The following is a 288,358-nucleotide window of genomic DNA, read 5'->3' as shown; positions in this document are numbered from 1 at the left end:
ATTTTGCAGAACTGACATTTTTTATATCAATTTGTTAGAACCCTGTTCTCTTCCGTCTCAGAAAGATGTGAGCTTCTACTGTCTACTTTACCAGTGGCTAATCGCTTCTGCTAATGTTCGTTACAAATACTTAAGAAGTCGTCAGCTGCCAAGTTCACTAAATCATTTATTTGTATAGATTACCGCGTTCGTCAGTTCTCCGTTAGAATCTTCGGATCTGCAAAAGATGGGACCAGAAATGCTAGGATACAGTAACTGTCATTACAGCATACATAATTATAACCAAGATTTGCAGTACACAGAATAACAACATAAATAAGTTTAGATCATTACAGTCCATCTTGGTATCGTGAGCTATACTATAAGCCAGCATGTCAATTATAAACCCTTCAGTAGTGTTTCTTAAAATTTGTTTCGCACAGGAATTTTAATAACTTGTGTTCTTCATTAGAAAACATTTATTTACACTACAAGGTACAAAAACATATTTTTACACTCATAGTTTGCAAATTATGTATTTATAACAGTTTGGTAAGCATGTGAATACTCATAATAATGCACTAGCTCACTTAACTCTATTCCAGCTTTATTTATAAAGAAAAATATTGACTGTGAAAACTAAATATATTTCGGTATACAATAAAAACCACAAGTTTACAGGAGAAGCCGCGTTTCTGCAGACAATCCTCATTTCTGCTGGAGTTTTCAAGACAACCACTAGAGGTATCGTCGCACCAGCACAACAGCCTACAAAACAATAGAAAACATTGAACATACAACAACATCAGGAGACAAGAAAAGTCGCATTCCAGTGAAGAGTGTTGCAGCCCACACCCTCGTCGATGGACCTTGTGTATTTCTTGGATCTTCCCTTAATTTTAGCTTGGACATAAACGACACATTTGTCGTTTGACATTGTTAAAGTCATGTTGTCAAGTGGAAATGTTACCATACCCAGAACAGCAGTGCTCAAGTGCCTTAGAGGGTTGCACAAGGAAATTATGATGTATTAAGTGACGTACTTTATTTCGCACACCAGGGCCGAAAGGGTTAAAACAACAGCCATGTACCCAAACTTTGTTTCGTCGATTACAAGTTCTCTCCTTCATCGTCTCTTCACAACTGACAGATCCCAGGGTAAATATTCTTAGTGTTACGTAAGTACGTTAGTTGGCGCATTGGTTGTACGAATCGATATTATCATGTCAAATTAGATTAAGGAATAGGTCTACCATTCTATATAATGACATACATCTAAATTGTTATTATAACATGTAAACCAAGTCAGTATTCTACTTTAAAAAAACTGTCTGTAAAATCATCTGCAACATTCATAAAACATACTTCATCATGAAACTTTTCACATAATTTCAGAAAATTCTTTAAAATGTTTAACAAAATTCTTAAAAATTAATGTCCTAATTTTCTTTCAACATAATCACAAACAATCTGACAGCCCGTTACCACCCTCTATGAATACAATAGAATACTGTCTTGGTTTGTATGTTCTGATATTAATTTAGGTATATGTAATTATAGAGAGTAGTAGATAGATGACATATTCTGAGATGATAATATCTATGCGTACTATCACTCCGCCATCTGAGGCACTTCTTCATTACCAAGAATACTGACCCAAGCATCAGTCAGTCGTAATGAACGAAAGCACTTATAAACGGGCAATAACGCCGTGAGCATAACTTTTTATTTTTATTTTTTTTTTTTACCTGACATGTCGACTACAGCATTGTCTGGCACCATTTACTGTAGTGAAGGAGAAAATTATCTACTGATATAAATGTACGTGGCTTGTTAGTCCATGTATTGCAATTCTTGGACATAATTATGTGTGCTTTTATGTTAGGCGCTATATCCAATCATTTTCAGTCCCATCTTTTGCATATCCGAAGATGGCAATACCGAATTTCCGAAACCGGTAATCTATACGAGGAACTTATTTTAGCTATCTTGAGAGTCGAAAATTTACTGAGTGTTCATAACACTACAGTTCACTCACACCCTGACGATTTCAGAAGTGAATAATTTGTGTTACCTTGCTACACCCTTGTGCTGTTGTCGTACCATAATCTACGCAGTCGAAAGGATGAATGAAAATTACACTTCGACATTTTTGAGAAATGCTGTTATTAAAACTGATTTTGTAGTAAAATTTGAGGTTGTTGTTTTTATACTGGAGCGTTAACTGAATTTGGCGTTATGACGTTCCTTCGTTGTAATTTAGTATATTCTACTACATGACAGTACCTACAATTAAACTGCGTCAGGAACCAGTACAACCTCACCTTGAGTATTTTCCTTACGAAAATATGTAACACTGCCTACAAAAATCGGTCGGCCATCTATAGAGGGACATATATTGAAAATAGTTATTTTAATAGAAACATAAGTAGTTACTGAAAATTATCTTGAAAGATTCCAACTCCACTTCAGCACCACAGTGAAACTACACTACTGGCCATTAAAACTGCTACACCTCGAAAATGACGCGCTACAAACGCGAAATTTAACCGACAGGAAGAGGATGCTGTGATATGCAATGACTAGCTTTTCAGAGCATTCACACAAAGTTGGCGCCGGGGGCGACACCTACAACTTGCTGACATGAGGAAAGTTTCCAACCGATTTCTCATACAAAAACAGCAGTTGACCGGCGTGGCCTGGTGAATCGTTGTTGTGATGCCTCGTGTAAGGGGGAGAAATGCGTACCATCACGTTTCCGACTTTGATAAAGGTCGGATTGTAGCCTATCACGATTGCGGTTTATGGTATCGCGACATTACTGCTCGCGTTGGTCGAGATCCAATGACTTTTAGCAGAATATGCAACCGGTGGGTTCGAGAGGGTAATACGGAACGCCGTGCTGTACCCCAGCGGCCTCGTATCACTAGCAGTCGAGATAACAGGCATCTTATCCGCATGGTTGTAATGGATCGGGCAGCCACGTCTGGATCCCTGAGTCAACAGATGGGGACGTTTGTAAGACAACAACCATCGTAACGGACAGTTCGGCGACGTTTGCAGCAGCATGGACTATCAGCTCAGAGGCCATAGCTCTGGTTACCCTTGACGCTGCATCACAGACAGGAGTGCCTGCGGTGGTGTACTCATCGACCAACCTGGGTGCACAAATGGCAAAACGTCATTTTTTCGGATGAATCCAGGTTCTGTTAACAGCATCATGATGGTCGCATCCGTGATTGGCGACATCGCGGTGAACGCACATTGGAAGCGTGTATTCGTCATCAGCATGCTGGCGTATCACCCGGCGTGATGGCATGTGGTGCCATTGGTTACTCGTCTCGGTCACCTCTTGTTCGCACTGACGGCACTTTCAACAGTGGACGTTACATTTCAGATGTGTTGCGACCCGTGGCTCTACCCTTCATTCGATCCCTGCGGAACCGTACATTTCAACAGGATAATGCACGACCGCTTGTTGCTGGTCCTGTACGGGCGTTTTTGGATACAGAAAATGTTCGACTGCTGCCCTGGCCAGCACATTCTCCGGATCTATCACCAATTGAAAACGTCCGGTCAATGGTGGCCGAGCAACTGGCTCGTCACAATACGCCACTCACTACGCTTGATGAACTGTGGTATCGTGATGAAGCTGCATGGGCAGCTGTACCTGTACACGTCATCCAAGCTTTGTTTGACTCAATGCCCAGGCGTATCAAGGCCGTTATTACGGCCAGAGGTGGTTGTTCTGGGTACTGATTTCTCAGGATCTATGCACCTAAATTGCGTGAAAATGTAATCACATGTCGGTTATAGTGTAATATATTTGTCTAATGAATACCCGCTTATCATCTGTATGTCTTCTGGTGTAGCAATTTTAATAGCCAGTAGTGTACCAAATGATAATGTCCATTGTTGGGTGTACATAGTGTGTCAGGTGGGGGGGGGGGGGGGAGAAAGAGAGAGAGAGTGTAAATCCTTGGCAGAACTGGGACCTGACTCCACCAAGAACCATAGTTTGGTGCAGTCGGAACCACCTAGCGGCAGCTGCTCTACTTCGTGAAAGCGATGCCTCTCCCTACCAGCCCGTACCGAGGTGTTGTTCCGCCTCCCCAGGGCTTTTCTCACGCGTTGCGTAACGAAGAGTCGCCCCACGCTCCCGGCCCGCGGCTCGTGAGGGGCGTTCTCTCGGGGCCGCCTCGACGGCCCGGCTATTCGTTATCCCGGCTGGCGGAATCGGAAGTTGGCGACGGTGTGGGCGGGGCGGCCGTAACAAGCGTAACGTTGTTAGCGGGGCGTGCGGGACAAACCAGCAGGCGCGGCGCAGCCGAGCAGCCCGCCGCGCGGCGCAGCCGAGATTGCTTGGCGTGACTTAGCCGTTTCGCTGCACGCTGCTTGACAGTCGCTACTGATGCGTAGCAGAAGACACTGCCCCAAGGGCGGGATCACAGGTACGGACGATGACGACTGGTGCAATCTCTTCCCGCGTGTGTATTAGTCTCAGATTACTGCTTACATCTGGCGACCGTTAAGCGAAAGTTGTCGGGAAGGACCCTACACGAATCTGGAGATGAAAACAGGATGCAGAAAATCAAATTAGGCGGTTTAAATATTTTGCAACGCTATATACTCTGAACAGGGAGAATATCTTGTAATCTGTAATTGTAAGACGTGTATATTTCTATTGTCTATTGTCAAATCATAGTTAATGAAAAATGTTCATATTTAATGAATAGGGTTAAGTAGGAACAATTAACATTTGTCATGTTGGAAATAATAGTGGTAGCAGGGAATGTCTGCACCAAAGTATTGTTGACAGGAGAGATCGCACATTGATATAATTTTAAAAAGGGTGGGAGGGACCGCGTATGGATACATTTTACCAAAAGAGCGGGAAAGACCGCGCGTTGATACATTTTGTAATGGTAGCAGCGATTGTCTGCACCCGAAAACATTATTGGCTGGAGAGACCGCACTTTAGCTTCGTAGGAAGTCAGTAGTAAGCGAGATGTGAAGCGAGTCGGTAGCAGGTCTGAAGCGAGAGGATGAAAGCAGCGGTGTGTCTGCCAACCACCAGCTATGATTTACAAGAGATTATAAACGGATGTACAGAGACGTCAGCTAACTATTATCATAAGAGGAACTAATATTATTGAAGTATTTTTTTGAGAAACTCAAGACTACTGAAGGTATATTTGCGCAATGCTAGTTGTAAGATTATCGTCAAAAAAGTAACTCCCATTTGAACGTTTGTAATATCATTTCATTCAGAATATAAATTTACTTCTGCCAACAATATTTCATTACCCGTTATAATCCATTCAAAAAACCATCAACGAGAGTAAGTATATTCACGTCGCAGTTCGATGTAGCAGTCAGATGGCGATCCAGTAACAGTATAAAGGTAAGGAATAGTTTTGGGTTATTGCAGATAACGACTGAGGGCCACGACGACGACACATTCTATGTTTCGTCGAAATAATCAGAAAATCACTTTTAATAAGTAGCATTAAGCAAGAGATAGAAATCCTAAGGGAAGGTTTCATAGGTTATTGTAGAAGGGAAGTTTGCGTAACAAAAGAGATATAGACGAGACGGGAAGGTTCAAAATCTACCTATCTATAATTTACCTCTTATTGTTCTTGCTGTTTATTATTTATCTACGGCCTGAATCAGGAAATAGACAGTCTTTTTTGGGGAAAAGCTATTGTTGTCAACTTGAGTCAATACACCTGAAAATAGAATACAGATGTATGGGAATGCAGGCCGTGTCGGAGCAAGTCGTTGATATATCACTCGCGATTATCAGCTGAGCCTTGTTGTGCTGTTATCTCAACGTTCCGACGAATTACCGAATCGTTGTAATGAGATGAAATCCCCTTTGCCTGAAAATGACGAAACTCGTCGAAACATTGCGATAGTACTGCCCTAGAGATCGGTTAATAACCTAAGAAATCTTCATCAGTGAATTATAGTTTTCTGAGTCTTATTAACTGATTATAAGCATGGCAGTAAATCAGACTGGAATCCATATGATCCTTCTGTGTGGAGCAATCGTTGAGAGGTGTACCGTTTCCAAGTCGAAAACATTCCTACTGTAGACAAAGGAGAAAAGAACAGCAGTATAACACGATTGCTGTAATGAAAGGACACATGTCGCGATCGATTGCTGTTCTTTTCTCCATTCTTTACAGTATGAAATCTTCTCGATATCGGAGAAAGGACAACTCTTCTCGGTATTGCACTATCAAAACCTAAAATTTTTGATTAATGTAATGCAATACGTATTAATACACAGGAAACAATGTTTACAGTTGTTAGGTGTACTTCACGGAGACCTAAAATGAAGAGTGGTAGATTCACTAAAACATTCACTTACGCTCCTTTCCTGATGAGAATGTGAACATTTTTCATTTGGCTTCACCGTGACTTACTAATTTCGAGTGTAACTGCCAGTTTAATGTTACCAGTTACTGATTGTTTACATCCATGGCGAGTTTCGGAAGTTTAATTCTTTATCTTCGGATGGATTATTGTTCATTGATACGGCATAAGTGTTGTGTGACAAATATGGGGATATTTGTGGCACCGTCCATACAGAAGTACATAACGGATAAGTGTCTAATAGTTTTGTGAAGGCCTTTGACTGAAAGGATAACTAAAACATAAATTTGTAAGTATAATTGAATAATCTCAATTGGTAAAAGATTCGTTATGCTGTCATGTTACTTTAAAAACAACGTCACCCATTACAATTACTGAAGAGAACAGAGATGGCGTCTAGAACCTAATAATTGCAAATGACGTACAGCAAAACAAAAGAGAATTTTAGAGCAAATGTCGGGCCAGTGTGGAGATATATGATTTCGTAGATGAATAGAAATGAAGGTGTAGACGTCTCCTGTGGTCACAGATTCTTATCCAACAAGTTTTCCTCCACTCGCCAATGCCACAATTATCACGAAGTAGTAACTAATCGTCATTTATCCACCTGATGACGAAAGTTCAAACTCAGGAACATGTTGTGGAAATAAGTAGAGACAGGTATCAGTAAACGTATAGTTTCATTCCATCTTGCAGCAATATTCAGCAAGTTTATGGACACAGAAATCAGTTAGTCCACATATTTGTGTTCGTTTATGTCCAACAGTATGGCTTTTTGGGGGAACTCCTAACTTATAAACTAACCTTAAAATGTAATATGAATTATGTGCTACGTCCACGTACGTACTTGGCACAGGTATCCTTCCAAGCAGATCAGATTATTAAGTATAGCGTAACACTACAGTTATTCATCAATCTCGTATGTGGTCAATAATACATTTGAGCTTTACGTTTATAAAAATTATTGTAAATGTAGTTTTAGAAGGAACAATGATCGCGAATAGTTAGCGAACCTTACCTTAGCATTGTAACGAATGAAATACATATGTACAAAACCGTTGGACAGTATATGCACATTAACAAAGTATTTGAGAGTTATACCACAATTTTCAGATTATTCTTCGTTCTTTTTCACATGTCCGGAAATACTAAGGGATAGATATAAGTAGTCGTTTACAAACGTAGAACGGTCACGTAATATGTCCTTAAAGTAGTATAGGTACCCTTCTTGATCTGACAAGTTTCAACTTAGGATCTATTGAAGAACGATCAGATTAAAAGAAAGTAAGGAAAACTAAACTCGGTTAGCCATAGTGGCTCTTGTGTGTCCTTAAACACTGGCTGAAATGTAGCTTTATGTTTATGGGAACAATCAAATGCTATTCATTCAATTTTTTCTATTTCTAATATACGCATTGCGCTATGCGTTTCGGAATTTCGTCCATCTTTTGATGCCCTATTTGCATAAGTAATACTAGTAGTAGTACAAGTGGACGTTGTTGCCGTTGTTGTAGTTTCATTTATCCACGAACCACTTTTGCAAAGATACTGGACGTGTCATTATAACAACAAACAAATAGAAACGTAATTCTCATGTACAGACGTTTATCTACTTACAGTTCTAATTTGATAAAGAAAGGACAGTTGTCAGCTGCGTTCTTACGGTAAGAACCACCACAGCACTTACATGAAGTAATTTATTAAAGCCACGAAATACTTGGATAAGGATGATGGTATGAGATTAGAGCCTCCTCCCTCACGAATGAAAGGCCAGTCTACTTCATAAAGCGCACTCTTTTTCAAAGAAGCTTTATAATAATGTAATAAGCTACTGCTGTCCATTCACTTCTCACTATCAGTCAGTGCAAACATAAAAACATTGTTTCAAAATGTAACACTATACACATCAATTGACGTAAGGGTATAATGACATTGTTTGGTTTCCATTTCGTGTATCGCAACCTCCCATTTGATTGCCTGAGTCAGCATCCCTCCGTAATAACTGAGAAACTGAGCGCAGAAAGGGAAGAAGGTGTTATCATTATAAATTAGAGAGATTTGAGAATATGGTTTTCTACGAAAAAAAAGGAAAGAAAGACCACCGGTCGGAGTGGCCGTTCTAGGGGACTGAGGACCTTAGAAGTTAAGTCGCATAGTGCTCAGAGCCATTTGAACCATTTTTGAAAGAAAGACCAGAAGATCCTTCTAGTGCGTGAAGATGTTGTGTGAACTGAAAGATGTGTTTTATTGTTATTATTTAACTGTTTTACATATTTTGCCAAATCACTTTATGTAACTTCCCCACTGTAGTGGTGTCTCTGCTTTTGCTGAGTTCCAACCTTTAGCGCGCGCTGGGTAAATTCAACTGACACTGCAAATTTAGTATAACGACATATTTTACTGAAACCACTGAAAACGTTGTCACAGAAAATGCACTCACCATAGATCATAAGGAAACACCGCATGGTGTTGTGAGGCAGTATTGTGCATGAGCTTATGGTGTGGTTGCGTAGAACTACACAAACATTTTTGAACCACTTCTACTGTTTCTTTAGGTGAAGATAATACAGCTCACATATAGTAAATGCTTCTGCTTTTCAGTCATACTTTTCTGGCAGTATTATCTATGTTTTGGTCCGAAGATACTTATTTTATTAATCTACTGATTTGAAAGGTGACACTTTTGATGGTGTGACATAGACGTTTTTCTTTCATGTTCCCTCATAAATTAATGTTTATGAAGAACACAGATATTCTAAACTTCAGTTGACAATGATTGTATCCATGGTTCTGTACAGTGTGGAAAGGATGATTTGATAATGGGAAGGTGAGACTATTATCACTGTGATTTACAGGAGATACTAATTTTTAATGATGATTTGGGTAATATCGAATTGGTAAGTTCCTTCAACTTCAAAAATAGATGAGAACGTCGAAAGTCTGCTTGTTCCTGTGAAGTCAGACTGTCGTTTAACAACGAGTGGTGGGAACAAACCTCACAGCTGAGCCGAAGGCTAATCGAACAAATGTGTGCGTTAATCTTGTTGAGAGAATTGCCAGTGTCAACGAATGGCTCAGTCACGTGATTATATCCTGGATTATTGAATACGATTCCGAGGCAAAGCGGCAAAGTGGGACTGAGACTCTCCACGACCGAAAAAAGCTCGAATGAGCATTTCAAAGATGAAAACAATGCTGGTTTCCTTTTTTTGTCAGACGAGGTATCGTGCACAAAGAGTTTCTTTCTCTAGGATAAACTGTTACCCACATTTTTACGCAGATGTCGTTGAAAGGCTCAGAAAAGGTCTTAATCGAGTCAGACTGGACATTGTAGACAAGTAAATGATGCATTATGACAACGAGCTATGTGATGTGACGGGCTCCCTGTTCACGTGATCTGAGTCGTTCTGATTTTTTCTTTTGCCTAAACTCGACACTATCTTAAACGGATGTCATTTTAAGACTGCGGAACATGTTAAAGGCACTAGCAGTTGAAATTAGCAAGACTGGGAACAACGACACCTCCGGTGAGTAACTGCCGAAGTGAATTGCTTTGAACATGATAATACTGTTGTTTGAAAATAATAAAAGCTCTGGTAGATAAGAAAATCTGCCTGTTAACTCTTCTCACTAACCTCGTACAAAAACTCAGAAATTGGGATTCCTACTACTTGTGGCTATTTGAGAAGCCTATTTCTCTATAACTGCAGTTACGTGGTTAAACCCTAGATCGGTAACACACGATGATTATTACCTGTTAACTGGATCCATTAGTTAAATTGTAATCCGTATCTGATGGCTCAGTGGGAGGGAATGAGGCCGCCTCAAAAAAGAGCAACGAAACATTCACCTATTCGATACCAAATACCCGGGTAATATATCTATATAATTACCTATATTTATAAAGATGAGCAAATCACGATTAGCTGATGTACGCATGGGAGATAGATGACGATCCATTTAAGAAGACAACGTGCGTAAACTCTTAACAGTAGAATCGCACATTGTGTAAAACCAAAATACTTTGAATATTCCTTAACTGCTTTCCGAAAGGAATAATTTTTAATTCACAAACATCAATGTTCAGTAAAGCGAATGTGGTGGGTTTGAAATGTTTGCTACTTACCAGGGTAAGAACAGTATTTATACTATGCATGATAGTGGACATTAACGTTACCTTCTGCATTATCACCTGTCTTTCGATCGACTGAACGAATAAACTTTAGATCACTCAAGAATCAATTAAAGCAGCCGTGATAAAAAAATTATGTTTTCGTTATTCGTCTTTTAATCAATGTTAAATTGTGTTTCTATACACACTGTTGAGCCGAAATTTTATGAAAACTTGTTCAATAGTGTGTTGGTCGTCCACTTTGGAACGCGATACAATAGCTACTCTTCTTGGCAAAAATTCTGCATGTTCTTACCAGCTGTGTGGCGGTATGTGGCACGAGTTGTCTACTGAGGGGACACGTAGTTCCTGCAGATTACAAGATGGTGGTTTGAAAGCGCTGGGAAGACCCGTGAAAGCATCCAAGATCGGATTCAGTTCAGGCAAATTTGGTGGCCAAGACGTCAATGTGATTTCACTATCATGCTCCTGAAACCACTTTTCCAAGATCGTGGCCTTGTGAGACGGACAGTTATCCCACTAGATGATGCTATCGCCAACTGGGAAGTCGTCAATCATGAGAGGATGTGGGCGGTCTGCAACAGTGTTCAAAAAATGCTTCAGATGGCTCTGAGCACTATGGGACTTAACTTCTAAGGTCATCAGTCCCCTAGAACTTAAAACTACTTAAACCTAACTAACCTAAGGACATCACACACATCCATGCACGTGGCACGATTCGAACCTGCGAGTGTAGCGGTCGCGCGGTTCCAGACTGTAGCGCCTTTAACCGCTTGGCCACCCCGGCCGGCCGCAACAATGTCCATGATGCCTATGGAGCATTCTGTGCTTCCACCTCTCGCCATGTGAGGGTGCGTCCAGTACGGTCTAACATGGTCGGTTTACAAGTGTAGGTATTGTGGTGTAGGGAAGCATAATTTTGCATGGGTGTACTGAGATCCAGATGTTCAAATAGGGTATACTCACCGCTCAGCGTTGTTGTAACACTGTCCTCCTTCAACCATGTACTCTACTGCGATTTGTTTTTAACATATGACAATTCGCGAATGAAACGAATTGTACGGATTCATGTGGTTCAAATAGCTGTAAGCACTATGGGACTTAACATCTGAGGTCATCAGTCCCCTAGACTTAGAACTACTTAAATCCAACTAACCTAAGGACATCACACACATCCATGCGCGAGGCAGGGTTGGAACTGCGACAGTAGTAGTAGCGCGGTTCCCGACTGAAGCGCTTAGAACCGCTCGGCCACAGTGGCCGGCCGAATTGTACGAGTGTGTCGGCTGCGGTGGCCGAGCGGTTCTAGGCGCTTCAGTCCGGAACCGCGCGACTGCTACGGTCACAGGTTCGAATCCTGCCTCGGGCATGGATGTGTGTGATGTCATTCAGTTAGTTAGGTTTAAGTAGTTCTATGTTCTAGGGGACTGATGACCTCAGATGTTAAGTCCGATAGTGCTCAGAGCTATTTGACCCATTTTTTGTACGGGCGAAGGAGCACTTCAAACAAGATTATATTCGATGAATGGTCTAGCATGCCCGTTCGCCCGACCTACAATCTCATTAAGAACGTGTAAGGTGCGTTAGAGAGGCGTAATGCAGCAAGTCCACATAAAAAGACGACCATCCAGCCGGTCACTACGGCACTGTTGGCGGAATGCAGCATCCTGCCACTACAACTATTTACCGACGTTGCAGCCCGCAAGGCAGCCGTTCAAGAGCATGAAATATTGTCCATGGCGACCACAAACCATATTAAGAACAACATGCCGCCATTTTTAAAGTGAATCGGTCTATCACGAACTGTGGTGACTTCAGTGTAATTACTTGAATAAAAGTGTTACGTCTGTTGGTCTCATTGGGTACTTCCTTCAATTACATTCTGTATTATACTGTAGCTGTTCTGTCTACGCTTAGTCCAACTTTTATCGAGCTATGTCACTTGTCAATGACAAATTAAGCAAAAGCTACTTTCTTACTTGGATTTTACATACCAGCGCATTTTATTACAAGTGGGTCGTGTGTGTAGCTAGGCGTCATTTATTCTGGCTCCAGGGCACTTCAAACTTATCTACAACCGTAATTAAGTAAATTTTTACTAGTTTTAACTTTTAGATGTCTTTCTATCACAGTAAGATTTACGTTGCGAATTTTATTTGCCTCACATTTATAATTTAAAAGTTGCCGACTATGTATTATTACGAGGTTCTTTTCAAAAGGTCTGCATACTGTAGTATAGAATTGAAGAAAATAATAAATTTTCAAAATACCTTTACAGGCCTTCAAAATAATGTCCGGTCTTGCTTATAACAGTTTCCCTATGTTTTGGGAGCTTCTGTATTCAGAATAGGGTACCTTCATTCTTCAGCTGTTTGATTACTCAGGTCACCTCACTGGGACCTTCATCAGTTATACCAAAACAATTTCCATGGAGTTTTTCCTTCAATTTCAGAAACATATCATATGTGGTCTTGCATTATTGCGCAAAATGAGGATACAAGTTGCAAGTATGTTAGGCCTTCTTTGGCGAATTTTCTGCTACAGAACATTTTGCGCAAAAACCTTGAAACTAGTGGGGTAAGGAGAGTTCTACACCACTTTACTTTTGCGGGTTGCATACATTCGAGGCAACGATACATTCAGGGGCAAATTATCCCTTTTTCTTAACCTATTGTTGAGTTAATTGACTCTATACAGATTTATTTAAAAATAAATCCATCCTTCTTAGACTCTCCCAACCCTCCCCCTCTCCTTTCTCCGCGGCCACCATCCCTCTGGAAAAAGTGCTGGTGATCATGGTAGACTGTTTGGCACCCACTAATAACCTTTTGTTCAGTTCTGAACCACTTTCCTCCCTCCCCCTTTGCCTCCCAACCCCTCCCAGTCCTCTCCCACAATCGGAGCACCACTTTTGATGTAAATTAATCGAAATAATTAGTGGGAAATCGCTCAGTTGCAGTATCAGCACTCTTATGACGTCACCTCACAACTTTCTGGTGGATACTGGTGCAGTCAAGATCCTTAAAGCCTCAGGTGGGATCAGATCCCACAACCCATTGATTCCATAACTTCCAGTAATTTTGACAAACTTTTGAGTGATACACTCAAGTGGATAGATTGGTACACCTCATTTGCGCATTTGGTGGGAAATAGTATATTGGCACTGTCCTATCAAATTAACTGTTTAATAATTTACAGGAGATGAGGATGGCAAAAACCACTGGAAGGTGTAAATCAAACAGATCGGTTAAAACACACACTACCAACTTATGATGATTCTTCTTCATGATAAAGCATGTACGAGGTCTTCAGTGTTTGAGTATCAGACGTACACACACTTCGTAAATCAAGTAATTAAATTTCTAAAAAAATAGAAAACCGCCACAAATAGATTTTAGCACTAAATATATCCAACATCTTCTATGCAACAGCGTTTGAGAACACAACCACCGTCTTCCATGCACTGCCTGACTCAACACCACCACAATATTTACATCTTCCACTAAACATACTTTGTAAAAAAAATCTCCATTTGCACACACTCATGATCGCAGATCATGTGCCATTTGCTGTCTGCAGGACGGCTGGTAGCCACAGTCATGCTGGCTGGGAGGGGACTAGAGGCCCACACAGGCATTGTGTACCAGATGTGCAAAGGCCTGAGAGACTCTCACCATGACTCCCCAGATGCCACCTGATCTATTTTCATTGGGGCAATAATCGTCCAGTGCTAATACTAACCATACAGAATCTTCTCTGATTTCCATGTAAAAATCAGAGACCACACGCCATAAACATACCTGCTTCAGTCCACAGCTCAACCAACACAATCATTAGTTGGCTGTTCAGCCACCCAGAGAGCACCACGAGCACCGCTACCAGGACTTGTCTGCACAGTTTCAGGCAAGAGGCGACAGGTTCGAGCCTATCTTCATACCCCCCCCCCCCCCCATCAACACAAAACATAACAGACACTAAACTGATAAGAACAGATTTCTTCAAATGATGAGACAGGAAACATAGCCTATGCCCATACTGCTGTACAGGACATACTGTGATGTGAAAATGTGTGTGTGCTCTGATTGCTTCTGTCTTCCAAGGTAACTCATATGGAATGAAGGAATCTACATTTTGGGTGTAATGGCAACAAAATCTCTGTTTCGGATTGAGTAAAGTGGATCATTTAAACTGAGGAGTCAATGTCATGGGTGGAATTGCAGTTACACCTATATATCTAAACCATGCATGCTAGTCTTGCAGTGTACTCAGAGTTAGGGATACCCATCCATGGCCAATGGCAGAAATGGTCTCCAGGCTTCAGTTGACCAGTACACATGTCTTAGCCTCTCATAACTGAGAGGTACGAAGCAAATCTCCAACCTATCAGCTGTAGCCCAAATCTGTTTGGAACAACTCCTGGCCATGACGCTCATGGTGCCCTCTAGGGAGCTGAAGAGCGACTATAATGGTATGCTGCTTGAGCAGTGCCCGAAAGAGATGCCTGCGTTGCATGTGATCTCCGATCGTTACGTGGAAATTTGAGAAGATTTATTATAGTGTGTATATGCGCTGGATGATTGTCCCTGATGTGTCAGCACAGCATGGAAAGCCACTTTTACACAACGACACAAGCTCAGCACAACAGGCTGTGGGGTGATGGGACTGGACCAAGTGACACATCAGGCAGCCAACATCGACAGTTGCACTCAACATTTATTTGGCACATTTAAAGAAGGCAAATAGCAAATAAAACCATCAACACATTTTTGAAATTACCATTTAGGTGAGAACAAGTTACTTCAAAACTGGAACATTCTTAAACCATGTTACTTATGGCCTATCACACATTTAGTGAAAAGAGTTAAAAATTCATTTACTCAAACACTATGATCAACCTGAAGAACAATTTACTAAAATTTAACGAGGAAATGTTATCTTTCGTTACTGCAGTGACTGGTATAACCAAAGTAAATCGGAGAACAGGCAACAACAAATCACATACCATGGCACCCATCCACGTTACTTAAGTGGCAGGCACCCTACAATGTAGGATATAAAATATAAAATTTCATGTGACCAAGCAACCTCGTGGGATTCAACATACTACGCCCAGAAACGGACGCCTGCCCACACATCTGTTTCCAATACAGGCTCTGCATGGACCCACAGACCATAGAGGCGATGGTAACGAACATGTATGAAAAATCCCAGAACTAGTGGGTATCTACAACAGACTTAAGTAACTAAAAACACAATAATTCATTACAGTGCATCATCTGTAGAATTAATCAACCTATTAATGAACATCAGCTAAGCAGTACAAATCTATTATCTTACATGCGTAAGGCCCATTATACATTAATCCGCGAGCGAACTAGATACACGGCCAGCCGGCGCGCTTCGACGAAGGGGGCGGAAAATACACAACAGCACTAACAAGACGCAACCCAAGGCCCCCCAACCGCTACCAAGACAAACAGCAGAAGTCTCAATAAAACGAAATCAAATGCAAGTAACTAGCGTGCAGGCTAACGGTTTATCGAGAGCGCCCCCCACCCCCCAACGCAAAACACAGGGCGACTTCAGCAATTATCCACAAATTTTTTATTAAATCAGAATTAATTACCATATACACATACTGCCATTGATGGCATTCTTGTACTTTCATTAATACAATTAGTTTCAAACTATTTAAACACACAATAGCAACTGGCCTCTCAGTGACTTGTAAGAATTTGTGAAACTATTCATTTGGAATTACACACGTGCCTCTCAGACACAATACCACTTCAGATAAAAACGTAACAGTAATGCTGTTGCAATTCACAGCAAGATATATCGACGGAGAATTTTATCAATGTATATCTGCAGCAATTGGCCAGCTTAACTCCGTAATGTGATGTAAATACCATTACCAGGAGGCACTTAGGCAAGGACCAGTTTTAGACTTACACGTTCCAGGGGTCTTTTCCTTGCCTTGTGTAAATTGTTGAACAATTAATTTGGTAGGACAGTGCCAATGGACTATTTCCAACCGAATATACAAGTCAGCTGTAGCAATGAATCCTATCGAATGTTTCAATCAAAGGATTTGTCCTAACTGTAAAAGTATCCACAATAGGATGTGATGTGACGTCACAAGAGTGGAGATCCTATCACTGAGCTATTTCTCACCAATGTTTTGGCAAATTTGACATCGAAAGTGGTATGGCGTTTCCGGCAGTGGAGGCAGAGAATTTGGGACATGGAAAGGTTTGACATTTTCAGAAGGGGCGGGGGAGGGTGAAAAGTGGCTCAGAACTGAAATGTAGGTTAGAGGAGGGGGTGACGAAAATGTGTCCCAGGATTGACATCCTTTCTCCCAGCGGAGTAGGTGGAAGAGTGGGAGGGGAGAGGTGGGGGTTCACCAAGTAGGATGGATTATTTTAAGACGTTATCAGTCAACCCAAATGGTTCAAATGGCTCTGAGCACTATGCGACTTAACTTCTGAGGTCATCAGTCGCCTAGAACTTACAACTAATTAAACCTAACTAACCTAGGGACATCACACACATCCATGCCCGAGGCAGGATTCGAACCTGCGACCGTAGCGGTCACGCGGTTCCAGACTGAAGCGCCTTTAACCGCACGGCCACACCGGCCGGCCAACCCAACGGGGGTCATAAATTAATAAGCATAATAATACTTAAGGGGTGGAGGGTAACTTGCTCCCAAAAGTATGACTGCTTCTGAATATGTGCAAATCATCCAGACAATGTTGCGTAGAACTGTCCTTGTAGTACGTATCAGTTACTGACGTCCCAAGGGGCTCTGCATTTGTAGCTATGACCACATTCACTTGATATGCAAAAATCCTCATCATTTCCACCTTTGATCGTGGGTAGCCGATTTATTTTCGGGCGAAGAGACTGGGAACTTTTCCATTGTGATGACTAGGACTTCAGTCCAGGCTCAAAATCACATTTACAGGTTACATCAGTTGCAACAATCATTTTCAACTGTTCTCCGTCCGTTCGATTACGTTGGAGCAGTTGTTCTGCTATTCTTTCGCGACAAGGTTTCTGCTCTCAGATAACACGGAACCCTCTTGCAGTAACTTTTGTCGTCTTCAACTTTCCAGTTATGGTTCCGTAATTTTTAAGTGATAGCACTGTAGCCTGATACGAAATTTTTCACTTATTTTTCGTGAATCCTCTCTCAAAATCACATTAACAACAACGTGGGAGGTGTAATCTGTTACAATTGGTGGTCTTCCACATCTTGGGTTGTGTTCAGTGGTTACCCGACCTCTGTGTAAACGAGCAGATCAGCGTGTTATTGTGCGAGAATCCACTTCATTATTACTACACACCTGTCTCAAAGCGTTGTAAACTTCCTGTTGGTTGGTTATTTTGATGTAGGAACGCTGACCACTAAGTTTAACTGACCTGAATCCGTTACAGGTTCCATTTTAAAACTGAATGACACCAGACGTCGATAGCCTCGCTCTCAAATGACATGAGTTTTAAATGGATCACGCCATCTTACCGGTGCGAATGCGTAGTGTGCAGGTCTTTTGAAATGACCGTCGTACATAGTTGACTGTAATTCTTATGTGCTACAGTCAGAGGGCTGCTATGTTGACACTATCAGCGTTTCTCCGATCCCACTTAGTGTAGAATTTACTGTATAAAGTATTCAAAGTATTTATGACAATACATAAAATTTATTTGATTTGAAATCTACTTTCTAGCATTTTACTATGCCATTTTCCTTTCTATTTAAGCAGGTCATACGATGCTTTGTTGGTCATAAGTCGAAGACGGTAATCCAATCACTTCTTCAGTCTGATCCTGGAATGCATTTTAGAAACTTTTTGCTAAACTGTCATCGGGCTACGTCCAGTGTGGGTTACCCGACTTTTAATTTGTGTTCAGCCAGTGACATGCCTTATATAAGCAAAAATTTAGTTATGAACATCATGTAGTTCAGAGGCACTTCCCCTACATCGTCGGAAGTTGTGTCAAAGTCCAAACGCGACTGCAAATGGACTGGCTCAGTAAACATCAGCGATTGTTACACATTGACTAATGAGTTCGTGTCCACGGAAGTGTTACACTGACACTTTAACGATGATAGCTGCTACTTTTGTCGATGACATCAAAGAAAGTTTTACATGTGTTTTACTGGTACATTTGTATCTTTATTCCATGTGAAATACTAAAATTTCTAGCAGCACGGAGTGGCGTAGTAAGAGAGAAACTGCAACGTGAGTTCATCATGATTCTAGAGCGGCAGCTTGCTTCCTGGCCTTCGATCTGAATATAAATGGGATGTTCTTATCCGAAGGAGCTGAGGCGTAACATGGACGCGAGAGATCAATGCTGACCTCCAGAGATCGCTTGCCCACAGTGGATGTATTAACAGAAGCCATGATAGATAACCTGATCCAGAGAACCTGTGGATCTTGCACCCAACACACGACATCAAACAATACCATCACTTATGTCTGTATCACTCTCTATACTCTAAGGCACTTACTCTGTGTGACGAAAAGTACTTTGCATATCACGAGCACTTCCTCCCTTTATTGTTCCATGCAAGAATAGTGCGTGGGAGGAACTGTGGCTGGTAAGCCTCCATGTGAGCCTCAATCTTTTCAGGAGTTATGCGAAAGAGAAAGCAATACACTAGTGATCCTCCTAGCGGTAACGTTTTTGACTAGTAATCAAGAAGTCATTGCTCCCGGATTCGAGCCGAGCCATTGCTTAAGTTTTGAATGAAAGTCATCAAAAGTGGCGGTGAAGACTTTCGACCTAAGAAGTCACCTCGTTCTGTCAACAACCTTGTCAAAGAGGGAGTAAAAGTGGACGAAAGTTCAGGGCACTGTCTTCACTTTCAATAATGAAACAGCCCCTGAAAGGCGGAACCATCAGCAAAGATTAATGGCACGACAACGTTCTACGACACGGAACTAGGAATCTCAGAAGCCTGAACATTGTGGGAAAGCTTGTAAATCAGGAAATGGAAACGCTAGGACTGAATCTAGATACAGACTAACAGTGAAATAAAATGGAAAGAAGATAAGGATTTGTGGTCAGATGAATGTAGGGTGGCAATAATAACGGCAGAAAATAGTATAAACGGAATACTATTTATTAACAATGGATTCGACAGCAAACCAACGTCGAAAAGTATAGTTTAGGTATACACGTCAGTGTCGCATTTAGAAGATCAAGAGCTACAGAAAGTATATAATGAAATTAAACGGGTACTTCAGTAAGTATAAGAAGGTGGTGATGAAGGGTAGGCTGTAGCTTAAGGGAAACGTTCTGAAGAATCAGTGTGTGGAAAGAAATGGGATACAGGAACACTGAGGCATGATGAGATGCTTTTGGCGTTGATTAAGGATAATGGGTACTGCGGTAAGGAATACCATCGTAGGCAGTTTAGCTGCTGAGGAATGGGCATCCCTAAAAAGGGCAAGCACTTATCTTGGACAGACAAAAATGGCTACAACGAATGTAACTGCGAGGAAACTTTTGGAAACATTTCACTGACGAAAGGAGAAGGTACAAAAAGGTTCAGGCAAAGAAAGGAATAGTGCTGTAACAATCCCTCACTAATAAAATAAATAACGAAGTGCTGAGCAACTAAGGCGAAATAGTCGCAGGAAAGATGTAAAGAAACCGAAAAACAAAAGACCTCCTGCAAATTAAAAACAAGGATCATAACAGCAAAAGTGCAATGGAAATTCGACTGCTAAACGTAGAGAGCGGATAGGTGGAAAGAGTACACTGAAGGCCACTGCGAAGGGGAGGGGGAGAAGACTTATTAGAACTGGTGTCTATATAGAAGAAATAGAAGATCCAGTATTAGAGGCATAAGTCAAAAGAACTATAAAAAGGCTTCTGATAAAGTAAAGCAGACGGGGTAGCTAACATTAAATCTGAAATTCTAAAATCTTTGCAGGAGGTGGCAGTTAAAGGACTATCCAGGTAGATGCGTAAAATGTATGAAACTAGGGACGTTCTATTACATTTTTCGGAAAAAAAACATCATCCACACAAATCCCAATACAGCAAGGGCAGAAAGCTTTGGAAACTATCGGACAATCAGATTGACATCTCATGTATCGAAGCTCATATCAAGAATAAAATACAGAAGAATGTGTAAGAAAACTGAGGAAATGTTAGAATACGATCAGTTTTCTTTAGGAAAGGTAAAGGCACCGTAGTGGTGGCTCTGACATTACGTTTGGAAATCGAAGCAAGACCGAAGCAAAATTAAGGCACCCATACAGGATTTGTCGACCTAGAAAAAGTGATCGTAAATGTAAACTAATGCAAGTGGTTCGAAATTCTTAGAAACATTGGAGTAAGCTGTAGGGGAAGATTGGAAATATACAATATGTCCAAGAGTCAAGAGGGAACAATAAGACTGGATGACAAAGAATGAAGTGCTCGGATTAAAATGTGTGTAAGTCTGGGATGCAAGTGTTTCATCTCTACTGTTGAGTTTATACATGGTAGAAGGAATGGCGGAAATAAAAGAAAATTTCTGGAGTTGGATTGAAATTCAGAGAGAAAGGATATCAATGAAAACATTCGTTGATATTGTTAAGCTTAGTGAAAGTGAAGAAGAATGCCAGTATATGTTGGGTGGAATGAACATTGTAATGTGTACAGAATGTGGATTGAGAATAAACCGGAAAAATCAAAACTAGTGAGAAGTAGCAGAAATGTCACTAGGGAGATACAGCACTAAAAATGGTGACAATGAACTAGACGAGGGAATTCTGCTATGTTGGAAGGAAAATAACTCAGTATGGACGATGCAAGGACATAAAAAACGGACTACCATACGTAAAGAGAGCATTACTGGCTAAGAGAGGTATACTAGTACGACATGCGGACCTTAATCTGAGGAATAAATCTCTGAGAATGTGAGATTGGAGTACAGGACTGTATGTTAGTGAAGCAAGGACGGTGGGAAAAACGGAACAAAAGCGAATTTTAGCGTCTGAGTTGTGGTGCTACAGAGAAATGTAGAAAATTATGTGGAGTTCGGAAATGAGGAGTGAGGTTGTTGTCGCCAAAATAAGTGAAGAATTGAATGTTGGTGAAGTACTCACAAGAATAGATAGGGCATGTGTGCGATTAACCTCTATGGTACCAAAGGAAATTGTAGAGTGTAAAAACTGTGAAGGAAGGAAAAAAATTACGTCCAGCAAGTAACTGAGGACGTGCAAGTGCTGCTCTGAAATGAAGAAGTAGGTGCAGGAGAGGAACTCGTGGCCGACCGCATAAAACTAGTCAGAACACCGGTGACTACACAAAAAAAGACGAGAACTAACGTTCTTGAAATTTTAACAGTAAACTACATTAAGATTCACGAAATTTCTCATTTAACGTCTGCCACTGGTCCTGAATGAGCATCTTGGTGAAAAAACAGTGGTGAGATGCGTTGCTCTTATTTGTACCTTCTTTATTTCCTCTACCATGTCTTTCTGGTACGCTTCCCAGACAGAAGAGCAGCATTAACTTATTGCAAACTATCCCTTTGTCAGTGGGCAACGAGGATTCTTCCACTGAATGTCAGTCTGTCGTTGTTGCGATTCGTTTTATGTGCCACTCCACGTCAATTCGATCCTGATGCATATTTTTCGATATGCAATGAATGGAAATGCTTCTCGTGCCTGTTTGGCTGTCGAGTAGTCGCAAATCCACGGGCCTCTCCGCCTATGTACGCACAACACGACGCAATTGTTTCGGTTGAGGGTCTGCAGCCGGCTGAAACGTCAAGTGTCGATACTCTGAGGTCAAACCACGTTTCGCTGCAATATTCTAGTCAAGCGGTTTCTCTGTCTACAATGCCACCATCAACGGTTAGCCATATGGAGCTTCTACCATTATCCACCATCTCACTTGCACGTGCATACACTTCCTGTTGAAGACGTCTCTTCGTTAAGAATGACGATCTGAATGTAACCACAAGAATATCACACACAGATAACTCAATCGCATCACTTTATCATGCGTTTCATTGTTTCCGCTACTCCTTCTATACAGGGTGATCCACTGATAGTGAGCGGGCCAAATATCACACGAAATAAGCGTCAAACGAAAAACCTACAAAGAACGATACTTGTCTAGCTTGAAGGGGGAAACCAGATGGCGGTATGGTTGGCCCGCTAGATGGCGCTGCCATAGGTCTAACGGATATGAACTGCGTTTTTTTAAAATAGGAACCCCCATTTTTTATTACTTATTCGTGTAGTACGTAAAGAAATATGAATGTTTTAGTTCGACCACTTTTTTCGCTTTGTGATAGTTGGCGCTGTAATAGTCACAAACATATGGCTCACAATTTTAGACGAACAGTTGGCAACAGGTAGGTTTTTTAAATTAAAATACAGAACGTCGGTACGTTTGAACATTTTATTTCGGTTGGTCCAATGTGATACAAGTACCTTTGTGAACTTATCATTTCTGAGAACGCATGCTGTTGCAGCGTGATTGCCTGTAAATACCACATTAAGGCAATTAATGCTCAAAATGATGTCCGTCAACCTCAATGGATTTGGCAATACGTGTAACGACATTCCTCTCAACAGCGAGTAGTTCTCTTCCGTAATGTTGGCACATGCATTGACAATGCGCTGACGCATGTTATCAGGCGTTGCCAGTGGATCACGATAGCAAAAGCCTTCAACTTTCCCCACAAAAAGAAATCCGCAGACGTCAGATCCGGTGAACGTGCGGGCCATTGTATGGTGCTTCGACGACCAATCCACCTTCCATGAAATATGCTATCCAATACCGCTTCAACCGCACGCGAGCTATGTGCCGGACATCCATCATGTTGGAAGTACTGGAACATCGCCATTCTGTCATGCAGTGAAACATCTTGTAGTAACATCGGTAGAACATTACGTAGGAAAGCAGCATACATTGCACCATTTAGATTGCCATCGATGAAATGGGGGCCAATTATCCTTCCTTCCGATAATGCCGCAGCATACATTAACCCTCCAAGGTCGCTGATGTTCCACTTGTCGCAGCCATCGTGGATTTTCCGTTGCCCAACAGTGCGTATTATGCCGGTTTACGTTACCGCTGTTGGTGAATAACGCTTGGTCGCTAAATAGAACGCGTGCAAAAAATCTGTCATCGTCCCGTAATTTATCTTGCCCAGTGGCAGAACTGTATACGAAGTCCAAAGTCGTCGCAATGCAATTCCTGGTGCATAGAAATATGGTAGAGGTGGAATCGGTGTTGACGTAGTATTCTCAACACCGACGATATTGAGAGTCCCGATTCTCGCGCAATTTGTCTGCTATTGATGTGCGGATTAGCCGCGACAGCAGCTAAAACACCTACTTGGGCATCATCATTTGTTGCAGGTCGTGGTTGAAGTTTGACATGTGGCTGAACACTTCCTGTTTCCTTAAATAACGCAACTATCCGGCGAACGGTTCGGACACTTCGAAGATGTCATCTAGGATACCGTGCAGCATACATAGTACACGCTCGTTGGGCAATTTGATGACAGCAGCCATACATCAACACGATATCGACCTTTTCTGCAATTGGTAAACGGTCCATTTTAACACGGGTAATGTATCACGAAGCAAATACCGTCTATACTGGTGGAATGTTACGTGATAGCACGTATTTATACGTTTGTGACTATTACAGCGCCATCAGTCACAAAGCGAAAAAAGTGGTCCAACTAAAACATTCATATTTCTTTACGTACTACACGAATATAATAGCAAGAACCCGAAAAGCAACGGAAGAGATATTTACAGCTCTAGAACAGGCCAGTAGGAACATGGGGTTAATTATCAATGAACAAAAAACAAAATATATGGCAGCTGGAAAAGCACATAGAGAAAATATGACAAATGTAATAGCAACGGGCAATTATACATTTGAGAGAGTTGAACATTTCAGGTATCTGGGCTCGACAGTTACACATCTAAATGATACCTCTTTGAAATTAAGCAGAGTTTAATACTGGCCAACAAAACCTATTTTGCCCTAACAAGACTTCGATCCTCAAGGTTCCTAATCGTACCACGAAATTAACTATGTATAAATCACTTATACGACCAGCGCTTGCATATGCCTCTGAAGCCTGGACATTAACACCTAGATATTGAAACACTGGATGCATTTGAAAGAAAGGTACTTAGACGAATTATCGGTCCATTATGTTAAAGAGGAAGATGGGGGAGGAGATACAACCATGAGTTGTATACCATATACAAAGACCAACCCATCAGTAGGATAGTGAAATCATAAAGACTGAGGTGGGCGGGATTTGTGGCTCGCATGTATGATACAGAACTAACAAAAATAATATTACAAGGAAAACCAGGAGGGCAGAGAGGACGTGGTTGACCAAGAGCCAGATGGGAAGATGGAGTAACCGAAGATGTTAGGAAGATGGGCTACAGAAACTGGAGAGTATTGGCAAAGGACCGAGAGAGATGGAAGGAATTTGTAGAAGTGGCGAAGGCTCATCATGAGCTGTAGAGCCAAGAAAGAAGATGAGTACACGAATATGTAATAAAAATGGGAGTTCCTATTTTAAAAAAACGCAGTTGATATCCGTTTGGCCTATGGCAGCGCCATCTATACGGCCAACCATAGCGCCATCTGGTTTCCCCCTTCAAGCTAGACAAGTTTCGTTGTTTGTAGTTTTTCCGTTTGACGCTTACTTCGTGAGATATTTGGCCCGGTCACGATCAGTGGGCCACCCTGTGTGATATACCAGAGCGCGGCCTCTCGCTATTTCATGGAACTGGATCCTTTCAGTAACGAACACGTGTGCATTTCTGCTAGGTTAGGCTCCAATAGATTGTCCTCCATGAAACCTGGGAGGGCCAGGTGCGCGTGACCCGACATCCTGGCTGCATCTGAATGAGGTCGCTGGCGGCGGCACGCGGCCTGCCCGGAGCGGCTATCTCTCGCCTCGGCCCGGCCTCGTTGGCCAGACGTGTGTGGCCTCCGGACGAGGGGCGGTCGCGCGCTCGCTCTATCATCCCGTCAGGCCGCGGCCGCTATCTCTGGCGCGATAAACGACTGTCCCCGCACTGGAACGTGGCTACCTGCTGCCCCGCTGCACCGTCTTTCCGAGGTGCGTGGTCCGCCTGTTCTGAATGGAGCGCTGCGGAAGGGGCCGGCGTGTAGAGCACCTCATCAACAAACCGCACACAAACAGCCCACTGAGTAGCAAGTAACAAGAAGTTACCCATAAATGTGGAAGAACGTATGTTAAGGCGGATGGTTAGGAAGATCTAACCTGCGATGTTCGGATGCAGTTTTATTAATGTACTGCTTGACACAGTTACGTTGTTTAAATACACAACTGGTCTTTAAAATTGATACACCAAGAAGAAATGCAGATGATAAACGGGTATTCATTCGACAAATATTATACGGGGACTGACATGTGATTACATTTTCACTTAATTTGGGAACATAGATCCTGAGAAATCAGTACCCAGAACAACCACCTCTGGCCGTAATAACGGCCTTGATAACGCCTGGGCGTTCAGTCAAACAGAGCTTCGATGGCGTGTACAGGTACAGCTGCCCATGCAGCTTCAACGCGATACCACATTTCATCAAAAGTAGTGACTGGCGTATTGTGACGAGCCAGTTACTCGGCCACCATTGACCGGACGTTTTCAATTGGTGAGAGATCTGGAGAATGTGCTGGCCAGGGCAGCAGTCGAATACTTCTGTATCCAAAAAGGCCCGTAAAGGGCCTGCAACATGCGATCGTGCATTATCCTGCTGAAATGTAGGGTATCGCAGGGATAGAATGAAGAGTAAAGCCACAGGTCGTAACACATCTGAAATGTAACGTCCACTGTTCAAAGTGCCGTCAATGCTAACAAGAGGTGACCGAGACATGTAACCAATGGCACCCCACACCATCACGCCGGGTGATACGCCAGTATGGTGATGACGAATATACGCTTCCAATGTGCGTTCACCGCGATGTCGCTAAACACGGATGCGACCATCATGATGCTGTATACAGAACTCTGATTCATCCGAAAAAATGGCGTTTTGCCATTCGTGCATCCAGCTTCGTCGTTGAGTACACCATCGCAAGCGCTCCTGTCTGTGATACAGCGTCAAGGGTAACCGCAGCCATGGTCTCCGAAATGATAGTCCATGCTGCAGCAAACGTCGTCGAACTGTTCATGCAAATGGTTATTGTCTTGCAAACGTCCCCATCTGTTGACTCAGGGATCGAGACGTGGCTGCACGATCCGTTACAGCCATGTGGATAAGATGCCTGTCATCTCGACTGCTAGTGATACGAGGCCGTTGGGATCCAGCACGGCGTTCCGTATTACCCTCCTGAACCCACTCATACCATATTTTGCTAACAGTCATTGGATCTCGACCAACGCGAGCAGCATATGTAGCGATACGATAAACTGCAATCGCGATAGGCTACAATCGGACCTTTATCAAAGTTGGAAACGTGATGGTACGCATTTCTCCTCCTTACACGTGGCATCACAACAACATTTCACCAGGCAACGCCGGTCAACTGCTGTTTGTGAATGAGAAATCGGTTGCAAACTTTCCTGATGTCAGCACATTGTAGGTGTCACCACCGGCGCCGACCTTGTGTGAATGCTCTGAAAAGCTAATCATTCGCGTTTAACAGCATCTTCTTCCTGTCGGTTAAGTTTCGCGTCTGTAGCACGTCATCTTTCTTGTGTAGCAATTTTAATGGTCAGTAGTGTACATGGGCGTAACGTTGAAAAGCAGTATGAGGTGGAACGTACTGTACTAGGGAAGCTGAACGGTCGACTTCGTTTTACTGCGAGAATTTGAGGAAAGAGTGGTTCACCTTTAAAGGAGATCGCATATAAGACGCTGGCGCAACCTGTTCTTGTGTACCGGTACTGCTCGAGTCTTTGGGATACGTACCATTCCGGATTGAAGGAAAACATCGGAGTACTGCAGAGGTCGGCTGCTATATTTGTTACCGGTAGATCCGAACAACAGATAAGTGTTGCGGAGACGCTTCAGGAACTCCAAATAGCAATCCCTAGGGGGAAGGCGACGTTCTTTTCGAGAAATGCTATTCAGGATGTTGAGGAAATTTAACGAATCGGCATTTGAAGCTGACTGTCGAAAGATTCTACTGCCGCCAACATACAATGACCTAAGATAAGATAAGATACGAGAAACTAAGGCTCATATGGAGGCATATAGACAGTCATTCTTTCCTCCCTCGGTTTGCGACTGGAACAGAAGGGAAAATGACAAGTAGTGGTACAGGGTACCTTCCACCACGCACCATACTGCGGCTTCGGAGTATCTACGTAGATTTAGATGTAGAACAGACTACAGCTGTGACGATCATTTGCTTCGAACGGTTTGCTAGAGTGACGAGTGACCTTAAAACGCTCGTGATTTGTCTCATCTTCGATACAAATTATTGCGTAGATACTGGGGAAGAAACGGACAACCGCAAACAGGACTCGCACTCTCAGAGTTCCTCAAAACTTAATTATGTAAGAATTAACAATAATTTATGTTCTTCTCGGTCTCTTATGTAGAATTTGACCTTCAAGGACATTGTATGATTGTAGTTTAGAATTCCAGACACGCTGCAAAATTGGATTGCCATTATTTTACAATAATCCTACTTTGGCTGAACTGCCACCATCAGGTTTTCTGTAAGTGAATGATACAGAATTTTGGTACATTACGTATAAGAACCAGATAGAAAATGACCGACCCACCGATATCGCAGGGATTTCGAAACCATAAGAGGCTTGTAGAAATGTGCAGTAATGACATTCATTTAAAATTACCTATAAAATTAGAAATAATGTGCCCAAATTATGTATCAATTACTTGCAAATAACGGCATGACGGCAACTGAGCTGAATTTGGCATATTGGAAAATAAAAGTAATCAAACTTAGCAGCGTACCTGGAATTATAAATTATAGTTATGAAAACTTGATTGTGTGAATAGATTGAGTATTTATAGATTCTGATGTGAGTCTGTGACTATAAAAATATGTGACCAAATGGCTGTATGTATTGACCGCATTGCTTTAGCAGCTTAAAGCTTTTACATCGTCAAGGGACCATAGATCTTTGTGTTTCACAGAAATTTCAACCTAAGAACTCATCCCGAACCGAAGGAAAAGAGGTCTTGAAAGACGGCTGTGTTTCTTGATTGATTTCATTTACATGCTTCAATTTTCTACACCGCCAAGAGATCGTAGACAAAACTATGTTACATAAACGATATCTCTAGACGTTCCTGAGGGAATGGGGTCTTTACCGACGAACAAACAGACAGACGGATAACAAATGCCAAAATAAATTAGTGTGATGTTATTACAAAATTGTAATGTTCAGATTTCTTCCTATACCTTCACAGTGAAACCTTGCTTCTTGGTAAATTTCATGATTCTAGGTCAGCGGACAGTACCCTTAGGTTTTGATGAGTGAGTTTGCGAGTGTTAGAATATGTGCATTGAGCACATTAAGTTAGAAACCGCCAAAGTACTGTGGACCTTTTTACTTGATATGCGATTGAACGTGATACCTCTACTCAACCCCAGAAAAAAAGGTATTAACATGTGGGTAGGAAGCCGGAGTATAAAGTTATCCTGTAAGACTTGAGTTTCCACCGGTAGACCGACATAGTCCCAAAAATGGAAGGCCATATGCTATGTCCTACAACAGTGTATCTTAAGCCCTAGCGCGGCTATAGCGTCGTGAACGAATATTTGTGAAAATTACGTACAGATATTTCCATCACAGTTCTACGAAAACTATTTCCGATTTTTTCATTAACGTTAGTCGCTGGAGCAATGATGGAGCTGGAAAAAAGGGAATTTTATTTCTGTTTCGTGGCCGATTCGTCAAACACTTGTGCATAATTATGGGCGTATATCGCTGACGTCTAACTGTTGTGGGATTATGCGACATGTTCTATGCTCACGCATTGTGGCGATCCTGATCAAAATTGTCTTCTAGAACAACCAACAGCGTGGGAAACAGTTCGCTCTATTCATCCAGGGTGCCGTAGGTAAAGGAGCAGTAGTTGGATCCGTGTTTCTTAACTTTAGAAAGGCATTCGTTACGGTCCTGCACTGACGTTTGATGGACCCAATACGAAATAGCCGTGTATAGGACTATATATATGACTGGATTCAAGACTACCTTAAGATATAATTCAACAAGTCGTTCTTAACGGAACAAAATCGATCATATGTAAAGGTAATTTCGGAAGTATCTCACGGAAGTGTCACACGGCCGTTGCGGTATACCATATATAGTGATGATTTGTTGGACATCTTTGGAAGCTCCGTGAGTTTATTCTCAGAGTGTGTTGTTGTTTGTAATTAGGTAGTACTATCAGAAGACTGTAGCGAATTGTAGAAAGGAGTGGAAAAGAACCTCTGACTCGTTGCAGTTACTGGCAGGTGACCCTGAAGATGAATAAAATTAACATATTTCGAGTCAATAGCTGAAGTGATTCACTGCTGTTCTATTACACCACTTCCAAAGAATCACTGGAACCATTAACTACTCTGAAATATCTAGGAGCAACCGTCAGGAACAACCTAATGTAGAATGACTACGTAAAAACGATAGAAAGCAAAGTAAATGCCAGGTTGAGATTCGTTGATAGAATGTCACGGAAATTTAATTCAAGAAGGATTGAAGTGACTTACAAATCTCTCCTTCGATTGACGCTTGAGGATTGTTCATCAGTCAACTAAGGTTCACACAAAGGTTCCAGCAAAGTGTAGAGCTTTTCGTCACAGATTTATCGACAGGAGCCTAGAGGATATAAACATCGAAACTCTTGGATACTGAAATAAAACATCTGAATCACTTCTTCCAGAAAAATGGCTATTCAGGGATAGAGAGTTTTGCGACCAAGGAACAATCGCTAAGACTTTACAGAAACATGACATCAGACCGGTCCTGAGACCAACATAGAAAATAAGTCAAGTACTCCGATCTGTGATGAATAAACGCCCTTCTCTCTCGATATGTGGTGTATACAAAATTCCGTGTACGTGTGGTGAACTTTATATTGTAACTACCAAGAGGAGCGTAAATACACGGATAAAAGAGCACAAAAGTCTTCGCCGACTAGGAAAAACAGAAAAATTCGCTGTAGCAGAGCACAATCTTCAGACAGGAAAGCACGAAGTGAAGATATCTGAAACAGAAATTTTATCTACAACGTCAAATTATTATCCATGACTATGTAGAGAAGCCATTGAAACTTATAAGCATCAGGATAATTTTAATAGGAAAGCGGAGGCAATGAAACTTAGCGACATATGGACAGTAGCTCTGAAGAATCGCTAGGAAATTTTATCTTTGACAAGACGACAACCGATAGTTGAGCTTTATCGTTCACAAGGAGTATCTCTGCTCATCACGTGTTACTTCGACCACATCCCCTTTCCACAGTATGTATGTCGCTCTCGGACGTCCGACCGGTCAGTTAGAAAGATTCAGCGGAGGAGCGCCTCTGAGGATGTCCAGTGCAGACCTGGACGAAACGTCAGGAATAGAAGAGTTTCTTTGACCACGACCTCACATCCATAAAGGCTTACCAGCAGCTATGTCATCCAGTCGTGAAAGCCTTCATTCTATGAACATTTACTGGTCCATGATCTGTGCAGTTTGCAGCACAAGGACTACAGGGTAACTGTCAGTTGGGTTTCAAGTGGCATATAATTTTTTTTTAACTGATGATCTGAGAACTTCTCCTGCCAAGTGGATTAGGGTGGAATGCTGTATTCCCGCCTCTTCCAGCCAGCAAAGCTCCTATAGGAGTTTGATGCACAGCTACGAGTTTCTCCTCGTCAGTGTAGCCGCAGTTCAAGCACTCCTGTCTTTGCCAGACTGGAAGTGTAATGATGCACGTGTCTCTTTTTTTCCAGATGTTTTTAGCGGTGATGAGTGTTTCAAGGAGCTTTTTTCCCAGCAGAATAGTCAATCAGTTTTAGGCAAGACTGGTGGCACTGTAATTCAAATTATTCCGAACTATATATTGATATCAAAAGTGGCACAGGTTTTCCAGGAGAGGAGGGGGATTGGGATTTCTCAGAGTGGGAACAGTGGCTCAGAACTGAACAGGGCTTTGGGTGACAGAAAAAGTTTCCCCACAAGTGTTGGGGCAAAAGAGGGCGAGTAGGAGAGCGGTATCTCAGAAAAAGAGATTATCCCAAGCAGGTCATAAATGACTCCCCCAGGGGATCATAAAACAATTGCATAACAGTAGGTTAAGGGGAGAGGAAGGGGGATAATTTACACTGAATGTTTGCTTGCCTCTGAATCTATACTAACTGCATAAACAAAATGAACCATAATCGGCTTAAGATAGACAGGCTCGACAGTATGCAGTTCACAAGAAAGATCCCGCTCTTCTTTGGGCAATAGGTCATCTCAAGTCACTACTAGAAGCAAGTGTTGAAAGCTACTAGAAAATACAGCGATCTTTCCCCTATTCAAAAAGGGCCATTCAGCTAATGCATTGATGAGACCCCCATCGTTGACGTCAGTCTGTTTCTGTTCACGTACTATGACCTCATTGTGGATATAATGGGCTGTGTAAAAATCCACATGTCGCAGTCAAATCATATAGTTCGTCCGTGAGATCGAGAAGGTGATAAGCAAAGTGTCCTTGCTAACATCAACATCACTTTCCTGGTCTTCCAGAAGGCATGTTATAAGATATTTAATGTTAGCTACAAAATTTCTGAATGACGAACAAGCTTTGTGAGTGGATGCAGAAGAATATTTCCGAAGGAGTTCAACAAGTTATAATTAGTTGGGTAAAATCATAAATTTCTTGACTGCCTGGCAGTATTCTTGTTCTCTATTATACCTGTACTCTTTAACACCCTTTAGTTCAGAGTATTGTAGTTACCCTCCTCATCGCATGCAGCTGTCCACCATGCCACCAGGCGTGGCGAAATGGTGCTCACAATCGGAAGATGGTCATTTAAACGACACTGGTCATTAACATGGAGGATTCTGCAATCCTGGTTGTTCTTGTCTTCTAAACGAACATTTTGTTTTTATTAATTTCACAATGAAGGGATAATGTGTTACAAGATATTATATGAGTCCAAAGCATTGGACCATCTGTTATTTACTCCTTTCTCTCCTGTGTTGTTAAAGTCTTCCTGAATGGTCACTCCCTCTGTCCATGAGATCTGTAGAACTCTTCTGTGACATGTGCGTGTGACATCCAAGACACTCAGTTATCATTGGAATCTGCACCATGTACGTCTTTGCTGTGTTTCTGTGAAACTGGAGGATCCAGCCCTTCAGGAGGGCGTGTGAGTAGTGGTGGGTGATGACGTAGAGGCGGGCACAGCTGGCACAGTTTCTGGCAGCAGTGTGGTGAACTAGATGTCCGGTTTCACCACGAGCGCTGGGTTGGGATGAACTTAGCTGGAAGGCGGTCGCCTTGCCTGTGGAATGTTAGTGGTACCGTCACGCCAGTTAGGGTTTAAAAGAAGGAAGTTTGGTTTTAACATCCTGTCAACATTAAGGTCGTTAGACTGGGATTTAATTGTCAGCTATTCGACCGTTACAGAAAATAATTTTGCTTGGCGAACCGTTGCGTGCCTATATTGTGCACCTTATGGTGTGCCTTTTCCTGAAGTGGGTAATGATTTTCTTCTTAACTAACGAGTGATCCACTGCATTCTGGTTCCTGTCGGATCTAGCTGGTGTATGTAGCCGTCCCTCCAATACTCTATGGCGATTGAAGCGCTCTTTCGTATTTTTCTATCAACGTTCATTTAGGCAATTTTTTGGCATGTACCGAAGATTTGTGGTGAATGTGAACTATAATTTGGATCTTAGTCCTGCTTACCACGTTATTGGGTAATATGGCTTGGTTGACTGATAAAATTTTTCTGTAAGCAACTTGTATAGGCATTACCTATCAAGTGCTAGCAGCCTTGTTTTATTCATTGGTGTTTTGTTTTTTATGAGAATAGTTTTTAATTCTGTTTACATGTGTTACAGAACATTTTAGCCATTATTTATTACACTGTTTGTTTGTTTTTTAAAAAAAAATCAAGGACCAGATCGGAAACAGGTGTAAATATATGCTTTAGTTTGTCTTTTAGCTTACATCACATCATTTTTGGTAATGTAAGTTCCTTGTATGTCTTTGGAAAATGTATCTATTTTTGTAAGACAGCCGATTAGCTAATTCAAGTGAACCCGCAGTACCTGTTATTAGCTGTTTGCAAAACTAGCTACCTGTGTCTGCTGTTTCACTCGCATAAACTGTATGGTCGGCATAGATTCTTTTGATTTTCTTAATCGAATTTTATGTTGTGCACAAACTGTGATTATTTCTTCTAAAGGTTTCACGATTATTAAGGCCATAGAAGCATAGTCTTTCTAAATATACTTCTGCCCAAAAAGCGATTCTGCTAATGGGAGTCAAAGGTTTTTGTTAATCAGGTTTTTTACCTTCTTGTGATGATATTTCCATAGAAAGTATCGTACCCTAAATGATATTTCTTTATGTCTAACAGAGAAGTGAAATATCTATTTTTAATGGAACGAAATAATTTCTTAAAAATTTTCTTCCCTTGTTTCTTCTCCTTAGGGACTGAATTTCCAAAAACACTGAAACATGGTTTTCCTTGTTTAATGTGGAAGCCAAATATGATGAGTCAGTGAGCGATTCAGTCTGGCGGCACACTGCCTTTTGTAAACAGAGATTTGTTTGTTGTAGTTTCTGCCTCCAGTTTTAGCTGATTCCTTCTGTATATTTGATCGGCTACTTGTTGTTGTTTCCTTGCCTTCAACCCCGTGTGATTAAGTATTTGCCATACTTCGGCATTCTATAGTTCAATTGTATATGATACTGGTCAAACGCCCTTTATATTTGCAGTTAGTTTCTCTTTTCTCTGGCGGAAGAAAAGCTGCAGGGACGGGTCGTGCGTCCTGCTTGGCTAACTCAGTTGGTACAGCACTTATCCGCGGAAGACAAAGATCCTGATTTCGAATATCAGTAATTTTAATCGGCCAGGAAGTTTCAATTTGGCGTAGTATAGCTGATAACTTTCAGATCATGCTTAGGAGACTGTGTTTGTAGGCCTGATAGCCTGCCTGCTGTTGAAACGTGTTTGGACGTAGCCTTAAGGTCCCTTAAAATAATTACTAATAGACATGTCGTATTCATACCACAATTTCGTGTAAATTCTAAAGACTTCAGCCCGTTGTAAAAATTGTTTGCATGGCAGCGGGCCTTTGATTCTGTTATCATTATCTGTGTTAAATGTTAGTAAAGTTTTCTGAGCAGTGTAAGAGGCCGGTACTTTTCTTTGGAATTGAACGTAGCGTACTGTGCAAGCGTAGAGTATGACGGATTTTGTGACTGTGTTGTCGTGACTCTACTATGCGTGAGGGATCTAAAGCGCAAACCGGTAATATGCTGACCACGGTTCGATTACATCTGATGCTATGTTTGATCTTCCATATTATTTTAATCCTCGCATTATTAAACTATTGATTATAAAACTGAAAAATAAGAGTTTAGTTTATATACTTAAAAATGATATATTCCGTTTAGTTACGGTTACTACCCTTAGGAGTCAAAAGGTTATTGCCTAGATGGTGGTAAAACAAACGAGTATACAGGGAAATTTAGTAAGGAAGTGTTTCCTGTAGATGAACTGTAGGTTCACTTCACCAGTAGACTCTTGTAGGAGAGAGTAGGATTTAAAGAGTGAGGTAGATGAACTTAAAATGTAAATGTGACAACAGAGGTGGCGGGTGTAAATGACACCAGATGTCTATGCTAGTGGTCGATAGTAACCTAGATGTGTTCTTCCGGATTCATATCACCCAAACAGCCGACCAACTTCCCAGTTTCAGATATGCTCGTTCCGTGACGACAGGAATTAACAATTCGCCATTTGTCAAACTCGCTTGAGGGGTGGATGTTCATGGAAAACACACACTGTTTAAAAGATGCACCAAATCCACAATTTTGAAGATACAGAAATGAAATTGTGCACCATGCTGTAAATGAAACTAACACATTTACCGTTAAGTTTGTCGGATTATGTATTGTACATTTATGTTTTATTAAGGAATTTAAAAATTTCTTTTCAAAACATAAATTGTGTAACTTTTTCTCCGAAACTACTCAGGAAATATCCGTAAAATTATCTCTGTTTAAACTCTTCGCATTTAGTAAGCTTCTCTCATGAGGTATTTAATATACATTGAATAGGAGAAGTTTAATAATTTTTAATTTTAATTCTGCACGTATAATACGAAATTCCAACACTATGATCCGTATCTCACTCAATATTTCAAGATTAGTTTATGAGACAACACTGACTGGTATGCAGAAATAATTGTACTAAATCTCATAATTCAAGCCTTCACGGGTTCTGGGGAAACGGTAAATAAACTTCAAAAACGTAGCTTTCTGTACTGCTGTTAGAAGTTCAGTGTACGTTTTTTACTTATGTCACCTCTTCAGTAGGCTCCAGATTTCTTCTCAAGGCCCTCTTTCCCTACAACACTTCCCTCCTGGTTTCTTGTGCCCTGCCTTCTTTCTTTTACCATGCCTTCAACTGTGTTTTCAGCTGCGGAGAGACCCTATAAATCTATTTTTCTCGAGACGTTCTAAGTGATATGTCCTATTTTAAAACCCATTCTCTCTAATCTCTTCGTCATCCCTACGTTACCATAATTTAATACATAAACTGCATCATAATTAGAAGACGAAAATGGTTTGTTAGAGCATCGTTTCTATTTGACTCAATTTAGAAACGAATCAGTACTGTTAGTTTTGTTATGAAAGCATTTCTTCAGAAGTCGAGATCGGCCAGAAACCCGTAAGTCGGCTGTCCCCTTCAAATTTATTCGAAAGTAATCCACGGAATCGTTCACCAAACCAGTGCTGAACTGTTTCTTGAAAACGTGAATATGGTAGGCAGGTAGCGTTACACATTAAACTATTTTTTATGAACTTCGGATGTGATTTCATCATTGACACTCTGGGAACTTAATGTCCATGAGTTCTAAAAATAAACAAAATATAAATCTAAAATTGATATTTTCAGTCAGTTTTATCAACGTCAACGTTTAAAGTCAGTAGGTTTCTCCGTTTTCGTTTCTTATCGTCGCTACAATTATTGCCCATTCGTCTGTGCTTCGTTTGAATCATTTCCTTTCCACATCGCGTGCCCGTAACGCCAACACGCGGCATTAAACCTGGCCTTGTGCAGCCATTATAATGTTTTGGCTCATCGGTGTGGAAGAAGAAATCCCTGAAGATTTTGAAAGACCTGTCATTGTACTACGATTTCTTAAAACCGTATTAAACAAGTGTGAAACTGCCGTAGACTGTGTCTGCTAACGCGTGTGTCCAGAATACTGAAAAAATTATGGATAACAGGAAATGAAACAACGTTGATTAATATCACTCTGAAGGGTAGTTGTGATGCAGGTGAGACAGGGGACCATAAAAGAAACATTAGCTTAAAATATTAAGTGATCAAGAGCTTAGATTTATTAAACCACTGTTCTTAGGCTATATTGATGTAGAAAATGCTTTCGACAAAGTAGGCTGGTTTCAAATTATGAAAGTTTTAATGCTCATTAAGCTGGATAACCGAGACAGGGCCGGCTGGGGTGGCCGAGCGGCTCTAGGCGCTACAGTCTGGAACCGCGCGACCGCTACGGTCGCAAGGTCGAATCCTGCCTCGGGCATGGATGTGTTTGATGTCCTTAGGTTAGTTAGGTTTAAGTAATTCTAAGTTCTATGGGATTGATGAGCTCAGAAGTTAAGTCCCATAGTGCTCAGAGCCATTTTACGCGAGACAGGCGGCTACACACGAATTGGGCAGTAACTGTCATTACGAAAAGAATGAGGGAAAATGTGCATGGATGTTGTAAAGATGTTCGGCAGGGATACAGCAGTTCCCCACTATACTTCAACTAATACGTCAGAATGCAAAAAAACGAATGCAAAGACACATTGGTTGAACGAAGAGCGCATTGAAGGAAAAAAAAAGAAAGAACGTGGTAACAGGTTTACTGATAACATCGGATTAGTGCATAAGTTCGTAATAGTTTTTCGTAAGTTTAATAAAGACAACAGTTACACATAACAGAGAATGTAGTCATGAATAACGTACTCCCCTTCACTATTCACAACAGTCAGGCAACGCTGGGACAACTTTTCGATTCTGTTACTTCAGAGACCACATTGTTTTGGGGCGAAGAGCTCGTCCGAAAAGGAAGACAGAAAGCGGGAAAGATGAAAACCTGAGGGCGCTAGATGAAGAGAATGAGGCGTGTGCGAAACGACTTCCCAACCACCTTCCTGGAGTGTGTTTTTACTGAGTTTAACGAATAATACGACAATTTCATTGAAGACACAAAAATCGTGAGTGATACCGAAATGCTGATGAGTCAAAATTTCGTCCTCACGAGCAAGCATTTGCAATGCCAAATGACAGCCTCTCTCAGTGAGGACACTATAATTACACGACGCAGGCAGGAGTTCACGCAGTCTTCTTGATCGTCATTCCCTGACCGCGTCCGCAAGACATCTCAGTTGTTGACAGTATATGATAGCAGCGACTGTTACACGTTGGGAAAGCAATTTGTAGTACACCACATCGCCGCTGTCTCAGCAGATCCATACCATTAACCTTTGTTGATGCCCGCTGATATCTGTATGGGGAGTTGCTTCTTTGGTTGGAATCAATCATAACTTTCTTTTCCTTACGTTAGCCTGAAAACACCATTGCTCGTCACCAGTAACGATACAGGATAGGAATGGTCGATATTGTTTACGAGACAGTTGATGACGAGCAAGCAGATACGTGCTTATGACTACACGCTGATTTCTGTGATTCTGGCTTAGAACATGTGGTAACCATACACACGATTTCTGAACCTCCTCCTCAGAATGCAGCTGCCGCACGATGGTGGCATGATCACAGTTCACAATGTTTGTCAGTTCTCGAGTACAATGACGTGGATCATTGTGGATTAATGCTTGGAAACGATCTTCAACAAACTCCGGAATTCTTTCTGAACAGTGAGAGTCACTAATGACAAAATAATCCTCCTTAAAAAGAGAAAGACCTTATCCCAGTATAGAGCGCAAATGTCACTGGCTGTCTCCGCTGTTGGGAGCCATCTATTGAACTCAAACAGAAGAATATGTGGGAATTTTCCAATATATCCACCATTGTAAGGCGTCCGCAGCTCCACTCACTATCTCCAAATGACAAAAAGACAATGTGTAAACGGATTTAGCAACAATGAACTATAAATGAGAAGTGACAATCGATAAATAATCATGTAGCGGTGGGAATACGAACATGCAAAATAAACATGCTACGAACTTTTGCACCGACGTAATACATATGTGTCAGCCAAATAGGGAAATTTCGTAGAACGCGTGAACATAATATTTTGACAAAAATAAGAATAAATAAAAATAAGAATAAAGTGTATAATAAAGTTCCAAAGGCAACAAACCTAAGTCTGGAATAAGAAGCTAACCTCCAGTTTTAAATACCAATGTAGCACGATAACAGAGGATGGTAGACCATGCTAGGAAATTATAAGCAGAATTTTATAAGCTAAAACAACACTAAACAACAACAAAATTTATTAACTTCGAGAAGTATCTATAAACGTTCAATGAAATTACAAAACAGTCAGGTTTGGAAATAAGTTGTTTTTATTTAAATGGTGACTAGTACGGTAGAACTGATGTGGATGGCTTGATAATGGACTACAAGTCTGAAACAGGTCGTCATTTAAATAAAATATAAGTCTTCTGCAACTTAGACCGTTTTGTAATTCCATTGAGTCATAGGTTGCTGCGTGCTGCGGTCCAGCATGAAGTGAGAAAAAGCTTGCCTTTGGAAAATTATCTTTTATGTGAGGGACACACAGTCAGTAGAAGAGCCAGAAAGAAAAAGATTGTAGAGGAATGTTAACTAAATTGAACATATCTATTTTACTTACATAAATTGAACTGTTTAATGTACTTAAATTTCATAATTAATAGTGTAAAATTTGGAGGAAAGAAAACCCTGAAAAATAAAAGAGATGCTGGTATCGGCAGGGATCAACGTGTGTCCGCAGATCACCACCCTACGCTTTAGACCAAACAATCTAGGCCGAGTCATTGGAACAGTGCTTTAAAAACCCTTCACATTCTACACTTGCATAATACGCAACAAGCAATTTCAAAGAAAAGGACTGACCTTTTGAATTCAGTAATCTGTGACTAATGATTAACTTCAGACAAAATATTTCTTGAGAACATGAATTTCCCCTCCAAAAACTACCTTGTATTCATCTAAATCCCTCTCTAGTATTGTATCCGTTCTGTTCAGTACTATCTAGGAAATAGTGTTATATCTAGAAGGCTGCGAAAAATTCCTCTCTTGCTATTAACATCTTGTTTCTTGCTTTTCTCATTTTGCGGGTGTATCAAGGCCACAGTCCACTCACCTGGGAATTTTACTGTTTTCTAAATTTTCTCAACGATTAATTTTTTACCTTTATAGATACCATTTCAGAAGTTCTGCAGCAGTAGTCTTCTTCAGTAGATTTTTAAGGCTTTAATAATTTCTTTAATTCCTTTGATAGTTGGGGGTAAATATTTTTTTCGTTTTCATGGATGTTCAAATATTAGAGCCTATGGACTGGTTCTGGACATTTAAGGAATGCTCAAAATATTTTGCAAGTATTTCGAAATTTTTTGCGTTACGTAAACCAAAGTGCTGAGCCTCGTCCAACGCTTGAAAGTAGTTCGGTAAAACGTCAAAGTGTATTCTCAGGCTAGTGTAACCTGTTAGTACCACTAAAAAGTATTTGTAAGAGGACTGACCAAACAATAAATTAGAAACAGCTCTGCTTCACAAATTAGTTCCGAATAAATGAAATTATTCTTACTAGTACTTTTGTGTGAAGCGCGCTCGCATGCACACATACACATAACATACACACACACACACACACACAATATATATATATATATATATATATATATATATATATATATATATATATATATATATATATATATACCGTGATATCATTCCATTAGTGAGACGTTAAATAGAGTGCTGACAGATGATATGACTGCTAGGGAAATTGAACGAGCAAAAAGATGCAAGAAATGTTCACTTTCAAATTGGAAATGAGCAATACACAAATTACTCTGTCTCCTTGATAAATTAGAAGTTCTGTGTCACCGCCTGGTAATGTATCTCCATCCCCCTTAACATTTTATGTTGTCACAGAGTATTCCTCTTTTTATAGGGTGTGTTACAACTATCGATATGAAATGCACGCTTTATTTCAAATCACTATCTCAGTTACATAAAGCATTTTTACATTTAGAGGGCCTGTGTTCACAATTCCCTTCTGTTGGAGTGACACAAACAAAATGGGCTATCCTTCTTGGATACATCATGGACTCAAGACAGTGGCTGATCAGGCAGTATGTAGAGGAAAAATCAAGCAGCAGCTGTACTTCAGTCAGTACTTATTTGTTTTCCCTTACGCTACCAGTTTCGGCACTTCATTAATAACCTGTACATTAGACCATCAATAAAAATGCAATGTAGTGTATACTTTGTGTGTAACACAAGATTGCAATGCAGATACAAAAAAAGAACAGGGAAGGTCACTTATAGTCCATTAATGGTACATTCTGCAATGTAGCGACCTTGGCCAGTGTGCATTATAATGTTGTATAATGCACCAGACATACACTACAATGTAAACAAGGTGATGTTCTAATGCATATTGACCTGACGATGGCACTAGTGAAGTGCCGAAACTGGTAGCTTAAGGAAAAGTAATTGATACTCTTTGAAATACGGCTGTTGTTTGGTATTTGTACTAGATAATATTACTGAAAAATAAAAAAATGGGAGTGCCGGTAAACTACTACAAACCGCATAGTGAACGCTTTATTGTAGAATAGATAGGCACAAAGCGCAGGCCTACCATAGTAGTAAAAGTTTATATGCCAAATAGCTCCGCAGATGACGAAGAGTTGAAGAAATGTATGATGCGTTAAAAGAAATTATTCAGACAGTGAAAGGGGACGAAAATTTAATACGAGTAGTAACGGGGAACTGGAATGTAATTCGATAGTAGGAAAAGGAAGAGAAGGAAAAGTAGTTGGTGGTATACGGAATGGGGGTACGGAAGAAGACGAAGCTGCTTGATAGAATTTTGCACAGAGCATAAGTTTATTTATTTATTTATGCATTTATTTTACCTGGCAAGTTAATCATAGCTAATTCTTGGTTTAATAACCATGAAGAAAGATTGTATACTTGGAAGAGACCTGGAAACACTGGAAGGTTTAAAATAGATTATATAATGATAATACAACGATTTAGGAACCAGCTTTTAAATTGTAGGACATTTCCAGGGGGAGATTTCGACTCTGAAAACGATCTATTGTCGGTGAACTGTAGATTCAAACTGAAGGTGGAAATTTAGGGAGATGGTACCTAGATAAACTGAAAGAATCACAGGTTGTAGAGACTTTCAGAGATAGCATGAGGGAACGACTGACAAGAGCGGGGGGAGGTGGGCAGCTTTGAGAGATGAAACAGTGAAGGCAGCTGAGGATCAAGAAGGTAAAAAGCGAGGGCTAATAAAAATCCTTGTGGAACAGAAGAGATATTATTATTATTGTTCTGAGCTTTTCCTCATTACAGAGGCTTATCTCCAACATAATAATTTACTTGGAAATTACAATACAAACAATAAACGTTCTTAAACTATAATCTCAAAATGTTTCTCCAGGTTGTCATAGGTCGTCCTCTTCTTCTTCTCCCCTCCGGTTCCGACTCCAGTATCAATTTTGGTATTCTGGCTTCCTCCATCCGTCGTACATGCCCGTACCGCTGTAATTTCTTCCTATCCACTACGTCATATATTCTTTCTTTTATTTCCATTCTCCTTATTACTTCGGTGTTCCTCATCTTTCCTTTCCTGGAGATTCTAGCCGATCTTCTCCAAAAGTCCATCTCTAGAGCTTGTAATTTTTTAGTATGCTTCATGTTAATTGTCCAGGTCTCCGTTCAATACAGAACCCCACTCTCTAATATGGATTTGTATATTAGTTTTTTAGTTCTGTTCATTAAATTCCTGCTCCATAAGACTTTCTGCATCCCAATGACCCTCCGTCCGCTACTTATTCCTTTATTGATTTCTGACTCTGATTTTCCCTCGATTTCTAAAATGGATCCTAAATAACAGAAAGTTTTTATCTTTTTGATTTTCTTTCCTTCAATGTATGGCTCATCTGAATCATTAGTCAAGTATTCTGTGTTTTGGTAATTAATCTTCCAACCCCAAGTTTTGTACGTTACTGCTAGTTGATTGCACATACAGTTAGCAGAGATATTAAATTTAACTGATAAAAATATAACATATAAAATTGCGGTAAATGAAGCAGGCGAAAAGAGTACAAAAGTCTCAAAAATGAAATTGACAGGAAGTGCGATATGGCTAAGCAGGGATGGCTACTGGACAAATGTAAGGAAGTAGAGGCATATGTCACTAGGGATAAGAAAGATACTGCCTACAGGAAAATTAAACAGACCTTTGGAGAAAAGAGACTGAAATCCATTTCTAAGTAAAGAAGGGAAGCCAGAAAGGTGAAAGGAGTATATAGAGGATCTATACAATGGCGGTGTACTATTATGGAAATGGAAGAGGACGTAGTTGAACGTGAAATGGGAGATATGATATTGCGTGATTAGTTTGACAGAGCACTGAAACATCTAAGGCGAAACAAGGCCCCAGAGTAGACAACATTCCATTACAACTACTGAGAGCCTTATAAGAGCCACCCCTAACAAAACTCTTTGATCTGGTGAGCAAGATGTATGCGACAGGCGGCATACCGTCAGAGGCGATATACTCTTAGACATCAAGATGAATAATATAATGCCAATCTCTAAGAAAGCAATTGTTAGCAAGTGTGAAAATTACCGAACTATCAATTTAATAAGTTATTGTTGCAAAATACTAACACGAATGCTTTTCAGACGAATGGAATAGCAGGTAGAAGCCGACCTTGGGAAAGATCAGTTTGGATCCCACAGAAATGTTGGAATACGTGAGGCAACGCTGACCCAACGACGTAATGTAGAAGATAGATTAAGGAAAAGAAAATCTACGTTTCCAGCACTTGTAGAGTTACAGAAAGCCTTTGACAATGTTGACTGGAATACACTCTTTCAAATTCTGAAGATGGCAGGGATCAAATACAGATAGCGGATGGCTATTTACAATTTATGCAGAAATCAGTGGCAGTGATTGAGAAGGGAGTGAGACAGGTTTGTAGTGTGTCTCCGATGTTATTCGATCTGTATATATAGCAAGCAGTAAAGGAAACAAACAAATTTTTTTTAAGCAGGGATTAAAATCCTTGGAGAAGAAATAAAACTTTTGTGGTTTGCCGACGACATTGTAATGCTGTCAGAGTTAGCAAAGGACATGGGAGAGCAGTTGAACTAAATGGTCAGTGTCTTTAAAGGAGGATATAAGTTGGACATCAACAAAAGCAAAACGAGAATAATGTAATGTAGTCATATTAGATTAGGAAATGAGACACTTAAAGTAGTATATGAGTTTTGCTATTTGGGGAGAAAAGTAACTGATGATGGTCGAAGTAGGGAGGATATAAAATGTAGACTTGCTATGGCGAGGATAGCGTTTCTGAAGAAGATTATTAAGTTAACATCGAGTATATATTTGAGTAACTGGAAGTCTTTTCTCAAAGTAGCCTATTTGTATGGAGTGTAGCTATATATGGAAGTGAAACATGGACGATAAATAGTTTGGACAAGAAAAGAATAGAAGCTTCTAGAATGTGGAGTTACAAAAGAATGCTGAAGATTAGATGGTTAGGTCACGTAAATGATGAGAAGGCACTGAATAGGATTGGGGAGAAAAGGAATTTGTGACACAAATTGCCTAAAAGAAATCAGTTGGTAGGACGCCTTCTGAGGCATCAGGAGGTCATGAATTTAGTATTGGAAGGAAGGGGTGTAGGGTAAAAATAGTAGAGGAAGACCAATGCATTAATACACTAAACATATTCAGAAGGATATAGGTTGCAGTAGTTACTCGGAGATGAAGAAACTTGCACAGGATACAGCAGCATGGAGAGCTGCATCAAACCAGTCTCTGGACTGAAGACCACAATAAGAACAATATAGCCTGTCGCGATGGTTATGATTACATTGCTGAATAGTACAGATACCTCAGGGAAAACTGTAACTTAAATCTACAACCATTTTAGAAAAATGTATTTTTCAGTACCACTACCGAAAGCAAACCTACATTAAATATTATTAACGAGAAATTTTAAGAAGTATCCTATATTTAAAATGTTCATATGCAATTATTACAAAGAATCTCTCTGTGTTGAGGCTGACGTCAATAGTGAAGGTGAAGTGCATAAGCAAATTGATGAAAATATGTGTCCGATTGTAAATAAAGCCCTTATGATGTACTACAGAATGTATTAGCTCACATATGTTTAGTTTGTTATATATAACGCATCTTTGGTGATTATTGTGAATTGTAACGACGGTTTATTACTGAATCCCTATCTCATACACGGCATCAGCAACGCTTCCCCTAAATAAGACACTTACATAGGCTATAGAAACAGGTTTAAAATGCAACTGATTTTCAAAATATTCACTCGGAAAGTGGCCGAAAAAGTAGAAAGGTAGAAATTACTGTCTATGGCCCGCCAGTTGATGTACGCTAAGAGTTCGTTTTCCTAAGATATTTCGTCTTATGAGTCCCTATAAATAGATGAAATATTTGAAGCAAATTGACAGACTTTTGAGAGGTGTCAACGGCATCTCCATCGAGCCCACCCAGCACCTCGTGGTCTATTCATCCTATTTTAGAGATTGCACTTTTAAATCTCCCGTCATCGCTCTTAAATCTCCCGTCATCGCTCATGGTCTCTGGTTTGGGTTTGGGGGGGGGGGGATGCAGCCATACATACACGCCACTAGAGGACGTGGAATCGACACGACCTCACTACTACATTACATGTGTCCCTTACTTACTTGACAATGCCTGTTTCTTGGCAGCCACAGTTCAGAGCTTCACCTCAGGCGCAGGGAATAATTGGCTTATCAGCAATAGTGAGGAAGATAGCAGTGAATGCAAGATATTAACATAAGAGAACGCTTCTTAGTCCTCATGATACTCAGAGAGACTTATGTGAGTGTATCGGCGTTCAACGCTATATGTCATTCAGAAGAAGACCACTCTTACTGCATAAAACTGAGCTCCACAGAAAAACTTAAGCACTTGGAAATAGCGTCTACTTCTGTTATTAGGTGTATGTAGTGTAAAAAGCTTATAACGTGTTCTCTTTTTGAAATACGTCCGATTCTCTCTATTGGTCATCGTCGGTACTGACACATCATTTAACACTTATTTCATGAGATCGAGCGGCCATGATTGTTGTAAGCCTCTTCTCATGAGTAATTATAACTCAGTGTGATCTGTTCCTTCCGTCTTCCAGTCAGAGTAAGAATTAGAAATCTCGGGAGGATTGTAGAAATGAAATATCTGCATCTCCATTTTTCGGAAATAAGTGCCGAATCAAATAGGGGAAGTAACAAGCCTTCCATATTAAAGTAGTATTGTGTCAATAATATAACAGCACAATTTCTTTACTGGCTGTCCAAAGAAATTTCAGTGATTTATTGGTTCTATAAAACGTAATAAGTTACACACTACAGTTAACATCTTTTCAATGTATAAGCCAAGCCCGGCTAATGAATCCATCGAGTCACTGGTAAAGACTGGTCACGCAGACAGCGAATATATTTATTTATTTATTTATACTTCAAGTACCGTAATAACAAATTGAGGAGCAAATCTCCTAGGTCATGGAACATGTCCTTTCATGAAATTACAACTTACACGTAATAACAGATAAAAATAAAATGTTTATGAACCTGATAAAAGTCAATCCATAAGTTTAAGTAAACGCAATCAACAATACAACAAGAATCTTCTTAATTTTTCAGGGACATCCTAGACAGGATAGAAGGAGTGACCCATGAGGAAACTATTTAGTTTCGATTTGAAAGCTCTTGGATTAGAGCTAAGATTTTTGAATTCGAATGGTAGCTTATTGAAAATGGATGCTGCACACCTTTCTGCATAAGAGTTAAGAAAGTCCGATCAAGTCTCAGGCTTGATTTCTGCCGAGCAATAACTGAGTGAAAGCTGCTTATTCTTGAGAATAAGCTAATATTGTTAACAATAAATGACAATAAGGAATATGAATATTGAGAGGCCAATGTCGAAATACCCTGCCTCATGAACAGTGCTCCAGAATAGGTTCGTGCACTTATACCACTTATTACCCGAGTCGCTCATTACTGAGCCAAGAATATCCTTTTAGAATGCTATGAGTTACCGCAAAAATATTATACCATACGACATAGGCGAATGAAAATAAGCAAAGCAGGCTAATTTTCGTGTCGAACGAGCACTCACTTCAGATACCACTCGATTACTAACAATGACAGCATTAAGTCTTTGAACAGGATCCGGAATGTTTGCTTTCCACGACAGTTTACTAGTTACCTGAACGCCTAGAAAGTTGAACTGTTAAGTTTAACTAATCACATGCCCATTCTACACAATTAAAACGCCAGTCTTTTTTGAATTGTGTGTTAAAAACTGTAAAAACTGAGTCTTACTGTGTTTTAGCGTTAGTTTACTTTCTACAAGTCATGAACTTATGTCCTGAACTACACTGTTTGAAACCAGGCTAATGTTGCACACAACATCCTTTACCACCAAGATAGTGTCATCAGCAAACAAAAATATTTTAGAGTTACCCGTAATGCTAGAGGGCATATCATTTACGTAAATACGGAACAGGAGTGGCCCCAACACTGATCCCTGGGGCAGTCCACTCTTGACTGTACCCTACTCAGACCCCACATCGCAGCCAAGCTCAACATACTAAATAATGAAATTATAATTAAATCTAAACCTTTAGCTGCTGACAGGTGGTGTTGATATACATCAATGGGGACTGCTGAAAATTTTTGCCCCGACCGGGACACGAACCTGGCAGCTCCTAATTACATGGCAGAAGCTCTATCCATCTGAGCCACCGAGGGCACAGAGGATAGTGCGACTTCAGGGACTTATCCCTTGCACGCTCTCTATGAGACCCACATTCCCAACTGTCCACAACCTACATTCGTACTGTTTCTAATAAATATTTGCCCATTCACTCATTACTCGGGCCAGACTAAGCTGACGAGTCCCGCAAGAGTTCGGGCAAAGCGTGCGCATTCGCACAGAAGAAGGTCATTGGCCGGATAGCCATTAACTATATGAAGACGGCATCTGTTCCCGAAAGAACAGATACCATTGATGACCGTGCAGCTTCTCTAGAATGAAATGATAATTAAATCGAAACCATTAGCTGCCGATAGGTGGCGTTGATATATATCAACGTGGACAGCTGAAAATTTGTGCCACAACCGGGACTCGAACCCTAGATCTCCTGCTTACGTGGAAGATGCTCTATTCATCTGAACCACCGAGGGCATAGAGGATAGTGCGACCTAAGGGCACAAGATACCACCTTCATATTGTGAATAATGATCATTTTCCGCCTGTCACTACAGTAAGAGGTGAACCAATTGTGAGCTACTCCCTGTGTTCTGTGATGTTTCAACTTTGGAGCAATATTTCGTAATCAGCACAACAAAACACCTTTGTTAAATGAAAAAAAAATGTGCCTAGCGTTCGAAACCTTTTGCTTAACCCATCCAGGACCTCACAGAGAAAAGGGAATATAGCATGTTCAGTTGTTAAACGACTTGTAAGGCCGAACTGTACATCTGATAACAAATTGTCTGATATAAAATAATCAATTGCCCTTAAATACACCGCCTTTTTAATAACTGTAGCAAAAACTGATGGCCTAGAAGTAGATTTAAAATTATCTGCGTTATACTTTTCTCCCTTTCTATGAAGTTTCTTTACTACTGACTACTGTAATCGTTCAGGAGACTGACCATTCCTAAAGGAAAAGTTGCAAATATGATTACATACCAGGCTAACATGAGTAGCACACTACTTTCATTCTCTGCTAGACATTCCATCATATCCACGAGAGTCCTTACTTTTCAATGATCTAACTATTTACTCAATCTCCTCCTTGTCTGTATGAAAGAGGAGTATTTCAGACATCAATCTCAGGAGGGCATTTGCCAAGAAAATTATGCGATTCCCTGTAAAAACTAAATCTATATTTAATTTACCAGCAATGCTCAGAAAAGATTGTTAAACACTGTAAATATTTCTGATTTATCAGTAACAGAAATATTTTTACTACGAACTGACTTTATATCGTCGACATTGTGCTGCTGTCCAGACACTTCCTTCACAACTAAACATATGGTTTTAATTTTATCCTGTGAATAAGCTATTATATTTTCATACCACATACTCCTTGCCTTCTTATTTAACATTTTTAATTGCCTTACAACATTGTTTGTAATGGGCTCTTTGTAGCTTGATTATGACTACTTCTAACATTGTGAAAAAATTCCCACTTTGTTCTACATGATATTCTTAACCCACTAGTCAGCCACCTGGGCTGCTTATTACTGCTAGTACCCTGTTTAGAACGTTCTAATGGAAAGCAACTTTCCAAGTGCATAAGAAATGTGTTAGGGACAGTATTATATTTATCATATATGCTATCGGCACTATAAACATCCTGCCACTCTTGTCCTTTGACAGGGTTTACAATACTCTGTATTGCTGTTGGATTAACTTTCCTACGTAGTTTGTAATTGTATGTGACATTTGTTTGACTACAAAGCCCTGCAATGTTAAAAATTTTTCGTCATGGTTTAAAAGGCCATTGACACTTTTATTAACTAAATGCCCATCTATCTCTGAAGAATGAACAAAAGTATTGTCTATTGCTGTGCTACTGTTCTCCTGAACCCTAGTTGGAAATAACACAGTCTTCAACAGGTCATATGAATTTAGGAGATCTACCAACATCCTCTTCCTTGCACCATCATATACAAAATTTATACTGAAGTCACCACATATAACTAATTTCTGGTAGTTCAGTCAAGAACCCTCTCTATGTTGAACCGAAATACTCTGAAGTCAGAGTTATGGGACCTATAAATCACAATAATTAGACGTTTAGTTTCACTAAATTCAACTGCCCCGCACAACACTCAAATATCTTTTCAGTGCAGTGCCTTGATGCGCCTATGGACTCTAATGGAATACTTTTTTTACGTACGTAACCACTCCCCAACCCCGCAAGGAACTCCTTGAAAACCAGCCAGCTAATTTGTATCCTGGTAAAGGAAGCCTATAAAACGTCAAATTATTGAAGTGGTGCTCCGATATACCAATAATTTCATAGTCAACATCTATAAGCAGTTTACTAACTTTATCGCTAATACCTGTTCTATTTTGATAAAATATGCTAAATCCTTCTCTACTTGGAGACATGACGTCCTCTGAAGGGGAGCCCTCAGACAGAGGCACGTCCTTTAAGCAGGTATACATATCAGCTGACTTCAGTCTAAAGAAGGTGTAGTTGAAACAGGAACTACTACAGAAATTTTTTTATAAGTGATCCCACCACCACCCACTACATTGTCACCTTTCCAGCCTCCACTTCCAGTACCTATTGAGATTCAGGCCGTGCCTAGTGCAACCCAGTCTACTGATAGTTCCAACTGGCACCACTAAAATGTGACCCATGCCCTCTGCCATCGGCGCCCTTTCCAGAACCAAGTTAACTCATCCAACAGCCTCATTAAGATGAGCCCGATCATGATGCTGAAACAGTTGCACGAAATTCACATTAGCGCCAAAAGTGTGACTAGCTACCTAATGGCTAAACTGGCTAGAAAATCGCAAATAGTGTTCTCTTAGTTGCAGCTTACCTGTTATCATCGCATTTTCAGGTTTGTTTCAGGTGCTAAAAGATCGGGAATCAATTAAAATTTGCTCAGCTTGTTTATAAAATAGTTTATTGTTGCATATTACAACGACATCGATTTACAAAACAGATCAATGATACAATAATGTATGTACATTTAACAGAAAACAGCATATTGTTTATCATTTTTACATATGGAAGGTAGTTGGAATGCAGTCTCTCAAATTTGGCACATCAAATGTAAGAAACTCTTAGTATTTATAAATATGATTTCACAGCAAATGGATGTTCGAGACTCCCCTATTTTTCGTCCCACAACAGTGAAAGGAAGTTTCTCACGCATAACTAAGTTTTGAATAGTTATTATAAATTGGTTATTGTGTTCTCCAAGGTGCATTTGTATGAAAATAATTTTAACGAGGTTGTTTTTGAATATATTTAGTTGAATTAACTGTAATGCCTTCGTTTGTTTGGCGAAGTTTCCTTTTTCTATGACATTAGTGATAAGATGGACGAATTTTCTTAGAAAATGAGTAGTCGTAGGATACAATCGCGATGAAGTCTAGAGGAAGGAACGGACGATGCGTTTCTCCCAGTATTATGAATATGATAAGCAAAGGAAATCTTCAACATAATAATACAAACTTCATTATTTTAAATTAATACATGGGAAATCCTGACTTAAAGTAAGTCATTGTTCAAACGTGGCAGTTAGTGAGCAAAGAAATTGTATAGGAGTGTCTTACATTTCTTCATATTTGAACAATGACAGAACACGTGTCCCACGAAACTAAAAGGTTGAGACTCGTGTGTTGCCTTTCATCTCAATTGACCAAAACCTCCAACAAGTGGGAAGCATTCTAGATTTAAGCAGAAAGAAACGGATGTTCAGAAGGCATGGGGTAGCTGTTGCACTGCATCTCTTTTATAATTCTTCAGTCGACCCTAAATATTTTACGTTCTGGAAGGTCTGCTCGTCAATTTGCACCTGCAAAGAAACTTCCTTTATCGTTCTCTTTACCTTCTCTACAACCTATGTCACTTGGTTTTGCAAACTACGGCACGCTACAAAAAGTTACGGTCCTACGTTTGCGAAAGGCTCCTGTAAGAAGAAATGTCCATCCAGACAACTGTACAATCGTAAAATATGGCTAAATGTAACAACCGCCACCAGCGCCGTTAGGAAGCGTTTCTGTGGCGTCTGGAGACTGAAGTCGTGAGTCGACCCGGCGAACCCCCTGTGGGGTGCGGCGGACGCGTCCGCTGCAGTTGTGGGGCGGCTGTTGAGCGGGGCGGAGAATGCGGCCACCAGTGCTGCCTCCCAGCGCCATCAGCTGATGCGGGGGCGGGCGGCGGCCGCCGCGACGGCGCCGGATAGCAGCAGCGACGCCGCCCCCGGCTGCAGGGGGCGCCTCGCAGCGCTCCACGTCTCGTGGTGCACCGCCGCCTGCGTCTCGCCTGCAACACCGCACATGCTGACTCTGTACACGAGGCAGGTCGCACGGAGCTGGGCGAATACAGTGGCACCAAAACTTCAGGCGCGGCCCGTGGAAGCATTGGGCACTAAGGAACGAACGTTCTGATCTGACGAACCGCGCAAATCTCCCCCTACTCTCTTCCCCCCTCCCCCTACCCGCACGACCGTGTCATACAGCCTCCTTACCGATGTCCTCGGTAATAACGCTAACAGAGAGCTTGGTTTGTCGTTTACTGTTTCCGTTATGTGGTTTTGCCAACGGCCTTGCCGCAGTGGATGCACCGGTTCCCGGCAGATCACCGAAGTTAAGCGCTGTTGGGCGTGGCTGGCACTCGGATGGGTCACCATCCGCGCCGCCATGCGCTGTTCCCATTTTTCGGGGTGCACTCACCCTCGTGATGCCAATTGAGGAGCTACTCGACCGGATATTAGCGGCTCCGGTCACAGAAAACCATCATAACGACCCGGGAGAGCGGTGTGCTGACCACACGCCCCTCCTATCCGCATCCTCAGCTGAGGATGACATGGCGGCCGGAACGTCCAGATGGGCCACTTGTGGCCTATAGACGGAGCGCTCTAAAATCTGAGATTCACTGACTGTCCGTCCCTGGGGACGGACAGTGCATTCGAATGTGAACGTTTAGTATACCGAGTTACTGACGTCACAGCTTGGAAAAAGCATGTTTGTGAGTTGATCAGACTTAGCAGAGCAGTACCTAGCATACCAGATTTCCGAACGCGCGTCTGAACGTAGACCAGCGGGATAAAAGAACGCCACCTATGTCACATGAGTCACATGACGCCATCTCTCTCCAGTAGAGAGTCGCGAAACATCATATCACCTTTCAGTTAAAATACAAGTACCAGGGAATTTATGACCTCCAGAAAACACGTTGTTAGTTGTCGATTTGTTGTAATGAAATGAGGGAAAATTTCATGTTGGTGGCTAATGAATTATTTAACTTGCAGCTTATGAAAGTAGACCTTTTCGAGGATACAGCACGTTGATGATCAACAACACATTGTTCTATATACAATTTGTTATAATTAAATGTCATTTAGTAACATATTTATGATTAAAACTTTCAGGAGAAGGAAAGGATCAAAGTGTGGCCACACTCACCGTTCTGTCTGCCTAACGTAATGCGTAGAGACTCAGGATACTAAATTGATGAGTAGTGCGTTGCTGCCTCTCATCTCACAGGATCCTAATTTTTTTTTATCTTCCCATGTCCCAATAGGTTCTGATAGTTTCTTATTAGTTTAAAAATGTTCTGTACTATCCGATGGTACGTAAATACAAACGCGATCTTTCTAAGGAATGAGTTCGTTCGATTGACTTTGTGTACAAGACAGCTTGCACCACTTGCGGTAAGATATCTGGCATCTTCTTCTTTCAAGTTGTTTATTCTACACACTGTAAAGATCGTGCTACTGAACACGAAACGTGATCAAGTCAGAATTACTTTAGGATCACTAAAAAGTAAGAACGAAGATATAATTTTTACTTTACGAGCAGAACTGTTGTAAGTATGTATCGTACTATTTCTAATGGAACACTTAACAGCCGAAGTCCTTAGCAAGTGGACATGGTACTTTTCTTTTTCCCTTAACACTAGAATGGCGGGAGGGGTCAAAATCACCCCTGTCGTACGCTTTCCGTTCGTTGTCATATCCAATTTAACTACGTCTTAAATGGAATTATATGAATTTATTTAATTTTTTCTCCTGTTTCTGAAGATGTTTCAGGATTTACTAAATATTTTAATTTTATTTGCCATTTCATCCAGTATACCTAGATGGGTGGATGGGGTCAAATTTGGCCCCATTGTAATTTCTCTTCTAAATATAAGTAAATTATGCAATAATACAGTGTCAACAGTGAGCAACAACGCACAGCATTTGCTCCTGTTTGTTGCAACTTGGCACGTGTACATTACAGTATGCCACAACTCATGTTGTGACACTCAGGCAATCTTTGTCCGTGAAACGTGTTTTCGAACATGTATCTCCAGAGTGGACTTTCTGATGAAGAAGTGTTCAATCTCTTACAGCCTTCCGAAGTTGAATAGGAAATTGACTTCACTCATGAAGATGATGATTATATATCTGACATAAGTGAAGATGAAGATATTGTGAGCTAGGGGCGATTAGTGGAAGAGGATTCAGACGCTGATACACGTCAATCATCACCTCATTCACCACAGTACGTACAATTGGAAGCGTCTACAATGGTAGTTGCAAGGAACAGAACCGTGTGGGAGATGTAAATTATTCATCTTCTGGAAGGCGGTCAGCTGTGAATGTTCTGAAGGAGTGTAAATTATTCATCTTCTGGAAGGCGGTCAGCTGTGAATGTTCTGAAGGAGTGTAAATTATTCATCTTCTGGAAGGCGGTCAGCTGTGAATGTTCTGAAGGAGTGCGGACGTCTTGTTGCTTATGCTTGCCAACGACAAGACAGCCCTGCCATCAATACCTTCAGTCTTATTTTTGATGAAGCAATGCTACGTCTCATGAAGAAATACACAGAATCAAATGCTCGAAAAGTATTAAAATACAATGACTGCGCTACTGGACTGTGTAACTTGAGGAACTGGAGAAACTGACAGCCATCATGTTCGGGGTGTATTGTGCACAAAAGGTATGTCTGTGGATGATCTCTGGTCTCACTTTTGTGGGCCTATTTTTATTTTTTGGCATACCAAATAACACATTTGAAGAGCTTCTCATATTCCTCCGTTCTAATCAAAAATCAACCCAGGCTGAACGCCTGGCAGACAACAAATTCTCTCATGTATCCGAAATTTGGGGAAAGCGTATTTAAACAGTAGTCGCGCTTACCGCCGTGGAGAAAATATAACCATTGACGAGCATTTTTTAACAAGCAAAGCAAGATGCCGGTTTAGCTCATTTCACGTCCAACAAACCAGACAAATAAGGTCTCAAATTCTGGTTGGCAGTTGAAGTAACGAGAAAGTATATTCACTCTAGGATCAATAGTATCCGGACATCCCGAAAAACATACTTTCCTCATATTAGGTGTATTATGCTGCCACCTACCGCCAGATACTATTTTATTCCTGTCAGATTCGTAAATAGTTTGATTTGTGATCCAGATGCAGCCTATAACCGCCACTGGAGAGCGCTGCAATCGAATATACCATGTTGAGGTATACGTAACTTACGCACAAATCGCATCGTTCCTGGGAATTCAGCACCACGTAGAACGAACGTTAGAAAGCAAAGACTGTGTGCTGACCGCGTGAGGTTACAGTAATATAATGGTCTAACCATTTAACTCTGTGTGTCAGTAAACGTCTAAAGGAAGTGCTTGCGTATGTTGTAAATGGCTCTGAGCACTATGGGTCTTAACATCTGCGGTCATCAGTCCCCTAGAACTTAGAACTACTTAAACCTAACTAACCTAAGGACATCACACACATCCAAGCCCGAGGCAGGATTCGAACCTGCGACCGTAGCAGTCGCGCGGTTCCGGATTGAGCGCCTAGAACCGCTAGACCACCGCGGCCGGCATGTTGTAAATGCTCTTTAGTTCAAATATATAATCGAATTTGGAGTTATGACTTGCAGAAAATTCTTCTGCTCATATTCCCTGTTTGCTCTTAGAAGTTTAATATCACTTTGCTATTAGCGAAAGTAAAATAATAATCATATATACTCATTCTCTGCGTCATAGCCACCGATGCTACAGTATCTTATTGTGACCACTCTAAAATAAGCATAATATTATGCTGACTGTTTTATCTGCAAGTTAAATTTCTCATAATTTGTATATGTTCAACAGACTGACCGTTAACACATTGGCACACTAAGGAACTTAAGAGGAAATTTTAAAGACTGGACCATATAGTCACATAAGTTGGACCTGCGATATTATCCTTTCTTGACTCTGCGTCTGATTATTGATTAGCAAGTAAACATTTGTGATAGTTACCGATGAAAAGTAACTTTTCCTCCTTTAACGAATTTCGATTTGCATCCGTTGCAGCAACAGTTCATAATAACGTTTGTTACTAATGAACGAATACATGAAAACAGGGCAAATAGTGGGAGACGAAAGTTTATATCATAGCGCAATAAGTAAACATCAGTGTAGAAGCAGCTTCATCTAGCTACTTCCGTAGGATGTTGGTCACATTCGCAGTATGGTACTCCCACTCTACAGATATTCCTCCTCAAACGCAGTAGCCAATGATATAGTGTGACAGTTGACAGCATTCATCTTTGCTCGAGACAATATCGACTATCGTCATCATGATGAGCAGATGAACATGTGACATCTTTGTTTATGTAATACTATCAAATTAATATCCACAGAATTTATTACAAAATTTGATGGTTAACTTTCATTAAACTTTATAATTCTGAACTGTTTCAGTAAAAAATATATATGGGGTGAGAGTTTTATTAAACCGGCGTCGCCTAAAAATACCAAGCCCAAGATTTTTGTATTCTCTCGCTCACCATTTGCAAACGGTTGTCCTACAGAAAAAATGAGCAGAACATTCTTGTTGGAAATTTAATGTAGTTAAACTCTGCACTGGGATACTTTTTTGCTAGAGGCTGCGTTTTTTAATAATTCAAGAAAACGTACAATAATGACCTCCAACCGCGTGGCTCTTGAATAACTCGGAGTCCGTGGCCTCCACCTATTCAAGTACGAAATCCGATTGCAGTTAAATATCCTACAAAAAGTCCTGTTCATTTTTTCTGTAGGACTAATAGTATGCATGTGGGATGAGTACAAAAGTCTAATCTGTGTCTTCTGAAGGCGTTGGTGATTGCGTCCCTGTATATGTGCGTACAGTACAAATTTCTTGTGCTGTATTATCCTTCTTTGTTAAATTTCTGTTCTGCATAAGTATGGAGGGAAGAGCTTAATCATATATAGCCACGCACACTGCTGCTAGTCGGTCACAGGTTGTTTCGTTTATACAGCCTACCGGAGCTCAAAAAATGGCTCTGAGCACTGTGCGACTTAACTGCTCAGGTTATCAGTCTGCTAGAACTTAGAACTAATTAAACCTAACCAACCTAGGGACATCACACACATCCAGGCCCGAGCCAGGATTCGAACCTGCGACCGTAGCGGTCGCTCGGCTCCAGACTGTAGCGCCTAGAACCGCACGGGCACTCTGGCCGGCCTACTGGAGTTCAGTAAATGACACAACAATGAGTTTGCTCCCTTTATTGCCTGCGTGCAATAACAATGCAATGTTTATTCATCCATTCTCATTCTTAGTTCTGTTATAAATGTATTTGTTTGTTTTTGGGAACTAACTGATTCTTCTATAGCCTGTGTGAGAATAGCACAACAAAACGCATATCCTGAAATCAAGTACAAAAGCGACTTGACTGTACAAAAATAAATGCCTCACTGTCAATGGCTGAAGTTTCGTCGAATGATATGTGTTCTCATTTATGTAGAGAATATTCTTGGGATTGTGTATGACATAACTTTGAAATCTCTAAATGAAAGGAATTCCCAAATAGTAATAAAATTTTGGGATACAGCATTAAGGGAGGAGTAAAAACCGGAAATTAACTCAAAAAATGTAGAAATACTTGTCAGCTCCAAAGAATAAGAAGAAGAGCATATTAACAACAGTTGTAACAAAATAAAACTGATACTGTCCTACCAATATTTAGCAACTAAGATAACAGAAGACGGAAGAAGGAAACAGCACATACAACAAAGGAATTAGAGAAGCAAAATTACTGTCCATGAATGTAAGAAAAATGAAAAATGAGTTGTTGTAATAGCATCTATACTGTAACGAGTAAAATACTGTAAGGATATATACTGGGAGTGGAGATATTTATGGTCTTGTAACATGGTCAATGGCGACAAATGCAATGGTAGCTCTTAAATCACTTGACATATGCTGCTGGAGATCTCTCTTAAAGATTAAGTGATCAGATAACCGACCAACCGGGAGGTCCTGCAAAGGATTAGTGAAAAATGATCATACACAGGAGTAGTTGGGCCAGTGAGATATGTGTTGTTGTGTGACTTATATGACTAATTGGCCTGGGATGAGGCGTAATACGGTGCCGTATGTCTTATGTACAACTGCTGGGTACCCTAATGCGTTGCGATAGCAAGCTGAAGCGTGACTATTCACAAGGAGACAGTGTCTCCACGTGTAGTGCGAAGTCTCTGGTATCGAAAGTTTGTCGTCTGAGTAGAAGTGCGTTCACTGCTAATCATATGTATTTATGATATGGCATTATTAAACTGTGTGGTGTATCATGAGCAGTAATGTGTCAAGAATAGGAATGAAGAAGAAACTAATGGGATTCCTTAAGAAAACCTATGTACTCTTTACTGAAAAAGTAGATGTGTATGTTCCTCATAGTATCAAGTTATAAAGAGAACTATGACCATCTGTTTCTGCGAGAGCGACATCGACTTAAGAAGGCGCAAGGTGAACAGTTACAGTTCTGTCGACGGGGTTCAGACGTTGAACATGTCCACATGCAACTCTCACGTGAATTGTTAGGCTCTTACAAATAGCCACACTACCGTGGCTGTTAAAAAAAGTTTTTGCAACTGGTCATACTGTATGATAATAACTAGTTTTTTGTAAATGGCCTAGAAGAAACATTATAAGATAAGATATATCGAGAGATACCACGACTGGCATTTGTAAAACAAGCTATACATAGCGTAGAAGTTTTTCATTATACAGATATCTATAGTTTCATGATGTTCCGATAGGTGGCGTCACTGTACAAGCCTTGAAATTGGAGTCTGTAACTCCGCTGCATCGCAAGCAGGGAGCTCTTATTGCGATATTTTGACAGAAAACCGGAGCATCACGGATATTAGTAGGGACTTGGAGAATGTCTACGGAGACGTGAAGGTGAACAAAAGCGCGGTGAGTCGTTGGACGAGGCATCTTCCATCTTCCAAACAAGGTCCCGCAAATTTGTCCGATCTTCGGAGTGTCTACCGGCCGTACATAGCTTTGACTCCTGCACTGCTGGACTTCACGGTATTCTTCGACACAAAAATGCAAACGAGCCTCTTGTACATGACGACGCAAGGTCTGAAACAAGCCTATCGACCTGAACGTAATTCGCTAACCAACAGCCGAGATTTCAAACTTTCTGAAGTCCGTTTGTCTGACCCAGTGACGGATGCACTCCTCTGGAAGCAGTACTTGGAAGATGTGGAGTTTATTGATGCAGCAAGGCGTTGGCTCTGGCCTCAGCCTTTTGAGAGGTACCATGCGGGCATACAGGCTTTCCCAGTGAGGTGGCCTAAGAGCGTCGTACTAAACGGATAAATATAGGGTGGGGAGTAATACCATGTACTGGAATCCTGAATATAACCAACCCACATTCAGATGATGATATGTGTTGCATTACTTATTTAATACCCCTCAGAGATCGATATCAAGGTCTTCCAACCAATTGAAAGACTGGCGATATAAGAGCGGAGTTACGTTCGTACGTATCAATTACCCACAAATTTGAATTTATGTAATTTCGCCTTTCACCTTTGTACAGCAGATGTCCCCTTCCTGAACTACCCTTACTGTAAATTCATACAGAGTACGGTTACTTATGTCCAAGGTGGGAATCGAAGTCATGATCTCCCTATTCCGTGCCCGCGACGCTTCCTGAGGGCCGCGAAGGCGGACTGCTGTGGCGGTGGAGTGGGGATGTGGGTGGGTGGGAGCAGCAGAGCGGTGACACGGCGGCAGGACTGAGTGCAGAGCAGTGGGGTGGCAGCGGCGGCGGCGGCGCTCCACTCACCGTTGAGGACGTGGACGTGGACGCTGGCGTCGGAGCCGTGTCCCAGCGAGCACGTGTACTCTCCCGAGTGGCTCTTGTCGGCGAACGGCAGCCGCAGCCGGCTCAGCGACTCGCCCTCCCTGCATCAAAACACAAAGAACCACGATTCCTCACTGCACTGCGCTGCCGACTCGCCACCAACGGCGAGCAGCGTCGCCGCAGCTCGACTGCTGTCGCTACCAGCTCCAAAAGTTGCTGCCTCCTTTTACTCACAAATTGCGTCCTCACCATTTTCAGTACACATCCTATTTATTTTGTGTTACCATCTCATTTCCAATCCCACCTTCGTCTAACCTCTTAATCTAGCCAATGTTACCAACAGCCCACAGGACCATAATCCTTAAAGTTCACAAGACATATCATCAATATGTCATAAAAAATTTCATCGTCCTTTTTATCCGTAACGTTTTATTTTTATGCATTTTTCTTCATTCACAGGCTGAAAAGTGGCAACATGTTCGCTGCTAGTCCGTCTCTGCTGGAGAATGCGAATAACAGGTGAATAAAAAACTACATTTGAATACGGTTTCAAAATTAATTTGGTCTTCAAGTGCACATATTTATAATCACCTAAGGATTGTACGTACATTCTTATAATAAATCTGTTGCGAAGATCCTTCGTGGCCTTTAAAGCTGAGAAATTGTGGAATTCAGATATATATGTGATTCGACTGACAAGAAAACATTATTTAACATTTTAATCAGTTTGGAGCTATGAACAAATCAGTAGCAACCACGAAAGACATACTAACAGGCACAAATCACAAAATTAAAATTTTAGGTGAAACGTCCACCGCTTTTGAGATAAAAATTGGAGTAACACCAGGAAATGGCTTGTCCTGACTGGCGTTCAATTATGTACTACAATAGTTAATCTATAAATGTGGGAAAATAAACAAGAAGAGGAAATTAAATATCACAACTGAGAAAAAAGGGGGTTAATGAGAGAATTGATGTTTTTGAGTTCTACAGACGATCTTCTCATCTTACCCTGAATCTAAAGCAGAAGCAGTAATGCAGGTAGCTCATCTAAAGATACAGCTTCAAAAGCGGGCCAATGTAAAAACTGGAGTATATGACATATGGCAAAAGCTGTGTAACAGGAAATATTTATCCATAAATGGAAAACTCCGACACTACAACACTGTCATTAGAATTGAATGCCTTTATACTTAAGAATACATTTTGTTAAAAAATACAAACAATTCGGAGGAATGGAAAAGAAGAAAATAAAAATAACCAAGAAAACCTCGGGACGATAGGACATGGGGAAATGAATATTAAATTCAGAATCATTAAAAAATAAAACGAATATCAAACGTAATGTGGAGGTGAAGAGCAGTATCGTATGGACACCTGAAAGGGCTGGATAAAGAAGGAATAACAAAAAGAAATTTTAACTTTTTTGAGAGATATAAAAAGCTTCAGTGGCGGATATGAAAGATGTTAATGTACACTTGAGGGGAATGGAAATAATGGAGGAAGAAATAGGGAAAAGATAAAATTCAGAGCAAAAGTGGAAGGTTTCATGGGCTTCGCGGCGAAAGAAAATAAAGAGACAGGTGCAGTACTGACACAAGAAGGAAGGGAACAAAATTGGGAAAGAATGAAAAAGTACTGGAAAGATAGAAAGGCGAAAAGAAAGAAGACATTTGTCGTCAATAGGCAAAGTACAAAATGTAATAATAATCCTTGAAATTCTATCCATGATGTAATAATGGGTATATGATTAGTAGTTAACTTCTTTAATGTTCGTCCTTCTTTACGATAACTTGAAAACACCGACAAAAGTCGCACTGATCACACTGTGTAAGATAAACATTGTGTTTAAGAGTTCATCCAAATAAAGGAAATAATGATGTAGTGATGCAATTATGATCATGCTGTTCCTCGTAATTTATCTTTCTGACAAGACAAACATATTTCACGTTTCCATCTCCTGAGCCTTTTAAGGCCCACCCTTCTTCCATTCCTGTAACTATACTACTTACACCTCATGTTCATGTTTACCCCATGGCTTGTAAACATTTCCTCAGCACATTATTTGCCATATTTATTTTCTACGTTGTACTAAGAGTACCACCACACCTATCGCCTCGCCAGGTTCTATGAGACGCTTTGAAATCCAGATAGTGCTTATTGGTAGATGGTAATATTAGGGAGTGTACAGTACCTGCATAACATTTTTTGGACAAAGCACTGTACCGTAAGGTTATATTTGTTCCCCTCTATCCGTTCGCACTGTCTGACTCTCCGGATGCCGCTACAGGAAATGTTCCACCGTTTCCCTTCAATCACGACCTGAACCGCTGGCATGTTAGCTTCCATTGAAGCCTTTGGTAGCTATCCTTTGAGCAGCTGAATAGCTCTGATGTGATCGTACCCCTTTCCGAAGAGAGGCGGGTCATTTTACTATTTGCCGCTGTCAGTGGAAATCCGATGGCTCGGTAATCCTCTCCCGAGTGCAGCTGTATATAGGACCTTTAGAAATCACGCCGTGAATGCCTACCGGATCTAGTCGAGCACATAATGGCCAGTATCTCCACGATAGGGACTGATATCAAGCACAGTAGATGCCCGATACGTGAAGTTTCCATTATAGTGGAAGTGATGGACAGTACAGTCCACCGTTTGTTTACTTTTTAAAAGTACGAGTAATACGCTCTATCATAGCTGACACCTGCAGGCATGGGCGAAGCGCGTAGGGATATCAAATATTGGAAAATTTCAGCTTCCTCACGTTCAATCTCCTTTCTAGTGCAACTCTCTCGTCCCGCTACTTAAACGTGTGGTATTTCGGGAACGACGTTCCTGATTCAGGTTATCGTTTACGATTTATCAGCTCTGAATGTTTGTCTGACGGTAATGACTCATCCTGGATTATTGTGATGAAACGAAGTATTTTCTGTACAGAATGTTGACTTCCAAATTCGGAATTACCGGACACTGCGAGCCTGGCGGGCAAACAACACGGTCGCCAAAATTTCCATACGAATCTTTTTCAGTTATGCTAACAGTGTATGAGTAAGACGTACTGACTGGCTCAGAGGCTCCGTTTGTTATTGGTTGCTATACAGTCCTCCCTGTCGCATTTTTCTGCGCAACCTACAATGTGCCACTTCAGGGTTTGTGTTAGCAACTCCCGTAGGTTTGTGAACACGGAAGACTGGATTGGAGTGTGGTTCATTCAATCGTGCGGTCAGTGCGTTATAACTGAACCAAGCGAGAAAGCTAAACAGTATCATGAGTCAGGAACGGGGTAACTGCTGCAACAAATCTCACATTTATCTGTCCTTGTCATCTTCGGTATACTGACAATAACACTGTTTTGGAAGACTCCCTTACCGTAAAGTGCGCTTCTGCATCATTTCAGCACTTGCTAAAGTATGACACGTTTATATCGACTTGCTTTCGCGCCTCATTAGAAATCTGTGAAACTATAATATTTCGACATCGCTTTCCTCCTCTTTCTAAATCTACATCCATACTCCGCAAGCCACCAGACGGTGTGCGACGGAGGGTAGCTTGAGTTCCTCTATCGGTTCTCCCTTCTATTCGAGTCTCGTATTGTTCATGGGAAGTCGGTATGCCTCTGCGTGGGCTCTAATCTCTCCGATTTTATCCTCATGGTCTCTTCGCGAGATATACGTAGGAGGGAGCAATATACTGCTTGACTCCTCGGTGAAGGTATGTTCTCGAAACTTCAACAAAAGCCCGTACCGAGCTACTGAGCGTCTCTCTTGCAGAGTCTTCCACTGGAGTTTATCTATCATCTCCGTAACACACGCGATTACTAAATCATCCTGAAACGAAGCGCGCTGCTCTCCGTTGGATCTTCTCTATCTCTTCTGTCAACCCTATCTGGTACGGATCCCACACCGGAGGGCAGTATTCAAGCAATGGGTGAACAAGTGTACTTTAACGTACTTCCTTCATTTTCGGACCGGATTTCCTTAGGATTCTACCAATGAATCTCAGTCTGGCATCTGCTTTACCGACGATTAACTTGATATTGTCATTCCATTTAAAATAACTCCTAATGCCTACTCCCAGATAATTTATGGAATTAACTGCTTCCAGTTTCTAATCTGCTATATTGTAGGTAAATGAAAATGATATTTCTTTCTGTGTATTCACAGCACATTACACTTGTCTACATTGAGATTCAAATGCTATTCCCTTCACCATGCGTCAATTCGTTGCAGATCCTAGCGCATTTTAGTACAATTTCCAATTGGTACAACCTCTCGATGTACTACAGCTTTATCCGCATAAAGCCTCATTGAACATCTGATGTTATCCACAAGGTCATTTATATATATTGTGAATAGCAACGGTCGTACGACACTCCCCTGCGGCAAACCTGCAATCACTCTTACTTCGGAAGAGTGCTCCCCATTGAGAATGGTATGCTGCGTTCTGATATCTAGGAACTCTGCAATCCAATAGCACGATTGGTCTGATAGTCCACATGCTCTTACTTTGTTCATTAACTGACTGTGAGGAACTGTATGAAACGCCTTGCGGATGTCAAGAAACACGGCATCTACCTGGGAACCCGTGTCTGCGACCGTCTGAATCTCGTGGATGAATAGCGCGAGCTGGGTTTCACACGATCGTAGTTTTCGAAACCCATGCCGATTCCTACAGAGTAGATTTCTAGTCTCAAGAAAAGTCATTATACTCTAACATAATACGTGTTCCAAAATTCTACAACTGATCGACGTTAGAGATATAGGTCTATCGTTCTGCACATTTGTTCGACATCCCTTCTTGAAAACGGATATGCCCTGTGCCCTTTTCCAATCTTTTGGAACGCCACGCTCTTCTAGAGACCTACGGTACACCCCTGCAAGAAGGGGGGCAAGTTCCTTCGCGTAATCTGTGTAAAATAGAACTGGTATCCCATCAGGTCCATCGGCCTTTCTTCTTTTGAGATATTTTAAATGTTTTCTATCCCTCTGTCATCTATTACTATATCTACCATTTTGTTATCTGTGAGACAATCTAGAGAAGGAACTACAGTGCAGTCTTCCTCTGTGAAGCAGCTTTGGAAAAAGACATTTAGTATTTCGGACTTTAGTCTGACATCATCTGTTTCGGTACCATTTTGGTCACAGAGTGTCTGGACATTTTGTTTTGATCCATCTACCACTTTGACATAAGACCGAAATCTTAGGATTTTCTGCCAAGTCAGTACATAGAACTTTACTTTCGAATTCGTTGAACGCATCTAGCGTAGCTCTCCTATCACTACATTTCGCTTCGTGTAATTTTTGTTTGTTTGCAAGGCTTTGACTATGTTTATGTTTGCTGTGAAGTTCCCTTTGCATCCGTAGCAGTTGTCTTTCTCGGTTGTTGTACCACAGTGGCTCTTTTCCATCTCTTCTGACCTTGCTTGGCACATACTGATCTAATGCATTTTGTACGATGGTTTCCAACTTGGCTCACTGATCCTTAACACTATCTGTCGTTGAGATAAAACTTTTGTGTTGATCCATCAAGTACTCTGAAATCTGCTATTTGTCACTTTTGTTAAACAAAAAAAAAAATCTTGCTACATTGTTTAATATTTCTATTTACTACTGCCCCCCCCCCCCCCCCCCCCCATGAACCTTGCTGTTGGTGGAGAGGTTTGCGTGCCTCAGCGATGCAACCACAACAGAGTCTAATGTGTAGTAACGGCCTTGCTGTGCTGGTACTGCGAACGGCTGAAAGCAAGGGGAAACCACAGCCGTAATTTTTCCCGAGCGCATGCAGCTTTACTGTATGGTTAAATGCTGATGGCGTCCTCTTGGGTAAAATATTCCGGAGGTAAAATAGTCCCCCATTCGGATATCCGGGCGGGGACTACTCAAGAGGATGTCGATACCAGGAGAAAGAAAACTGTCGCTCTGTGGATCGGAACGTGGAATGTCTGATCCCTTAATCGGGCAGGTAGCTTAGAAAATTTAAAAAGAGAAATGGATAGTTTCACGTTAGATATAGTGCGAATTAGTGAAGTTTGGTGGCAGGAGGAACGAGACTTTTTGTCAGGCCAATACAGGGATGTTGTTGTTGTAGTGGTCTTCAGTCCTGAGACTGGTTTGATGGAGGTCTCAAAGTTCCTATATCCTGTGCAAACTTCTCCATCTCCTAGTACCTACTGCAACCTATATTCTTTTGAATCCGCTTAGTGTATTCATCTCATGGTCGCCCTCTACGATTTTTACTCTCCACGCTGCCCTCCAATACTAAATTGGTGATCGCTTGATGCCTCAGAACATATCGTACAAACCGATACCTTCATCCAGTCAAGTTGTGCTACAAACTTGTCTTACCAACCGATTCCTCCCTCTACTCAAGTTTAGCAACAAACTTCTCTTCTCCCGAATCCTATTCAATACCTCCTCATTAGCTATGTGATCCACCCATTTAATCATCAGCATTCCTCTGTAGCACCATATTTCGAAAGCTTCTATTCTCTTCTTGTCCAAACTATTTATCGTCCATGTTTCACTTCCATACACGGCTACACTCGATACAAATGCTTTCAGAAATGACTTCCTGACACTTAAATCTATACTCGATGTTAACAAATTTCTCTTCTTCAGAAACGCTTTCCTTGCCATTGCCAGTCCACATTTTATATCCTCTCTACTTCGACCATCATCAGTTATTTTGCTCCCCATATGGCAAAACTCCTTTACCACTTTAAGTGCCTCATTTCCTAATCTAATTCCCTCAGAAACACCCGAGATAACTCGACTACATTCCATTACCCTCGTTTTGCTTTTGTTGATGTTCATCTTATATCCTCTTTTCAAGACACTGTCCATTTCGTGTAACTGCTCTTCCAAGTCCTATGCTGTCTCTGACAGAATTACAATGTCATCGGCGAACCTGAAAGTTTTAATTTCTTCTCTATGGATTTTAATTCCTACTCCGAATTCATCTTTTGTTTCCTTCACTACTTGCTCAATATCTAGGTTGAATAACATCGGGGAGGGGCTACAAATCCGTCTCACTCCCTTGCCAACCACTGCTTCCTTTTCATGACCCTCGACTCTTATAACTGCCGTCTGGTTTCCGTACAAATTGTGGATAGCCTTTCGCTACCTGCATTTTATCCTCGCCACCTTCAGAATTAGAAAGAGAGTATTCCAGTCAACATTGACAAAAGCTTTCTCTAAGTCTACAAACACTAGAAACGTAGGTTTGCCTTTTCTTAATCTAGCTTCTAAGACAATTCGTTGGGTCAATATTGCCTCACGTGTTCCAGTATTTCTACGGAATGCAAACTGATCTTCCCCGAGTTTTTGCATTCGCCTGCAAAGAATTCGCGTTAGTATTTTGCAGCTGTGGCTTATTAAACTGATAGTTCGGTAATTTTTACATCTGTCAACACCTGCTTTCTTTGGAATTGGTATTATTGTATTGTTCTTGAAGTCTGAGGATACTTCGCCTGTCTCGTAGATCTTGCTCATCACATGGTAGAGTTTTGTCTGGATTGGCTCTCCCAAGGCTGTCAGTAGTTCTAATGGAATGTTGTCTACTCCAGCGGCCTTGTTTCGTCTCAGGTCTTTCACTGCTCTGTCAAACTCTTCACGTAGTATCGTATCTCCCATTTCACCTTCATTTACATCCTCTTCCATTTCCATAACATTGTCCTCAAATAAGTCGCCCTTGTATAGACCCTCTATATACTCCTTCCATCTTTCTGCTTTCCCTTCTTTGCTTAGAACTGAGTTTCCGTCTTAGCTCTTGATATTCATACAAGTGGTTATCTTTTCTCCAAAGGTCTCTTTAATTTTCCTGTAGGCAGTATCTATCTTACCCCTAGTGAGATAAACCTCTACATCCTTACATTTGTCCTCTAGCCACCCCTTCTTAGCCATTTTGCACTTCCTGTCGATCTCATTTTTGAGACGTTTGTATTCCTTTTCGCCTGCTTCATTTACTCCATTTTTATACTTTCTCCTTTCATCAATTTAATTCAATACTTCTTCTGCTACCCAAGGAGTTCTACTAGCCCCCGATTTTTTACCTACTTGATCCTCTGATGCCTTCACTACTTCATCCCTCAAAGCTACCCATTCTTCTTCTACAGCATTTCTTTCCTCCATTCCTGTCAATTTTTCCCTTATGCTCTCCCTGAAACTCTCTACAACCTCTGGTTCTTTCAGTTTATCCAGGTCCGATTTCCTTAAATTCCCACATTTTTGCAGTTTCTTCAGTTTTAAAGTTCATAACCAATACATTGTGGTCAGAAATGTCGTACAATTCAAAATCTGATTCCTAAATCTCTGTCTTGCCATTATATAATCTATCTGAAACCTGACGGTATCTCAGCCTTCTTCCATGTATACAGCCTTCTTTTATGATTCTTGAACCAAGTAGTAGCTATGATTAAGTTGTGCTCTGTCAAAATTCTACCAGGCAGCTTCCTCTTTCATTTCTTACATCCAATCCATATTCACCTACTACGTTTCCTTCTCCCCCTTTTCCTACTACCGAATTCCAGTCACCCATGACTACTAAATTTTCGTCTCCCTTCACTATCTGAATAATTTCTTTTCTTTAATCATACATTTCTTCAATTTCTTCGTCATCTGCAGAGCTAGTTGGCATTCAAACTTGTACTATGGTAGTAGGCGTGGGCTTCATGTCTATCTTGGCCACAATAATGCGTCCACTATGTTGTTTATAGTAATTTACCCGCACTCCTATTTTTTGTATTCATTATTAAACCTACTCCTGCGTTACCCTTTGTTTGATTTTGTATTTATAACCACCCCCTCCCCCTCCCATGAACCATGGACCTTGCCGTTGGTTTGGAGGCATTCGTGCCTCAGCGACACAGATAGCCGTACCCTAGGTGCAACCACAACGGAGGGATCTGTTGAGAAACCACACAAACACGTGGTTTCTTAAGAGGGGCAGCAGCCTTTTCAGTATTTTCAATGGCTACAGTCTGGATGATAGACTGATCTGGCCTTGTAGCACTAACCAAAAATGTCTTGCTGTGCTGGTACTGCGAACGGCTGAAAGCAAGAGGACACTACAGCCGTAATTTTTCCCAAGGGCATGCAGCTTTACTGTATGGTTAAATGATGAAGGCGTCCTTTGGATAAAATATTCCGGAGGTAAAATAGTCCCCATTTTGGATCTCCGGGCGGAGACTACTCGTGAGGACGTCATTATAAGGAGAAAGGAAACTGGCGTTTTACGGATCGCAGCGTGGAATGTCAAATCCCTTAATCGGGAATGTAGGTTAGAATATTTAAAAAGGGAAATGGATAGGTTAAAGTTAGATATAGTGGGAAGTAGTGATGTTCGGTGGCAGGAGGAACAAGACTTTTGGTCAGGCGAATAGAGGATTATAAATATACATGGAACAAGCCTGGAGATCCTGACAGGTTTCAGATTAATTATATATTGGTAAGACAGAGATTTAGGAACCAGGTTTTAAACTGTAAGTCATATCCAGGGCTAGATGTGGACTCTGACCACAATCTATTGGTTATGAACTGTAGATAAAAACTGAAGAAACTGCAAAAAGTGGGTATTTAAGGAGATAGGACCTGGATAAACTGACTAAACCAGAGGTTGTACAGAGTTACAGGGAGAGCATAAGGGAACAATTGACAGGAATGGGTGAAAGAAATACAGTAGAAGATGAATCGTAGCTTTGAAGGATGAATTATTGATGGCAGCAGGGGATCAAGTAGGTAAAAGACGAGGATTAATACAAACCATTGGGTAACAGAAGAAATATTGAATTTAATTGAAGAAAGGAGAAAGTATAAAAATGCAGTAAATGAAGCAGCCAAAACGTAATATAAACGTCTCAAAAATGGGAACGACAGGAACCGCAAACTGGCTAAGCACGGATGGCTAGGGAACAAATGTAAGGATGTAAAGGCTTATCTCAATAGTTGTAAGATAGATACTGCCAACAGGAAAATTAAAGAGACCTTTGGAGAATAGAGAACCACTTGTATGGATATTAAGCGCTAAATTGGAAACCCAGTTCTAAGCAAAGGAGGGAAAGCAGAAAAGTGGAAGGAGTATATAGAGGGCCTATACAAAGGCGATTTACTTGCGGACAATATTACGGAAATGGAAGAGGATGTAAATGGAGATGAAATGGGAGATACGATAGTACGTGAAGAGTTTGACAGAGCACTGAAAGACCTGAGACGAAACAAGGCCCCTGGAGTAGGCAACATTCCATTACAACTACTGACAGCCTTGGGAGAGGCAGTCCTGACAAAACTCTACCATGTGGTGAGCAAGATTTATGAGACACTTGAAATACCCCCACACTTCAAGTAGGATGTAATAAATCCAATCCCAAAGAAAGCAGGTGTTGATAGATGTGAAAATTACCGAACTATCAGTTTAATAAGCCACAGCTGCAAAATACTAACGCGAATTCTTTGCAGACGAATGGAAAAACTAGTAGAAGGCGACCTCGGGAAAGATCAGTTTGCATTCCGTAGAAATATCGAAACACGTGAGGCAATATTGACCCTACGACTTATCTTAGAAGCTAGATTAAGGAGAGGCAAACCTAAATTTCTAGGATTTGTATAAAAAAAGCTTTTGACAATGTTGACTGGAATTCTCTCTTTCAAATTCTAAAGGAGGCAGGGGTAACATACAGGAAGCGGAAGGCTATTTACAAATTGTACAGAAACCAGATGGCAGTTATAAGAGTCGAGGGTCATGAAAAGGAAGCTGTGGTTGGGAAGAGAGTAAGACAGGTTTGTAGCCTCTCCCCGATGTTATTCAACCTATATATTGAGCAAGTAGTGAAGGAATCAAAAGATGAATTCGTAGTAGGTATAAAAATCCATGGAGAAGAAATAAAAACTTTCACGTTCGCCGATGACATTGTAATTCTGTCAGCGAGAGCATAGGACTTGGAAGAGCAGTTACACAAAATGGACAGTGTCTTGAGAAGAGGATATAAGATGAACGTCAACAAAAGCAAAACGAGGGTAATGGAATGTAGTCGAGTTATCTCGGGTGGTTCTGAGGGAATTAGATTAGGAAATGAGACACTTAAAGTAGTAAGTGAGTTTTGCTATTTGAGGAGCAAAATAACTAATGATGGTCGAAGTAGAGAGGATATAAAATGTAGACTGGCAATGGCAAGGAAAGCGTTTCTGAAGAAGAGAAATTTGTTAACATCGTGTATTGATTTAAGTGTCAGGAAGTCGTTTCTGAAAGTACTTGTATCGAGTGTAGCCATATATGGAAGTGAAACATGGACGATAAATAGTTTAGACAAGAAGAGAATAGAAACTTTCGTAATATGTTGATACAGAAGATTGCTGAAGATTTGATGGGTAGATCACATAACTAATGAGGAGGTAATGAATAGGATTGGGGAGAAGAGAAGTTTGTTGCTAAACTTGAGTAGAGGGAGGAATCGGTTGGTAAGACATGTTCTGAGGCGTCAAGGGAATACCAATTTAGTATTGGAAGTCAGCGTGGAGGGTAAAAATCGTAGAGGGAGACCAAGAGATGAATACACTAAGCAGATTCAGAAGGATGTAGGTTGCAGTAGGTACTAGGAGATGGAGAAGCTTGCACAGGATAGAGTACCCTGTAGAGCTGCATCAAACCGGTCTCAGGACTGAAGACCACAACAACAACAATTTACTGCTGAAATCACCGATGCTGTAACCGCTTTATGATCGCTGATTCCCTGTTCTGCGTTAACTGTTTCAGATAGTTCGGGTCTATTTGTCACCATGTATATCATGTTATCGGCACGAGTCGGATCTCTGTTTAACTGCTCAAGGTAGTATTCAGATAATGCATTTAAAAAATTTCACTGGATTCTTTGTCCCAATTCCCCGTTACAAACGTTTGCGTCTCCCAGTCTAAATCTGGCAAATTCAAATCTCCACCCAAAACTATAACATGGTCGGGAAATCTACTCGAAATATTTTCCAAATTTTCCTTCAGGTGTTCTGCCACAACAGCTGCCCAGCCAGGGACCTATAGAGACATTCAGTGTACTATGTTCGAACCTGCTTTAACCATGACTTTCACCCAAATAATTTCGCATTTCATATCTCCGTCTATTTCCTTCGATACTATTGCACTTTTTATCGCTATAAACACGCCTTCCTCTTCACTGTCCAGCCTATCTCTACGGTACACATTTCAATCTGAGTTTAGATTTTCATTACTTTTTACATCAGGTTTCAGCCAGCTTTCCATCCCTAGTACTATGTTGGCATTGTGTCTGTTTATTAATGACAACAGTTCTGGGACCTTTCTACAGACGCCCTTACAGTATACTACTACCACATTAGTAATGTCATTCCCTGTTGCGTTTTGCCTACTGCTACCTTGTCATGTCTGAAGAGGCGTCTTTTCTGGTCTAGTGATGGAATTCTCTAACCTAAAAACCTATACGTGCACTCCACACGTTCTCAGCTACACTTGTAGCCGATTCCTGCCTGTAGTGTACGCCTGACCTATCCAGGGGGACCCTCAATGCTATGAGACTGTAAGAATATTTCCCGCCTTACAGTTAATCAACGGCGGCGCGGGATTAGCCGAGCGGTCTGTGGCGCTGCACTCATGGACTGTGCGGCTGGTCCCATCGGAGGTTCGAGTCATCTCTCGGGCATGGGTGTATGTGTTTGTCCTTAGGAAAATTTAGGTTATGTTGAGTGTAAGATTAGGGACTGATGACCTTAGCAGTTAAGTCCCATAAGATTTCACCCACATTTGAACATTTTTTGAGTTAATCAACGATGTTCACTACTGAACCAAGATATTACGATCACGGTCAACCACGTGTCTGAATGTTCCAGGGTGGTGTCGAGGACACCTGGCGTGGTACTTAGAGTATATAAGCAGAGCAGAGATAAATGAGGAACTGTTCTAGCGACGACACAGGTTAAAAATAGGGAAATTCTACATCACAAGTGACAAGCGACATTCAGCAGAGGCCTATGGCCTGGCTCTTGAGAACAAGCATCTCGGAAACAAAACATGTAATCGACAATCTGCGTGCTACTGTCCTAAGTACGTAGAAAAAGTTGTTGAACCACCAGTAGGCGACAGGGTAACAAATGTACACGCCACATCACACAGTGTAGACTTCGGAGGATTGCTCGCTTTGTACATCATGATAGGCTGCGATCTGTAGTAGGTATGGCGACAGAGCACAATGCAGGTGCAGGAAGCAAACGTTGAACTTGAGCTTCCGCAGCAGGATATCCCTGCGTTGATGCAACGACATCGTGGGCACGGAATCATGGCGATTGTTCCGTGGATAAATGAAAGAGTGTTGCCTGATCCGATAAAACATATCAAGTGTTACACCAGATCAATGGTCGTGTCAGTAAATGCTGTTGTTCGCTCCACGGACTCTGGCCGACGGAGGCAGGCATTTTGGTATTGGAGGGAGCATTTAGTCCGTCTCAGTTGCATGGATATATAATTTTTTGCTACGTTGATTACCGCTTTCAGGCTTACTCGCTCTCGGTCAAACCACACACCTTGTTATGAATCATAGTCATAACTGTTGTTTGGCTGTCTTTCAGGTGTATCAATAAGCTCACATAGGCTATCTTTTCAATGAAAGTATTTCTTGCTCGCAGGGAGGAATATGATTCGGGAATGGGCGAGTCAAACCTAAACAGATAACCACTGCAGCATCAAACTGTATATTCAAGCAACTGAGATGAACGCAATAACAATTTATCAAGTTTTCTTTAGACAATAGCTTCTGTTTCACGTATATTTCTCATTAAAACCTATGTCACTGTAATATAATTAATGATTAACTAATAATACAAATAAAACTAACAAATAACACGAAATGGACTCATGACAAAAGAATCTTATTGAATGGGAACATAAAGAAAGTGTGATAATGGAGTAAAATAGCTAATATAGTTCCTAAGGTTAAGAAATTATTGTTTATTTATCTAAACTGGTATCGAAGCTTTGGCGCATGCTGCATACACAAATACACAGCGTTCAATCCTCGAGGTACCATCATTCATTAAGTTCGTTAGATATGATTCATTAATTCCTTACTGTCCACAGATAATTTCCATTTCATCGTCCAACCTAAACAGATAACCACTGCAGCATCAATGTATATTCAAGCAACATAGCTACTGTTTCACGTATATTTCTCATTAATACCTATGTCACTCTAATATAATTAATGATTGACTGATAATATAAATAAAACTAACAAACAACACGAAGTGGACTCATGACAAAAGAACCTTATTGAATGGGAACATAAAGAAAGTGTGATAATGGAGTAAAAGAGCTAATATAATTTCTAAGGTTAGGAAATTATTGTTTATTTATCTAAACTGGTATCGAAGCTATGGCGCATACTGCATACACAAATATACAGCGTTCAATCCTCGAGGTACCATCATTCATTAAGTTCGTTAAATATGATTCATTAATTCCTTACTGTCCTCAGATAATTTCCATTTCATTGTCTTCTCTTATACCTGACACATATGAATCAGAATTATATTGTACCTTTAGCATCGTTTTTGTATTTATTTTACTGTCTCGCTCTAAGTAAATTACTACTCTCTGAACATCTTATTCAGGGCAAAGTGAATTCCTCAAGAGCTATTCTCTTCTTGTGCCGTTATTACCCTAAAATTACCAATTAATTTCTCTATAATCTTTATTATGCCTAACAGAAGCTTATTCTTCCCTATCTCAATGTTTTTCACTTTCCCCTCAACATCTCAACATTCCGCTGTCTTAGTACTAAAGTGTTTCATACGTGCTTTAGCTAATATGTGGGTAGGATTACTTTTTGAAATAATTACCTTTTCTGTTTGTATTCTTTCGTGTTTTTGATGTCCCTTCTGTTGGGCTTTGCGAAGCCGTTTATCATTTGCCATGACTGGAAATCGCAAGAACTTTCTATCTTCCTGAAACACACACCCCTGCTTCATATTTAGTAAAAAATATTTGTAAACTGTAGAGGGAGTAGTATAATTCTGAAAAAAGGATTTTCTTACAGAATCGACGTTTTCCAGAAACACCTACAATGACCGTGAGGATACAGCTTAAGATTCTGTCTGCTAATGATGTACCTGTTATTCTAAACCACAGTTGTACGTTATTCTACGTTTAACACATTGTACTACATGTTTCATCACTAGGTAGTGTAATCGAACAGAGAGTAGCTCGAGTATGCTTAACCAAGTCAAGTAGCACATGTTACAGACGAAATGGTGGATATTTAAAATGAATTAATGATAATCTATAGAGTGGACACACGTTGCACTAAAGGTATGAAGTAATCAAGGCGATAATTGCAGAGAAATGCTAACTTATCAAGAGTTACACTTCTAAGAACTACGTCATACCGATCAGGCGATTAGCGTAAATTTCTAGTTCGAAAAACGCCATCAGCTAGTCATTAGTTAATCGTGTAGACGAAATGGTGGATATTTAAAAAGAATTATTGGTAATCTATAGAGTGGACACACGATGCACTAAAAGTATGAAGTAATCAAGGCGATAATTGCAGAGAAATGCAAACTTATCAAGAGTTACACTTCTAAGAACTACGTCATACCGACCAGGCGATTAGCGTAGATTTCTAGTTCGAAAAACACCATCAGCTAGTCATTAGTTAATCGTGTATGGCGTGAGACTTTGTTTATATTTACAAGCACGCTGTATCAGCATCCATTTGTACACTTGTGAACAACAACACTTCAGAAAAGATTCAGCACTACTTAATAAAGTATTCATTTAAAGTAAAAGCCTTGTGGAAATGATGTCATTCTTTAAATCGATTGTGTGGTGCCCGTAACAACAAGTCAACAATTACACTTCTATATATTATTTATTAATGAAATGAAGATTGGGTGGTATGATAGTAGTGCACGATTGACGCTGTTCCACTCATAGTAAGACCCCTGGTGGAGTATAAATGATATAACTGTTGCTGTAGATACTCCTATGTGATTGGACAACTACCTGTCCTGCCTCCCGATATCCCTCTTGGTATGATCTATTATTTTTTTATGTACTTATTAGTCCACTTTTCAATCTATTTGCAATCTGCTGTTGCAAGTCTCACCGACCAACCTCAGCGTCAGCTCACACTGAAACTTCAGTGTGGCATTTCTTAAACATCTGTATGGGTTCCCCACCTCGATTTTTTACCTCATATATTTCCGAAATGAAACAAAATGTGAAAACTGCGATTGCCCAGGGGAGCATCTTTGTCATGGGTTCACACAAACGGCAGGAGTGGACAACGCTTAAATGCAACAAACATCACTTTTAACACAAAGTTACTTGCTTTAAATACGACATATCTGTTTTATTCTGCAGAAATGAAAACTAGAGGTACATTTAGGGATGACTGACTTTGTTTCACTGCTCTAGGGATTACACCTTCTGGAAAACTTAGACTTTGAACAATGGAAACAGTGCCACTGTTTCTGACGTAATGTTGTAATGCCGTAATGCGGGTTGCCTGCACTGTCTTGAAGTCTACTGTAGGCAGCCCTTGCTCTGCGCATTACGGTAAAAATTGTGGCACCGTTGCCATCCTTTAAAGTCTACGTATTTCAGAAGTTATGAAGCTTAAAACGGTGCAAGCAAGTCAGTCATCTCTAATTGTATCTCTAGTTTTAATTTCTGTAGAAAAGGCATACATTTGCCCGTTAAAGAAACGTAACATAATATTGAAAGTGATTTTTGTCTACATTTGTCCTGCGTGATTTCCTGCCCATTGTGTTGGCCCGTGACGTAGGTGTGTCCATTACCAATTACATTTTTCGTATTGTGTTTTATTTCGGAATTACATGAGGTGCCAGAGTTGGGTGGGGCACCTTGTATATAGACATGCGTCTCATCACCAGTTTAAGAGATTACAAAAATAAAGTATAAATACCTACTTTATGAAAGAATTAATCTGCTCGAAAGCTAGCACTAGTTCAAATTGTACTAGATTTAACAAAAACGAGATTTTTCATTGTATCGAGTGTTATAAGTAAACTGACAGTGTTCCGTGTGTCTCAGAGAAGGACTGTGAAACGGAGTAGATGTTTTCGTTAATCACTGCTCAAGCAGTAAACTGAAAGAATAATAACTCGACTCTCTGCCACCAGTGAAAATATGACGCTAGAAACAGCTACAGTGTGAAATGTTTCTGGTTTTGTCATCGGTTATGCTGTTTGTTCGTTGGCGACGCGCGTTGTTTTCTTGTGTGAAGTGTCTGTTTGTGTAAAGTGTTACCAGTGACTACTGAGAAGAAAGACTGTGCACTGCTGGTAAAACTGTTTTATCAGAACGACAGCAAGAGCAGCGCTGCACAGCGGGAATATGACAGAGAGAAACAGTGGCGAAGAGCTCCCAATTCAAAAAATGGGCTATAGAATATGATCAAGAAATTTGAAGGAGAATGTGAGTTAGGTGGTACATCAGGAAGAGGGAGGCCGCCCAGTCCCAAGGCAGTTGCTGTAGCGCCAACCGACCGTACAGCACGTGCCTCAAATTCTGCACCCAATGATCGAGCTGTATCACAAGTATCGACTGACTCCTGATCAACAGTTCGAAAGATTTTGCGGCTCATTTTACACTGTTATCCCTACAACATTCAGAACACGCCCAAAATGAATCCCGACGATAGGCTAACATGCCGTGACTGTACCATCCATTACTTGACAAGCGTAGAAATGGATGACATGTGACTGGAAAATATTCTTCGGACGGACGAGGCACATTTCACTCTGCACGTTGTCGTGAATGCGCAGAACTGTTGCGTATTGGGTTCTACTCCGCCACATGTTGTTCAGAAACATCCACTGCACTCCGCGCACATCACTGTTCCATGCAAGAAAGGAGGACACCAAATGTTGCTTGCTAGGTGAAAGATTTGCTTCCAGTAAAGTACAGTAACAGCCACTTCATCTCAAGTCTACGGGAAGATGTGGAGCCTTCCAGATCCCCGGACCTAAATTCACGCCGCGCGGGATTAGTCTAGCGGTCTAAGGCGCTGCAGTCATGGATTGTGCGGCTGGTTCCGGCGGAGGTTCGAGTCCTCCCCCGGGCATGGGTGTTTGTGTTTGTCCTTAGGATAATTTAGGTTATGTAGTGCGTAGGTTTAGGGACTGATGAACTTATCAGTTAAGTCCCATAAGATCTCACCCACATTTCCACATTTTTGATTTCCACCTAAATTAACATGAGTTTTGGTTGTGGGAATGTCTGAATTATCTGGTCTATCAGGTATGTATCCGGATCCGAAGGGTAACATACGACGACATATCATTATTATTACACCAGCTGTGCTGCGAGCAGCTGTAGACCATGCTGCATCATAGATGCAGCGTGTCGGGAGATCATATTGAACATGTCTGTAACTTGTGACTATATCCTAACCGAGCGAGGTGGCGCAGTGGTTAGCACACTGGACTCGCATTCGGGAGGACGACGGTTCGATCCCGCGTCCGGCCATCCTGATTTAGGTTTTCCGTGATTTCCCTAAATCGCTCCAGGCAAATGCCGGGATGGTTCCTCTGAAAGGGCACGGCCGACTTCCTTCCCTGTCCTTCCCTAATCCGATGAGACCGATGACCTCGCTGTTTGGTCTCTTTGCCCAAAAACCAACCAACCAACTATATCCTAATAAAGGTGCTAAACCACCTTTATCGTGTACTTGATCTCCTCGCACTTTTCCTGTGCACACACCAAATTAAAATTGCGTACAGTGTCATATTTTCACCTAGTGGCATGATTATTATTATCTTTTCAGCATTCTCCACGAGCGCACCGATAAATGAAGGTACCTATGATTTATACAGGCGACACTGCAGCACTTGGAACCCCGTCAGTTTAATTACAACGACACTGTATATTAAATTAGATGTAATGCTGTTTATGTAGCAATATCATCTTTGAGTCAAGTCCTCCTTCTACAACCTTTTGTGTCACCCTAGAAAAAATGAGATAAATGTAATACTTCCGAAATTGAGAAAGACCCTGAATTGATGCCTCGTCTTAAAGAATTTTGGTGCTTATTCCTAAATTTGTCTTAGATTCTGTAAATGTGCTATTCTTCCAATATTATGGAGATATTAATATTGTGAAAAATATTTCAATGTTATTAATTCATGTGATGCGCTCAGGTTAGATTTTTATGTGTAAAACATATTCATTTTTACTTCAAGTACAACTTGAAAAAGAGAAAAGAACCTATCTCTTTCTAAATATGAAATTCATTCAAGCTGATCTTGCTGCGTGAATGTTAACTCCTTTTTAAGGAACTGTTTTATCTTGTCTGTCAAAAACATAATAAAACGTGTATGAACTGTGTATTGATATCAAAGATATCCGACAAATCAACCTCTGGCTATAATGAATCGGAAGTACGAAATATTGTATGATTATAAAAAACAAAATTTAATCGGGGATCTTGGAGCGTGTCTGCGAACTGTAACCACTTTGTCTATTTCTTTTGAATAGAGCATACGAAATGTATGTAAGTTTTTCCCGTGACTTAGAATAAGCTTATTGATTATAATTATGTATGTAGAAAATGAGTCATATTCATGTTTTTTAATGATATTTAATCCTCGCACTTTTTAAGTGATACACGATTTGCTTTTTGTTAATATTTGTTACAGAAAAGATACCTGGAACCGCGATCTCAGGAGGTCATGGTAAAGAGAAGCAATGTGGTCAATGCATCTCGCCTTCTGCAAAAGAATTCATTCTGCTATTAACAAAGCGCGCCTCTGAGATTATTTGCCGATCGTTTAACAGTGACTTGCGATCATTTTGAGCAAGGACAAAATATGGATGATCTGGGCGTAGTCTGGGCTGCTCTCGTTTCTCTTACATAGAGTTTCCAAAGAGCTCATAGTGCTCCAAAATTATTGTGGCTCGTAAATGGCAAAAAACTTAGGAGGCAATTTTATTTTGAAATCTTTGCATTCCTTTTAGATGCGTATGAGATGCAGTAGGAAGAATGCCCACATAAGCAATGATGGTTGCTCTGCTCCTCAATGAGAAAGAAATTACGAGAAATCTTATTTATTGCGGTTTCCCGCAAATACAATCATTTTAATACAAATACTAGAGCACAATAACGTGTTATATTATACCATTACTTGAACGAAAGTTACTTTTCGGAACAGTCGATTAACTCATTTTCAGTATTTCATTAAAGTTTTTCTGTTACATGTGAGAGAATTTTGGAACTAGTCGAATGAGGTCACAGCGGAACATTTTAGCCTATTGCAGTGTTTTGTTATAGATCCACAACTCATGGCAGCAAAACATACGGTGATGGAATTGACTTTTTCAACGTTCGAAATGCGAATGTCTTACGTCAATCCTAAAACAGAGTGTCGTAAGTACTCTAGCTAGCAGTTGCCAGTGTTCTGCAGTCGTTATTAAAATTTGTTATTTTAAATGAAAATAAACTGAGACTTATGTCAGTTTAGGTTGGGATCAAAGAGTCCCTTGCTAGGGGTTGAAAACGACTTTGATTCAATAATCGATAATCAATTATCAATTTACGTCACATGCTCCGTATTACACTACTGGGCTTTAAAATTGCTGCACCACGAAGATGACGTGCTACAGACGCGAAATTTAACCGACAGGAGGAAGATGCTGTGATATCCAAATGATTATCGTTTCAGAGCACTCACACAAGGTTGGCGCCAGTGGCGACACCTACAACGTGGTGACATGAGCAAAGTTTCCAACCGATTTCTCATACACACACGGTAGTTAACCGGCGTCGCCTGGTGAAATGTTGTTGTGATGCCTCGTGTAAGGAGGAGAAAAACGAGTACCATCACGTTTCCCACTATGATAAAGGTCTGATTGTAGATTATCGCAATTGCGGTTAATCGTATCGCGACATTGCTGCTCACGTTGGTCGAGATCCAATGACAGTTAGCAGAATATGGAATCGATGGGTTCAGGAGGGTAATACGGAACGCCGGCGTCGTATCACTAGTACCGCATGGCTGTAACGGATCGCGCAGCCACGTCTCGATCCCTGAGTCAACATAAGGGGACGTTTGCAAGACAACAACCATCTGCACGAACACTTCGATGACGTTTGCAGCAGCATGGACTATCAGCTCGGAGACCATGGCTGCGGTTACCCTTGACGCTGTATCACTGACAGGAGCGCCTGCGATGGTGTACTGAACGACGAAGCTGGGTGCACGAATGGCAAAATGTCATTTTTTCGGATGAATCCAGGTTCTGTTTACAGCATCACGGTGGTCGCATTGGTGTGTGGCGACATCGCGGTGAACGCACATTGGAAGCGTGTATTCGTCATCGCCATACTGGCGTATCACCCGGTGTGATAGTATGGGGCGCCACTGGTTACATGTCTCGATCACCTCTTGTTCGCATTGATGGCACTTTGAACAGTGGACGTTACATTTCAGATGTGTTACGACCCGTGGCTCTACCCTTCATTCGATCCCTTCGGAACCCTACATTTCAGCAGGATAATGCACGACCGCATGTTGCAGGTCCTGTATGGACCTTTCTGGATCCAGAAAATGTGCGACTGCTGCCCTGGCCAACACATTCACCAGATCTCTCATCAATTGAAAACGTTTGGTCAATGGTGGCCGAGCAACTGGCTCTTCACAATACGCCAATCACTACTCCTGATGAACTGTGGTATCGTGTAGAAGCTGCATGGGCAGCTCTACCTTTAAACGCCATCGAAGCTCTGTTTGACTCAATGCCGAGGCGTATCAAGTCCGTTATTACGGCCAGAGGTGGTTGATCTGGGTACAGATTTCTCAGGATCTATGCACCAAAATTGCGTGAAAATGTAATCACATATCAGTTCTAGTATTATATATTTGTCCAATGAATACCGTTTAACATCTGCATTTCTTCTAGGTGTAGCAATTATATTGGCCAGTAGTGTAGCTTTTACGTGTCAACTGAATGGTTCTGCACCTTCATCCGCACACCGTCTGCAGAGTCGCGGGCGGCCTTCCAGAGCGTGCTGGCTCGGCTACTCACGGGATGTCCTCGGCGGCGGCGCCCAGCGGCAGCGGCCGCCCGTCCTTGGTCCAGATGGTGCGCCGGGACGGCGGCTGAGTGTCGCCCAGCACTCGGCACCACAGCTCGACGGCGCTGCCCGTCTGGTAGTAGCGCTCGCGCGCCGACCGGCCCGACTCGTCCACGATCTCCAGGTCGGGCGCTGTAAAACCCACCACTGTCACTACCACCATCCCAGCCGTGACTGAAGTCGATCGTTACACACAGAGCTCACAAATTAACCAGTATACACTATCAAAACCACCCGGACACTTATTCCTGGACATTAATGTAGGGTGTGAGCGCACTTTGGCTTTATGATGTGATGGTTTGAACTCTTCTGAGGACACTTTCAGTGAGAGGCTGGTTTTCTGTGTAGAAATGCCACCCCATTCCTCCTGAAACCAGAGAAAGGGGTGATGATGCTCACTGGGAACCAGATCAAGGTCGACAATGTGGCTCAACCCAATGGTATTCTATGGATTTCACGTCGGTATTCTAGACGGGCCTGTCCGTTTCAGGAATGTTATAGTTGACATATCATTTCCTCAGAGGTGGTACTTTATGACTGTGTGCATTGTCATACTGATAAAAACAACCGTCGTCTACGAACTGTTGAGGCACAATCTTCAGGTCGGCTGCTGTAAAACCCACCACTGTCACTCCCACCATCCCAGCCGTGACTGAAGTCGATCGTTACACACAGAGCTCTCAAATTAACCAGTATACACTATCAAAACCACCCGGACACCTATTCCTGGACATTAATGTTGGGTGTGTGCACACTTTGACTTTATGATGTGATGGCTTGAACTCTGCTGAGGACACTTTCAGTGACAGCCTGGTTTTCTGCGGAGAAATGGCGCCACATTCCTCCTGAAATCAGAGAAAGTGGTGATAATGCCCACTGGGATCAGGGTCGAGGTCGACATTGTGGCTCATACCAATAGTATTCTATAGACGGGCCTGTTCGTTTCAGGAATGTTATAGTTGACAAACCTGAGCCGTTCTAAAATTTGCTGTTTTGAAGAGCGCGCCGCAGAGCGTAGTGTAAAACAGTCGCCTTCCGTTTCTGGCGGTAGCACCGCTGTGGAAATCGCAGCTTTGGTGTCTCCCTCTGGTGTGAAAGGGGAAAAGTTGCCTGTTCACGTACATTTAAGGGGCGTTATCAGGTCGGCGGTGAGTCAGACGGAGTGAGGCTAGGTCAGTCTCGGCGAGTCTGCTTAGTTGGTCAGCCGTGTCAGTGTGCGGTATTTAGTGTCTGCCCGTCGTTCGGAGTGCTAGTATGTGTTAGGCCGCCAGTCTGCTCGAGTTTGCTCAGGCAATGGTCATTGGCGGTTGGATCGACCGGTTGGTCGGTCGCGCACTGGGACACAAGATGACTTGTCCGCCCGGAGCGTCGGCGCTTGTGAGATCGCCCCGTGAGTCCAATGGCCGCGTCGTATAGCGAGGCGGAGTGGCTTCGCGGCCGACACGAGAGGCTGGGCGAGCTGCGACGCCGTGAGACGGGAGATCGGCGCGCCTTCCTGCGTCAGTTGAAGCGGCTGGCAGCGGATGGTTCGATAGAGCGTTTTGGGGGTGCTGTGCCAGTTCTTTGCCAGAAATCGCAGTTATTAGAAGTTGAGTGATTAGTGATACGTTGTTTCATTTACTTGTCAACTTCTACTTCTTTTCTTGGTCAGTCTCTCGTCCCCAGCTTCCTCGTCTGTCTCCCGTCCGCATTTGTTAGGCAGTTAGTCTCTGTTTGTCTATCTTTCGGTCTGCCGTAAGGTTAATAGCTGCCTCTGTCATGTTTGTCGGATTCGGTGCTAACGAATTTAATGCTTAAGGTGTAAAGGCCGAATTCCTTAAATATGTTTTATCTTCCCTTTCATCTTGAGAGGCAGTATATGTGTAATGTAGAGCATGTTTGTACATTTTATGTAAGACTGCATTTCATGGGTCTTTATTTAAGTAGTCATTTTAGGTTGCCACCCTTCCATCGCAGGAGTCCTTTAAAAAAAGAAAAAAAACACTTTCGGTGGCAAATAATTTGAGTTTTGTATCCTTTCTATCCCTCTTACATGGTGCATAATGTACGTGTTAGTGTGAGTTGTTAAAAAAATTTATTTTAAATGAATCTGGTGTGTTGCAGATTTGCACCAGAGTACTCTTTCAGAGATTGTTGTGAGCGGTCATGACTACGGCCGTGTTGAAAGGGAGCAGGCAAGCTTCTCAGCCCGAAGGCTCCTACTGTTAATATTGTTCTTTTGCCTCTAAATAAAATTGTAACTTGACATTTCGAGGGTGCTTTTCTGCTTATAATTTTAAATCTGTTATTTAAAAGGCATCTAGGAACAAAATTCATATTTGTTAAAAGTAATTTTCCATCAGTCACTTCCTGGCAACTACCTAGTGTGATTAAATGTGTTAATGTTCTTGATGAATCGCTAGTAAATAAAGCAAATTCTTTAAGAAAAGATTTTGAAAGCTAAAATCACCATTTCCTCAGAGATGTTACTTTGTGACTGGGAACACTGTCATACTGATAAAAACAACCGTCACCTCCGAACTGTTGAGCCACAGTAAGATAAACAGGGCGAATGTAAAATAAGCGGAAAGAATCTTAGACAAGAGAGTTGATACAGCAATATCGTTGCACAGAAACAGGGCAACTGCCACACATCGCTTGAGCGTGATGTCTGAGCGTGATGTACTGAGTGTTGTAAAATTGTAGATATTCTACGTTATACAGACTCTTTTTTAATAGCAATAAGGGGCTCATATCCTTAACTCGAAGAACATCCCCATAATTTAACACTACCGACTTCCAAACTCCACACATAATGGAAGGTTTTTTAATTTTATTTATAGCATGACGTTACAAATTCAAGTAAAAATATTTCGATGATTAAAATACGTAAACCATTTAAAAATATACAGGTATATATGTTCCAATACCAAAGTACAAATAATAATAAAAGTACAACAAACACCAGTATATTTTATGTTCATATGAGAGCGTAGTTTTGGTAGATGAGCAGCAATAAAACACTATACAGTTAAATTCAAACGAGGCAGCCACTCATTACCAGCCGGGATGGTCTCGATAAAATCTCGTCATTTCCCACAGAATCTTCGCAAAGGGGAACCGTGTACTATATGTAGCAATGTTTGTTCAGAATTTTCACACACAGTGGATTGTCAGTTGAACCCCACTTGCGCACGTAGATTTAGTTTTTGTGTGTCCATTTCTTACACGGTTCATATTCAGTCGGGAAGTTGCATTTGTGGGAGTTGTTGTTTGTGTCTCCTATGATGTGCTGTTATGCATGTTAATGTCACTGTTATTCCATTCAGCTTTCCAGGATTTACGGCTGTCATAGGTAATCACTGGGGCAATTATTATATCTTTTATAATCGGTTTTGGCTCTGCTTAAAGTTGTTGTGGTGGTATGTAAGTCTTATTGTAAAATGTTTGAAAATGTAGCAGCAAGAATAACAGTACTGATGTGACGTTTAAAGGTTTCTCTGCGTACTGATTGTTCCATAAAAACACGGGAGAACTGCCGGATGTCAGTAACGTCCTGTCACTATATTTCGGCGCAGTCTTCTGGCCATCTTCAGGTGAGTACCACTACTGGCTTCTTCCGTGTTCTTATGGAACAATAACAGTATTATTTGAAAGAAAGAAATAATCTCTGATAATTCTTATTTATGTGCTGCTGAGAACGACGATAATTAATTATTTTGTCATACCTTATCACTACAAATATATATTGAAATGCTCAATATATCACACCACAACGTCTTCCAATAACATCACTGGTGCCGTAAACATTTTTATTTAAAGTCACCAATTAATTACTGAGAGAAAACTTAATCTCACGCACCAGCCACAGAAACTATTTCATTTACGTAAAAGTTTAAGGTTGTTCTACTGAATGTTACTTTCAGTGTCAGAATAGAAAAATAATAAATTCATGTAGTTTCTTGTCCTCGGAGTTCAAATATTGTAATAGCTGTCCCTAGAATTAATGCTTGAGTATTTCTACAGTTTGAAATAGCCGCTCCGTACTCTGACGTAATGGCGTCAGACAAAGCACACTCTGCACTGCTGCGGACACAAAACTTAAATCATTCATGGTTGGTTATCCAGTTACAAATAAAAGTCAAAGGGGTGGCCTTTCCATTTCTCTTTCTCTCTCTCTCTCTCTCTCTCTCTCTCTCTCTCTCTCACACACACACACACACACACACACACACACACACACACACACACACACACACAAATATATATATATATATATATATATATATATATATATATATATATATACATACATACAATGTATACTTCATTAATGCTGTCCCATTAGAGCCCACGGCGCCTGACAGGCGCCACCCTGCATCCGTAAGAACATGTAATGTATTCGCAGTTCCAAATAAGGAGAAACACCTGCTGTAGAATGGAATGGCGACAGTGAAAATTTGTGCCGGGTCTGAACTCGAACTTGGATTTCCCGCTTATCGCAAGCGGTCGCCTTACCATTTGACTATCTGTGCACCACTCACGGCCAGGCCCATAACTCCCACATGTCGTCAACGAAGCGCCTGCGACCTGTACCCGTGCATCCAAGATGTATGTTCCCGCACAGGTCAGATGCTGTACGTGAAAGTCGCTTGCCCGGTATCAGCAGATAAATACGATATTTTACAGTGCCTGTGCTATTAGTAATTAGAATCACACAGGCACTGCAATATCTTATGTATCCGAAAGGGGCTCAGCTCACCCACCCTTAACAGAACTGTTACTCTATCCTGCGCAGTACTGAGTGTTGTAAAATTGTAGATATCCTACCTTATATAGACTCTTTTTTAATAGCAGTAAGGGGCTCATATCCTTAACTCGAAGACATATATACATCGCAGCAGCCACACCACACTAGTTCTGACGAAACATAAAAAACACAAGACCAATGATGAACAAGTGAGCAGCGACTAAAACATCACATCTCTCATTGAGAATGTTGTCTGAAGTGTCTGCTCAAACCACTTGTCGCCACATTTTCTGAAAGTGAATGTGAGGTGAATTAGTGAGCGGAAATTTGTGAAAAACTGAGTGAAAACAATGCACTAAATAACAGTTGATCCAGACACCAGCCAGAGACACGAAACAGGATGAAAAATGTAAGTACAGAAACGCACATAACCTCTACCCACGACACAGTTCTTCACAAGTACGCAATAATTTGTTTCATGGCTAGTTTGCACATGACATGCTGTCAAAAAACGACGAAAACGCGCACTAGATCCGGTCTATAATAATACAGTTCAGTTAGCGATGTAATTTTAAGGGGAGTGTACAAACAAAACAAAGCAAATTGTAGATATTGTAAGTCTTATGCCTACAGCAGTTAAATGATTATAAATTTGGTAATTCTCATGCCTACAGCAATTAAATGATTATAAATTTGACATTGTACTTTACAGAAATAAACATTTGACCCACAGAAGATGACACGTAGTGTAGAAACATGTCTGGGTAAATATAAAAATAAACTGTGTTTTGCATAAGGCTGTTTTTCAAAACAACCAAGAGGATACTGATTGGACGTTCGTCTGCCACTGTCCCCGGAAAACTGAAACAATCTCGTTTGGCTCATATAGGCGTACTTAAAATGTAGGCATTCTTGAATGCTGCCGCTACTCCAGGTCGGAACCGGCATCTGCGAACAAGTTAACAGTAGTAAATAAGGGAGCGTTTGCTAAAAAGCGAGATTGGAACCAACACCATCACGCCCCCTGACAGCTGAATTTGGAACCGTGAGTCATGTCTTGCATGAGTCGACCCACCAAGCCCAGCTGTTCGCTGTCTTTCCCGAGAAGTGGTTATTGTTTACTTTTGACTGCAACGTACTGTCGTTCCAGACGTGTTCGTCCCACTTCGGCCGTGAGTCGCTATGACGGGGTGCATAATGGCTTCCGCCTTTGTAAGTCGCCTTTTGATCCGCACACCGATTCGTAGGCTACTCTCTCGCGTGTCGCCCTCACTTTAAATTACGGAAGCTTGCATTTGAGAAGGTAATTTGCTTGACAGTATAGGCCACAATGCTTCGTCGGACATAAGAGTGATGTCAAATAATTCTTGAAGATGCCTCCAGATCAGGAACGCGTTCTTCCGTCTAGTTTTTCATAGTAAATAACCCGTTGTATTTACTGCTCCGGCGTATTAGACAAACCGTTGCAGTAAACTTGCCTTTCCTATTTCAGATTTACGTGTGATCCGAGGTGACTGCATGACGTCACTGATGAGATGCGTGTAGTCACCAAAGTACTGCACAACAATGCTGAAAATTGTCACGCGCCGTCGACGACGTTGTGGGCAGTCAGAGCTGTCTCTGCAATAGCGAACCAAGTCTGTGGTTGCTGAGGTTGAAAAAGAAAACAGTTTAGTTAACGAACGCTGTGGAGTTGAAACATTACGAAAATTGTGTTCTATTGACACAACGTTATGTAACCCGAGGGTGTTGGCCTATGGGACCCTTTGATCATGCGCAGCGCGGAACCAAAAATAGTATGCTTCTCATGTAACTCGGCAGGCCGGCTTCTACATCAGGGAAGAAACAGATTCGTTTGCTTAGTTTCCGGCGAGGAAGTTGGCTGAACGCGTAGGGTGCGTTGTCTTGGTGGTGAAAATTCACAAGAAGACCTGGATCAGGCACGTGAACACAGTTTTGCTCCGAGATAGCTTGATCGGATTCATCAGCGAATTCAGTAAGATCGAAGGGTTGTGTCACACTAAATCAGTGCAGTTACTCTGCGTGGACGTCCATCCGTGTAACAGGAGAAACATAGCCACTCTCACATTTCACATGAGAAAATGTGTGCTCCATATCCGTCATCAGACGTTGCAGTTCCCTGCAAACATATCCTTGTTGCGCAAAGGTCGTTAAAATCTTTCGTGGATATCACTTTATTATCATAAACACGAGACACCAAGAGAAATACGTTAACCTCAGGCAGATACAAGGAAGAGACTTACCAGCAAACATCTTCACAATAAAGATAGAAATCGCGCACCGTGTTCCGTTTATTATGATCTAAAGTGTGCTATCGATACTTTATCGGTCGTTGTCCCCACCCACGTATTATTCAGTAACGAAGGGGAAGGCTGCTGGTTAAAAAATTGAAGTCTCTCCATTAAGTAAAGGCAATTAAGACTCTTGAAGTTAACGATACGCGGATGGACTCATTTTGTAATTTTTCACATCTCTGTTGTCTTTCACATTCAAACTGTGAGGTATTGTGTTTTGATGGTGAATATTAAATTTTGTGTGAAGCAAGCGCAGAGAAACATTGCTCCTCTCAGTCCCGGGAAAGTGATGTTGGTGCCGTAATGAATAATAATAAGGGAGATTAGCGTTTTACATCCCGTCGACATCGAAGTCATTGGAGACGTAGCACACCCTTGGAATAGTTGGAACATGGGGAAAGAAATCGGCAGTGCCCTTTGAAGGGAACCATCCCTGCATTTGCCTGAATCGATTTAGAGAAATCACGAAAAACCTAAAACTGGGTGGCCGGAATCGAATATGTACCGTCCACTGTGCTAACTATGCCCTAACGAATACACGGCTTCTTGTTAAAATTTTCAGCTTCACGTATCACACCAATGAAAGCAAATAGAGGAACGCTGCAAAGTCAGATCGATGTATTGTCTTTTGAAGAGGTAAAATGGAGAAGAAGGGCTGTATAAATCGGACAAAATGTAGATACAGTCACCGCTTTATTGCAATGGACGGAGGCCTGTGATGCGAATTGCACATTTAATTTCACAGGATGTATCATTGTCATTATGACCTACACGTCAAATACCTTGGTGGCTACAAGTTCCACAATGGTGGGAACTTGTAAGAGTGTAGTCCACTCCCAGTTGTATTCGCGTACGAGCAGGGCAACAATGGCTACCAGTTTACCTTCGTAAGTGTCCTGATTTATCTGGTCTCGGCGTCGACATCCCTATCAGTGGTATACGATGGAGGCAATAGAAAAGAAGGACAGTGTACCAAGAATACCGGACAAGGTATCGGAAGTGGCTAGCCAGTTTTCTTTTGTTTTTCCAACAGCTCCAAGTTAGACTAACAGAGCGCCTAAGTCAAGAATTCTACGCATTCGGAATGAAAGTTCCGCCACAAAGCTGAGTCAGCTCAACATATCTCTTATTGCCCAGAGTACTTACTACTGTGAGTCAATGGTTTGTGTATAGTGGGCTATCGACTGCTATAAATGTAAAATAATGGTTCAGTGTCACGATCCTTCCTGTACTGTCAGTGGATCGAATTAAGGATAACAGTATGGACACTGGATCTTTTTCCTACCCTTCAGTAGAAATGTTTCACCTGAGAAACTCACGGTCAGGGTTTATAGGTGTGATGTCAGACCCTACTTATGTCCTCTTATGAGATGTCTTAAGTGCCAGAGGTTTGGACTTATGTCCTCCTGCCATACTAATAAGGGCTACTTTGGGATGTGTGGAAGGACGAAGCATTGAGGTAGCCCTTGCAAACAACCCTATAAATGTGTAAAAAGCCTAGAACACATCTACTCCACGTTTGCCAACATGTCAGGTTTCAAGAGCGAGAAGATATTCCAGGAATATAAAAGAAAGCACTTAAACATCTGTCGTATGAAGGTGCTAAGAAAAAGTTTTAAGGACTCCGCCCAGTCAACATGATGTCAAACTTAGCAAATTTCATATCAAAATCCTCACCAGCATAACGATAATGTCTCAAACATCATCTTCTGACCATAACCATGTGTCAGTGTCTTGTTTTTCTGTCGTAGGTCAGGAAATTAGCTCTCTCAACCCCCAAATCCACAGCACCAGTGGTAACCACCCATCCGTGTAGCTGGAGTTCCCTCATCCTTCACCAACATTGTCAGAGAACAGGGCTTCTGTCAAGGAGCTCCCCACCCAGGCTGAAGCAGACCAGCAGTCTATCAACCTGGGGCTGAAGAGAGCCAGAGGCTGTGGGTCATAGAAGAGAATGGTCCTCTTGTGTCCCAGGCGTTAAGACAGGAAAATCGTTTCAGCAACCAAAAACTCTCAGGGATACAATGTGCAAATTTGTTAAATCAAATTATGCTGCTCTGGTCAATATAGTCCCCAGTCCCCATAAGACAATGCCCTTTAGTACAAATGAAGAATTACACATTCAGGTTTTAATACCACTTTTGTTACGCACATTGGAGGACCGTTAATTGTAATTGATTGTTCATGGAGTTAAAATATTTTTCGCCAGGTCTAGTGGCAGTTTCAAAGAAAAAACACTCATGATTTTTCTTGAGTATCTACTTAAAATCTGTTACTTGAGTTTCTTCTGTCTGGAAGCCATGTTCCCTTGTAGATCTGGATGCCTTACAGACTGACGTGTTTGTAGAATAATGTAGACAACAGAACTGACTCGTATGTACTTTTCATATTTAATAGTCCTACTCCTTGTATCATTTCGTACTTCAAGTAGTCAATCAGGCTGTTGGCCTTCATATACTTCCGGATTTAGAATGTAAAAAGCTCTCGTATCACGGAGCGCATATTGTGCAATATCGTATTCAGCCGATTTATGGGGAATATACTGCCTGAATCTGCAATACCTACTGAATGTTTCGAATATTTCGTCTACTGTTGTCATTGCTGCTGCACTATAACTCTTTTGCTGCCATTGACAAATTCATTGAACATTTTTCTAATTGGTGTGACATTACATGTTTCTCCTCCCTGCGTCATCATACACAAGTCACCAAATCCTACAATTTGAACAAGAGTATGAAACCCCAGTTTACTCATTGATGCAATGGAAAATTTGGCGCTGTCCCATCATTGGCCCATATTTAATCGGTAACGAAATGTGACTTCTTTACTCCTAAAAACACCATGGATAGTAAATAATTCTGAAAAATCTCTCTGGTAGTTTCGAGTACACCGTGAATCATGTACTGTCAGTTTGTTAGTTCTTCATTTATACATTTCACAACGAGATCAGTTTGTTTGGAAGGAATAGTTTTCAGCAATTCAGAATCAATTTCGAATTTTTTGCTTCGCCATACACACCTGGAAGCTATATTACAATGTTATGAAGAGTAGTTTCTCCTGTACGGGTTTAATGCTGCAACATCCCTGCGTCGTTACGAATGACTATTTGCAGAAATGGGTGGTACTACGGAACCAGTTTCACAATCGCTGTCAAGCTGCTCTGTTGCTGTGTCTACGTGTTCATGCTCAGAATGTAAGTCGGTATCCAAAGATCAGACCTCAATGTGGATATTCTTGTCCGTCGGTTACTCTAACCATATCTGTTGTGACCAGATGCAGCTCCAATCATCTGGCCATAACTGTGGGTTGATTAGTTACTCAGTGAGGTAGCTTATAAAACTAGAACACATGAAATATTAGTTCAGTTTATTATATAAACGAATAAAAGATTTACTTAATTAGGCATAGAATTGCTTCGTAACTTACGTATGTTAGCCATTTTTAAAAGGATCATCTAACGCAAAGATTAACCAACTTTTCTCTTGCAGTATAGTGTTCCACATTTAAATGAACAAGCCCATTAGAATCTTTAACCATCACGTTGCTCCTACACTACGATATTGACTAGATGACTTCTCGAACTGGGCGAGTTGCTATGATAAGAAGGGGAGGAGAGGGGGGATCGTGGTCTTCAGAAGTCCCTCACATACGTCGTCGTGGATTTCATCGACCTCTCTAAAATCTGTGGTATCGATTCGCGATGCCGACTTTGGTGTGGCAACGTTATCTCTGTAAGGCACGACGGCATCAGTAGTCGTTCATCTCATATGAGTTCTTTCCTGTAAAATTTGGTCACTATTTTAGATATTCTCACATCTGACACAGCACGTCTTCCAACCGTTTCATTCAGTACGTAAAAACCAACAGGAATAATTAATTTGCTCAAAAAAGACATACTGTATGCAGAATACGCTCAGGAGAAAAAAAGATTAACCTGGTCATACGTTACTAACACAAAGAAACATATGAAAAGGTAAATGTATAAATTTTGTTACCTAGTAACGCCATTGCGAGATAAAATTATAAAAATGCGCAGTGCTCCGAACAAAGCCGCTACTACTCGGCTGTGTTTGTAATTTGACCGATGGAAGATGCATAGATTGCAGGCAGAGATTCATACAAAGCATTGCTAGATTAACACATTAGTACCTTTAAGATAAATTTCAATATTTCCGTTAACTCATGAACGTTACATTTTTCTCACATTCAAACGATCGTGGGTTAATCCTCGCCTAACACAACAGGCGCGAGAACCAGAAGAGAACTCTGGGTACACAGTGCATAATTCACCAGTCAATAGAAATTATTAATTCCGAAACAGGAGATAAAGGTGTCACTTCGTATAAATAACTGAGCGAGTTGCCTTCATTGGTATAGAAAAACTTATCAGATTGAAATGGGAAAAGCTCCGTGTGTATGGATTTTTCATTTCCTGTAATATGGGCATGATGAATTTCTAGCTAGACACACAGGTGATGCCTCGCAGTTCATTTAACCAAACTTCAGCTTAAATCATGTTTCATTTAAAATTAAATACCACCATATTTGCCGTGAAAATAAAAATAAAGACAGAAAAACTTTGTATGCAATTCACAAAACTCTCATATAATCGGAAACTTGCAGTACAATAAGACTGACTTTACATTCTCTTTTGGCTGGAAGTACACTACCATAGATTGGTAGTGGGACTCTCATTTCAAAGAAGTTAATAGATCCAAACTATCAACGATATATTTACAACACATCTGAGTGAGGGGCAAACTCATCGAACATCGATGCATGTAAAGTGGATGGACCCTTAGTCATCTTGGAAACACCGCGTTTCACTATCTGGACATTTTAGACTGGAAGTCAAGAACTAGGTGTGTCATCGAATGGGAAATTATGTAACTCAAAATTGCTAAGCACCAACACAAATTAACTATTGATGGACTGATCGATTAGTGGAAGCCGTCCTGTGAGATGTAACAACACGTGAAGTCATACTACATCCTAGAAGACTGGCTGAGTAAATAACACCGCATTTACAGTATTTGTAGACTTAAGAGACAACTGTAAAACTACTGACTGGAATGCACTATAGATTTACCAAGGATAAAACATGTGAAGCCACTTGTACGGAAGGAAATCTGTAATAGGGCTCAGTATCGCAAAAGGGAGTGAGCCTCGGTGGCATTCTATCTCTCGCGAAATGCAACTGTAGATAAAGCATGCAGCAGATGGCTCCTGGATTAAACCATGAAACAGAATTAAAGTTTACACGGGAAAAATTAAAAATTTATGGTGTGCCGATATCACTGTGATGTTGTCGGAGACAACAAGGAACTTAGATCAGTTAAACGTAATGCGTAATATCCTGAAAAGATGTTATAAAGTAAAGATAAATAAAGCATATCGAGGGTAATGCAGTGTAGGAGAATTAAATCAAACTATGCTGTCGGAATTAGATTTGAACATGAAGCACTGAAAGTAGTAAATGAGTTTTGATATTCAGGCGCCAAGTTATTAATGGTAACCGAAGTAGGTAGGATATAAAAAATACACTGTCAACAGGAAGAAAATCAGTTCAGGAAGGGAAAAACTTATTAACATCAGAGACAAATTTAAATGTTATAAAAGATTTTCTGACGGTATTTTTGTGGAATAATGCTTTCTAGAAAAGTGAAACGCGGAGATTAACCAGAAAAGGGTAGAAGCTTTTGAAAGGTGGTGTTCCAGAGGAACGGTAAGGATTAGAGAAATGCTAAAGATTGAAAGAAGAAACAATTTAAGAGAACACATCTAGTACATCAAGGAAAGTAGCTTGGTAATGGTGGTAAACATAGGTGGGAAAAATATAGAGGAAGATCACAGTTTCACTATGGTAATGCGAGGTTCAAGAAGTGGATGTAGGATGCAGTAGTTCAACAGATGTGAAGACCTTTAAGCCGGATGCACTAGCGTGGACAACTGTGTCCACATGGTCTTCGGAGCGAGGAACAAAGCAAAAATCAAACACTGGACTACCTGCATCAAGAAAACAATCTTGTGTGCTCGATAACTGCAAAAGATACTTTTATAGCTGCTTTGTTCATGAATCAGAGCGGTAACAACAGTGTACATCCATCTAAGGCTGCAGCTGCCCGGGGATCGAAGCAGTGTGGTCACACGAGAACCGCATTTAGCCGAAGCGGCTGGGGCCCACGACACCTGTGCCATGCGAAGTTCCATAGAGCCAGCCGGCTGCCTATGCTGACGCAACCGCCGAACGCTTATTCCCTACGTCGACACACCAGAAAAAGATTTTCGGTCAGGTGAATACCGGATTATAAATACAAAATCAAATAGGGGTAATGCAGTAGTAGGTTTAATAATGAATATAAATAGGAGTGTGGTTAAGTTACTACAAAAATAATAATGAGCGCATTGTTGTGGCCAAGATAGACACGAAGCCCACGCCTACTACAGCTGTACAAGTTTATATGCCAACTAACTCTGCAAATTATGAAGAAATTGATGAAATGTATGATGAGATAAGAGAAATTATTCAAGTAGTGAAGGGTGACGAAAATTTAATAGTCACGGGTGACTGGAAATCGACGGTAGGAAAAGGAAGAGGGGGAAACGTAGTAGGTGAATATGTATTGGGGCTAAGAAATGAAAGAGGAAGCCGCCTGATAGAATTTTGCACAGGGCATAACTTAATCATAGCTAACACTTGGTTCAAGAATCATGAAAGAAGGTTGTATACATGGAAGAATCCTGGAGATACTACAAGGTTTCGGATAGATTATATAATGGTAAGACAGAGATTTAGGACCAGGTTCTAAATTGTAAGACATTTCCAGGGGCAGATGTGGACTCTGACCACAATCTATTGGTTAGGAACTGTCGATTAAAACTGAAGAAAGTGCAAAAAGGTGGGAATTTAAAGAGATGGGACCTGTATAAACTGAAAGAACCAGTGGTTGTACAGAGTTTCAGGGAGAGCGTAAGGAAACAATTGACAGGAATGGGGGAAAGAAATACAGTAGAAGAAGAATGGGTAGCTTTGAGGAATGAAATAGTGAAGGCAGCAGAGAATCAAGTAGGTGAAAAGACGAGGGCTAGTAGAAATCCTTGGGTAACAGAAGAAATATTGAATTTAATTGATGAAAGGAGAAAATACAAAAATGCAGGAAGTATATGGAGGGTCTGTACAGGGGCAATGTTCTTAAGGACAATATTATGGAAATGGAAGAGGATGTAGATGAAGATGAAATGGGAGATTTGATACTGCGTGAAGAGTTTGACAGAGTACTGAAAGACCTAAGTCGAAACAAGCCCCCTAGAGTAGACAACATTCCATTACAACTACTGACAGCATTGGGAGAGGCAGTCCTGGCAATACCCTACCATCTGGTGAGGAAGAAGTATGAGACAGGAGAAAATCCGTCAGACTTCAAGAAGGATATAATAATACCAATCCCAAAGAAAGCAGGTGTTGACAGATGTGAAAATTACCGAACAATCAGTTTAATAACCCACAGCTGCAAAATACTAACCCGAATTCATTACAGACGAATGGAAAAACTGGTAGAAGCCGACCTCGGAAAAGATCAGTTAGGATTCCGTAGAAATGTTGGAACACCTGAGGCAATACTGACCCTACGACTTATCTTAGAAGAAAGATTAAGGAAATGCAAACCTACGTTCCTAGCATTTGTAGACTTAGAGAAAGCTTTTGACAATGTTAACTGGAATACTCTCTTTCAAATTCTGAAGGTGGCAGGGGTAAAATACAGGGAGTGAAAGGCTATTTACAATTTGTATAGAGAGCAGTCATAAGAGTCGAGGAACATGAAAGGGAAGCAATGTTTGGGAAGGGAGCGAGACAGAGTTGTAGCCTCTCCCAGATACTATTCAATCTGTATATTGAGCAAGCAGTAAAGGAAACAAAAGAAAAATTCGAAGTAGGTATTAAAATCCGTGGAGAAGAAATAACAACTTTGAGGTTCACCGATGACATTTTAATTCTGTCAGAGACAGCAAAAGACTTGGAAGATCAGTTGAATGCAATGGACAGTGTCTTGAATGGAGGTTATAAGATGAACATCAACAAAAGCTAAACGAGGATAATTGAATGTAGTCGAATTGAGTCGGGTGATGCTGAGGGAATTAGATTATTAAATGAGACACTTAAAGTAGTAAAGAAGTTTTGCTATTTTGGGAGCAAAATTACTGATGATGGTCGAAGTAGAGAGGATATAAAATGTAGACTGGCAATAGCAAGGAAAGCGTTTCTGAAGAAGAGAAATTTGCTAACATCGAGTATTGATTTAAGTGTAAGGAAGTTGTTTCTGAAAGTAATTGTGTGGAGTGTAGCCATGTGTGGAAGTGAAACATGGACAATAAATAGTTTAGACAAGAAGAGACTAGAAGATTTCGAAATGTGGTGCTACAGAAGAATGCTGAAGATTATATGGGTAGACCACATAACTAATGAGGAGGTATTGAACAGAATTGGGGAGAAGAGGAGTTTGTGGCACAACTTGACTAGAAGAAAGGATCAGTTGGTAGGAAATGTTCTAAGGCATCAAGGGATCATCAGTTTAGTACTGGAGGGCAGCGTGGAGGGTAAAAATCGTAGATGGTGACCAAGAGATGAATACACTAAGCAGATTCAGAAGGATGTAGGCTGCAGTAGGTACTGGGAGATGAAGAAGCTTGCACAGGATAGAGTAGCATGGAGAGCTGCATCAAACCAATCTCAGGACTGAAGACCACAACGACAACGACAACAACCACATCATACAATATTTTACTCATACTGCAACTAACTACATCTCGTCACGTATCATGTCTTTGGCACTATCTCCCCTATTTCCTGATAATAAAAAACGAGCCGTCCTTCTCTGAACTTCTACGATGTCATCTGTCAGTGCCAGCTCCTGCGGATCCCACACAACATAGCAATATTCCTGTTATTTGTAATTGTAATCCCTAAGTATTTAGTTGAATTTACAGCCTTCTGATCTGAGTGACTTATCACGTAATCGAAATTTAGCGGATTTCTTTTAGTACTAATGTGAGTAACTGCACACTTCTCTTTATTAATGGTCAATTACTACTTTTCGCACCACACAATATCTTATTTAAATCATTTTGCAATTCTTTTTGGTCATCTGATGACTTTACAAGACGGTAAATGACAGAATAATCTGCAAATAATGTATGAGGACTGCTCAGATTGTCTCCATTGTCGTTAATATAGATCAGGAGCAATAGAGGGTATATAACACTTCCTTGGGGAACGCCGGAAATATGACTTTCCGTCCATTACTAAAAACTGTGTCCTTTCTGACAGGAAATTACGAATCCAGTCGCACAACTGAGGCGATATTACACAGGCAATTAGTTTGGTTGGAAGACGCCTGTGATGAACGGGTCGAGAGCCTTCTGGAAATCTAAAAATATGGAATCAATTTGACATCTCCTGACCATAGCACTCATTAATTCGTGAGTATAAAGAACTAGTTGTGCTTCACAAGGAGGATGTTTCCTGAACCTCGCTCACTCTGTGTCAATAAATTATTTTATTATAGGTAATTAAACATGTTCGAACACAGTGTATGATGCAAAACCCTGCTGCCAATCGACGTTAGTGATATGATCCTATAATTCAGCGGATTATTCCTATTTCCCTTTTGGGTATTGGTGCGGCTTGAGCAATTTTCTAGTCTTCAGGTACGGAACTTTCTGTGAGTGAGCGGTTGTATATAATCGCTAAATATCGACTAATGCATCAGCATACTTTAAAAAGAACCTGACTGCTATACAATTTGGACAGGACGCCTTGCCTTTATTGATTTAATCTGCTTTGCTACGCCGAGGACATCTACTTCTATGTTTCTCATATTGGCAGTTGTTCTTGATTGTAAATCAGTAATATTTACTCCGTCTTCTTTGGTGAAGGAGTTTCGGAAAAACGTGTTTAATGACTCTGCTTTAGTGTCACTGTCATCAGTGACTTTATCGTTGTTATCCCGCAGTGAAGGTATTGATTGCGTCTTGCCACTAGTATGCTTTATATATGACCAGAATCTCTTTGGGTTTTCTGCCAGATTCCGAGACAGGGTTTAGATATGAAAATTATTAAAAGCATCTCCCATTGAGGCATGCGCTATGTTTCGAACTTCGGCAAAACTTGGCCAATTTTGGGGATTTTCGTTCTTCTAAAATTGGAATGCTTTTTTCTTTGCTTCTGCGACAGTGATCTGACCCGTTTTGTGTACCATGGGGGATCAGTACCATCACTTATTAATTTATGTGATACATATATCTCAATTGCCGTCGATACTATCTCTCTGAAGTGATATATATATATATATATATATATATATATATATATATATATATATATATCAATTGCCGTGGATACTATCTCTTTGAAATCATTCCACATATTTTCTATGCTTACATGATCAGATCGGAAGGAGTGGAGACTGTCTCTTGTAAAGGTGTTAGAGCATTTTTATTACCTCTTCAAGTACCTGTATATGTACCTTGTGTTTCTTTTTGATGATTGTAGGTGTTACGGTATTCAGCCTAACAGCAACTGCCTTGTGGTTGTTAATCCCTGTATTCATCATGATACTCCCTATTCATTCAGGATTTTTTCTACAGAGAGATCAAGCGTGCTTTCGCAACCATTTACGCTTCGAGTGGGCTCATGAACTAGGTGGTCAAATTAATTTTCTGAGAAAGCATTCAGTACAATTTCTGATGACGTTTTATGCCAGCCGCCGGCTTTAAACGTATAATTTTTCCAGCGTATCGAGGGTAGATTGTAGTCGCCGCTGACTATAATTGAATGATTTGGGTGCTTATCTGAAATGAGTCTGAAGTTTTCTTTTATCTGTTCAGCAACTATACCTTCTGAGTCGGGTGTTCGGTAAAACGATCCAATTAATAGTTTAGTTCGATCGTCAAGTGTAGCCTCTACCCATACTATTTGGCAGGAACTATCTAATTCGATCTCACTACAAGGTAAACTACTTCTGACAGCAATAAATACTCCACCATCAACTGTATTTATTCTATCGTTTCTGAACACTGTTTGGGCATTTTAAAATATTTCGGCTGTTCCGACTTTAGCCAGCTTTCCGTATCCTTAACTATTTGAGCTAAAGTGCTTTCTACTAAGGCTCGGAGCTATTGGTCAAAAACAGTCTTGGTTGCAATTGTAGTTTTTATTTTTCAACTACGCGTTTCGTCTTATTTAGGCATCTTCAGGTTTGATCTTAATTTGATATTTCTTAGAACGATCCTTTAGACAGTAGAGCCATAGTGCATCGTCAATACATCAGGCCAACATCTCCTTCGTTAAACTCAGTAAAAACTTTTGTAGAGGGACGCGAGTGACTCCAAGAACTGCAAAACGCATTCCCGTTCACTGCAGTGAGTAACAGCATAAGTCCACCTAGGAAAGTTGTTACTGAGTTTAACGGAGGCGATGTTGGCCTGATGTATTGACGATGCCCTATGGCTACACTGTCTAAAGGATCGTTCTAAGAAATATCAAATTAAGATCAAACCTGAAGATGCCTAAATAAGGCGAAACGCGTAGTTGAAAAATAAAAGACTAAAATTGCAACCAAGACTGTTTTTGACCTATACTGTTAAGCACTGGTTTACTGTATGCCACATATGGATTGGAAGATTTTCTAGGGCTTGGAGCTCTTTCTCTACACGGCTACGACAATTTACAACTAGTTAATAAATCAGTTTGCTTGTTTCAAATGAAAAGTTCATAATGGCCTTTTGTCACATAAGTACTTTACAGCTTTCGATGTCCTCAAGGAAAATCCCTACTTAGCACGAACGTTATCTGTTCACTGCCGTATGTTTTCTGCGCGAGTTTCTGCGTAGTTTTATCATGGTAGACGTCTCTCAGTACCTGTCCATCAGATAAATTTTCTTTGGTGTAGAGAACCTCTGGTATTCAATTCTAATAACTGTAATTGTGAAGAGATAGTTTATTTTTAGTAGCACGTGACATGACAGATGTCGCACTGAGCTGCCTAGCTACTAATCCAATAATATGTGAGAGGTTCTTTATGAAGAATTTTGCATGGACTTGTATAGATGAGCGTCCAGCTTTGTGAAGTTGGGAGGAAATTAGCTTGTACTGTGAACCGGTGAGGTCAGACATTGTCAGATTTTCGCTACCAGTGGAGCTGAAAAGGAATCCTTCAGAGTGCCATCTGATTGCCTCGTATCACAAAGCCCTGATGAAGTGCCCTGGCAGCTTATTATTCTCGGAATCGAAACAGTTCCCTCAATTCCGTATTATATCGCGGTCTAAAAATATTAAGGATAAGGTAGTGTAATTTCACCAGTATGATCGTAATGCGGAAAGGTTGTGTGCCACATTGTATGTTAGAAGTAGTAATCCTCATTGTTGAAGATATAATGAATAACTAAATTTAAAATATGAGATGCTTTTTCAACTAGTAATAAGAATTGCAGTGTAGAAAGCGTCAAATTCATCACGTTCCTTATAGCTCGTGCTATATACTGTTGAACTTACAAATGTAGGAATAACTGAAGAACAACACTGACGGAACAGGGAGTACATATAGCATGCAGAATCGTAAACGCACACCAATCACATTCACAAACTCCAGTGGAGAAACTACACAATTTCAAGCTAGAGTGTTAAGATTTGAAGTAAGTGCATCTGGAAATGTCAACCAGAAATTTCAAAGCGAAGAACAATGAAACCTTTCACTTAAAAAAGTGGTTCAAATGGCTCTGAGCACTATGGGACTTAACAACTGTGGTCATCAGTCCCCTAGAACTTAGAACTACTTAACCTAACTAACCTAAGGACATCACACACATCCAAGCCCGAGGCAGGATTCGAACCTGCGACCGTAGCTTTCACTTAAAAACTGCCATGCATTGAACAAGAAGTTGATAAATGAATAATTCAATATGAGTAACAAGTCACTGATATTGTTAACACTGAAACAATAAAAAATCGAGATGGATAATCTAATCAGACTAAATGATAATTCACTCGACCTCCTCAACACTTATTATCACGAAATAGGGGAGATAGTGCCAAAGACATGATACGTGAGTTGCACTGGCAATCATCAAAACAAAGGCGCTTTTCGTCGCGACGAGATGTAGTTAGTTGCAGTATGAGTAAAATATTGTATGATGTGGTTGATGTCGTTGTCGTTGTGGTCTTCAGTCCTGAGACTACTTAAATGCAGCTCTCCATGCTACTCTATTCCCTATTGTAAGAGCAGGCCTGATCACACTAACACACAAACTCACATTAGACCACGTACAGGTAACACACACAAGAATGACGACCGAAAACCACAGCGACAGTTGGCAACACTGTATGCAGTAACTGCACACAATCAACAAAGAATGTAATTGTTCAAGCGTAAAGTCTTGGCAGACGCACATTCGGATGGTCTGTTGCTTGCAAGTCAACGAAGCAAAGCTCCTGGATGGCGTAAACTGACGAACAGTATCACAAAATTGTAAGCAGAAATAATCTGTAATTTAAACTTACGGAATTTGCGCTCCAAAAAGTTATTTTTAGTTGAAAGTAACGGAATAATGAGAAACTGTAATGTAATAAAATATCTTGAAATATTAAATAACGCAAATAACACTACAAATATTTTAAACATAAAAAGGAAGGAGAAGGATAGAAGTATCAATTTGAGGTAAGGGTCCCTTTACCACAAACGAGCGAGTTGAAAGTTATAAGTCAAAACCGTTCCGATATCTCCGAGAGTGGAATACATGTATTAGTACTGTAGGTGTGAAGATGGTATGGTATGCAACTTTCAGATATGGTAGCATGGTCTAAAACAAGACAAAATGTCCAGTATACATGATCTCTTAACGCGTACCGTAATAGGTATGAGTTCTTATTCGACATAGGTGTGTTCCACACAAGCGAAAGGTGAACAACTGCTCACAGCTCCTCACGTATGCATTTTAGAGCCCATGTTTACTGGTCATTCTTTCTGGTCTCAGTCCATACTACGACCTCTGAAAGTTGCATACCCTACATTCTTAGCAACAACAGTACCAGCATGTATATTCCACTTTCAGAAGTACTGACATGATTATCGTTTGGCACTTTCGACTCTTTCCGAACGATGGACCCTTACCTCACATTGATACATTTATCATCACGGAATCACCCTGTAAGTACATACATTAACAGACACCGGCGCCTATAACTTCGTCGCTCTGTAGCGTCGCTGGATAACTTTTACGGACACTGGTTCCTACGTAAAACTTTATCTACTAAGTTTCCACTACGACCTCTAAAAGCGTGTAACATGAACTGTGGAAAACGCTATGTATACATGTATAAAACAGAGTGACGACTCTTTGACGTTTGTGTCGGTGTGAAGGCACAAATGAACTCTACAGGAATAAGGGTTTGAGAGTAGTGAGTTTAATGAACGAGAGACGCAGCACTGAAGCGTGCGATAAGCTGGAAATCTGAGTCGCTCAGGGACCGTGTGTTGATGACTGAAGCGATTAAGGCAACCGCTCATGGCGAACGATAAATCCAGGTTCAAGTACCAATTCGTCACAAAAAATTTCACCTCTCATCATTGCAATACCGCAATGCCTTGTACGAATAGCCGTCACGATTTCTCATCCATCCTTCCCCTTCACTTCTCCTTCCCACGTTACATCTTCACGTGTATATACCAGCCTTGTCATCAAGAGTTACGTCTGTTCTGTTACACATGTTCAAAATAACAGACACTACTCAAATATATATAAAAATATTAAAGTTAAAAGTGCAAAGCAAGAACTCAGCACTCACAGTAAGATTCAATAGAACGTTTACTTTGTCAGTTCCTCCTAACTTTAGGTTCTACATTATGAACTGTCCTGTTAGAAGCAACAAATTTCGTGGTTTTTTTTTTTTTTACCACAGCGCTAGGCTTACAATAAATGAAGTACGTATAATTCACACGGAAAACGTCAGACGTGATATGACCGTCCACAAAACATTATTTAAATCTTGTTATGATATTTACAGAAACGGTGGAAAGGCATATTGTATTGGGATGAGAAGTGAAGCATGGTATGAATTTGCTACTATTGTGTGACCGTTATCACCATCCAATGTTTACAGAAGACATAAACAACGCCCTTCCCTAATAAATACGATAGGAACGGTACACAAAATATCTGAAAAACAAAATCGTTATTATGATTGCTGGTTTCCATTATGGGGCTCTCTGCAAAATCCCAATAACAGTGTTAATCATTAATGAAGATTGCGAAAATAAAGCCAAACAAACAAGAATCCAGAAGATGCTCCAATTCAGAATTGGTCTACTTAAACCAAAACACTTTGCTATTAAATCACATCAGTAATTTGAAATGTAAGAAAAATGAATTACGTTGCATTGCTTCACATACACGTGATGAAATACATGAATATATTTCATTAGTGGGCCAGCTACTCATTGGTGTGCATGATGTTCTGTTTAATACCATCAGTGTAGGGGTAGGGTTCAAAATGGTTCAAATCTCTCTAAGCACGATGAGACTCAAATCTGAGGTCATCAGTCACCTAGAAGTTAAAAGCACCTAACTGTAACTAACCTAAGGACATGACACAGATCAATGCCAGAGGCAGGATTAGAACCTGTGACCGTAGCGCCTGGAACCGCTCGGCCACGCCGGCCGGCTAGGGGTAGGGATTTTTGCAGATAACAAGTGTTATACTGCATCAGAATAAAATATGGTACCCCTGATAATACTGTAAATAAATATAATCATATTTATTTAAATATTTTCTCACAGATGAAGTAAAACACCAATAAAAGTAAAATCGTGTAAATTTGACACTGTGGTGTCATAAAATCTTACACTTCAGATTCTGTGTAGATCCAGGCACAAACATGTCTTATCTAATTAATCCTTTACCAGCAGTAGAAAGGGATTCAGTAAGATTAGCAATCAGTTAGCTATTCACTAATAATGTGCAAATTTATCTGCTCACATGCAGAAAAAGAATTCGGCTTGGCCAGAGCCAGTATTCTGCTTTGGCGACGTTCATAACAAACAGACTCGTAATTGCAGTCGTTATGTAACAGCGTATCAATAACAACTCTTCATCCGTTCATTACCGTGTAGCACCAACAGTGACTCTGAATTTGATTCACGATTAAACAGCGGCGTGAACATGTTCACCGCGGAGTCCACGGTCAATAACAATGAACGATCGTAAATCTTACTGGCAGTGTTTCAGAATTTTATTGATAACATCACTGTCGGATAGTGGTAGGAACTGTCTCCGTTATGTTTCCCGGATGAATCTGAAAAGTCTTGACCGCTTGACTAACGATAACACGTAAAACATTCTTTTTTTTTATTTTTCGCGTGTCATTAAAGCAAAGACAGGTGTAATCATTAGCTAAGACTTCCGGGCTGACATTTCGTTGCCAACTGCGCGCAACATCTTTTGAGGTGAGTCAACGACTGGCTGCTAGGCCGTCTTCAAATGTGTGTGAATTCCTAAGGACCCAACAGCTGAATTCATCGGTCCCTAGACTTACACACAAATAAGCTTATGCTAAGAACAGCAGACACTCATGCCCAGGGGAGGACGGAAGGGGCCGTGCAATCCGTGACATAACGCCTCAAACCACGCGGCCATTTCGTGCGGCCAGGCCGTGTAGGTCCCGTTAATATAGAGCTCATAGAGGGCACTGCCATACGTCACTTGGGGCCGACTGTAAATCTACCTCTGACTAACGTCACTATTCTAGATTGAAGGTAATCGTTTGTCACATCGTTGGTGCAAAGTCGGCCGCCATATCTTGTTTAACTTTAAGTCTTCCTGTTTTCCGAATCTCTATAGCTTCCCTATACATACGCGCATAATAATGGGATTTCCTGGGTAGCACGCTCGTCTCACTAAATTTTATTTCATGATCAACGTCTTTAAAAACATATTCCGCTACAACCGATTTGTCGGTATGTCCTAGTCGACAGTTGCTTTTGTGTTCGGTTAAGCGAGTGTTGACACTTCTTTTTGTTTGTCCAATATAAACCTTCCCACAGCTACACGAAATTTTATACACTGCAGGGGTTTGCTAAGTGGTGTCGTGTGTCTTTCGTCGACCTTAAATATTCACTAACCTTCTTGGCGAGTCTAAAGATTCTTTAAACTTTAAACTTGGGTAGAACTTTCACAATACGGTCTGTAATATTGCGAATAAATGGAAGAAAAACTTTTCCAGCTGACAGCTGTTGTTGCTGCATGTTGTCAGACACTTTTCTTCTGGGATGAAGTGCTCAATCGATCTCGTTGTCAGCGTATCCATTTTTCTTAAAAACGGTTCGAAAATGATTTAGTTCATCTTGCAAATAAACTGGCTCACAGATCTTATTAGCTCCTTCCACTAATGTTTTAATGACACCACTCTTCTTCCTGGGATGATGGTTCGAATCCTTATGGAGTAACGGTCTGTGTGTGTATCTTTTCTATACACTTTAGGCTCTTGACTCTCACCTGCCCTTTTATTTACTGATACATCCAAAACTTTGTCTGTGAATTGCTCTCTTCCTCATAGTAAATTGTATCTTGGGATTAATACTATTTAGGTGCACCAAGAAACCACAGAATTCTTCTTCACCGTGATTCCATTACATATTAGGACAACGAAAAGAAGTGTCAATACCCGATTAACGGAACACAAATGGAACTGTCGACTAATACATACCTACAGATCAGCTGTAGAGGAACATATTTTTAAAGACGGTGATATGATATGATGTTGCTTCACGTCGGTGGGTGTAAGCTTGAAATTTTTTCCACACGTAACGCCTGGGTGGTGCTAAGAAGGCAGGAAAACTGGCAGCCAGACAATCTTTATAGATCTCCTGGCTGTTCGAGAAGTAGATAACCGAGAGCGAATGTCTCACAATCGCAACAAAAGCCCTTCTGAGGGCCAAACATTTAGGAAACTTGGAGCAAATATTAAGATATGCTAACTGAATATTGGGGACATCAGTAAAAGTAAATGCCAAATTCTTCAAAAGTTATTCACTAAGCACAACATTGACGTGGTTGCCCTGCAGGAAACCCATACCGATAACGAAGGTCAACTACGCTCTAGAGGAAGAATACCAGGATACGATATCATTGACACAACATATCACCATGTCTAAGGAGTAGCCACATGCGTCAAAATGAAATAGAGAACACTCACCTGCTGTCTACTTCCACAAATGACAAAATCCACTTTGTGATAGTCAAAATAGGTGAGCCGGTCGTAAATAACATTTACAAAACACCAGGATCCGCATGGCCAGCAGATGTGCTCCAATCACACCGCAATCCCGCGGTCTTTGTAGGGGACTTTAACATCCAGCACACGCTATCGCCATACAGAACAACTGATACAAATGGTGAAGCCTTAGCAAGCTGAACAGAAGAAACCTCCACCTCATTTTCGATGCTAAATATAGCGGTCCCTTCAGCTCAGCGGCTTGGAAACGAGAGTATGACCCACACCCATGCTTTGTCACAGATGATGAAAATCACCAACTGGGCCGGCCGAAGTGGCCGTGCGGTTAAAGGCGCTGCAGTCTGGAACCGCAAGACCGCTACGGTCGCAGGTTCGAATCCTGCCTCGGGCATGGATGTTTGTGATTTCCTTAGGTTAATTAGGTTTAACTAGTTCTAAGTTGTAGGGGACTAATGACCTCAGCAGTAGAGTCCCATAGTGCTCAGAGCCATCACCAGCTGGTCAACACAAGCCGAAATGTTCTGCCAGATTTCCCTGACAATCAACACCGTCCATTCCTAGTAGAAATCGGCACAAGTATTCCGTTGATAACCTCAACTCCTCGACCCAGATGGAACCCACAAAAAGCGGATTGGAAAGTTTACTTGAAGAACTCGACAAATGCCTGGGAAGGATCCCTCCATAGGCTTATAGCTATAAAAGATTTGTGGAAGCAGTCATCAGTACATCAAAAAAGCACATACCTATAGGATATCGCAAGAACATATTCCAGGCTGGTACGAGAAACGTGAAGAACTGTATAATGACTACCAAAGCAGCAGTGACAGAGAAATAGCAGATGAAATAATACACCGCCTTGATACTGCACGACAACAGAAGTGGATGGGAACAACTCAGGCTATAGACGTTAAAGTGTCCACCAGAAAAGCTTGGTCCCTGCTTCGAAAACTATGAGGAGCTAGCCGTATCACTCGAGAAGAAAACTCCACAACACCTTACAAAATTACTTTGCACACTGTTAAAACATTTAAGGAGTGAACCACCGAGAGACAACAATACACATTGAACGTGAACTTAGAAAGGTAAAAGGAACAGCCAGTGTTAACCCTAAATATTCATGCGACATCACCCACGAAGACATCTCGGCAGGAATAAAGGTCACAAAACCAGGTACAGCCCCCGGCTCAGATGATATCCTCCCAGAGTTTCTTATGAAGTCTGGCAAACATACGAAAATATGGTGAGCAAAGTTCTTCACATCACTACTGCAGGCAGGGAACGTACCCCAAGAACTTAAACATGCGAAGATAATCGTCCTTTTAAAGCCAGGCAAACCGGGAAATCTTCTGCAAAACTTCTGGCCCATATCACTGCTTAGTGCACAAACTTCTGGAACGAATACTGCTTACCAGGATCGGTCAGACAATATTCAAGGCCATTCCAGTAGATCAAGCTGGCTTTCGTCCCAAGCGAAGCTGTGCTTACGACACATACTGAAGCGGGATTCCTAAAGAAACTAAACACATCTGTGGCCTTCATTGACTTGTCAGCAGCCTACGATATCATCTAAAGACAAGGACACTCTATAAACTGATGAAAATAGTTCCCTGTCAAAAAGTGACAAAGCTTATTGTTAACATGATTGGTAACAGAGGATTCCAGGACATCGCTGGAAACAAAGTCAGTGTCCAGAATTTCCTTCAAAATGGCTTGCCTCAAGGATCGGTATTGTCCCCACTGTTCTTCAGTCTATATATTGCTGACGTGCCAGAAACAGCTTGTACAAAATTTGGCGATGCTGATGACTGGGCCATTTCAACAACACACACCGATTTTGATATAATGGAAGAAACCCAGACATCCGATATGTCGGCCCTGGCAGCATACTTCCATAAATTGGGGCTTTGGCTAATGCCACAAAGACAGAAATAACTTCCTTCCATCTAAATAACAGAGAATCCGACAGAGATCTGTAAATATACTCTGACGACACACACCTCAACCACAAGTCGCCAAGGTACCTAGGGGTCACGTTAGATTGAGCCTTGTCATTTAAATCACACCTTACAAGAACAGCTGCCAAGGTGAGAACAAGAAACAATCTCATCCATAAACTCTATAGAACCACTTGCGGATCAACGGCAACAACTATGAGGACGTCTGGGCTGAACCTGGTGTACTCTGCGGCAGAGTACTGTACACTAGTATGCCTAAGCAGTAGCCATGCGAAAAAAATCAATGCTGAACTTAACAACACCATGCGCATTATTTCAAGAACCATTAGGTCTACACATAACATATGTCTACGCTTCCTGAGTCATATACCACCCCCAGAAATGTGACGAGTAGCAGCCCTGGTCAGGGAATACAATAAGATCGAAGAAAACTCTCAACAACCGGTACACATCGATATACGCGATCGGAGTATGAAAAGGCTTCGTTAAAGACATCCTCCTCTTGCTCTAGACAGCCTCACTGGGGCTGACGTCAACTCTCGGAGAAGAGAATGGCTCCAAAATGCCCCAACAACACCTAATATCTTGTATTACTGAGGTAGTTCCTGAGTTTGATCAGCCCCGCAAGATATGGTCAACTCTGAACTAACTAAGAACTGGGCATGAAATATGTGCAGACTACTCTTCAAATGGGGACTGCTGTCTTCGCCAGCATGTGACTGCGGCGCGCCTAAGCAAACCACCCAACACATCACAGAAGAATGCAGTACAGAGAAGAATTCCTCATGGCATCCCAAAAATCCATTGAATATATACAAGGACCAGATGTTTGTCTCTGAATATATGTACTACTATGTAATGTAGAATAACTTGATCAATTACTGAAATGTACTTAAATGCCATATGCTAAATAATAAATGAAATAAATTTTATTCAGACGAGCGTGCTACCCAGGGCATCACAATGTAATGCACATAAGTATAGGGAAGCTATAGAGATTCAGATACTCCAAAATAATTTTAATAGAAAAGAGGAAGGCTTAAGGTTATACAAGATATGGGGGTCGACTTTGCACCAACGATGTGACAATCGATTACCTTCAGCGGAGAACAATGACGTTAGTCAAAGATAGACTTATAGTCGGCCCCACGTGACAAATGGTGGTGCCCTCTATGCGCTCTATATAAAGGGGACCTACACGGACTTGCAGCTAGTGGACTCACCGCGAAAGATGTTGCCCGCAGTAGACAACGAAATGTCAGATCGACCACGGCCTCTGAGCCCAGAAGTTTTAACTAATGCAGACGCCGGCCGTAAAAGCCTATACGTTATGATTTGGTGTTTGTAAACCTACAACACTGCACAGACTTGACAAGCTCCACCGTCGAAACTAATCACACTTCTCTAAAGTAACCTTTGAGAGCAACAGTTTCACATGGATCGAATATAACTGAAACAGAAAGCTGTGCATGTTTCTGTTGTTTTAAACTGTGCAACGAGCCACCTACATGAATTACCTTTATCTAATATAAGCGAGTGGCAAATGTTCTTCATAGGGGTCATAGTCATCCTGAATGTTCGACGCACGTGGGAGGAACTTGTAACTACAACGACGCTGTACTATTGTACTTATAAATAATATTTTTTTCCATCAGATTTTTCTATAAACTTGTGTACTTGATGTTCTAATTTTATTTCTTTTTCATTTCATGCCACTGTGTTAAGAAAACTGTAAACAAGTTTCAATGTGAATATTAATGTTTATGTTAAATGTCAAGTAATATTGTAATAGAATTGAAATGTAACAAATTTTGGAACTGTTGTAAGATGTTTAAAATTGTAACTGTGCGTCTGGTCCATACATAGGCAATGTGTCAGGATATGTAGAATGCAAAACCTCGGGTGAATACCCTGTCTTTAAGGGAGCGGTAAAAGATGGATGGCAGGCGAGCGCGGGAAAATGCGCACGGGCACTGCACGGCACAACGGGCTCAGTAGTTGTTAGAGTTTGGCACTGGTTTGAGCAACACCTTCTGGAGCGAGGAGGCTCTCCTGGTAGACGTAGCTTCACTGAGCCTCGGGTATGCCGTTCCAACGCACACACAGCATGGCATAATACCATGGGCACTAAATGGAAAAGTACTGCGACGCTAAGAAGAATTTAAGTGCTTATAAATCAAGAGCCGTATCTGTGGTTGTATGTGTGTTCTGTGCCTCGCCATCTCGCCGCCCGCCAACTGCCGCACCGATACTAGCAGGTTGAAACTTTTAGTACTGTATTCGTATGGATCAGAGAGTGAACTGTGTAATAATAACCTAAATTTCACCAGATCTTTCCCGTCATTTAATTATCCTCACAACTAACCTAGACAGGGTCCTTTCCAAATGTTGTGCAATCCGAGTGTCCAAAAATGATAATTAAAATTTGTGTTAATAATAATTATTTGCAGAACTAGCTATGTTAGAATGGTGTTTAAAGAAATGTTTGGTTAATGAACCTGTAAATAGATAACGTAAGTCTAACGAAGTTGAAAGGTAACTTTAATATTGATATAGTAATTAAGTTTATTATTTGCAGACAGATATAAAGGTATTTAAATGAGCAGTAAATAAGATGAAAAGACTGGTAACTTATATAATGGAAATCTTGAACGCATAATAAATTCAGTAATTATTTCTTTTTTATACAGTGATCATAACATTTTCAGGGTCCCCCCCCCCCCCCCCTCCCTTAATTCATTTGAAATCTGAAGTGCTCTAAATTGGTTTGACCTGCAAAAGCTAAAGTCAATGTAAAAGTCAAAATTTATCTTTGTTTATCTTCATCAAATCTGACGTTTTGTGTGTGGGGGGCATGAAAGTACAATTTCTAGGATAACCTATGGCCGATTTTAATCAGATTAATAGACTGTATAAAGTGTTGTAGTATACATTATAGTGTAGTGTTACGTATTCATGGTTTTTCCATATCAGTACATAACGTTAGACTATCAGTTCAATAGATTTTCAGGTTCTAAAATTCTACTATACTATGCAGTGTCACTAGTTGTTGTTTTGCATTAATATATACCAACCTGTACAGGGAAGAAACTCAGATAATGCCTAATTAGTCTGGCAACCGTATTATTGTCACATTAGTATCATCTTCTGGTTTGCTTTTGGTCCATCCTGACGTGTAATTGCATTTCGAACTTACTTGACGGATCATTGTTATTACTGAGTGGGTGTAAGTCTGATTTGCCACCAGTCAGGTAAACGTGGTCGATAACTATACGAAAATCCTTTCTCATAAGGTTAACCCCGCTCACTTACCACAGTGAGAGGTGTACAAATTCCCCTTGCAGCCTGCTTGCCCCTAGCTCCTCTGCAACCATTCATGCAGGTCAGCCTGCCGCGACGTAAACACAAGAGTGCGCGTGTACTGAGGCATAGTGGGCAATGCGGGCGATACGGGCTCCCGCAAGCCCGGGCTACCTGGGTTCCCGCAAGCCTGCCAAGCTTCACGGGACCCGCTCAGCTTGCTGCGTCTGACAACAGGTTGCGCTGTCAAGCTACCGTGACTAGAGTAGCCAGGTAGTTAGCCCGCAGTTCATTTATCGCAACGGTGGAGGCAGCACAATGAATAGGTCGAACTTTAGTGAGATTGAAAAAAAATTGACAACTGGCGAATACATGCTGGTAACGAAACAGAGCACAAGTGCCGCATGGGAAACGTTTTCGTGTGTTTATGAGGCCGCTTCAAATAAATCGGTAGGTGTGTCTCAATGCCAACTATGTAAAAAGCTCTTAAGTACTTATTCGGGAACCTCGAGTATGTTACGACATGTGTGCAAATTTGACAAGCAGTTCCCTCACTCCGTAAATATCTTGAAAGAGGACAAAGATTTAGTGGCCGAAAAGTGCGTCGAAATGTGTGCTAAGGACCTGAGACGATTTAGCAGTATAGAGGGAGAAGGATTTCTTAATTTAGGGCAGACACTGATCGACATAGGTAAAAAATATGGTTCAGTTGATATTAAAAATGTTATGCCTTCCCGAGTGACAGTAGCTAGGAAAGTTCAAACCTTAGCTGATAAAGTGCGCAGCAAAATGCTCCCAGATATAGTGCATGCGATTCGTTCTGGTATATGTGCCAGTACAATTGATCTATGGACAGACAATTACAAAGGGGTGCATTACATGTCCGTGACAATGCATTACATAAATTCAGACTGGCGTTTGAATAAATATGTACTGATGTGCTCTGCGTTTCCTGACTGCCCAAAAACTGGCTCGAATATTCGAAACGAGTTGGAAGATGGCTTAGAAACTATGGGTGTTTCTCGTGAACACATTGCGAAAATTACGTTTGTCACAGACCAGGGCAGTAACATTGTCAAAGCTCTCGAAGTATATCAGCGTCTTCCATGCATGGCTTATAGTATAAACACAGTCTTGAAACATGTTCTGAGCGAACAGTTTTTGAAAGAAAATGTTCCAAATATATTAGCCATTCTTAATACAGTGCGGGCTACAGTTTCGTACTTCAAGAGAAGAGGTCTCTGTGTGAGACTGAACTCATCTTTAAAGCAGTGGGTTTCAACTTGTTGGAATAGTTATTTTGACATGCTTGTATCAGTCCATTCTCAGATTGATTCAGTGAAGACTGTTTTACATAATGAAGGTGCCTCTGATAAAATGCTGGGTTATGACCACCATACAACTGGCCAGCTTATAGAATTTCTTAGGCCGTTTAAATAAGCCACAGTTGATCTAGAGAGTGACAAGGATCCAACCCTACATTTAGTTCTACCGTGGTTTTATGCCTTAAAAACTCACTGTACCGTACGGGATAACGATGAAGAGGTTTGTAATTTTATTCCATCTGAATATTATAGAACCACTTGTGAAATATGTATGTTGAGAAAAATGTATTTTCAGGACATGAAACCTTTGAAACAAGCCGCTGATGCCTTCCTAGAACAGAAAATGTGCGTTAGTATGTTGCATAAAATTGCAACGTTTATGGTGGCTAACTACCGCACATTAAGAAAGTTAACCGAGGATGAAAAAATTGAAGTTTACCAAGCAGCACGACAGATGTGTGCTGAAGGTAAGCTCCTAAGATAATGCATATATTCTTCATCTACATGTACATGGTTACTCTGCAAGACACACGCAAGTGCTTAGTTGAGGGTTCATCGAACCAATTTCAACTTATTTGTCTCCTTTTCTCGAATTTCGCGCGGGATAGAACACCTACAGCTTTCCGTCTGAGCGCTGCTTTTTTGTATTTTATTCTGATGATCATTTCTTCCAATGTATATGGGACTCAACAATATCTCTTCGAATTCGGAGGTGTAAGTTGGTGATCGAAATTTCATATATAGATCGCGCCACGTCATAAAACGCCATTGTTGTAATGATTACCACCCAAACTCTTGTGTAATTTCCGCGACACTCTTTCCCCTGTTTTACGATAATACCAAACCAGCTGCCCTTATTTAGACTCTTTCGACCTCTTCCGTCAATAGTAAGGCTCTCGAACTTCGTAGCAATGCTCAAAAAGAGTGTTTTGTCATTAAAACGCCTACAGTATTTTCTGTGTGTCCATTCCTATTTAAGTAGGTCGTAATTGTAAACAGAGGTATTAAGTAGAATCTACAGCCTTTAGATTTGACTGGTTGATCTTGTAAACGAAGTTTAACGGACTTAGTTTAGTACACACAGGGATAAACTCGCTCTTGTCATTCATTCATTCATTCATTTCATTGTTGCCCTTATGGACAGTGTTTGAACTCGAAAATCACATGATGACACAATTTTCACTTCTTTCCTTTCTTTCTCTTCTCTTCCCAAAATCTCTTCATCCTTTGGCTGTGCTCTTGTTTCCTTTGCTCTGTCCATAATGTTCCTTTCTTCTTTCTCTCCTTTACAATAAATTTTGCACTCCTAACTTTGTTTCTGAAGTATTTCCTGTCTCCTATCATTTGCCTGTTGATCCCTATCTGCCTTAAGTCTTCGTCTATTTCATGATACCAATTTGTTTTCTTGCTTGAGCTGTTTACTACATCAAAAATTTTCTTTGTAAGTCGGTTGTTGTCCATTCTCTGTATGTGCCCATAGAAAGTTAATCTGCGTTTTCTGATCGCGTCTGTTAGTCTGTCAGTGTGCTGGTACAGCTCTTTGGTAGGTCGCTTCATTGTGAATTGGTCCAAATATTTTTCTGAGAATTTTGCGATCTATTTTTTCTGTGTCTATGATGCCTGATGCTCCAATTGTGGTTGTTTCTGACGCGTACAATGCTTCTGGTAATACAACTGTTTTGTAGTGCCTAAGTTTGGCCTGCCTCGATATGCTTTTCTTATTATAATGTGACCATGTGAGTTTGTATGCCTTCTGGAGTTTCTTCGTTCGTTCCATGTTAGCCGCCTTGTTTGATCCTCCCATTTGTATGTACTCCCCTAAATACTTAAATTTTTCGACTCGTTCTACGGATCCATATACCATATGCATGGTGTGTACATTGTTGGTCTGTCGTTCCATATATTGTGTCTTCTCGTAAGATACCTGCAGACCTGTTTTGGCAGCTATTTCATGCAAGCATTCCAGTGCTTCCTTTGCCTCCTGTGTATTATTGCTGAGTATGGCTATATCATCTGCAAATGCCAGACATTTTATGATTGTTTTGGTTTCACGTGTTCTTCCCAGCTGTATTCCTTTAACTTGTTACTCCCACTGCTTGATAATTTTGCCTAACACCATGTTGAACAGGATTGGTGAGAGCCCGTCTCCTTGTCGGACACCTGTGTGTATGTGGAAGGGTTCCGAAATTTCTCCCATGAACTTAATTTTGGAGGTAGTGTCTGTAAGCGTCTGTTGTATAAGTGCCCTGGTTTTTCTGTCGATACCATATTCTTCCAGTACGTCAAAGAGTGTCTGTCTGTCTATGGAATCATATGCTTTTTTAAAGTCCACAAAGGTAACTGCAGTGTTTCTTGCCTGTCTGACTTTCAAAAGTGTTCTCAAGTTCCAGATCTGTTCGATGCATGATCTCCCTTTTCTGAAGCCTGCCTGGTATTCCCCAATTTGCAGATCTGCTTGTGGTTCTAGTCTGTTTAATAGCACCTTAGAGAAAATTTTGTATGGAACTGGTACTAGCGAAATGCCTCTGTAATTGTTTGGATCTGACTTATCACCCTTTTTATGTAACGGATGGATCAATGCACATTTCCATTCCTCTGGCACTTTCTCTGTGATCCAAATTTCGGAGATAATCTTATGGATTTTTTTGGTGATGTTTTCATCTTGGAGTTTCCAGATCTCGGCGATAACACCATCTTCTCCGGCAGCTCTGTTATTTTTCATTTGTTTTATGATTTCCTCTATCTCTTCTATTGTGGGTGGATCAGAATCGGCATTAGATGTGGTCTTTTGGAATGTTAATTTTCCTGTAGGTTTTTTGCAATTAAGAAGTTTATCAAAGTAATGTTTGAGAATTTTACAGTTTTCTTTTGTGTTTGTTTCCAGGGATCCATCTGTTCTTCGGAAGCAGAGGCTAGGGGGTTAATAGCCCTTAATATTTTCTTTGAAAGTTCTGTAAAAATTTCTTGTGTTATTTCTTTTGAAATCTTCCTCAATTTCTTTTAGTCTGTTATTGTCATATGCTCGTTTTTCCCTTCTGATTTCCTTCGATGCTAGTTTCTGAACTTCGTGAAATTCTTTCCATGTTTCTGAATTTCTGTAGCTACTGAACTTGTCCCATGCTTGCTTTCTTCTCTCAATGGCTTCATCACACTTTGCGTTCCACCACCTATGTTTGCGTTTTCTAGGTGGTTGTCCCCAGCACATAGTCTTCTCAACTGCCTTCGCCAGATCTGTCCATGTGTCTATTGAGTGCCTATTAATTTCTTCAACGATTTTATCCCTGTTTATCTTCAAGTATTCCGGATCAGGTTTGACTATTTTGTTTTGCGCTGTCTGTTTCAGTCTTGGGATTGGCCTAATCTTAACTTGTAGCAAATAATGATCAGACTCGAAGACTCCTTTACGTGTTCTGACATTTAGAATTTCCCGCGAATTTTTCTTGGATATGGCCACATGATCAATCTGAAATTCTCCCCACACTGTGTTGGGTGCTTTCCATGTTGTAAGTTTTCGTCTTGGTTTTTGAAATTGTGTTGACATGATTTTGAGGTTAAAGTTTTGACAATATTTTATGAGGTGTTCCCCATTTCTGTTCGTGCGAATATGTGCTGAGTATGGGCCTGTTATTTCTCTGACTTTTCTCTCCTTACCAAGCTGCGCATTGAAATCACCCATTACCATTTTCACATGTCCTTCTGGTACGTTGTTAGTTACTTCCTCCATGTCTTCCCAGAAGTCTTCAATTTCTTGTGGCTTCTTTCTGTTATGGTCATTTGTAGGTGCATGTGCGTTGATAATTGTGTATGCTTTATTACCTGATTTGAAGGACAGTGTCGAGATAAGTTCTGATATTGAATTGAAATCTATGATGTTATCCATGACTGATTTGTGTACTGCAAACCCAGTACCAAATTATTTATTGCCAACTGCTAATTTTCACACCAAAAATATATACCTTATTTAAATCGTCCTGCAGTTAGTTTTGATCTTCTGGTGACTTTACAGGACGATAAATGATAGCATCGTCTAAAACCTATTATAATTTCAACTATGTGTAGTACGATCTTCACATTATTCTGCAAATATTAATTGGAACCTGTACAGTTTCAGTACAAGTGCCCAATCACAGCAACCAAGAAACAAATCCAGGGCCGTACAAAATGGCGAAATTTGAGGACTGGGCAGAAGAGCCTCCTCTCCTACATGATGAAGTCAGCAGATACTTGCAAGTACACTGTGTGAACGAGGGAGATATTCTACAGTGGTGGAAAAATAACTCCCAACGACTTCCTCGACTTGCGTGTGTGGCAAGAAAAATATTAAATATACCAGCCACTAGTGCGTCTAGTGAGAGAATTTTTAGTTGCGCTGGAAACCTAATTAGCGAAAAACGATCACGTCTTAATGCAGACAGACTTAACGATCTCGTCATAATTAATTCAAACACTAATCAGCAGACACAATGAAAATACAGTAGAACATTAAACGGGAAACTATGAGTTTGAGCGCAAATTTACTAATTAAGAGCGCAGATTTCTTTCTTGTGCTTTCTGGGCGTCAGTTTCTGAGATAGAAATTTTGTAATGCATACAGTTCATTTTTATTTTAGACTAAACTTTTTGATTTCAATCCTCCCAAGTGACATTAATTATTGTTTGTAAACCATTTTCTGTTACTTGGGTTTGCAAAAGTAGCCAAATATTTTTAGGAGTATCTGGTTTGGACTAAATAATACTTTCAGGGGAACTGAAGGAAAGTTTGTAAAGATTTTATGTTGAAAATTGTTCTGCAAAATAAAATATTCATTTGTGGAGTAAGGCAATACAGATTATGAGTTTAAATTACAATTTATTTTGTTGAGTTCCACACACATTGCAAAATGTAATTTTATTATTGTATTTCTATATTAAGGGGAATCCCACACGCAGAGTCAAGATGCTGAAGACCTAGACACTACAAATACTCCTAAAATGAAGAGCGTCTTTTTCCATGAATGTATTGTAGTAGGAATATAATGGAAACTCTGAGCCACTCTCCACAGCGTCTATATCTGCGTCATGAGGATTCAGACTCGTCGTTTAGGTCTGTGTTATGAGGGTCTACAGTCGTCGTTTAGATTTGCATCATGCAAGTAAACACTCCTCGTCTTAGTCTGCATCATGATGGTCCGAAATATGGTCCCTCATGATGCAGACCTATACTACAAGTGTGGACTCTCATGACGCAATCGTAGGAGCCGCGAAAAATGGCTCAGGGTCGCCGTTGTATTCCCAGTACTATAGTTTTTAGACGAACTGGATACGAAACAAGTCCTTCGATTTTGTTAAAATGCATTTTGGCAATTTAGAATGATTTTGCCAACTTTGAATGAATTCACAGAGCCAGTAAAACACATCCTGGAAACGTAGTTAAATATTTATATAATTGGTGTCATACTTGGCTGAAAAATACTAAAGTTAAAGAATCTAGACTTCCAAAATCTTAATTTGGTTCTCATTGCAGTACAGTGATTAATAGGGGCGTAGATAATTTATTCTTCTGGGGAGGTGACCAATCTTCTTTTTGGGGGGTGGAGGTTCACTTCTTTAGTACAAATATCCATCCGTTTCGGTGTTGAAAAGTGCAGCACAGACTGCATTGCGTTGCCTGGGCATTTATTTATTCCATACTCTCGTAGTCCATCTTCCCTCCCATATTTTCTCTCTATCCATTTAGTCCTCTCCCACTATCTCTTTGATCACCTCCCCCCCCTCCCCTTCCCTTCGCCGGCCGAAGTCGCCAAGCAGTTCTAGGCGCTACAGTCTGGAACCGCGCGACCGCTACGGTTGCAGGTTCGAATCCTGCCTCGGGCATGGATGTGTGTGATGTCCTTAGGTTAGTTAGGTTTAAGTAGTTCTAAGTTCTAGGGGACTGATGACCTCAGAAGTTAAGTCCCATATTGCTCAGTGCATTTGAACCATTTTTGAACCCATCCCTTGGCCCATCTCCCCCCCCCCCCACCCTCTATCCATCTCCTCGTCCTCTCTCTGTTGGATTCCGCCACCTCAGTTCATCTCCTCTTCACCTATCTATGAAAACTCATATATATCTGTCAACTTTTGTGGTGATCAGTGAATCAGTGTCAAAGTTTATTGCTAGGTAGCATTTATTGTAATACTTTTTGATACGCAGCATTGATAGTTTTGTTTTCTGGTGCGTAAACAAATGAAGTTGAAGGTGTCCCGACAGAGGAATATGCGACATACAAATAGCCATGTGAAAAACATGATTTTCAAGATTGATGCCACAAACATATAACAACTGCCCTTGCGATTTATCTATCGACATGGCAAATGTAAGCTGCACTGGAAATTAAAGCCGTTTAAAGTGGAATGGCATGTCGGTCGGAATCTTAGTGATACTGGTATCAAACTGTCCTCACCTTTGTACTTTCCTTTTAAAATTGTGGCTTCGATTACGTTGTTCCTTAACTTCTTCCCCGCAAGCCGGGTGCCATTACAAAGACGTGGCTGGTTTACCTTCCGCAACATGATTGCCGATCCGACTTAATTACAGATTGGGAGGCGGTAATCCGAGGAAATCCAGCGAATTTAAAAATTCCGTAGGATAGTTGACTACATCATCTTGGTTAGTAACGGAATAAACCGACTTGTATGTCAGCAATTCGCCAGGTGTTATATTTTGAATCTGAAAATTCATATCGTTAACATCAAGGTTTCTTGCAGCCAATATAACACGTTCACTCAACCAAAAATGGTTTGCAGCTGTTAAACGACATTTGCTGTGCGCAAATTGTCCAACACGATGACTGTGAATGTGTCAGACAGCTCTCAAATTTCAAAAAGATCATAGACATTTCGTTTAAAAGAAATATATATATATATATATATATATATATATATATATATATATATATTACATGCACATGTAAATATTCAAAAACCTTCTCCATGGAAACATGCGTACATAGTGAACTTTCATGGTAACCCGCAAACGATGTCAAAATCTTTTGTAAGGTACTCTCTTCAATGTACTGTCCAAAATATTATGTAGACAGTGATGTTCCTCTTGATGGTCAAGTGTGCAAAATTTCTTCAAGATCGGAATAAAATTGTAGGTTGGTGTAGAAGTGTGTAAGTAAAGTATCCTCCGCCATGCACCATTCAGAATTTTAAGCAGACAGCGCCCTTCATCCTGCTTTCAATATCAAGTGTGCCAAATTTCATCAAGATCGGAATAAATACGTACAATTTGTCGAATTCCGTTATGTAAAGGAACCTCTGCCATGCACCATATGAAATTTTATGTAGACTGTGACCTTCCTCTTGGTTTCAAGGTATAGTGTGTAAAATTTCATCAAGATTGTATGCAATACAAACACACGGACACAATGAAAACGCACTTTCAGTTTTTGTCAAATTTTCCAATTTTTCGGTCGATTTTGGAAAAATTTTATATCATCAAATGAAACAAATATTTTTTACCTGAAATTAATGCATATATATAATGTTGGGGTTTGTCTTTTGGTGCTCAGGTAAAATAAAAACTTTTGATTAACGTTCATAATACGACAATGACGCGCGCAGACTAAACGGCTGCTCAGCAGTAATATGAGCAGGCAAGCAAGTTTCCCGCAGCCTGCCCGGGTTGGGTTCTGCTTGGCTTGGCTGGGAGTGAAGCAGCCTGCCCGTTCTGTTGACAACGAGCGGCGGCCTGCCCGCCTGGCCACCGGGCAAGCATGGGCGGGTTAAAAGCGGGACATGTACACCTCTAACCACAGTACAGGCTTTAACGAGTACTGTGTCACGCGGAGGTTACAAGTGGCGACCGTGACAGGAATGCAGTTGTTTTCGGTCATAAATTAACGTGAATACCGTTCAGTGGCACGAATTGCAATAATTTTCAGTGAAGTAAATAGCAGTGAACATCAAGTACGGTAGTGAGGTGTAACTTGCGTTGGGTATGGACAAGAACATAAACATAGTAGACGCGCCGAGCGTAATGGAAGATGCGGCTGACAATGACAGGAGTTTACGCGGCCAGAAAACAGATGGCGTTAGCGGTAGACATTTGGCGTACATACAATACCACGAACATGTTAACGAACAGACTGAAATGTTGAGATCGCCTCGAGCACAGCAAGGAATAAAACAGGTAGTAGAGGATGATTTTGTAGATGATAGTGAGAATGTGAACGAATCCACTGACATGTTTGATTCACCACAGAAAAAGAAAGAACCGAAAGAAAATTTTGATGTGGGATCGGAACGCACCGATTCCGTAGAACAAGACAGTTTGAAAATTTTAAGCATGGACGACTTATTTGAGCGATTAACCAAACAAATTGCTGGACAGAATGATCAGCTTAAAACACACGTCGACGAGCAGCTTAAAACACAAGTTGGTCAGCTTAAAGCACAGATAGAAGAACAAGGAATTACAATTAGTAATCAAATAGAATAGGTAGAACAAAAAGTGAGTAATTTAAGTTCTGCAATAAATACTATGAAGTCTGAAATTGACACAATTAACAAAAGTATGAATATTATGTTGGGGGAAATTGACGACATTAACAGTAGCTTTGATTTTGAAATTCTCAACATCCAACAGAAAGTAGAGCCTCTAGTTGAAACAAAAGTAGACGAAAAAGTTTTCAGTCTTAAAACTGAGATCGTAAACGAATGCCAACATCGAATCTCACAGTTGAAAGAGGCAGTTTCAGATACTGAAAGAGATTTAGGCGAAAAAGTTACTGGATGTGTACAAAAGTGTGAACAAAACACATCGAAATCTCAAGGCAAAATTTTCGACCTCTAGAGTAAAATAAATATACGATAGGCCTGGCGTGGTCTGTAATGGCACGCCACTTACGAAGCTGTTGGAAGGTGAGGAGCGCTTCGATCCCGCCAAGAAATATAACGGATGGCATCCGTTAGATTTCATCAAAAGTTGCGAGAGGATGTTTCCTAAACACTTACCTGGTCAGGAGAAGATAAATGTAGTAATTAGCGCCTTAGCAGGTGACGCTAAGCGCTGGGGAATTAACTTGAATACCGAACCAATGACGTTCGAAGAGTTTAAACAAAAGTTTACCGAAGGATACTGGTCCGAACAAAAACAGTACCATTTGTGGTGCGAATTTATCATGGACAAACTTCATGATAACAGGGGCGGGAATTCTTTGAAAGATTTTTGCGAATATTGGTACCGAAAGTTGACACACTTAAGAGGGAGAAGATCCGATTCTGAAAACGTATGGGAGCTATATAAAAAGCTTCCAGAAGATTCGAAAAGGTATGTGGGAAGCAATCATCCAAACGCTTCTCGAAAGGGTCGAAGACGAAGACCACTGGCGCGAAAGTCGTGCCAATTATCAGAATTTTAGTAACAGCAATAACTGCAATAATGACGAGAGGAATGACGGCGATGGTTTTCGCGTCCACACGATACAGAGAGGTAGAGGCACAGGAAGAGGAAGAGGGAGTTATCCACGTCACGGTAGAGGGTACACCGCGCAAAATAATAACCATGCGGGAAAGTGATTTCCGCGAACGTTGCGGGCCAAACGGAAGCGGACAGGACATACCGGCCCCGATTTAAGAAACATTACCGGACTGACAGTGAAGTTATGAGACAGCTTAGGCACAGGCGTGGAACGACGCAGCGTGTGGTTGCGAAACAAGCATGAGGTGCGAGTGCAGATGATTCATCTTCGCCGCACACTGCGCTACATGTTAACAGGCGAGTGGAGCATCAGAGGGCAACAGCCCAGCCTAGCAGATCAGCTGTTCACAGAGAAGCCGCTAGCAAGGCGGCAGAATTAGGTATGAACATTGCTGTAAGAGCTGGCGAATACATTACGAGTGGTAATTCCGTGGCGAAGGAAATAGTAGATGGAACAGTGGATACACACAGAGGTGCGGTTAGCAGTGTTAGCAATGAAGTAAATGGCGAGAATGAACTAACAGAAGTAACTGATTGTCGTGTGCAGATCGACGATCTCGACAAGGGCCTCAAGCAATGTGAGTGGGAGGTTTTTAAGAAGCAATATGAGGCAAGCAGGTTGATTAGTGAAAAAGGAAACAGTAGGGACGTCGATAAGGTGACGTGGCTCGAATTTAAAGAGGAGAGAGTAAATAGTGCGGCGCAAAGTACGCGTGCACCCGATAGGACGATGATTAAAGATAGGAAGGCATTGGAGGATGAAATCCTAAGCATTGACGAAGAAGTAGCTTCTGTTAATGATCCGCCAACAATACAAGCGGTTACTGAGAGGCACCATGAGGAAGGGGCAGGTAATTACCTACGAGTAACTGAAGTTCACGAGGATTACACTAAATATGAAGTAACAGTGGATGTGAGTAAAGCTGATGATGAGATTGTTTTGCCAAAAGAGGATATTGGATTATAAGCAAAGCCTGACGAAAATGCAGAGGAAAAACTTAGTGCCTGTCTCAGAAAAGCTTCTATGTTAGATAATGAAAGTGATCCTCAATGGTCGGATTCTGACGATAGTTCAGATAACTAGTATTTCAGTACTAGTGAAAATAATGGGAATACAGCTGATTGCGATATTGTACCTACTGATGACAAAGTTTCAAAACAAAACCCAGATGTTGAGACTGAACACAGAAAGAAAGAGGCACCTGACGACTCAGTGTCTATTTTGTAAAGAGTTCAAGTAAGCATAGTCTCTGAACTCCAGAAACCAAGAAAGCCACCAGATATAAATGGTTCACAGGTCAGGAACGTATCTTGGGACAATGACACAGTCAGCCAAGGTGTGTTGTGGAGAAAATAGGAAGGGGCATGATTTAGAGCCTGGGGCAGATTTATATCGGACTTTGAGAATGTCATGAACACCTTACATCACGAGTCTACTGGGTTCCCACCGGAAGAAATTTTGTTAGGCAGCAGAAGTAAAAGTTTAATTGAGGAAAAATTAGAGTTTCCACCTGGTACAAGCTTGGGGTTGAGTCGAAAGAATGAATTAGTTAGAAAAAGGGCAAAGCAAATAGCTGAATCTAGATCTAAAAGACATGATAAAAACTTGAAAGTTTCAAAATTTAAAATTGGGGATTTTGTTCTTTTAAAAACCCACGAAAAATCTAGTGAACTGAAACATGAAATCTCCAAATTTAAATATATTTATAATGAACCGTATACAATACAGAACATTCTGCATGATAATGCTTACTACCTGATCTACCCAAAATCCAAGAGACCTTTAGGTGTAAGAAACATTGTGGACTTGAAACTGTATGTTCCTAGGAGTGAGTGACCTAAGTACACTCAGAAAGCAATCTGCAGTAAATGTGCTGTATTTAACGATGAAACTATTTTATTCTAAATGTAACAAATCTTTGTAAACGTATTTATACTAATGTCAGTGTGCTAATGTACTTATGTAAGTTTCAGATTACCAAATGTAATGTAAAGGTAGAGGTGTATGGAAAACAGGACTGAAACAAAAAAGCAAATGCTGCAAGCCAAATATGAGATGGGATTGCAAAAAATCAAAGTGGGCAGTACGTGAGTCGTGATATACAGGACTGCCAAACACCAAAGATGGCAGATAAATAGTCGAATGAGAATTGTAAGTGTGGTACAAGTGATGTGATAAAGTGAGGCGAAATCGACTGCCCAAATCTGAATAATAGGTAGCAAATATGTGTAGTGATTTTTCTAAAAAGTATTGTGTAATTATTAGTAAATAAGGAAATGGACTGCCATTCAATGCAAGCAGCAACAAATGGTTTTATAGTGTATATAGGTATGTGTATATGGTTTGTAGTTAAGTGTTTGTGTTCCAATTTTGATTTTATTTCTCTGAGAAATTTAATAATGATAAGTAATTTGCTATTCAAATCATGTTGTGACAGGAGGTTGGACTGTGCCAAAGTCACTTAGGTAAATGATAGGTAAATGTTCTCGATATATTAAAAAGTATTGACCGATATAATGTGAGTGAAAGGAAGTTTTGTGGTATAAAATTTTATGATGATACATTCACACAAAGATTCAGAACCCCTGTATAAATATAAAGTTCAGTGTTCCAATCAAATTTGCACTTAGAGAAATTTACTGGAAACAGGGGCATGTGTAACAACAACGACGCTGTACTATTGTACATATAAATAATTTTTTTTCCATCTGATTTTTCGATAAACTTGTGTAATTGATGTTCTGACTTCATTTCTTTTTTGTTTCATGCCATTGTGTTAAGAAGACTGTAAACAAGATTCAACGTGAATAAGAGTGTTTATGTTAAATGTCAAGTAATATTGTAATTGAATTGAAATAACAAATTTTGGAACTGTTGTATGATGTTTAAAATTGTAACTGTGCGTCTGATCCATACGTAGGCAATGTGTTAGGATATGTAAATTGCTCAGTAGTAGTTGCAGTTCGGCACTGGTTTGAGCAACACCTCCTGGAGCGAGGAGGCTCTCCTGGAAGACGTAGCTTCACTGAGCCTCGGGTATGCCGTTCCAACGCACACACAGCATGGCAAAATTCCGTAGGCACTAAATGCAACTGTATTGCGACGCTAAGAAGAATTTAAGTGCTGATACATCAAGAGCCATAGCTGTGGTTGTGTGTGTTCTGTGCCTCGCCATCTCGCCGCCCGCCAACCACCGCACCAAAATTTTACCAGAACTTTCCCACCATTTAATTATCCTCACAACTAACCTAGATAGGGTTCTTTCCAAATGTTGTGCAATCCCAGTTTCCCAAAATGAAAATTAAAATTTGTGTTAATAATAATTATTTACAGAACTAGCTATGTTAGAATGGTGTTTAAAGAAATGTTTGGTTAATGAACCAGTAAAAGAGTAATGAAAGTCTAACGAAGATGAAAGATAACTTTAATATTGATATAGTAATTAAGTTTATTATTTCGAGACGGATACAAAGGTATTTAAATGAGCAGTAAATAAGATGAAATGACTAGTATCTTATATACTGGAAATCTTGAACGCATAAGAAATTCAGTAATCATTTCTTTTTAATACAGTGATCATAACATTTCAGGGTCCCCCCCCCCCCCTCTTAATTCATTTGAATTCTGAAGTGTTCTACATTGGTTTGACCCACAAAAGTTAAAGTCAAAATAAAACTCAAAATTTATCTTTATCTTTATCGAAACTGACATTTTGTGTGTGGGGGGCATGAAAGTACAATTACTAGGGTAACCTATGCCCGATTTTAATCAGATTAATAGACTGTATAAAGTGTTGAAGTATACATTATAGTGTAGTGCTATGTAGTCATGGTTTTTGCATATCAGTACATAAGGTGAAACTATCAGTTCAATAGATTATCTGGTTCTAAGATTCTGCTATATTATGCAGTGTTACTAGTTGTTGTTTTGCATTAATATATACCAACTTGTACAGGGAAGAAACTCAGTTAATGCCTAATTAGTCTGGCAACCGTATTATTGTCACATTAGTAACATCTTCTGGTTTGCTTTTGGTCCATCCTGACATGTAATTGCATTTTGAACTTACATGACGGATCATTGTTATTACAGAGTGGATATAAGTCTGATTGGCCACCATTCAAGAACACGCGGTCGATAAATATACGAAAATCCTTTCTCATAAGGTGGACCCCACTCACTTATCACAGTACAGGCTTTAACGAGTGCTGTGTCACCCGGAGTTTACAAACTCATGGGCCAGAGTCTGCTAAGAGCTACAGCAGCGGCTTATGGGTTCGACGCTTGCTGCCTCTGATGTGGGATTACAATTTGATTGGTGCTGGAAGTGATCTCTAACCACGATATAGCTTGCTGTGATATCTGGGCTGCAGCAGATGATCCCTGGAGCCCAGACGAACCAGTCCAATGAAACGGGCTGCTGGCAGCTCGGATGCGTTCGCGAGCAGAACGTCGTCTGATGTGGTAACACTGTAGCTGCCACTACGATTACGCACAATTTCAAGTTGTATATTGCGCATATTGTGGCAAAGTTACCTCCGTTGGAAATACAGGTGACAAGTAAGTAGTTTCTCTCAGCTGCTAGTGTCTAAAGCTCCTGTCCTCTTACTATACAAATTATTTATATTTCATTGACTCCAAGAAGACTTCTAATCTCTACTGTGTTAATGATAACCAACAGTACTCAATTATTGCTCAGTTTCAGCTTCACTATTTATAGCATGTGACATGACTCCCTGCCTGCGACGGTATCAGATGCTAGCAGGCATTACTAACGCCTGATACCATTGCACACCGTTATCATATGAGTGTCTTGCGTGAATGTACTCACGATATTGCGCAGATACGACTGTACCCATAAGAGAGAGTTTTAAAGCGGTAATTTTATTTCAACAAACCCATCTTTATCCAGCTGCATTGGCTTTATCGGCGGTGCCTTAATGCGCGTTTCACAGATCTCTGTTGTTAAATTGTATGTGGGAATTATTTCATTTATCACAAGGGACAATATTTATAAAAATAAGTTAACAACTTTTGATCTGAACTGCTGTGATAGGGGTTAACAAACCTCACTGAGAACCTAAAATTACTGTTGTCCTGTAACTGTTGACTGTTGAACAAATTCAGTATGGAATTGGTTCAGATATTCATAATACGGCTATATACGTAAAGCGTCTGACTGTTCTCTATATCTCGATTACACTATTTTAATTGGCTATCAAATTCATTACCATAGACAGCAACCATGTTTGATTAACTGACGGTGGACATTAATTAAACTGAACAAAGACGCAGGCGATTAGGTGGAAACCACGATGATTACTTGAGTAGGAAGGACGTGTTGGTAATCACGCCCCATTATGTGTCGAACAAAGCTACACGATCAGACTGTTCTTACCCAAGATATAAAATTAAGACCCTAAAGACCCAGTGTAGAATAGGAAGGTTCATCTTAAGCTAGTAATGCACAAAAATGTAAGTAGTTTTATTAATGAGCTACAATCTGTCAGTGCAAATTTTTAAATGTGAGGTGTATATTTTAACTACAGAAAGAAAATGATTAGTTTGAAAAGTAAGTTTGTCGCACTTCAAAGTTACCTGTAGCTTAATGTTGAATTCTTTTTTTATCGGATGGTATTGTAACACCATAGCTCTAATGCCCTACTGATTTATTTTGCTTTTATTTATTTAATGTTACTTCGTTGAGCTTCTGTAAATGTGTTTGTTTGAATCGGTAACATAAAGGTGTATACTCCTTTCTTTGTAAAAACTTTGATGTCATGGTTGGTCCTATGCTGTGTAGCATATCTTTCATTTAAACTCTTTGTCCCATTTGGAGGGAACAAAACTTACTGTATATAATTGTAATTTTGTGTGAATAATTTTTTGTAGAAGTGTCAATATGTGAAAATGTTCTGTTTTATATTATGTGTTTGTTTGCCCTTATGTAAACTGCTGGCCTTCACTTAGGGCTCTTAGTTATTCTGTATGTAAAAGGTGTAGTGGTTCCCCTCGGGAACGGAACTGTGTAGCGCGCGCAAATTGTGGTTGGCCTATGTAGAAAAGGTGGAACTGATATTCAGTCGGGGACGAGCCACCGATCGGAGATGAGCTACCAAACTGTGCACTGCTATGCAAAGTGTGCATATTGTGCTGATTCCGAGAGAGGCTTTTCTTGCTTCTTTCTAAGGCCTCGGTTGGATGGATAATTAGCTGGAACTATTCTGGAATTTGTATCTGTCGTCGCCACCAAGAAATAACAAAGTCCAGCAATTCAGTCTGCGAATCCACCTACCAACATGCAGTTGCCACCACGTTGCGCAATCCCTGTAAAGCAATACTATAATGATGTACAGTGAAGGATCAGCTTAATGGATGTGTTATTGTGCTAAAATATAAGGTAATTTATATCTGAATTTATGTACCAACCTTGATTTTTATCCTCATCATAACACCTCTCAGGTTCCTCCCCGTTTGAACTAAAGTAATTACCGAGTGTCCCTATTGAAAGAACTTTTATGACAAATGTTATGCTAATTAATGCCTCTTGAACTTAGTAAAAAGAAAGTTAAAGTTAATAAGGCAAGAGAGTGAGTTAAAGTAAATGTTGTTTGCTGAAAATAATTTTCCTATTAAAACTGCTTATTAAAGTGCTGTTGCCAACTGCAAAATTAAAAGTTCTTAAGATTGAGGCTTCTAAAATTTTGCTTAGCTAATGATCACCTTGATATCTGTAGTAAATTCTAAAAGGTAAGCCAGTTTCTTGCAATTTTGTTAACATTGTGTTTCGATGCAGTCAAAATGAGAAAGTTGCTGTTGTGAAACGTTATACACTCTTGTTTGCTAAGTGTTTGTTTCTCTTGTGTATTAGAAGTGCATATTAATAGTAATGTTATAAAGACTATCCACTTTGTGTAAGCCCTGAAAGTAATAATGTGTTTCGGTAGCTGTTGTAATTTTGCAAATAGTTTGTGCTGCTCCAACTGTTAGTTTCAATCTTACCATAAACATATAAGTGTGTCAGAGTTCATCGCACTCGCGTGTGGCCAAGTATAGGTCGTGTTTATCCGTTAGCATTAATAATAACTATTTTCTTCAACGAGAATGTTAATCATTCTTTTGCCTAATTAGACTGGCGACCGTTTTCTTTATATGTTAAACAGTGCAGATGGGCAAAATTTTGTTTATTACTGTTCAAACATTTACGTAATTCTGACTTTCATTTCCGATAAGCCATCTCTGTTAGGTACAACACGGTCAACTTAACAAAATTCCTCCCAGAGGGTAACACTGTTCTGCTGCTTTGTACCATAATTGCTTTTACCAAATAGTTTTATGTCACAACCTGTTTCTAGCATTGAGGTTATGGTGCAGTAGTAGTAGCAGACAGGAGTGTTATACGTGGCTTTTCCGTGACAGGTCTATTTGTTCTGTTGGGGACATACTACGTAATAAACCGAACTTGGTACTTCATAGCATAAGCTACGTAAATACGCTGTTGCAGTGTTATAGTATGACACTCAATTATATTGCAAATACAGTAAATGGAATCGAATCTTTTGGTACAAAAGCAGTGCTGTTGTGTAGCACTTGACAATGAAGTAGTTGTTCAGAGTGTTTGCACACGCAGTGTTAGTAGTTCTATTCAAACGATAGTAAAATAAATCATACATCTCGTCACAAAGTTCGTTTACCCAGATATCAGATACACAACATTGAGTCATATTCAAAAGCTTGCTGCATTGTCACAAATGCAATTTAAATTCTTCTCCATCCGTCTTCTTTCCGCTGTTAAAACTCTCTATTAGTTTTATTCTTTCCGTAAGCATAGAAAATAATCAGAAACTGTTAATAGGGTATTGCCGTTAGCCCTGTACGCAAACGTTTCATATTTTGCATGATTTCATTTTCATGTATTTCCTCAAAAACCTCGTTTAGGAGAGGAAGCTCAGGTCTCATATCCTGATGTGCTACAAATTCTCTTTGTAATATGGTCAACTACCTACAGGGTGACAGTAACTGACCCACATGAAATGAAGTCTTCATAGCTTCTGTACGGTTTCCGTTAGGACGTTAAGGCTGCACGGTTGGCCACGGGCACAATGGGATGTAGTATGGTGTTAGTGTGGTTTGGTTTAGCGACGACGCCTACTTTAATTTGGGTCGCTTCGTCAATAAGCAAAATTGGCGTACTTGAGGAGGCCGAGAATCCGCATTTCGTGATCGAGGAGTCTATTCATCCTGAATGGGAGACTGTGTGGTGTGCAATTTGCAATAACGAAATAATCGGTGCGATGTTCCTTGATGAAACGGTGATTACCGAACGGTACGTGAAGGCTTTGAAAGATGATATTATAGACATTATCCAAAGTGACCTTGATTTCGACAAGGACTGGTTCATGCAAGACGGAGCTCGACCTAATCGGAGCGTTTAATGTCATGGAGGAGCACATTGGAGGCCACATTCTGGTTCTGAGGTACCGAGAGGTCACTAGCATTGGCCTCGATTGACAACAATTTTCTACGGATCTCATCACATGTGACTCCTCTATGTACGTCTACATTAAAGACAAGACGTACAGCAATAACCACAAAACCGTTGCTGAGCTGAAAAGAGCCATTCAGGTGGTCATCGACAGCATCGATGTTCTGACGTTCAGCCTGTCGCGTAGAATTAAGCTATTCGTCTGCGCCACGTCAGGGCCAATGATGGCAGGCGTATCGAGCATGTCATAACCTAAATCCGAATATCTGTAGTGGCGTTTACATGTTGAATAAAGTGTTTTCACGCCGTAGTTTGTAACTAATTTACGTTTTTTTCGTACAGTTCAGTAATTGTCATCCTGTAGGTTATAGTGTAATCAGGTATTCTATTTTCCAACTTTTATACGTACTGTGAGTCGCCAAAAGCAACCAAAGATAATAACGTGCAGACATATACACAAATGAAACTTAGTGGAGGAATCTTACTCGAAAGATTGCTATAAATTCTTTTAATTCGTAACAGCCCAGATCTGGAGCTATTCGCAGTGCCCTGTAGCGTGTGCAACCTACTGCTGGACACTAAAAACACCCAGAATATCCAAGTAGCGGTTTGTCATACTATCTGTATCATAATTATGATCATTTTATGTGAGAAGCTGTAAAACAAGTCAGTTACATATTTCTACAAGAGGCTTAGCAAAGAAGGCACAAACCGATAATTATGATAACTATAGGGCAATTAGTGTGAGAGTCTGCGCTTGTAGTCTCGTGATCAGAAAAATTTATTGAAGAGTAGACAGAGAATTTGGACGCGCGCTGTGCGAACATTAGTCTGGTTTCAGGAAGAGCAAGGATACCAATACAACACTCCCGACATTGCGCTTAGTAATGAGAGACATAGTGAAGGAAAACTGAGGATTATTGTTGGCTTTTTCTTACAGAGAGAAAGTCTTCCAAGTTATAAGGTGGAACAGAATACAATTCTTAGGAGATCGGGGAGAAAATGCAGAGCCTGATAAGTAATTTACACGTAAAACACCGAAGGGGAATAATGAAATGGGAAAAAACAAGTAAGTGTTATCATGTAGTTGGCTATCCATATTTTTTTGCAATTGGTCATCCAGCCACATATTCCTGAGAATCTGTTCTAGTTTTTCTCTTCCCTTACTTGTGTTTCAGTTGAGAGTCTTAGAATATATGACTATTTTGACGCTGTCTTCCAGGATTTGAGCTTGCGTGACTGTCTGGGTAATCATTCATGGGTCATATTCGGAGGGAGGGAGGGAGAGAGAGAGAGAGAGAGAGAGAGAGAGAGTGCAATTTTGTCTCATTTTGTTTTCTGCTCCTCTAATCACTTTCGTTTCAACTAATTTTCATATGGCCCCTAATAGCCTCGTCGTTGAGCGACACACAAAACACACACACACACACACACACACACAGAATTGTTAATATTTTTTATTTATTGCTCTTCGGTTATATCCATACAGTCAGTCAAAACATACAATGTCTTACAATATTTTTAAAAATTTGCAATTCCTTGGTGATTAATGTACATAACCAAAAATATAACGTCATGGACAGTTCGAAGGCAGTAATACAGACAGAATTACCTCGGCCCGTTAAGCTAAACATAACCAAACTCAACAGTCACAATTATTTAATTCCAACTTCTGAAACGAATTCCACTAGTACTTTATAAATGCCTAAATTCATCGTATACATTAGGATCAACATATGAGAAGGAAGTGCATGACGCATACGGAGCAGTTCCGTAATCAGCTGGACAGGTTGCAGCCGTGGTGGAATCTCTACCTTGCAATAATCCTCATAAAACTGTCTCTCACGGCCTGAGTCAGTTGTGTTGGATTTCAGAGCTAACTTTTCAGCATCACTTGGGGCCTTCTGTAGAAACGAATGAATTTATTGGGACCAAATGCCCTAATGCGGAAATTTAGTCTCCCACGCCATGTTCCACTTCGTTTTGGCCATGCCTCTAACTACCCCAATGAAATCATCCGCTAGGATGCCGTTTATCGGTGCGTCCTGAGCCAACTGGTCAGCTTTCTCAATCCCCACAATCCCAGCTTGATCCTTCATCCATACAAGCCATGCCTCCCTACAGATGTTGCGTACTTCTGATACAGGATGAGCTATATATTGTCGTAAAAGACTGACTCCCTTTGTTCTTGTCAATGAATGTTATGTTTGTACTTCGTAAAGAGTGGGGTAAGTGTTACGATTTGGATAGTTGCTGTGGACACGCCGTATATTCATGGCTTAGTTGCATGAAGCGAAATCACTCTTTTTATTTTTAGTATCTACATAGGCACAACCGAAGAAGTCCTTGTATTTATACCTGTCGGTATACACATACGGCCGCCTGGCCACTGTAAGAGAATGCTTCCTTAATTCTGTTACTGATTACTGGGTTCTCAGGACAGTCCAGATTATTGCGCACGCCTATTACCTGCTTGATATGTTCCTACAGTCAATCAAGTTCTTTGAACTACATTTTGGTACTGGCTTAGCGGAAAAATGACTCCACAAATCGGCGTAGCATCGCAATGCAAGGTCGAAAATTGTGTTTGTCGCCACATCCCTCAAGCGGCGTAGGTGTTTCAGAACAAATTTTCTGCTAAGGCATAGTCTACTAACTGATAAAGATGCTTATACTGCTAATACTGCTTTCGTCGGTGGTGGACCTAATATGTCGTAAGCACAGTCGTAATGCATTGTATTGATACCTGTCAAATGTCTGCAGCTGATCCGTTGAGGTCGTGCATTCAATATTCAGCCGCAATCTGCACTCATGCTCATAAATTAATAATAATGCTGATACATGGTGAAACAACGCTCTGGTGGGCGGTTTGCGGGTTTAAATCACCTCGGGGTATGACCATGCGGTGCATTTGACCTGCGGTCGTCGTACGGTGGCGGTGGCAGCAGTCCACATACGCAGAGGTGTGTTGGTGCATGTCAGAGTATGGTGCAGTGAGTAAGTGTGCAGACGTTTTCAGACGTGCTAATAGTGACTGTGTGTTGAAAATGGCTCAAAGAATACATATTGATGACGTTATGAGGGATGGAACACTAGGGAGACTGGAGGCTGGTCCAACACAGCAGGTCGTAGCACGGGCCCTCCGTGTGCCACAAAGTGTGATCTCAAGTTTATGGAAACGATTCCAACAGAGAGGAAACGTGTTCAGGCGCTACAGTAGGGGATGTCCACAGTGTACAACACCACAAGAAGACCGATATCTCACCATCAGTGCCCGCAGACGGCCACGGAGTTCTGCAGATAGTCTTGCTCGGGACCTTACCGCAGCCACTGGAACAGATGTCTCCAGACACACAGTCTACAGCCGACTGAGCAGAAATTGTTTATTCGCTCGGAGACCTGCAAGGTGCATCCCACTGACCCCTGTTCACAGGAGAGCCCGTAAAGCCTGGTGTCAAGAACACAGTACATGGTCATTGGAACAGTTGTCCAAAGTTATGTTCACGGACGAGTCCAGGTGTAGTCTCAACACTGATTCTCGCCGGGTTTTCAACTGGCGTGAACCAGGAACCAGATACCAACCCCTTAATGTCATTGAAATGGATCTGTATGCTGGTCGTGATTTGATCGTGTGTGGTAGGTTTATGATTGCAGCAAGTACACCACTGCATGTCTTTGACAGAGGTACTGTAACAGATGAGGTGTATCGGGACGTCATTTTGCACCAGTATGTCCGCTTTTTCAGGGATGCGGTGGGTCCCACCTTCCTCCTGAAGGATGATAACATGCGGTTACACCGAGTTGCCATCGTGGAGGAGTACATTGAAACCGAAGATGTCAGGCGAATGGAGTGGCCTGCCTGTTCTCCAGACCTAAACCCCAACGAGCACGTCTGGAATGCTCTCGGGCGACGTATCGCTGCACGTCTTCAAACACCTACGACACTTCAGCAGTTCTGACAGTCATTGGTACAAGAATGGGAGGCTACACCCCAGCAGCTGCTCGACCACCTAATCCAGAGTATGCCAACCCAATGTGCGGCCTGTGTACGTGTGCATGGTGATCATATCCCATACTGATGTCTGGGTACATGTGCAGGAAACAGAGGCGTTTCGTACCACATGTGATTCGGGACGGTTTTTCTCAACTTATCACCAATACCGTGGACTTAGAGATGTGCGTCGTGTGTGTTCCCTCTGTGACTATGCTATTAGCGCCAGTTTTGTGTAGTGTCGCGTTGTGTGGCACCACATTCTGCAATTATTCTTAAATTATGAGCATGAGTGTAGATGAGTTCCACAAGAACACGGTGGAGTCCCATTAATGTGACCACAACCACTGTTCGAGGTCAACGTGCACTAACCATTCATAGACAGAAGATGGCGTCACTAGCAGTGGAGGATATGTAAAGCGTGTCAGAGAGACTGGCAAAACAGTGCTTTCGTTGTCGTAATACGGAAATGGAGCGATGTACCTGAGGGACAAACAGCATCATCATTGGCTTTCAGGCCAAAGGTGGAAGCAGTCTTCGAAACGAGTAAGTTTGTAAACAGTTCTCATGCCGCCATGGTTTAAAAAAAAATATAGCTTGCGTGACAAAATGGCGCTATCAAATGCCGTCTCCCAGGAAACTACGGTGAGCTACTGGCCGTACTGGAGCGTCTGTAGCAAACCACTCTGCAAGAAGGAGAGTGGTCATGCTCTGCGAAACGTTTCGTGGAATTTCCCTAGTGGTATCGTCATTCTGGAAGGCACAACGAGATCAACACAACCACGCATCTGCTCTTCGGGACCGTGTCCAGCTCTATACTCTGTTTGTTTTTCTTCAGCATGATGTCATCTATCAGCAGGGCAATGAAACGTGTCACACACCTCGCAGTGTACGTGAATGCTTCGAAGAGACTCAGGATGAGTTTACCGAATTCTCTTGGCCGTCAGACTCCCAGAATTTAATCGGTGGGACAACCTCTATTGAGCTGTACGCGCCTTGGATCCTCAACCGTAAAACCTAGCACAGCTGGTTACGGTACAGGAGTCGGCATGGCTGCACATCCTTCGCGGTACAAGGTGCACGTCTCGTGCTTCAAAAATTGGTTCTTCAGGTATTTGAGAGCCTGTCACACTAATGTGGCTGGACAGTGTATCAAGGTATGCATGTCCCAAACGCTTTTCCGTCGTGGCGCGAAGTATATTCAGAGCGTTTTCACACTAAGCTTTAATAAGGTTATATTATTCAGATTACATGTCGAAGAACCGATGGAGGAAATGAAAGAAAATTTCCAAACAATAATAATAACGCAAGGTGTCCACATAAGTATGTTATTGTTCGCAGATTGTCATCTGGGTCGGGTGTAAAACAGTCCACAAGAACTGTTTAAAGGCATGGACTGCAAACTTAACCGAGAATTAGAAAGGAGAGTAACAATGTACCTAATATCGAAATTCGGAAGGACAAAATAGTAGAAAAAGTGGAATAGCTCACCGGTCTAGAAAATAAGATTATGGCCGAAGCAAAATAGGTATCAGAAATTGATTGGCACAAGCTGTTCAACAACAGAACTCCACAGTCATCAATTATCTTCATACCAAAGACTGGTCTGATATAGTTCTCCACTCTCGCATGTCCTGCCCCAGCTTCTCTATCTCTGCATAACTAGGGTCGTTTGAACCTATTTGCTATAGTCAAGTCTTCGTCTCCCTTTAAAGATTTACCATCACTCAACACAACCTTAATCTATTACAAAACGAAGATTCCTCGTTTTCTCAGTACGTGTCCTACCAACTGATCCCTTTTTTTCGTGAAGGCGTACAAAAAATTTCATTTCTTAACAATTCTTTTGATCTACTGTTTATTAATTAGCCAATATAATATGCAAATTCTTATGTAGTGCCACATTTCGAAAGTTTCTATTCTCTTCTTGAGTGAATGGATTATAGTCCCCGCTTCACTTTCATGAAATGTTAGACTCCAGATAAAAACCATCAGAAAGCTTTTTAAAATCGTAGAAAATGTTCCCTCAATAGAGCGTAAACAGCTCTAGGTATAAAGTGTTAATCTCGATCGCTGCAGAAGTTTATTTTGGTTCGTAACCGAGTCCGATATGTAATTTAGACTTTCTTTAAATCGTAAGCACCATGATGGCGGCTGGTGGCAGTGGACTGATTTTTACCCGTAGGAGTACGGACGTCAACTGTTGCCAGCATGGATAAATTTCTGTTGCGATCAAGACAGTTTTACTGAATTTGAACCTTCGAAAAAGATTTCCTGACACTTCAATTTATATTCGTTGTTAACAGTTAACACGTTGCACTTCCTACAGAAACGGTTTTGCTGCTGTTGTTAGATTGCATTTTACATCTACTGTACTTCTAACGTTGTTAGTTAATTTGGTCCTCTAGCAGAGTAAACGATCTACTCGTTTTGTGTCTTACTTTGTAATCTAATCCCTAGCATTCAATTAATACAATTCAGTTACACTCCAAGAGAAAGAAAGAACCTGCTCTTCAAGAGAGAGAGCTTCTGAAAGTAGGCAAATGAGTAACGCTCTGGTCCACTTGGGACCATTGTGCAAGTAGTTATTCGGCTCGGCGATGAGTGATAAAGTTTTTGGAGTCCTCCTGACAGATATCGTACCAAATTCTGTCCAATTGGCACGTTAGATCGTCAAAATCCCGAGGTATTTGCAGGGGCTTGCCCATAATGATCCAAACGTTCTAAGTTTGGAGAGAGATCCAGCGATCTCGCTGACCAACATAGGGTTTGGCAGGCACGAAGAGAAGCAGTAGAAACTCTCGCCGTGTGAGGTTCGAGCATTATCTTGTCGAAATGTGAACCAAGGATGGCTTGTTGGGAAGGGCAAAAAAAATGGGCGTTGAAGTAGTGCTGGACTGTAGGGGTCGTGCGGATGACAAACAAGGGGGTCATGCCATGGAAACAAGTTGCACCCCCGACCATCACTCTTAGTTGTCGCTAGGCGCTCAGTCAGGAACCGCGCGACTGCTACGGTCGCAGGTTCGAATCCTGCCTCGGGCATGGATGTGTGTGATGTCCTTAGGTTAGTTAGGTTTAAGTAGTTCTAAGTTCTAGGGGACTGATGACCACAGATGTTGAGTCCCATAGTGCTCAGAGCCATTTGAACCATTTTCTTAGTTGTCGGGCCTCATGGTGGGCGACAGTCACATTGGTACCTCACCACTACAGACACATCTTCGATCTATAATCTCACTGACTGAAACAGGAATGTCTTCAGTGATATTTCAACTGCGAAATGAGCCCGATGACCGGCGAAGACGTGTCAGAGGACGTTTGGAATGGCCCAGACAGCGGTGGGATGCACACATGACTGTCGCCCGCCGTAAGGCGGTCAGGAGGTGTGGTCTGATGTTCCATTTTTCTTTCATAGCAGGGACCCCATGATTGACATCCGCGACAACCTTACAGCACAGAGCTACGCCGACGATATAAATTCTGTTCCCAGTTTTGTTGCCCTTCAAGGCAAACGATTTTGGCCTCACATTTCAACAACAAAATGCTCTCCTTCCCGTATGGCAAGAGTTTCTACTGCTCCTCTTCGCACTTGCCAGACTCTGCGTTAGCCAGCAATGTCGCCAGATCTCTCCTCCGTCTGGGTCATTATTGGTAGGACCCTCCAAACAGCTCGGGAATTTTGACGATCTAATCTGTAATTGGGACAGAATTTGGCACGACATCTCTCAGGAAGTCATTGCCAAGCCGAATATGTGCTTAGAGTGTACTCTTTATTTACTTTTCTTGATAGGTACCTTATAATCTTTTTTCGAAACACTGTCCATCTCGTTCAATCGATCTTATAAGCCCTTTGCCGTCTGTATCAGAATTAGTTTCGTAGAGTGACCTTAAAGTTTTTGTTTCTTCTCCGTGACGTTTAATTCCCTTCCCAAATATTTTATTGGTTTATTTTACTTTTTTTTCTTCTACTGTGCTTAATTCTGTCTAGTGTGGGATCCTCTTTACTCAGGAATTTTGCAACTTTATTGCATTTCACATTCCGTTCGGATGCCGCTCCTGTCACCGCAGGCATCAGTGACCTAAGCGAGAGATGTTGTGTGTGCAACTTGTCTGTGAGTTGTGTAAACTTTCATCAGTGTGTAACTGTATTTTAACTGACTGTGATCTATTTTGTGAGGTGCAGCCTAGCCTTTCCCTAAAAAAAAAGCTAAGAGCAGCAAAATAAAAAAAGACACAACTCCCACGGTCGTTAATCCGTCACACGCATTTTATGCTCGTCTGCCTCATCTTCTCCTCCCGCTGAGCGTGCTGCCATACCAACATGTCCCTGAATTCTTTTCCTGTTTGCTCAATATACTGATTAGGATGAAGCTGCAACCATGCTTTCTTCACTTCTTAACTACTCCTTCTATTTCATATTCTACAACTGTTATAGCTGCAAGCTAATTTCAGTAGAAGCCTTAGAAAACTTTTTGCACCCTACATTTTATCTTTGCTATCTTCAGAATTCGGGAGAACGTATCTTGTAAACGTAAGTTTTTTTCGGTCTAATACCAGTCGTAGGGTCTGTATTGCCTCTAGATTTCTCATGTTTCTCTGGAGCTAAGATCCTAGAGGTCGGCTCGTACCAGTCATTTCAAACATCTAAAAATAATTTTTTCGGTGTTTTCCAAGCGTGGTTTTTAAAATTATGATTGCGTAAAACTGACACCTTTCAGCATCTGTATTCTCTGGAATTAGAATTATTCTGTCATGTGTTGGTACTATAAATCACGAAGAATTCCGCCCTATGCACATTAAGAATAGATCTTTGGAACATTCAGAGGAGAAGATACTGGAAGCGTCTCGAATGTGATGTGGTTGAAGTCTGCAAAAAATGAATGGGGGGGGGGGGGGCATAATTTACAAAACGAAGAAGTTCATAGGAAGGTAGGCACTGTATTGCCCCCTAACCCCCTCCTTCCTAATTCCAATTATATTATTGTCCACAATAACCAAAGTTTTTATGAAAAATTTGAGAGGAGCGAAGATTACAATATACTCTGTAGTGTACTGAGCTTTCCGTGTGGAGTTGGCTCCAGTTCTTCTTGTCTACGGATCTGATTCTTGAAGCTAAAATTCTCCAATTTTTCCTCATGGTAGAATTGATCTAAGTAAATCTAAATAAATTTGAAGACAGTTGTTGCAGAATTTTTGTCCTTACGTTAACATAATTTGTCACATTTTGATCAGACAGTCTCTCGAAATTTTCACATTAACAAAGCAAAAATTTCATTGTTCGCTCAAGATACAAAAATTCCTCCGATTACATCAGAGGCATCTACTTCACTCTGCGATAATAACCATATTCCAAAGGGCTTACAATTTTTCTACATAAATGGAATTTTTTAATTTCGATTATTATTTCATAAATAAATCCAGAAATAAACGTAGTAATCAGTTTTAGACTAGCGTAATTAATAAAAGAAATTTTAAGTGTGCCAAACAAATCGGAATTTTAAGCGTTTCTTAGAAAATAATTTTAACTGTACATTCATACTTATCGATTGTACGAGGGCTATTCGGAAAGTAAGGAACGATAGGTCGTAAAAGGGAAACCACAGTGACAATGAAAACTGTTTTATTTTCAAGGGTTAGCTTCACCTTCCAGCTACTTCTCTGCACAGTCGCCGCTCAGACTTAGAAACCTGTCACAGCGTTGATCCAACTTTTCAATTCCCTCGTTACTGAAGACAGCCAGCAGTGCTTTTCGACAAATTTCTACTCTGGACTGCAGCTCGTTGTCTGTCAAAATATTATGCTCATAGCCAGCGGTTCATTAGAGCAGACATGAACCTCAGGGGTAGCCAATTACGGGATGTATTGAGGGTGATCAAACACGTCCCATCGAAAACGCTGCAGGAGCTTCTTCATTTGCCCTGCAGAGTGCGGCCGAGAATTGTAATGTAGAACAAACCGCATGACAGCTATGTTATGTGGATTCCATAGCTTGTGGCGAAATCTTTCGCCAGCCCCTCACACTTGGCGGGAGACGCTAATTTCTAGCCATCTCTAAGTTCTCACTGTGAGCTCAGAACTGAAAAGAGCGACATATGCGGTCGACGGGCGTACTAGATACAGTGCCCGACGCATCTCTGCAAAGCTTCACCAGATTTTCACTGTATTTTCCATTTCGCTACCGATCGTTCCTTACTTTCCGAGCCGTCCACAGTGGCCGAGCGGTTGTAGGCGCTTCGGTCCGGAACCACGCGGCTGCTACAGTCGCAGGTTCGAATCCTGCCTCTAGCATGGATGTGTGTGATGTCCTCAGATGTTAAGTCCCATAGTGCTTAGATCCATCTGAACCACCTCTTCCGAATAACCATCGTTACGTCGAAAATAAAGTAATTCATTTTCATAAATTTTAGCTTGAAAAATAACATACTTTGTGTAAAACTACATGTAACTTTTCAGAAAAGCAGGTGAGATAACATGACCTGTCCAACATTCGAAAAATAATACTGGTAACGACAACTATTGTTGATGAAAAGTAATGCTAGAGGAGGATGTCCAATTCACAACAGTTACCATGACAAACGACAATTTCTTTGGATTACTGGTACAACATCGAAAAATAGTAAACCTGGAGCGTAAAAGAGCAGTAGAGGATGGGAAAAATGTAAGGCCGACTGGAATATACATACATAATGGATCGTAGAAGATTTTAGGATGTGGTAGTTGTGATAAAAGGGTAAGCACGAGACAGGACAAAATAAGGGATACGGCATTAAGCAACCAAAGGACTGATTAATTTTTTTTAAAAAGTGGGCTGCCTGAATGTAACCGGTTTCAAGTTACATCATTACGAACGAAACCACTGAGGTTTCGAAAGCTGTCCCCGCCATCATCATCAGGAATATAGCTTCTTATTGTCGTAGTTTAAAAATTGAGAATATTTTATTCACAGCTGAGAACACACTAAGTGTTGCGCAGTGTCGGGCTGCTGCACATGAGGACAAGCTGGAAGGTTTTAGATATTGCAGCGATTGGGGATGGAGAGAGTACTTGTTGCTCACCGATGACGGTGAGGTTGACGGCGAGGAGTCGCGGCGGGTGCGTGGCCACCTCGCACAGGTAGGCGCCCTCGTCCTGGCGCCGCACCGGCTCGATAGCCAGCCGCCAGTTGTTGGGGTACTGGAAGCGCACCGACAGCCGCGGGTCGGCGCTGTAGGCGCTGTCTCCCACCGTCAGCAGGCTCACGCGGTCCGACAGCAGCCGCAGCCACGCCACCTGCACGCCACGTCACCACACCTGTACACCACTCGTCGTCGAAACACCAGAAATAAGCCAGGTGGCCGCTCCACAAAGTATTACAAAACAACAATGGTACTACGTATTGTCATTATAGAAGTTGTTTTAAAACTCGTTGACCAAACAGTACTGTGGATGGTGCCATGTGTTTGGAAAAGGCCTAAGACAATTTAAGCATAAGAAATGACATTCCTTAGATCAATGAAACTGTTCAAAAGAGAAGAAAGGATACGAACTGAAGAAACAAGAAAAGAACTGGTGGTATTGCCTTAACTAAGAAAGTAATCATAATAAATAGGATTGGAAAGAGCACGTATTGCTTATGTCACCTCAAAGAATCACTCGACGAGCAATGGAACATAATCCTGTTGGAAGCAATCGTGTGGGAGCACCAAGAAGAGATGGTGTGGCGGGAACAGGATATAAGACGTACTTCTGGACTGGCAGAAGAAGAAGGAGAAGAAGAAGAAGAAACCCATTGCTATGTCGTGTTTGTGCATGCAAATTCCATAACTTGCAGAATCCGTCTGCTTTGTACTGCCCAAGTACAACCGACACCCCAACCCCCCACCCACCACCTCCACTCCCATCCCTACCGCTCCCCGACGTCCTCACCTCTGTGCTCTGTCACACAAAGGATACATCAAACACTCTGCATACAGCAACTTTTGCAGAGGCTAATAAGTACACCAGTCTCATCAACGGGCTCCCAACCCACGTATAAACAACGCAGAGTCAGGATCAGTGTTTCACTACACTTGTCACACTCCAAGTACAATACATCATTGACTAACTTTTAGGAAACCCTATTTATATCTTACATTAATTATTTCACTATATTTTCTAGGCCACCAATCGTTCCTGCAGAAAGTGTAAGGACAAAGATGCTAGGCACTCTCTTACCGTTGGTGTTAGAGACTGACCCAAAAATGCGAAAGTATCAGCAATGATCAACGGCATGAGGATGCAGAAGGCAATGACTACTACATTAAAGACACGTACTGTGTATGCGAAGAACATCTGGCCTGTAACTGTGTGTCATGACGATTTCTCCACTGGCTGAAGATTCCGGATTAATTCCCCATTCAGATACCCAGGAGAGGGATGCCAAGGGGAAAGTGACCTCGAGGAAAAGATTGAATAACCAGCGTTCTAAGAATGAGGGCGTGCCATGTCAGAAGCCTGAATGGGGTAGGGATACTAGAAAATCTAATATGGCAAATTCAAAGGCTCACTCTACTTATTGTGATTTTCCGTAAGGTGAAATGGAAAGAAGACAAGGATTTCTGGGCAGATGACTGTAGGGTAACGTAAACAGCAGCAGAACTGGAGCAGGTTTCGTTGTAAATAAGAAAGTATGGCAGAGAGTGCGCAACTATTAACAGTTCAGTGATAGTGTGGTTCTCGTTATATGCGACAAGAAACCAATGCTGACACTGATAATTCAGATGTGCATACAAAAGTCCAAAGCAGATGAAGGGCAAATAAAGTATGTAAGGATATTCGACGGGTAATTCCGTATTTAAAGGTAGACGAAAATCTAATAGCCATTAGGGTTTGGAATGCGGCCCTAGGGGAATGAGTAGAAGAAAGTGTTTCGGAAGAGTGCGACCTAGGTGATGTGCTCTTCAAGGATCGCGAGTGTAGATGGTATACGTGGAAAAGATCTGGAGACAAGAGAAAACTCCAGTTGGGTTACATTTTGGTCAGACAGAGATTCCGAAGCCCTGTAGTACATATAGACTCAGATATAATAAAATATTTATGAAAAGTAGACAGAAGTTTCACAGTGTAGTGCGGAAAAATCTGTATGAAAGTAAGAAGGGAGTACAAAAATATTGAGACAAAGAGGGAATATAGCAACATAAATCCCTTATAAGTAAAATAAATAGCAAATCCAGGAGACCTAAGACGAAATGATTGCAGGAAGGCTGTGTAGAAACAAAAAAGAAATGATCGTTTGGAAGACTGATTCAGTATATAGAAAAGACAAAACAATCTTCGGTGAACTTGAAAGCAAGGGTGGTAATGTAAATATTGCAAACATTACTCCACTGTTTAATGCCGAATAGGGAGCAGGTAAGTGGGTAGAGTACACTGGATGGCTCTATCAGGGGGAAAACTTGTCTGATGACGAGTTACGGATGACATAGGAACGTGTTAGGGATGACATAGGGAATCCATGCCTAGTGTCAGAGTTTAAAAGAGCTCCGTAAGACTTAAGAGCAAATAATCCAGATTCGATGGAAAATATTCCATCGCAATTTCTAATATCATTGGGGAAGTGGCAACAAAACGTCTGTTCAAGTAGGTGTGTATGAGACTGGCGACGTACCTGCAGACTTCCGGATAAAATATCATCCCTACATTTTCTAAGATAGGAAGGGCAGACAGATGCGAAACTATCTACTGTCATGTAACATCTCATGCATCCAAGCTGCTGACCAGAATAATTTGCCTCACAATCCCGGATTCTCGGATTCGATTCCCGGTTCCGTCGGGGATTTTTTTTGTTTCATTATCATTAGGGAAAAGTGGCGTGACTGGACTTTGAAAACATTGAGAATTAGCAGGGGCGCTGATAACCACTCTGTCCAGTGCCCCACCAACCAAATACCGTCATCGTAATCATCAGAATAATTTGCAGAAGAATGGGAAAGAAAATTAAATTCAAATGGTTCAAATGGCTCTGAGCACTATGGGACTCAACTGCTGTGGTCATCAGTCCCCTAGAACTTAAACCTAACTAACCTAAGGACATCACACACAGCCATGCCCGAGGCAGGACTCGAACCTGCGGCCGTAGCAGTCGCACGGTTCCGGACTGCGCACCTAGAACCGCGAGACCACCGCGGCCGGCGGAAAGAAAATTAAATACCAGTTAGATGACATTCTGGGTTCTGGAAAGGTGAAGGCACCAGAGAGGCAGATTTTCTTTGCGCTTGATAATGGAAACAAGACTGAAGAAAACTCGAAATACACTCACAGCAATTGTCGATCTAGAAGAAGCGTTTCGACATTATGAAATGGTGTTAGATGTTCGGAATGCTGAGAAAAGAAGAAGTAAGGGTAAGCTGCAGGAAGGTGTGAGTGATAAGCAATACGTACAAGAATCAAGAGGCATGTATAATATTAAAAGGCCGAAAACGAATCTCTGGCTAAAAAGGTTGTACGACGAAGGCGAAGCCTGTCGCCCCTACTGTTCTGTCAAAACATCGAAGAAGCAATGACGGAAATAAAAAAAAAGGCTGCAGAGAGAGATTAAAATTCAAGGTGAATGGGTACCAATGGTAAGATTCGCTGATGACGTAGCTGTCCTCGATGAAAATGAAACAAAATTTCAGGATGTGTTGGGTGGAATGAACAGTCTACAGGTGCGTTTACACCTGGGTGAGTTGCTGTACCCTTCCTCACATATAAGTAGAGGAGCCCAGCGCGATAACAGGTGTTACAGGAATCACTCGCATGCACATGTTAAGAAAAAAAGCATGCAACCTACATGCGTGCCTCTACTTCCAAGCGGACAAGCTACCACCACACGGCGATGAGCCGCAAGACGCACTCGTGTGAAAGGAAGTTAAGGAAATATGCTACTTTTGATGTGAGATAACCCGTGGCGACGAAGCTGGGATGACATAAAAAAGAAGTCCATCACAAGCAAAGAGGGCATATCCGGTCAAGAGAAGTCTACTGGTGTCACACATAGGCATTAATACGATCGAGAAATTTCTAAGAATGTGCGTTTAGAGCACAACGTTGTATGGTAGTGAATCAGCGATAGTGGGGAAACCATAATAGAAGAGAATCGAAGCGTTTGAGATGTGGTTCTATACAGAAATGTTGAATCACAGGTGGACCGGTAAGATAAAGAAGAAGAGGTTCCTCGCAGAATCGGCGAAGAAACGAACTAACGGAAAACAGTGATGGTAAGTAGAGGGATACAGGGGGTAATTTCTTAAGGCAGCATCGTATAACCCCCTTGGTTCGAAAGGGAACCGCTCAGAGTAAAAGCAGTAGGGGAGACAGAGGTTGGAATACATCCAGTCAATAGTTGATGAGCAGGCGGCAAGTGCAACTCAGAAATGCATAGGATGGTGCCGGAGAGGGATTAATGGTGGGTCGCATCAAACCAGTCAGATGATCGATGAATGAATAAAAGAAATAACAAAATAAAATAAAAAATGGTAAAAGGTAATTCATACAGCTACAGCATCTGACCAACGATGTGCACCACTAAACTCAATCACGTCAGACAGCTCGCCAGTGTTGGTGGTGAATTCCCGCACATTCAGGAAGAAGTGTCAGGTTCTGGTGTTATCATCTCCAAAGTGGCTCCCAAAGCGAACGTTTATATCAGCCAATCAGAGGCTGGCAACTCTCTCCCCTCTACTTTAGCTTCTTGTATCATTTTGACGTTTGTGTAACTTTCAAGAAGTGATTAACCTTTTATTTTAGTACCAGGACGTCAGATCCTCTTTGCCTATATATGCCTCGGGTTTAGGAATTAGTCTTTTTTATAGTTATTAGGGCATACACAAGCTAAACTGAGAGCCGTGATTCGTCAAATCTTATTTGGGAGCGAATCCACATGTTGACAAAGTTGTTTCGACTGCGCTAAAGAAGTTTCCCTAGGAATCCTTTACACATCCTCACTACAGTCCTGACGTCTCTCCATTCTACTCCATTTCTTAGAACCCTGAAGAAATACATTCGTGGTCGTCAATTTGCTTCGGACGAGACAGTGCACTCCTGGCTAAAATCATAGTTCCTTAAGTAACGGCAAACATTTTTCTATGAAGGTATAAATGTATTAACAGTTATGACAATAAACGATGATATACAGGCTACTTAATTTTTTCCCATCGTTTCTGTTCTCCTTTCGATTACGCCTTATACTATGAGCCAGTTCTAACTCGTATCTGGAAAGAAACACATGTGCTGCACGATGCTCCCATTTTGTTGCCTAAAGATTTCCATCCCTCTGCGATCCGGCCGTGTATCAACTGGTGTAACTGCTTGCTTTGCTCTGTATCGTGGTTAGTAACCCACCAACTATGGACGAGCAACCTCGCCCTAATATTTCCACGATAATGAGGTTCACAAATCCATGTCACTCAGAAAACCCTTATTATAATGGGTTTATGTTAGTGGCACGCAAGATAATAAATTATGTAAGTACTTGTGTTCAGTGACACAGAAATCCATGTGGTAGTTTACGAACACGTAACAAATGCCATTCTTCAGTCTTAAAGTCCAATGAGCCATGCCAGGAACGTCTCTAGCAATCGATACGCCACGAGTGCAGTGTGGCTCATGTAATCAGTGACCAGGGAGCAAGAGTCTCACTAGAGGAGGCCACGACGTTGTTGTCACAGATTTGCTCCAAACTTCGTACATCTTTAGTAGGCCACGAAACCAACAAAATGTTCAAGTAGTCAGGTGCATTACATCAGCAATTCCGATAAAATATCTATTATGTAACTGATGTATCTGTGCGTAGATACTGAACGTTACAGTTGATCGCGGTCGAGTCGTCCCCAGCACGGTAGCTCGGCGTATTCGGTCAGAGGTTTAGCTGCCCTCTGTAATAAAAAATAATGAGTGAATGGATCAACATTGAGCTCCAACAGGTGTCATGGGACATCCGCCGCAAACAAATGCAACGAAGAAAAACGAATGACATTCAGATAAATAAAGGAAAGTAGTAGGCGTTCGAGCAACGTATAACAAACGCCCTTGAGGCGGCGACTCGACTCCAACTAAAACATTATCTTTAATATATATTTCATTCACCACTGGGCATATTATTTCATTTATATGACATTTGAGAGGAAGTATAATTTAAAAAACCACGTCTATCTGCATGACGTTTTAGTGAATTTCAGGTTAATTAAGTACTAATTATTTATAATTAAATTTAGTTATTAGAACAAACATAGTTATGTTACTTAAAATCCGTCTTGATTTCAAATTTTTTTTATTATTCGTATGACCGGTTTCGATTCATTCAGAACCATCTTCAGATCTGATATTTCAGTTACAGGAGTAACCCGTCCAAATCCAGCACCTATCACATGCTACGTCACATGTGACGTAGCATGTGAAAGGTGCTGGATTTGGACGGGTTACTCCTGTAACTGAAATATCAGATCTGAAGATGGTTCTGAATGAACCGAAACCGGTCATATGAATAGTAAAAAAATTTGCAATCTAGACGGATTTTAAGTAACATTATAAAATCACTGATTGCTGTTATCCCATAAGACATTACGTCTGTTTTTGCAAAACATAGTTATATCTATCGACAAGTAAATGAAGAAAGGCATCATTGAGTTTTCTTGAAAATGTATATCTGTTGTGATTTGTGAAATCCCTTTTACATGCAATCTGGTTAGGTACCCGGAACAACATTGTACCTCGACGCTTCGAGCTGCAGACCTAGGTGAAAAATACATTTGACAGTTAACCCGTTAAGCTGCGCAGTTCTAAGACGTTACTAATCTGCATCTGCATCTACATCTACGTGATTACTCTGCTGTTCACAATAAAGTGCCTGGCAGAGGGTTCAGTGAACCACCTTCAAGTAGTCTTCCTACCATTCCACTCTCGAACGGTGCGCGGGAAAAAACGAGCACTAAAATTTCGCTGTGCGAGCCCTGATTTCTCTTATTTAACAGCGATGATCATTTCTCCATATATAGGTGGGTGCCAACAGAATGTTTACGCAATCGGAGGAGAAAATATCATGAGAAGATCCCGTCACAACGAAAAACACCTTTGTTATAACAACTGCCACTCCAAATCACGTATCATGTCTGTGGTACTATCCCTCCAACAAGAACAACAACAAAACAAGCCGCCCTTTTTGAACTTTTCGAATGTCATCCGTCAGTCCCACCCGATGCGCATCCCACACCGCACAGAAATACTCCAGAATAGAGCGGACGAGCGTAGTGTAAGCAGTCTGTTTGGTAGACCTGCTGCAGCTTTTAAATGATCTGCCAGTGAATCGCAGTCTTTGGTTGGCTCTATCCGCAACATTGTCTACGTGATCGATCCAACTTACGTTATTTGTAATTGAAATCCCTTGGTATTTAGTTGGACTTACAACCTTCAGATTCGTGTGGCTTATCGCGTAATCGAAATTTAGTGGAATTCTTTAGTACTCGTGTGAATAACTTCACACTTTCCTTTATTCAGGATCAACTACCACTTTCCACACCATACAGATATCTTATCTAAACCAATTTGCAATTCCTTTGGTCATCTGATGACTTTACAAGACGGTAAATGACAGCATCATCTGCAAATAATCTATTAGGTCCACTAATATTGTCTCCTATGTCGTTAATATAGATCAGGAATAATACAGGGCCTATAACGCTTCCTTGGGGAACGCAGGATATTACTTCTGTTTTACTCGATTACTTTCCGTCCATTACTGAGAACTGTGACCTTTCTGACAGGAAATGACTAATCCAGTCGCACAACTGTTGCGATATTCCATAGGCACAAAGTTTGGTTAGAAGACGATTGTGAGGAACGGCGTCGAAAACCTTCTGGAAATCTAAAAATATCGAATCAATTCCACATTCCCTGACTATAGCACGCACCACTTCGTGAGTATAAAGAGCTAGTTGTGTTTCACAAGAATAATGTTTTCTGAATCCGTGCTGACTATGTGTCAATAAATTCTTTTCTTCGAGGAAATCCATAATGTTCGAACACAGTATATGTTCCAAAATCCTACTGCAAATCGACGTTAGTGATATGGGCCTGTGATTTAGCGGATTCTTCCTATTTCCCTTTGTGTGTATTGGTGTGACTTGAGCAATTTTCCAGTCTCCAGGTACTGATCTTTCTGTGAGCGAGCTGTTGTATATAATTGCTAAATATGGAGCTCTTGTATCAGCATACTCTGAAAGGAACCGAATTGGTGTACTATCTAGAGCGGAGGCCTTGCCTTTATTAAGTGATTTAATCTGCTTTGCTAAACCGAGGAGATATACTTCAATTTTTTTCAACTTGGAAGTTGTTCTTGACTGTAATTCAGGAGTATTTACATCGTCTTCTTTGGTGAAGGAGTTTCGGAAAACCATATTTAATAACTCTGTTTTAGTGGCACTGTCATCAGTGACTTCACCATTTTTACCATGCAGTCTTGCCACTGGTGTGCATTATATATGACCCGAATCTCATTGGAATTTCTGCCAGATTCCGAGACACATACTGAGTTTCGTCCTTTAAATTATTAAAAGCATCTCGCATTCAAGTTCGCCCTATATTTCGAACTTCTGGAATACTTGCTAATCTCGGGGATTTTGGGTTCTTTTGAAATGTGGCGTGTTTCTTTTGCTTCCGCAATAGCGATCTGACCCGTTTTGTGTAGAATGGGGGATCATTACCACCACTTACTAATTTATGTGGTGTATATTTCTCAATTGCCGTCGATACTATCTCACTGAAATCATTCCACATCTTTTCTACGCTTACGTGATCAGATCAGTAGGAGTATAGACTGTCTCTTAAAAAGGCGTTAATAGCAATTTTATCAGCTTTATGGAGTTGATGTACTTTGCGTTTCTTTTTCACGGTTGTAGGTGTTAAGGTATTCAGCCTAGCAGCAACTGCCTTGTGGTCGCTAATCCCTGTATTCTTCATGATACTCCCCATTTGCCCAGGACTATTTGTTGCAGAGATTTCAAGTATGCTTTCGCCACCATTTACGCTTCGAGTTCGCTCATGAACTAATAGTGCAAAATAATTTTCTAAGAAAGCACTCAGTACAGACGTGTTATGCCTCCCACTGACATTAAAGGTATAATTTTTCCAGCGTATCGAGGGTAAACTGAGGTCACCAACGACTATAATTGCATGATCTGGGTGCTTATTTGAAACGAGACTCAAGTTTTCTGTGAACTGTGCAGCAACTATATCTTCTGTGTCGAAGTGGGCCGGGGCGGAGGGGGGGAAGTGTCGGGAAAACGATCCTATTAATAGTTTATTACGTTTGTCAAGTATAACCTCTACCCATACTATTTAGCAGGAACTATCTACTTCGGTTTCACTACAGGGTAAACTACTTCTGACGACAATAAATACTCCACCACCAACTGTATTTAATCTATCCTTTCTGAACACTGCAAGGTCGTTTGAAAAAATTTCGGCTGAACTTATTTCCGGCTTTAGCCAGCTTTCCGTACCAATAACTACTTGAGGTTCAGTGCTTTCTATTAGGGTTTGGAGCTCTGGTTCTTTCCCAACACAGCTACGACACTTTACAACTACAATACCGATCGTTTTTGCAACTACCTTACTGTGTTTTACCTCCCCTCTTTTAGACGAAAGTAGTTTCTGTGGTTTCCTGATACCCTCTAACATAAAAAATCGACCAGTCACTTCGACACAGCCCCTACTACCCGTGTAGCCCTTCCTGTGTGTAATGGACTCCTGAACTATTAAGCGGAACCCGGAAACCCACCACTCGATGGTACAAGTCAAGGAATCTGCATCCTATACGGTCACAGAACCGCCCGAGCTTCTGATTCAAACCCTCGACTCGGCTGTTCACCAAAGGACCACAGTCGGCTCTGTCGACGATGCTGCAGATGGTGAGCTCCACCTAAATCTCGCAAGCAGTCTTTACTATTTCCACTAGCCGACCAAAAGCAGAGAGAATCTCCTCTAATCCAATGCGACTCATGCCATTGGCACCAACATGAGCCACCATCTACAGTTGGCTGCACCCTTTATTCTTCATGGCATCCGGAAGCACCCTTTCTATATCTGGAATAACTCTCCCCAGTATGTACATGGGTTTCCTTCCCCTACTTGGCAGCCATGTTCCTAAGGGGCCCCATTACGGGCCAAATGTTGAAGCTCTCTACTACCAGCAAACCCACCCATTGTGAATGTCCAGGCCGAGAAGCTTCCTCTGGTACAGGGTGGACGACTAATCCGGCTCAGCCGGCCTCAATGGTCGAGCGGTTCTAGGCGCTTCAGTCTGGAACCGCGCAGCTACTAAGGTCGCAGGTTCGAATCCTGCCTCGGACATGGATGTGTGTGATATCCTTAGGTTAGTTAGGTTTAAGTAGTTCTAAGTTCTAGGGGACTGATGACCTCAGCTGTTGAGTCCCATAGTGCTCAGAGCCATTTGAACCATTTGAAGCCATTTTGAATCCGGCTCATAGACTTCGTCAGCCACAGATAACGCCAAAAACATGATCGTCAAACCAACCGGGGAGACCCTACACCTACCGGAAAGTCTTTCGTTGCCTGCCAGGCTTTGATCTCCAACTCGATCATGGGTGAGGGATCAACCTCAGTGCAACTGGGGCAGCTACATCAGTGGATCGATCGGGTGTCACGTGGGACGTGTGCCACGTCCCTCGCATACTTGCGTCCTACCGCCCCTCCCCCTCGCCCGCCCCCATAGTGATACCCCTTGGTAGTAGCCTCAAGGAGGCTGTGTGACAGAAGCCAACACAGCATGGAGCTGTGAGCGAAGGGTCGCCAACTCAGCTCGTATCTGAACACAGCAACCGCAGTTCCTATCCAATACTAAAGTCACTCCTGTTTGAACTCGTAAAAATATGTTCTAAACGAACGGTGTACATGACTTACTAGGCGCAGGAGCTTGCGTTGCGCTCTCACTGATGGTCTAAGCGACACTTAGCTATTCTAACCAAAACAAACAAAAGACTGTACGATACGAGGGTCGATGCAAGAACAGCAGTACTCTACGCTGCACTGTTATTAAAATAAAAGGTTGTGTGTAGTAAGCACTCAAACACGCAAGAAAAAACAAAAATAAGCTACTAACTACACAGATAACTGAAAATAGTCGTTGAAGTTTGAAGCTTGTAAAAATATGTCATAAACGAACGGTGTACTCGCCTTAGTAACAGCAGAAACTCGTGGTGCACTCTCACTGACAGTCTTACCGATGTAGCAAGAACGAATAGTGTTGGTGCAAATTTTTTCAGTATCACAGAATTCACACTTGTACTACAAATATGAATATTTGAGTTGGAGCCGAACCGTCGCCACATAGTCTTACGCCGCTCGAACGCTAACCACTTCACCCACCATGTAGTATAACAGCGGCGCCTGCGCACAGATATATCAGCTACATGACAGACGTGAAAACTTTTCTTGTGATTTTCTCGTGATTGCCACAGTTGGGTAAGCAGAGTTTTAAGTAATTCCGTGATCCCAACGTCGTGATCTCCCATTGTCAAATACGTGTCCGACTGGGAACGAGGAAGTGAACGCACACTCAGCTGGAGTGTCATAGTTAGCAGCTGGAATGTGTAATGGAGTCACGTTGCTGTGACCGCTGAGCTATGAGGACAGAGCCGAGCTTCGGGCATCGATGGTAGGCTGTTTCTCTGCCACACCTCGCTGCCCTCCACAGAGAACGGTGTCCGGATGCATGTCGTGCAGTTTACGCACAGCGTGTGCAAGCTGTCTGTTTGTCATTCACTTGGCTGCCATGAACGAAATACGATGCCCGGACGGATGCTACAGAGTTGCAGACAGTGGGTGCAGGCTATTGACCTGCTTTCTTATTTCTCCCATGTCCGGAGTATGAGATAGATGTTGCACCTTCACTTTCTGAAAGTATGGATGTAGAAGTAATGGATTCATATTACCGTTGTGGTCAGCTGCGGCCTGCCGAAAGACAGATAATTCACCACACCAGTAATCGCTGGGGTGATGTCAGTGTCGGCGTGTTGTGGTTCACCAGGCAATTTTTTTCCTAGCAGAGGCTATTTAACCTACATTCCTCTTTATAACTGTCGTTTGGTACAGCAGTGTTACAGGTATGTGGAGTATGGTTCATCAGAGCATGTGACTTTCTTTGCTATTAACGTTGATCTTTTTTTTGGTGACGTCAGAGGGCCAATATTGTGTTGATCACATTCGTATTTGTGACATTTTTTGCCTGTCAATGCGGTTCGGTGTGGGGTTATCTTTTTAATTGTACTTCTTAAGGTTTTTGTTAATTGTTGGATTAAGTTAATGTTGCCTCTTGTGTGAACCTGTATCCTCGTTAATCGGTGTATGTTAGCTTGTTTTGGAATGTCAAACTCCGTGCTCGTTTTAATTTTAATTTAATGTTTGGCTTGTCCTTTGTTTACATATGCCTGTAGCTGTGTGTCTTTTGATGTTTTATTGACATGTTGAATTAAGAATCTTGCCACCATTCGATTAGTTTTGAATATTTACTGCTCTGGTTGCGGCAAGATTGTCTAACAGATGTTTCAAAATACGTGAAGCCATTGATCTCAGGTTTCCACCATTTCACTGGGAAATGTATAGTGCACCAGTTGTGCCACGGTTATGTGAAGGCTTGATTGGTTGCCAAGCTAATTCGTTTGTATGTGATATGTATGATTTTACAGAGTTTTGTTTCGAAGATATATTTCAAAGACATTGCTAACTACTTGGAAATGTCTTCCGTGATTCTTAAGGAGAAAGTACTACTGATTTCGAAGTTAATGGTACCGTAAGTTTTGGTTGTGACAATCTGCATTTTGAGACTGCACACCAGCTTACAGTATTACTAGCACTTTGTGTATACAATTGACTCTTGATAATATATATAGGCTGACTTTTGTTTTCACGGTTCTGTACTTCAGTTGGTAAAAACGAAACTCTTGTAACATCACTTTGTTGTCTCTCTACCTGTCCCACGGTTAACATCCTTTCTTCTTGTGGACATGTAGAGGTATCAAGTGGAAAATTAGTCACATGCTATAGTCAACAGACCCTTGGTAGTGTGAGAAACTTAAGCTTCTAATACAATGCAGTCAAAGATAAGGCCGCCTGTAAGGACCTCTTCTTTCCCAGGAATGTAAGAAACGTCATGTTAAATTTTACGTCAAATACTGAGGTCTAAATTCTCTTGGCCATGCATACTGTACACTGACGTCAAAGCAGGAAACATTTCACATTGTGGCTGCATACTACGCCGTATTTTCACCTGGTGCCAGACAGTGGAACTATTATTTCGTCATCGTAAACCGCGACCGCATCGATTAATGAACATCCGTATGATGTTTCAACAGTCTGCGATGTATGCAGCCCGCACTATATACAGCCCGCACTGCAGCACTCAGAACACCGTCAGTTTAATTAAAGCCACCTAGTATCTACACACGTGTCGGGCCCTGTTTCCATCTGAGGTATTAATACCAGTGTATAGATTACTGACTGATCTCCTTTTACATTGTAAGTAAGAGTAATACTTTTATTCATTATGTTACTTGCATTTCAGGTTCACCTTATGATCTCGAAGTATGATACAGGTAATAAAAAAGAAAATATGCCACAACGAAGGTAGATAGACTTTATTTAATTAATTTCTCCAGTTTTCTAAAAAAATAAACAAGTAGTCCAGTGAAACTGTCAGAAAAAAAGCCTGTACCTTGCAAAAGGTGGGGTAGTAGATTTTATTTTTTTAACTCGTTCATATTGTTGGAAAGATTAGAAAACGAAGCTTTGCCAACAATATTTCTCTTGCGAACACTTTCTGCAGTGAAAAAACTTCGAAAATTTCGGACTTTTTCAGTTTTTTTCAAAATATCTCACTTTCATTTGCTCCTATCGCTTTGACGTCTATTATCTTTTTTAAAGTGCACAAAATACTCCACAAATTTGATTCTTACCATTTTTTTCTACTCCCAGTATTTAAGACGCTACAGCACGTCACAAAATACCGTTTTTTTTCAAATTTCGAGCAAAGTGGCAAATTACCTAATTTTTGAACACTGTTATTTCAGTTTCTATTTGTGTAGTATAAACATATTACTCATCATGTTATTCATTGGAATTTACCATCTCACTCTGTAGCAGGGACAGGACAAATAGTATCACATTCAGTAACTAAGAACACATTCACGTCGGATTGCGTGAAGTTTATTTGTGTTACAATATGTAATAAGATTGCAAGCAGGTGCCGTACATTTTCTACAGTTGATTGACGTTAATGAGCAGTTATAAGAAAAAGGAGTTAGGAATTGTTCTTTAGCGGACAAAAGCGTATTTTTTCTTTGGCCTTCGTTCCAGTGGAAGATGTGAAGTCAGGTGGACCGAGTAAATTTTTTTGTCATTGATGGAGGGTACCTTATCCACAAAATGACTTGGACTCGAAATGTTTGCTTCAAGTCAATAGCCCAAAGCTATGTTTCTTACCTGCAACGTCATTTTGGATCTCTATTTCCTATTGTATTCGATGGGTATCCATGTGAGGGAGACAAATGTAGCACAAAGAGTGCTGAAAGGATTCGTAGGTCCAAAAACCATTCTTCGGTTGACGTTGTGGTTGAATCAGAGATGGTGAACCAAGTCCCTCGGGACAAGTTCTTGTACAACGAACGAAACAAGATGCGTTTGATCACACTTCTTAAAAAGGAATTTCTGGAGTGTAGCATCGAATTGCTCCAGGCACAAGAAGATGCTGACGTTATGATTGTAACATCTGCCATTTCAAGAACCAAAGATTTTGGAAATGTTGCCGTTGTAGGAGAAGATGTTGACCTGCACGTGCTCGTGACCGGTTTGGGGCAAGGCATTGAAAACTTATTTTTCTTAAAGCCAGGAAGAAAAAATGCAGAAGACAAGTGATTTTCAACTGCAGCTTACAAGTTTGACAGTGAATATATTCTGTTCACTTACGCCTTTAGCGGATGTGATACAACATCCGCTTATTTTGGTCAAGGAAAAATTATGTGCTGCAATATTGTTGCAAAAAATGAACACCAAACCTCAGCCCTTTGCACGTTCAATAAACCACGTGCTAACCGTGTAGAAATAATAACAGCAGAAGAACAGGTTACTATCGCACTGTATAGTGGAGGTGTCAGCAGTTCCCGTACACTAGACCATTTGCGGTACCAGCTATTCGCCAAGTCTGCCACAAAAAGCAAATTGAATCTTGCACGGTTGCCACCTACACAAGATGCTGCACATCATTCGTTGCGGACTTACCAACAAGTCTAAAGTTGGATGGGAAACTGGAAACCTCCTGAGAAATGGGGCTGGAATGACAGTGACCACGGTCCAATATTCGTTATAATGAGCCAAGATCCAGCACCTGAAGCACTTCTTCACATTGTTTCATGCTCATGCAAGCTGAACTGTGGCGGAGCGTGCTCCTACAGAAAAGCGGGTTTGAAATGTTCTTTAATTTGCAAGAAATGTATTGGGGTTAACTGCGAAAACGTGCCAAAATTTTTATATGAAGACAGTGAAGAAGATGTTATGGAGGATGTTGAGAAAACCGCTGACGAAATCAACGAACTTGCTGAGGCTGACTCGCTGTTTAAAGAAGAGGTCAATTTGGGATCAACTCTATGTACAGACCCTGAATCCGTAACTCAAGGTATTTTTGGTGACACTGAGGAACCTGGCCCATCAAAACGTTGGAAGTGATGCTCATATCTGTCTCAAGTGCGCTAAAGTGCGATATTACAAGTATTGCACACCCAGAACTGTCAACACTTTTTAGTAACTGACAATGCATTTTAATTGTAATAAAGCTACTTATTTTTAATGTCAACTGCGTGGCTTTTATACAAAAGAATAATTACCTACCTAATTAGGTTGCCTATTGCAGCTAATAATAGTTCAGTTTCCTGAGACAAATTATTTTGTGTGCATGTGTATGTATGTGTGTGTGTGTGTGTGTGTGTGTGTGTGTCTTAATGATGTATTTTTATATTTATAGTTTTACAAAATACCAGGGCAGAGGTGCCCCATAGTGAACTTAAGGTAGTGATGTAGGAATGACAATAGTTGGGTGCCCAGCAATCCTCATGTTGCATACAGAGAAATTGAATACCTAAGAGTGGGGTGGTAAATTCCAACATATAACATGATGTAGAATGTATTTATACTACACAAACAGAAACAGAATAAAATAGTGTTAAAAATTAATGTATCTTGCCATTATGCTCAAAATTTGAAAAATTGGTATTTTTTTGGCGCTGTAGCGCCTTAGATATTGGGAGTGGAAAAAAATGGCAAGAGTCAAATTTGTAGAGAATTTTGTGCCCTTTAAAAAAGAAATTGGACGTTAAAGCGATAGGAGCAAATGAAACTGAGATATTTTGAAAAAACTTGAAAAGGCCGAAATTTTCGAAGATTTTTCACTGCAGAAAGTGTTCCCAAGAGAAATTTTGTCGGCCAAACTCGGTTTTCTGATCTTTCCAACCATATGAACGAGTTGAAAAAAATCAACTCTTCTACCCCACCTTTTGCTTGGTATATCTGCAATTTGACTGGACTAAATAACCCGAGCGTCTGTAGGTGACAAGGGACTGGATTTCGACCAAATACCAGAATCCTTTGACTTCATATAGGAGCATAGTTTTTATTATTTGAAGGAAGAGAGTCGTAAAAAGAAGATATTACTTTATATTTTAAGTACGAAATAACGTAGAATCAACAACAGAGACTTTCATGTATTACTTTTTTCTGTTCCATGAGATGACAGTTTTCAAAATCACTTAATTCACAATTAAGAACTGATTTAATTTAAATGAATGACAAAGGAGAAACCTAATATATGTAAGTGACAAAGAAAAGAAGTTGCCACATCATATGGAACAGCTTCTTTAGTTTATTTCCTCCGTTTTCCTTGAAACTTGTTTTGTTGTAAAAGACAGGGTAAAATGCTTAGAAAACAGGCCGAGAAAGCAACTAAAGATGAGCAAATGGAAGGGGCAATAGGGGAGGGAAGGAGACACAAATGAGAGAAAAGGAAAGGCGGACCACCGATGAAGAGCGTACCTGGAAACCAGAAGGTCGCGGTGTAAGATCTCGCTAAGACCACGGGTTTTTCAGTTTTCATTTTTACTTAGTCTTCATCCACAAATGATGTGAGAAGCCGGCAGAAACAACACGTGGTTCAGATTCCACGTTAAACTGAAGGTTCCCTTTCCCCGGTTGGATAAGTGGGGTAGGATAGGCACACGCGAGTCGCTAAAGTGGCGTACAATAGAAAGACTCCCAGCAGGACACTGAACCACACGAGACTTTGCGATTATTATCTGTAGTACATACCATTATCTACACACACAGGCTAAGTTGGTACAAAATCCTCACAGCGCTAATCCTATTCGTTCTTGTCTAGTTTCATTTTATAACAGCCAGAAAAATTAAGGGAAAATATTTCTCATTATTTCCAGTTTAACATGAAAGAATTATTTGTGTATTGCCAAATGTGATGAAATATATCTGGAGACTGAACTGTGTTGTGATCAGCTATAGTTAATCAGTCACAAGGAAGTGTAATGTTCTGATTTTGATTTATTAATAAGTGTTGAATTACAATTAAGTCCAGTAAAACTACCAGCATCCAAAATTCACCGCCTCCCCCTCCCTTCGCCCACGCCGGCCGGCGTGGCCGTGCGGTTAAAGGCGCTTCAGTCGGTAACCGCGTGACCGCTACGGTCGCAGGTTCGAATCCTGCCTCTGGCATGGATGTGTGTGACGTCCTTAGGTTAGTTAGGTTTAAGTAGTTCTAAGTTCTAGGGGACTTATGACCACAGATGTTGAGTCCCATAGTGCTCAGAGCCATTTGAACCATTTGCCTTCGCCCACGCTCCTACCGTAACATCTAACAAGCCACAGATTGTTAGTTCCTTTCGCATTGTCTACTGTGTGTAAAATCAATTAATGAATTTGGTTTTAACTCAACAGAGGTATAAACAATGGTTTAGTTCGCGTATCTAAACTCAATGCTTATAGTTTTCGTTTACTTTTTACCTCTCAGTAACAAAGAATACTGCAGAACCTACTTTGGTAGAAAACTATGCATTTTAACGTAAAGGGCACTGCGATATTAACGTTCCTTAAGAAGATAATAATTTTTTGTTTTCTAACAATATACAGTAAGACCGACACTGCTGTAGATAAGGAGTCGGACTACACAGTAGTAGTATCTGCTGGCTGCGTAACTGTGTTGCTTGCGAAATCTGTTATTGGCTTTTGATTAAAAAAAAAAAAAATGGTTCAAATGGCTCTGAGCACTATGGGACTTAACAGCTCTGGTCATCAGTCCCTAGAACTTAGAACTACTTAAACCTAACTAACCTAAGAACAGCACACAACACCCAGTCATGACGAGGCAGAGAAAATCCCTGACCCCGCCGGGAATCGAACCCGGGAACCCGGACGTGGGAAGCGAGAACGCTACCGCACGACCACGAGCTGCGGACAGGCCTTTTGTACCGTTAGCTGGTTAACTAAGTAAAATTCTTAAAAGTGAAGTACGGGGTGAGATGTAGGGATTACCTGTTTCACTGTTTCATCTGAACAGAAGAGGTGCGCATGTTTTGCGAGGACGAACATTGTCATGGGTGTATTGGAAATGCTGGGCTGTCTGACGAAGATATCCACTGAGATACAAAAGCACTTCCATGATGTGTAAACGGGCTACAGCGCCAGCATAATAACGGGAATACAATCCGACCGCAGCTTCATTCGAAACACTTCGCTATTGTATTCTGCAGTTCCAGACAACATCCTGCGGCCTCGTTTGTGAACTGGAGCTACAGTATTACGTGCAATATTTTATAGAAATTAAGCTTAAGTTATATGTTCGCTCGTGATACTTCACACCTGTTCATTAAAAACGTAAAGAATTTTGTGATATTTAAGGTTCCCCAAGTAGCTGATAATACTGTGTAATTTACCGTTTAATATTGCTGTTATGGATTAACAGAAGCTAAATCTGAAAGACTGCAGATCTCACTATTACTATCCTTAGATGTAAATCACTCTTTTCACAAAAAATTGACATTCTGCGATGAAATGAGTTGCTTTTCTAAATTATTTTGTGTGAAACTATTAATTGACACCTGCACACCCGTAACTGAGTTTTCGGGTGTTAGCAGTAATTACTGTGACTATGTGTTATGCGTTACATATACATGTCTGAATGCAGTATATGTGTGCTGATACATTTTTGTGAATGAATCCGTGTCTTATCTTTCCATATACTGATTTCGAGGTTATGTGATTCAGCTGTGTTGTCTGAAGTGAAACCGTTGTTCAAGTTCTGTGGTTGTCATGGGTGGGAGTTTTCAAGACGTCGTGAAGTTTCGATAAGTCTGTAGTGAGGACTAATTTTTGCGAATGATACCGTCTATATCGTTTAATGAGTTCTATTACCATATGTTACGGCTTCGGTCGTCATCGATACAAAAATTAGAACTCGTGAAGCAGAGTTTCGTTTCTGTTTGTAATAAAATACACACCGATTGACCAAAAAAATGACAACACAAAGAAGGAGTTGTGCGACATAGACGAAAGTTGGTAGGCGTGTTTCTACATCTGAAAGATGTTTTCTGTTCAAATTTCTCACCAGTCGCGTAAGACTGACGGCACTGGCGCCGCTCAGAGAATGCAAATCACGTTTCCTTTAAATACACGCTGTAACGGCCGTGAGCGTTAGTTGCCTTTGAGAACTGACATCGCAAACACATCTTACAGTGTGTGGCGGGGTGTACATTGTGTACCAATGTGACTTCACACTTTTCCTGTTCCAGTAGCTTACGGTTCGTGGAAGAACGGTTGCTGGTAAGCCTCCATGTGGGATCGAATCTCTCCGAATTTACATTCGCGGTCTTTTCGCGGGATATATGTGGGAAGAAGCAAAATGCTGGTCACTTTTGTATGACCGAACGCTCTCGGAACTTTAACGGTAGTCATACGTGATGCAGAATGCCTCTCTCTCCGCGTCTGCCAACGGCGGTGCCTAACATCTCCGCCACACTTTCGCGCCTACTGAATGAATCTGTAACGAAACCTGCTGCTTTTATTTCGATCTTCTCTATTTCCTGGTCTGGATCCCATACTGAGGAGCAATACTGAAGTATTGGTCGAACGGGTGTTTTGTAACTTACTTCCTTTGTTAATGGATTACACTTCCTGACAATTCTGACAATGAATCTGTGAGGTATCTGCGTTACTCGAGATTACTTTCTCGCGGTCGCTCCAATTCAGATCAATCCATACGCATATTGGTAGATGTTTTGTGGAAGTACCTGTTTCAAGTGATTGTCCTGCAATTTTGTAATCATGCAATAAAGTGTCTTTCTGTCTATGTATTCGCAGTATGTTAGATTTTTTTATGCTGAGAATTAGTTGCCACTCCCTGCACCAAGCATTGATCCTCTGAAGATGTTCCTACTTTTCACTACAGTTTTCTAGCAGTGCGACTTCTCTGTATACAACATCACCATCCGCCCATTGTAACTTCTGACGTTACCTACTTAGTGATTTATGTATATTGTGAAACGTAATGGTCCTACAAGTTAGCTTTACACCTGAAGAATTTTTACATACTGTGTTCTGTTTGCTACAAACTCTTCAATCCAGTCACACACAACACTCCGTCTTCAGGCCACAAGTGGCCCACCCGGACCATCCGAACGCCGTGTCATCCTCAGCTGAGGATACGGATAGTAGGGGCGTGTGGTTAGCACACCGCTCTTCTGGTCTTTATGATGGTTTTCTTTGACCGGATTCGCTACTTTGCGGTCCAGTAGCTCCTCGATCAGCATAAAGAGGCTGAGTGCACCCCGAAAAAACGAAAGAGCGCATGGCGGCCCGGATGGTCACCCACCCAATAGCTGGCCACGCCCGACAGCGCTTAACTCCCGTGATCTGCTGGGAACCGGTATCAACTGCGACAAGGCCGTTGCCAAGCCAATCACACAAGTGGTCTGATATTCCACACGTCGTGTTTTGGTCGTTAGGTGGCAGTGTGGGAATCTGCCTGGGTCGCTTGTATCTACTGCTTTCTGTGTCTAGTGGAACGCTAGGTCTAAAATTCATGCGTTAATGGCTAGGAGCACTTATTCATCTTCGGTAGTACGAAGCACATCTCTTCTACTGCGAGCACTTTCCTATTACGAACGACCTGCAAAACCCAGTAAGCAAATGAGGACACCCTCCTCAGTTATTTCCAGGGATACAGCTGGCACAAATCATATGTTAGTGTTGTTACTGTAATCTGAAATCACAGCTCTGGATAAGTGCACAGCATACATTAGTCGTAATGGGATCAGTTTGTCATTTGATTTGTTTGCGAAATTTTGTAGTTTTTCTTTGCACTTATCAACGAAATGGGACTCGGTTATTTGTCAGGGTAATTGTCAGACATGGTCTTCTCTTACGTTGTGGAAATGGAAGCAGCCGTCGAGCCTGTCTGCTGTACGTAAAAGAAGTCTCAAGTGTCCAGAACGCAGTGTACCTTATGCGCAATTATTCGACAATCTTTTCTAATAACTGGCAGTTTCTGGCTCCATGGCACCAACAGCAGTACACCTCGCACCATTACTATGCCTATTACGGAGATGCGACTATTCCAACGAGTGGACGAATACCCTGGACCTGGCGTATATGTAGCTTCAGCATCTGTCGGCCTTAGCCATCCTCCAGCCTCTCCAGTCCTGCAGGAACAGTTCCTGTACCCACATCATGTTCAGCGTGTCCGAGCCTTTCAGCAACAAGATGAGGCAGCCAGAATGTAACTGCTGTAAAGATGTGGTGCAGATCCCTTTTTGACAACAAATATACCGCTCACACACGAGACTACTTTCATGATAGAGGGGATTGTCAATATCCGTAACTGAAGGGCATCCACTAATGGACATCAGATTTTAGTTAAATAAGCGAGGCGTCAGCGCCTACCTACAATTAATGTACAAGCAGTGATTTCTGCTAATAAACTATCGTATAGGTTGACGGGCACAAGGTACCGAGTAGTTGTAATTAAACTGACGGTGATCCGAGTGCTGAAGTGTGAGTTGTATAAGTCGCAGGCCGGTGAAACATCGTAGGTATTTTCATTAATCTGTTCACTTACACAGAAATCTTAGAAAAAAATAGTTCAGCACTCTGCCCCTAGGTGAAAATATGGCTCTGCAAGCAGTCAGAATGTTAAATGTTGGCTGTGCTGACGTCAGTATCTTGTTTGTCGATTCAGGGCACGTGATGATTTCTTTTTTGAAATGAGTGTTAGTGTAAAAATTGATTTTTTCGTGTGAAACCCAATGCCTATGGAGAAGAAGGACGACAGCAAGATCAGCGCTGCATTGTGGACATATAGCTGACAGATAAAGTTGCACAGAGATTTTAATAAATGAGCTAAAGACTATGATCAAGAAGTTTGAAGAAACAGGTGAATTTGGGTGGTGTAGCCGAGAGAGGGAGGCGGCCCATTCCTAAGGCACTTGTTGATGAAACTGGTGTAGCTACAGCCTACCAAGCAGCACATGGTTCAAATTCCGGAGGTAGTGGACGAGCTGCGTCCTAGGAATTGTCTCTCCTCCTCGCCAACAGTTCATAAGATTTTTGATCACATTTTACACTGGTATCCGTACAAGATTCTTTGAAAGAACATAACTATGTCCCCCGGCTGCTGTGGCCGAGCGGTTCTAGGCGCTTCAGTCCGGAACCGCGCTGCTGCTTCGGACGTAGGTTCGAATCCTGCCTCGGGCATGGATGTGTATGATGTCCTTACTTTAGTTAGGTTCAAGTAGTTCTAAGTCTAGGGGACTGATGACCTCAGATGTTAAGCCCCATAGTGCTCAGAGCCATTTGAGCCATAACTGTCCACACTACTACAATTTTGGCAAGATGAGACGACACCAATAGTCACTTGCCAGGTGAAAGCATCTGTTCGTGAAACCTTCAGTAATGACCATATGATTTCTAGACCATTTCAAAATGTGTGACTCTCCAGATCATCCGACATACATACATGTGACTTCTGGTTGAGAGGATAACTGAAAGATAGTCTCTATCAGAGATGTATCCGAACTCCTCCTCGTACCAGGGATAGCATATGACGACATATCGTTCTGATTACACTGGATGTGTCAAGAGCAACCGTTGAACATACATTGTTACGGATGCAACATCGTATTTTGTCGGTAAACCATATTCAACGCATTTTGTAACCCGTGACCTTATCCTAATAAACGTGCCAGAACCACCGTTATCAAGTGTGTGACCGTTCCTCCACTTTTCCGACACCCACAGTACATTCTGATAGCTTGTAGCGCCATATTTTCAACTGTTGAATATGACACTATTGGTTTTTTTTCAGATTACGAGTGCACCGATTAATGAACATACCTACAATGTCTCAGCGTCCTGCGATGCGTACAGCATTTGTAATACCGTCAATTTAATTATAACCAATTGTAGTTTCACTAACTGTTGAACGAGTAGCCTGTCCCGCTTGAAGTACCATTCCAACAAGTGCAGCAGATGTGGTTTGTGTGTGATAGAAGAGCAGCCAGTGACTCCGAAAAATCCAAGGACACCTCAGGCAGGCATTTAATGGACAGTGGATTAGTCGATGATGTCCAGTGTGTTGATCGGTTTGTTCTCCCGATCTTGATTGTTGGGACACCGAAATATATTGTGTATGCACTCCCTATTAATGACGTACAAACACTACAGAAGCGTGTCGTCAATGCCTGCCAGCGTATCCGTAACCAACCTAGAGTTTTTTCAGAGAGTGCGTAATTCCATAAGATGTCGGACAGAATCAAATGGACACTTACTGAATACACCACTTTATCCAAGACACACAAGAACATATCGTATGTATTAGCAAGCAGATTACATTAGAAACTTTGCTGTTTCTCATCACAGAGGAATGTGTTCTCATGGGTTTACTGCATTCTGCAGGCCGTCTGTAATAGCAAAGAGCTTGGAGTAGAAGAGATGTTTTTCACAGTAGCAGAATTGAACAAGTGGTCACGGCTCTACAAATTTTGCTTTTCGAAGAACGTTTGTACTCGACATTTTTGTCTTCTTTTGGTCCATACTACCGCCTACCAGAATATGAAATAGCTTTTTTTAACACTTTATCTGCATTTGTGAGACTTCAAGACTGAACCACGAAGTTCAACCCTAGTGATTGTTGCAGTTTCTACTGCTACTTTAAAAACTTGCTTACTTCAGTTCTTGTTCTACTAGTGGCATCAGCGAAACGATGTGACTCGACTAACTAGTTAATACATACGATCAGGATTGACAGCGTGCTGTAATTATATCGATAATGTTATCTATTTGATAAAAGTACGCAACAGTGACCCAGAATAGTACTACCTCTGCGACGTTCTCCGAATTCTTTGTCGTAAAATATTATCTAGTAGTAGAAAGATGACTGACAGTACAAGTATCAATTAAATCTATTATAATCAAAATCATATATAAATATACAAATTAAATTTTCGTTCGATTTCTGTGTAGTAAAAAGTCATCCTTCACTTCTTTACTGTCAACTGGAGGCTCCACGTTCCACGAAACCTCTCTGGTGATGTAAGCGTCGCTTTTTGACATTTTTACTTCACAGAAATCGAAACGAAAATTTAGAACAACACACTACGACTTATTGGTCATTAACTTCCTAAATTATCCTTAGAGCATAAAATGCAATACTGCGGCCGCATGTGATTGAAGTGACTACATTATACTTAAATTTTAATAGACATTTCCAAGAACGTACTCTTAATAACAGTTCCAAGTGATATTATCGGTAAACATTGGTGAACACGGAACAGGAAAATTTTTGACGAAAGTGTGTAGTATGTTGGCCTACACGTATATTTAGTGCCAGACTGTGATATTGAAATATACCTTACCGTGGATCTCTCAATAATCGAGATAAAAATCTCCTTCCAATATTCGGATGCCCTTTACATAAACCAGCGGTGCAATGAAGGACATTGCTGATATGCAGAGCTAAATGGTGACATCAGTTTATATAACAGCTTTTCACTTAACAACAGGAGAAAATAAATTGAAACAATTGTAATGAGAAACGTGACTGGAATTAAAATGAGAAAAAGAAACACAAAGTTACAGAACATCAATAAATTATCGTTTCATTACCTTGTTGTTGTGGAGGAGACTGAATGAGAACAATATTTAATCTAACAATGAATGCGTCCTGACTACGGAGAACGGTTCTTCGGGATTATTCACTGTGCCTGTCACAAATATTTCAGGTAAGGTAAGGGGAGAGAAAATGAGTATTGCAAGAGAGATATGACTACCATTATTTCGCCAGACAACTCGTCGCCTGCGTCCTATCACCAGTTTATTCAGCACTTTACTTCCTGTCATGTAAATTGCAGCTGATGTGCGCATCACATCGCTGTCACATAAATGACTCGAAATTCCCGTAGAGCTGAAATGCGGTGCCTGTCTTTTTAATGCAGAAGTTGGCAAAATAGAGGAAGTTGTTAGTAGCGTCTGGAGGACGTCAAGTTTCAATTGCCTGATGCTCGTATCGTTCGAGCTTATAGGGCTCGGCGACTTTGAAGCATCCCCTTGAGCCATCGTAAAATTTCTGAGTTAGTCTTCTCTAAAAGCTATTACAAAGTTTCTTTCGAGCGTCACACTCCTCGTTAAAGCATCCGTAAGTGCGACGCACATCGCAGCGAAATTCCAAAATAAGTTCCACTTCCCATCACATAAAACAAATTCTGTGTGTTTCAGGTAAGTACGTCATCTGTTTTAGCAGATGATCGTAAATGGCATGGGCAGTTAAAACAAAATAGCACCATTCATAAAGTACTGATTCAAATACAGGTCTGTTTCGGTGTTTCATTTTTCAGCCACCAAATTAAAGGCCATAGCGACCACAGAGGCCAAGCAATAGTTATAAATAATCGGTGTACCAGCACGGTCGTAGCTGTCGCTGCGAGTAGTAAGTGACAGGTAATAAGTTGTAAGATTAAACACACAACAACTGTAGAAGGAAGACAGCATGGACGAAAATGAGTCAATGACTCACATGGCACCGACTGACAAGTAGTCATGTCCTTTAGACATGGCTGGTATGAGGGCGAGACGCAACCTAAATATCAAAACTGTTTCTGGACAGGAAACCCTTTATCTGAAAAGAAGTTTGTGTCGTTTCTTACGAAAGTGTGTCGCAAGTTACAGATTTAAGGATGAACGTGTCGATTTATTAAATCATGTTGCGTCTTAATGGTGAGCAGAGATCTGAAGTGCAACAAGAGTACACTTGTTTATTGAAGGCTAAGTAATGTTAACAGAAATAGCAGGATTACGTGGCCAACATCTCAGAACAAAAATTGTTCAAACGGGAAATGGACCTGTTTTATACGTATCCTCTTTCTTAAGGATATGGTCTGCACTCAGTTGGAATGAAGAGACCCATTTACGACTACATTGAGAGAACTATTCGCTACAACAATTACAAGAGGAAGAACGAAGGCTTGAAAAGTGGACTCAAGTTCAGTACAAAATTCTTTTAAATCCACATTCGGCTGTCCAACTAAGGAATTCTAAGGATTACCAGATTCTCTCGCAGGAAATGCCGTATTGACTGCTTAGTCATGACTGGTTAGAGGTAACTGTGCTGTGAATTCGAGTAGTGTTGTAATCATTAACGAGAACGCATGAGATAGTGGAAAACGAGTTGCAGCCCGGTCAGATGCTATGTTGATTATAACATTGAGGATTTTCTCTGTGGACTGAACATACTACTGCCGTGAACCAGGTGAGGAAAGGTTTGACAAATCACCGCCCGTGCACCAACAGCTGGAAACAGTGAGAAGATTGATAAATTCCTAGTCTGGAACCGCGCGACCGCTACGGTCGCAGGTTCGAATCGTGCCTCGGGCATGGATGTGTGTGATGTCCTTAGGTTAGTTAGGTTTAAGTTGTTCTAAGTTCTAGGGGACTGCTGACCTCAGAAGTTAAGTCCTACAGTGCTCAGAGCCATTTGAACCAATTTTTTTCGACTGTTGGTAATCTGACTGCAAAATGGAAACACGAAAGATTAACTACAGCTAAACCAAGATCAGCAGACATCGTGTGTAGACGAATAGGGACTTCAACGCAGTCCGCGGTCCCCGTTTCCAGAGAAACCGACGTACCTCAGAGCACTGTGATGAAATTTTACACTGAGGACCATATTTTCGTGCATACAAAGTGAGTGGTGCAGGCTTTTCAACCAGATGATAGGCCCTAACGTGCTGAGTTTCTTATCAACGTTGAAGAACGATTCGATGCCAACGATGGCCATGCCAATGAAGTATGCCTTTCTGATGAAGCGACTTTCCATATTTCCACTAAAGTAAACAGGTACAGTAATCAGATATGGGAATTTTAAAACCCACGCACCGTGATACAGCAGATACGGGTCAGCAAGAAAGAAGTGTGACTGAATTTACAACACAATTTCTTTACATCAACCCAGCTATACGACAGTAATTTGCTGTAAGTGTTGGAACATTTCGTCGTACCTCAGCTAAAGGAGTTTTAACCACGGGTAGTGTTTGAACAAGGTGGTGAACTCCACACTGGGGTCTATTTCTTCTCCAGTTCTTGGATGAAACCTTCCTGGACTGATATATCCGTAGAGAAGGACGACCAAGTTCACCAGACAGAGCTCTCTTGACTTTTTATTGGGGGAGGGGGGTGTTCACGTTGAGGACATAGTGTTCAGTTCGCCAATTCCAAATGTGGAAGCTCTTGAAGTACAAATACGAGAGTCTGTAGACTGTCAGTAAGGGGAAGAGTTGTTGATAAGGATATGGAGAGAAACTGAGTATCACCCATACGTCCTACGGGCAACAAACGGAGCACATGTGGAAGTGTAGCCATAAATCGATGAAGGAAAGACTACATGCTCACTCTGGATATCCACTCGAATTGTGCATTTGAGTATCTACTGGTGTTACCTCGAACTTACGCAAGAAAATATGCATGAGTGGTAATTACAGCAAGCAAAGCAGTGACGAATCCAAGTCGACGTGGCTCCTATGTGGTGTGGATTAAGTAATGTCAGAGTACGAACATGTAGATTAATTTATAAGGAAACAGTGTTAGTTCACACGACTCGTGGTGGGTTATAAAAGTATAATTCGAATAATTTATGCATATGTAATGATGCTCATATATAAAGACAGATGGAATTAATACCCTGGGGAACGATAAGATTATTTGATAATGGGTGTTTAACTACGGTTCTAGAGTATATAAGAAAACAGAAAATGGAAATGGTCAGAGCTCATCCTAAGAGGAATATACATCTTACGCACTACATAGTATTCGATAGTATTCGGCATTGGAACAGTGGCAGGGCCTGAGGACTGCCAAGTGATTGGTTGTTCCGTTCTGGAGACTCCTTTTATGATTATGAGGGAAACCACGCAATAGGAAAAGGGTGGCAGATGTATCATTGAGTTTTCCTTTTTGGGAAAGTTTTCCTTTTTCCAGTATGAGGTCCACCACCGATGGATTGTGCAGGGCAGAGTGCATCCTGGCAGTAACTGTTAGGAGTCACGTTACTGTGCGATCTGTGAGACGTGAGGTATTTATGCTAACGTGGGGATGGCTGACGGCTACACGTGATCATTTGCACTCTTACAAAATGAGGGTAACGACCGTGGATGCAAGACTTATTTCGGCATTATTGGGTCTTGCAAATGTTGCAACGTATTGTTCAAGTATGTTGATCAAGAGTAGCCATTACATTACTTCGGCCTACCCCAGTTATTACAGAGGTGAAGAATATGGAGGAGTGCCTTAGCACCACGTCATAGTCAGCACTTCATCAATCAAGGCAATCCACAGACCAGTTATTCTACAGCAGTGTGTAGAAGAGCCAGATGATATTAGTTCGGTAGGTGTTCAAGATGTGTGTTGATCCAAGACACCAACAGTCAAAATTAACAGACGTACATCGTTCAATAGCAACATTAATTACACGCATGAAACAATGAGTTCAGGAACTGTTCTTAGATTAATGAATAAGTTTATGTTCCAATATTCATCCCTTCAGATTTGGGGACCGTACGTAGCAACTAGTAAACTTTTTTACGTGTGTAATGTCCCGAACGTGAATCAGTATTGGTCCTTACCTGGTGTTATGCGCTGTCACTACACTTTAGTGGAAAATAACATCCATGAGAATGATAGTATGAAATAAGAAGTGAAGCTCGTAACATTGTTTCGCAACAACATTCTAGTGCGTCCAGTAAACGATTCGGACGAAGTAGGATCACCTAGTTAATTTTAATGCAGCAACAACCGCTGTTAATGATGTTAAGAGTGTGCAGGTTACGAAAAACTGGTCTTAAAAGACTTTTACTGTTTATTTAGTTCAACTCTAAAGTTATAAGTTTTGAAATACATTTTTTAGAGAATGCTGCAGCTATTTTTGTAAATTACACTACTCCAGGAAGTACTGGAACCAGCCATAAGAGTCTGAGAAATGATTTTATGGTAGTTTCGTACTCGGGCCCATTGTAAGACGGTAGCCTTTATTTGTTTGGATGTGATACATTTGGGCACTAAAATATAACGAAGTTTTCGTGATTGCATGTTTTATTAGTGGTTTTACATTTGTTTCACAAATTACAGCTAAGCTTGTAATTATGTTATTTGCAAACCGTTTTACATCGTATATAAGCTCTATAAGTTACACATACTTCATGAATAGCTCTCCTTTACGAATTATAAGAGAGAAGTTTGATTCTCTTTTACGATCCATGCCGATCCATGACCTAAACTAATTACAAGTCGGCAGATACATTTGCTTACGCTAGCCTCTAATTTCAAATGCTAAAGAACATAATATGTGTGCAATACAAGAACAACTACAATCAAGAAGTAAAATGTCCCTCCAAAATTTCATACAACTCTATAATTTTCAAGTGACAGAAATATTAATTATTTGGAACAGAAAATTTTTTCATTGGCCATTACACTAATAATTAAATGTGTAGCCTCAGAACTATCTGCACTTCGAAGAAGCAAATTTGTAGTAGCACCGAAGTATGTCTTATCTGTACACAAATTATTTTCTTTGGCACATTAAATCAGCAGGCGATGTAAATAACTGGATCCACCATCTCGTATTTTGTTTAGTTCTTGGATCAGCTTGGGTAGGACAAAAAGTTTAAACCGCTTTCTTATAACATGTAAAAGATGTTTTTCGTGAGTTAAGTACAATTTTCAGACAAGTTTGTTTGCGTGGGCATCCTCCGAGCAAGCTCATAAATATTTGTTTCATAAATAAAATATCGTTTTATTGCTGCAGCTGTAATTTATTTCTCACAGACGCTTTTCACCATCTTTTATTTTTTAGGAATCTTCGGTGTGACTGTTTTTTGGCATCTGCGTTTCCCCTCATATGGTCCAGTGGTCGCACCAGCACTTGATTTCCGACAAGTAAGCATATTTTTACATTGCTAACTTTATCTTTCACACTTTTCACCGTGTGTACTCTTACTTTTGTGGTGCACTATTTCTCTCTTGCCACTAGTTAGAGGTATTTGTTCGAACAATGTGCATTTAAAGACGTAAATATTCTGAGTTCATGATGTCTTTCCTCCAAATAACATTGTTTGCATAATCACCAAAACTTTGTTACATTTTTATGGCAGAACTGTTAAACCTTTAGTAAACTAAGTAATCTCAAAAACATTGTTATACACTGAAGAGCGAAAGAAACTGGTACAACTGCCCCCGTGACCACGCAGAAGTGCCGCAACACGACGCGGCATGGACTCGGCTAGTGTCTCAAGTTACTGTCGAGGGAGCTGACACCATGACTCCTGCAGGCTTGTCCCTATATCCATAAGACTACCAGGGGTGAAGATTCCTTCTGAACAGTACATAGCAAGGCATCCCAGATATGCTCAGTAATGTTCATGTGAAGGAAGTGTGGTGACCAGCGGAAATGTTTAAACTCAGAAGAGTGTTCCTGGTGCCACACTGTAGCAATTCTGGACGTGTGGGGTGTCGCATTGTCCTACTGGAATTGCTCACATCTGTCGGAAAGTACAATGGACATGAATGGATACCCCACACCCTTGCAGTCCCCTGCTGACATGCAGGGTCCAAGGATTCATGAGAGTGTCACCATACCCCTACACATCAATCCGTTCGATACAATCTGAAACGAGACTCGTCCGACCAGACAACATGCTTCCAGACATAATCAGTCCATTGTCGGTGTTGACGGGCCCAGAGGAGCCATAAAGCTTTGTGTCGTGCAGTCATCGAGGGGCCAAGACTGGGCCTTTGGCTCTGAAAGCCGGAATCGATGACGCGTCGTTAAATAGTCCGCACGCTGACGTTTGTTGATATGTCAACACTGAAATCTGCACAATTTGGGGTTGCTCCTCTGTCAAGTTGAACGATTCTCTTCAGTCATCGTTCGTCCCGTTTTTGCAGAAACTTTTACCGGCTGCAGCGATATCGGAGATATAATGCTTTACCGGATTACTGATATTCACGGTACACTGTTTTAACGGATTCCTGATATTCAAGATACACTCGTGAAATGGTCGCACGGGAAAATCCGCTATTCTTCGCAACCTCGGTGATGCTGTGTCACATCGCCCATGCGCCGACTATAACACCTCGTTCAATCTCACTTAAATCTTGTTAACCTACCACAGCAGCAGTAACCGATGTAAGAACTGCATCAGATACTTGTTGTCTCATACAGGGTGTTACAAAAGGTACGGCTAAACTTTCAGGAAACATTCCTCACACACAAAGAAAGAAATTATGTTATGTGGATGTGCGTCCGGAAACGCTTACTTTCCATGTTAGAGCTCATTTTATTACTTCTCTTCAAATCACATTTATCATGGAATGGAAACACACAGCAACAGAACGTACCAGCGTGACGTCAAACACTTTGTTACAGGAAATGTTCAAAATGTCCTCCGTTAGCGTGGATACATGCATCCACCCTCCGTCGCAGAGAACCCCTGATCCGCTTATGCAGCCCTGGAGAATGGCGTATTGCATCACAGCCGTCCACAATACGAGCACGGAGATTCTCTACATCTGGTACCACGGTTGCGCAGACAAGAGCTTTCAAATGCCCCCATCAATGAAAGTCAAGAGGGTTGAGGTCAGGAGAGGATGGAGGCCATGGAATTGCTCCGCCTCTACCAATCCATCGGTCACCGAATCTGTTGTTGAGAAGCGTACGAACACTTCGACTGAAATGTGCAGGAGCTCCATCGTGCATGAACCACATGTTGTGTCGTACTTGTAAAGGCACATGTTCTAGCAGCACAGGTAGAGTATCCCGTATGATAACGTGCTCCATTGAGCGTAGGTGGAAGAACATGGGGCCCGATCAAGACATCACCAACAATGCCTGCCCAAACGTTCACAGAAAATCTGTGTTGATGACGTGACTGCACAATTGCGTGCGGATTCTCGTCAGTCCACACATGTTGATTGTGAAAATTTACAATTTATCACGTTGGAATGAAGCCTCATCCGCAAAGAGAACATTTGCACTGAAATGAGGATTGATACATTGTTGGATGAACCATTCGCACAAGTGTACCCGTGGAGGCCAATCAGCTGTTGATAGTGCCTGCACACGCTGTACATTCTACGGAAACAACTGGTTCTCCCGCCACACTTTCCATACAGTGACGTGGCCAACGTTACCTTGGACAGCAGCAACTTCTCTGACGCTGGCATTAGCGTTATCGTGAATTGCACGAAGAATTGCCTCGTCCACTGCAGGTGTCCTCGTCGTTCTAGGTCTTCCCCAGTCGCGAGTCACAGGCTGGAATGTTCCGTGCTCATTAAGACGCCGATCAATTGTTCCAACGTCTTCCTGTCGGGACACCTTCGTCTGGAAATCTGTCTCGATACAAACGTACTGCGCCACGGCTATTGAACCGTGCTAATCCATACATCAAATGGGCATCTGCCACCTCCGTATTTGTAAACATTGCACTGACTGCAAAACCACGTTCGTGATGAACACTAATCTGTTGATGCTACGTACTGATGTGCTTGATGCTAGTACTGTAGAGCAATGTGTCGCATGTCAACACAAGCACCAAAGTCAGCATTACCTTCCTTCAATCGGGCCAAATGGCGGTGAATCGAGGAAGTACAGTACATACTGACGAAACTAAAATGAGCTCTAACATGGAAATTAAGCATTTCCAGACGCATGTCCACATAGCATATTTTCTTTATTTGTGTGTGAGGAATGTTTCCTTTTTGTAATACGCTGTATAGACGTTGCGGAGCGCAGCGCCGTATTGTGTCTGTTTACATATCTCTATATTTGAATACACATGCCTATGCCAGTTTCTTTGACGCTTCAGTGTATTTTAGGACACAAATGTACAACTTTCCAATTAACTAACACTAGCATCTGACGATGAGCTCAGGCCCGAAACTTGCAACGGTACGATAAAATCATTTCTGAACAAATCTGTGGCTGGTTGCAGTATTCCCTGAAGTGTAACTTACTATAGAAAGGGAATTAGTGCCGAGGACACGCCGCTTTTCTGGCGACACTATAAGCCGCTATCTTAAGACGATCATAGATCACTGGCATTGGCGACCGAAGACTTCCTGCATAAGAAGTCAGCCTCATTCTGCCAACGGCCTTGTCAAAGAGGGCGGAGGAGCGGATAGAGGTTCAGGGCACTCTCTTGTACTAGGGGCGGGAAATTGCCCCTAAAGGCGGAATAATCAGCAATGATTGTCGACATGAGGATGCAGAAGGCAATGGAAACCACTGCATTAAAGACAAATAACGTGTATCCACAGGACATGTGGCCTGTAATTGAAGAAGTGTCATGATGATCTCTTCATTGGCAAAAGATTCCGGAATAGTCTCCCATTCGGATCTCCGGGAGGGGAATGCCAAGGGGGAGGTTCCCATAAGAAAAAGATCGAATAATCAACGAAAGGATAACGTTCTACGAGTCGGGGCGTGGAATGTCAGAAGCTTGAACGTAGTAGGGAAACTATAAAATCTGAAAAGGGAAATGCAAAGGCTCAATCTAGATACAGTAGGGGTCAGTGAAGCGAAGTGGAAGGAACACAAGGATTTCTGGTCAGATGAGTATCGGGTAATATCAACAGCAGCAGAAAATGATATAACAGGTGTAGGATTCGTTATGGATAGGAAGGTAGGGCAGAGGGTGTGTTACTGTGAACAGTTTAGTGACTGGGTTGTTCTAATCAGAATCGACAGCAGACCAACACCGACAACGATAGTTCCGGTATACATGCCGACGTCGCAAGCTGAAGATGAATAGATGGAGAAAGTGTATGAGGATATTGAAAGGGTTATGCAGTATGTAAAGGGGGACGAAAATCTAATAGTCATGGGCGACTGGAATGCAGTTGTAGGGGAAGGAGTAGAAGAAAAGGGTACAGGTGAATATGGGCTTGGGACAAGGAATGAAAGAGCAGAAAGACTAATTGAGTTCTGTAACAAGTTTCAGCTAGTAATAGCGAATACCCTGTTCACGAATCACAAGAGGAGGAGGTATACTTGGAAAAGGCCGGCAGATACGGGAAGATTTCAATTAGATTACATCATGGTCAGACAGAGATTCCGAAATCAGATACTGGATTGTAAGGCGTACCCAGGAGCAGATATAGACTCAGACCACAATACAGTAGTGATGAGGAGTAGGCTGATGTTCAAGACATTAGTCAGGAAGAATCAATACGCAAAGAAGTGGAATACGAAAGTACTAAAAAATGACGAGATACGTTTGAAGTTCTCTAACGCTATAGATACAGCAATAAGGAATAGCGCAGTAGGCAGTACAGTTGAAGAGGAATGGACATCTCTAAAAAGGGCCATCACAGAAGTTGGGAAGGAAAACATAGGTACAAAGAAGGTAGCTGCGAAGAAACCATGGGTAACAGAAGAAATACTTCAGTTGATTGATGAAAGGAGGAAGTACAAACATGTTCCGGGAAAATCAGGAATACAGAAATACAAGTCGTTGAGGAATGAAATAAATAGGAAGTGCAGGGAAGCTAAGACGAAATGGCTGCAGGAAAAATGTGAAGACATCGAAAAAGATACGATTGTCGGAAGGACAGACTCAGCATACAGGAAAGTCAAAACAACCTTTGGTGACATTAAAAGCAACGGTGGTAACATGAAGAGTGCAACGGGAATTCCACTGTTAAATGCAGAGGAGAGAGCAGATAGGTGGAAAGAATACATTGAAAGCCTCTATGAGGGTGAAGATTTGTCTGATGTGATAGAAGAAGAAACAGGAGTCGATTTAGAAGAGATAGGGGATCGAGTATTAGAATCGGAATTTAAAAGAGCTTTGGAGGACTTACGGTCAAATAAGGCAGAAGGGATAGATAACATTCCATCAGAATTTCTAAAATCATTGGGGGAAGTGGCAACAAAACGACTATTCACGTTGGTGTGTAGAATATATGAGTCTGGCGACATACCATCTGACTTTCGGAAAAGCATCATCCACACAATTCCGAAGACGGCAAGAGCTGACAAGTGCGAGAATTATCGCACAATCAGCTTAACAGCTCATGCATCGAAGCTGCTTACGAGAATAATATACAGAACAATGGAAAAGAAAATTGAGAATGCACTAGGTGACGATCAGTTTGGATTTAGGAAAAGTAAAGGGACGAGAGAGGCAGTTCTGACGTTACGGCTAATAATGGAAGCAAGGCTAAAGAAAAATCAAGACACTTTCATAGGATTTGCCGAGCTGGAAAAAGCGTTCGACAATATAAAATGGTGCAAGCTGTACGGGATTCTGAAAAAAGTAGGGGTAAGCTATAGGGAGAGACGGGTCATATACAATATGTACAACAACCAACAGGGAATAATAAGAGTGGACGATCAAGGACGAAGTTCTCGTATTAAGAAGGGTGTAAGACAAGGCTGTAGCCTTTCGCCCCTACTCTTCAATCTGTACATCGAGGAAGCAATGATGGAAATAAAAGAAAGGTTCAGGAGTGGAATTAAAATATAAGGTGAAAGGATATCAATGATACGATTTGCTGATGACATTGCTATCCTGAGTGAAAGTGAAGAAGAATTAAATGATCTGCTGAACCGAATGAACAGTCTTATGAGTACACAGTATGGTTTGAGAGTAAATCGGAGAAAGACGAAGGTAATGAGAAGTAGTAGAAATGAGAACAGCGAGAAACTTAACATCAGGATTGATGGTCACGAAGTCAATGAAGTTAAGGAATTCTGCTACCTAGGCAGTAAAATAACCAATGACGAACGTAGCAAGGAGGACATCAAAAGCAGACTGGCTATGGCAAAAAAGGCATTTCTGGCCAAGAGAAGTCTACTAATATGAAATACCGGCCTTAATTTGAGGAAGACATTTCTGAGGATGTACGTCTGGAGTACAGCATTGTATGGTAGTGAATCATGGACTGTGGGAAAACCGGAACAGAAGGGAATCGAAGCATTTGAGATGTGGTGCTATAGACGAATGTTGAAAATTAGGTGGACTGATAAGGTAAGGAATGAGGAAGTTCTACGCAGAATCGGAGAGGAAAGGAATATGTGGAAAACACTGATAAGGAGACGGGACAGGATGATAGGACATCTGCTAAGACATGAGGGAATGACTTCCATGGTACTAGAGGGAGCTGTAGAGGGCAGAAACTGTAGAGGAAGACAGAAATTGGAATACGTCAACCAAATAATTGAGGACGTAGGTTGCAAGTGCTACTCTGAGATGAAGAGGATAGCACAGGAAAGGTATTCGTGGCGGGCCGCATCAAACCAGTCAGTAGACTGATGACCAAAAAAAAAAAATCTCTGTATCTGACGAACTGGAGAGAAGGAGACAGGATCGCCACACGCAGCACTGTGCGCGCGGCAGCTGCTGCTTCTAGGGCTGAGCGCCCGACCCACCGTCTTGTCGCGCAGCATGGCGACGCGGCAGTCGAGCAGCGCGGTCCCGCCCAGTGGCACGGCCACGGCGCGGGGGCCCAGCGCGGCGCCGCCGTCCTCCAGCTCGAAGCGCGGCCCCCAATGGTGCTCGTGGTGGTGGCGCGAGCCGTGGTGCCGCACCGGCGGCTCCCACCCACCTGCAACACGAGGCCCAACAGCCGGTCTTCACTGCACCGTAGGCCACTGCTCTCAGCGCATCTCTCTCATAGACTCACTACAGACACTTTCTGCCACATTACATATTTTACTTGTCACTAACTGTGCTCGGCGACACAGTGCTCTGGCGTGGACTGGTTCAATGGAAAAGAAAGAAAAGAGCACACACTCGTGACATATATGAGATTAGGAAATGCGTTCTAATCTCCTCCTCCCCCTGTCTCTCTCCATATCCTCTTCCCCCTTACTTTTTCTGTCTCATCCTCCTACCCCTGTCCATCACCTCGCTCTCCACCCACCTCCTCTCTCTCTCTCTCTCTCTCTCTCTCTCTCTCTCTCTCTCTCTTCGTCTCCTCACGACCCATCTCTCTCTGTCTCTCTCTATATAGCACCTCCTCTCCCCTTTCTATGTCCAGTTTCTCCACCCCTTTCCCTCTCCATTTCGTCCTATCCCCTCTCTGTTCATCTCCATCTTTCCGATTTCTACATTAGTTTCCTCCCATCCTTCTAACCATCTCCTCTTGCCCCCTCTTTATATCCTTCGGACACGTTTATTGTAATTGCAACTTCAGATTATGTAGCATATATGAGGGTTGCCCAGAAAGTAATGCACCACATCCTTTCCTCCTCCAAACACAATGTTACAAATGCGAAACATTACATATATTTTATTTGAAGTCTCCTGAGTGAACACGCCAAATTTCGCTATTCCCGACAGATAGCGTCGGTGCATGAAGTAATAGGGAGATCACGGATTTGGTGCAATTTTCATATTAATTCGATATGCAAATTAATTAAACTGATCAACTAATCACCCCGCCCCCGCCCACCCCTGCCCACAACTACCCTCCCCCCTCCACCCAACCACACACAGATAACGTCTCGTGTTCTTTTCAGCCAGCTTGTGGGCCCCAGCCCCTTCCACTCCCCCTCCCCTCCCTCACCTCTCCCTCAGCCCCTACCTACCCAACCACCCTATTGGCAGAAATTTTGGATTTGGCAGCAACTTCGAATTTTGGTTGGAATTTCGAAATTTGGTGAGAATTTCTCTGTCTCAGAGATGTGCTGACGTCTCAACCCACCCCCAGGAACTGGTGGGATATTAAAATGGGTGGTGGCTTTTCCAGGACTCAAACAATGATTTTCCTTGGCGGAAGGTCCTAGTGCACCCCCTAACACAATGAAACCACCACAGACGCTTGGAATTGACGGGAAATCAAAAGTGGTGGTGCCCATTCTGGGACTCAAACCATGATTCTACTGGGTGGAAAGCCCTAATGCCCTCTCCTCCCTCCATCCCCCCCCCCCCCACCCCTGCCCAACACATGGAAACTGTCCAGATGCCGGAGAGGAAAGTTAAGTTAATGTACCTTATTTATTTTGGTCGTGAAACTGAAGTAAAGATCGGCGATAATTACATAATTAATCATAAAAACCAGACCTAATTGTACAACTATATGCGTAGCTCTACCCCAAGATTGAGACCCAGCGGTACTAGGTGCTTCAGTCCGGAACCACGCTGCTGCTACTGTCGCAGGTTCGAATCCTGTCTCGGGCATGGATGTGTGTGATGTCCTTAGGTTAGTTAGGTTTAACTAGTTCTCAGTCTAGGGGACTGATGACCTCAGATCTTAAGTCCCATAGTGTTCAGAGCCATCTGAAGCGTTTTTTCAAAACCCACCTGTAGCGCAGGGAACCGATGCCATTACATAATACCACAACTTATGGAAAAAATACTTCACAGATTTAATTACACTTTGAGATTGTTATGAAAAAAAAACACCACTTCTAAGGCACGGGTCATAATCCAGCACATGTTATAGGGAAAATCGTCGTCCTAAAAGACTGCAAAGGGGGTGGTAGTTGAACGAGAATTCTCCTTGATAAGCGTCCACAAACTGCACGAAAATGGCCGCAGTTGGCTTTCCACCATCTTACCGCCTCCTGAACGTGACGCTCCTGTGCCAAAACAAATAGCTTGTATAGTCAATTAAATGATAAGAAATAAAAGGATGGTCGCCTCAAGTGAAGCTTGTTTATCTAAAATATAACGACAGAGTCTCCACACACCACCCCTGGGATAGCGAGCAACTGTGTCCGGCAACCACCCCATCAGACACGCCCCCATCCCTCTCGCCTGCAGCAGCAAGCCGTTCAACGATGTAGAACAAGTGTCTTTGAAGTCAACGCATCTATAATCAAGCATCTGTTAAAAAAGGATAAACACAATTTCGACGATGATAAATATTCTATTTCCACGAAAATAAGATTTGTCCATTTACCTTTAGTTTTATGAGCAAAATCGGTATAGCTGTTATGATACAATCTGCGTCTCATTATTTTGCGACATTCAGCAAAGTTTACCGCCACCCATTACAGATGATCAGTAGAGACATTTTCATCCTGTGTAAAATCAGGATAAATCTTCGACTTTTTTCCTGCGAAAACTACCAATCACCGCAGAATGTCCTCGTTATTTCGAAACCGTTATCAGAGTAACGAAAAAGCGATAATTTAAACGCTAAGGCCGCGCGGGATTAGCAGAGCGGTCTTTGGCGCTGCAGTCATGGACTGCGCGGCTGGTCCTGGTGGAGGTTCGGGTCCTCCCTCGGGCACGGGTGTGTGTGTTTGTTCAGTGGATAATTTAGGTTAAGTAGTATGTAAGCTTAGGGACAGATAACCTTAGCAGTTAAGTCCCGTAAGATTTCACACGCATTTGAACATTTTGAACATTAGCATCACACAACAATACTGGAAGAATATAGTCTGGTTATTTGCGTGTTGGGAGCTGCATTTCTCTTCACCGTCACCGCCACCTCTCTGATAGGTATCAAATCATTTTTGGCCGCTGCCCAAAACAATTTGTAAAATTTTTTGTGGGGAGCATGGGGGCTATATAAGTAGGCTGTTTAGGTTTTTATGTTGGTAACGACATGTAGCGAGCTGTATGAAAATCATTGACTGTGCTGTGTACAGTCAGTGGCTGATTTGCTCTGTTGGAATATTCGCTATTGTAGCGTTGGGCAGTTGGATGTGATCAGAGCGTAGCATTGCGCAGTTGCAGGTGGGCCGCCAGCAGTGGAGGATGTGGGGTGAGAGATGGCAGAGTTTTGAGAGTTGACGTTCTGGACGTGTGTCCGCCAGAAAAAGGAAGTTTGTGAATAAGGATGTCATAAATTGATAGATATGTATACATGATGAGTTTTGAACATTAAAGTAAATACACTGTTTGTTCTTTATCAAAATCTCTCATTTGCTAACTCTGCCTATCAGTAGTTAGTGCTTTCAGTAGTTAGAATCCTTTATTTAGCTGGCAGTATTGACACTCGCTGTATTGCAGTAGTTTGAGTGACGAAGATTTTTGTGAGGTAAGTGATTCATGAAAGTTATAGGTTATTGTTAGTCAGGGCCATTCTTTTTTAGGGATTATTGAAACTGTGCGTACTAGGAAGAGTAAAAGTTTACACCAAATTTCACATGGAAAACCGTTTATTGAAAGATAATCTGCTTTTTAACTTAGTCTTTGCCATAAAATTTTTCACTTCACACGACTAGTACGCTTTGTCACATTTAGAAACTGTTAACATGCAACTATGTGCTGAAGTTAACTATTCAGTCTAGAACCTAGGGAACTTATTTAGACATGAATTACGAATGTATTGTTATAGTGAACAGACGACACAGTGTTATTGTGTGTGTACATTCTTGTTTGTTAGTTGCACGATGACGAAACGACTATAAGGCTCACATTCTTAGAACATATACCGGTACTGCTAATGAGATTTTAATGCAACACTTTGGTTTACTTGAAAATACATTTTGGATTTAAAGTGTTTTCTGAGAGATACCAGATGACACAGTGGTTAATTTATTTGACAGCTACACGATTATATCACGACGCTACTAATGTGTGATACAATTTACATTGTTGCTTTTGCGGTGTATCTGTTTTACATTTGCACAGTTTTTCTGAATTCTTCTGGAAAGTAAAACATGTTTTAGTAGTAAATTTTGTGGTACAGATACAATGAGACAGCCTTTTTCGTAGCACAACAATACATGCAGTATATTACTTTCTTGATCACGGTATTGTACGTAATAACTACGATATCTATACGCATAGCATTTCACTTTTGTTTATTATGAGGTAAGTACATTAACTTCTACAGAACTTTGTTTATGGACGACGATAATTACGACACTTGGCACATTTTTACCGTTAAGTAATGACATAGATTATCTTGAAACAAGACACGCAGTTTAGCGCTGCAGTACACGTATATGAGTGATTGATTTTCTACTTAGAACATTTATTTTTAAAGAGTTTTGAATCACAAAAGTACAAAGAAAGTTTTCGGTTATACATTTCATTCGATTACTGTAATCTGTAACACCTGAGGGTATAATTACATTAATCCTTAGGGGGTACACGCCTATTTTGTCTGATATTTACTGAAATGCTTATGAATTGAAGGGAAATATTCTTACATCTGCACACCTGATTATGGGAAGTGTCTTTCTACAAGAGTTGAGAGAATTTCTACTGACTTATGAAATACTACGTGGCTATTGAATGGTGTTTTTATGCTTTGCTTTTTATATAGTTGCTTATTTCATTTGATATCTGGATTCCAGAGTGCTGCAGCATTGGTTCTATAAAGTTAAATTAAATGCATTTGCTAATGTGAACACTTTCTGTCAAAAGATCCGTTAAATAATGATTTTATGATCCACATTCTTCAAAACAGGAGCACTTGGAAAGGAAAGACCAGTAAGAAGGGACTAATAACAGTAACAGCATACATAATTTTCGTTTCAAGTGCTTGGTAAATTTTTGTACAATAAGTTGTTGTGGTGCACCACTTTAATGACATAGACGTAAAGATGTTAGTAGACATTTCCCCTATCTGTATTGTTGTCTTTAGTGTACTATTTTTTCTGCTTGTGGGTTTGTCATGTTTAGATATAAATTATTGCATTGGCTGCTGCTGTTTGTCAGGCATAGTGCTACTGAATTTCACTTTGTATTATTCTGTTAAGCCAGTTTTACTACTGATTTATAATTCTTGTTGCTGCACATTGGCTCATATTAATTGTAATGTCGCATTTGCTTTGCTAATTTAGATATACTGCTGCTTGCTTTGCCAGTTTGCTTTTTTTGTCATTGCTGTTTGTGTTAGTTGTTTTGTGTTATTGCATTGCCTTGTCCCTTAGTTTATGCATCTGAGCTCAGTAGATTTAAGTTAGCTTAAGAGGGGGTAGGCTATATAAGAGAATGAGTTGTGATGAATTGGAAGAAATGCATTGAGAAGTTATGTGAACAAGATTTGGGCCAAAATGAGTAGTGTACAATGAAGAATAATTATTTTGAAAGAGGATATGAACAAAACAGTAGGGTTTAGGAACCACAGGTATAGATAGGACTTTTTGGGAATAATGATGCATAAAGGGAGAGCTCCAAGAAGTAAAGAAAGTTTTGTTTGCAAAATACTGCAGTAAAACAAACCTTGTCCTTTCCTTTTGAGTTATTCCGCTCAGTGTTTGTGTACTCTTGTGTATTTGTGCTCTTCCTGTCTCTATGTGTTTATCTGATAAGAGTTATGTTGTAGAATTTTTCTGACATATGTTAATTTTCTTTGTAAAGATGTTTAGACATAATTTATTCTCAGAATGAGATTTTCACTCTGCAGCGGAGTGTGCGCTGATATGAAACTTCCTGGCAGATTAAAACTGTGTGCCCGACCGAGACTCGAACTCGGGACCTTTGCCTTTCGCGGGCAAGTGCTCTACCAACTGAGCTACCGAAGCACGACTCACGCCCGGTACTCACAGCTTTACTTCTGCCAGTACCTCGTCTCCTACCTTCCAAACTTTACAGAAGCTCTCCTGCGAACCTTGCAGAACTAGCACTCCTGAAAGAAAGGATATTGCGGAGACATGGCTTAGCCACAGCCTGGGGGATGTTTCCAGAATGAGATTTTCACTCTGCAGCGGAGTGTGCGCTGATATGAAACTTCCTGGCAGATTAAAACTGTGTGCCCGACCGAGACTCGAACTCGGAACCTTTGCCTTTCGCGGGCAAGTGCTCTACCAACTGAGCTACCGAAGCACGACTCACGCCCGGTACTCACAGCTTTACTTCTGCCAGTAACTCGTCTCCTACCTTCCAAACTTTACAGAAGCTCTCCTGCGAACCTTGCAGAACTAGCACTCCTGAAAGAAAGGATATTGCGGAGACATGGCTTAGCCACAGCCTGGGGGATGTTTCCAGAATGAGATTTTCACTCTGCAGCGGAGTGTGCGCTGATAAAGCTGTGAGTACCGGGCGTGAGTCGTGCTTCGGTAGCTCAGTTGGTAGAGCACTTGCCCGCGAAAGGCAAAGGTCCCGAGTTCGAGTCTCGGTCGGGCACACAGTTTTAATCTGCCTGGAAGTTTCATATCAGCGCACACTCCGCTGCAGAGTGAAAATCTCATTCTGGAAACATCCCCCAGGCTGTGGCTAAGCCATGTCTCCGCAATATCCTTTCTTTCAGGAGTGCTAGTTCTGCAAGGTTCGCAGGAGAGCTTCTGTAAAATTTGGAAGGTAGGAGACGAGGTACTGGCAGAAGTAAAGCTGTGAGTACCGGGCGTGAGTCGTGCTTCGGTAGCTCAGTTGGTAGAGCACTTGCCCGCGAAAGGCAAAGGTCCCGAGTTCGAGTCTCGGTCGGGCACACAGTTTTAATCTGCCAGGAAGTTTCATAATTTATTCTGTTCTGTTTCAGTACTCATGTGTGAAATTAATGTTTCGACAACTATTCTCACTATTTTATTTATTTACTTATGTCATAATTCCTGTAACACTGATATACATGTTTATTTCTATACTTTTGTAAAGCCTGTATTACTACAAATGCTATCTGTATTATTATGTCTTTTAATGATGTTTTCTGTACCTTTGTGACTGTATTCTCATGTTATAAAATTGTAGCTGACACCAGTTCATCAAATTCAGTAATTTGTAAGCATTCATTTCAGAGCACACATTTCTGTTGGTCATAGTACATGCACATTATGTGAGAAGTTGGGACTGTTATTGTTTGCAAGTGTGTTAATAGTTCAGCAAGGGACTGGTTAACAGTATTGCTGGTTCTAAGGACAATTCCAAAAACTTTGTGAGTGCACAAGTGGTGGTTTATGGATTTACTATATTGTCTGCAAGACTCTTCGAAGGTGATTATGCACCTGCACAGTCGCAACAGATGGCTGCTGGCCGTCTCTACAAGGACTACAGTGGGTCGGCATCTTTGATAGCCCACCAATACCATTATTTCTACAAGGACTGCGGTAGGTCTGCACCTCTGCTGGCTCACCAATACCGTAATCTTTAACAGGACTACAGTGGTCTGCTCTGTGATGACCTACCTATCAATATTCTTCAAAACTTCGACTGACTCTTCTGTGGGTTTCTTTTGTTATGGGCCATTACCCGTCGGCATGTCAAGAGTCAGCATGTTCTTTCTGTTGGAAGAACAACAATACTTCTTCAAGAGTGCATGGAAATTTACAACTTCCGTGTGCATTTTCTTTTACTGCTCAGGCTTTGTGCATAAAATTGTAATTAATACTGTGATGAATGATCAGGACTGTCTTTATGGACTCTGAGAAAATTTTAGCTTTTGACCAACATTGAATCGATAAGTGTGTGCATTTCATACATTTGTTAGCGTTAATATAAAAAAAATTTTAACAAATATCTATTGGACAGTGCCCAAAACAATTTGTTAAAATTTTTGTGGGGAGCATGGGGTCTATGTAAGTAGGCTGTTTCGGTTTTTATATTGGTAACGCCACGTAGTGCTCTATATGAAAATCACTGACTGTGCTGTGTGCAGTCTGTGGCTGATTGTCATTGTTGTAGTATTCGCTATTGTAGTGTTGGGCATTTGGATGTGAACAGCGCGTAGCGTTGCGCAGTTGGAGGTGAGCCGCCAGCAGTGATGGATGTGGGGAGAGAGATGGTGGAGTTTTGAGAGCAGATGATCTGGACGTGTGTCCATCAGAGAGAGTAAATGTTGTGGACTGACAAGACAGCTAGTTCACAGTGACGGGTAACCGAAAGGCACGCGCTTAAACTCACGCAGGCTGGCGTGAGGTCTGAAACAGGATACGTAATGAATGCTATAAAGAAAAGTACGTAGCTGCTGGAATACCTAACTTTAATCCACAATTGGTGAACATTGGTCTTGTTACTGTACATGCTTCATTAGATACATAACAAAGGATAATTGGCGCCTTGCTAGGTCGTAGCAATTGACTTAGCTGAAGGCTATGCTAACTATCGTCTCGGCAAATGAGAGCATAATTCTTAGTGAGCCTTTCCTAGCAACGTCGGCCGTACAACTGGGGCGAGTGCTAGTAAGTCTCTCTAGACCTGCCGTGTGGCGGCGCTCGGTCTGCAATTACTGACAGTGGCGACACGCGGGTCCGTCGTATACTAGCGGACCGCGGCCGATTTAAAAGGCTACCACCTAGCAAGTGTGGTGTCTGGCGGTGACACCACAGTAAATTTGTAAGACTGGATGTCATGAACTGATATACATATTATGACTTTTGAACACTATTAAGGTAAATACATTGTTTGTTCTCTATCGAAATCTTTAATTTGCTAACTGTGCCTATCAGTAGTTAGTGCCTTCTGTAGTTAGAATCTTTTGTTTAGCTGGCAGTATTGGCGCTCGCTGTATTGTAGTAGTTCGAGTAACGAAGATTTTTGTGGGGTAAGTGATTCATGAAAGTTATGGGTTATTGTTAGTCAGGGCCATTCTTTTGTAGGGATTATTGAAAGTCAGACTGCGTTGCGCTAAAATAATTGTGTGTTAGTTTAGACTTGATGAGGATAAGTAAAGAGCGAAATGTTTGAGTACGTTCAGGTCTGCTCAGCTGTTTGAAAATGAAATAACGTAAGGGGTTTATCAGCACAATCATTCAAGAATTTTTCTAAGGGGAGGTTTCACACCAAGAGCTCCAGCGCTGTTTTTAGACAGTCCCTCTGCATCTTCTAACTGTTCCTGAGTCTCTGCCCAGCCCTCCCTGCAGCTTAGTGTATGTGGTTGTCATAATTTAAGTCTAACCTGAACCTAAGTCAGAGAGCGCTATATTTAAGACCTTCTGCATTTTGTGAGGAAACAGGACGAGCTGAGTTAATGTGACATGAGCACGTGTTGACCACTTGGTGGAAATGGGAACATGGTGTCATAGCTCTGCCAACTAGATACAGTGAGGATGGCCAGCGCCAAACGAAGCTTTCCCCTGCAACACGAGGTTAGAGGATAGATAGTAGGAGCAGTTATGGTGGTGTTTCTTGTTGGGAAAATTAGGAAGAGTACACATCATATGTGGCATGGAGAAAGGATGAAGATTTTGCTACTACATTGCGACACATCTCCAAATTACATGCAGGTACTGCAGTTCAAATCAGATCTGTGTCTCTCAGGGTGCATTCGCGCCTATCACCCAAACATACGTGGTGATCCTATTAAATTTATACGTGTTGGTTCATTGGTGCAGATGGCTCGTGATCGAAGTCAATTTCACAGACCGGCGTAAAGTTTCACTGCCTGTACTATAGGATGACCATATCCAACAGACTATCAATCACACGAGGTGGTTCCTGTACTGTTCCTTCAGAAGCAGTGTAATACATTGTCGTTTCTCATTTGTAATACACCCAACCAATGTACACCACCATACACTTTGTTTTTCCTTCCATGACTTAGAGATCTGTCTCAGCTGCTGCTAAATCGACATTAACACGTTTCGATTCTCTGGATCTCACAGAGCGCTGAACATCGCATGGCATAAACTATACAGCTACTACAACACAGGCTGGTAGAAATAAAACACAGAGGCGATGTGTGTCACTGACAAAAATGTGAAAGACATCGCAACATGTGGAAGCTGAAACAGTTTGCGGTACTGTAGAGCGCTTCCAAAAGCTATTCGAAAGCGGTTACCTGTACAGTTAATCTCATCTTTCCATTGACATGGTAGCGGGTGTCTCGGTGCTATATTTCGAAAAGCATTGTTCCTTCATTTTTCAGTCATGTACATGATTTCTGTTCCGGTGTTGACCATCGCCAGTTGGTTCACAACATATGTGAGGTAGCACAAGTAAAAGGACATGGTGGTAACTTATTGGTGAAAAAATTAAAAAAAATAAAAAAAATTAAACAAAAATATATAGGACATTGCAGCATATGGAAATATGACAAGTCTGTAGCATGGAGGAACACTTCCAAACAACTGTATAAAGGTGATATCCTCTACATTTAATCCCAAGTCTTCCTCCATCTCAATGGAGAGGTGACAGTCAATCATTGTGCCGCAATCAACAGCATACGCAGAGGACGGTCGGAATGGGAAAGATACCACTGATAGGGGGCGAAGTGCTGTAATACACACCACAGTTGATATCAAAAACAAATATCGCCTGCTTGCTGGCATCGAGCTTATGCAGCAACCCTATTACATATACAGGTATTTATCCATTCGAGCAGGTATCCAGTGAGCAACGTCGCTTGCAGAGGCCTGTGTAGTTTCATCGCCTGCCCTGTACGAGAACCTTCTCCACAGGTTGTCAGTCGCAGTTGAGGGTCCCTGTTTCGTTGTTTGATACACACTGTTCTTCATTTGGTTCCTTTTTTTTTTTTTTTTTTTTTTTTTTTTTTTTTTTTTTTTTGTTCACCATCAATTCGATGTCTGTGCCAGATTCTAAACTCACATTAACAGGTTTTGATCCACTGGCTCCCTCAGAAAACTAGACATCACACGGTGTAAATCATGTTGGTGCTGCTGATCCCACAACACACCCTGGGTGATTGAAATAAAAGACAGTCACAACATCAGGCAACTGGAAGAGTTTTGAGGCATTGAGGAGCGTTTCCAAACTGCTGTCTGAGATTGATTGACGACCTCTACATTTAAACTCATAATTCAGAGTGACGGGATAGCTGATGGCGCTGTGTTGTGTTTGATTGATTCCTCCTATTGCTGCCATGCACGGAATCGCTGTTTCTGTGTTGGCCATCGCCAGAAGGTGTTGCCTCGTCCACCGAGACTCTTTCCCAATCTCAAACAAGCGATGTCAACCAATTATTATGTGATAAACAACAGAGTACCAGTGGGCTGTTGGGATGGAAAAAGACAGCGTCGATATATTGCAATAATAAGCATCATAGTTGATAGTGCGATAACTTTTAGTAATTTAATATTAATTTCAACGGCTACCAATGACGCAGCAGCATGCTTACCAATTTCTGTATCATCACTAAACAGGCCTTCCACTACTTTGCTATGGTTGGCGAATGTAAGTAGATGACTGTGCAGTATGTTCATTCATTGTTAATTATCGAACTTATACACGAAAGTATACCAGACAGCGACCTACATATCTCTAGCGCTTCGATACCTGTACAGATGTTATGATCTTTCTCTATGTCGATGGGAGTCACAGGGCATTCTCGCATTCTTAGGATAAAAGCAGAAATCGAAAGATCTTCACGCATTGTCTTTGGCGAATGCTCCCTGCAGCTGACCAGACGTAGACCGCTACACTCCACACACCATATTCCATGTAGGAGCAATGCGTGTCTCTTCTGATCATATGTAATCGGCGGCGGAACACTTTGCTGGATGTCCCAAAGTAATGAGACACGGAATGTATCATGCAGTTGACAATAAAAGCTATACTGAATTTGCTCATGAAACTAAAAATAAATGTACTGCGCCCATTTTCGTGGAAATAAGACATTTACCATCGCCGGAATTATGTTTACCTTCTTTTAATAGGTGCTTCATTATACGAAAGTTGACTGAAAAGTAATGCCTCCACCTTCGTCACTCTTTAACAGTTGATGGCACTAGTATGCGGCAGGTAATGGATTGTTCTCTAGCCTCTTCTCTACTGCTCCAGTTGGCAGGAAGCCTTAGCATTGAACGGTTGTATTGTCACAGTGTAAAGTATGGAACCCTGCGCAGACGGTCGGACAATGCGATTGAATTCTTGACAGCAGAAGGTATCCCTCCAAAGGAGATTCTTCAGAGAGTTTATGGTGACTGTGTTGTGAGTACTGTGCGTCTTTGGGCGAGTCAGCTTAAAGATGTTGAGGCATTAACATCTGACCTGCGTGGCAAACAAAGAGTCCTGTGACAGCATACACTGAGTTTCACAAGCAAAATGTCGACAGATGGTTTCATGACTATAGTCGTATCATTCAGAGAGAAACAGCAAGCACAATCGGCATTTCAGAAGAACGTGTGGGTCACATTATTGTTTTTCTTGGCTATCGGAAGATCTGTGTACAGTGGATATCCCGGACACTGACACCTGAAATGAAAGCGCACAGACTTGAAATTTGCCAGGAACTACGCCCGCATTACAAGAATGAAGGTGACGCCTTCAATTGTGACAGGAGACAAAACGTGGGTACACCATTACGACGCGGAGATGAAACGTCAGATTATGAATTATCGACACAATCAATCGCCCCAGAAAAAGAAATTCAGTATGCAGACCTCAGTTGAAAAAATTATTGATACAGTGTTCTGGGACGCAGATGGTGATATCCATGTTGATTTCCCTGATCGTGGAACAACAATAAATCCAGAGTGCTACTTAAAATGCTGCGAACCCTGAAACGACGGCTAACAAGTGTCCGAAAGGAAAAGGGAAATGTTTTCCTGCAGCATGATAATGCCAAACTTCACACTTCAATTGCCACCGTAGCAGAACTTCAGAGACTGAATCTCACCATCGTATGGCATCCTCTATACAGTCCAGATTTAGCACCGTCTGACTTCCATCAATTCTTAATAATAAAAGACGACCTGTGGGGATCTCATTATGCTCCTGACGAAGACGTTCAGAGAATTGTGAGACTGTGATTGCGGAAACAGAGTGTCAACTCCTTCTGCGATGGCTTAAAGAAAAACTTGTTCATCGTTGGCAGAAATGTATGCAATTGGCTGGTGATGTGGAAAAGTGAATATTGGTTACTAAAGATCACATTCTAAGGATTACACCTGCATTTGATTTATTAAAATACTCCCATCCCAACCAAATTAACGCATTACTTTTCATTCAACACTCGTAGATGCATTGACGTCAAATACAACAGTTCTCCACTGCCGAACGGCAGGCTGCTGCATCCGAGGGGCAAGGGTATTTCTCTGCTGTGGTTTTCGCCGGACACAGCCGCTCTATATGCGCTGGTTGGTGTGTGCGACTCTGTAGCTATATTTTAGACAAACCAGTTGCACTTGAGGCGGCCGTCCTTTTATCTCTTATTGTTTAGTTGACTATACACGGTTTTTGTGTTGGCGTAGGAGCGTCGCCTTAAGGCGGCGGCCAGATGGTGGAAAGCCGAGTGCGGGCAGCGGCCTTAGAGAGGTGGTAGCAGGGGCGTGAGACGCTCGGTGGAACATCTGGCCGTTTCAAGAAGCCTCTGTCCTCCGGTAGGTGGACGTAGGGAGGAGGGTAGAGGGAGGGAGGAAGAGGGCCTCAAGTTTCGAAGGGCTTGTGGACTCCAGTCGAGGAAAATGCACGTTCAACTACTGCCCCATTTGCAATCTCTTAGAACGACTATTTTGCCCTGCTACATTATGACATGTTCGTTACGTGTGTAGGTTTTTTCACAGCTATTTCCAAGCGTAATTAAATCTGAGACGTATTTTTTTCATCAGTTGTGGTATCGTGTATTGGCATCGGTTACCTGGGCTGTAGATGGGTTTTGAGCAGGCGTCTGTAGCGAACTCTGACATCAAACAACGATAGATACTGTGTGCTTATAGGTAAACCACTTTTTAAAATCCTCTCTGTACAGAGTCCAACATCTTATTAGTTGAAGATTATTCGTGCCTTTTTTCCGCCAGCTTATAGGTGTAGGGTATAGTCTGAGTGTGTCTGTATTGAGTGATATTGCGAAATTTTCTCCAGCCTGATAACACCAGTTATATGGCATCGTCCGTTTTTGGGTTATATGGCGATATTATGTCGTCCTTGCGTAGCGCTATGCATATAGTTGTGTAATTAGGTCAGATGTTTTTGATTCATTAATTTCACCGGCCTGTCTATCAGTTTCCCGACCAAAATAAATAAAGTACACTAACCTAACCTTCCTCTGCTTTCCATGTGTTTGAGGGGGGGGGGGGGGTGGAGGTGGAGGGGAGCAGTTGGGCTTTCCATCCAGTAGAATCAGGGTTCGAATCCCGGAAAGAGCACCACCATTTTTGATTTCCCATCTGTTCCAAGTGCCTGTGGTGGTTTAATTGTGTTAGAGGGAGGAACTTGGGCTTTCCGCCCTGGAGGACCAGGGTTCGGGACCCGGAAAGGACACCGCAAATTTAATTTCTTGCCAAAATTCAAAATTTCCTCCAGTGAGGTAGGTTTGAGGAGGGTGAGGAGTGAGGGAGGGGTGGGGGAGGGTGAGGTGATGGGGTACACATGCAGGCTGAGAAAAACACATGATGTCATCCGGGGGTGGTGGGTGGTCGTGGTCGTGGACGGGGTGATCGGGGGTGGAGGTGATTAATTGATCAACTTCATTAATTTGTATTTCAATTTTATATCAAAATGGCACCGTAGCCGCCATCGCCCTGCTACTCCACTACGCTTTCAAAATGGCGTCTGTAGGTGACGTACATTACAAGGAACATATCGTGATTGAATTTCGCACTGCAGAGAAAGAAACTGGGGGGAATATTCACATAAGCTTGTGCAAAGTCTATGGAGCATCTGCTGTCGACAGAAGTACAGATTTTCAGCGGTTGGTGAGACCATCCACGGATGTCACACCTGACCTAGCCCCCTCGGACTTCCACTAGTTTAGGCCATTAAAGGATTTCATTGGTGGAAGGCATTTTAAGGACTAAAAGGAAGTGAATCACACAGTGAAGCACTGACTCCTCCACCAGGACAAGAATTGATACCGACAGGGCATACACGCCCTTCTCTCGCGCTGGAAAGAGGCCATAGAATGGGATGAAGATTATGTAGAAAGGAAGGGTGTGTAGATAAAACATCATTCTTTCGTGTGTGTAATTCTCATCATGTTCAATAAAGAGTTGTTGATGGAAGAACGCGGTGCATTACTTTCTGGGTAACCCTCATGCAGGGCTGTGCCGAAAGGAAGAGATGTTTAGAAATAAATATTTATTTGTTCCTATGGCTTACCCGTGGTGTAAAGGCAAAGTTAAATAACATTAGTTATGAGTATAACAAGAACGCAGAATGACGAAACAACATACAAAACCATGTAAATGTCAATATTTAAGTTCCTACTCCACATAAGATCTGTATCGTCAGCTTTCATGTGGTCACTCCAACTCCCCTGATAGGAATGCAAGGGGAAGTCACTCTAATGCACTTGATTCTCTGGTTCGGAGCTGCACAGTCACAAACTGGAGGCTCTGGGGTAGCATCCCATTGGTAAAGTGATTATGCGCGTCGACCACGCCCCGTGTGAGTTCCGTTCAGTTTGACTCATATTTTCCTGTCGAGTTTTGTGCCAGCTGTATCACTCACGCTCTTCAGGATTTTCAATAAGTTGACCTTTGTGATCCCAGCTCGATATTACTGGCATATAGGTGTTCGGCTTGCCGCAATGGTGTTTATCTTGAACCGAATCTGTTTCGTCGTAGACTTGGAACGTCTTCCTGAATGGGTAACTGCAGATTCTCCTGTAATTTGCGATGTTCCCTAAGCAAGGTCGCGCCTGTACGGATTGCGAGTATAAAGTAGCTCACGTCCATACTTCGAATACTACACGTACACCGCAGGTAACGCTAAATAAAGCTTGAACGAATAGGCAGCCAGAACAAATATGGCATTTCCTAGCTACAAACATGCAGAGAAATCAAAATCAAAACGTCTTCGAAATAAAAGGTTAACAATATGAAACATCGTATTTTATTACATACTTTTTTCTACGTAACCTCCATTTAAGATGAGATCCTTATCATACCGAGGCACATGTTTTTCAATATCGTCTATGTAGATATCTTCCACCTGCGGTTGCAACCACTGGTTTATACAGGGATGCAGTTCGGAGTCAGTATCAAAGCGTTGTATGGCGAGCAACGTTTTCACTTCTGGGGGGAGGTGGTAGTCGCTCGGCGCCAAATACGTCTTGTATGGTGGATGACCAAAGACCTCTCATCCAAAATCCCGTAGGAGCTCTCGCGACAGTTGGCGGTGCGTGGACGTGCTCTGTCGCGAAAAAAAAAAAAAATAAAAACTCTTGATCTACGTTCTCCAAGACGCTTGTTTTGTGTTGCCCGTCTTAACTTTATCAAGTTCTCTAAGTTATTCGTAACTGTTGAGTCACGTTTAAGGAAATCGACGCGAATTGCTCCCTTTGACTCCCAAAACGCAGTAGCCATGATCTTTCTTGCTGACAGAGATTGTAAACACTTCCTTACTTTCTTGCGAGAATTTCAATGTACCCATTCCATCGACGTCTTTTTGTCTCACAACTGGCACGTTTCACCCAAGTTTCGTCCCCAGTTACGATACGATCGATAACATTGTTACCATATTTCTGGTAATCTTCGATGAGGATCAGAGCTACAGCCAGTCTTTTTCTTTTGTGGTCTCAGGTTAGAATTTTTGGAACCCACCTAGAACTAAGTTTGTGATACCAAGCTTCTCCCCCTGAAGTTCATGCACCAAACTCAGTGAAATTTACGAATGCTTCTAATCGGGAAACGACGATTTTTTTTCGTTGATTTTCATCACAAGTTCGTCAGTCACAATACGAGTTCTGCAACCGTGGTCGTCATCGTGAACACTGGTACGGCCAGTTTTAAAAGCAGTGCACCACTGTCCCACTCGTCTTCCTCTCATTATTCCTTTTTCGTACACATCACAAAGGTCGCGATGAATTACAAATGATTTGCAGCTTTTTGGTAGCAAAAGCCTAGTCACTGAACGCACCTGACAAGTAGCGGGATTCTCAATTGCAGCGCGCATTTAACACGTCACAGAAAGCAAAGTATCAGAGTCACAGACCATACGTTACCACTGCTGGACGCTTCCAGCGCCACCATAAACCAAAACAAATATCACTTTCTTGATATCCCCACATACACTATGTGATCTAAAGAATCTGGACACACCCAAAAATATACGTTATTAACATTAGGTGCATTCTGCTGTCACCTACTGCTAGGCACACCATATCAACGACCTGAGTAGTCATTAGACATCGTGAGAGAGCAGCATGCGGCATTCCGCGGAACTCACGGACTTCGAAAGTGGTCAGGTGATTGGGAGTCACATGTGTCATACATCTGTACCCAAGATTACAAGACTCTTAAACATCCGTAACATCCGTAGGTCCACTGTTCCCGATGTCATAGTGAAGTGGAAACGTGAAGCGACGCTTAGAGCGTACAGGCTGAACTCGTCTGTTGGCTGAAAAAGATCGCCGACAGTTGAAGAATGTCGCAATGTGCAATTACCATCACACAGGAATTCCAAACTGCATCAGGAGCCACTGCAAGTACTATGACAGTTAGGTGGGAGGTGAGAAACTTGGATTTCATGGTCGAGCGGCTGCTCATAATCCACAAATCACGGCGATAAATGCTAAACGACGCCTCGCTCGGTGTAAAGAGCATAAACATTGGACGGCTGAACAGTGTAAAAACACTGTGTGGAGTAATGAACCACGGTACACAATGTGGCGATCCGATGGGAGGGTGTGGGAATGGCGAGTGCCCGGCAAACGTCATCTGCCAGCGTGTGTAGTACCAATAGTAAAATTCGGAGGCGGTTGTGTTATGGTGTAGTCATGTTTTTCATTGAGGTGGTTTGCACCCGTTGTTGTTTTGCGTGGCACTATCACGGTACAGGCGTACACTGATGTTTTAACACCTTCTTGCATCTCACTGTTGAAGAGCAATTGACGTTGGCGATTGCATCTTACAACACGATCGAGCACCTGTTCATAATGCACTGACTGTGGCGGATTACTTACACGAAAATAGCATCCTCGTAATGGGCTGGCTTGCACAGAGTCCTGACCTGAATTCGACAGAACACCTTTCGGATGTTTTGGAACACCGACTTCGTGCCAGGCCTCACCGACCGACATCGGTACCTCTCCTAAGAGGAGCTCTCCGTGAAGAATGGGCTGCCATACCCCAAGAAACCTTCCACCACCTGATAGATCATATGTCTGCGAGAGTGGAAGCTGTTATCAAGGCTAAGCGTGGGCAAACACCATATTGAATATCAGCATTACCGATGGATGTCACCACGAAGTTGTAAGATAAGTGTGTGTGTGTGTGTGTGTGTGTGTGTGTGTGTGTGTGTGTGTGTGTGTAGCCTATAGTAAAAGGTGGAAATGAATTGGTCTAGAACTACTCCATATTGATAGACATGAAGACAGGAATTTTTGCTCTGATTCCATGTACACAATGCAAAAACTAAAATGCACCTGATGACTCTTACTAGAAACACCCAGTATGCTACCAGAGAGGCTGCAAATGCACGCATTTATTTGGAAGTGACGTTGTGTCACAGGTTTGAAGCAGTCGGTGAAGAACATTCGTAGTTTTAAGAATATGAACAAACAATCTTAAGGACGGAAGTATTGTGTGTATTGAACCGGGGATATAGAAACATGGAGAGGCTTCGTCCGCGTCGTAGTCCGCAGTGGAACACAACCCCACAACAAGCTACAGCAGTACACTCACCCTACCGCAGCCTCACACCGAACCCATTGTTATTGAGCGATTTGGGCCCCAGCGGACCCCCCGGGAACGTCTCACACGAAACGACTGTAACCTCAAATGTTTGTGTGGTAGAGTAAGTATGGTGTACGCATACGTGAAGACTGTTTGCGCAACAATCGCCTGCATAGTGTAGCTGAGGCGGAATAAGGGGGACCAGCCCGCATTCGCCGAGGCAGATGGAAAAGCGCCTCAAAAGCCATCCACAGAATGGCCGACACACCAGACTTCGACGCTAATCCGCCGGGCGGATTTGTGCCGTGGACTGGCAAGACTTCCCGCTCGGGAAGGAGCGCGTTAGACCGCGCGGCTAGCCGGGTGGACAAGGGCGGAAGTAATTTTCGCATGATGTGTCACTGCCAAATAACAAAGCACGATTAAACTTGGACCATAAACATGGTGGCCAGAAACAGTCCGAGACGCTTTTAAGGGAGTTTCAGGGTAGACTGTGCTGAGAAATAACTCTTAAGGAAAAAGATCGATACATTGCGCAGATTCCTAGTTAATTATCTCCGAAGTTGGCCAGTCAGGCCATAGTACGTGCAGATTTTCGCTGTCAGCCATATACCATTAGTGCCAGCTGTTCTCGTAGCGTAGGTGACAGCGCACGGGTTCGAGCCTTAATACAGCCCCATCGCCACTTCTAGCAGCGCTGTCTTGTTCGGTCTTGGGCAACCAGACGAAGTACACATTTCATGACACCTTATCTGGCGGGCCACTCGAAATTTCTCACGCGACGGCCTAACTGGCTTACTTCAATGCCAGTTAACTCGGAAACAGTACTACGTATCCAGTTTTTTTTTCCTAAGAATTATTTCTCTGCCCAACATAATCTGCAACACCCTTAAAGGCTTTTCACACTGTTTCTGACCATCCTACATGCCAATTGTGAACAAAAGTGCTCAATAACGAAGTCATCTACTCTTACATCTCCAGATCAAGTTCCTGATAAATTCGACTGTCTCGTCCGATGGTTAGTGTACGTTCATTATCGCAGCATCGTACCGTCGAAGACGACAGGCTCCCACGACATAGACGATTGTTTTTAAGGAGTCAACACGATCAGAACTTGCAGAAATAGCCCAGCCCCACACGTGCATTAATTAGCCAGATCTGCCTTTTCCGATTAGATTCCGGTTCATGAGCCTCCACTGGAGCCGTGAGACATCGAATCCTTAAATCCGCATGGAAGGATTCTTGACTAGATATTTGTTGCTTACTTAAGGCTGCTTCCCCTGAATTTTCTATCAATGTTTCCGAACTGAAGGAGGACCCAGTAAGGTTGTTTGCTGTACGTCACGACGGTTTCCTCAATTTCAGGCATTGGCGTGCTGCTTGTGTAATATCTCGATAACAGGTGGCTGAGAATTCTACTAAATGTTGTTCCAGACGTCCAGCATGTGCGACATTGCTGAGAAGCCATAGAATATACACTCCTGGAAATTGAAATAAGAACACCGTGAATTCATTGTCCCAGGAAGGGGAAACTTTATTGACACATTCCTGGGGTCAGACACATCACATGATCACACTGACAGAACCACAGGCACATAGACACAGGCAATAGAGCATGCACAATGTCGGCACTAGAACAGTGTATATCCACCTTTCGCAGCAATGCAGGCTGCTATTCTCCCATGGAGACGATCGTAGAGATGCTGGATGTAGTCCTGTGGAACGGCTTGCCATGCCATTTCCACCTGGCGCCTCAATTGGACCAGCGTTCGTGCTGGACGTGCAGACCGCGTGAGACGACGCTTCATCCAGTCCCAAACATGCTCAATGGGGGACAGATCCGGAGATCTTGCTGGCCAGGGTAGTTGACTTACACCTTCTAGAGCACGTTGGGTGGCACGGGATACATGCGGACGTGCATTGTCCTGTTGGAACAGCAAGTTCCCTTGCCGGTCTAGGAATGGTAGAACGATGGGTTCGATGACGGTTTGGATGTACCGTGCACTATTCAGTGTCCCCTCGACGATCACCAGCGGTGTACGGCCAGTGTAGGAGATCGCTCCCCACACCATGATGCCGGGTGTTGGCCCTGTGTGCCTCGGTCGTATGCAGTTCTGATTGTGACGCTCACCTGCACGGCGCCAAACACGCATACGACCATCATTGGCACCAAGGCAGAAGCGACTCTCATCGCTGAAGACGACACGTCTCCATTCGTCCCTCCATTCACGCCTGTCGCGACACCACTGGAGGCGGGCTGCACGATGTTGGGGCGTGAGCGGAAGACGGCCTAACGGTGTGCGGGACCGTAGCCCAGCTTTATGGAGACGGTTGCGAATGGTCCTCGCCGATACCCCAGGAGCAACAGTGTCCCTAATTTGCTGGGAAGTGGCGGTGCGGTCCCCTACGGCACTGCGTAGGATCCTACGGTCTTGGCGTGCATCCGTGCGTCGCTGCGGTCCGGTCCCAGGTCGACGGGCACGAGCACCTTCCGCCGACCACTGGCGACAACATCGATGTACTGTTTAGACCTCACGCGCCACGTGTTGAGCAATTCGGCGGTACGTCCACCCGGCCTCCCGCATGCCCACTATACGCCCTCGCTCAAAGTCCGTCAACTGCACATACGATTCACGTCCACGCTGTCGCGGCATGCTACCAGTGTTAAAGACTGCGATGGAGCTCCGTATGTCACGGCAAACTGGCTGACACTGACGGCGGCGGTGCACAAATGCTGCGCAGCTAGCGCCATTCGACGGCCAACACCGCGGTTCCTGGTGTGTCCGCTGTGCCGTGCGTGTGATCATTGCTTGTACAGCCCTCTCGCAGTGACCGGAGCAAGTACGGTGGGTCTGACACACCGGTGTCAATGTGTTCTTTTTTCCATTTCCAGGAGTGTATGTGTTCTGCATACACGCCGTATTTACTTCATTTCCACAAGTTCGTAAAACTAAATCTGTGTGACTGGATTTTTTCCATACGCGAAGGATTTTACTTAGTAGAGTACAGCTTTCGAATAACCCGCCAGGGTAGCCGAGAGCGCTAGCGCGCTTTTTCCTGGACTCGGGTAGGTGCGCCGGCCCTGGATCGAATCTGCCCGGCGGATTAACGACGAGGGACGGTGTGCCGGCCAGCCTGGATGTGGTTTTTAGGCGGTTTTCCAAATGCTGCTAGGTGAATGCCGGGCTGTTCCCCACGTTCTGCCTCAGTTACACGACTCGCAGACATCTGAACACGTTCGCACTATTCCATGAATTACACTAGTTGCAGACCAACAGGGTTACATTAATTCCGTCCCGGGGGATACGGGGTGGCGGCCAGGAAGGGTATCCGGCCACCCGTTTCCACTAACCTTGCTTAAATCCGTTCCTAACAATGCCGACCCTGCGCCAGTGCATGACATGGCACCAGTGAAGGAAAGAAAGAAAGAAAGTCTCTCGCGACTGAGATCTGACAGGCGCTTGGCCCCTTCCGCGTGGTTCAGGAGACGTGACAGCAGTGTCACTATTCAGGAGCAGATCTCCGGGAAACTTTGAGCCTTTCCACACTGAAACTTCACGGCCTTTGCACATCTGCGTGGTACGTGTATGCCTAAGCAAGACGCACGAGCGGCTGCGTCAGTACGCCAGGTAGGTGGCGGGCATCATCGGCAACCTCCGCCAAGCTGTGTGCAGTGCATCCATCCTCTGTCGCGCACACCGCAATTGAGTGAATAGAACTCAGATCGGGTACAGGCTACCAGTGCTCTAGCTCTTACCGACTGAGCTACCCAAGCCTGCCCTCATAGCTTCACTAATGCCCATAACTCTCTCTTATCACACAGAATTCATAGACATTCTTTGCCGGGAAGTTTGAAAGCTATGCGTATTCTGCTGCTGAGTGAAAGATTCAGTTTGAAATCATAGGAGAGGTTCTAGCTTAAAGTTCCACGGTATGACAGTTCTGTAAGAGATGTCATTCACAGACTGCAGGTGTTCTATAGACACTGAAGAACCAAAAACAAAAAACAAAAAACAAAAACTGGTACACCTGCTTAATATCGTGTAGGGGCTCCCTGAGCACGCAGAAGTGGTGCAACACGACGTGGAATGGACTCGACTAATGTCTGGAGTACTGCTGGAGGGAACTGACACCATGTTTCCGGAAGGTCTGTCATAAATCTGTAGGAGTGCGAGGGCGTGGAGCCACCTTGTAGCAATTCTGGACATGTGGCGTGTCGCAGTTGTCCAAGTCCGTCGGAATCCACAGTGGGCATGAACGGATGCAGGTGATCAAACAGAATGCTTACGTACATGTCACCTGTCAGAGGCTTATCTAGACGTATAACGGATCCCATATCACTAACATTGCACACGTCCCACACTAAAAGGTTCAAATGGCTCTTAGCACTATGGGACTTAACATCTAAGGTCATCAGTCCCCTAGAACTTAGAACTACCTAAACCTAACTAACCTATCGACATCACACACATCCATGCCCGAGGCAGGATTCGAACCTGCGACCGTAGCGGTCGCGTGGTTCCGGACTGTAGCGACTAGAACCGCTCGGCCACACCGGCCGGCGTCCCACACCATTATACAGCCTCTATCAATTGGAACAGTCTCCTGCTGATATATATGGTCCATGGATTCACGAGGTTGTTTTCATACCCCTAAACGTCCATCCACTCGATACAATTTGAAACGACACTCGTCCGACCAGGAAACATGTTTCCATACTTCAGCAGGCGAGGCGTAAAAACTTTGTGTCGTGCACTGATCAAGAGTACATGAGTGGACTGAGAAATCCCATATCGATGATATCAAATTCTTGTCGGGTTTCCAGCTGGATCAAGCTGTCATCTGAGCACAATATTTAAGTGGTCCTCCTGGCCGCCATCATCAGGTGAGGAAAGCTAGGCTGCTCTCGCCGATATCTGATTCCACTCGCAAATGACTGCACCTTTATATGCATCGCAAGTACAACAGCGCATGCGTTTGATACAGTGCGCACGCGCTCAATCATTGCTGCAGCGCCTGCGGTGGTGAAGACTGTTGAAATCCATATATCGTTACAAAAGATTATTTATAGCCGGCCTATTCAGATGCCGTCCTTTCTTCATGTCTGATAAAACAGGATTCCACGTTTTACTTAAATGGTATCCATTATCACGATTAATGATATTATATGCTAGTCTGATTTCAAAGGATTCTTTTAAAACACAATCCCAATACCGACAAGCATTTGCAACTACTTGCGTCTCAATGTAAAGCATCCTGCGTCCCTCCGTAAGGCAATGATAGGCCACCGCAGACTTATCTGATTGTAATAATGGCGTATGGCGATGACGTTCAATACACCTGTCGTTGACGGTACGAATAGTTTGGCCAATGTAAATTTTCCCGCACTTGCACGGTATTTTGTAAACGCCAGACTTGCTCAAACCTAAATCATCTGTAACAAAGCCAAGAAGTGCTCGATTCTTAGCTGGTGTACGAAAATACATCTGATCTCATATTTCTCAAAACGCTACCTATCTTGGCGGACACATTCCCAGCATACGGAAGAATAGCCACAGACCTAAAGGTGTTTTGAGAAGGCTCAGGTAAAGTTCCAAACTCAAAAGGACGTCGAATATGTCGGTCCGTACAGCCCTTATTATTGAAAACTTCGTTGAGATGTTGCAGCTCCTGTGGTAAATTTTCAGCATCCGAGATAGCATATGCACGTTTAACCAAGGTTCGAAGGACTCCTGTACGTTGTGTAAGTAGGCTGTTTAGGTTTTTATATTGGTAACGCCACGTAGCGCTCTGAAAATCACTGGCTGTGCCGTGGGCAGTCTGTGGCTGGTTTGCTTTGTTGTTGGCCATTGTAGTGTTGGGCAGCTGGATGTTAATAGCGCGTAGCGTTGCGCAGTTGGAGGTGAGCCGTCAGCAGTGGTGGATGTGGGGAGAGAAATAGCGGAGTTTTCAAATTTGTCAGACTGTATGTCATGAACTGCTATATATATTATGACTTTAGAACACTATTAAGGTAAATACATTGTTTGTTCTCTATCAAAATCTTTTATTTGCTAACTATGCCTATCAGTAGTTAGTGCCTTCAGTAGTTTGAATCTTTTATTTAGCTGGCAGTAGTGGCGACTGGTAGCATGTAAATACCTGTCGGTATGAGTAGATTTGCTTTAAACACTGTGCCCAAGACATCCATCTTCTTTTTTATAAACTAGAACATCCAAAAAAGGTAACTTTCCCTCCTTTTCAATTTCCATCGTGAATTTGATGTTCGAATGAAGACAATTAAAATGGTTCAATAACCAGTGCAAAGAGTCTATTCCATGTGGCCAAACAAGAAACATATCGTCAACATATCTCAGAAAACATGAAGGCTTCAAAAAGAATGTTTTCAGGGCCGTATCCTCAAAGTCCTCCATAAAAAGATTAGCGACTATGGGGGATAAGGGACTCCCCATAGCTACACCGTGTGATTGTTCGAAATATTTGTCATCAAATAAAAAATAAGTGGACGTCAGAACATGACAGCAGAGTTTTGTCACTGCCATATCAAGTTTTTCATTAATTTAAATCAATGACTCTTCAAGAGGGAGTAAAGAGTGAGACCACATCAAAACTAACACGTAAACCAGAGGAAATAAGAAGAAGCAACATTAAACGCTGAATAAAATCCATGGAGTAGGAAATATGGTGTTCACATTTACCCACACGTGGGCTGAGAGCCGACGCTAAATATTTTGCCAAGTTGTAAGTTGATGCACCCAAATTAGGAACAATAGGGTGCAGTGGGACCCCATCCCTATGGATCCTTAGCAAATCGTATAATCTAGGTGGAACGGCCGCACCAGGACGTAGTTTTTTGATAGTGTCCTCAAGTAAGGAACTCTTCTTCAGAAGTGAAATCGTAGTCCGTTTTATGCGATACGTGGTGTCCTTCTGTACTATACGATATGACGGATACTTAAGTAAATCAAACATCGATTATGTTTCATTGAATGGTTCACACGCTGACCCAACAATGAAATCTGCAGCAATTTCCAGAAGGATTGCACTTCTATCACACTGAACGATTCTCTTCAGTCGTTGTTGGTCCCGTTCTTACAGGATTTTCTTCCGGCCTCAGCGATATCGGAAATTTGATGTTTTACCGGATTCCTGATATTCACGGTACACTCGTGAAATGGTCGTATGGGAAAATGCCCGCTTCATCACTACCTCGGAGGTGCTGTGTCCAATCGCTCTTGCACCGACTATAATACCATGTTCACACACACTTAAATCTTGATAACCTGCCATTGTAGCAACAGTAATCGATCTAACAACTGCGCCAGACACTTGCTGTCTTGTATAGGTGTCGTCTATAACAGTGTCTTTGGCGCTTCAGTGTATAAGGGAGCTATACTTAAGAGGGAGAGAGAGAGAGAGAGAGAGAGAGAGAGAGAGAGAGAGAAAGAAACATCATTGAAATCGCTTTAACATCTATATCATCACTTGGAAAATCTGAATTATCGGGCTAGGATGAGAAATCTTTCGTAGAGAGGGTCTGGTAATATTCTTTCCGCTGAGGGTAAACTATTAGTTTAAATTTTCAGTGGTTATTACTAATAAAAGTTAAACAATTCAATTCACCGTACCACACAGGGTTGATAAATGTGTGAGGAGAACTACCATTACTAATCCAGGAAACGTATGAGATACTTTCTGCATTATAGCGGATAAAAATTAAAAATTAAGCAGAGGTGGGCACAGGTATTAATGAAAAATCCCAACGAGGATTTGACTGGATCGTTTCAGGACGAATAATATACTTTAGCGATATCAGTTCCAAAAAATATTTGAATATTGCATCTCGAAAATGTGGAAACATTCGTCTTTGTGGTTCATGGTGTGGGTTCCTGTAGTCACGTCCTAGTTCATGAATCACGGGCAACGTATGAGTGGCCAAGTATGTGGTCCCGACAGTCGGGATACCAGTTACTTTGGAATAAGGCTGGGCATCTCGGACATATTCTGAGGCATGGTCACCTTTGTGCTCATGCGGCAAAGAGTTCCAATTCCACCGGTTAGTCCCTCAACTGTTAGGGGTAAAACCCAATGGGACTCGGGGAAAGTAAGGCTAGCAACCTGCTTCCCTGGTACTTTAAATATGATGCTGACTTCTATCAGAGCAAATGCCTCGGACCTTTGGAGGTGACGGAGTCCCACCTATAACTGACAAACCAGGGACTTCTAAGATACGACTTGGAAAACAAATGGTAATGAAATGGGGAGCTATTAATATCAGTGGGGGCTACTATGGGATGAAGGTAGAGCTGGCAGAGGCTGCAAGTAAGATGGGGCTGGACGTTTTAGCTGTTAGTGACATTCGGGTAAGGGGTGAGAAAGAAAGGGTAGTGGGAGGATACAAGGTCTACCTGTCAGGAGTCAAAGCAGGAATAGCACAATGGGGTGTAGGGCTTTACATCAGGAAAGAAATGGAACCCAGCCTAGTTGCAATAAGGTATGTAAACGAACAACTGATGTGAATAGATTTGACAGTGACTAGCAAGATAATTAGGGATTGTGTCAGTATATTCGCATTGTGAAGGGACAGATCACGATAAGATGGATAGTTTTTATGAGGCACTTGGTGATGTAGTTGTTAGAGTAAAGGACAAGGACATTGTTCTGCTCATGGGGATTTTAATGCCAGGGTTGGAAATCAAACAGAAGTGTATGAAAAGGTTATGGGTAAATTTGGAGAGGATATGGAGGCTAACAACTCTTGGATTTCTGTGCCAGTATGGGCTTAGTAATCACAAACTCCTTTTTTAAACATAAGAACATTCATCGGTATACTTGGGAAGGCAGGGGAACCAGATCTGTCATTGACTATATAATAACATATCAGGAATTCAGGAAGGCTGTGAGGGACACACGTGTATTCAGGGGATTCTTTGACGACACTGATCATTATGTAATCTGCAGTGAAATTGGGATTGTGAGGCCGAAAGTGCAGGTCAGGTCCATATGTAGGAGGATAAGAGTGGAGAAACTTCAGGATAAGGAGATCAGATTACGACTTATCTTAGAAGAAAGATTAAGAAAAGGCAAACCTACGTTTCTAGCATTTGTAGACTTAGAGAAAGCTTTTGACAACGTTAACTGGAATACTCTCTTTCAAATTCTGAAGCTGGCAGGGGTAAAATACAGGGAGCGAAAGGCTATTTACAATTTGTACAGAAACCAGATGGCAGTTATAAAAGTCGAGGGACATGAAAGGGAAGCAGTGGTTGGGAAAGGAGTGAGACAGGGTTGTAGCCTCTCCCCGATGTTATTCAATCTGTATATTGAGCAAGCAGTAAAGGAAACAAATGAAAAATTCGGAGTAGGTATTAAAATTCATGGAGAAGAAGTAAAATCTTTGAGGTTCGCCGATGACATTGTAATTCTGTCAGAGACAGCAAAGGACTTGAAAGCGCAGTTGAACGGAATGGAAAGTGTCTTGAAAGGAGGATATAAGATGAACATCAACAAAAGCAAAACGAGGATAATGGAATGTAGTCAAATTAAATCGGGTGATGCTGAGGGGATTAGATTAGGAAATCAGACACTTAAAGTAGTAAAGGAGTTTTGATATTTAGGGAGTAAAATAACTGATGATGGTCGAAGTAGAGAGGATATAAAATGTAAACTGGCAATGGCAAGGGAATCGTTTCTGAAGAAGACAAATTTGTTAACATCGAGTATAGATTTAAGTGTCAGGAAGTCGTTTCTGAAAGTATTTGTATGGAGTGTAGCCATGTATGGAAGTGAAACATGGACGATAAATAGTTTGGACAAGAAGAGAATAGAAGCTTTCGAAATGTGGTGCTACAGAAGAATGCTGAAGATAAGGTGGGTAGATCACATAACTAATGAGGAGGTATTGAATAGGATTGGGGAGCAGAGAAGTTTGTGGCACAACTTTACTAGAAGAAGGGATCGGTTGGTAGGACATGTTTTGAGGCATCAAGGGATCACAAATTTAGCATTGGAGGGCAGCGTGGAGGGTAAAAATCGTAGAGGGAGGCCAAGAGATCAATACACTAAGCAGATTCAGAAGGATGTAGGTTGCAGTAGGTTCTGGGAGATGAAGAAGCTTGCACAGGATAGAGTAACATGGAGAGCTGCATCAAACCAGTCTCAGGACTGAAGACCACAACAACAACAACAAGGAAATCAGGCACAAATACATAACAGCGATCTCAGAAAGGTACCAGTCAGTTGAATGTAGTCAATTTCAGTCATTGGAAAAGGAATGGACAAGGTACAGGGACACAGTACTAGAAGTGGCTAAAGAATGTCTTGGAACAGTAGTGTGTAAAAGTAGGATGAAGGAAACAGCTTGGTGGAATAACACAGGCAAGGCAGCCTGTGAAAGGAAAAAGAAGGCGTTTCAAAAATGGCTACATACTAGAGCTCAGGTAGACAGAGAAAGTTATGTTGAAGAAAGAAACAAAGCCAAACAGATAATTGCAGCATCCAAGAAGAAATCTTGTGAAGACTTTGGAAACAGATTGGAGACTGTGGGTCAAGCTGCTGGAAAACCATTCTGGAGTGTAATTAGCAGACTTCGAAAGGGAGGTAAGAAGGAAATGACAAGTATTTTGGACAGGTCAGGAAAACTGCTGGTGAATCCTGTGGATGCCTTGGACAGATGGAGGGAATATTTTGAAGAGTTGCTCAATGTAGGTGAAAATACGATCAGTAATGTTTCAGATTTCGAGGTAGAATGAGATAGGAATGATGATAGAAATAGGTATTGTTGAAAGGAACGTGCGAGTATTAGTTGAGGACCAATTGGATGAAAATCAGTATGGGTTTAGGCCTCTTAGAGGTTGTCAGGACCAGATCTTTAGCTTACGGCAAATAATGGAGAAGTGTTATGAGTGGAACAGGGAATTGTATCTATGCTTTATAGATCTAGAAAAGGCATATGACCGGGTTCCTAGGAGGACGTTATTCTCTGTTCTACGAGATTATGGAATAGGAGGCAAACTTTTGCAAGCAATTAAATGTCTTTACATGGATAGTCAGGCAGAAGTTAGAGTTGACAGTAAATTGAGTTAATGGCTCAGAGTAGTTTCAGGGGTAAGACAAGGCTGCAACCTGTTTCCACCGTTGTTCATATTATTTATGGATCATATGTTGAAAACAATAGACTGGCGGGGTGATATTAAGATATGTGAACACAAAATAAGCAGTCTTGCATATGCAGATGACTTAGTTGTGATGGCAGATTCGGTTGAAAGCTTGCAAAGTAATATTTCAGAGCTAGATCAGAAATGTATGGACTATGGTATGATGATTAGCATCTCTAAAACGAAAGTAAAGTCAGTGGGAAAGAAATATAAACGGATTGAGTGCCAAATAGGAGGAACAAAGTTAGAACAGGTGGACGGTTTGAAGTACTTAGGATGCATATTCTCACAGGATGGCAACATAGTGAAAGAACTGAAAGCGAGGTGTAGCAAAGCTAATGCAGTGAGGGCTCAGCAACTATCTACTCTCTTCTGCAAAAAGGAAGTCAGTACCAAGACTAAGTTATCTGTGCACCATTCAATCTTTCGACCAACTTTGTTGTATGGGAATGAAAGCTGGGTGAATTCAGGTTACCTTAACAACAAGGTTGAGGTTACGGATATGAAAGTAGCTAGGATGATTGCAGGTACTAGAAGATGAGAACAATGGCAGGAGGGTGTCCACAATGAGTAAATCAAAGAAAAACTGGGAATGAAATCTATAGATGTAGCAGTCAGGGCGAACAGGCTTAGATGGTGGGGTCATGTCACACGCATGGGAGAAGCAAGGTTACCCAAGAGACTCATGGATTCAGCAGTAGAGGGTAGGAGGAGTCGGGGCAGCCCAAGGAGAAGGTACCTGGATTCGGTTAAGAATGATTTTGAAGTAATAGGTTTAACATCAGAAGAAGCACCAATGTTCGCACTGAATAGGGGATCATGGAGGAATTTTATAAGGGGGCTATGCTCCAGACTGAACGCTGAAAGGCATAATCAGCCTTAAATGATGACGATGATGATCATTCGTCTTTTTTATGACTGAGTAACATTTAGGTACATAGTGGCAATACCATCAACACTGTATCGGAATAATAATTGTTCCGTTTTGAAGATCTAATAGTAGCCGCGTTTGCTGACTAAATTATGAAAAATCGGCTCCATCTACTATGCAAATACGTGTTGTTTTTAACGTCCACATAGAGGTTGTAACAAAACGGCATGACCAGACTTATGACTCATCTACTTTGCAAAGAAACCTCATCCGTGAACTAAAAATTTGCAGTGAAGTGAGGGTTGACACACTGATGAATGAACCATAAGCAAAACTGTACTCGTGCAGGAAAATCATCTGCTGGTAACTACTGCACAGGCGCTGTACATGGTACGGTTACAGCAGGTTCTACTGTGGCACTCACCAGACAACATTACTTGTTGCAAATGATTGTCTTACACTGACACTAGGGTTGTCATCAAATGGCCAAAAGAAGTTCCTTCTCCTGCTGAGGTATCCTCGTCCTTCTAAGTCTCCCCCAGTCAAGAATAGTAAGTTGAAACGTCCCATGTTCCCTAAGACGACGAAAAATTTGCTTCAAATATCCTCCACTTGGGACACTACCATTCTGGGTATCATTCCTGATGCAAACGTCCAGTGTCACGGCCATTACCATCTGCTACACAATTCAGCAAATGGGCACCTGCCGACTTAGCATTTGAGTACACTTCCATGGAACTGTACCGTAAACCAAGTTCGCTGTAAATACTAAACGGTTCATGTTACGTGCTTGATATTAGTAGAGCAATGAAGTTTGTCCCAAGTAAACACAAACAATGAGGTGAGTCGCATGTCAACATTATCTTCGTTGAATTGGAACAACGAACAAAAGCGGTCAACCTAAGAATTAGAACTTACGTTACATTCTGACCAAATGTAAGCAACACACTATTTTGAAAAATTCATTTAAGAAAAACTTTTCATTTGATGCTGACATTCTCTGTTTCTGCCTGTTTCACATGACTAAAATGATTGAAGAGAAGCAGAAAAGGAAAATGAGACAATTCCGAACCCATGTCTTCTGTGTGTTATAAATTTTTCCTGAAAGCTTGTCTGTACCTTTATACCCTACATATTTTAGCACAGTTATCATTGTGTCGAGGCTTAGAATTGCAACTTGTGGGTGTAGTTTCTCAAACACGTGCATGTGTTTTCGTGATACACAAGCATGCAGATGAGGACAGATACTAAGAATGTACCCAGTCAAAATAACTTTGTAAAGAATAAGAAATGAGTAAAAGTGAAGACTGAAGATGGCACAATGAGACTGAAACTTGTTTGGCCACCAAATAGTATATTTGTCTGCATAAGAGGCGGACTTGACTCCGAACAAAAATATTGTTCCGAAAGCTGGAAAGCAAATTGAAGGAACCGAGCGTGAGGAGAACGTGACGGGAAATGGAAAAGCTGTATTGTTTAGTCGAAAGACGATAAACGTTTCTTTCACTTCTCGACCTGTGTTGGTAGTGCTTCGCTGACTGTTCACTAAACTTGACCAAGAGGAGAAAACGGATTTGCTATAGGAAATGGTTGCGAATGCTACACTTTACTAAAATGTGTTGAGTAGATTTACACTCGTGAGTTGAAATACTATGGCCACTGTCCATCGAAATATTCAGTGCTGCCTGGTGGAGCTGCGGGAACGTGACCTGTTAAGGAATTGTACAAGTTGGTAATAGATGAAGTGTAGCAAATGATAGAGGTCCAGTGTGGGCTATAACTATCGTACGGCAGTGAAAATTGGTAGATATTGTAATGCCTTAATGCGGAATCGATTTACAATGGAAGAAAATTTCAATTTTAGGCCACCAGGTGAAAATCTGTCGCTGTACAGTGTCTCGGCGACGTCTCCAGAGCTCATACTCAAGAAATTGCGTAGGCGCTGGTTAAAAATATCAATATTGTGCCTTTCTCATTTGTTTCGCCTTTTCTGAGGACTTACCGTTCCTAATCTGTTACATATGGAAATATTTCTATACGCAGAATCGCTGCTGATCACGTCCCAAAGATCGACCAACACACTATTAGTGACGTGATCTTTATGTTTTGACACATCAATGTAAGTGGTGAGCTCAACGTAATAAAAGACCATTGCTAATTTAAATATAAAATTTGCTACTTGGTGTTAATAATATGCAATCGACAAACAAATAGAATTCTCAAGTTCTGACAGTGCTACGGTGGGGTATGAGGGATGGTCTAATGTTAAACAACGGTTGATATTTTTGTCCTTAAAGTAGAACTGATAATGGAGGAAGCTCCATGAGGCACAAGGCAAAAAGTCCCTCTGTTACATGAATCACTACTAATGTGCTGCGCACCAACTACATAACAAACAAAAGAAAATTCTAAATAACGACAGACACCAGTTTGAACGGAGACTCCGCGCCTGCAATTGACGTCCATGTCCTTTATCCTGTTATTTTCTGTAAGACTGATAAAAAAGTTTTAGTAGTGATTTACATGGCGTATTGTGACGATTTTTGCAGAGCAGGTGCAAGGAAAATTTGAGCTCTTCAGCAATGAGATATTTAAGAAGTTATGGTGACAATGAATCGCAACAGAAGTGAAAGCAACTGATAACCTTTCCTTCACCTTCGAACTTGCTTCGTGTTATCTTGTTACGCTACTACAAGTAAAGACTCGGCCACAGTCAGCGAATCAAGACATGTTTCTAGCTTCAAAATTTGTTGGTATGGTTCGGGTAGCGAAGTTATGGCTTCCACCGCAGACAATTTAATTTCTTTCGTTCATTTTTGAAATCGTTTACTTAAACATCCTGAGCACAAAACATGTGTTACAACGCATCTCGTTTGTTCTTGCTTCCGAGTTGCATCAAAGGAAGAGCGATGAGGGATGCCCAAATACCACAGTGGGGAAAATTAGTATAAAGCGAAGGGATTCTGTTATTTATACAAAACCGATGTAGCAGTATAATAAATTGCCACAATTTTTCTCAGAACTCATCGTAACGATAAATTTCCTATTCAATAGAGAATTAACCATTCGTTTTAATATATGAGGGGATAAAGTAATAAATTCGTTATAGTGTGATGTTATATGACTAAGGGACATTAGAAGCAACCAAGTTGTGACTTATGAACTAAAGCATGTAATGTAAAATATAAATTTTTTTTAGGAACAGTGTGAAATTCTATGGAAAAATTAAATAACCAAATGTTTCAAATATTTTCATAAAATTTAATGTAACCATTAGCAACAAACAAAGAATTAAATCGCATTGTAAAAACATTATCAGGTATAATAACCCTGAGTAATCAGTATTTATTACTGTTATATTATTTTATGAGTTATTTTTTGACACTACAATAGTGACGCCATAGTAACAGTGCATAAAATGTTTTCTTTAAGAAAAAGGGGTTACATTACCGGTTTCTACGGACTACGTCGTCATTTTCAAATGTAAAACATCTATTGGAGAATATAATGGGAACTACGAGCATACATCTTACAGATTCATATTATATGTTCTCGAGCTGCAGTTTTATATTTGAAAATGACGACGTAGTTCGTTGAAGCCGGTAATGTAACCCCTTTTTCTTAAAGAGAATATTTTATGTACTGTTACTACGGCACCACTATTGTCGTGTCAAATAAACACTTGACTTATATTTTGGTCACACTCCTTACGACAACTATGTCGGAATATAGAATGATGAGTTATTCATGTTATCGAATTGTTTCCGAATTACGAAATTTTCAGCATTCGTATGCGACGCTAGGGTGAGTTATTATGCAAGAGTCTCAGTTATACTGTCGTGCAGTAATTCGAGGGAGTTATGGTTGTTTGTTAATGTGTGATGCTTTCATTTACGAGAAATAACGGCATCTTCGACAAAACAAGCAGTAGTCTTGGTCGTGGTGAGAACAAAACTTTGCCAGTTATGCCAGACGCTCAAGTCAAAAGTGAATAATGGGTGGCCAAGAGACATGTACGCTGACCAAATTAAGCCGAAGGCATTGACGAAATCTATTCCATACAGTTAAACCTGTATTTCGAAGAAAACCATGACGAGAGACTAAGCAGTGTAATATAGAATTGGGTGTGAGAGCATAAAAACAATAAATATTCTGATAATATTGCTAACCACAGTGAAAGCGAGAAAGAACAACAGGAGCGGTTAAACAGAACCGTCCATAGGGTACGTAATATGAACCGAGAGAAAATCAGAGAAAGACGAAAGTCATGAACACCAGCAGAAATGAGATCAGCGGTACTTTTAACATCAAAATAAAGGAACTCATTATAGACGAAGTAGTGGAATTCTACTATCTTGGAAGCAAAAAAAAAAAAAAAAAAGAAAACTTGTGAATAGTTCCATGAAATGAGTCATCTATTGTAATAAGTATTAATATTTAACCTCATAGTTCTTTTTATTAAATTGATGAGAGGAATCTCTTCCCATCTACTGATACTTTTTTCTACTAGTGTGGAGATACATATGATACCTTCACTAGTCCCTCTAAATAATCGGCCCCAAAGAAAAGGATTTCATTTCGTATCGCCTGGAAACAGTTATTCGATCCTACTGTGCATGAATGAATGGAACTGTGAACCGTCACAGTGATAGATAAAATTTGAACATTGGGATACTCGTGAACTGGAACTGTCTTACTGGTTTTGATAACGCCGTGAATTTTGGATTCCGTAGAAATATGAGAACACGTGAGGCAATACTGACCCTACGGCTTATCTTAAAAGCTAGATTTAGAAAAGCAAACCTACGTCTCCAAAATTTATAGACTTGGCGAAATCTTTTCACAATGTTGACTGGAATACTCTCTTTCAAATTCTGAAGGTGGCAGGGGTAAAATACAAGGAGCAAAGGCTATTTACAATTCGTACAGAAACAAGATGGCAGTTATAGGAGTCGAGGGACATGAAAGGGAAGCAGTGGTTGGGAAGGGAGTGAGACAGGGTTGTAGCCTCTCCCCGATGTTATTCAATCTGTATATTGAGCAAGCAACAAAGGAAACGAAAGAAAAATTCGGAGTAGGTATTAAAATCCATGTAATTCTGTCAGAGACAGGAAACGACTTGGAAGAGCAGTTGACCGGAATGGAAAGTGTCTTGAAGGGAGGACATAAGATGAACATCAACAAAAGCAAAACAAGGCTAATGGAATTTAGTCGAGCTAACTCAGGTGATGCTGAGGGAATTAGATTACGAAATGAGACACTTAAAGCAGTAAACGAGTTTTGATATTTGGGGAGCAAAATAACTGATGATGGTCGAAGTAGAGAGGATATAAAATGTAGACCGGGAATGGCAAGGAGAGCGTTTCTGAAGAAGAGAAATTTGTGAACATCGAGTATAGATTTAAGTGTCAGGAAGTCGTTTCTGAAAGTATTTGTATGGAGTGTAGCCATGTATTGAAGTGAAAGATGGACGATAAATAATTTGGACAAGAAGAGAATAGAAGCTTTCGAAATGTGGTGCTACAGAAGAATGCTGAAGATTAGATGGGTAGATCACATAACTAATGAGGTATTGAATAGGATTGGGGAGAAGAGGAATTTGTGGCACAACTTGACTAGAAGAAGGGATCGGTTGGTAGAACGTGTTCTGCGGCAACAAAGGGATCACAAATTTAGTATTGGAGGATAAAAATCGTACAGGGAGACCAAGAGATGAATAGAGTAAGCAGATTCAGAAGAATGTAGGTTGCACTACGTACTGGGAGATGAAGAAGCTTGCACAGGATAGAGTAGCATGGAGAGCTGCACCAAACCAGTCTCAGGACTGGAGACCACAACAACAAGCAAGGAGGTAAAATATGAACAGTGGGTGCAGAATGCAGTATAGTGTTACTTCTTTCGAGTTCATAATCACCAAGTTAATTAACACAGTTTACCTTACGATTTAAGAGAATATATATTTTCGTCTTCCACACTTTTACTTGTTCGACAAGTCTGATACAGCTTGTTCGTACTAAATGGCTCTGAGCACTATGGGACTCAACTGCTGAGGTCATTAGTCCCCTAGAACTTAGAACTAGTTAAACCTAACTAACCTAAGGACATCACACACATCCATGCCCGAGGCAGGATTCGAACCTGCGACCGTAGCGGTCTCGAGCCTCCAGACTGCAGCGCCAGAACCGCGCGGCCACTTCGGCCGGCTGTTCGTACTACCAAATCACATTAAAAGATGTGATATGTTCCTGATATTCACGACCAATCTTATAACGGATATTACAAGGATATTTTCGTTTTATTATGGGCATTTACGTACAATTGTCCACATTAATTACAGTTGTCCTGAAAAATGCCATGTAGAAATGTTGTTTTGTATTACCTTCGATTCTCCAACGAACATGTTTCCCTGCAGAAAACTGCATCAAAAATTCCGGTAGTGGCGTCTATTTGATAAGTCTTTCCCGTCTGCCGAAACATTAGGGTTCCCATTACGCTTCATTGGGACATGTTAGATGTTACTTTCGTTCCAGTTAAAGATTCGCTGCGCGGTATAAAGTATTGGTTACTACAAGTAAAACAATTTTTTGAATCAGTCGTATGAATGTGATGACACCCCTTGTGATCGCATCTTAGTTCTCAGTCAAACATCCACCGTAACCTTGTGCTGCAGCGCCGTCGAGTGGGGCAAACACCTCTCTGATGCATGTACAGAGCTACCTAGCCGGCTCGGACTTGATATAACTAGAAAACTCGTCTCACGTTTGTAATTGATTAAATAAAGCAAACATAAAAGAAGACGTGACAGGTAGATGACAAGTAGATGAAAGTAGATTACCGAAGTGATTAAGGAAGGGAAAGCCCAGTACATGGTGCGAGAAAATTAACTGAACAACGAAATAATAAACTGACAAAGTGACGTTAGGTTACAAGAATAATGAACTAACAAGTCAGTCATAACAGAGACTTAATCACACAGCTGCTCTCAAAACTGCAAATTCAGTAAAGACAGCAAACATCATTTTATTTTTATGAGTATTCAAAATATTTGGTTGAAGAAGAGGCCCTTAGCGTTTTTCAATATGTTAACAAACAAAAAAAAAAAAACAGATATAACAGACCTTGGCCATCAGTTACATGTTCTCCTTCACAATTTACAACAGTTTCAACGTTGGACTAACTTCCGCGACTGCAGAATTGACGTAATTTTGCGGTGATGGACTCGTCGATCAATATTCGGACTGCATTTTCATTCGGAAAGGACGTTCCTTAAGGGATGTTCGGTAGAGGACGGTAAGGTGAAAATCTGAAGTTCCAGGATCAGGTGAATAATGTGTGTGCGGAATGACTTTCTAATGCAATTCCCATATTGTATTTTTTGCCAGTGTATCAGAATGCGGACGGGCGTTACCGGCAATAGCAGTACATCACGCATTATTACTAGTCGTTTCTCTTGGATGGCGTCTGCAACACTTCTCAGTGGTTGACTATAAATATCAGTAGTGATGGTTACGCCTCGGGGAAGAAATTCGCAGTACACCACGTTGTCGCTGTTCTACCAGATGCATAACATGCATGCATGTCTTTGTCCGGATGGATGGTGCAACTGTCGGTATCGTTGACGAGTTAACTGATGACGAGCAAGAAGAGATGTACATATGGTCACCTGCTCATTTTGGCTTAGAACAAATGGTAGCCACACACTCGACTTTTTAACCTTCTCCATTGCATGTAATTGTCACACAGTGGTGGAATGATCACTATTCATAACATCTGCCAGTTCTCGAGTACGCTGATGTGGATCATTATGGAGCAATACATATAAGGGATCATTATTGGTCGCCGATGGTCTTCCTGAAAGTGGAGATCCTCCTTAATATGAGAAAACCATTTTGATGCCGTGATTTCTCCAGTGGCATTATCCTCATACACGGCGTAAGTATTTCAGGCTGTCTCCGTTGCTGTCACCGCTTTATTGAACTCAAACAGAAGAATAGGTAGGATATGTTGCGATTTCTCCTCTTGGTAGTCCATTTCGTAGCATCCACAGAAACACTCACTATATCTAAACGAGAAAGTAACAATATACAAACTCAAATAGCATTAGTAATTACAAATAAAATGTGGCAGTCGATAAATAAAGGCACAGAAACCCGAATACCACCTTACAAAACAAAGGCGCTACAAACTTGTGTACCAACCTAACAGTAGCAAGAGTACGTGATTCATATGGTAGGTGATTTGGTGATGTACAAGTTGAGAAATTTTAGTCTAGTATTGTCTTAGAATGAAACTTTCACTTTACAGCGGAGTGTGCGCTGATATGAAACTTCCTGGCAGATTAAAACTGTGTGCCGGACCGAGACTCAAAATCAGGACCTTTGCCTTTCGCGGGCAAGTGCTCTACCAGTGGTAGAGCACTTGCCCGCGAAAGGCAAATGTCCCCAGTTCGAGTTTCAGTCTGGCACACAGTTTGAATCTGCCAGGAAGTTCCTTAGTATTGTCTTGTTGACTGATGTCATTGATATCTCGAATAGAGGGCAGATCCTCACCCCATCCCACCCCACCTGTGTTAATACCTCACATATTTACGTTAGAACAAAAATGATAGGTTTCTCAGGAGCGAATGTTTTTTTTTTCTAATTTCTGTATATTATGTCCATATCTCGAATGGGAAGACCGAGCGAGGTGGCGCAGTGGTTTGCACACTGGACTCGCATTCGGGAGGACGACGGTTCAATCCCGTCTCCAGCCATCCTGATTTAGGTTTTCCGTGATTTCCCTAAATCGTTTCAGGAAAATGCCGACATGGTTCCTTTGAAAGAGGACGGCCGATTTCCTTCCCAATCCTTCCCTAACCCGAGCTTGCGCTCCGTCTCCAATGACCCCGTTGTCGACGGGACGTTAACACTAACCACCACCACCATCGAATGGGAAGAATATACCTAAACTAGCGACCCTCCCCAGTTTGGCGCGGGCAGCGCTTAGTACCTAGGGCTGGACGACTTGTGTTATGATAGCGATAATAAATTACACTGCGCGACTGCTACGGTCGCAGGTTCGAATCCTGCCTGGGGCATGGATGTGTGTGATGTCCTTAGGTTAGTTAGGTTTAAGTAGTTCTAAGTTCTAGGGGACTGATGACCACAGATGTTAAGTCCCATAGTGCTCAGAGCCATTTGAACCATTGAATAAATTACGTATACAGACCATTTTGCGTTGTTTTTGTTGTTGTGGTCTCCAATTCGAAGACTGGTTTGATGCTATTCTCCGTACTACTGATTCCCGTGCAAGCCCCTTCATCTCCGAATACCTGCTGCTACTGGCATTCATTTGAACCTGTTTGCTGTACTCATCTCATGATCTCTCTCTGCAATTTTTACCCCCAACGCTTCCCTCCAGTTCTATATCGTCGACTCGTTAAGATATGATACAAAATTTCCTATCTCCTTAATTTTGCTCATTACCTCATTACGTACGGGGCTCTATCCGTCTTATACAGCACCTCATTTCGAAAGCTTCTATTCTCTTGTAGTCTGAACTGCTTATCGTCCTCCTTCCTCTTCTACCGAGCGGGGTGGCGCAGTGGTTAGCACACTGGACTCGCACTCGGGTGGACGACGGTTAAATCCCGCGTCCGGCCATCCCGATTTTGGTTTTCCGTGATTTCCCTAAATCGCTCCAGGCAAATGCCGGGATGGTTCCTTTGAAAGGGCACGGCCGACTTCCTTCCCCATCCTTCCCTAATCCGTAGAGACCGATGACCTCGCTGTCTGGTCTCCTCCCCCACAACAACCCAAACCTCCTTCCTCTTCTGTAAAAGGCTGCATTCCAGACAAATGCCTACAGTAAGGACTTTCTGACACTTAAATCCGTAATCGATACCAACAACATTTTCTTCTTCGGAAACGCTTTTCTTCCCATTAGCAGTCCACATTTTTTATCCTCTCCACTTCGAACATTCTAAGTTCTTTTATTTCCCAAACAGCAAAAGTCGTCAACTACTTTTAGTTCCTCATTTTGGAATTTCCTCTATATTGCTCGTTTCATTCGGCTACATTTCATTACCTTTTCGTTTATTTTGTTTACCTACTAGTGAAAGCCTCACGAAAATCTCTGCAGCTGCTCCTGAGATTAGATTTTTATGTGCGGCGTCTGTTATTTCGGACATAAGATATGGATAATTTTGGTGAGGACAGTGAATGATACCTTTAGTGCAGGCGCACATTAATCTCGAACTCTTATCGGAATCGGCGAAATGTCGCGAGTAATGAGGGGAATCGGCAAGTGTGTGGACAAGTTGAGAATTTGGGTCTGGCAGCAGGCGAGCTAGGGTGGTCCATGTTGAGTTGAATGCTGTGTCCGGATGTCGTAGTGGTCAGTGCATCTTCCTTGTAAGCAGGAGACCCGAATTAATTCGAATTCCGGCCCTAAACTAATTTTCAACTTTCCTCAATGATATACATAAAAGCCCTCTGGCAGCTAGTATTTTTAATTCAAATTTGTCCTGAGATTAGCCTTGACCTAGAGGCAGGAAAATACTGAGTGGTCGGATTGAGGGGGGGGGGGGAGGAGGGGTCTCAATTTGTAGCATGTACAGATATATTAAGTATTATTTTCTATTTCTATCGTTACAAATGGAACGGAAGCTTGGATTGGAAATGGTGGGAAAAGAACTCCGGGGTTCCAAAGGAACATAGATAGGTCCGGATATCCGAACGGTGATCTGAAAAGCCACCCTTCAAAACGTGAGTCCAGTGTCTTCCAGTGCGCTACATCGATCGCTGAATTTAAGTACAGCGCGGTAAATAGTTCCGTTATTGACGAGAGTGTTACTGGTCATACCTTTATCTACATCTGCATACGAACTCCACAAGCCACCAAACGCTGCGTGGAAGAGGGTATGTTGTACCGTTTTCTTTCTGGTCCTACTCACAAATGGGAGAGTGGAAAACGGCTGTCTGTAAGCCCGCGTTCGAGTCCTAATTTGGTTTTATGTTGTCTTCGCGGTCTTTTCGCGAGATGTACTTTGCGGAAGTATAGCATATCTGCAGTCAGCCAAGTATGCTGTTTCTATGAATTTTCTCAGTACTGTTCTGTGAAAAGGACGTTTTCTTTTTTCAGAGATTAACATTTGAGTTCACGAACCATCTGTGTAATACACGAGTGTTGATTGAACTCGTCTGTAACAAATCTAGCAGCACTCCTTTGAATCACTTCGAAACCTTCCATTAACGCAACCTGGCAGGAATTTCAAACATTCGAGCAGTACTCAAGAAGGGGGCGCACAGGTGTTGCGTACACTGTTCCCGTCATACGTAGATGATATTATGGAAAGGATAGTTGCCACACACCATATAGCAGAGACAAGGCCTTTGCCAAAATTGGACAAAACACACATACACACGCACACGCACGCACGCAAACGCAACTCACATACACATGACCACAGTCATGTGTGTAAGTTGCGTTTGTGTAAGTGTCAGTCTGTGTGAGTTTGTGTTGTCTAGTTTTGACAAAGGCTTTTGAAGAAAAGCGGTTTTATCGAAAATACTCTCGAGCGATCGATATCCTCTGTCACTAAGTAAGCTGTAATTTGTTGTTTGGGGAAAAATCTAACAAACTGTAGAAGCTCTTAGGGAAGCTTTAAAAGAAAATTTCTGCATTTTTGACAGTTGATTAACTTCTCTTGATTGGGGTTTATAATTATGTAGAACTTTTTAAAATACATCATACTCCCCGTTACCCTTAGAAATTATTTACTTCACAATTTCAGTTCTGGCCTTTGGACCATTTTCAGGTGCTTTTCCCAAATATTTTGCTCTGCACATATCATACTTTATAAATTATCTTACATGAAAACCGTCTTCGTCGGAAAGAAGCCTTTTCACTGCAGAAAGACAGTAAGAACCGGAGAGTGCTATGTTCTCTACATTGTGATATGATATAAATTACGTGAAGCGTTTTCAGTGTTAACATCCTACATATAAATTTACTACAAATAAATGCTCTGACGCATATACACATGTGAACTAAGGCCGTTGACAATCTCTGTAAAGTCAAATAACTGATATTCAAAGCCATTCTAAAATAATCCCGGAAAGGAGAAGAAGATTTGGAGTTTACTTTTCTGATATACAATGGTGATATAAATTACGTAGTAGATTTTGTCGCTTAAGTTAATGTACAGCGGAAAGTGGGAATCACGGTATGGGGGTGTCTGCAAATACAGTTACGACATTACACCAAATACATTTGGATAAAGCATATACTTTGTTCGTCGGTATATGGTATAAAAGCATAGTTCTGTTTTGGGCTATATGACAGAAACAAATACGGTACAGTAAAGGGAAGTTGCAAAGGAATTTGGCTAATGGAGGAAGCGACAAAACGAGAACACCTTTCCATTCATCGAAAGCATGAAAGCTACTCGCTCTTAAATGGCAGGGTGAGAAGGAAATGTGGATGCTATGAACCTTTGGCAAAGCTAAAATGCTTTAAACCTGGTGATATGGGATAGGAACGGCGAGGGGGGATGATTATAACAAATCAACCGGACTAATTGACTGAAAAGACACACATATCAGAAGTGAGAAAGGTGCACAGATGTTCTGAAAGTGGTACGTGGAATTAATCTTCCTTACATTGCATATGGCGACGCTCAATTCATTTTCCTTAATCCGGAAATATACAGGGTGTTACAAAAGGGTAGGCCCAAACTTTCAGGAATCATTCCTCACACACAAAGAAAGAAAATATGTTGTGTGGACATGTGTCCGGTAACACTTACTTTCCATGTTAGAGCTCATTTTATTACTTCTCTTCAAATCACATTAATCATGGAATGGAAACACAGCACCAGAACGTACCAGCGTGACTTCAAACACTTTGTTACAGGAAATATTCAAAATGTCCTTCGTTAGCGAGGATACATGCATCCACCCTCCGTCGCATGGAATTCCTGATGTGCTGATGCAGATCTGGAGAATGGCGTATTCTATCACAGCCTTCAACAATACGAGCACGAAGAGTCTCTACATTTGGTACCGGGGTTGCGTAGACAAGAGCTTTCAAATGCCCCCATCAATGAAAGTCGAGAGGGTTGAGGTCAGGAGAGCGTGGAGGCCATGGAATTGCTCCGCCTCTACCAATCCAACGGTCAACGAATCTGTTGTTGAGAAGCGTACGAACACTTCGACTGAAATGTGCAGGAGCTCCATCGCGCATGAACCACATAATGTGTCGTACTTGTAAAGGCACATGTTCTAGCAGCACAGGTATAGTATCCCGTATGAAATAATGATAACGTGCTCCATTGAGCGTTGGTGGAAGAATATGGGACCCAATGAAGACATCACCAACAATGTCTGCCCAAACGTTCACAGAAAATCTGTGTTGATGACGTGATCGCACAATTGCGTGCGGATTCTCGTCAGCCCACACATGTTGATTGTGAAAATTTACAATTTGATCACGTTGGAATGAACCCTCATCTGTAAAGAGAACATTTGCACTGAAATGAGGATTGACACATTGTTGGATGGACCATTCGCAGAAGTGTACCGGTGGAGGCCTATCAGCTGCTGATGGTGCCTGCACACGCTGTACATGGTACGGAAACAACTGGTTCTCCCGCAGCACGCCCCATACAGTCACGTAGTCAACGTTACCTTGTACAGCAGCAACTTCTCTGACGCTGACATTTGGGTTATCGTAAACCGCACGAAGAATTGCCTCGTCCGTTGTAGGTGTCCTCGTCGTTCTAGGTCTTCCCCAGTAGTGAGTCATAGGCTGGAATGTTCCGTGCTCCCTAAGACGCCGATCAGTGGCTTCAAACGTCTTCCTGTCGGGACACATTCGTTCTCGAAATCTGTCTCGATACAAACGTACCACGCCACGGCTATTGCCCCGTGCTAATCCATACATCAAATGGGCATCTGCGAACTCCGCATTTGTAAACATTGCACTGACTGCAAAACCACGTTCGTGATCAACACTAACTTGTTGATGCTACGTACTGATGTGCTTGGTGCTAGTACTGTAGAGCAATGAGTCGCATGTCAACACAAGCACCGAAGTCAACATTATCTTCCTTCAATTGAGCCAACTGGCGGTGAATCGAGGAAATACAGTACATACCGACGAAACTAAAATGAGCTCTAACATGGAAATTAAGCGTTTCCGGACCCATGTCCACATAACATCTTTTCTTTATTTGTGTGCGAGGAATGTTTCCTGAAAGTTTGGCCGTACCTTTTTGCAACACCCTGAATATTAAGTATCAAAATTTTGACTTAAGGGGAATAAGTATCGAAAGTGACATTTTGTACTTGTGACCTCTTAATAATATCTGGTCTGACCTGAATAATTTGATTTATTGTTTGTCAAATAATTCCTATGAGAAGTGTACTTTTCATTACTTCATAGTTAAAAGTTCACAAGTAGTAAAATCTGGACTTTCTGCACTAAGTTAGTTATCTCTGTGTCTGGAAGTATTCAGTCCATAAGTCTGTGGTTTATAACTTTCTCTGCCTTGACGTTATGTTTATGTCGAGAGGCTGGATGCACTGTGTAGACAGAAGCAGCGGTATTCCATATGCATGTAGTGCTTTGTAAGTGTTTAATTGCAACGAAAGTAAACTCCAAATGGCAAAAAAAAGACTTACAGATAAAAAGGTTGATAAATTTCAGCGTTATTATGGAGTGGCAATAAGGTACAACTCATACGATCTACAAGAAACGAAATGAGCTGTGTGGGATACAGTCTTCGACAAATCACACGGTTATGATACGTCTATACACGATATTTGTCCATCAGGTCCTCATTAACGGTTCAAGTACTGCACGGCACAGGCAGCAGGTGCAGGGGAACAATTCATATACAAAAACAGCGTACCATCTGCAGTTATGTAAGCTATTTAACCCCCATGAACCACGGACCTTGCCGTTGGTGGGGAGGCTTGCGTGCCTCAGCGATACAGATAGCCGTACCGTAGGTGCAACCACAACGGAGGGGTATCTGTTGAGAGGCCAGACAAACGGCTGGTTCCTGAAGATGGGCAGCAGCCTTTTCAGTAGTTGCAAGGGCCACAGTCTGGATGATTGACTGATGTGGCCTTGTAACAATAACCAAAACGGCCTTGCTGTGCTGGTACTGCGAACGGCGGAAAGCAAGGGGAAACTACAGCCGTAATTTTTCCCGAGGGCATGCAGCTTTACTGTATGATTACATGATGATGGCGTCCTCTTGGGTAAAATATTCCGGAGGTAAAATAGCCCCCCATTCGGATCTCCGGGCGGGGACTACTCAAGAGGATGTCGTTATCAGGAGAAAGAAAACTGGCGTTCTACGGATCGGAGCGTGGAATGTCAGATCCCTTAATCGGGCAGGTAGGTTAGAAAATTTAAAAAGGGAAATGGATAGGTTGAAGTTAGATATAGTGGGAATTAGTGAAGTTCGGTGGCAGGAGGAACAAGATTTCTGGTCAGGTGACTACAGGGTTATAAACACAAAATCAAATAGGGGTAATGCAGGAGTAGGTTTAATAATGAATAGGAAAATAGGAGTGCGGGTAAGCTACTACAAACAGCATAGTGAACGCATTATTGTGGCCAAGATAGACACGAAGCCCACACCTACTACAGTAGTACAAGTTTATATGCCAACTAGCTCTGCAGATGACGAAGAAATTGAAGAAATGTATGATGAAATAATAGAAATTATTCAGATTGTGAAGGGAGACGAAAATTTAGTAGTCATGGGTGACTGGAATTCGAGTGTAGGAAAAGGGAGAGAAGGAAACATAGTAGGTGAATATGGATTGGGGGACAGAAATGAAAGAGGAAGCCGCCTGGTAGAATTTTGCACAGAGCACAATTTAATCATAACTAACACTTGGTTTAAGAATCATGAAAGAAGGTTGTATTCATGGAAGAACCCTGGAGATACTAAAAGGTATCAGATAGATTATATAATGGTAAGACAGAGATTTAGGAACCAGGTTTTAAATTGTAAGACATCTCCAGGGGCAGATGTGGACTCTGACCACAATCTATTGGTTATGACCTGTAGATTAAAACTGAAGAAACTGCAAAAAGGTGGGAATTTAAGGAGATGGGACCTGGATAAACTAAAAGAACGAGAGGTTGTAGAGAGATTCAGGGAGAGCATAAGGGAGCAATTGACAGGAATGGGGGAAATAAATACAGTAGAAGAAGAATGGGTAGCTTTGAGGGATGAAGTAGTGAAGGCAGCAGAGGATCAAGTAGGTAAAAAGACGAGGGCTAGTAGAAATCCTTGGGTAACAGAAGAAATATTGAATTTAATTGATGAAAGGAGAAAATATAAAAATGCAGTAAGTGAAACAGGCAAAAAGGAATACAAACGTCTCAAAAATGAGATCGACAGGAAGTGCAAAATGGCTAAGCAGGGATGGCTAGAGGACAAATGTAAGGATGTAGAGGCCTATCTCACTAGGGGTAGGATAGATACCGCCTACAGGAAAATTAGAGAGACCTTTGGAGATAAGAGAACGACTTGTATGAATATCAAGAGCTCAGATGGAAACCCAGTTCTAAGCAAAGAAGGGAAAGCAGAAAGGTGGAAGGAGTATATAGAGGGTCTATACAAGGGTGATGTACTTAAGGACAATATTATGGAAATGGAAGAGGATGTAGATGAAGATGAAATGGGAGATATGATACTGCGTGAAGAGTTTGACAGAGCACTGAAAGACCTGAGTCGAAACAAGGCCCCCGGAGTAGACAATATTCCATTGGAACTACAGACGGCCTTGGGAGAGCCAGTCCTGACAAAACTCTACCATCTGATGAGCAAGATGTATGAAACAGGCGAAATACCCTCAGACTTCAAGAAGAATATAATAATTCCAATCCCAAAGAAAGCAGGTGTTGACAGATGTAAAAATTACCGAACTGTCAGCTTCATAAGCCACAGCTGCAACATACTAACACGAATTCTTTACAGACGAATGGAAAAACTAGTAGAAGCCAACCTCGGGGAAGATCAGTTAGGATTCCGTAGAAACACTGGAACACGTGAGGCAATACTGACCTTACGACTTATCTTAGAAGAAAGATTAAGGAAAGGCAAACCTACGTTTCTAGCATTTGTAGACTTAGAGAAAGCTTTTGACAATGTTGACTGGAATACTCTCTTTCAAATTCTAAAGGTGGCAGGGGTAAAATACAGGGAGCGTAAGGCTATTTACAATTTGTACAGAAACCAGATGGCAGTTATAAGAGTCGAGGGACATAAAAGGGAAGCAGTGGTTGGGAAGGGAGTAAGACAGGGTTGTAGCCTCTCCCCGATGTTGTTCAATCTGTATATTGAGCAAGCAGTAAAGGAAACAAAATAAAAATTCGGGGTAGGTATTAAAATTCATGGAGAAGAAATAAAAACTTTGAGGTTCGCCGATGACATTGTAATTCTGTCAGAGACAGCAAAGGACTTGGAAGAGCAGTTGAATGGAATGGACAGTGTCTTGAAAGGAGGATATAAGATGAACATCAACAAAAGCAAAACAAGGATAATGGAATGTAGTCTAATTAAGTCAGGTGATGCTGAGGGAATTAGATTAGGAAATGAGGCACTTAAAGAAGTAAAGGAGTTTTGCTATTTGGGGAGCAAAATAACTGATGATGGTCGAAGTAGAGAGGATATAAAATGTAGGCTGGAAATGGCAAGGAAATCGTTTCTGAAGAAGAGGAATTTGTTAACATCCAGTATTGATTTAAGTGTCAGGAAGTCATTTCTGAAAGTATTCGTATGGAGTGTTGCCATGTATGGAAGTGAAACATGGACGATAAATAGTTTGGACAAGAAGAGAATAGAAGCTTTCGAAATGTGGTGCTACAGAAGAATGCTGAAGATTAGATGGATAGATCACATAACTAATGAGGAAGTATTGAATAGGATTGGGGAGAAGAGAAGTTTGTGGCACAACTTGACCAGAAGAAGGGATCGGTTGGTAGGACATGTTCTGAGGCATCAAGGGATCACCAATTTAGTATTGGAGGGCAGCGTGGAGGGTAAAAATCGTAGAGGGAGACCAAGAGATGAATACACTAAGCAGATTCAGAGGGATGTAGGTTGCCATAGGTACTGGGAGATGAAAAAGCTTGCACAGGATAGAGTAGCATGGAGAGCTGCATCAAACCAGTCTCAGGACTGAAGACCACAACAACAACAACAACATAGAGAGTTAGCTCGCCTCTCTCCAAATGTCTTCATGGTCAAAACCAAACCCCGAATGACTCTTTCAGTAACGGTCATTTGGACTACCACACCAAAAAAATGTATTCGTAGGAATGGGAACTTTTTATCTAGTTGTTTGTGAGGCTGAGATAACGTTTAATGTCGGAAAGAATTATGGTAGTGGTGCAACTGGATAACTCTAGGGGCCTACACACTTCAAGCTTTCCATCGAATGTATCGATATAAAATTATGAAAACCCAACATTCGACAGAAGAAATGCATAAGTAATTAATATACAGGAAAGGAAGGAAGTGTTTAGGCTTGCAGGGTGATCACGAATCAGATAAAGACATTGCTGATTATGGGCGTGGCTGTTTTTAGGAGCTGCCATGCCTCCATTGTGAGGCACCTGAAAATTTAAACTTTATTTTCTGGAATTAAGTTTTTTTTAAATATTCGACTCAGTATATCATGAACTGTTACAGATATGTATATCTAATTTTACACTTAGATTCATCACAGTACACTGTGGGTACTGAACATCAAATCAAATGGCTCTGAGCACTATGGGACTTAACATCTATGGTCATCGGGTACTGAACATCATAAATAGCTACAAGGGATTTTTACTTACAGAGAAAAAATAGTATTCTTAAAACAAAAGTCAACATAATTAAAAAGCTCGTAATTAATTAATTTTCTGTATGTCTTGAATGTGGTTCAGTAATCAGAAAAAGGAGTTACACAATACCTCAGGTCTCTCTCAATCTTAGTTTCTGAGTAATGGGTAATGAAAATTGCAATTTTTAACACTGTAGGTGTGTGGTGTACACACTACACTTAAAAAAAACACCTTCATAACAGACCTTGAAGGCCCAACGGCACCGACCGGCCGCCGTGTCATACTCAGAAATTAGGCGTGATCGGACGCGGATACGGAGGGAAATACGGTGAGCACACCGCCTTCCTGGCCGTTTCAGTTTCCGTAATCGGTGCCTCTAATTCTCAATCAAGTAGCTCCTCAATTGGATTCCCTTAAATACAATTTTAAAAAAATTAGAAACACATCACCTTAAGCGAAAGAAAGGTGGATGCAGAAAACGACAGTAGTGCCCTACAAGATTGGTCACATCGACGTATTTTCCACGCCCATGGGAAATGCGCCAGAGATAGGTTCATACACAAAGTTGTGTTATAAAAAGTGTAATGCTTTTCCGTGCTTCAGAATGAACGACAAAGAACATCGGCAGTAAATAATCTCGTGTAATTTAATGATAAGAGAATGTACAAAGACAACACAATTGCAAACGAGTTTCTTCGTCCATGCAATGAGATTTCTTAATCCATGCAATAAGAACACGTCTGACATGAATGTAAATTGTATAATTATTTTAAATATTGTCCCAGTTGGTGTAAAAGACCTGGAACAATAATTGCATACGCCTGGGGAATTGTTCAGTATCCGCGGTACGGCTGTAGAGTTTCGCAGGCAGCATTCAAAGTGCAAAGCTGCAGATATTAAAACTTCTCTTTGGGAATTTCAAGTTGGACGATGGAATTTGGTCTGAGACTGCCGATTCTTAAGCAGAAATCGTGAAGCGAAGCAGAATTACTGCTAATATTGGAATATTGGAACACTCATCATTCAACCGTGAGATAAGAAAAAAGAGTATCCTTTTTACTTTTAAGTTTCTGGCCGTCACACCACACCTGGCTGGGCTCTAAAAGTTGTTCCCTAATAAGGAAACAGAATATGTGAACCGGAGTGAACTGCAGCGGAACGCTTTGATACCCGCCGGAGCTCAAAGTGACTTGGAGCGGCCGCCCCTGGGAGTCCTCTCGAAACAAGGCGGCAGGTGGGCGGTGCGTCCATTGCCTGCTCCTCGGTCACCGGCTGGAAACGATTCTGCAGTGGCCGCCAGCAGAAGGTGTAATGACGTCCGCGTGTCGCTCTGCTCTTACACGGCTTTCGCGTTCCCGGCGCGATCAAGCCACTGACCCGGGAGCACTCTTTTTAGTCTGCCCTCTCCGGAACTGCCCTAACTCCATCCATCCAGCGCCACTGACGGAGCGCTGGCGTCGTTAAAGACTGCCAGCCGCTGGTGTGAGGAGCACGCCCTTTGATGTTACCGCCTTGTGGGGTCGGGGTAGTGTAGGGGGAGAGGGGGGGTGGATACCGATAGCGCTGCATAACGACCCACGATCGGCCGCTTGCCAGAACGGGTGGGGCTGTCCCCACATCAGGCAGCAAGAGGTGCACGCCTACATTGCCTCGTGAACTGGCTGAGAAGTCTCAGAAATGCAGAACGTAGTCCTTTGTTGCAGCTGATATTCTTACTTGGATGGCTTACTGGAAGAAGGGCGCTCTCAATTCAAATTTGAAAATAAATTACGCGCACATTACGTACCGGGTGATAGTTGACACGAGTTTGCTAATCGACAGCGAATAAGGATCGATTAGTTTTGAGAGTCGATTGCTAGGGAGCCTGAGGAGGCAGGCTGTACGGGCTGTTGGATGAGGGACCACCTAGTGACAACAGCTATGGACGTGGGTGCTGAGGTCTCAGCAGCAGCAGTGGACACGCGTCTGAGCAGTGTTTTCATATCAGGTCCGTTAGTGGATGGGACTGTCACGCTGTACTTGGTCGGTAGTTGTAAAATTCATTTCAGAAGAGCAGGGGTATGCTCTGAAGTATCCAAGTAGCAGGGTATCATTTTGTGGTTACCCGCTTGTTGTCACTGGGTTTCGGGTAGTTACGCTCGTGTTGTGATATACGTGTGTGCCTCGCAGTCCTCTTAAGCTCCGCTAAGTAAGAGAGTGGAGCAATTGTACAATGTACGTATGTTGCAAATCAAATTTCTAATAGAAGATGGCCGCAGTGGACATATGTTTCTCCAGAACCGTTATATTTGTGATTGCTTTATGTGTAGTGTGCTTAAGCAAATTTTATTGATGGAACTGTTGAAGCAAACTATGTCGTCGTTCGGAACACTGGCTCTTATGTAAGTTGTTGGGGCAGATGGGGATTTACGCTCAGTGAGCTGGCGTGCGGTGTACGACTCTGCTGCAGGAATGCCCTCTTCTATTAACAAATACTAGCTCTTGGTCTGGATTATTGGGATAGGAGGGACGGCAACGCCGTTGGTTCGGTACTACTAGTGAAACAGAAGGCCTAGCGGCGGATTACGAGTGCTGGGCTTTACGAAAATGCAGGAAACATAATCAGCTCTGCTCTTCTACAGACAGCCCAGTCCCGTCGTCCATAAATTACATTAAATAATTGACAAACTTAAATGTATTACACTATGTCTCATTTAGTGTGGTTTGTTAACTAGGTAAAAAGTGTTTGGCTTTAGTACTACGAAAGTAAGCTTTAAGGTGGTGTGACCTCTGGTAGTCAAGTCTGGGAAGCAGTAAGAATTAAGGCAGGGAGCGCTGTAAGGTACTATCTGTCATACATGTTTATATAGGAGACCAGTTAGTAACATATGAACTGACTATCTGTGTCAAACATCTCTCCTAAAATACTTAAGCTTTCTGAAACTCAACAGACTATATTGCTTCCTTTTTATTTTCGTTTTATGGGGTTACTGGTGTAATCTGACGCCAAAATTTTAGCAGTGCACTTTTACCGGTGACTTTGATCTCTATAAAAAACTGGTTGGTATTGAATAACCACCAACCTTCAACTCTCAGTTTTAAATAAGTGTTATGTTTTCCGATCTAGGGTGTGATTTTGAGGAGTTTAATAAATGTCACTATGCACTCATTTCCTTGGTTTGAACTGTAGAGTGGCTTTAATTCCACGTCTCTATAGAGGTATTGGGAAGGGGGCTGATGGTGACTGGAACGTTTGTTGCAGTCTTTGGTCGCTTCAAGCTTCAATTAAGGAATTAACTTGGTACAACATCAACGTCTGATTTCTTATTAATTTTTCTTTACTTACGATCATTTTTCATTTCTAGCACTAGAGCGAGATGGCAGAAGCACAAGCAAGTTTCACGGCTCTGCAACTACGGTGTTTCATGAAGCTTTTGTTACTCCAGGTGAAGTCTGTAGAGGATATTGGCATGTGAGATGCCCAAATCCTAGGGGAGAACTATTCTTCCTACAAAACTGCCAACAATTTTTGATGTCTAGCTTCAAGGCTGTGCCTACCACGTTTGAAAAGGGAAGGCGCACAACGTCAGACGCAGCAACGTCCATGGTGTCCATAAACAGATTATTTCTCTCTTTTCTTGCTATTATTTGACATCTAAGTAGGGACTCATTCATCCATCAACAGACATGTATGTGACTAATGGATATCGCTAATGCACGCACTCGCAGCTACCGAGCCACTTGTGTTGCCTGTCTTACACACACACACACACACACACACACACACACACACACACACACACACACACACACACACACCACACCAACTTCCATTGATAAGTAGAGCAGAATACACGATAAATTGTATTGGTAACGGAAGCATCCTCTTCCACACATGTAGAGGTCTCTTCGGAGTATACATGCAAATGTAGAAGGTACACAGTTGAGCCTGTCCCCGAATTTGAGATTAGTTCTTACTGGGAGTTACAAAATTCAGGAAAGTTAGTGTATGTTGGAAACAGTGGGATATATCGCATGTCACAATCGTCACAGAACATGTGTGAGGACTCCCTACCGTTATGAGAAGTTACACATGCGTGTATACCATGAGTCAGTCCCACACAATCACGTGCAATATTTCCTAAACCGATGCGGTATCACAGTACCCCTTACTACGACTCTTATCAAAGTCTCTGGAAGGGTAGATTAGTTGAAGACCCTGCTATGTACATTTGAAAAGACCGTCTCAAAAATCTTGCCGTTTCACGTTGAATTACAAATATTGCTTTCAGCTCCCCGATAACTACGAAATCTCAGTACAGGCGTGTCTTCCACACAGCACTTACAACTTGCAGCAGCATGCTACCAGAAGGCAGGTTGTAGGATGCAATGGATTAACTTTGAAACGATGTCCTATGTTCACCACCTGCTCCTAACGAAACGAAGTTATCAACGCAGCTATATTCAGCTCTGTTAGACTCGGATCCAGTAGAACGCGTTTTACGACTGACAACACGCATTTGTCGCCAGCTCCTGATACGTTTGAAGTATCAAAGGTAGCAGTTGTAGATGATTAGACTTATCAATGTCCCTGTCCGCTTTTTTAGTCCAAAGCAGCTTTACTGTGAAAGCTGGCATCAGTTGACATTCATTGTATTATAATGAATTGTCCAGGATAATGCTGACCGTTTGCTGCCACCACAGTCAGTAAAGGGACTACCAAGTCAGGAATTTGGCCACGTCAACAGCGGTTGTGACAGTGACGAAAGACTGCTCAGCTGCATTGGTGAACCCAGTCTTTAAGGCGCAGCCAAGACGTGTAAAGCAGACTGTTGATCTCGTCTCTGCCTCGTGATGACTGGGTGTTGTGTGATGTCCTCAGGTTAGGTAGGTTTAAGTAGTTCTAAGCTCTAGGGGACTGATGACCATAGATGTTAAGTCCCGTAGTGCTCAGAGCCATTTGAACCATTTTGTTGATCTCGGCATGATTGGCGGCGTCATCATCCATTGGCGATGAAATTTTATCGTGCTGGTGATGGTGTTAGCAGCTGTGTTTGCCCCAAAGGCGATGGCAGACAGCAGCTTAATATTCCAGGCACGAACCGTCTATCCACAGTGTTGGCAGCCAGCAGCAGGTAGAAGTGAACCACGGCTGCGAAATGCTGTTTGTGTGGGTTCCTTTCTTTTTCTTCTGTTACATAAAGACACCATTTGTAGTTACCATAACGACACAGGATAAGAATGGTTGGTAGAGATGCACATGTGGGCACCTATTGCTTTTATTGAATTTGGCTTGCAGCATGCAGTACACATACAACAGATTTTTGAACCTTCCCTATTGGATGAAAATGTCGCGCGATGGTGGAATGATCACAGTTCATCACATCTGTCAGTTCTAGAGCTTAGTGGGTTCAAGCGATCTTCATCAAGCCGCGAAGGTCTTCCCGAGCGTGGAGAGTCACTAATTTCAAAACGCTCTTCCACAAACCAAAAACATCCGTTATGTTCCCTTGTTCAGTCCATTGGTATTATCCGCATACACGACGCACATATTTCTGGCTGCCTTTGCTGCTGTCACACCTCCAACGAAAGAATACAACAGAAATGTTCCGACTTCTCAACTTCGCACTCCTTTTTCTAACGTTCACAGCTCCAGTCACTAGCTCCAAGTGAAAAAATGACGATACGTGCACTCAAATAGCAACAAAGAAGTACAAACAAAAAATGACAATTGATAAGTAAACAAATTTCAACCGGACTACCGACAAGTAAAGCAAAAGGTCTGTTAACTTATGCCCAACCTAATATTTGTTAGATAGAGGTTCCGCAAAGTCGAAACTGAAAACTTTGGGGGTTTGTTACTTAGGAGGAGACGTTGGAAGGTGCAGAAGCTCAATTAGCTGAGTTGAGTGCAGACAATACTATGTGTTTAAACAATTGAAAGCTATTAGAAGGGAGAGAGTTTCGTCCTGTTTATCTGCTCTCACAGTAAGTTCAACTACCGTTGGCCTAGTTAGGCGTGTAGATACTTCAACGTAGGAGAGATAGATAAGACAGGACGGGAAGGTGATAGACACAGGGATGAGATTGTTGACAAACGAGTAAAATACTGCAGGGGACAGAGTAAGGAGTATAATGTTGGATTATCAGCTTCAATAAATACGTATGTATGGAATATGAACAAGTTGTAGTGCTCGACAAAGTAAACGTTAGCTGTGCTAATGTAAATGAGTGTGTGAATTCCAACAAGGATGATATTGCTTAAGGGGCAGTAGTATCTACCCCAGGGGAATTAATTAGTGATGTGAACAGCTTGTGGATTCGGGGTCAGATATTATCCTGGGTGGGCCAGTTCAGGGAAGTAAATGTGTAAATAATATTTGTGTCACGCAGAGTGTAGCTGCAGACGTTTTGTTGTAGATCCTGCGAATCATGCAGAGGAAACTATTGATGGTGCTAAAAATGTAAGACAAAAAAAAATGGAAAATGTTTGTAATACTAGTGATCGGGCCAACCATGTTAAATCTCACAAGGAATATGTGCCTGAGGGTTGAGAGGTTCACAAAGATGATGATACTTGCAACGAAAGATGTACTGACGGTAAGAGAATATGTCGTGCAAAAATTGATCTTCGGCAATGCACGATGAAACTTAGGGAAACATAGGTTTAACAAAGGGAAGCCGTTTCCAATGAAGAGCTGCTGAAAGGCTCTGCTGTCATAAAGGACTAACCAATTAATCAGCAGTCAAAATTATTAAGATTCAATTTGCGTTACATAGACCGCAAGCCATAAGGGAGCATAAGACTACCAAAGGACTCACCTCTTAACTAGCGTTAAAGTAAGTGAAACAAGTGGGACCGCCTGTAAACATATTCTGTATGGTAGTATCATATGAGGTTTACGTGTGACTGTAGTTTTATAAATTAATTTCTCTGAAGAGTTTAAGGCTGACTTTTGTGGCAAAGTTCTGCGAGACTCACTGAAACAGCGAGTGAAGAAACCACCAGATCAACGGAATGATATGCCAAGGCTGAAAAATCAATGAAGCAGGACCAGATACTGTTAACAGACGAATTGTTGAGGGATTTCAAGAGGAAGAAGGAATCCTGGAATATTATTATTAATTAGCTCTTTATTTTATGTGACGATTTAGTGTAATGATATTAATGGATGAGGAACGAGCGAAGTTCTGGGAAATTATTTCAACTTAAAAAGGAAGCATTAATACAGGGCAGATGCTGCACATGTGCAGCAACGTCATTACGCTCAACGCCACAATGTTCTATCAGTGAGGGTGTCTGTTTCTGACAGAGTTATTGATCTGACTCTACTTTATGCAAACGGTGACTATGTTAGGTGTAAAACTTCATATCCGTCTGAATTCCGATCGCATCAGTTACCAGTGGAATGAATTAACATTAGAAAATGAAACTGAGTTATATATACTTGGCTGATGTATCGTTTGGTGTAAGCTGACCTGGGATGAGGAAAACTAAATATATGGTGCCTGTTTTGTCAAACTATGGAATACGTGGAAAAGATTCTTCCAGAAATTCACGCAGTCTGTGCAACTGTTTCAGCACAGATGTGTCATAGGAGGGAGTGATGCATGATACCCCAATAGTTAGATGTCCCAGAAAGAAAACGCGCTCATCAATTTGACATTGCGTAAGTTGGGGCCCGAGTCATCTGGAAAGTTAGACACCATTACAGTATTGCTTGAAGCTGCTAAGACGGTGGGAAAGCAGGGTCAATGGTGTCATGGTTGCTCAATGATCAAATCTGGCACCTCTATCTTCTTGTGCCTTAGAGGGCAAAACCCACTGCCATTTCAGAAACAACAGTGGACCTTGCTTCCATATACGTCCGGTTCTAGACAAGCGTTAGTTGGTCATCGTCAGGGGCCTGCAACGAGAGGAGATCTACACTAGTCTACGGTTCAAGATGTATCAGCCAGCTGCCGCCGCCCGATTCTGTCTCCATTAGCTGCTATCCATGCTAAGTGTAAATGTTGCTGGCGTGCCGTTCGCCAACTGGTGGGCCACCGGCTGGCAAATTTCCGTCGTTCATGAGCTGTCAAGTCTGGAGGTCCGAGGTTCGTGCGTGGACCATCAGACTGCTGTTCGCCATCGCCTGTACGGGCCACCGCAGCTGCTGTTCTCCATCATCAGTGGGAGTAAACTTCATCACTGAAATTCGCTGACGTCCCCGTCCGTTGCGTGGCCCACAGTTCGATTCAGCAAATAGTGGCGAGCTTCACTGTAAGAGGCTTATAAACCAAGCTGAGGTGCCGTCTCTTACGGAGTCACCACAGCAGCCGTCAATATGGCCAGGGTCTTGACTTGGCAGTTTTTTCTGACGATGTCGCTATAGGCTGCTTACACAAAGGCCGGCTGTGGCAGCGACTTTACAGCCCTACCGGTACTACACCGGCCTGTCACATTAATGCGACCACTGCCCATGTTCGATCTCAAAGTGCAATAACCACTCACAGACTGGCGATGGCAGCACTACAAATGGAAAGTATATGAATCTTGTCCGGGGGGTACACGGAAAGCAGTGCAATTATTCTCGCAGTGACGAAATGGAGAGGTTTATCTGATGTCCAAAGGGACATGATCGTCGGCTCTCAGGCCAAGGATGGAAGCATTTCCGAAACGGTTTAGTTTGTAAACAGTTAGCATGGCTCAGTGGTTAAAATATAACGTCCACAGTAAAATGGCGCCACAGAAAACGGGCCTCGAGGCAACTTTGGTGCAGTACAGGCCATAGATGATAAGGGTGAACGACGGTTGTGAGAATGTGTGCGGGAGAATAGATTTGCAATTTGTAATATTATTGGGATTTCCGTAGTATGAAAGCTGTGAGTACCCTTGGAAAGGCATTCACCTATCTGTATATTAAATGATCAACTTATGAGATGAGACATATTCTTTGAAAGACATTTGTTTTATATACTTTACATAACTGTAAAGATGCGCATCTAGCGCGGACGCTAATACTTCGATTGCGCAGTCAAAGAAACATTTTAACAGAAGCTGAACTGACGTTCCGCTTCGATCTAAATAAAAGATGACAGTAAAAAACTTTTGTAGATCTTCAGATTATAATGTACTTCTGCTTGTAATGTGAAAACGTAAAGAAAGTCGACTTCAAGCTAGAAAAGTGAGCGATCTTGCCAGCGTGCAGACAACATTATTAATTAATAAAATTCAAGTAATTTATGTTCGAAACTGTAAATCGGCAAGTTATTGTTATGAAGGTGTTGAACAGTGCAAGAATTGTCTTTAACGAAGGAGAAAAGTAATGACTGTAATTTGTGACAAAAACGTAAACCAAGGAGACAGCACAGGGCAGGCTGAAATCCGATCGCACCATACAGTTGGAAAAGTACTTATGTAAGTCATATTGCTTATAAATAAGCCCTAATTTGCCAGTGAGAATTGTTTGAATATATTTAGTGTTTACCAGAATTCTTATTCTGTTCTTTTCCTTTATACTTTTTTAACCTCCACGCCATATTATTTTTATAAATGTCAAACAGCCTTTACTACAGCAGAGAATACTGCGGCATCCTGGTCGTGTACAGAAGGCCGCCCCTTGTCTTCTATACAATTCATAGCTGCCCCATTTATTAATGATTTCATTTGTAAATGCAATTTTGTTACTGTTCATTGTTAAAGGTCCCTTAGGTAATTATAAAATTCATACTGATTACGTAAAGAAATCCGGGTTGTTCTGTTCCAAATAATAGAAGTCTTTGCGTAATCAAAAACTAGCTTCCTTCTGACAACGATCAGGAGCCGACCAGAAGACGGACGTCTTCGACCGCTTTCGTGTCTCCTGTGGCAGAGCTGTGCCAAACTGGGAAAACGACATTCTAGTATGAAACACAGATTTAAATTGAAAGAATAGAAATATATTTAACCTAATAATTTTTTTTATCATACTAGAAACTGTAGAAAAACTGATCGCCCACATGAATCAAGGAGCTACCAACACTGTCTCCTCAACGAATGTTCAGCGAACGTTGCCACGTAAAGGCCTCCGCAACTGCGCCTGGTTCATGCACGTATGCTGAATTCATATGCGACGAAGGCTGGAATCTGCATTCCAGCATCAGAAGATGACGTTATAACGGCCCCCTGCCTTAATATGATGAAAATGCAGTTTTATGTTAGTAAATAAAATGTCGCATGCTTTAGGAGATTATAACTTCTCATCAAAACATTTCAAAGATGTTCGAAGGGTGGTCGTCACAACGCTGAATATTACTGTTTCAAAGATAAAGTTTATGGCTCTTCACTTTTGTTGTCTAGGGTATTATATATTTATAAGAGGTCCGGATTTTTAAAAAAAGGTTAGGCTGGAGACATATAGTAGTTTTATAAAAGTCATCACACGTTTTATTCCTCTTTAAAAAGCACACGTAAAGTTTACCTGGCGTCTCTAACAAAACAGTTACATCTTGTGCATGAACCTCTTTGGTTCTGTGATCCACACATGTTTACATACAATGGAATTAGCCGGCACCAAAAATACTGACCGGCGTGACTTTCACAACTTCACTAAGCCAACTGCCTCCCGGTCTTTGACAGTGCTCGTATTTATAACCTTCCAAAGAGATGAACAAATTATCTGTCCATTTTTTAGAGTCAATTAAATTGTTATTAAATGAATTATTTACATGAAATAGTTACGAATGATTCTGGTGCTCAGGTGTTTAGATTAAAAACATAAATGGTGCATTTTACAAATAATTACAAGTGTCAACCAAGTGAAATAGCTGGATTACAAAGTGTTGAATATTACCTGTCTCATTTGCATAATATTGAGGTTAAAAACTGCAAATCTGTAAATTACGTGAGTATACAGTACAAAAGTATTATGAAACTTATTTGTTTTTAATACTAAGTGTAGTGAATAATCAGGTTCTCCTGGCCAAATTTTATAACGAGCAATTTCGTAGTTACATATGTTGACACTTTGAATAAGTAAATGTGAGAATAACATAATAGTTGCTAACGAAATATTCGTGTTAAAACAGTTTAAATAAATGTACCTTGCTTTTACAATCTCTTTTGAATCGAAATATTATATTTTAATGACATTGAAAAACATTGCATCAAAATTGCATCCATACGAAGTTTAACTAGTTTAAGTTTAATTTGCTGAAAAATCGTAATTTATCTTCGGTATCGTATACTTCCATACTTCTTTTCCCTTCTATCGGGATGATTACAACGTCCACTGAAGGGAGGCAGGTGGCCTTTACATACGACATAAGGCTGATGGCGTTTGAAACTAAAGCCTTGCCACATTACTCGGAAATTTTCCTGTCGGAGAAGGAAGCGTTATAGTCTTAGGAATATTTTCCTAGCATTCACTGAGTGGTCTCGTTACTTTGGAAGCACAATAGAGCAACACAAGTATTCATCTACACTTGGGGTCCGTGTCCACCGCTAAATTCAGTTCGGTTTTCCGCGTCACGATGGGATCTACCAGCAGAACAATTCTATGTGTCACGCAGCTCACAGTGTACGTGTGTGATTCCAGGAGCCCCAGGATATGGCTACTGTACTCCCGTGGCCATCAAAACCCCCGACTTGAAACCCATTCTGGAATTTGAGGACGACACAGATCGGACCGTTCGCGCCATGGATCTTCAACCGAGAAACCTTGTCCAGTTGTCCTCGGCACTGGAATCGACATGACTCCACATCCACTTCGGTGACTTCCATAATCTCACTGACACTATTCCTGCATGTCTCGCAGCGGTCCTCGCTATAAATAATGGTGACCTGTGGCACCATGAATATCACAGTGGGTGATGAATGGTACAACTTCTCCTTTCAGAAGTCCTGAGAGGTGACTTCTGCTGTGTCAGCAGTTGATTACTTTTCTTGTAGTAAAACACCTGACTGCTGTCTTCCGTTACTCGTTCTATGACGTCTTCTGTGAGACGTTCACATGAGTCTGCTACTTCGCCAGATAGACTGTGGTGCAGCATTTGTCATAGTTGTTAAGTAAGTTGATGGAAACCTCAATAAACAAGTTTGGGATATTAATGATAAAGCATGATTTGCTTTGGTTTTCTAATCTTATCCTGACAGATTACCCTACGATGGTTGCCACCGTTCATGTGCTTTCGGAAAACTCTAGTTTGGCGTATTTCTTTATTGATTTCCGTGCTGATGCAAACAAATACTGCAAGCTCAGAGAAAGTCGTGGACGAAATGCATACTATCTCTCAATATTATGACGTAAAGAAAGATACAGAAAGAGTGGGAGTTTAGGTACAGGCGACAGAAGTCCGATTTTGAAGATAAATATTGGCTGTACCATTCATTAATATAATCGACAGACTACACCTGTAACTAAGCTAAATGGGTCGTGGAATAAACGTATGCAACTCTGAAAGAGAATAATGTCTGTTGCTAATATTCTACATGTACTTTTAAGATAATATCTGAGAGAGAAAACTTGTACGCATTTTGTCTGCATGCATTACTCCTTCTCTTATCTATGAACAATTTAGGTTCTTTCAATAGCACAGAAGGCTTTTGTCGTTTTTAATGTACATATTTGTAAAATATTACTTTTCTTTTAACAACAATGTCGTCGTCGGCTGATACTTGTATCCAAGTTTTATTTTTCTCTTATATTTCCATTATTGCATGGCAAGTGAGATATGTATATGTCTACGTTAGCTTAGCAGACCAATCCTGACATGAAACATGCGGCCATTTACTTTACAAATAATAGAGGATGGAGGGTGTGGATGGGCCTGGCGAAGTTTGCATCTTTGATGATTTTCATTGTCCTGCCTTCGACTTTCCTGCTCAGAATGTGAAACAGCAGCTGAGATAGACGTGTGCAGTGCTTACGATCTCCTGCAGTGACACACCAATTACTTGGGTCCATGTTTAGATTCTTGAGGTTCCTCATGAGTTATTCCTTATATCGCTTCAGAGGAGCACCACGGGCCATCTACTTGTGTTCACTTCACTATTTAGAATTTGTAGAGGAAGTGCGTGGTTTCTCATGCGCTGGACATGCCCAATTCATTTGAGTTGGTTACCAATAACAATGGCTTCTAAATTAAATAGCTTTGCCTTCTCAAGAACCTTAGTGTTTGGCACGAAGTCATCCCACTTGATTTCGGTAACGTATCTAACCTTTATTGGTTGAAGCATAATAGTTTCTTAAGATCATGGTGATATAGTGTGAGCGTTTCGCAACCATGGAGCAGGGTAGAAACAACAACTGCTCGATACACCACCAGTTTGGTGCATAGTGTCAGCTCTATTCAGGAAGATCGATGTAGAAGACGTCCAAAAGTAACATGTGCGGCGTGCTTCCTGTTCTCGACGTTCTTTCCCGACGGAAAATTAGTTGATAATATACAGAGTGATTATAATTAAACTTAAACTATGAAAACCCTGTAGAAATAACACCACTGGTCAGAATGCCGTCAAAATGCAACGCTATATTATCGGAGAAGGGGAAAACTTGTGGCAGACGAAAAAAAAATAGTGGTAAAATTGATCAATAGGTAGAGCTGTATGTGTCAGAATATGAAAAGTTTCCGTGTGGTTCTAGGCGCTACAGTCTGGAGCCGGGTGATCGCTACGGTCGCAGGTTCGAAACCTGTCTCGGGCATGGATGTGTGTGATGTCCTTAGGTTAGTTAGGTTTAATTAGTTCTAAGTTCTAGGCGACTGATGTCCTCAGAAGTTAAGTCGCATAGTGCTCAGAGCCATTTTGAAAAAGCCTGTCATGCGCACGACCCATTGCTGGTATAAACACGCCAAGTACACGGTTTTTCCTCCTTTCGTGTCTGCAACGTTCGTCATGGCTGTCTTAATGCAGGATCGCGCTCTGCTTGTAAAATTGTATTACAAGAATGATGAGCGTGCACGAGTCGCTCTGCAGAAGCTCCGGGCACTAAAGGGTTTGAAAAAAGGTGTTGGTGCGAAGACTGCCGCAGGGGTGGAGAAAATGATTCGGAAATTCGAAACGACGGGTTCTCTTGGTGTGCAACCTGGTAGAGGGAGGAAACAAATTGATTCGATATCAGTGGATGCAGTGACCAGACCAATCCAGGAGACGAGTGGTGGTGTGCAAGATAGTGGAGCACGGAGAATTGCCACAATATTCGACATATCCGTAAACACAGTGCGTAAAATCCACGAAACATCCATCTTTGCGATCCATTCTCAATTACCCATGTGCACGAGCTGCTCCCTGTTGACCTTCCAGCTAGAGAGACATTTGCATAAGAATTTCTTGCTCACATGGAATTGGACGGTGATTGGCCGTGGAAGATTTTATGGACGGACGATGCCCACTTCCATCTGACAGAATATGTCAATACACAGAATTGTCGAATATGGGCAACGGAAAATTCACACGCAAATCAACCAGTACCACTTCATCCTGAAAAGATCACTGTGTGGTGCGGACTGACTGCGTAATTTACCATAGGGCCATATTTCTTCGAAGAGAAAGGTGTTCCCGGTTCTGTTACCTGTACCGACACTGGTATGCGCTATGGGAGCCTTTCGCGCAACCACGTCAATCCAGCTCTCCAACAGCGTGAATGTGTGGATGGGATCCGTTTTATGCAAGATGGCGCACCTCCACACTTTGCAAGTGCAGTTCAGCAGCTGCTGAACCACCGTTTCTGAAATGCTAGAATTATCAGCCGCCACTTCCCTACAGCCTAGCTGTCCCGATCACCTGATCTTAATCCGTGAGATTTCTGGTTTTGGGGCTATCTGAAAGATGTTGAAACATATTGTGTTCAATGCTCCGATTGCAATCTTGGCTGCATTGACGGCACGCACTGCGCAACCCATTCTGAATGTGACCCCGGAAACACTTCGATCAGTTGTGGAACATGCTGTTTCTCGATTTCAACTTGTAGCAGAAAGAGGTGGACAGCATATTTAACCTGTTTTGCGGCAGTGACACGTAAATTAATAATACGACTGGATTTTGATTGATGCTTTTTATGCACTTTTTGACCACAGTACAATTAAAAACCGATGTGAATGATACTTTTATGCGGTTTTTGGCCTCAGGACAATTAAAAACCGATTTTTCCCATCCGATGTGATATGACCTTGCCTTAGTGGATGGGCTTATGTAACTAACAATGTCTCACCTGTACACCCTTACACACTGAGCAGTACAGTTTGTTTAACGTCGAACGTACACCTTAGGCATCGTTGTATGATTCATTTGTCATTTGTAGTCGACCACTGTTAAATTATGATGCTTACAGTGACATCTATTGCTACATTTCGTAACTATTTATTTTTCTGTTGCCATACGTTTTCCCCCTCCTTCGGCAAGATTCCGTTGCAATTTCACGTCATTCTGACCAGTGCTGTTATTTCTACAGCGTTTTGAAAATTTGAGTTTAATTATAATCACTCTGTACTTCCCAGATAGAGGGAGTGCAACATTTTAGAAAGAAGTGCAGGAAGCAGAAATGTGGACTTCCGCAAAAGGCGGTTTCAGGAGCTGGCTGTGTTAGTACCTTTGTTTTTTTGTATGTTGAACGTCACACCAAACAAGACAAACAGTAACTTAAGAAGAGTGTGCTGAATTTCGAGATCGATCAAACTGTCCACACGGAATATAGTTTCGGCAGGGTGCAGAGTATTCTCATGTTATAGTATTATGTTATATGAAGCTTTACGAATTTTACTTTATATCATTTTGCATTATTCTCTTGTATATGTCCGTCTATTGTAACCGACCCATAAAATAATCGAGATACGCGTCAAAGAAAGCAATAAACTTTAAATTCTTACACTACAATACTAGATATATTTTTGCTGAGTATCAACTCTGAATTTACTGTATCGTTACTCATTTACTTACATAAATCGTAACTAGCGTTTCCCGAAATACAGAATACTTCCTTGTCTGAATTCTTTTGGTCACTGCTGCTCTGAACAGAATTAATTCAAGAGTATACCCCAATCGTGTCTCAGTTAAATCATCTGCCAGCGAAAATCGTGACATTTTCTTTGCGAGGAAGCGTTGAATGACGCCGTTTCCGAGGCCAGCGTATATTAAATGGACATATAGACGCACACAAACATGTGTTAACTAATTATTATCCCACTTCCTGACCCTATTTATTTCCTCTCTCTCTCTCTCTCTCTCTCTCTCTCTCTCTCTTTCCATTAATTCGAAACTGTAGCGCTTGGTTGCCTTCAGCCCCATTTAACTTCATCGTGTGTTGATTTTCCTCCACTAAATACAAACTGGGAATTGTTTTCTATCGATACGGGTCCTCAACATTTACAATTAAGTACTTAACATAATATTTACAAATACATTAACAAGACAAACGCCCAGTTTGATCATTTGATTTGGAACGTCTTATTCGCTGGGTTTTTCAAACCAGGATTGAGTCTGTGCTGTTCCAAAGATTTTACACCCGCTCCTACTTCAAGAAACAGTTTCATTACTGGAAAAATATTTCTTTTGATGAACTTCATTTCCACCAGTCTGTGCTTTTGAAATAGTACTTTACTAAGGAATCCTTTGATGTGTCTATTTTTACTCATTCTCAAATTCGTAATATACTGAATACGTCAACTCCGTAAGTTGCATAAAACAAAAGGTACATGTCAGTCTAAGGATTATGCATAACATAGCCGTCAATATACGAGACCTCGGTATGTGTATCAAGAGCTGTTTGCAGTTCTGCCGGTGTTAGGAAGTGTGTGCGGGAAAAATGGCTTATACAACTTACTAGGATGACGTGTCCACAGCTATCACGCCTCTGAGAAAGGGAAAAGATTCAAACAAGCTAGTAGTGATTAATTAAGCCATATTTTGAAGTTGGTAAAAATGATATCGCTCTCCGAAGGTGACGAGTCTGTGATACCCTCCCAGAGGAATCCAATATAAACTATTATTAGCTCAAATTAAAATAAGCTTATAAGAATTTTAAATCAAGTAGACAGTTCATTGAGCAAAGATTTTATGTTGAGAATAAATAAAGCTATGGCGTTAGTGATAAAGACTAGAGAAAGGGGAATAATGTCTTGCAAAACATAATTTTAAAATGTGGTCATTGGGAGTCGGCCTTCTAAGCAGATAAATGGTATCTACGACAGATTTTTAATGGTTTCAAATAGAGGTATATAACAGCACAACATTTTTGACTATAATCCTGGATTAACTAAACATAAGGATGTGGAGGGTAGATGGTGAGAACTGAAGAAAATAACAATTAAGAGATTTTTAAATTGTCGTTGTTAAAATGTGTGTCAAAATTATGAGAGCAAAGTAGGCAAAAATCAGAAAGTGACGAAGAGAATAAGAGAGGTAGGAGTCTATTAAAATCTTTTGCACTAAAGTAGCAGATTTGTGTGGAACGCATTATAGCATTCACAAAACAGTTAAACACTGAAAGTAGTTGTAGCTGGAAATTCGAAAATGATGACTGATAATAAGATTAATGTATATCCCAACTTGATCGATTTTTGCACATGGAGTCGTACTGTTCATCAACTCACAAAACATTTCTGATAACCATGTATCTGAAAGATCCCATCACGATGTCACACAGTTCTTCAGTTGCTTTTTGATGCACTTCTTCATGCTTACTTAGAAAATGTAACAAGTCTAGTAAAGAGAGAGTGTTTACACTACGCTTGTCCGCTCTCTTCTGGAGTACTGCTGTGAAATGTGGGATCCGCTTCAGATAGTGTTAAGGGAGGACACCGAACAGGTCCAAAGAAGTGCAGCTCATTCTATACTATAACTAATTAGGGGAGACAGTGCCCGTGGTTATTATACATGTAATGTGATGGTAGTAATTAAAAAAAGTCGTTTTTCGTCGCAAGAGGACGTTCGCATGAAATTTGAATCAGCAGCTTTCTCCTTAGAGTATGAAGATATTTTGTTGGCGCCCACCCACTTAGGGAGAAATGACCATCATAATAAAATAAGAGAAATCAGAGGTCGAACCGAAAGATGTATGTTTCCGGTTTCGCCACGCGCTTTTCAAGATTTAAGGGCAACAAGCTTGAATGTGGCTCGATGAATCCTCTGCAAGTCACTTAATTGTAAGTAGCAGAGTAATCATTTTGGTATAGATGTAGATTATCTTGGAAGATGATTTAATGGCTGAGTTAAATGAATCCTGGTAACCCTTCGTTCAACTCAACAACAAGCGATCTGCTATCTGTCACATAATACGTACATATTCATCTCAACATGCATTTCAAGATATTAATTTCATTGCTTGGTGCAGTTTCATTGCGAGCAAATTTTTATCCTATTGCTGTTTGAGCACGTGGTTCTACAGACATGTCACACTTGCTGCACTATTTACGCCACTCACGTTGCCGAATCTCAACGTCAAATAAACGGCTGAGATTGAAATGACGAATATTACCAGCATTTATAAGACTTAAAAAGAAGCTTACAGTCCCTGGCTGGTTCGTATGTCCTACAAGAAGTCATATTTAGTGAAAGCTAGAACAACCAAGTACGAACAAACTATAATGAAAGACGTTGACATGATACACTCTCTAGAACTGAAGGGTAATTAATTTTAGAAAATGGATTTCTTTCAAACAGAACCAATCAGAGGCAGCAATAACGATAGTACGAAAACGTGAAAATGTGTTGCACATTGATCACGAAATTCTGATGTTAGTGTAATGATGGGAGACTACTTTCAAATCATCCAGTTCCATTGAAATATTATTAGACACGTGTTGATCAATACTGGAGAACTTCTAGGTAATTTTTGATCTATTAATTCACAAAACACATTTGGATAGAGTTAGAGATATTTCCACGAAAGGAAAGAGGCTTCATTACAGAATAAAACAGAGGATTTTTGAGAAAAACGTAAGTCAAAATGAGCATAAGTACGGCAATGAGAGAAACGATCATTGTATCCTCGAGTATAATTCTAGTCTCCAATACAAAGAAAAAATTTGTAAACGAGTAAATATCAGCTGTACAGTGGCTCAAGTATCGTATAATCGCCAAATAATAAAAAAGGAGAGTATGGCGAAGGCGGGAATATTGCAGTCTATGGAAACAGGAGTTCAGGAGCATATGCGAAGCACGTATTTTATTTGTTTCACATGCTCCATTACGTTGCAATATCAGTCAGCCGAAAATAATCACAAATCAGGATAGAAGCCGGATCATGTTGACTTCGTTCCACAATATTTCGGCTGACAACCGTTCAGCCATCTTCAGGTGAGTGTCAGCCGACTGGAGACTGCTAGTTGAGGGTGTCATCTTTAAGGAAAAATATTGGAGCGAAGTCTACTTCAAGAGAGTTTTAGAAGTTCGCCCGCTTATCAGCAATGTTACCGTAAGAAGATACTGTTCGACGCGCTATTGTCAAATTAACAGATAGGGCTTTTGCCAATTTAACGGTGTCTCTGAACCGGATAGGCTTAAATTTCGCCCATACGCCGAGAACGCTGCTTCTAATTGATTTTATCAGTGCTGTTGAGGAAGCTGTTAGTCCTCTTCCTAGTGACGCTGCAGAAGAAATAAGACTAGAAACATTTGGAGCACTCATGAAAGCTCCGCATCAGAAGAGCAAAAGTTCTGCCATGGAAAGCGCTGCACTACGAAAGCCTGGAAAAAATCCTCACACGGTGGTCTTACCAGCGGATAAGGGAAGTGCCACCGTGCTTTTGTAACGTGAGAGATTTATGAACAGAAGATTTATAGCTTGCTGAGTGGGCCAGTGTACTGGAAGACTGACAAAGACCCCACCGGGAAAGTGGAAATAAAAACGTCAGCGCTGATGAATTCTTCTTCTGCTCTGCAAGAAGTGGCCAAAAGACTTTCGCCCACAAAAACAGGTACTCATTAGCATTTAACTTCTTCTTTCTTCTGGTAGACAATACAAATGGCATGCTTGGAACAAGAGTACCATAAGGCTGTTTAGCCAACACTCCTGTAGTCTCAGCTATACTAAAAGTCTTCCAAGCCAAAATGTTAGCATCTGGAAATGCAACAAGGGCCACCATAATCAGCTTGGTTGCCCCATACAACAGCCAGTGTCAGCCATGTACTACCTCCAAACACTGCTTGTACATCACAAGTAAAGTTCCGATGGAGTACACGAAAACCATTTGGACCTCCAATCAATTGTTGCTTATTAAACTGCCCAGCCAAGTCAATTTCAATCGCCTTCAAATTACGATACACAGGTACACAGCGCCGACAGCGACGACGGTAACCACGTCGCAGAGGCATTGCTGTGGCACGTTAACACAAGTGAACGTAGCAAGCCAACGCCCAGCGAGACACCCAGAGCTATGTGTACGCACTCCTCGACGTTCGCAGAGCGAATGACGCTGAGTGCTGCGGCGCAGCTGGAGGCCAGCACATCCTATCGCACCACAACTTCCACTCGCCACGCGCTCGCCGAGCGTCAGCGCGCCTTATCAGCCCGACTGCTACAACCGGAAGTCAATTTCAGCGCAAGGCGGGCCTAGTAATATTAGGGCCCGCGTTCGCCCGGCAGCATCTCCAGTGCAGCATTTAACTTCTTCCTCAAGAGAACCATAAGGCTGTTTAGCCAACAGTTCCGTAGTCTCAGCAATACTCCAAGTCTTCCAAGCCAAAACGTTAGCATCAGGAAATGCTTCAAGGCCGCCACAATCTGCTTGGTTGCCCCATACAACAGCCAGTGTCAGCCATGTACTACCTCCAAACACTGCATTTACATCACAAGTAAAGTTCAGATGGAGTCCACGAAAAACATTTGAGCCTCAAATCAATTGTTGCTCATTAAACTGCCCAGCCAAGTCAATATCAATCGCCTTCAAATTAAGATAAACAGGTACACTGCGCCGACAGCGACGACGATAACCACGTCGCAGAGGCATTGCTGTGGCACGTTAACACAAGTGAATGTAGCAAGCCTATGCCCAGTGAGACACCCAGAGCTATGTGTCCGCACTCCTCGACGTTCGCAGAGCGAATGACGCTGAGTGCTGCGGCGCAGCTGGACGCCAGCACATCCTATCGCACAACAACGTCCACTCACCACGCGCTCGCAGAGCGTCAGCACGCCTTATCAGCCCGACTGCTACAACCGGAAGTCAATTTCAGCGCAAGGCGGGCCTAGTAATATTAGGGCCCGCGTTCGCCCGGCAGCATCTCCAGTGCAGCATTTAACTTCTTCCTCAAGAGAACCATAAGGCTGTTTAGCCAACAGTTCCGTAGTCTCAGCAATACTCCAAGTCTTCCAAGCCAAAACGTTAGCATCTGGAAATGCTTCAAGGCCGCCACAATCTGCTTGGTTGCCCCATACAACAGCCAGTGTCAGCCATGTACTACCTCCAAACACTGCATTTACATCACAAGTAAAGTTCAGATGGAGTCCACGAAAAACATTTGAGCCTCAAATCAATTGTTGCTCATTAAACTGCCCAGCCAAGTCAATATCAATCGCCTTCAAACTACGATTAACAGGTACATTGCGCCGACAGCGACGACGATAACCACGTCGCAGAGGCATTGCTGTGCCAATCGTCCACGAAAACAGGTACTAATCAGCATTTAACTTCTTCTTTCTTCTGGTAGCCAATACAAATGGCATGCTTGGAACTAGAGTCCCATAAGGCTGTTTAGCCAACAGTCCTGTGGTCTCAGCAATACTCCAAGTCTTCCAAGCCAAAATGTACCTAGCATTATTAGGCCCCTGTTGCGCTAAAATTCACTTCCGGTTGCGGCAGTCGTGCTGATAAGGTGCGCTGACGCTCTGCGAGCTCGTGGCGACCGGAAGTTGTGGTGCGATAAGCTATACTGGCGTCCAGCTGCGCCGCAGCACGGAGCGTCATTCACCCTGCAAACGTCGAGCAGTGCGGACGCGTAGGTCTGGGTGTCTCGCTGGGCGTTGGCTTGCTACGTTCACTTGTGTTAACGTGCCACAGCAATGCCTCTGCGACGTGGTTACCGTCGTCGCTGGCGGCGCAGTGTATCTGTGTATTGCAGTTTGAAGGCGATTGATATTCACTTGGCTGGGCAGTGTTCGGAGGTAGTACATGGTTGACACTGGCTGTTGTATGGGGCAACCAAGCAGATTATGGTGGCCTTGAAGCATTTCCAGATGCTAACATTTTGGCTTGGAAGACTTGGAGTATTACTGAGACTACAGGACTGTTGGCTAAACAGCCTTAAGGTTCTCTTGTTCCAAGCATGCCATTTGTATTGTCTATCAGAAGGAAGAAGAAGTTAAACGCTGATGAGTACCTGTTTTTGTGGGCGAGAGTCGGCAATGGCAATTGTAAAATAAAGATCAATGGCGACTGCGTGTTGTATTATAGACAAGAAAGTGTGTTTGGTCCTTTCCTTGTCTCTATACCTTATCTCCCTCTTTTTTTTTATACAAAAAATATGTTCACTTTTTGTTTCTGTGGCATTGCCGCTCTTGTTTGCTCGCTAGGCGGGTGACCCTCTCCCCTCTGGTAGCATCCTATTTTATCGACTAGGTTGAGGAAAGAGAAGTTGATTCGGCAGAACTCAGCCAGAGAGTCTTCTGGCGATATGTTGATGACACGTATGTAGTGTGGCCCTATGGTGAAGAAGAACCTCATAGTTTTATGCCACCCAATGTATATGTTCTTTGGAAGATTCATAAGATAGAGATTCCGTTACGGCCGATCGCCAGTAATATCGATGCCCCCACGTGTCATTTGGCTATATGTCTTGCCTGTTTACTGAGACCTTTGTGGGGAATTGCACGCATCACGTTCGCAACTCTGCTGACTTCATCAATATACTAAAATCACTTCAACTCAGTGAAACTGACATTAGTGAGCATTGATATCCTCTCACTTTTCACTAAGGTTTCTCTTATGGACTGTTTGTTATTCATCAGCAATAAGTCCACGAACGATATAAATGCACTTTTTCATCAAGTCCTTTCCTCAACCTAGTTTTAAATTAACAATGATTTTTTTGAGCGAACTGACGGTGTTGCCACGGGCAGTCCCCTCTCCCCTCTGGTAGCAAACTATTTTAAGGACTACTTTGAGGAAAGAGAACTTGATTCGGCAAAACTTAGCAAGAGAGTCTTCTGGCGTTATGTAGATGACACTTTTGCAGTGTGGCCCTATGGTGAAGTAGAACTGTCGTGTTTTTTTGCAACATAGGAAGTCAGTCCACAAGAACATCAGATTTACGATACAAATAGAGACGGATGGTTGCTTACCGTTTTAGGACGTCTTTACCGTAGGAATGTTGATGTATTATTGTGGCATTCTGTCTACTGTAAGTCTACACATTGGGACCTCTCTCTGGAAGCCTCGAGTTGCCGTCACTCTTCACAAACTACCGGCGTCCTTAGAACGGTGGTTCACGGGGCACATGTTATTTCTGATGCAGGCAGTGTTACATAGGAGCCAGAACATCTACAGTCGACGTTCGGAGATAATGGTTACTCAAAACATTAGATTACTACAGCGCTAAGGAGGAAGACCCGTGACTGCCCACAACATCAATAAGATAAGGAGTTCTTCAAGTCTAGGGTGTTCCTTACATACGTCGGCAACCTTCCTTCTAAAGTAGGCAGTATCTTAAGGAAACGTCAAATTAAAGTAACAATCCTGTCAGCGGCCATTGTAAGTGGTTTTCCCGGTTCGGTAATGGACGAGCAGGGACTCCTGAAGTCCGGAATTTAGAAAATTCCTTCCCAGCGTGGGAAAGCTTACATACGTCAGACGATATGCACAGGACATGAGAGGTGCATCGAACATGAGCGCCACACTCGCCTTTCGCAGCCCAGTAAGTCGGACGTAACTGAGCGTTGTATTACCAGATTTTCGATTATCCGGCCACAAAAATCTTGGCCCCGACGATATCCTTCTGGTACTGAATAATTAAAGAATGTGTGGAAATACATCTAGCAGAAGATAGTCTAAATCGTGATCGTGGCTTTCAACTAGACAGTGTTTGGGCCCGGGGATCCTAATTTCTTCTGAGAAAAAACATTTCATTCGTAACGGCACGTCTAGTGACATCTGACGTTTGTTTTTAACGCCGGTAGCGCGCATTGCGACACTGGGCCGACATGTAGTTTCACCTTTACGTATGCTCCTGCGCGCCACAGGCAATGAAAATTGGGTCCATCACTTCAAACTGTGAAAAAACCGGCTGATCCATGGAGTGGCGCCACATTACGTCAACTCCGACGACACAGTTTAAGACCGCAACCACGGCCGGTTAATTTATGGCAGCTGTCTTCTGGGACTCTGAAGGGGCTACTCTATGACGTCCTCTCTCATTGTGCAACGACGGACTCTGAAGTATATTGTACTACCCTCAGGAAATTGAAGAAACGGTTCCAGAGTATTCATCTATGAAAAATTGAATTTCTCCTTTTCCATGAGAACTCGAGGCCTCCCACAAATTTGCGCACGCGAATGGAGCTGACGCAGCTTCATTGGAGTGTTCTTGCTCATCCACCCTAGTGACTGGATCTCGCACCTTCGAACTTCCACCTCTTCCGCCCAATGAAGGAAGCAGTTAAGTGGTTGTTGAGGAAGTTACTGACGCGGCAAGATGTCGGCCCCGATGTCGGCTAGTAGAGTCGTATCATGGGGGCATACAGGTTGCGTAAGGCCGTCGCATTGAACGGAGATCACGTTGAAAACGTTGGATCTAGTAGACGAAAGGGTGGAGAATCTTGAAAAAAAACCAACCTCCTTTTAGGAAAAAATATTTTGCATTACTTATTTACGTCCCTCGCGTGTTATAATTTATACAAATTTTAGTGCACACACCATTCAAATCCCCCCATGAACCATGGACCTTGCCGTTGGTGGGGAGGCTTGCGTGCCTCAGCGATAAAGATGGCCGTACCGTAGGTGCAACCACAACGGAGGGGTATCTGTTGAGAGGCCAGACAAACATGTGGTTCCTGACGAGGGGCAGCAGCCTTTTCAGTAGTTGCAGGGGCAACAGTCTGGATGATTGACTGATCTGGCCTTGTAACATTAACCAAAACGGCCTTGCTGTGCTGGTACTGCAAACGGCTGAAAGCAAGGGGAAACTACAGCCGTAATTTTTCCCGAGGACATGCTGCTTTACTGTATGATTACATGATGATGGCGTCCTCTTGGGTAAAATATTCCGGAGGTAAAATAGCCCCCCATTCGGATCTCCGGGCGGGGACTACTCAAGAGGATGTCGTTATCAGGAGAAAGAAAACTGGCGTTCTACGGATCGGAGCGTGGAATGTCAGATCCCTTAATCGGGCAGGTAGGTTAGAAAATTTAAAAAGGGAAATGGATAGGTTGAAGTTAGATATAGTGGGAATTAGTGAAGTTCGGTGGCAGGAGGAACAAGATTTCTGGTCAGGTGACTACAGGGTTATAAACACAAAATCAAATAGGGGTAATGCAGGAGTAGGTTTAATAATGAATAGGAAAATAGGAGTGCGGGTAAGCTACTACAAACAGCATAGTGAACGCATTATTGTGGCCAAGATAGACACGAAGCCCACACCTACTACAGTAGTACAAGTTTATATGCCAACTAGCTCTGCAGATGACGAAGAAATTGAAGAAATGTATGATGAAATAATAGAAATTATTCAGATTGTGAAGGGAGACGAAAATTTAGTAGTCATGGGTGACTGGAATTCGAGTGTAGGAAAAGGGAGAGAAGGAAACATAGTAGGTGAATATGGATTGGGGGACAGAAATGAAAGAGGAAGCCGCCTGGTAGAATTTTGCACAGAGCACAATTTAATCATAACTAACACTTGGTTTAAGAATCATGAAAGAAGGTTGTATTCATGGAAGAACCCTGGAGATACTAAAAGGTATCAGATAGATTATATAATGGTAAGACAGAGATTTAGGAACCAGGTTTTAAATTGTAAGACATCTCCAGGGGCAGATGTGGACTCTGACCACAATCTATTGGTTATGACCTGTAGATTAAAACTGAAGAAACTGCAAAAAGGTGGGAATTTAAGGAGATGGGACCTGGATAAACTAAAAGAACGAGAGGTTGTAGAGAGATTCAGGGAGAGCATAAGGGAGCAATTGACAGGAATGGGGGAAATAAATACAGTAGAAGAAGAATGGGTAGCTTTGAGGGATGAAGTAGTGAAGGCAGCAGAGGATCAAGTAGGTAAAAAGACGAGGGCTAGTAGAAATCCTTGGGTAACAGAAGAAATATTGAATTTAATTGATGAAAGGAGAAAATATAAAAATGCAGTAAGTGAAACAGGCAAAAAGGAATACAAACGTCTCAAAAATGAGATCGACAGGAAGTGCAAAATGGCTAAGCAGGGATGGCTAGAGGACAAATGTAAGGATGTAGAGGCCTATCTCACTAGGGGTAGGATAGATACCGCCTACAGGAAAATTAGAGAGACCTTTGGAGATAAGAGAACGACTTGTATGAATATCAAGCGCTCAGATGGAAACCCAGTTCTAAGCAAAGAAGGGAAAGCAGAAAGGTGGAAGGAGTATATAGAGGGTCTATACAAGGGTGATGTACTTAAGGACAATATTATGGAAATGGAAGAGGATGTAGATGAAGATGAAATGGGAGATATGATACTGCGTGAAGAGTTTGACAGAGCACTGAAAGACCTGAGTCGAAACAAGGCCCCCGGAGTAGACAATATTCCATTGGAACTACAGACGGCCTTGGGAGAGCCAGTCCTGACAAAACTCTACCATCTGATGAGCAAGATGTATGAAACAGGCGAAATACCCTCAGACTTCAAGAAGAATATAATAATTCCAATCCCAAAGAAAGCAGGTGTTGACAGATGTAAAAATTACCGAACTGTCAGCTTCATAAGCCACAGCTGCAACATACTAACACGAATTCTTTACAGACGAATGGAAAAACTAGTAGAAGCCAACCTCGGGGAAGATCAGTTAGGATTCCGTAGAAACACTGGAACACGTGAGGCAATACTGACCTTACGACTTATCTTAGAAGAAAGATTAAGGAAAGGCAAACCTACGTTTCTAGCATTTGTAGACTTAGAGAAAGCTTTTGACAATGTTGACTGGAATACTCTCTTTCAAATTCTAAAGGTGGCAGGGGTAAAATACAGGGAGCGTAAGGCTATTTACAATTTGTACAGAAACCAGATGGCAGTTATAAGAGTCGAGGGACATAAAAGGGAAGCAGTGGTTGGGAAGGGAGTAAGACAGGGTTGTAGCCTCTCCCCGATGTTGTTCAATCTGTATATTGAGCAAGCAGTAAAGGAAACAAAATAAAAATTCGGGGTAGGTATTAAAATTCATGGAGAAGAAATAAAAACTTTGAGGTTCGCCGATGACATTGTAATTCTGTCAGAGACAGCAAAGGACTTGGAAGAGCAGTTGAATGGAATGGACAGTGTCTTGAAAGGAGGATATAAGATGAACATCAACAAAAGCAAAACAAGGATAATGGAATGTAGTCTAATTAAGTCAGGTGATGCTGAGGGAATTAGATTAGGAAATGAGGCACTTAAAGAAGTAAAGGAGTTTTGCTATTTGGGGAGCAAAATAACTGATGATGGTCGAAGTAGAGAGGATATAAAATGTAGGCTGGAAATGGCAAGGAAATCGTTTCTGAAGAAGAGGAATTTGTTAACATCCAGTATTGATTTAAGTGTCAGGAAGTCATTTCTGAAAGTATTCGTATGGAGTGTTGCCATGTATGGAAGTGAAACATGGACGATAAATAGTTTGGACAAGAAGAGAATAGAAGCTTTCGAAATGTGGTGCTACAGAAGAATGCTGAAGATTAGATGGATAGATCACATAACTAATGAGGAAGTATTGAATAGGATTGGGGAGAAGAGAAGTTTGTGGCACAACTTGACCAGAAGAAGGGATCGGTTGGTAGGACATGTTCTGAGGCATCAAGGGATCACCAATTTAGTATTGGAGGGCAGCGTGGAGGGTAAAAATCGTAGAGGGAGACCAAGAGATGAATACACTAAGCAGATTCAGAGGGATGTAGGTTGCCATAGGTACTGGGAGATGAAAAAGCTTGCACAGGATAGAGTAGCATGGAGAGCTGCATCAAACCAGTCTCAGGACTGAAGACCACAACAACAACAACAACATAGAGAGTTAGCTCGCCTCTCTCCAAATGTCTTCATGGTCAAAACCAAACCCCGAATGACTCTTTCAGTAACGGTCATTTGGACTACCACACCAAAAAAATGTATTCGTAGGAATGGGAACTTTTTATCTAGTTGTTTGTGAGGCTGAGATAACGTTTAATGTCGGAAAGAATTATGGTAGTGGTGCAACTGGATAACTCTAGGGGCCTACACACTTCAAGCTTTCCATCGAATGTATCGATATAAAATTATGAAAACCCAACATTCGACAGAAGAAATGCATAAGTAATTAATATACAGGAAAGGAAGGAAGTGTTTAGGCTTGCAGGGTGATCACGAATCAGATAAAGACATTGCTGATTATGGGCGTGGCTGTTTTTAGGAGCTGCCATGCCTCCATTGTGAGGCACCTGAAAATTTAAACTTTATTTTCTGGAATTAAGTTTTTTTTAAATATTCGACTCAGTATATCATGAACTGTTACAGATATGTATATCTAATTTTACACTTAGATTCATCACAGTACACTGTGGGTACTGAACATCAAATCAAATGGCTCTGAGCACTATGGGACTTAACATCTATGGTCATCGGGTACTGAACATCATAAATAGTTACAAGGGATTTTTACTTACAGAGAAAAAATAGTATTCTTAAAACAAAAGTCAACATAATTAAAAAGCTCGTAATTAATTAATTTTCTGTATGTCTTGAATGTGGTTCAGTAATCAGAAAAAGGAGTTACACAATACCTCAGGTCTCTCTCAATCTTAGTTTCTGAGTAATGGGTAATGAAAATTGCAATTTTTAACACTGTAGGTGTGTGGTGTACACACTACACTTAAAAAAAACACCTTCATAACAGACCTTGAAGGCCCAACGGCACCGACCGGCCGCCGTGTCATACTCAGAAATTAGGCGTGATCGGACGCGGATACGGAGGGAAATACGGTGAGCACACCGCCTTCCTGGCCGTTTCAGTTTCCGTAATCGGTGCCTCTAATTCTCAATCAAGTAGCTCCTCAATTGGATTCCCTTAAATACAATTTTAAAAAAATTAGAAACACATCACCTTAAGCGAAAGAAAGGTGGATGCAGAAAACGACAGTAGTGCCCTACAAGATTGGTCACATCGACGTATTTTCCACGCCCATGGGAAATGCGCCAGAGATAGGTTCATACACAAAGTTGTGTTATAAAAAGTGTAATGCTTTTCCGTGCTTCAGAATGAACGACAAAGAACATCGGCAGTAAATAATCTCGTGTAATTTAATGATAAGAGAATGTACAAAGACAACACAATTGCAAACGAGTTTCTTCGTCCATGCAATGAGATTTCTTAATCCATGCAATAAGAACACGTCTGACATGAATGTAAATTGTATAATTATTTTAAATATTGTCCCAGTTGGTGTAAAAGACCTGGAACAATAATTGCATACGCCTGGGGAATTGTTCAGTATCCGCGGTACGGCTGTAGAGTTTCGCAGGCAGCATTCAAAGTGCAAAGCTGCAGATATTAAAACTTCTCTTTGGGAATTTCAAGTTGGACGATGGAATTTGGTCTGAGACTGCCGATTCTTAAGCAGAAATCGTGAAGCGAAGCAGAATTACTGCTAATATTGGAATATTGGAACACTCATCATTCAACCGTGAGATAAGAAAAAAGAGTATCCTTTTTACTTTTAAGTTTCTGGCCGTCACACCACACCTGGCTGGGCTCTAAAAGTTGTTCCCTAATAAGGAAACAGAATATGTGAACCGGAGTGAACTGCAGCGGAACGCTTTGATACCCGCCGGAGCTCAAAGTGACTTGGAGCGGCCGCCCCTGGGAGTCCTCTCGAAACAAGGCGGCAGGTGGGCGGTGCGTCCATTGCCTGCTCCTCGGTCACCGGCTGGAAACGATTCTGCAGTGGCCGCCAGCAGAAGGTGTAATGACGTCCGCGTGTCGCTCTGCTCTTACACGGCTTTCGCGTTCCCGGCGCGATCAAGCCACTGACCCGGGAGCACTCTTTTTAGTCTGCCCTCTCCGGAACTGCCCTAACTCCATCCATCCAGCGCCACTGACGGAGCGCTGGCGTCGTTAAAGACTGCCAGCCGCTGGTGTGAGGAGCACGCCCTTTGATGTTACCGCCTTGTGGGGTCGGGGTAGTGTAGGGGGAGAGGGGGGGTGGATACCGATAGCGCTGCATAACGACCCACGATCGGCCGCTTGCCAGAACGGGTGGGGCTGTCCCCACATCAGGCAGCAAGAGGTGCACGCCTACATTGCCTCGTGAACTGGCTGAGAAGTCTCAGAAATGCAGAACGTAGTCCTTTGTTGCAGCTGATATTCTTACTTGGATGGCTTACTGGAAGAAGGGCGCTCTCAATTCAAATTTGAAAATAAATTACGCGCACATTACGTACCGGGTGATAGTTGACACGAGTTTGCTAATCGACAGCGAATAAGGATCGATTAGTTTTGAGAGTCGATTGCTAGGGAGCCTGAGGAGGCAGGCTGTACGGGCTGTTGGATGAGGGACCACCTAGTGACAACAGCTATGGACGTGGGTGCTGAGGTCTCAGCAGCAGCAGTGGACACGCGTCTGAGCAGTGTTTTCATATCAGGTCCGTTAGTGGATGGGACTGTCACGCTGTACTTGGTCGGTAGTTGTAAAATTCATTTCAGAAGAGCAGGGGTATGCTCTGAAGTATCCAAGTAGCAGGGTATCATTTTGTGGTTACCCGCTTGTTGTCACTGGGTTTCGGGTAGTTACGCTCGTGTTGTGATATACGTGTGTGCCTCGCAGTCCTCTTAAGCTCCGCTAAGTAAGAGAGTGGAGCAATTGTACAATGTACGTATGTTGCAAATCAAATTTCTAATAGAAGATGGCCGCAGTGGACATATGTTTCTCCAGAACCGTTATATTTGTGATTGCTTTATGTGTAGTGTGCTTAAGCAAATTTTATTGATGGAACTGTTGAAGCAAACTATGTCGTCGTTCGGAACACTGGCTCTTATGTAAGTTGTTGGGGCAGATGGGGATTTACGCTCAGTGAGCTGGCGTGTGGTGTACGACTCTGCTGCAGGAATGCCCTCTTCTATTAACAAATACTAGCTCTTGGTCTGGATTATTGGGATAGGAGGGACGGCAACGCCGTTGGTTCGGTACTACTAGTGAAACAGAAGGCCTAGCGGCGGATTACGAGTGCTGGGCTTCACGAAAATGCAGGAAACATAATCAGCTCTGCTCTTCTACAGACAGCCCAGTCCCGTCGTCCATAAATTACATTAAATAATTGACAAACTTAAATGTATTACACTATGTCTCATTTAGTGTGGTTTGTTAACTAGGTAAAAAGTGTTTGGCTTTAGTACTACGAAAGTAAGCTTTAAGGTGGTGTGACCTCTGGTAGTCAAGTCTGGGAAGCAGTAAGAATTAAGGCAGGGAGCGCTGTAAGGTACTATCTGTCATACATGTTTATATAGGAGACCAGTTAGTAACATATGAACTGACTATCTGTGTCAAACATCTCTCCTAAAATACTTAAGCTTTCTGAAACTCAACAGACTATATTGCTTCCTTTTTATTTTCGTTTTATGGGGTTACTGGTGTAATCTGACGCCAAAATTTTAGCAGTGCACTTTTACCGGTGACTTTGATCTCTATAAAAAACTGGTTGGTATTGAATAACCACCAACCTTCAACTCTCAGTTTTAAATAAGTGTTATGTTTTCCGATCTAGGGTGTGATTTTGAGGAGTTTAATAAATGTCACTATGCACTCATTTCCTTGGTTTGAACTGTAGAGTGGCTTTAATTCCACGTCTCTATAGAGGTATTGGGAAGGGGGCTGATGGTGACTGGAACGTTTGTTGCAGTCTTTGGTCGCTTCAAGCTTCAATTAAGGAATTAACTTGGTACAACATCAACGTCTGATTTCTTATTAATTTTTCTTTACTTACGATCATTTTTCATTTCTAGCACTAGAGCGAGATGGCAGAAGCACAAGCAAGTTTCACGGCTCTGCAACTACGGTGTTTCATGAAGCTTTTGTTACTCCAGGTGAAGTCTGTAGAGGATATTGGCATGTGAGATGCCCAAATCCTAGGGGAGAACTATTCTTCCTACAAAACTGCCAACAATTTTTGATGTCTAGCTTCAAGGCTGTGCCTACCACGTTTGAAAAGGGAAGGCGCACAACGTCAGACGCAGCAACGTCCATGGTGTCCATAAACAGATTATTTCTCTCTTTTCTTGCTATTATTTGACATCTAAGTAGGGACTCATTCATCCATCAACAGACATGTATGTGACTAATGGATATCGCTAATGCACGCACTCGCAGCTACCGAGCCACTTGTGTTGCCTGTCTTACACACACACACACACACACACACACACACACACACACACACACCACACCAACTTCCATTGATAAGTAGAGCAGAATACACGATAAATTGTATTGGTAACGGAAGCATCCTCTTCCACACATGTAGAGGTCTCTTCGGAGTATACATGCAAATGTAGAAGGTACACAGTTGAGCCTGTCCCCGAATTTGAGATTAGTTCTTACTGGGAGTTACAAAATTCAGGAAAGTTAGTGTATGTTGGAAACAGTGGGATATATCGCATGTCACAATCGTCACAGAACATGTGTGAGGACTCCCTACCGTTATGAGAAGTTACACATGCGTGTATACCATGAGTCAGTCCCACACAATCACGTGCAATATTTCCTAAACCGATGCGGTATCACAGTACCCCTTACTACGACTCTTATCAAAGTCTCTGGAAGGGTAGATTAGTTGAAGACCCTGCTATGTACATTTGAAAAGACCGTCTCAAAAATCTTGCCGTTTCACGTTGAATTACAAATATTGCTTTCAGCTCCCCGATAACTACGAAATCTCAGTACAGGCGTGTCTTCCACACAGCACTTACAACTTGCAGCAGCATGCTACCAGAAGGCAGGTTGTAGGATGCAATGGATTAACTTTGAAACGATGTCCTATGTTCACCACCTGCTCCTAACGAAACGAAGTTATCAACGCAGCTATATTCAGCTCTGTTAGACTCGGATCCAGTAGAACGCGTTTTACGACTGACAACACGCATTTGTCGCCAGCTCCTGATACGTTTGAAGTATCAAAGGTAGCAGTTGTAGATGATTAGACTTATCAATGTCCCTGTCCGCTTTTTTAGTCCAAAGCAGCTTTACTGTGAAAGCTGGCATCAGTTGACATTCATTGTATTATAATGAATTGTCCAGGATAATGCTGACCGTTTGCTGCCACCACAGTCAGTAAAGGGACTACCAAGTCAGGAATTTGGCCACGTCAACAGCGGTTGTGACAGTGACGAAAGACTGCTCAGCTGCATTGGTGAACCCAGTCTTTAAGGCGCAGCCAAGACGTGTAAAGCAGACTGTTGATCTCGTCTCTGCCTCGTGATGACTGGGTGTTGTGTGATGTCCTCAGGTTAGGTAGGTTTAAGTAGTTCTAAGCTCTAGGGGACTGATGACCATAGATGTTAAGTCCCGTAGTGCTCAGAGCCATTTGAACCATTTTGTTGATCTCGGCATGATTGGCGGCGTCATCATCCATTGGCGATGAAATTTTATCGTGCTGGTGATGGTGTTAGCAGCTGTGTTTGCCCCAAAGGCGATGGCAGACAGCAGCTTAATATTCCAGGCACGAACCGTCTATCCACAGTGTTGGCAGCCAGCAGCAGGTAGAAGTGAACCACGGCTGCGAAATGCTGTTTGTGTGGGTTCCTTTCTTTTTCTTCTGTTACATAAAGACACCATTTGTAGTTACCATAACGACACAGGATAAGAATGGTTGGTAGAGATGCACATGTGGGCACCTATTGCTTTTATTGAATTTGGCTTGCAGCATGCAGTACACATACAACAGATTTTTGAACCTTCCCTATTGGATGAAAATGTCGCGCGATGGTGGAATGATCACAGTTCATCACATCTGTCAGTTCTAGAGCTTAGTGGGTTCAAGCGATCTTCATCAAGCCGCGAAGGTCTTCCCGAGCGTGGAGAGTCACTAATTTCAAAACGCTCTTCCACAAACCAAAAACATCCGTTATGTTCCCTTGTTCAGTCCATTGGTATTATCCGCATACACGACGCACATATTTCTGGCTGCCTTTGCTGCTGTCACACCTCCAACGAAAGAATACAACAGAAATGTTCCGACTTCTCAACTTCGCACTCCTTTTTCTAACGTTCACAGCTCCAGTCACTAGCTCCAAGTGAAAAAATGACGATACGTGCACTCAAATAGCAACAAAGAAGTACAAACAAAAAATGACAATTGATAAGTAAACAAATTTCAACCGGACTACCGACAAGTAAAGCAAAAGGTCTGTTAACTTATGCCCAACCTAATATTTGTTAGATAGAGGTTCCGCAAAGTCGAAACTGAAAACTTTGGGGGTTTGTTACTTAGGAGGAGACGTTGGAAGGTGCAGAAGCTCAATTAGCTGAGTTGAGTGCAGACAATACTATGTGTTTAAACAATTGAAAGCTATTAGAAGGGAGAGAGTTTCGTCCTGTTTATCTGCTCTCACAGTAAGTTCAACTACCGTTGGCCTAGTTAGGCGTGTAGATACTTCAACGTAGGAGAGATAGATAAGACAGGACGGGAAGGTGATAGACACAGGGATGAGATTGTTGACAAACGAGTAAAATACTGCAGGGGACAGAGTAAGGAGTATAATGTTGGATTATCAGCTTCAATAAATACGTATGTATGGAATATGAACAAGTTGTAGTGCTCGACAAAGTAAACGTTAGCTGTGCTAATGTAAATGAGTGTGTGAATTCCAACAAGGATGATATTGCTTAAGGGGCAGTAGTATCTACCCCAGGGGAATTAATTAGTGATGTGAACAGCTTGTGGATTCGGGGTCAGATATTATCCTGGGTGGGCCAGTTCAGGGAAGTAAATGTGTAAATAATATTTGTGTCACGCAGAGTGTAGCTGCAGACGTTTTGTTGTAGATCCTGCGAATCATGCAGAGGAAACTATTGATGGTGCTAAAAATGTAAGACAAAAAAAAAATGGAAAATGTTTGTAATACTAGTGATCGGGCCAACCATGTTAAATCTCACAAGGAATATGTGCCTGAGGGTTGAGAGGTTCACAAAGATGATGATACTTGCAACGAAAGATGTACTGACGGTAAGAGAATATGTCGTGCAAAAATTGATCTTCGGCAATGCACGATGAAACTTAGGGAAACATAGGTTTAACAAAGGGAAGCCGTTTCCAATGAAGAGCTGCTGAAAGGCTCTGCTGTCATAAAGGACTAACCAATTAATCAGCAGTCAAAATTATTAAGATTCAATTTGCGTTACATAGACCGCAAGCCATAAGGGAGCATAAGACTACCAAAGGACTCACCTCTTAACTAGCGTTAAAGTAAGTGAAACAAGTGGGACCGCCTGTAAACATATTCTGTATGGTAGTATCATATGAGGTTTACGTGTGACTGTAGTTTTATAAATTAATTTCTCTGAAGAGTTTAAGGCTGACTTTTGTGGCAAAGTTCTGCGAGACTCACTGAAACAGCGAGTGAAGAAACCACCAGATCAACGGAATGATATGCCAAGGCTGAAAAATCAATGAAGCAGGACCAGATACTGTTAACAGACGAATTGTTGAGGGATTTCAAGAGGAAGAAGGAATCCTGGAATATTATTATTAATTAGCTCTTTATTTTATGTGACGATTTAGTGTAATGATATTAATGGATGAGGAACGAGCGAAGTTCTGGGAAATTATTTCAACTTAAAAAGGAAGCATTAATACAGGGCAGATGCTGCACATGTGCAGCAACGTCATTACGCTCAACGCCACAATGTTCTATCAGTGAGGGTGTCTGTTTCTGACAGAGTTATTGATCTGACTCTACTTTATGCAAACGGTGACTATGTTAGGTGTAAAACTTCATATCCGTCTGAATTCCGATCGCATCAGTTACCAGTGGAATGAATTAACATTAGAAAATGAAACTGAGTTATATATACTTGGCTGATGTATCGTTTGGTGTAAGCTGACCTGGGATGAGGAAAACTAAATATATGGTGCCTGTTTTGTCAAACTATGGAATACGTGGAAAAGATTCTTCCAGAAATTCACGCAGTCTGTGCAACTGTTTCAGCACAGATGTGTCATAGGAGGGAGTGATGCATGATACCCCAATAGTTAGATGTCCCAGAAAGAAAACGCGCTCATCAATTTGACATTGCGTAAGTTGGGGCCCGAGTCATCTGGAAAGTTAGACACCATTACAGTATTGCTTGAAGCTGCTAAGACGGTGGGAAAGCAGGGTCAATGGTGTCATGGTTGCTCAATGATCAAATCTGGCACCTCTATCTTCTTGTGCCTTAGAGGGCAAAACCCACTGCCATTTCAGAAACAACAGTGGACCTTGCTTCCATATACGTCCGGTTCTAGACAAGCGTTAGTTGGTCATCGTCAGGGGCCTGCAACGAGAGGAGATCTACACTAGTCTACGGTTCAAGATGTATCAGCCAGCTGCCGCCGCCCGATTCTGTCTCCATTAGCTGCTATCCATGCTAAGTGTAAATGTTGCTGGCGTGCCGTTCGCCAACTGGTGGGCCACCGGCTGGCAAATTTCCGTCGTTCATGAGCTGTCAAGTCTGGAGGTCCGAGGTTCGTGCGTGGACCATCAGACTGCTGTTCGCCATCGCCTGTACGGGCCACCGCAGCTGCTGTTCTCCATCATCAGTGGGAGTAAACTTCATCACTGAAATTCGCTGACGTCCCCGTCCGTTGCGTGGCCCACAGTTCGATTCAGCAAATAGTGGCGAGCTTCACTGTAAGAGGCTTATAAACCAAGCTGAGGTGCCGTCTCTTACGGAGTCACCACAGCAGCCGTCAATATGGCCAGGGTCTTGACTTGGCAGTTTTTTCTGACGATGTCGCTATAGGCTGCTTACACAAAGGCCGGCTGTGGCAGCGACTTTACAGCCCTACCGGTACTACACCGGCCTGTCACATTAATGCGACCACTGCCCATGTTCGATCTCAAAGTGCAATAACCACTCACAGACTGGCGATGGCAGCACTACAAATGGAAAGTATATGAATCTTGTCCGGGGGGTACACGGAAAGCAGTGCAATTATTCTCGCAGTGACGAAATGGAGAGGTTTATCTGATGTCCAAAGGGACATGATCGTCGGCTCTCAGGCCAAGGATGGAAGCATTTCCGAAACGGTTTAGTTTGTAAACAGTTAGCATGGCTCAGTGGTTAAAATATAACGTCCACAGTAAAATGGCGCCACAGAAAACGGGCCTCGAGGCAACTTTGGTGCAGTACAGGCCATAGATGATAAGGGTGAACGACGGTTGTGAGAATGTGTGCGGGAGAATAGATTTGCAATTTGTAATATTATTGGGATTTCCGTAGTATGAAAGCTGTGAGTACCCTTGGAAAGGCATTCACCTATCTGTATATTAAATGATCAACTTATGAGATGAGACATATTCTTTGAAAGACATTTGTTTTATATACTTTACATAACTGTAAAGATGCGCATCTAGCGCGGACGCTAATACTTCGATTGCGCAGTCAAAGAAACATTTTAACAGAAGCTGAACTGACGTTCCGCTTCGATCTAAATAAAAGATGACAGTAAAAAACTTTTGTAGATCTTCAGATTATAATGTACTTCTGCTTGTAATGTGAAAACGTAAAGAAAGTCGACTTCAAGCTAGAAAAGTGAGCGATCTTGCCAGCGTGCAGACAACATTATTAATTAATAAAATTCAAGTAATTTATGTTCGAAACTGTAAATCGGCAAGTTATTGTTATGAAGGTGTTGAACAGTGCAAGAATTGTCTTTAACGAAGGAGAAAAGTAATGACTGTAATTTGTGACAAAAACGTAAACCAAGGAGACAGCACAGGGCAGGCTGAAATCCGATCGCACCATACAGTTGGAAAAGTACTTATGTAAGTCATATTGCTTATAAATAAGCCCTAATTTGCCAGTGAGAATTGTTTGAATATATTTAGTGTTTACCAGAATTCTTATTCTGTTCTTTTCCTTTATACTTTTTTAACCTCCACGCCATATTATTTTTATAAATGTCAAACAGCCTTTACTACAGCAGAGAATACTGCGGCATCCTGGTCGTGTACAGAAGGCCGCCCCTTGTCTTCTATACAATTCATAGCTGCCCCATTTATTAATGATTTCATTTGTAAATGCAATTTTGTTACTGTTCATTGTTAAAGGTCCCTTAGGTAATTATAAAATTCATACTGATTACGTAAAGAAATCCGGGTTGTTCTGTTCCAAATAATAGAAGTCTTTGCGTAATCAAAAACTAGCTTCCTTCTGACAACGATCAGGAGCCGACCAGAAGACGGACGTCTTCGACCGCTTTCGTGTCTCCTGTGGCAGAGCTGTGCCAAACTGGGAAAACGACATTCTAGTATGAAACACAGATTTAAATTGAAAGAATAGAAATATATTTAACCTAATAATTTTTTTTATCATACTAGAAACTGTAGAAAAACTGATCGCCCACATGAATCAAGGAGCTACCAACACTGTCTCCTCAACGAATGTTCAGCGAACGTTGCCACGTAAAGGCCTCCGCAACTGCGCCTGGTTCATGCACGTATGCTGAATTCATATGCGACGAAGGCTGGAATCTGCATTCCAGCATCAGAAGATGACGTTATAACGGCCCCCTGCCTTAATATGATGAAAATGCAGTTTTATGTTAGTAAATAAAATGTCGCATGCTTTAGGAGATTATAACTTCTCATCAAAACATTTCAAAGATGTTCGAAGGGTGGTCGTCACAACGCTGAATATTACTGTTTCAAAGATAAAGTTTATGGCTCTTCACTTTTGTTGTCTAGGGTATTATATATTTATAAGAGGTCCGGATTTTTAAAAAAAGGTTAGGCTGGAGACATATAGTAGTTTTATAAAAGTCATCACACGTTTTATTCCTCTTTAAAAAGCACACGTAAAGTTTACCTGGCGTCTCTAACAAAACAGTTACATCTTGTGCATGAACCTCTTTGGTTCTGTGATCCACACATGTTTACATACAATGGAATTAGCCGGCACCAAAAATACTGACCGGCGTGACTTTCACAACTTCACTAAGCCAACTGCCTCCCGGTCTTTGACAGTGCTCGTATTTATAACCTTCCAAAGAGATGAACAAATTATCTGTCCATTTTTTAGAGTCAATTAAATTGTTATTAAATGAATTATTTACATGAAATAGTTACGAATGATTCTGGTGCTCAGGTGTTTAGATTAAAAACATAAATGGTGCATTTTACAAATAATTACAAGTGTCAACCAAGTGAAATAGCTGGATTACAAAGTGTTGAATATTACCTGTCTCATTTGCATAATATTGAGGTTAAAAACTGCAAATCTGTAAATTACGTGAGTATACAGTACAAAAGTATTATGAAACTTATTTGTTTTTAATACTAAGTGTAGTGAATAATCAGGTTCTCCTGGCCAAATTTTATAACGAGCAATTTCGTAGTTACATATGTTGACACTTTGAATAAGTAAATGTGAGAATAACATAATAGTTGCTAACGAAATATTCGTGTTAAAACAGTTTAAATAAATGTACCTTGCTTTTACAATCTCTTTTGAATCGAAATATTATATTTTAATGACATTGAAAAACATTGCATCAAAATTGCATCCATACGAAGTTTAACTAGTTTAAGTTTAATTTGCTGAAAAATCGTAATTTATCTTCGGTATCGTATACTTCCATACTTCTTTTCCCTTCTATCGGGATCATTACAACGTCCACTGAAGGGAGGCAGGTGGCCTTTACATACGACATAAGGCTGATGGCGTTTGAAACTAAAGCCTTGCCACATTACTCGGAAATTTTCCTGTCGGAGAAGGAAGCGTTATAGTCTTAGGAATATTTTCCTAGCATTCACTGAGTGGTCTCGTTACTTTGGAAGCACAATAGAGCAACACAAGTATTCATCTACACTTGGGGTCCGTGTCCACCGCTAAATTCAGTTCGGTTTTCCGCGTCACGATGGGATCTACCAGCAGAACAATTCTATGTGTCACGCAGCTCACAGTGTACGTGTGTGATTCCAGGAGCCCCAGGATATGGCTACTGTACTCCCGTGGCCATCAAAACCCCCGACTTGAAACCCATTCTGGAATTTGAGGACGACACAGATCGGACCGTTCGCGCCATGGATCTTCAACCGAGAAACCTTGTCCAGTTGTCCTCGGCACTGGAATCGACATGACTCCACATCCACTTCGGTGACTTCCATAATCTCACTGACACTATTCCTGCATGTCTCGCAGCGGTCCTCGCTATAAATAATGGTGACCTGTGGCACCATGAATATCACAGTGGGTGATGAATGGTACAACTTCTCCTTTCAGAAGTCCTGAGAGGTGACTTCTGCTGTGTCAGCAGTTGATTACTTTTCTTGTAGTAAAACACCTGACTGCTGTCTTCCGTTACTCGTTCTATGACGTCTTCTGTGAGACGTTCACATGAGTCTGCTACTTCGCCAGATAGACTGTGGTGCAGCATTTGTCATAGTTGTTAAGTAAGTTGATGGAAACCTCAATAAACAAGTTTGGGATATTAATGATAAAGCATGATTTGCTTTGGTTTTCTAATCTTATCCTGACAGATTACCCTACGATGGTTGCCACCGTTCATGTGCTTTCGGAAAACTCTAGTTTGGCGTATTTCTTTATTGATTTCCGTGCTGATGCAAACAAATACTGCAAGCTCAGAGAAAGTCGTGGACGAAATGCATACTATCTCTCAATATTATGACGTAAAGAAAGATACAGAAAGAGTGGGAGTTTAGGTACAGGCGACAGAAGTCCGATTTTGAAGATAAATATTGGCTGTACCATTCATTAATATAATCGACAGACTACACCTGTAACTAAGCTAAATGGGTCGTGGAATAAACGTATGCAACTCTGAAAGAGAATAATGTCTGTTGCTAATATTCTACATGTACTTTTAAGATAATATCTGAGAGAGAAAACTTGTACGCATTTTGTCTGCATGCATTACTCCTTCTCTTATCTATGAACAATTTAGGTTCTTTCAATAGCACAGAAGGCTTTTGTCGTTTTTAATGTACATATTTGTAAAATATTACTTTTCTTTTAACAACAATGTCGTCGTCGGCTGATACTTGTATCCAAGTTTTATTTTTCTCTTATATTTCCATTATTGCATGGCAAGTGAGATATGTATATGTCTACGTTAGCTTAGCAGACCAATCCTGACATGAAACATGCGGCCATTTACTTTACAAATAATAGAGGATGGAGGGTGTGGATGGGCCTGGCGAAGTTTGCATCTTTGATGATTTTCATTGTCCTGCCTTCGACTTTCCTGCTCAGAATGTGAAACAGCAGCTGAGATAGACGTGTGCAGTGCTTACGATCTCCTGCAGTGACACACCAATTACTTGGGTCCATGTTTAGATTCTTGAGGTTCCTCATGAGTTATTCCTTATATCGCTTCAGAGGAGCACCACGGGCCATCTACTTGTGTTCACTTCACTATTTAGAATTTGTAGAGGAAGTGCGTGGTTTCTCATGCGCTGGACATGCCCAATTCATTTGAGTTGGTTACCAATAACAATGGCTTCTAAATTAAATAGCTTTGCCTTCTCAAGAACCTTAGTGTTTGGCACGAAGTCATCCCACTTGATTTCGGTAACGTATCTAACCTTTATTGGTTGAAGCATAATAGTTTCTTAAGATCATGGTGATATAGTGTGAGCGTTTCGCAACCATGGAGCAGGGTAGAAACAACAACTGCTCGATACACCACCAGTTTGGTGCATAGTGTCAGCTCTATTCAGGAAGATCGATGTAGAAGACGTCCAAAAGTAACATGTGCGGCGTGCTTCCTGTTCTCGACGTTCTTTCCCGACGGAAAATTAGTTGATAATATACAGAGTGATTATAATTAAACTTAAACTATGAAAACCCTGTAGAAATAACACCACTGGTCAGAATGCCGTCAAAATGCAACGCTATATTATCGGAGAAGGGGAAAACTTGTGGCAGACGAAAAAAAAATAGTGGTAAAATTGATCAATAGGTAGAGCTGTATGTGTCAGAATATGAAAAGTTTCCGTGTGGTTCTAGGCGCTACAGTCTGGAGCCGGGTGATCGCTACGGTCGCAGGTTCGAAACCTGTCTCGGGCATGGATGTGTGTGATGTCCTTAGGTTAGTTAGGTTTAATTAGTTCTAAGTTCTAGGCGACTGATGTCCTCAGAAGTTAAGTCGCATAGTGCTCAGAGCCATTTTGAAAAAGCCTGTCATGCGCACGACCCATTGCTGGTATAAACACGCCAAGTACACGGTTTTTCCTCCTTTCGTGTCTGCAACGTTCGTCATGGCTGTCTTAATGCAGGATCGCGCTCTGCTTGTAAAATTGTATTACAAGAATGATGAGCGTGCACGAGTCGCTCTGCAGAAGCTCCGGGCACTAAAGGGTTTGAAAAAAGGTGTTGGTGCGAAGACTGCCGCAGGGGTGGAGAAAATGATTCGGAAATTCGAAACGACGGGTTCTCTTGGTGTGCAACCTGGTAGAGGGAGGAAACAAATTGATTCGATATCAGTGGATGCAGTGACCAGACCAATCCAGGAGACGAGTGGTGGTGTGCAAGATAGTGGAGCACGGAGAATTGCCACAATATTCGACATATCCGTAAACACAGTGCGTAAAATCCACGAAACATCCATCTTTGCGATCCATTCTCAATTACCCATGTGCACGAGCTGCTCCCTGTTGACCTTCCAGCTAGAGAGACATTTGCATAAGAATTTCTTGCTCACATGGAATTGGACGGTGATTGGCCGTGGAAGATTTTATGGACGGACGATGCCCACTTCCATCTGACAGAATATGTCAATACACAGAATTGTCGAATATGGGCAACGGAAAATTCACACGCAAATCAACCAGTACCACTTCATCCTGAAAAGATCACTGTGTGGTGCGGACTGACTGCGTAATTTACCATAGGGCCATATTTCTTCGAAGAGAAAGGTGTTCCCGGTTCTGTTACCTGTACCGACACTGGTATGCGCTATGGGAGCCTTTCGCGCAACCACGTCAATCCAGCTCTCCAACAGCGTGAATGTGTGGATGGGATCCGTTTTATGCAAGATGGCGCACCTCCACACTTTGCAAGTGCAGTTCAGCAGCTGCTGAACCACCGTTTCTGAAATGCTAGAATTATCAGCCGCCACTTCCCTACAGCCTAGCTGTCCCGATCACCTGATCTTAATCCGTGAGATTTCTGGTTTTGGGGCTATCTGAAAGATGTTGAAACATATTGTGTTCAATGCTCCGATTGCAATCTTGGCTGCATTGACGGCACGCACTGCGCAACCCATTCTGAATGTGACCCCGGAAACACTTCGATCAGTTGTGGAACATGCTGTTTCTCGATTTCAACTTGTAGCAGAAAGAGGTGGACAGCATATTTAACCTGTTTTGCGGCAGTGACACGTAAATTAATAATACGACTGGATTTTGATTGATGCTTTTTATGCACTTTTTGACCACAGTACAATTAAAAACCGATGTGAATGATACTTTTATGCGGTTTTTGGCCTCAGGACAATTAAAAACCGATTTTTCCCATCCGATGTGATATGACCTTGCCTTAGTGGATGGGCTTATGAAACTAACAATGTCTCACCTGTACACCCTTACACACTGAGCAGTACAGTTTGTTTAACGTCGAACGTACACCTTAGGCATCGTTGTATGATTCATTTGTCATTTGTAGTCGACCACTGTTAAATTATGATGCTTACAGTGACATCTATTGCTACATTTCGTAACTATTTATTTTTCTGTTGCCATACGTTTTCCCCCTCCTTCGGCAAGATTCCGTTGCAATTTCACGTCATTCTGACCAGTGCTGTTATTTCTACAGCGTTTTGAAAATTTGAGTTTAATTATAATCACTCTGTACTTCCCAGATAGAGGGAGTGCAACATTTTAGAAAGAAGTGCAGGAAGCAGAAATGTGGACTTCCGCAAAAGGCGGTTTCAGGAGCTGGCTGTGTTAGTACCTTTGTTTTTTTGTATGTTGAACGTCACACCAAACAAGACAAACAGTAACTTAAGAAGAGTGTGCTGAATTTCGAGATCGATCAAACTGTCCACACGGAATATAGTTTCGGCAGGGTGCAGAGTATTCTCATGTTATAGTATTATGTTATATGAAGCTTTACGAATTTTACTTTATATCATTTTGCATTATTCTCTTGTATATGTCCGTCTATTGTAACCGACCCATAAAATAATCGAGATACGCGTCAAAGAAAGCAATAAACTTTAAATTCTTACACTACAATACTAGATATATTTTTGCTGAGTATCAACTCTGAATTTACTGTATCGTTACTCATTTACTTACATAAATCGTAACTAGCGTTTCCCGAAATACAGAATACTTCCTTGTCTGAATTCTTTTGGTCACTGCTGCTCTGAACAGAATTAATTCAAGAGTATACCCCAATCGTGTCTCAGTTAAATCATCTGCCAGCGAAAATCGTGACATTTTCTTTGCGAGGAAGCGTTGAATGACGCCGTTTCCGAGGCCAGCGTATATTAAATGGACATATAGACGCACACAAACATGTGTTAACTAATTATTATCCCACTTCCTGACCCTATTTATTTCCTCTCTCTCTCTCTCTCTCTCTCTCTCTCTCTCTCTTTCCATTAATTCGAAACTGTAGCGCTTGGTTGCCTTCAGCCCCATTTAACTTCATCGTGTGTTGATTTTCCTCCACTAAATACAAACTGGGAATTGTTTTCTATCGATACGGGTCCTCAACATTTACAATTAAGTACTTAACATAATATTTACAAATACATTAACAAGACAAACGCCCAGTTTGATCATTTGATTTGGAACGTCTTATTCGCTGGGTTTTTCAAACCAGGATTGAGTCTGTGCTGTTCCAAAGATTTTACACCCGCTCCTACTTCAAGAAACAGTTTCATTACTGGAAAAATATTTCTTTTGATGAACTTCATTTCCACCAGTCTGTGCTTTTGAAATAGTACTTTACTAAGGAATCCTTTGATGTGTCTATTTTTACTCATTCTCAAATTCGTAATATACTGAATACGTCAACTCCGTAAGTTGCATAAAACAAAAGGTACATGTCAGTCTAAGGATTATGCATAACATAGCCGTCAATATACGAGACCTCGGTATGTGTATCAAGAGCTGTTTGCAGTTCTGCCGGTGTTAGGAAGTGTGTGCGGGAAAAATGGCTTATACAACTTACTAGGATGACGTGTCCACAGCTATCACGCCTCTGAGAAAGGGAAAAGATTCAAACAAGCTAGTAGTGATTAATTAAGCCATATTTTGAAGTTGGTAAAAATGATATCGCTCTCCGAAGGTGACGAGTCTGTGATACCCTCCCAGAGGAATCCAATATAAACTATTATTAGCTCAAATTAAAATAAGCTTATAAGAATTTTAAATCAAGTAGACAGTTCATTGAGCAAAGATTTTATGTTGAGAATAAATAAAGCTATGGCGTTAGTGATAAAGACTAGAGAAAGGGGAATAATGTCTTGCAAAACATAATTTTAAAATGTGGTCATTGGGAGTCGGCCTTCTAAGCAGATAAATGGTATCTACGACAGATTTTTAATGGTTTCAAATAGAGGTATATAACAGCACAACATTTTTGACTATAATCCTGGATTAACTAAACATAAGGATGTGGAGGGTAGATGGTGAGAACTGAAGAAAATAACAATTAAGAGATTTTTAAATTGTCGTTGTTAAAATGTGTGTCAAAATTATGAGAGCAAAGTAGGCAAAAATCAGAAAGTGACGAAGAGAATAAGAGAGGTAGGAGTCTATTAAAATCTTTTGCACTAAAGTAGCAGATTTGTGTGGAACGCATTATAGCATTCACAAAACAGTTAAACACTGAAAGTAGTTGTAGCTGGAAATTCGAAAATGATGACTGATAATAAGATTAATGTATATCCCAACTTGATCGATTTTTGCACATGGAGTCGTACTGTTCATCAACTCACAAAACATTTCTGATAACCATGTATCTGAAAGATCCCATCACGATGTCACACAGTTCTTCAGTTGCTTTTTGATGCACTTCTTCATGCTTACTTAGAAAATGTAACAAGTCTAGTAAAGAGAGAGTGTTTACACTACGCTTGTCCGCTCTCTTCTGGAGTACTGCTGTGAAATGTGGGATCCGCTTCAGATAGTGTTAAGGGAGGACACCGAACAGATCCAAAGAAGTGCAGCTCATTCTATACTATAACTAATTAGGGGAGACAGTGCCCGTGGTTATTATACATGTAATGTGATGGTAGTAATTAAAAAAAGTCGTTTTTCGTCGCAAGAGGACGTTCGCATGAAATTTGAATCAGCAGCTTTCTCCTTAGAGTATGAAGATATTTTGTTGGCGCCCACCCACTTAGGGAGAAATGACCATCATAATAAAATAAGAGAAATCAGAGGTCGAACCGAAAGATGTATGTTTCCGGTTTCGCCACGCGCTTTTCAAGATTTAAGGGCAACAAGCTTGAATGTGGCTCGATGAATCCTCTGCAAGTCACTTAATTGTAAGTAGCAGAGTAATCATTTTGGTATAGATGTAGATTATCTTGGAAGATGATTTAATGGCTGAGTTAAATGAATCCTGGTAACCCTTCGTTCAACTCAACAACAAGCGATCTGCTATCTGTCACATAATACGTACATATTCATCTCAACATGCATTTCAAGATATTAATTTCATTGCTTGGTGCAGTTTCATTGCGAGCAAATTTTTATCCTATTGCTGTTTGAGCACGTGGTTCTACAGACATGTCACACTTGCTGCACTATTTACGCCACTCACGTTGCCGAATCTCAACGTCAAATAAACGGCTGAGATTGAAATGACGAATATTACCAGCATTTATAAGACTTAAAAAGAAGCTTACAGTCCCTGGCTGGTTCGTATGTCCTACAAGAAGTCATATTTAGTGAAAGCTAGAACAACCAAGTACGAACAAACTATAATGAAAGACGTTGACATGATACACTCTCTAGAACTGAAGGGTAATTAATTTTAGAAAATGGATTTCTTTCAAACAGAACCAATCAGAGGCAGCAATAACGATAGTACGAAAACGTGAAAATGTGTTGCACATTGATCACGAAATTCTGATGTTAGTGTAATGATGGGAGACTACTTTCAAATCATCCAGTTCCATTGAAATATTATTAGACACGTGTTGATCAATACTGGAGAACTTCTAGGTAATTTTTGATCTATTAATTCACAAAACACATTTGGATAGAGTTAGAGATATTTCCACGAAAGGAAAGAGGCTTCATTACAGAATAAAACAGAGGATTTTTGAGAAAAACGTAAGTCAAAATGAGCATAAGTACGGCAATGAGAGAAACGATCATTGTATCCTCGAGTATAATTCTAGTCTCCAATACAAAGAAAAAATTTGTAAACGAGTAAATATCAGCTGTACAGTGGCTCAAGTATCGTATAATCGCCAAATAATAAAAAAGGAGAGTATGGCGAAGGCGGGAATATTGCAGTCTATGGAAACAGGAGTTCAGGAGCATATGCGAAGCACGTATTTTATTTGTTTCACATGCTCCATTACGTTGCAATATCAGTCAGCCGAAAATAATCACAAATCAGGATAGAAGCCGGATCATGTTGACTTCGTTCCACAATATTTCGGCTGACAACCGTTCAGCCATCTTCAGGTGAGTGTCAGCCGACTGGAGACTGCTAGTTGAGGGTGTCATCTTTAAGGAAAAATATTGGAGCGAAGTCTACTTCAAGAGAGTTTTAGAAGTTCGCCCGCTTATCAGCAATGTTACCGTAAGAAGATACTGTTCGACGCGCTATTGTCAAATTAACAGATAGGGCTTTTGCCAATTTAACGGTGTCTCTGAACCGGATAGGCTTAAATTTCGCCCATACGCCGAGAACGCTGCTTCTAATTGATTTTATCAGTGCTGTTGAGGAAGCTGTTAGTCCTCTTCCTAGTGACGCTGCAGAAGAAATAAGACTAGAAACATTTGGAGCACTCATGAAAGCTCCGCATCAGAAGAGCAAAAGTTCTGCCATGGAAAGCGCTGCACTACGAAAGCCTGGAAAAAATCCTCACACGGTGGTCTTACCAGCGGATAAGGGAAGTGCCACCGTGCTTTTGTAACGTGAGAGATTTATGAACAGAAGATTTATAGCTTGCTGAGTGGGCCAGTGTACTGGAAGACTGACAAAGACCCCACCGGGAAAGTGGAAATAAAAACGTCAGCGCTGATGAATTCTTCTTCTGCTCTGCAAGAAGTGGCCAAAAGACTTTCGCCCACAAAAACAGGTACTCATTAGCATTTAACTTCTTCTTTCTTCTGGTAGACAATACAAATGGCATGCTTGGAACAAGAGTACCATAAGGCTGTTTAGCCAACACTCCTGTAGTCTCAGCTATACTAAAAGTCTTCCAAGCCAAAATGTTAGCATCTGGAAATGCAACAAGGGCCACCATAATCAGCTTGGTTGCCCCATACAACAGCCAGTGTCAGCCATGTACTACCTCCAAACACTGCTTGTACATCACAAGTAAAGTTCCGATGGAGTACACGAAAACCATTTGGACCTCCAATCAATTGTTGCTTATTAAACTGCCCAGCCAAGTCAATTTCAATCGCCTTCAAATTACGATACACAGGTACACAGCGCCGACAGCGACGACGGTAACCACGTCGCAGAGGCATTGCTGTGGCACGTTAACACAAGTGAACGTAGCAAGCCAACGCCCAGCGAGACACCCAGAGCTATGTGTACGCACTCCTCGACGTTCGCAGAGCGAATGACGCTGAGTGCTGCGGCGCAGCTGGAGGCCAGCACATCCTATCGCACCACAACTTCCACTCGCCACGCGCTCGCCGAGCGTCAGCGCGCCTTATCAGCCCGACTGCTACAACCGGAAGTCAATTTCAGCGCAAGGCGGGCCTAGTAATATTAGGGCCCGCGTTCGCCCGGCAGCATCTCCAGTGCAGCATTTAACTTCTTCCTCAAGAGAACCATAAGGCTGTTTAGCCAACAGTTCCGTAGTCTCAGCAATACTCCAAGTCTTCCAAGCCAAAACGTTAGCATCAGGAAATGCTTCAAGGCCGCCACAATCTGCTTGGTTGCCCCATACAACAGCCAGTGTCAGCCATGTACTACCTCCAAACACTGCATTTACATCACAAGTAAAGTTCAGATGGAGTCCACGAAAAACATTTGAGCCTCAAATCAATTGTTGCTCATTAAACTGCCCAGCCAAGTCAATATCAATCGCCTTCAAATTAAGATAAACAGGTACACTGCGCCGACAGCGACGACGATAACCACGTCGCAGAGGCATTGCTGTGGCACGTTAACACAAGTGAATGTAGCAAGCCTATGCCCAGTGAGACACCCAGAGCTATGTGTCCGCACTCCTCGACGTTCGCAGAGCGAATGACGCTGAGTGCTGCGGCGCAGCTGGACGCCAGCACATCCTATCGCACAACAACGTCCACTCACCACGCGCTCGCAGAGCGTCAGCACGCCTTATCAGCCCGACTGCTACAACCGGAAGTCAATTTCAGCGCAAGGCGGGCCTAGTAATATTAGGGCCCGCGTTCGCCCGGCAGCATCTCCAGTGCAGCATTTAACTTCTTCCTCAAGAGAACCATAAGGCTGTTTAGCCAACAGTTCCGTAGTCTCAGCAATACTCCAAGTCTTCCAAGCCAAAACGTTAGCATCTGGAAATGCTTCAAGGCCGCCACAATCTGCTTGGTTGCCCCATACAACAGCCAGTGTCAGCCATGTACTACCTCCAAACACTGCATTTACATCACAAGTAAAGTTCAGATGGAGTCCACGAAAAACATTTGAGCCTCAAATCAATTGTTGCTCATTAAACTGCCCAGCCAAGTCAATATCAATCGCCTTCAAACTACGATTAACAGGTACATTGCGCCGACAGCGACGACGATAACCACGTCGCAGAGGCATTGCTGTGCCAATCGTCCACGAAAACAGGTACTAATCAGCATTTAACTTCTTCTTTCTTCTGGTAGCCAATACAAATGGCATGCTTGGAACTAGAGTCCCATAAGGCTGTTTAGCCAACAGTCCTGTGGTCTCAGCAATACTCCAAGTCTTCCAAGCCAAAATGTACCTAGCATTATTAGGCCCCTGTTGCGCTAAAATTCACTTCCGGTTGCGGCAGTCGTGCTGATAAGGTGCGCTGACGCTCTGCGAGCTCGTGGCGACCGGAAGTTGTGGTGCGATAAGCTATACTGGCGTCCAGCTGCGCCGCAGCACGGAGCGTCATTCACCCTGCAAACGTCGAGCAGTGCGGACGCGTAGGTCTGGGTGTCTCGCTGGGCGTTGGCTTGCTACGTTCACTTGTGTTAACGTGCCACAGCAATGCCTCTGCGACGTGGTTACCGTCGTCGCTGGCGGCGCAGTGTATCTGTGTATTGCAGTTTGAAGGCGATTGATATTCACTTGGCTGGGCAGTGTTCGGAGGTAGTACATGGTTGACACTGGCTGTTGTATGGGGCAACCAAGCAGATTATGGTGGCCTTGAAGCATTTCCAGATGCTAACATTTTGGCTTGGAAGACTTGGAGTATTACTGAGACTACAGGACTGTTGGCTAAACAGCCTTAAGGTTCTCTTGTTCCAAGCATGCCATTTGTATTGTCTATCAGAAGGAAGAAGAAGTTAAACGCTGATGAGTACCTGTTTTTGTGGGCGAGAGTCGGCAATGGCAATTGTAAAATAAAGATCAATGGCGACTGCGTGTTGTATTATAGACAAGAAAGTGTGTTTGGTCCTTTCCTTGTCTCTATACCTTATCTCCCTCTTTTTTTTTATACAAAAAATATGTTCACTTTTTGTTTCTGTGGCATTGCCGCTCTTGTTTGCTCGCTAGGCGGGTGACCCTCTCCCCTCTGGTAGCATCCTATTTTATCGACTAGGTTGAGGAAAGAGAAGTTGATTCGGCAGAACTCAGCCAGAGAGTCTTCTGGCGATATGTTGATGACACGTATGTAGTGTGGCCCTATGGTGAAGAAGAACCTCATAGTTTTATGCCACCCAATGTATATGTTCTTTGGAAGATTCATAAGATAGAGATTCCGTTACGGCCGATCGCCAGTAATATCGATGCCCCCACGTGTCATTTGGCTATATGTCTTGCCTGTTTACTGAGACCTTTGTGGGGAATTGCACGCATCACGTTCGCAACTCTGCTGACTTCATCAATATACTAAAATCACTTCAACTCAGTGAAACTGACATTAGTGAGCATTGATATCCTCTCACTTTTCACTAAGGTTTCTCTTATGGACTGTTTGTTATTCATCAGCAATAAGTCCACGAACGATATAAATGCACTTTTTCATCAAGTCCTTTCCTCAACCTAGTTTTAAATTAACAATGATTTTTTTGAGCGAACTGACGGTGTTGCCACGGGCAGTCCCCTCTCCCCTCTGGTAGCAAACTATTTTAAGGACTACTTTGAGGAAAGAGAACTTGATTCGGCAAAACTTAGCAAGAGAGTCTTCTGGCGTTATGTAGATGACACTTTTGCAGTGTGGCCCTATGGTGAAGTAGAACTGTCGTGTTTTTTTGCAACATAGGAAGTCAGTCCACAAGAACATCAGATTTACGATACAAATAGAGACGGATGGTTGCTTACCGTTTTAGGACGTCTTTACCGTAGGAATGTTGATGTATTATTGTGGCATTCTGTCTACTGTAAGTCTACACATTGGGACCTCTCTCTGGAAGCCTCGAGTTGCCGTCACTCTTCACAAACTACCGGCGTCCTTAGAACGGTGGTTCACGGGGCACATGTTATTTCTGATGCAGGCAGTGTTACATAGGAGCCAGAACATCTACAGTCGACGTTCGGAGATAATGGTTACTCAAAACATTAGATTACTACAGCGCTAAGGAGGAAGACCCGTGACTGCCCACAACATCAATAAGATAAGGAGTTCTTCAAGTCTAGGGTGTTCCTTACATACGTCGGCAACCTTCCTTCTAAAGTAGGCAGTATCTTAAGGAAACGTCAAATTAAAGTAACAATCCTGTCAGCGGCCATTGTAAGTGGTTTTCCCGGTTCGGTAATGGACGAGCAGGGACTCCTGAAGTCCGGAATTTAGAAAATTCCTTCCCAGCGTGGGAAAGCTTACATACGTCAGACGATATGCACAGGACATGAGAGGTGCATCGAACATGAGCGCCACACTCGCCTTTCGCAGCCCAGTAAGTCGGACGTAACTGAGCGTTGTATTACCAGATTTTCGATTATCCGGCCACAAAAATCTTGGCCCCGACGATATCCTTCTGGTACTGAATAATTAAAGAATGTGTGGAAATACATCTAGCAGAAGATAGTCTAAATCGTGATCGTGGCTTTCAACTAGACAGTGTTTGGGCCCGGGGATCCTAATTTCTTCTGAGAAAAAACATTTCATTCGTAACGGCACGTCTAGTGACATCTGACGTTTGTTTTTAACGCCGGTAGCGCGCATTGCGACACTGGGCCGACATGTAGTTTCACCTTTACGTATGCTCCTGCGCGCCACAGGCAATGAAAATTGGGTCCATCACTTCAAACTGTGAAAAAACCGGCTGATCCATGGAGTGGCGCCACATTACGTCAACTCCGACGACACAGTTTAAGACCGCAACCACGGCCGGTTAATTTATGGCAGCTGTCTTCTGGGACTCTGAAGGGGCTACTCTATGACGTCCTCTCTCATTGTGCAACGACGGACTCTGAAGTATATTGTACTACCCTCAGGAAATTGAAGAAACGGTTCCAGAGTATTCATCTATGAAAAATTGAATTTCTCCTTTTCCATGAGAACTCGAGGCCTCCCACAAATTTGCGCACGCGAATGGAGCTGACGCAGCTTCATTGGAGTGTTCTTGCTCATCCACCCTAGTGACTGGATCTCGCACCTTCGAACTTCCACCTCTTCCGCCCAATGAAGGAAGCAGTTAAGTGGTTGTTGAGGAAGTTACTGACGCGGCAAGATGTCGGCCCCGATGTCGGCTAGTAGAGTCGTATCATGGGGGCATACAGGTTGCGTAAGGCCGTCGCATTGAACGGAGATCACGTTGAAAACGTTGGATCTAGTAGACGAAAGGGTGGAGAATCTTGAAAAAAAACCAACCTCCTTTTAGGAAAAAATATTTTGCACTACTTATTTACGTCCCTCGCGTGTTATAATTTATACAAATTTTAGTGCACACACCATTCAAATCCCCCCATGAACCATGGACCTTGCCGTTGGTGGGGAGGCTTGCGTGCCTCAGCGATAAAGATGGCCGTACCGTAGGTGCAACCACAACGGAGGGGTATCTGTTGAGAGGCCAGACAAACATGTGGTTCCTGACGAGGGGCAGCAGCCTTTTCAGTAGTTGCAGGGGCAACAGTCTGGATGATTGACTGATCTGGCCTTGTAACATTAACCAAAACGGCCTTGCTGTGCTGGTACTGCGAACGGCTGAAACCAGGGGGAAACTACGGCTGTAATTTTTCCCGAGGTCATGCAGCTTAACTGTATGGATAAATGATGATGGCGTCCTCTTGGGTAAAATATTACGGATGTAAAATAGTCCCCCATTCGGATCTCCGGGTGGGGACTACTCAAGAGGACGTCGTTATCCGCAGAAAGAAAACTGGCGTTCTACGGATCGGAGCGTGGAATGTCAGCTCCCTTAATCGGACTCGTAGGTTAGAAAATTTAAAAAGGGAAATGGATAAGTTAAAGTTAGATATAGTGGGAATTAGTGAAGTTCGGTGGCAGGAGGAACAAGATTTCTGGTCAGGTGACTACAGGGTTATAAACACAAAATCAAATAGGGGTAATGCAGGAGTAGGTTTAATAATGAATAAAAAAATAGGAGTGCGGGTTAGCTACTACAAACAGCATAGTGAACGCATTATTAAGGCCAGGATAGACACAAAGCCCATGCCTACTACAGTAGTACAAGTTTATATGCCAACTAGCTCTGCAGATGATGAAGAAATAGATGAAATGTATGACGAGATAAAAGAAATTATTCAGGTAGTGAAGGGAGACGAAAATTTAATAGTCATAGGTGACTGGAATTCGTCAGTAGGAAAAGAGAGAGAAGGAAACATAGTAGGTGAATATGGGTTGGGGGGAAGAAATGAAAGAGGAAGCCGCCTTGTAGAATTTTGCACAGAGCATAACTTAATCATAGCTAACACTTGGTTCAAGAATCATAAAAGAGGGTTGTATACCTGGAAGAATCCTGGAGAGACTAACAGGTATCAGATAGATTATATAATGGTAAGACAGAGATTTAGGAACCAGGTTTTAAATTGTAAGACATTTCTAGGAGCAGATGTAGATTCTGACCACAATCTATTGGTTATGAACTGCAGATGGATACTGAAGAAACTGCAAAAAGGTGGGAATCTAAGGAGATGGGACCTGGATAAACTGAAAGAGCCAGAGGTTGTAGACAGTTTCAGGGAGATCATAAGGGAACAATTGACAGGAATGGGGGAAAGAAATACAGTAGAAGAAGAATGGGTAGCTCTGAGAGATGAAGTAGTGAAGGCAGCAGACGATCAAGTAGGTAAATAAGCGAGGTCTAATAGAAATCCTTGGGTAACGGAAGAAATATTGAATTTAATTGATGAAAGGAGAAAATATAAAAATGCAGTAAATGAAGCAGGCAAAAAGGAATACAAACGACTCAAAAATGAGATCGACAGGAAGTGCAAAATGGCTAAGCAGGGATGGCTAGAGGACAAATGTAAGGATGTAGAGGCTTGTCTCACTAGGGGTAAGATTGATACTGCCTACAGGAAAATTAAAGGGACCTTTGGAGAGAAGAGAACCACTTGTATGAATATCAAGGGCTCAGATGGCAACCCAGTTCTAAGCAAAGAAGGGAAGGCAGAAAGGGGGAAGGAGTATATAGAGGGTTTATACAAGGGTGATGAACTTGAGGACAATATTATGGAAATGGAAGAGGATATAGATGACGACGAAATGGGAGTTAAGATACTGCGTGAAGAGTTTGACAGAGCACTGAAAGACCTGAGGTGAAACAAGGCCCTGGGAGTAGACAACATTCCATTAGAACTACTGATGGCCTTGGGAGAGCCAGTCATGACAGAACTCTACCATCTGGTGAGCAAGATGTATGAGACAGACGAAATACCCTCAGACTTCAAGAAGAATATAATAATTCCAATCCCAAAGAAAGCAGGTGTTGACAGATGTGAAAATTACCGAACTATCAGTTTAATAAGTCACAGCTGCAAAATACTAACGCGAATTCTTTACAGACGAATGGAAAAACTGGTAGAAGCGGACCTCGGGGAAGATCAGTTTGGATTCCGTAGAAATGTTGGAACACGTGAGGCGATACTAATCTTACGACTTATCTTAGAAGAAAGATTAAGAAAAGGCAAACCTACGTTTCTAGAATTTGTAGACTTAGCGAAAGCTTTTGACAATGTTAACTGGAATACTCTCTTTCAAATTCTGAAGGTGGCAGGTATAAAATACAGGGAGCGAAAGGCTATTTACAATTTGTACAGAAATCAGATGGGAGTTATAAGAGTCGAGGGACATGAAAGGGAAGCAGTGGTTGGGAAAGGAGTGAGACAGGGTTGTAGCCTCTCCCCGATGTTATTCAATCTGTATATTGAGCAAGCAGTAAAGGAAAGAAAAGAAAAATTCGGAGTAGGTATTAAAATTCATGGAGAAGAAGCAAAAACTTTGAGGTTCGCCGATGACATTGTAATTCTGTCAGAGACAGCAAAGGACTTGGAAGAGCAGTTGAACGGAATGGACAGTGTCTTGAAAGGAGGATATAAGATGAACATCAACAATAGCAAATCGAGGATAATGGAATGTAGTCAAATTAAATCGGGTGATGCTGAGGGAATTAGATTACGAAATGAGACATTTAAAGTAGTAAAGGAGTTTTGCTATTTAGGGAGTAAAATATCGGATGATGGTCGAAGTAGAAAGGATATAAAATGTAGACTGGCAATGGCAAGGAAATCGTTTCTGAAGAAGAGAAATTTGTTAACATCGAATATAGATTTAAGTGTCAGGAAGTCGTTTCTGAAAGTATTTGTATGGAGTGTAGCCATGTATGGAAGAGAAACATGGACGATAACTAGTTTGGACAAGAAGAGAGTGGAACTTTCGAAATGTGGTGCTACAGAAGAATGCTGAAGATTAGATGGGTAGATCACATAACTAATAAGGAGGTATTGAATAGAATTGGGGAGAAGAGGTGCTTGTGGCTCAACGTGACTAGAAGAAGGGGTTAGCTGGTAGGACATGTTCTGAGACATCGAGGGATCACCAATTTAGTATTGGAGGGCAGCGTGGAGGGTAAAAATCGTAGAGGGAGACCAAGAGATGAATACACTAAGCAGATTCAGAAGGATGTAGGTTGCAGTAGGTTCTGAGAGATAAATGGCTCTGAGCACTATGCGACTTAACTTCTGAGGTCATCAGTTGCCTAGAACTTAGATCTAATTAAACCTAACTAACCTAAGGACATCACACACATCGATGCCCGAGGTGGTCGCTCGGTTCCAGACTGTAGCGCCCAGAACCGCACGGCCACTCCGGCGGACGGTTCTGGGAGATAAAGAAGCTTGCACAGGCTAGAGTAACATGGAGAGCTGCATCAAACCAGTCTCAGGACTTAAGAGCACAGCAACATTCTGTTTCTGTACGATTCTTTGTGGGAGAGCACCAGGAACCAATTCAGACCTGACGCCATGTACCCGACTTACGTTAGTAATTCATCGATCACTATTTTAACATTAGAGAAATGAGGGATGTATACAGTGTCATTTACGCCAGTGAAGTTTCCACTTTTTCCACTTCGATTCAGCTCGTTTTTGAACCTGTTTCTTCTTCCGCATCACGTGTTCTCGTGATTAACCGAGCGGAGCTACAGGGGTGAAAGTTATAAGCTTATACTACGTAATTCTTCAGAAGGCAGAAGCTTTTTGGGAACGGTGTACTTACCTGCTGGCGCGAGCAGCCACCACGAGAGCGGCAGCAGCAGCAGCAGCAGCGGTGGCGGAGGCATGCTCTGTCTGCTACATGGCGTCCAGCTGCCGAGCGGTCACTTCTGCAACAAGGGAGAACAGTCCCACACATGTCACAGGTAGCCATCGTTAACCGTCTTACTTAACCGTATCACTTCACGTATTCATTTAGAAGAACTGATTGCTGGTGATATTTTACAAGGGTAGTAAAGTAAGTAGCACAACATATTTTTTTTCCTGCAAGCAGATTGCTTTTATTCGATATTCCTTCTGCGTCTCGCGGAGTGCATCCTTCATTGGACGAAACAGATGGTAGTCGGTACATGTAAGAGATGGGCTGCAGCGTGGATGAGGAAGAAGAGTCCAATGAAGTTTTGTGAGCTCCTCTCGGGAGTGCTGACTTGTGTGAAGCCTTGCATTGTCATGAAGAAAAGTTCGTTTGCATCTTTGTGGCGGCGAAGGCAAAAATGGTTCAAATGGTTCTGAGCACTATGGGATTTAACTTCTAAGGTTATCAGTCCCCTATAACTTAGAACTATTTAAACCTAACTAACCTAAGAACATCACACACATCCATGTCCGAGGCAGGATTCGAACCTGCGACGTGGCGGTCACGCGGTTCCAGACTGTAGCGCCTAGAACCCCTTGGCCACTCCGGCCGGTGCGGCGAAGACACTGAATTCGTTCCTTCAGTTTACTGTGGTAGCACAATGCACTTCAGAGTTGATCGTTGCACCGCAAGCAACGAAATCAACCCCTTCAGAGTACTAGAGACCCGTACACATGGTATTTCCGGTTGAGTGCGCAGTTTTTAACATTTAATTCGGAGGAGAGGTGGCGTGGCCCCATCTATGGATGGCTGTTTTGTTTCCGCTCGAAATGATGAAACCATGTTTAGTTCAAATGGCTTCTGAGGTCATCAATCCTCTAGAACTTAGAACTACTTAAACCTAAAGTAATCTAAGGACATCACATACATCCATGCCCGAGGCAGGATTCGAACCTGCGACCGTAGCGGTCGCTCGGTTCCAGACTGTAGCGCCTAGAACCGCACGGCCACTCCGGCCGGCGGACAGGTTTGCACATCCTCCTTGCAATGATGACAGACACCTCGCCCAACCACTCGCCGTACTTTTCTTTACTATCTGGTTTCCGTACACATTCTGGAAGCGCCTTTGTATACCTACGATGCTTTAATTTTCCGGCAACAGAAACTCAATGACATCTCTCTGCTTGGAACGCACATCCGTTACAAACGGCATTTTGAAGGCTACGTACGGCGCCGTGACCTATCGGAACGGCAGGGATCTATACGGGCTCAATCAAGGAGTACTCCACCACGTTCTACAATACATTCTTCCTTTTCTCAACCGAAAGTGGCCGAGGAAAAAAAATGTTATTGCGTTACTTATTGAAGGCTCCACCTAGTTTCAAGTAATGAGTGGAAGACTTTGACGCAAATGGTTTCGTGTGTGACTGTAGACATATGAT

General features: G+C 41.8%; 1 protein-coding gene across 1 annotated transcript; it reads right to left on the bottom strand.

Moving 5' to 3' along the window:
* Window positions 1–51,884: 51,884 nt before the first annotated feature.
* LOC124623100 (zwei Ig domain protein zig-8-like) lies at window positions 51,885–286,925 on the bottom strand. Its single transcript, XM_047148891.1, has 6 exons — window positions 286,845–286,925; window positions 179,797–179,972; window positions 142,823–143,036; window positions 81,892–82,072; window positions 59,818–59,936; window positions 51,885–52,012 (listed from the first exon to the last, which is right to left on the bottom strand). The coding sequence occupies exons 1-6, from the start codon at window positions 286,906–286,908 to the stop codon at window positions 51,885–51,887; spliced, it is 882 nt and encodes a 293-aa protein (XP_047004847.1). The 5' UTR covers window positions 286,909–286,925.
* Between the last annotated feature and the right edge of the window lie 1,433 nt (window positions 286,926–288,358).

This window comes from Schistocerca americana, chromosome 7 (genome assembly GCF_021461395.2).
Source record: "Schistocerca americana isolate TAMUIC-IGC-003095 chromosome 7, iqSchAmer2.1, whole genome shotgun sequence".
Classification (NCBI taxonomy): Eukaryota; Metazoa; Arthropoda; class Insecta; order Orthoptera; family Acrididae; genus Schistocerca; species Schistocerca americana.
This window is presented reverse-complemented; position numbering and strand designations above follow the sequence as displayed.

Bases quoted from the DNA above. Each gene is read 5' to 3' on its own strand.
- LOC124623100 (XM_047148891.1), bottom strand. From the start codon at position 286,908: ATGCCTCCGCCACCGCTGCTGCTGCTGCTGCTGCCGCTCTCGTGGTGG. The intron at 143,037-179,796 runs GTGGGTCGGGCG...CGTGGCGTGCAG, and splicing joins CCATGCTGCGCGACAAGACG to GTGGCGTGGCTGCGGCTGCT. The intron at 59,937-81,891 runs GTGAGTAGCCGA...GTTTTGATGCAG, and splicing joins GCCGCCGCCGAGGACATCCC to GGAGGGCGAGTCGCTGAGCC.